Genomic DNA, 206,980 nt, shown 5'->3' with positions numbered 1-206,980 from the left:
CTTACAGATATGTCTGCTAGCAAAGACTAGCCACTTCCCTCAGTCTTTCATAGATTTAACCTCAAGATACAAAAAAGGGGCCACCTTCATTCTCAGAGGGCAGAATTCCAAATTTGAATCAATCTCCAGACCAATGTTTCTCAGCCTGTGGGTCATGACCTCTACATGCATCTCATATCAGATATTTATGTTTACAATTCCTAAGAGCAAATTTACAGTTACAAAGTAGCAACAAAGTAATTGTGATTGAGGGTCAGCACAACATGAGGAACTGTACGGAAGAGTCACAGCATGACGAAGTTTGAGAACCTCCACTTTAGATCAATTTCTTCTGGCCTTGATCAACCAGCACTGGGAACTAGCTGTGTAACTCCAGTAGTTGGTGTTCCCAAGAGGTTACACTCCAGTTTGAGCGTGCCTTAGCTCATCAAAAACTTGCACATGGCCATCTCTTGGGTGGTAGAGGATAGATGGGTTGCCATCTCATGCCATGTACACCTTGGCAACTCATCGAAATGTGAGGGCCAGATCTTTCCCTTCCCTGCCCATGTCTCAGTGCTGAAGGACTTGAACTTGTAGCTTGGTGTCTAGGCACTGGCTTAGGTGCTCCATTTGCTCACCCTTCTCCATGAACAAGAATTGGAGTCTGTAAGCAAAGAAGGCTGTAGGGCCTCCTCAGCTTCTCGCTTGCCTTGCCTCAGCTTCTCGCAAGTGTGGGCACTGAATAGCTGTGCTTCTTTTGGCTAGGCTCCTATCTAACTAGCAGTGGCTTAAGCCACCATACCCCTTCTTTCCATGTCCTGTCCCTTCCCAGAACTTCAGTCTTCTGTATGGTATCCTCTTGTGGATGTGGGAGGTCAGTGACCCGCCACAGACCGTAACTTGGCTGTCTCTCTCAGGCATTTCTCGCCACTTACTGTTACTCTATAGCAATATCCTTGTTGACAGACTCAAAAGTCTCATGGTTCCTACCACTTTGTTCTTGAGCTGATTTCTGTGCAGTCTCTACTTGAGTCCATGAGGCCCTCCCCTGAGGCTACCTTTTTATTCCCTGTCTGACCTGTAAAAGTATCTCCCGATTACACAGTTGTCCCCTAGAGGAGGGTATGCACTCAGCTCTGCAAGCTTCATGCTAAGGTTGTGGCAGGCAGAACACTCTGCACCCTCATCCTTTTGGCAGAAGGGAATTAAGGTTGCTAGTCAGATGAGTTTGAAATACGACCCTGGACTACCTGAGGAGGCACTTCACAAAATCCCTTAACTAGAAAGTGGCACAAGAGTCCGTGTGGAAGAGACTTGGAAGCCACAGACAGCCACCTGGGAAGGAAAAGGCCACAAGCCAAGAACATGGGCAGCCTTTAGAAGTTGTGCAGCGCTTCTGCCGGAGCACCCACAAAGGAACTTCATCTTGTTGACGTTGACCTAGCCTGGAGGGACCAGTGAGTTGTGACCAACAACTGTCAGATGGTTAAAAATCACAAGAAGCCACTGTGCATGGAATTTGTTAGAGTAGCAAGAACCAGGAACTAAGGACATAGCCCCGTTTTTCGTTTGCTAAAATTCTCTTCATATGTCCTTCCTAAGGGGAGTAGATGCCATCCCATGGAGATGGGTTTTCAGAGGCCAGCCTGTGAGTGACATTCAGGGAAACTGCTCCAGTCCACGCTTCTGTCCAAGTCAGCAACAGGATTCTGGCCCTGTGGTGTTGTGTTCCCAATGCCAGGCTAAGCTGAAATGAACAAAGGAGCACTGGGAATTCTCTGGGCCAACATTGGCAGCTGGTGCTGTCCAATATAGGCAGCCTTGAGGTAGATACAGTGTTTTCTGGGTTCTGGTGTTCACAGCAGAAGAGACATTCTTCAGTATCTGGTTTTTTATTTTTGTTTTTCAGACTGGCTCATTTATCCCAGACTAGCCTCAAACATGTAACTGAGGACCTTGAACTCTTGATCCTCCTGTCTACCTCCTTAGTACTGGGATTATAGGTGTACCACCACACTTGGTTTATGTGGGCCCTATGCATGCAAGGCAAGGTTCCCACCGTGAACTGAGCCATGTCCTCAGCCTCATCTGCTATTTTGTTTGGTTGTTTGTTTGGTGTTTTTTTAATGACAATTTTCTTAATTCCTTGGGGTGGTGGGGACTGTTATCAGATTGGCCTCAAATACACGACAGAAACTCTGGTTTTATATGTGTAAGCACACGGGTTTATATAGAAATTATTTTAATTTCTACTTTCTGAGGTTAGTTATGAAGTGTTTCAGAGAAAAGATTAATAAAACCATGCTTAAAGCAGAAATAGTTTTGAGTGTGTGTATTTTGCCCAGGCTAGTTCCAAACAATCCTGCCTTGGCCTCCCAAGTAGCTGGGATTTGAAGTGTGTGCCACCAGGGCACAGCTGAGCCAATGCCTGGATGCATTTTCACAGGTAGTAGGTTCCAGGATGTGAATCAGCAGTTAGTGCTGCTGGCCAAGGACGGTCATAAACTCACTGAGAAACACTGCCATAGTGCCCAGCAGTGTGTGGGTCTGGATGTGCTCTCCAGGAGGAGCCGGAAGTGATTAGCTAGTGGTTGGGAGCACAGCTTGTCTTTCAGGACATTTGCTCAGTTACAGAAGAACACTACAAAGGATCCACAGCCCAGGCTGGCCTCACACTCATGGCATCCTCCACCTCTTCCTCTCTGAAGTGCTGGGATTACAGGTGGAGACCCCATGCCTGACTGGTTACAGGACATTTCTACTGAGACTGCAGGGAGCCCCAAATGTGACCTTTTTTCTGTATTCTAAGTCCAAATGTGCTACTCAGTCAAAAAGGAGTCAACTGGTAGCCTAACATTTATTAGTTCCCCAAGGTGTTTATAGGACACTGTCTCTAAACTGAAGGATTGATACACAATTAGGGGCTGCTCTTCAGTGAGTGGAAAACACCTCTAGAAAAGAAAGCCCCATGTCCTTGGCTGCTCCCCTGCTAATGCCCACAGATCCTGGGGCTGAGAACCTTAAGGCCTCTGGTGTAGTCAGAATTTTCTTTGGGCCACCAGCTCACAAATAATGACATGGAGACTTAGTAATTATGAAGGTTTGGCCTTAGCTTAGATTTTTTTCCCCCCAACTAGGTCTTTTAACTTAAATGAACCCATTTATATTAATCTACGTTTATGCCATGTGGTGTTACCTTTCTCTGTACTGCTCATCCTGCTTCCTCCATGTCTGTCTGGGGACTCCACTTTTTTTTTTTTTTTTCTAGAGTCCTCTCTGTCCCCAGAAGTCCCGCCTAACCTCTCCTGCCTAGCTACTGGCCATTAGGCTCTTTGTTATACAAATCATAGTGATACATCTTTGTTGTAGAATATTAGTTTAAGATGTGTTGGGGTTGGGGATTTAGCTCAGAGGCCCTGGGTTCGGTCCTCAGCTCCGGTAAAAAAACAACAACAAAGAATGGCCCTCATAGCTGGCAGTGGTGGCGTACTCTAATCCCAGCACTTGGGAGGCAGAGGCAGGCATATCTGTGAGTTGGAGGCCAGACTGGTCTACAGAGTGAGAGCCAGGACAGCCAGAGCTGTACAGAGAAACTTTCTAGCCGGGTGGTGATGGCGCATGCCTTTAATCCCAGCATTTGGGAGGCAGAGGCAGGCGGATCTCTGTGAGTTTGAGGCCAGCCTGGTCTACAAAGTGAGTTCCAAGAAAGGCTCAAAGCTACACAAAGAAACCCTGTCTGTCGGGGGGGGGGGGGGGGGGGATGTATTATTCGTTTATACTGTGGGATATTTGTTTAATGATGCAAAGATGTGTTGCATTCTTTATGTTGCATTTGTTTAACTCTGTAAAGCCGTGTTACTTTGCCTTCCTCAAACACCTGATTGTCTACTAAAGCTGAATGGCCAATAGCAAGGCAGGAGAGGGGTAGGCAGAGCTGACAGGCAGAATAAATAGGAGGAGAAATTTAAGCTCAAGAAGAGAGGGAGAAGAGGAGAGGAGGACACCAGGGGCCAGCCACAGAACCAGACACGGAGTGAGAAGGAAAGAAAGATAAATAGAATAAAAAAGGTAAAAATCCCAGAGGCAAAAGGTAGTTAAAGAGAAATAAGTTAATTTTATAAAAACTGGCTAGAAACAAGCCAAACTAAGGCCAGGCATTTATAAGTAAGACTAAGTCTCCATGTATTTCTTTGGGAGCTGGGTGGCAGCTCCCTAAAGAGTAAAAAATGAACTACACATCTTCACATAGTGTACAAATATCCCACAACACTCTTGTGCAAACACACACTAAGACGTTGCTATCTGAAGAACAAGTTTGGATTTTAATGCTCTGTCTGTTCCCCTCTGCTATCAGAACAGTCAGAAGGCAAAAGCTTGCAATCTGTATAAAAGTAAGAGTAACAAAAGCTAAATTCCAGGAGTTAATGGCAGCCAAGCAGGTCTTCCAGGACAGGCACTGGGCCCCCCAGGGCAAGAACTCAGGTCCTGGTTTGCAGAGGGAGCCTCAGGGCCAGCTCTGTCAGGTGACTCATGTCCGGTTGTTTACTTCGCTTCTTGATGTAGTCCAGAGTCTTCACCTAGAACAAAGAACTCCATCTTGGGTTTGGCTCCACGGCTCTGACCTGGGGCTGGAGCCTCTTCTGACTGCCCTAGGTGAGCTGACCCTGCCTAGCTGAAAACAGGGTTTCTGAGGGACAGTGGGAGAAGCAAAATGCTCCTAAAAACAGATTGGGGTGGGGACGTCTAGGGACAGAGCTTACAAGCACAAAGTCCTGGGTTTGCTCCCCAACACCACAGAAACTAGGTAGAGGCAGGGGGACCAGAAGTTAAAGTTTATGAAGAGCCTGGGGGACCTAAAACTTTGTCTCAGAGGCTGTGGCCAGAAGTGGGTGACATTTTCAAGCAAGTGGTTTTTTACTGAGAAGGAGTGACTGGGAATGCTTTCTAGCACTAGGAAGTAGGCCCAAAGAACGTTGGGGTCTGACACCCATCTCGGGTGACAGGGCTGCTGATGCTGTGTCGAGGTGAGTACCACTCTGACTGGCAAGGGCCTTGGTGCTTACCATGGTCCTTGTGTCTGCACAGCCGTGCCTCTGTGCCAGGTGCCACAGGTTGACGGAGAGTTGGTTCAGCTTATTGTTACGAAGGTCCCCATGGGCTAGGATACTATTGAAGAAGGAGAGGCCCAGCAAGCTCTGGCGCTTCAGAGCCTGGAAGAGAGAAGGGAGGATATGACCTTGACCTGGCACATTGGATGAGCTCAGTGTAGACATCCTTGGCAGGGTGGTCATGGGTCCAAATGACAACTTTGCCATGTGCTTGCTGAGCCTACCCTGCACCTGTAAAATAACTGAGATCCACAACACATGGAGTGAATGAGGACAGAGGCACCACAAGCCCTGAGCTCTGCTTTACACCAGGCTGTCACTGTGGTTAGGAGAGACCCAACGGTTACTGGGGTGGGAAGTGAAGCCTAACAGCAGTGGGAAGGCTGTGCTTTGAGCACAAGTCAAGCTGGAAGGCTTCCACATGGCTCTCAGTAGTGGCTCAAGTGCTGCGGAACAATCCTTTTCTACACTATCAATATGTATTACTCTCGTTGGTTAATAAAAAGCTGACAGGCTGGTAGCTGGGCAGGAAGTTAGGTGGGAAAGCCAAACTGAAGATGATGGGAAAAAGGAGGGCAGCGTCGAGAGATGTGCCAGCCAGCCGCCCAGGGAGCAAGACATGATAGAGGACAGGTAAAGCCACAAGCCACACGGCTTAATAAAAATGGATTAATTTAAAAGTAAGAGCTAATTAGTAATAAGCCTGAGCTATCAACTGAGCATTTATAAATAATAAAGGTGATTATAGCCGGCAAGCCTCTATTTTTTTTTTTCTAGACACAGCCTCATATAACCTAGGCTGATCTCAAACTCTTGGTGTAGCAAAGGATGACCTTGAACTGTTGATTTTCCTGCTTTGACCCCTCAAATGCTGGGATCATAGGGGTCCACACCACACTGTTTTATGCTATTCTAGAGATTAAACCCAGGGTCTTGTGCATGCTAGCCTAGCACTCTGACAACTGAGCTATATCTCCAGGCCATTGTTTGAGACAGGGTCTTGATACATAACCAATGACCATACTGTCTTAGCCTCTGAATGCTAGAATGATAGGTGTGTTGTTACTGTGCCCAGGTTTTTTGTTGTTGTTGTTGTCGTTTGTTTGTTTCTAATTGATACATAATATTGGAGGGGGGTTGGAGGGAGGTGGTGGTACGGGACGACAGACGACACGCAAGTTGAAAGCAGACTCCTGGGTACCAGAGGCTGGAGTGAGCTAAAATCTGGGGAAGCACTGTGCAGGCAGAGAACGGCAAAGGCTAGGAACCACAGTTCAGACAGATTTGTTTCCCTTCCACAATGGAGCACTGTGAAACTGTCCTGCGGGGCTCCCGCCCTGCAGTGTTCCTGCCCTGCAGTGCCACCTCCAGAACATGTGGCAGGTGGAGATGGCAGGTACCCACCTCCTCCTTGGCCAGGGTTTTCAGGTGCTCCAGGATCTGAGCCATCACCGCCTCACATAGCTTGCTGTTCTCAGCCAGGAACTTGGAGTCTCCTCCGTACAGGCTGTCATTGGAGTCAACTAGTTAAACAAAGGAGAGCAGCATGTCACATGGGACTGGCAGATGGCAGGAAGGCCTGGCAGGAAGTATGGGAATGGCCAAGGTGACCCACTGGCTTTAGGGTTCACTAAGAAAGCACCTAGCCTGGGACCAAGTCTGGGCCTGAGGCCAGCAGTGTGGAAGTCATTCCCCAACTGGCCACGCCTGGAGGGGACAGCAGTAATAACCACAGTGACTCTCTCCAGCTGCCAGGCATTGTAGCAAGCACTCTGTGCTGTGGAAGGATCCACATAATCAGCACAAGAAAGGTGGCACGTACATCTTCAGTGAGTGGGAAAACAGACTCAGAAATGGGCCTAGCTAGGATGGTAAACCAGGTAGTTGATTCCAAAGCCCAAGTCCTTATCCACTGCACCTAGGTGCCTGCTGTGGGACTCTGAAAACAACTGGCTAACTTTTATAGTTCTGGAAGGTTCTATCTATGCTACCAGGGAAGACAAGTATTCAACAATCTTACCCAGATGTGAACCTTGAGTGCTACAGTAATGACTTATATACCAAAGAGTGCCAATAATGGTATGAATGCTATGGGACCAATCAACCACTTTCTGATTGGACTTAAGGCCTGCTCCGCAAGATGGAACCCATGCCTGCTATCACATTCCACAGTCCATTCCTCCCAAAGCTTCTATGTCTGACAGCATCTCATTCTATAGTTCAAGCTGGCCTAGAAATCACTCTAACCCAGGCTGCCCTCTAACTCATGGCAATCCTCCTGCTTCAGCCTCCCAAGTACTAGGATTACAGGTGTGAGCCACCATGCCCGGCTCTTTAACAAAGCCTCTGCCTGGCCACCTCCTAGGGCATCCACTGCCTGGAGAAAGACTAGTTCAGCCAAGGATGCTTGTGCAAGGCTTCCTCTTCCCTCTCTCCTTCAAAGAGCCTGGCCCCTGCTGGGGAGGGGAGACACCAGGCAGTCTGCTGTGGTCAAGTTTGGGTTCAGGCAATCTGCTTATCCGAGGGCAGCTCTGGGGCTTTGCCCGTGGGCTGACCTCATCCCCAGTGCAGGGGCCTAAACAGTTCAGTTGGTCTGCACTGTGAACATGTGGGCTGTTTGTTTTTGTCTCTGCAGGGCTGGGGGTGGAGCCTAGGCTTCCTGCATGGGAGGTGGGGCTCCAGCACTCACTAAGTGGCACTCCAGTCTCTGTCTGTCTGTCTCTGTCTGTCTGTCTCTGTCTGGAGATGCACATGTGCACATGTGTTTGGAGACCAGTGATCAGTCTTGAGTGTCACTTCTCAGGAGCTGCTCACCTGTTTTTATTTTTATTTATTTACTTACTTATTCATTTATTTATTTATTTTTTAGATAGGATTTCTTAGTGGCCTGGAAATCACTCATGAGTCCATGCTGGCTGGCCAGTAAGCCTCAGCGATCACCTGTCTCTGCATTCCGAGAGGTCCTCTTGAGTGACAATGTTTCACCAACTGAGCCATCTCCCCAGTCCTTCCTCTTTGGTTGGCTAGCATCAGCTTCACAAACAAGGAGCACAGTTTCTGCCTCTCAGAGCTCATTCCTTCCCCCATGCTCACACAGGCTTCTAGTCCCATTTTCTCAACTTCAGATTCTTCCATCCCACTGCCCAACACCGATGTCCTTATGGCCGGGTGCAGTGTCATTAGGCCAAGTGCCTAAGTGACAGGAAGCAGAGACCAATTCCAGGAAAAGGGAAATATGTGGCATCTGATAAGTCAGGTGACCGTGTCCAGCCTTCAGTGGGACACAGAGCAGGAATGTAGTCCTGTTTAAAGGGGATGCTAATAAGCTCCCAGTTTATCTGCTGAGATGTTCTTGTGCTTCCTAGTACCCTTATGGCACCATCTCTAAGGAGCAACTGGGAAGGAGCTCATCTCACCCACAGTTCAGGAGACAATATCCATAAGAAACAGAAGGTCCTCCAATTAGACCCTTTGTACAATACAGAACAAAAGACAAAAGGGTCCACTTACAGGTGAAGGGGTGGGGGTGTGTGGTATGGATGGTCCTATTCTGGGGTATGTCACAATCTCTCAGTGACTGCACAGAAACTGTCCCCAGATGTGGGCTATAGGAAATGGAAGATGTTCAAGAGACACTTTCCAAGACCAAGGAAAACCAGGCATTGGAACTCTTAAGAAATGACCTTTGGTAGATTTCTGTGAGTTCAAGGCCAGCCTTGTCTATCTACATAGTGAGTTCCAGGACATCCAGGGCTACATAGTGAGACTGACTAAAAAGAAAAAGAAGTCCCCTTTGGGAGCTAAGAAGATGGTCATCAGTAAAGTGCTAGTCATTAAAGAATGAAACCCACATTGGATCCACATGTTAAAAATCCAGGTGTGGCTGTATGTGTCCGTACTTAGTACAAGGACAAAAGTGGCAGAGATAGGTGGATTCCCTAGAGTTCACTGGTCAGCCAGCCAAGCCAATCGATGAGCTCCAGGTTCAGTGAAAGACCTGTCTCAAAAAGTAAAGTCTGAGAGTATACTTGACATCAACCTCTGTCCTCCACACACATGTGCATATACCCATATACACATGTGCACACATACACACACACACACACACACACACACACAATGTAACAACAATATACATAGTAGAACCCATCCCTACACACAGCAGGATCATAGAGTTATGTGTAGTTCCTAATTTAGAGTTTCCCAGGAACTAACTTTTAAAATTACATTCCTTTAGTTTATGCATCCACTGCAGTTTGCATTGATTCTGGAGAGTGAGCGAACCTCAGGGATGATTTATGTTCATCTCTGGCTACTACTACAGTATGACAGAGCTTCATATTCTCCCAGCTTTTGATTTAAAAAACTGTCAGAGGTACAGAAGAGTTGAATGAAACACATGATGATGAACACCTGCCTGCTTCTCACACAGACTCAACAGCTGCAAACCCCTGGCCACCATGCACCATGACGGTGGATACCTGCCTGCTTCTCACACAGACTCAACAACCCATAACCCTGGGCCACTGTGTGCATCCTTCACAGGTGCCCTCTCTACACATGAATACTACTCTGTTTTCTCTAAAGTCCTTGAAGCAGGTAAAGACATTAAGAACACAGAAAACAACCCAACCTCCCTGCTCCCCAGCTCCTCTGACCACAGGTAATCTCCAAGCTGACCTCGAACTGCCCATTTAAGGAGACTTTTGGTTAACACTAGCTCAGTGGTGAGTGATGTAGGTCACAGGGGTTGGTCCTGCGGTTTCTTTTTGGTTGTTTTCATTTTTACTTATTATTACTGTGTGGGTACACATGCCACAGCACATATGTGGAGGTCAGAAGACAACCCTCTCCAGTTGCTTCTCTCCTTTATGTGGGTTGGACGGACTGAATTCAGGTTGCTGGACTCATGTGACAAGAACTTTTACCAGCTGAGCCATCTTGCCAGCCCTTCTTTTGTTTTTAAGGTGCTTGTGTATGTGTGAGCCTAGAGGCCAGAGGACAAGCTCAGGTATTGTCCTCCTGAATGTCATCCGTCTCCCTTGAGAGAGGATCTCTCAGTGGCCTGGACAATCTCTCAGAGCTGAACATTTGGGCTGGACAGAGTTGGTGAGAGAGGCCCAGGGATCCTGTTCTTTCTGCCAACCTAGTGCTGGAATTACAAATGTGTAATATACTAGCTTGCCCACATTTTATGTGGATCCTGGAGATGGAACTCAGGTCCTTTACTGCCTGAGCCTTCTTCCAGCCTGGACCTGAGATCTCATGGTGACTTGGGTTGCTGAGTTGCAAAGACAGCAGGTACTCTTATAAGAAACACAATGATTTGATATAGGCACTTGCCATCACCTAATTTTGTAAGACACAAAATTGTGCTGGTGAAGGAATTTCTCCCCTCAGGGTTAGAATAGTTGTTGGTTCAAATACCCAATTAAAGCTCTGGGTTTGTGCTTATTCTCACTCTAATTAGCCCAACAATGGAGCAAAGCGTAGGGGACAGAGAGGGTGGCTGTCATTGTGTAACATGTACACACACATACACAGATGCACCATGTTGTAGAACATGGTCGGTCCTCTGTAGTGCTTTTAATGAGAATGGCCCACATGGGCCCAATATATTTGAATGTTTGGCCCCCTGTTGGTGCAGTCTGTCTGTCTGTCTGTCTGTCTGTCTCTGTCTCTGTCTCTCTCTGTCTGTCTCTCTCTCTCTCTCTCACACACACACACACACACACAATCTGCCATGCTCCCCACCATGATGGTCATGGATTCACCCTCTGAAACTGTAACCAACCCCTCAGTTAAATCCTTCTTTTTATAAGTTGTCTTGGTCATAGTGTCCCTTCACATCACTAGAACAGTAAGACATCCTTTGAGCACAACAGCCACTTTCTTCACCAGATCTGTGGTGCCTCCTTGCAAAAGACCCTCAGGATTGGGCCCATGGACTGTAGATGCTCCATCAGAGAAGGAGGGAGTTGTGAGGACCACTGTATCCTCACTCGAGATTCTAGTTTTATGCAATTCTGCCCTAATTCCCCATGGTTTTGGGACCTCAGGAGGTGAGAGTAAATGGCTAGAGAAAGCTAACTGGAGTGGAACTCCATCTATACAGCTACAGGGAACCACCACTTGAGCTGGCTGAAGACTTTGGTGTGGCTGCTGTGGGTCACCCATGCACTATAAGTAAGCACAGTAAGTCAGAGCTTCCTTAGGGGGAACTTCAGTGGAACCATACTTTGGTTTGTTGTTGGGGCTTATAAGGAGCAGGTAGATGTATACTTCTCCCCAGGGAAATAATTTTTACAACAGCAGCTACTGAATGAGGTCAGCTCTGCACTAGGTTCTAGGCTAGGATCTGAGGACCCAGTGGGGGACAAGGTTAACCTGGTCCATCTACACAGCCAAGCAAATAGGCCATGGCAGTAGTGAGCACTTGCACGGGACAGTGTAAGGTCATGGGATCCTAAATACAGGGTTTGTTGGTTTAAGATGGGTTTTTTCAATGGAGCCCAGGCTGGGCTCCAAACACTTAATGCAACTGAGGATGACCTACTTCCAATCCTCCTGCCTATCTGGGTACAGGTGAGATTATGCAATCAATTTGAGGTTCTGTGGGTTTAATTCAAAAACGTAAAGGAAGAGGGTTGGGAGGGACACGGGGAGGCTGCTGTCAAACCAGTGGCACCAAGAACAGACTGGAGCAGGTGGGAGAACAAGACTGCCTCCTTCCTCCCAGCATGGAACTGTGAGGGCTTGCAGGCTCCTGGAGCTCGGTGAACAGAACTCTACGCCAAGGCCCACCCGACTGGGGTGAGGACAGTCTGTGATGACACTCATCTACTGTGTATTCAACCACTGAGCCAAGGGTGCTTCTGCAACCCCAGCACATGGTCAAAATGACTTCAGGTACTTGTCACACACACAGATGGCTGATGGCCCAGAGCTTGCCTAGCACAAAGAAGGCCCTGGGTTCAATTTGCAGTGCCACAAAAACTGATCCTACAAATCACCAGGCCTCTTCCTGGGGAGTCTAAGTTGGGGGTAAGAAGTGGCTCGGGAATACAGACTCTTGGGCTAAGATGTAGCTCATCTAATAGGGGGCTTGACTAGCATGTGTGAAACCCTGGGTTCAGGCTCCAACACTGCATTAACATGCCTGCAGTCCTAGCACTCCGCTTATAGAGGGGGGACTATCAAGAGTTCAGGGTCAAGGGACACAGAAGGAGCCAGAGCTACAGAGTGAGAACAAAAAGGCTCAAGGTCATGTCCAGCTACAAAGTGAGTTTAAGGGCAGACTACATGAGACCCCGCCTGGCTAGAGATATAGTTCAGTGGGTAAAGTGCTTGCTGCACAAACATGAGAACCGAGTTTGAGCACTGTCTTAGTTAGGGTTGTATTGCTGTGAAGAGACACCATGACCACAGCAACTCTCATAAAGGAAACATTTCACATTTGAGCTGGCTTATAGTTCAGAGGTTAGGTCTCTTATTGTCATGGCAGGAAGCATGGGGCATGCAGGTGGACATTGTGATGGAGAAGGAGCTGATTGTTCTACATCTTGATCTGCAAGCAGTAGGAAGAGACTGAGACATACTAGGCCTACCTTGAGCATCTGAGACCTCAAAGCTTACCCCAACAGACACATTTCTTTCCACAAGGCCACACCCACTCCAACAAGGCCACACCCACTCCAACAAGGCCACACCTCCTAATAGTGTCACTCCCTATGGCCAAGCATTCAAACACAGGAGTCTATTCAAACCACCACATATAACAAGCACCCAGGTAAAACCTGGAAGTGGGAGCATGTGCCTTAACCCCAGCACCATAGGGGTGTGGTGGGCTTACAGAGACTGGCAAATCTTTGGAGCTCATTAGCCAGCCAGATTAGCTAGATTGGTGAGCTCCAGATTCTATGAGAGACCCTGTCTCAAATAAATAAGGTGAAGAATGATGAAGGAAGACACCCAGAGCCAAGCTCGGCCTCCACGTGCACACACACAAATATGTACACACAACCCACGTGCACACAAACACCAAGAAGAGACGGTGAAATGGGGCCATGCTGAGGGCCGCTGGTTGGCATGCTGCTACCTTTGTCTATGTGGTAAAGATAGGTGTCCTGGCTCATGGCCGATAGCAGGTGCAGGACAGAGGTGTAGATTCGGATTTTGTCGTCACTACTGTCCTCCCACGTGTAGTCCTGGATCACATTGAGAAGTTCTCGAACCAGAAACAGGACTCCGTGTTCTGGATGATCCTGGTGGAGAAAAACCATGACAGATAAACCTAGATACAAAGCAGAGCAGTTAGAGCACCCATTAACCCAGTGCTTCCCATAAGTAGCTGTTGAGACTAAGGGCCTGTTGCTTCATGAGGGCAGGGCCACTCAGGAGCTTAGGTAAGCAGCATAGAGATTGTGACAGGACAGCCTCCCTTTTGGGTCCAAAGAACAACTAGCCATCATCACCTGTCAGCTCAATGGCCTGTGTTTCCATGATTACTCCTTTCTTTCCCATGTACAATAGTGGAAGCAAGTTACATTTGTCTAATTACAGAAGACTGTGGGTCCTCAGCAGATGACATCACAGAAGCCACTGCACTGACTTTAAATACAGCCCCACCCCCAAGGATCCGCCCCAACAGCAAGAGTTGATCTGGATTCCTGTGAGAGAAAACCCAACAGACCATTCAAGCTTAGAGGAAAGTGTGTTTCTCAGACACTACACAGACTCTTTCCAAAAAAAGGGTTATAATGCAAAAAAGGAGAGTGGTTTCCATCCCACTCCCAAAGTGGCTCTCCTGCTGACACTGCCCAGAGTCCTTACTTGCAGGAAATAAATGCCCAGCAGGCCCCACCGGCCGTCACACATAATCTCTGCTCACCGGGTCCAGCCACACTGCTCCTACTTATAGGCCAGGCACGGTTTTGGATCTTAGCAGGACACACTTGAGCAGGTTAAGAGAAGAAGGAGCAAAGGAGGATTATTTGCACAGCTGGGGCCTGCAGGAGGCTGTTATTATCCCAGGCTGGAAAAGCAGGTGCAGGTAGGGGCACTGCTGGAACCTGAAGACCTGCAGCTGGAGGCGGCCCACCACAAAATGCAGGCTTGCATGGAGGGACAAGGCCAGTGGCAAAGCATGGCTGGGGATCAACCCTGAGGTGACAGGCACTGAGCATGGGCGTCCTCATCCACTCCAGCCTGCAGGCTGTATCTCCTGTTGGCTGGCTGGGTCAGAAGCCAGAAGAGTCTCCAGAGGTCACTCTCCCTGGCACTGAAAAGTATGCAAAATAACTGGCACCTCACAGCCGAGCAGTAAAGAATTCTCCTTGTACAAGTCCCAATCCAATATCAGTTAAATGGCGGCAGTTTGCCAGTCAACAAGAACATGCTTTTCCAAGACCAGGAAGCCATTCTCCCTTAAAATTACATTTATTTATTATTAATTCATTCATTCATTCTCCTCCCACCCCCCATGTGTGTGTATGTGTGTGTACATGTGTGTGAGTATCAGTATACACTGTCACACACATGCCAGGGCATGTGTGGAGGCCAGAGGCCAGCTTTGGGTAGTTGGTTCTCTCTTACAACCAGGTGGGTACAGGGATCGAACTCTAGTCCTTAGGCTTGGTAGCAGGTGCCATCATGTCCTGAGCCATTTCACTGGCCCAGAAAGCCCTTGTTGTATTTCTTAAGACAGCCCCACTCCATTGCTCAGGCTGGCCTTGATCTTATGATGCTTGCCTCTTAAGTAGATGTGATACAAGCCTGGGCCAGTAGGCCCAGCAGGCCCAGCTTCCTGTCTTTTTTTTCCCCCTGAGCACATCTTGCCATCTGAAAATATCTTATTGCTTCAGAGACTTGCCCAGTGACATATCATGGCCTCCATCTGTCCTGCAAAAGACAGGTACTACATCTACTGCACCTGTGTCTGCCACACACTGTCAGGTCTATTCACTAGCAGACCAGATTCTGATTTTCATTTGTTCAGGTTTTTTTTTTTTTTTTTTTTTTTTTTTTTTGTGTTTTTTTTTTGTGTGTGTGTGTGTACATAGGTGGGTATGCATGTAAGTGGATGCTTGTGAATGTGGTACATGTGCACATGAAAGCTAGATGTTAAAATTTGCTGCCTTCTTTACTCTCTACGTTCTGTTGAGACAGGCTCTTACTGAACCTAGAGCTCACCAACTGGCAAGACTGAGTGGCCAGCAAGCCCAGGGGACCTTCCTATCTCCATTTTTCCAGTACTAGGATCACAAGCCTGCCACCATGCCTGGCTTTTTATGTGGATGCTGGGATCGGGACCTAGGTCCACATGCTTATGTGGCAAGCACTTTCCTCACTGGCCATCTTCCCAGCGCTAGGTATAACTCAGACTGGCTTTAACTCATATCCTCCTGCCTCTGCCTCTTCAGCATTTACCATCACAATTGGCTGAATTCTGTGGATGGTGCCTCCAGGAATGCACAAGTATGAACATGTGCCCTGGCCCTGGATCTGGCAGACTGAGTGGCATATGGTAGACCCCACAGGAAGCCTGTTGAGTGAATCACCTTTGCTGACACTTTCCCTGTGCCAGGCACTGAGGAAGCTACAAAATGGGTCCTGAAAGCAGGAGCAGTGCCTTCAACTCACCAGCACCGGCCCCATCTCACCAATAGGACAGGACACAGGGTGAGTGTCGGCTTCAGCTTATACTTCCAGCACGGGCGACCCAAGAGCAGAGGCCTGGCTATCTGTCTCCTGTTAGCTACCCCCTTTGGACAAACTGGCTATGTCTACGTGCACAGGAGGAGGATGTGCATGGAGTGGCTATTTAGAGCACAGGCACAGGGCTTCAAATTCTGCAGCCAGCAGCGGCTTGATCTATGGTGAAGGTATTTGCAGTGACATTGCCTAGGGGTGAGATTTGGGCAGAGAAGCCTGAGATGTGGACAAGCCATTCATATCTATGGGAACTGTTCCTACTGTATCAGCAAGAAAGAGGATGCATGATGCACAAACATCCCAACAATGTGAGCTGCGCACATCTGACCCACCCAGGCGAGGCTGCCTTTAAGTTGGTCCCAGCTGGCAGCTCACTGCTGTCTTCCTCTGCTTGCAGCTGTTTCTAACTAGGCTATTTTGTTTGGCTACGTGGATACTAAAATACCTTTTTTTTTTTTTTTTTAAATTTAAGAATCTGCCTTGGGAATAGACCACAGTCTGGGTGTTCCAGCAACTTCATTTCAACACTAATGTCCCCACCCTGTGGGAGACCAATAAACACACTTTCAGAGAAGTGGGGCCATAGGCAACAGAATTCGGGGAATGGCTTAGGGTGAGGACTTCTGTGGACTGCTCATAACCAAAGAGGTGATAGATTAGGTCCACGGTGCTGTACAAGAATTCCATGTACTTTCTGTGTGTCAGTTACTACAACATTTTTTTTTAATAAATATTTGAGGATGGTTCAATAGCTGAAGCCAAGCATAGGCAGATTATTTTTCTTTTTGAGACAGTGCCTCATGTATCTCAGTCTGGCCTTGAACTGGCTGTACAGCTAAGGAGGACTCTGGCCTTCTGGTCCTCCTGCCTCTACTTCCCGAGGGCCAGAATTACACCCATTGTATCACTGCATCAGGTTTTCTATGGTACTGGGGATAGACCCCAGAGAGTTGTGCATGCTAACCAAGCAAGCACAGTACCAACAACTGAGCTCATACAATAGTTTCAGTTTGTGTTTAATATTAAACTGCAAATTGTGTGTGTGTGTGTGTGTGTGTGTGTGTGTGGTCTATGTACTCTGTGTGAAAATAAATGTATGCTAATGCATATACGCGTGGAGACCAGCAGTGAGCATCAAGTGTCTTCCTTGGCCATTCTCCACCTTGTTTTTTTTGAAACAAGGTCTTTCACTAAATCTTGAGACCTCACCAATTTGGCCAGACTGGCTGGGCAGTGAGCTTCAGAATCTGCCTATCTCTGCCCTTCAGCCCCCTGCCCCTTTCTGAGACAGGGTTTCATGGTTTTGAATTCACTATAAAGCAGAGGAGGACCTTGAACTCTTGATCCTCCGGCCTCACTTCCCAGATTACAGGCGTGTACCACCTGGTTTTATGCAGCACAGGCAACTGAATCCAGGGCTTCATGCATGCTAAGCAAGCACTCTACAAACGTAAATGAAACCCCAATCCACACACGGATTTTTAATTATTTTTTCTCCTTCCCCCACCACATATCCGTGTGTCTGTACATGTTCCAAGGCATACATGAGGGTGTGCAGGTGTGCACGCCCGTACTTGGGCATGCAGAGGCCAGAGCAGGATGGGTGCCTTTTATATTGTTCTCTGACTTATACTGCCTTAAGATTGGCTCTCTAAAAGTTGCCTGTTTGGGCTCGGCTGGTGGGCCAGAGAACCTGTCTCCACTCCCCAATCTGGGATTATAGGCATACACAGCCATGTCTGCTCTTTTACATGGGTGCTGGGAAATCAAGTTTAGGTCCTCATGCTTGCTAAGCAAGAGCTATTATCCACTGAGCCATCTCCCCCCAGGCTGTGCATTTTTAGGAGAAGAAAAAGGTATTAGGTTGAGATGATATTCCAGTGGGAAGATCCCTGGTATCCTTGGCTAGGTTCCCTCCTAGATGGGGCAACTCAATGCCAATGAGGTAGTTTCTATGAGGGAGCCAGAAGGAAGTGAGTCCTTCCTTTCGCTGATCCAATAAAAGGCCTGACATTGTCCCTCTGAAGTCCCTGCTCTCAGGAATCCCCACTTCATCACACTCCCTGGGAGAAGGAATAGTTGAGAAGTGATTGCTGGACTTCTTGGGGAGGCTGAGCTGGAGGCAGCAGCACATCTCTGAGTCCTGGCAGGGTCACTCACTGACTGATGACCTTTCACCTCTCTGTGTCCACTGTCCACTTTGGTTCAATGTTTTGAGTGCATGTTTATGAACTGTTGGCTGATCCATCAGAAGAGGAGCATATGATCAAATGAACAGTAAGAGCTGGGTACAAAGGAGCCAGATCACCAATGGGCTGGGAGCAGAGCAGGAAGGAAGGGCCCCTGGGGTGGGAAGGAGAGACAGAGGAGAGACAGACTCCTAGCAGATTTGAGGCTGGCAGCACAGGTGCCAGTGTCTCCTCACTTCCCAGGCAGCTTTTGCACAGCCTCATGAGTCCCAGTGGTCTCTTCCAGGCCCTCTGTGTGCACAGCACCCCCATCCTACCTCAGGCCTTCACTCACACTGTGCTCCCCCTGCCATGACACCCTCTCTGCCTCCCTCCTCTCCCTAGCACCAAGTGCTCATTTTCCTTCTAATCTCAGCTGAAACCGTACCTTCTGGGGTGGGGCTTCTCTAATCATCCGGGAACTCATTCTGGCCTTTGCTTTTCAGGTGGAACCTCCCACCATATCCACAAAGCCAACCAGCAGTGACCTGAAATCCTCCTTGGTGACTCCTTTATCCCCACTATGTCTAAAAACCACAAAAAGGCATGAATTTCCAGTGAAGCAAATAAAACACTCCCCAGATCTCCTGGACACCATTTTTTGTAAGGTCAGTGACTCTGTACAGTCCCTATGAAAGCCTGTTTAGGAGTAGAGCTTCTGTTACATGTTGTTTCCACAGTGAAACAAAACTCTAAAACAATAAAAGCCACCCCCCCACCCACACACTCACACAAACCTGTGACATGAAAGGTAACCAATCTGAACAAGGTAAACGAGAGGGGGGTTGTTTTCACGCAAAATCCAAGTATGGTGTCCTAGCTCAGGTGTGACTCATCTGACCACCTCTTGGCCACTGCTACTCAGATGGAACTTCCCTGCTCACCTTAAGAGTCAATCGGTTCAAAAGTCCCTCTTAATCCTCAGAGGCTAGACTCCAGTCATGCCAGAAACCACACAAGTACCTAACCCCAGAGATACTACTTTTCCTTCCACATACACACCCATGAGAAAGTTTAATGTAGACACTGTAATTCCTTTCCTGTTGCTGCCACAGAAACGCCCTGACAAGAGTAACTTCAGGGATAACGGGATTTTTGGCTACAAGTCTAGCACATCACTGTGGGGACGTCAAGGCAGCAGGAACGTGAAGCAGCTGCCAAGAGCAGAGAGCCCAGGCTCTCCACTCTTCCAAGTCCAGGATCTTTTGCTACATATAGAAATGGTGCTGCACAGTGGTTGGATCTTCCCACCTTGACTAAGGTAATTAATCCCCCAAGACATGTCCACAGGCCAATTTGATCTAGACAATCCCTTCTGGATGATTCTAGATTGTGTCAAGTTGACAATTAAATGTAACCTTCACAGTAAGAGACTAACAATGACTCACCATAAGTCGGAATAAATTTAACAGCACACTGTAATAAAAGATAAGATGCTTTTCTTTTCTAATGAAGTTGAGAACTTCTACCTTTTCATAAAAAGGACCCCCTCCAGAGTTTTCTGCTGTGGATAGCGCTCTGTATAAATAAAACACTGATTGGCCAGTAGCCAGGCAGGAAGTATAGGCAGGACAAGCAGAGAAGAGAATTCTGGGAACAGGAAGGCTGAGTCAGGAGTTGCTGCCAGCTGCCGCCACAAGTACATGTAAGATACTGGTAAGCCACAAGCCACGTGGAAGGTATAGATTAATAGAAATGGGTTAATTTAAGATATAAGAACTAGATAACAAGAAGCCTGCCACAGCCATACAGTTTGTAAGCAATAAAAGTCTCTGTGTGTTTACTCAGTTGTGTCTGAGCAGCTGTGGGACTGGCGGGTAAAAGAGATTTGTCCTGACCAAGGGCCAGGCAGGACTGGAGAAAACTCCAGCTACAGTTTCCCTTTGGCAGATCCGAACAGAAGCATCACTTTTCCTGTGCTCTGGGCACTGAGGCAAAAGCAGTACACTCACGGACTGGCAAGCGACCTGAGCCGGATACAGCAGGTAGCACACATGGGGTGGACCCACTGCACAAATGAAGACTCACATCCCAGATGGGGTGATATCTCATCACACTGTGCAAAAGGGCACACAGTTGAAAATGTATGAGTTTCTGGAGCTTTCTATTCAATATGTTTTGACAGAGGTTGGATACTGGCAACTGAAAACAGAACGTGAAATAAGGTACGAGGTGCTTCTGTCCCAATGATGCCATCTCTCCTGAGGAGGGATGAAGAGCTGCTAACCTGATGGCCCTGAGCAAAGAAACCCTATGACAGACTTCATGTGTGAAGGACTCTAGGGGAAACGAATCCAGGTTCAAAATCCAGCTCTGTTACCAACTACCTACACAGCCCCAGACACAGTCTTTTCAGTTCTAGGTGTCTGTAAGTGAAACAGATTCATGGATTCCTACTTGACAGGGTTCAGGGAGGATTCTCAGGGGCTGTATAAGTACTGGTGAAGGGCTTTGGTGTGGCACCCAATAAATGCATGTTCCTGGGGTCAAAATAGCTCAGTATAGGTATGCTATGCAAGCATGAGGTGCTGAGTTACATCACCAACAGCCACTAAAAAGCCAGGGGCAGATAGGTACCCATCTGCCCCCACAGTGCTGGGGAAGAAAGGCAGATTTGGGCTTACTGGTCAACCATTCTATCCTAATTGGTGAGTTTCAGGTTTACTGAGAGACCTTGTCCCAAGAACTGAAGTAGAGAAACAAGGAAGATACTGATGTTGACCTCTGACCTCCAGATGCATGCCCCCACCCTCCAACTGCAGTTTCTCTTCATTTCATGACTATGATTGGATCCCACCAAAGTGCAGTCTTTGATACCAGAAAAAGCATCAAAGTCCTACTCAGAGCAGAAGGTGCTCTCTTGATACCTGTGTGCCAGGCTAGCGTCTGGAATGAGTTTTGAAATGTGTCTACTGATGCCCAGGGGAGCTGGGGAAGATGCACACCCCGTGTGCTTGGGGCGGCTGCTCTCCAACTATAGCTACCTGAACAGGTCATGGAATACCAGCCGGAATGCAGGAGCTGATTCTTCCAGGGGAACCGCAAACCTGTGTTTGCTTTAACAACGGACCAATTTTTCAATGTGGAAAACTCATTCCAAGTGTTGTCCATTGTCTCCTGGGAAGCAAGTGTGACTGCAGGCTGGAGTCCACCCTCTGGTCACCAGCTTGTAACCCCAGGGAAGGAGGCTCTGGTTTACGACATTCTTTCAGAGCTATGAGTTCATTCAACCCACACAGCAGTCCTGCAAGGGAGGCATTTCGATGACAAGTTTGAAAGATGACAGGTGAGACTTGGAGGAATTTAAAAACCATCTCCTAGGCCCCAGAGCTATAAGGTCACGGGGTCAGGACTGAACCCAAGTTTGTGACTCTGAGGAGAAGACTTTTCAGAGAGACTCCAGCCACCTTGAGCACATGGGAAGCCTATGTGCAAGTGGTAAAGCCCTCCAATTCACCACCAAGAGACAAACAACATCTACGGCTTCACTGGGAACTTGGGTTTCTCCTCTGGTCCACTTCCATGACGAATAACCAAGTCACACAGACAGCGTCCAGGCAAGGGACTCCAGGAGCCCCTGCAGCTCTGCCACGTGACCCTCAGCACCAGGCTGCTGCCTACCTCTGAAAGACAACAAAAGCCCCGCCCAGAGCAGGTCTGGGTTGGGCCTCCAGATTCCCCTCTGAGAACTTGGAACCTGAACAGACAGAGGCCACTGCTGAGTAATTTTTTTGTTTTCTCAGCTTGATGGGGATACACAATCCACACAGGGAACAATACACCCATTCAGGACACACAGTTCAGTGACTGTGGCTGTCATCACAATCGACTAAAGAATGTTTCATCACCCCCAAAGAGACCTGGAACCCAACAAGTGCTGAGTCACCTGCAGAGCCCAAACTCGACTTTTCTCCAAGGCTGGTCCTGGGAGCGTCCCTCCTGATCCACTCAGGGTGGGGACCTCCAGAGAGCCAGTTTCAATTGACTGAGAGAGATGCTCCAAGGGTGAACTCCAGGGAAGTCTGTTTAACAAGGTACCCCTGAAGTGCTGTCATCTAAAGGAGGAGTTTGGGGGTATACTGTTTTGATATCTGGCTTGCAGTTTTTGTTTTTGTTTTTCCTGAGGTTCTGAGATAGGGTATGGCCTGACACTCAAAATCTCCCTGCCCAGGCTTCCAAGTGCTGAGAGTACAGGGGAATGCCGCCACACCAGCTGACTGGTCCTATTTTGTGCCTCTTCCCTGCGGCAGCCAGGCAAAGCCTATGGATTCCCGGGGCTGTTATTTGTAAACCAGCAAATAAGATGCCCAAGGCTTCAAGGGAACTTGAGCACACCAATGCAGTTGTGTGGCTACTTTCCCAAAGCTTTGGTCAAAACCTATGCACTCTTTGTGGGGGCGTTACCATGGTGCTTTGTGGGGAAGGGGGAGGTGGTGAGAGAACAAAACAGAACAGAAAAAGAAAGAGCTTTTGAGCTGTAACCACAGAATATTCTATTCTATCCTATTGCCTGCTCATGACTCTTGGCGACAAGCCCCAGCTATTGCCAGGGCCGCTGAGGCTCTCTGCCCCGCAGCTCACAATCAGGTGAGAGGCAAATGTACCAGACACTTGGGAAAACAAAGATGTCATTTTGTTTTCTTCATCTAAACTCATGTCAAGAAGCAGGTGGGCTCCAAGTGAAAGATGGGGGGCGGAGAACCCCAGCTATGGGGAATTCCTACTGCAGGATCTCCCAAAGGGCCCCAGTTCCTTCTACCTAAGAATGACGGCTCATCTATCTCCCAGAGCTACAAGGAGCCCAGTTTCTACGGTTTACTGTTCCAAAGAAACCTGCCACCCAAGAGCCACTATGTGGCTACATTCTGTGCCTTCACTCAATCCTCAAATAACATGGAGCTGGCGCAAAGACCATACTCATTTCATGGATAGGACACACACATAAGTAACTGCTGGACCTGCAGAGCCAGAAGGAGGAAGAGCTGGCTCCTTCCACTCCTGCCATCATGGTCCAAGGCAACGGAGCCCTTGCTCTGGCAGTGCAGAGTACAATGCCCGACCCCACCCCCCAGAGACACAAGCTGAAGCCCCAACCCCAATTAGATGCTGCAATGGTTGCAATGGTTAATTAAGTTTGGTTGTTAACTTGATTTGGACCTTGAATCAGCCAAAAGACACACTTGTTTGGGAATGGAGAGCTGGCTCAGTGGTTAAGAGCACTAGGTGCTCTTTCAGAGGACCCATACGGTGGTCACAACTGTCTACAATTCTAGTTCCAGGGGATCTGATACCTTCTCCTGGCCTCTGTGGGCACCAGGTACACATGTGGTACACAGACACATGCTGGCAAACATTCACATAAATAAAATAAGAATAAAATATTTTTAAAAAGAGATGCCTGGTCTGTAAGGGGATTTCCAGGAAAGATAACAGAGATGTGCCTTCTGCTGTGAGTGCATCAGAACTCGGCTTCCTGAGCCTACCAATGTAGAGAAGAGTAGGCTCTTCGAGGTCTCTAGTGCCAGACTAGGGGGCATCTGAGGAATCCAGCTTTGTGGGCCTAGCAGCTACTAGGTTCTCAGTCTCTTCAGGGCACTCATATGTGCAAGCACATCTAATAAATCCCCTTTGTAGTCCATATCCATTCTTTTGGTCCGGAGAACCCTGCCCAATACACATGGGGCCTGAAAGAAGTAACAATTACCAGAAGATTTACCCAGAAGATCAATAACCCAAAGGGCCAGACAGCAACCCTGGCTCTTACTTTCTGCCATGTGATCATGTCTCACCTCTAGAAGAGGGCTGTCTGAGGGTACAGGACCCTTGGCAGAGCCAAGCTGGCCTCTGACCTCTGACTCTCAGCCTCAGATCCGTGAGAAACACACATTTGCTCCTGAAGCGGCTCAGCTTCAAGCACTCTGTCACAGCAGCCCACACTGACAGTGACAGAGCCAGTCAACAGAGCCTTACACCTTCAGGATACTAAGGCAGGGTGAAAACAGACCCCCGTGGCCCCTGGGCAACATACCGGCACAATCAGTAAAGTAGAGAAGAAATTACAGAGGAACTCCAGGAGGAAAGGCTCCGACGGCCGCAGCTTCCCATCGATGCTTATCATCTTTGGGACTTCTGGAACGAGGCCAATGGCAGCTTTGAAAAAAGCATCAGCTGCAAGAGAAAAGTCAGAGGATGAGCACTGTGAAAAGTTCAAGGCTGGGCTCTTCCTTCGACTGGCCTGGGGTCGGTCTGAGAGAGGCACAGAAGTCAGGCAACCTGGAGGGTTCAGTTTAGCCAGTATGTCCAGCTGACGGTTCTTCAAACCACCATAGATGAGGCACTGCTGTTACTATAGCAACCAGGAAACCCTGTAGCTGACAGCCTTGAAGGACTAAAGGAGAGGGGAGACTTTTATAGACAGTCTAGGAAAGGGCTGCAGGACAACTAAATCAGTGAAGTGCTGATGCACGAGGGCTTGAGTTGGGATGCCCGCACCCACACAAAGGCTGAGTGCTGCAGGGTGTGCCTGTAATCCCTGCACCAGGAAAGCAAACCTAGGAGGATCCCTGGGGCGCCAGCCAATCAAGGAGCTCCAGGTCCACTGAGAGTCCCTGCCTCAAAACGTAAGGTAAAGAGTGGTGAAGCAAGATACTTGACATCAACTTCTGGGCTCCACACACATGCTCCTAAGTAAGTGCATATGCACACACATGTGCACACACCCACACGAACATGTACACAACACACACATACACACACACACATTAGTCACCTGAGCTGGGTAGCCTGGTTTGGATCAATGAATCCTTATGTCTGCAGGTATGGGAGGGTTGTCACCAGGGCCACTTCAAAGATGGGAACTAGGGTGTGAAATGAGGAAGGGTTCATTTTACTCCTGTGTAGGTGGAAGGTTCTAGGGTGGCTGGCAGAGCTTTGGCTCAGAGCCTGGTCTCTTCAGCACACAGAAAACAACCACTGAGCTAGGCACTGTGGCACAAACCTGCAACACTGTGCTCAAGAGGGTGAGGCAGGAGGCCAGGTCCTGTGGCACAAACCTGTCATACTCAAGAGGGTGAGCCAGGACTGTGAGGTTTAGCTAGGACAGCTTGGGCTGCACAGGAATATGGTGCTTAAAAAAAAAAAAAAAAAAGCCAACACACACTGAGTTGTCTGAAGGAATGAATTATGCATGCCTACATACACACATGTACGAGAGTGCATGTATGCACACATGATCATGTGTACACACACATGCAAGCACACAGCGCCCTAGAGACTCCTAACCAAGTAACATTTCCAGATAATTATTTGAATTACTTGAAAAATAGAGATATTTATCTGTAAAACAAAAGGACTTCCAAAGATGGGAGAAAGGGAGGAGGAAAGAGGAGAGAGCCAGAGGACAGGATCCCTGGGGAAGGTGGAGAGGGAACTTCTTTGTAGACCTGCCAAAGTACTGACCATGAGAAAAGGCCTCAAGGCAAAGCACCGGCCTGAGACATAAACCCTTCTACTGCTCAGCAACATCAAATGTGTTCATGGACCAGTTCATTTTCCACCAGAAAATGACTTCCAATGACACGCAAGAATGCTGCAGCAGGGCTCAAAACCCCGGGTTAAAAGCAGCAACCCCAACTGCACGCCTGAGGGGCCAGCTCGCTGGCAGATGTTGGCTCCCTAAGGAACAAAGGCTCATGGTTAACAAGAAAAGCGTGTGCTGGAACTTGAGAGGGCCTGTAACTTATCTTCTTTCTTCAAGGAAACACAACACACCATGGAGGCGCTCACCATGGAGCTTCCTGTGATGTGTGCTGAGCTCTGGAAGCTTCCCTGCCAGGCTGGCTCCCACATCCCCAGCTGTCTGCCTCTCTGCACCCCCTAATCAAAGTTAGTATAACAGCAGCTGCAGCAGCCCAGGGCACTCCAGTGGGTGCTAGGGCCATACTGGGAGGGAAAGGGAGAGCAAGAGCTGATGTCATAAAAGCGGCCAAGGGATCTAGGCGCTAACAAGCACTACTGCACAGGAGCCTGCTCAGTGCTCCGGTCTAGAATGAAGGGAGCAGCCGAGAAAGAGGTAATAAACATGGGAAAGTAAAAAGGAAGGCACTTCTGAATTCATCTCACTTCACCTTCTAGGTCTCTAAAAGGAAACTCTACTCTCCTTCAGAGAAAGGTAGATCTTTTCTTCCATTATGCTAGAGTGGGGTGTATTATTTCTCCCAGCAACCCCATCCTGAGACAGGCAAGGACAGGAGGGAACAGCTTAGCTACCTGGGGCTCCATTTGGTTTGGCCTATGCACAAGCCAGCCCCTCTTCTAATAATGCACCTGGCAGCCGGAGGCCTTTATCTGCATTATCTGCATGTACTATGCACGCGCGTGCACGCGTGCACACACACACACACACACACACACACACACACACACACACCCCTCTGAACAATGTACCCAGCAGCAGCCAGGTGCGGCCTCAAGCCCCCACCTGCATACATATAAACCTTACTCTGACTAATGCAGTTTCTCCCCACTAAAGACTCAGGGAGAGTTGCCCAGTCTCACTCTAGGTGTGTCCAGCTGGGAGTAGGAAGGCTGATCTAGCTTGAACTAGTTTTTTTTTTTTTTAAAGATTTATCTATTTATCTATACAGTGTTCTGCCTGCATGTATGCCTGCATACCAGAAGAGGGCCCCAGATCTCATTACAGATGGTTGTGAGCCACCATGTGGTTGCTGGGAATTGAACTCAGGACCTTTAGGAAGAACAGCCAGTGCTCTTAACCTCTGAGCCATCTCTCCAGCCCTGAACTAGTTTTAAGTACACATGCAACAAGTACTATGTTCTTATAATGCAAACCGTGTCCTCAAAGTCAACTTTCATGGGAAATCCCATTTACCAGCCTATGCCTATGCATAACTGGGCATGCAAAAGATTAAAATCGGGTGCATCGTGGATATGCAGTAGAGAATGGTTATATAACATAATCTGTCAATCAAAACAGAGACCCACCCAAACTATGTTCCTCAGCAACCAAACTCCTCCTTTTAAACCCCCTAAAAAGAGGCAATAAATAATAACTTGGGTCACTTATGTGGCTCCCTGTCAATCTTGACAGTGTATTCCATTCCAATCTGCACTATCATTTTAGATAGTTTTATGCTGCTTTGTGGTCTGCATGCAAAGTTATTCCATCTTTTTTCATTTTTATTAGTGTTTTTGGGACTTTCATACAAAGCATTTTGATTATATTCACCCCCTCCCCAACTTCTCCTGGATCTATCTCCACTCCCTACCCACCCAGCTTTATGTCTTCTTTATTTTTTTAAGCCATCAGGTACAGTTTGGGCTGCCCATATACTCTTGGATATTCAACCTTCATTGGAAGGTGGTCAGCCTGCCAGGGGCCTCACCCTCAGAGAAAACTCTGTCTCCCTTATTTCCTTCTTAAATAATGTGACAAGAATCCAGAAATCCCTGGCTCGGCCCCTGAAGGATCCTGATTTTATTGAACAACACTATGAAGGTGCTTAATATCACCGCAGGGTACATTTAAAATATAAATGTTTGGGCTAGTGAGATGGCTCAGTGTGTAAAAACACTTAGTGTGCAAGTCTGATGTCCTGAGCTCCATTCCTGAAATCCACATAAAGGTAGAAGGAGAGAAAAATTCTCAAGGGTTGTCATCTGACCTCCACAAGTGTACTGTGGCACACACACACACACACACACACACACACACACACACACACTTTAAAAATAAATAAAATAAAATTGGATTTGAGACCTGTTGCACAGGAAGGAATTCATGCCTGGTACTATAATCCTGGCCGAAAGCACAAGGCCATAGGCCTAGGGTAGAATCCGCTATTGTTATTGTTAAATGGTTGTGCTGTCAAATCACCTTCTAAATAGTTACCTTATGCCCTAAGACCTTATTTATCTGGTCAGAGAAGCTTCTTTTTTTGTAGTGGGCAACAGTCAGTGGAGAAATGCAGACATAGCTGGTCAGGGGCTGAGTGCTCTACCTAAATGAGACATCTATATCACCTCCCTCCTCCTCCCCGTCGCCCCAAGGCACAGGGAACATCTTGGAAGAAGTGGCAGAAAGAATGTAAGAGCCAGAGAGTGGGGAAAGGTGCTGTGAGGTGCTGTGTTCTGGTCAGGACACGGCTATCACACTAAAACATCACAGCAGCTGTGTTCCCTGCACAAGACCTGCATGAGACCAGCACAGTCAAGATCCCGGCACAGACGGGCAGAGTCTCCAGGCCTGTGCTTTTACTGAGAGGCTATTGGAAGCTGATAGCTTCTGGGAGAGGTTCGATGTCCCACATCCATGTACATATGGATAGCACCAACCAGACTTGGATTACTAATAAACAAACAAACAAAAGCCTGAGGTTGGGAGGGGGATTGTGGGAGTAGGAGGGAAGTTAGAGGGGAGAAATAGGGACATCGGACATGATTATATTTCACTGTATACATGTATGAAATTATTGAAAATAAACAAAAAGTTAAATATGTACAAAATCTCACATGACTATTTAAAATGAAGTTTTATGTCATATATACTTGGCCATAACAAAAAAGACAAAAGAACCAAAAATATCCCTGACATTACCCCCCTCCCCAACCCCCCAAGCATAGGCAGATGCCTGGACTCCCCCATGTCTGGATATCTCTTTAGAAGTCCACTGTCCCCATGCCTGGTGGCTCTGCTGCCCCAGAAAACTTCCTGAAGATCATACGCAAAGCACTTCGCAGTGGGAACTACATTCTGCTCCAAATGGCTTGGAGAACCATTTCTATTTATGTGTTTGTTACCAGTGGCCCAGAGAATGCACCTATTATTATGTCCCACTAAAGCGGCAGCAGTTTTGTCCCTTGGCTCCTGTCACTCACCCCGCCCAGTTCCTATTCTAACTCAGTTATTTAAGGGTTAGGCACACATGGTTCCAAGGCAAATTCTTACTCCGTTCCCAGAAGGTGCACCCCATCCAGAAAATGTCTCAGAACTCAATTAAAAAAAAAAAGTCCACAAGTGAAAACAGGTTTTCCTCAGTTCAGAGTTTGAACAATCCTGTCAACATCACATCTCCTCTTTAAAAACAGAAGACTGTAACATCTAAAATTTCTAACAGATGAGAGTCTTCATCACGTTCACACAACTGTAACCAAACTCCTAAGCTAAAGCCATCCTCCTGCCTCAGCCTCCAAAGTAGCTGGGAATTTCAGGTATGAGTCGCTGCACCTGGCTAATGCTGATGTCACACAGCACGTACTCTGGGACTAGTAAAAGCCACAGATGAACAAATAAAAGGAGGAATCAGATTTTCATTTATAAAGAATGTTATCCTGGGGCTGGGTGTGGAGTGTTTACCTAGCACTCACCAATCCCCAGCACTGCGTAAACCAGGTGTGGTTGGCACATGCCTGTAATTTCAGCACCCAGGAGGTGGAGACAGGTGATCAGAGGTTCATCTCAGGCTGCATACCAAGCATGAGGCCATTGTGGGACACACAAGATCCCGGGTCCTCCCTACAAACACCACCACCACCACCACCACCACCACCACCACCACCACCACCACCTCCACCACCCCCACGCCGCCAAAAAAGGAGAAAACATAAAAGGCTCATCCCATACCTACCTTGGGGCAGCACATAGATGAATAGAAATTAGTTAATTTAAGTTGTAAGAGCTGGTTGGAGACAAGCCTATGCATTTATAATTAATAATAAGTCTGAATAGTTATTTGGAATAACTGCCAGGCAGCTGCCAGGACACAGAAAAATTCTGCCTATAGTATATAGAAGAAAAGAACCAAGAAAAAAAAAAGTGTGTCCTGTTAATACCAAGGTTTTTTTGTTTGTTTGTGTTTGGTTTTTGTTTTTGTTTTTGTTTTTTTTTGCTTTTGCTTTTGGTTTTTGGTTTTTGGAGACAGGGTTTCTCTGTGTAGCTTTGCGCCTTTCCTGGATCTTGCTCTTTAGACCAGCTGGCCTCAAATTCACAAAGATCCGCCTGCCTCTGCCTCTGCCTCCCGAGTGCTGGGATTAAAGGTGTGCGCCACCACCGCCTGACCAAGTGTTTGGAGGAAGGGAGTGAGGGGATACAGAGAATATTTTTAGAATCTTTTCTTTCTTTTTTGGCAGTACTAGGGATTGAACCTAGAACCTCAGACATGTAAGACTGCTCTTCACTGCATCCTGTTTAGCAGAATCCATGAGTTTCAGCTAGTGAGACCTTGCCTCAAAAAATAAGGTAATGGCTCTTGAGGAACAAAACCTGATATTGAACCTGAGTCCACATGCAGGTATACACACAGGTGCGAGGACACACATTCATGTATGCACACGCACGCACGAACGCATGCGCTCACTGCCCCCACCCCCAGTCTGAAAACTTGATGTGTTGCAACTAAGACATGCAGGTGACTTTGGCAAGGCCACATGGTTCAGAGGTCAGCCGGCCACCGAGGTTTTAGTCCTGTTACTGCCAACCCATGCTTGTGTAACAGAAGCTGTTCTTAAAGCAGTTAAGTTTGAAGACAGAAGGGCCACCATTTCAACAAGGCCAAAAGAGAGCAAGCCTTACAGAAGTACAAATGCCTAGGGACAATTAAGTGGCATATTCATTATGGCTTAATTGTTACCAATGACAGCTTAATATAACCTTGACTTTGCCACTTGGATTCGGCAACATGCCCTTTCCGTTCACGTTGAACATCAATATTTAATGTGAAGTCCACTGGAGACGTATAAATTATCTCCAATTTCATCAGCACCAAAGTTCCTGGTGTCCATCTGCTCTCTTCCTCTCATCTCAGAGTGCCCAGGGCTCTGCATTGAGCCAAGGCTGCCCAGCTCACACATTACCTCCTATTTGTGGGTCAGGATAGTGACTTTCTGTTCTTCTGCAAGGCGCCCAGGAGGCTGTGCATCTGTCCATGAATAGCAAGCCTAGTTTTCCCTAAGCACCGGGGATTCAGTATTCCCTACTCCTTAATTATGATTCATTGTTTTTTACATAAGTTTATGGAGCCACAGCTCATGCATGCAACTCAGCACTTGGGAGATAAGGCAGGAGGAACTGGAGCTCAAGGTCAACGTTGGCTATCGGGCAAGTCTGAGGTCAGCCTAGACTACTTGAGACTGTCTCAAAACAAACAAACAATCAAACCAAACAAACAACAAACAACAACAAAACACACAGAGACCTGGAAGAAACACTCCTTGAGTACAGTGCTTGTCATGCAGCATGAGGACCTGAGTTCATATCCCTGCACCCACGGAAAGCCCAGCATGGGAGCATGTTCCAATGTTAACTGGCAAAAGACCGTGTTTCAAAACAAGAACATCCCTCTATCTCCACAAGTGCACCATGGCATGTAGGCACCTGCACTCACACACAGCTATGTATACTTATACCATATATACACACATACAAAGATCTTTTTCACAAATGTATCAAATGGTCAGTCTACAATAACAGGTCTTTAGCACCATATACATCTGGGATTCAGAAGCAAATTATGTGTTGATAAGAAGGGACTGTCTTTAACAGCTAGGCGCTTTATAGAGTCTCATGTTAGGTGAGGTCATATGACAGGGTGCCACAGGCAAACCATAAGCTTTACTCTCTTCACCTACAAAATGAAAACAAGCAACCCATACATTCAGAACAAAATGACCTGTTTGTTGGGAGTTCCGTGCTCTCCACAGTAAGGCCTCAATGATCTTCTCAACTCCATCTCCTCACCTGTTGGCCTGTCCTTCCTGCTTCCTGGCCCCTAGCCCCTTCCTGTGCCATCACTCCAGTCTCTAGAACGTCCTCAGGTGCATTGTGGGTAACCAGACCCCCCCATCCCCCCCCCCCCCCATCCCCTCACCCCCCCACCCCTCCCACCCCGCTTCCAGGTTCCCAATGCCGTCTGTTTTGTGAAGCTTTTTGGCTCTTTGAAGACAACTCATTCCTTTCTGCTCTAAGAGTCCCCACATGGACATGGTGAAAGCCACTTTTCACACACTGCCTTATGTCCTGACAGCCAACAGACTGGCTCTCCCTCATTAACACAGGGGCTCGCCATGCATTCTTGTTTCTAGGACAATGTTTTGCATATAAAAAATGAGCAAGAAATGCCAGCAGGAGGAAGGAAGCCATGGCTGGAGTTGAGAGACCCACTGGGCCTCCTTCTTGAGGCCCCAGCAGCAGCTGTCACTCACCCCTGGTCACCACTTCCTGAGGCAGAAGGGTCTGTCTGTCTGTTCAGATGTGAACGCGGGCTTCATGCCACTGCTCACCTATGTGTGAGCTGTTCCAGCTATAACAACTGACCAAAGAGGCCTCAAGGTTGGGGGACATAGTCACATCCACCATACTCAGATGATGCTTTGCTCACAGGTCACAACTGTGGCCTTCCATACAGATGCTGAGAGCCTGGTGAGTGACAGGGACCAATTTTCTCCTTCAAAAGCTGCTTCTCACCTTCTAGAGAGGGGAAAGGCAAAAGCCTTCCCACCTACTGCCATGCCCCGCTGCTTCCTCAGCTGCCACCCGCCATGGTGACAGAAGCCACCTGCTCCCAACAGCGGGCCTGGCAGCAGTGCCTGCTCTGTGCTTCCCTGGGCTCCTCACAGTGACCAGCACGGCAGCTCCAACCAATGTGCCCTGAGGTCTAAGCACATGCTAGGACCCACTGCGCTTTCTTTGACTGTAAATATACAGTTAATTCACCCATCAAAGGCTCTGGTGGGTCTGTCTTCCTCACAGATGCCTCTGCTTACTACTTACATCCTCACTGAGACATTTGCATCCTTTTAGCTTCACTGTTTGCTTCTCAATGGAGGCTTATTCTGTACAATGGGCTAGCCTGGAACTAGGATCCTCATACCTCAGCTTCCCACAGGCTGGGGTTATAGGCATGGACTGTTATGCCTGGCACTTCCATCACTACTATTGGGGCTGGGGATATAGTTCAGTTGGTAGAGTGATGGCCAGGCAGACACAAAGTCTGGTGGTCAATCCCTAGTACCCATGAACTGGGTGTGGTGGACTATGCCTATAATCTCATCAGTGAGAAGGCAGGAGAATCAGAAGTTCAAGTTCACTCCCAACTACAAAATGAGTATAAGGCTAGCTGGGGATTCTAGGATCCTGCTCTTAATGAACACATAATTTAAAAAAGAATTTCTGGGTGGTGGTGGCATATATCTTTAATCTCAGCACTGGGGAAGCAGAGGCAGGCGGATCTTTGAATTTGAGGCCAGCCTGGTCTACACAGTAAGTTCCAGGATAGCCAGGGCTACACAGAGAAACGCTGTCTCACCACCCTCCCCCCAAACAAATAAAAAAGAAAGAGAAAATAATCAACTGTTGTTACCATGCAGTTCCCACTCATTTGTGAAGCACCCACAGAACACATGTGCTGTAGACAATACCAGGAGTCCTGATCCACAGCAAACTGACAGTGAGGCCTGTAGGCTTGGTGACCTTGAGGAGGAAGGGGAAAGGGTGGGCAGCAATGGCCTGCTCACCAGTCCATAACAACGATGAGGAAGCAGTGAAGAAAAAGCCAGCATCAAAGGAATGCCTTAAAGACCAAACTCACCTTGCCTCTGTCGGGGGGGTGGGGGGGGGGGGGGTGGATGGGGGCTAAGGAAGGCTTAACAGAGACACAGCATGTAAACTGAGCTCCAGCATAGAAATGTTTTAAAAGTACATTGAAAAAAGTTCAAATTTAAAAGAAGGGAGATATGAGAGGGTAGGGCGGGGGGGGGGGGGGGGGGAGAAAACAGAATAAACTATGTACATGTATGAAATTGTCAAAGAACAAATTTAACTAATAAAATGTAGACGTAGCCATCTTGTTAAATAAGAAACACAGATCCAATTGCAGAGTTAAAAGCCAAGAGGTCAGAGCAATAGCTGAGAGCTGAAGCCTGTATGGGTTCATCAATAAAAGTTTTTGAGGAAAAAAGGAAAAGGCCAGAATTATAAGACCGAGCATGAAATTTCCTCCCTGGAGCAGGCCCCTCGCGTCACCCAGAACAGTCATGCCAGGACTGCACGGTGGGCACATCTTTCTCGGCAATCAGTGCTGCAGCGTTCACAGTCCACGGCTGGGTAGGACCACTGACGTCTTTCCTCCTACAGCAGTCCACACAGAACTCTCTGGCACTATGGAAGCCAGCCAGCCAAGAAGCAGCTTCCAGGTTAGTCTGAAACTGGTTTTTTGTACTCTACCACCAAAGTGTGAGGTATCTTCAGCAATCCTCTTCCCATGAAGTTGGGATGGGCAACCAAGAGCAATGGCAGAGGCTGTGCTATTTTAGAGGCCTTTGGGGCCTTGCTAAACAGTTACTCCATGAGAGGTGTCCTATGCTCTGCACTGTAATGTTCAGGAAATGATACAAATCTGGGGACAGTATTGCCCATCCAGGCAGTGATTTCACTGAAATTCTTTTTCACAAAACCTTAGATTTTGAACTTAGTTTACTAACTAGAGGGTTTCAGTTAGCCCACCCACCATCCTCTCTCTTCCCATTAAATCAAAACCACAGCGCAAGGCTACAGCGAACATAGATTTGCAAGTACCTCTGTAGCAGCCTATACAGTCCAGAGTGCTATTGCTGGGTCACTTGGCAGTTCTAGTTTTAGTTTTGTGAGAACCCTCCAGACTATTTCCCAAGTAGCTGCATTCATTTATACACCCAATAACAGTGCGTAAGTGTTCTTCTGCCACACCCACACTTTTAGCATTTGTGGTTAAAAGCCCATTGGGCAGTCACAGGCCCCACGGTAGAGCCTGTTATTGTTATTTTCCTAACCCATCATGCAGTCAAAATGCCTTATAAATATTCGTGTTTACACCACAGCCCAGGGCTGCTCTCAGTCTTGGTGAGAGAAGCTCCCTTCATGCAGTGAGCAGCAGTCAATGCAGAGACGCCGAACCCGCGAGAGTGCTGAGAATGAGAGGCTGTGTTATCAGCCATAAACAGGACATCCCCATCACTACCTCACTCCCATTGCCACAGCTCCCACTGAGGCTCGGAACACTAATGAAAAGGAGGTGGGAATAATGGAAGACACTGGCCTACCCTCTCCCAGCAGCTACCAGCCAATAGCTCCCCAGCAAGGTGTGGGACTTCACACCTCCTTCTCTATGATGAGTTTTTGTCTGGCTTGGGCACAAGTATGTGTTGTGAATGCTGTCACAAACACTATGAGCACACATGTACAACTTCCCTGTTGTGTCTGGAAAACCATTTCCTTGTGTCATCCATCACCTCTGACTTACACTATTTCTTTCATGCTGCCCTCTGTTCCACAAGGATCCCCAAGCCTTGGGAGGAGGGACTGTAATGCAGTAGGTCAACCACACTCAGGGGATGGCCACAATCCAAGAGTATATTGGCAGCACAAATTGGACTTGATAGGCTTAATAAAACAACAAGAAACAAGAGACATAAAGTTAGCTGGGTGTGATGGGGTGGGTCTGTGGTGGGTGAGGAGTGTGGATCTACTCAAAATACACTGTACTAAATCCTCGAATAATTAATACAAATTCATAAAGAAGGAAAACGTAAGAGGACACTAGGTTTAAAACATGCAAAGTTAAAACACTGTGTTGGGAGGAGCGCTGCAAAGTGCTGTCTCCTGGTCTGACAGGGTGGGTTTCCCAGGCTCCAGTGGGTGTCCCTACACCCATGCACACATGAAATGCTGTCTCCTGGTCTGACAGGGTGGGTTTCCAGGCTCCAGAGGGTGCCCCTACACCCACACACACATGAAATGCTGTCTCCTGGTCTGACAGGGTGGGTTTCCAGGCTCCAGAGGGTGCCCCTACACCCATGCACACATGAAATGCTGTCTCCTGGTCTGACAGGGTGGGTTTCCAGGCTCCAGTGGGTGTCCCCACACCCACACACATGGGCAGCACCAACAGGACTCTGGGCTATCAAAAACAAAGACATGAAATTGGAAGAGGGCCATGTTGTGGGGGCACAGAGAGATTGAAGGGGGAAGAAACAGGGTTGATATGACTATGTTTCACTGTATAGTTGTATGACCTTCTCAGGAATAAAGGAAATTTTAAAAATAGAAATAAAACTAACAAGAACAGCAGAGAGCTCTGAGAGGAAGAGAGACACTGTCATAGGTGACAGTGAACCAGCTCTGCTTGCTCCCCTGGGCCTCGCCTGCCCTCTCATACTGTGCACAGTCTCTGATCCGCAGCCCGACTCAGCCATTTCATCTCGAGACTGGCTTTCCCACAGACTCAAGGTTTGCGTGTGAGAATCTGCGTCAATCTTAAGGCTTGGGTGTGGCGCACGCCTATAATTCCAGCACTTTGGAGACTGAGGCGGAAGGATCAAGAGTTTGGGGCCAGCCAGGGAGGGCTGCATAGCCAAGACTGTTGAGATAGAGAGGGCCTGACACAGAGAAGGAGACGGGCATGGGAGGAGGAAGAGAGAGGAAAGGGAGAAGAGGAGAGAAAGGAGCAGACAGACAGACAGCCAAACCGCTGAAGGACAGTGCTGTCCATGTCACACTGTGCTTGCAGACTCCAACTCCACAGCTACCTGGCGCCAGTGGCCTGGTGCTCTCAGGGCATGACTTCATCTATTCTCAATTGAGATGCAACCCTGCCATCACCTCTGCTTTGTACATGGATAACCTGAAGCACAAAAAGGCCAACTTGTCCAAGGGGCAGATTTCTGTTTCCCTAAGGGGCAGAACCAGGGGCAGACCCACTGTATTCTGGAGACTTGAAAGCCACCATCAACCAAGGCCTCAGCACACGGTACTGGTGGCTGAACCCAGGCGATCAATCTTACTTCTCCAGACCTTTCACTACATCAGGAGGCTGAGTGTTCCTTCCCTCTCCCCTCCCACTGCCCTCCTCATAAAAACACACGTTCTTTTGAGCCACTGACAAACAAGGACAAGAAACTATCTAGAGTAGGCAAAGAAAGGGCAGACAGGCATTTCTGGGCCATCTCCAGGTGGGAAACACTGATGTGCAAGTCTTTAGGGGCTGCTCAGTGCTCCCGGGGTGACAGGCAGGAATATTTGCAGTAAATGTGGCCTTTTCTAGCATCCCGAGCTGGCTTGCAGGGGGTTTAAGACACTAGACTCAGCCCTGGCAGAGGCCAGCCCGAAACTGGAGATGGAATCAAGACAGAATGAAGGTGGGCCCGAGAATGAAGTGGGGGTCGGGGACGCTTTAGAGCCAGCTGAGATGAGAGGATGTTCAGGGAGACAAAAGCAACCAGCTCCCATGAACTTCATATTTAGCTCTCTCCTTCGCAGTAATTGGCTGCATTATTTATTTGGCCAGTAACTGCACTGTGTGGCTTTCAGAAGGACAGTGATGGGCTTTTAAGGTTTAGTGCGATTGCATTTGGACTCCAGCAAAAATCATCAGATGAATTTTTAAACATGCAGCAGACACCACATCGCTGTGCCCAGCAGTTGCTTCAAGTTGGGGCAAAGGCCCGGCAGCCTGGAGTTCCAACACTGTGCTGCTGTTCTCATCCACGCACAGGAACCAGGGCTGAACTTACACTCTCACTTTCCCAACACCCTCTTGATACTTAGGAGGAGCCTCTCAGGTAAACCACACAGACAGAGTGGAGGTGTCAACCCCAATAGCAGGCTATTTGCTATTCCAAGATTAGATTCCACATCCGTGTGTCTGGTGTTCAAACACATGATCAAACAGGAACAATAAAAACAACCCTGAACCCGCTGTGGCGAAGCAGTCCTAACTTCTCAGGCTTCCTAGGCATCCTAGCCCAAGATCTCTGGCTGCCAGACCTGGCCTGAAAAGGACAAACAGACTGGAGAAGGTCAGGACAGAAAATATCTCACTCCTCCATCTGTCTCCATCGGCCTCTGTGTTGCCTGACTCCATGTTTCCTACTAGAGAAGCATTTAAAAATACTCACTAAGCCAGGCAGTGGTGAAATTAATCCCAGCACTTGAGAGGCAGAGGCAGGCAGATCTCTTTGAGTTCAAGGCCAACCTGGTCTACAAAGGGAGTTCCAGGACAGCCAAGACTGTTACAGGGAAACCCTGTCTCAGAAAATTTTAAAAAAGAATAACAATATTCCCTGACTGCTGCTTTTTCCCGTTAAGGCATCTGTCAGGACATGCATGCAGGGATGTGTGTGGTTGAGTCAGACTTCTGAAGTCACAAGGCAGCATCAAGGACAGAGAGACAGGTAGGCTTACCTTGGGAGAGGCACTGGTTGGCCAAGGCAACCTGGCCAGAATGCAGGTAGAGGTTGAGGCGGGTGAAGATCCCCACCAGGGAGGGGATGGTGATGAAGCAGTAGGCAACACAGGCCTAGAGAGAAGGGAGATGCAGAGGGTTGGTCAATAAGCCAAGTTCACCCAGGATGTGTTTCCAAGTGGACAGCGTAACACTTGTTCGCATTGTTCCCCCAACACACACACACACACACACACACACACACACACACACACACACCCCAGCAATCCCAGTTCTGATGAGCTCTGGAAAGCTAGGGAAGGAGAAAGGGACAAAATAGAGAGTTTGAAAACTAACTCTTCATCCCTCAACGCACTTAGGCACAGATAATAACTCTGTGTGGGCAACGGAGAAACTGCTCAGGAATATGGAAGTAATAAGCAGCTAAGCAGGGGAGGCTAAAAAGTCAGATAATGTTTGACACTAAGGACAGAGGCAAGAGGTAACGGGTGTACGCCTGCCTTTCACTATAACCTCTTGGGTGTGGTTTCATTTTAAAAGATGGGGGAGGGGAGCTGGAGAGATGGCTCAGAGGTTAAGAGCACTGGCTGTTCTTGCAGTGGTCCTGAGTTCAATTCCCAGTAACCACGTGGTGGCTCACAACCATCTGTAATGAAATCTGGCATACAGGCAGAACACTGTGTACATAATAAATAAATCTAAAAAAAAAAAAGAAATTCAGCCACTCTCTTTGGGGCTGGAGAGATGGCTCAGAGGTTAAGAGCACCAACTGTTCTTCCAGAGGTCCTGAGTTCAATTCCTAGCAACCACATGGTGGCTCACAACCATCTGTAATGAGATCTGGCACCCTCTCCTGTATACATAATAAATAAATAAATCTTAAAAAAAAAAAAAAAAAAAAAAAAAAGATGGGGCACTGCCGCTCTACTGTGATTTGGGACATCACCCCAAGATGCTGACATTTGGATGTAACTTTGACCAAGAGAAAAACTATACTAAGCCCTCCAGTTATAGGCATGAAGATATTATGTGAAAATGATATTGCTAGAGAAGGATTTTATATTAATATATTAGAGAAAATTCAAGGGATTGCGGCTGGCACACAGAAATACAAATGTCTCTCTCAACTGCCTAAGAACACATGGAGGGTGAACATCCCTTATCTGAGGTGCTTCTGGTTTCAAAGAGTTTTGGATTTTAGAATATTTGTGTATATTATACATAGTGAGGCATCCTGTGGAAGAGACCCCAAGTCAAATCACAGAATTCCATTATGTCCCCTATGTGCTTTATACCCTCAGCTCAGTGGTAACTTCACACAGTATTTCACAAAACACAGTCACAGCACAGAGCTGTCCATTTGTGGCATCATGGCAAGTATCAGATTTTGGAATGTTTTAGATCTGGAGATTGGAGATGTGTGATTTGTACTGAAATTTAGGCTTCTTGGACATTTCTTTTGAAAACAATACAGAAACTGATTAACCCATCGATTCCTAGGGAAAAATAAATCTTGAAAATCAACACTAAGCCACCCTTTTCATGACACACTTAGCATCCCTGGGAACAGTCATTCAGCACAGTGCACACTCAAGAGCCCACTGCACTCAAGTCTGGAGCCCTGATCTGTAGCACACACCCGGACAAACGCCGCTGTCTTTCTGGAGTGGTTCCCTTTCATGACTGCTCTTGTTTCCATTGCCAGCCGGTTCACACTCTAGATTTGGGAAGAAATCAAACAGAAATGGTAATGAATTGACCATGACCCAGAGTGACATCTTCCAGAGGTTAGGATGCGGGCTCCACAAACAACCAAAATGGATCAAGACTAACCAGCTGGCCCCTTACGCTGAAATACTAAGATCAATAGGCAGGTTAGGCTTGAGCAAATATCTCCAAGATAGTAGAACACAGGCACTCACTGTGTCAGTCACAGCTACCAATGAGCATAACAAATGAACATTTGCCTGGTTTAATGAACAGCCAGGGTTTGTTCACCCCATTTCCAGAAGTCTCACATCTAAGCACCAGACCTCAGAAAACTTCCAAACCCAAGAGTAGACTGAGCAATGTAACCGGATAATGCTAACAGCAATGGCAGCAACTACAGCCACGTTATTCAGCTGATACACCAGCCAGCTCATTTGATCCTTACATCCTACGGGTGGGCTCCATGACCAACCCCCATTTTATAAATGAAGTCTCTAGATTTAGATCTTAAAATGATTGGTACAAAATAACATACTAAGGAGGAAACAAGTTCCTACAAAATGTTTTTCTTCTGTAACAGAAGAAACATAAAATTGATTAAAAAGAATAATGGGGGGCTGAAGAGGTGGCTCAGAGGTTAAGAGCACCGACTGCTCTTCCAGAGGTCCTGAGTTCAATTCTCTGCACCCACATGATGTCTTACAACCATCTGTAATGAGATCTGGCACCCTCTTCTGTATACATAATAAATAAATAAGAAACAAATAAATAAATAAAAAATAAAAAGAATAATTGGGAGTTTTGGTTCCCAAACTGGGTGCCATGGCATCATCAGGATGCTACAATCAAGGGCAGATTTTAAGAAATAGCAATTGTTGGACTCTGTGCAAAGTGCTGGTGTGCCATAGCTTGTGACTTCACTGAATTACGTCCTTTATAGCCATACTTTGCATAAGTGGACTTTCGGCAGCCACAGTGATAAAAAATTGGGGGTTGGGGGAGGTTGATGGGGAACAGAAAACAAGGGCAGTGCTAAGTGATCTGAGTCCAGGGCTGGGACTGTGCAGAGCCGACAAGCATGCACACGTTCACCAGAAAGCGATCGCAGTTATGCAAACAGCATACTTTCGTCTGCTTTGCGACCCCGCCACTGTGCTCCACACCCAGTCTGGAACTATGTTATTTAGGAACCGTTTTTAAAAGAACAAAATAAAAATGCTGTTTTTCTTTCCACTTTTATACATTTACATTATTTTACTTTTTCTGATGTTTTTCGAGCTGTTAGCTGCTTAATCATAAGCAGAGCTGTTACTGTATCTTCTGACTCAGGAGTCAGCAAGTCTGCGGAGAGCAGCAAACCACTGGTTAGACAGGGCCTCGGGTCACCTGCCCATCAGTGGAGCCCAGTGCAGACCACTTTACTCTTGTTACTATCGTGCAGAAATGAGAGAAATTTCTGAGAAGGGGGGTGGTTTATTCAAGAAGAAAAGAAATCAATGAGACATAAAAAGAAAGAAGAAATGACTGAGCGTATTCAAAAGCTTAAGCAAAGCTGTGGATCTGATTAGACTCTGAGGAACCATCTCTCCAGCCCATGAGGAGAGGAGCAGGAGAGTGCTTGAAAATTCAGACTGCAAGCTACTTGACGCCAGCACTGGGGGTGGGACTGGGGCTGGAGAGGCAGAAGGATCGGGAGTTCAAAGCCAGCCTCAGCTACATAGTGAATTTGGGGTCAGCCTGGACTGCATAAGACCTAGTCTCAAATAACTAAAAGAACCTTCCCAGATTGAGCCTAGCATGTGGTATATTGACAACCAATCAGCACTCATTGAAGGAACACATGACAAGAATGCTTACGTGGATCAACTGCACAAGAACAGGTTCCAGGTTACAAAACATCGACCTGGACTCAACGTAAAAGCTGAGCTGCTGCTCAAAATCACGGCCGAAGGAGACCTAGAATCGAAGAGAGAGACGCTAAGAGACACAGTGCTGTTATTAGTGGGGGGACAAACTCGTGTGCGTGAATGTGTATGTGCCCACACATTCATGCACACACACACACACACAGACACACAGACACACACACACACTTTCTCCCTGAGCCCAAGTAGAACTGAAAGGTCACTCTGAGAAGCCAGCTCTGTGACCAGAGCAAGAAGTCCAGGGGCACAGAATAGGAGCAGGGCAAAAATAGAATTTTCCAGACTAGCAAGGAAAGGAAACCATGGAATTTTGTTTGTCAGCTGTGGCTTTTTCGCAGAACATAAATTGGGTCCTTGGGAGCCATTTGTCACAAGGGCTTCCCTAATATGGGTCACACCCTACTGTTTCTTGATGGGGACCTGAGCTCAGCAGCTAAAAGGAAGTGTCTCCACCTTAGCCCCTTGCAAGGAGCCTCTTTCCTTGTCTTTATGAAAAGCTGGACAGTAGGAGAGAGTTGGCTGTCCTCAGATCAGTTTGCATAGAGCTCTGCTGTTCCCATAGTAAGTGTAAGGCTCACACCTTACTCCCCGAGACTCGGCGACATTCAGACAAGGGCTGAGAAAGATAAATTGCACCGGGCGGTGGTGGCGCATGCATGTAATCCCAGCACTCGGGAGGCAGAGGCAGGTGGATCTCTGTGAGTTCGAGGCCAGTCTGGTCTACAGAGCTAGTCCCACGACAGGCTCCAAAGCTACAGAAAAACAAACAAAAAAAGATAAATTGCTCCTGGTCAGCATACTGCATTAGCTAAGGGTGAAGGAGAGGCACTTGGTAAATCCCCAGGGCCATTTTCCACCTGGGAACCAAAAGGCTGATGGTGAATGTCCATCAAAAGTGATGGCACCCAGAGAACCAGTAGGCAGCTTTGCTTTTACATTGTTATCGGGAGACCTCGACATTTCTACCTCAGTCAGTTTGGATTCGGATGTTTTATTAAAATAGAGGATCCCAAGCCAGGTGTGTGATGTGCACCTATCGCCCTAGCTACTGAAGCAGGAGGACTGCTTCAGTCCAGAAGTTCAAGGCCAGCCTCACAGTAAGACCTCAGTAACACCCGCAATTAAGGTAAAGATGAACTGGGACACCAAGTGGCAGGATGTTTCCATAAAAGACTAAAGCAGTCCACTTCCTCTGGACTCTTCCCATCAGGAGGTGGGGTCTCTTCACCTCCTCTCCCTCACAGATGACCTGGTGTCTCTCTTTGACCAACAGAACTCAGCAGAATACAGCTGAGGGTCACTGGATATGTAAGGCTTGGCTTTCTCAAGCCTTGAGCTTCCATATTGCACCCTCATGAAGACAGCACCGTGCGGGACATAAAAACTGAGACAACTAGATGGCACAGGTGGACAGGAAGAAGCTACCTGGAAGACAATGGAGGCCACCTAGCCGCAGCCAGGTGAGCTGTCATCCTCTGAGGCCTGGAAGGCCAGCCAACCCGCAGACTACAAAGGAGAAACAAAGCAAGGATGGCCGCTGGGGATGGCAGAGTCATTTCCACAGCAAGATGCCCGTGTTCAGTAACAATGCCATACCACGCTCATGCAAGCTACACTAATGAAACCCAGAGGGTCACAAAACATTGAAATAAAAAACACACAAAGTAAGAGGCAGACTTGTTGGAAAAGGCCCAGAGGGGGGAATGAGAGAGTAAGGGGGTGATAGGAACAAAATACAATGTTTACTTGTATAAAATCATCAAGGAAGAAATTTTAAAAAACCAAAGAGAGCAGCTATTGTATGCCACCACACTTGAGGTTAACTGCCAAGCAGCAGTAAATGAATGGAGCGGACAGGGATGTGCGCCTGGTTGGTGTGACCACCACTGACAATCCACATGACAACTACTTCAGGGCCTTGGCTCTCCATTCTCGGTCTCCATGATTTAGGTCACCGGGAGTCCCTCAGATCTCCCAAGTTGTACGGTTAGAATCACCAGGGAAACAGGCCTCTGGGCATGTTAACTGAGGATGATCTAGATTGGGTAAATTACAATGAAAAGAACCACTCTAAGTGTAGGTGGTACCAGTCCCTGGGCTGTGGTCAGACTACAGCAAAAGGAGAAAACATGCCAAACACACACACAAGTCTCTCTCTCTCTCTCTCTCTCTCTCTCTCTCTCTCTCTCCCCCCTCTACCTGACTGTGGACACAAAGTGACTTGTGTGTGGCCTCCGGTCCCTCCCTTGGTGACATCACTGCCTCCACCTCCACCATGATGGGACTATATCTATATATACTCTCAAACTGTGAGCAGAAACAAACTCCTCCTCACTTAAGTTGCTAGGTTACAGGGTCAGAGGTGAGCCGGTTCAGGACAGAAGGCAAGGGGAAGCTGGTGGGACCAAAGAAAACATGGATGGGAGGTCCTGTGGCAGAGGAGACCCAGAGTCCAGCCACTCCCTAGGAGCGTTCGTCCACATCTTCCCTATCCCACCCCTCCCCTTTAACTTTTCCCACAGTTAGCTTCTCTTGGCTCCCTTTGCCCCCACGGGAGTCTTGGCAAATGTCAGAAATTTCTAATTCTATCTTATCTCAGTAAAAATGAAAAGCTCTGGGGAACACAACATGAGTCACTTTCAGCAGAGGGGATAAACAATGACATCATGTTTCCAAGTGAACTGAAACTTCTTTCCCACAAACTTACCATTTTTATAAATCCATTGATCAGGTGGGCCAGCATCCTCTTCTCGTCCTCAAGAGTGAGAGCGCTGGAATCGATAATGGTGCATAATTAACACGGAGGCAGCAAATGTAGCCGCCCGTGGAGAAGAGCCCCAGAGGCAGGCGGGTTAGAGTGAGGCTACTGTGCATTTTCTAGATGCAGAAGCTCCCAACAGGCTGCCTGTCTATCTTTAGATGGAAGTGTTAACCAAAGGGAACAAAATTCAAATGTATGTCTCTTCTCCCTGAAGATGCCATCCCAAGGCACAGTTATCAACAGCATAAGAGAAGGCAATTAGAAATCAGACAGCAAGCGCTGACGTCCGAGTTCGCACTTCAGAGAAAACCTGGTGTCTCCTTATTTTTAAAATTTTCTACTACACATCAAAGAACTTTCTTCTCTTTCTTCTTTTTTTCCCCCTCAAGACATGGTTTCTCTGTGTAGCCCTGGCTGTCCTGGAATTCACTCTGTAGCCCAGGCTGGCCTCAAACTCAAAGATCCACCTGCTTCTGCCTCCCGAGTACTGGGATTAAAGGTGTGTGCCACCACCCTTTTTATCAAAGAACTTTCTAATGAATACTCACACTTGCTATCAAGCTTCTACCATCGACACCTTGCGATGCCTATTTTATCCCCACCTCCATCCATCAATTACCTTACTTTTGCATGTGTCTGAAACAGATCTCACTTATATTCAGCACAAAATTTAACACAAATATAAATTTCAATTGCTGAGTCTAGTTTGATTATACATACAAATAGTTCCCCAAATTTATTTTTAGAGTTTTCAAACATTTGGGGTTGGCGATTGAGTTCAGTGGTAGAATGATCGTCTAGCATTGTGTAAGGTCCCTGGGTTTAATCTCTAGGAACAAAAATAAATACAATTGAAAGTTTTTGTTTGAGCTAGGCGGTGGTGGTGCATGCCTTTAATCCCAGCACTTGGGAGGCAGAGGCAGGTGGATCTCTGTGAGTTTGAGGCCAGCCTGGTCTACAGAGCGAGATCCAGGACAGGCACCAAAGCTACACAGAGAAACCCAGTCTCGAAAAAGCAAAAAAGAAAGTTTTTGTTTGGCTTGTCATAAGGGAAAATGCATTTTGCAAATATTGCACTGTTCTTTGGTATACAGTGGGCCCTTGGTTCTTTTCAATTTTACTATTTGAGATAGGGCCTCACTATATGGCCCAGGTTGGCCTCCTGCCTTAGCCTGTAGTACTGGAGTAGAGGTGTAGGGCACCGTGCTTGGTGCCCCTCAGTTCTTTGAGACAACGTTTTCCAGCCTCCTTCAAAGCTAGGTGTGACATCGTGAATGAAGTAAAGTGTGACTCTTCCAAGTGTTGTCCCTCAGAGGAAGCTGCATGGGCTAGACTGTGGACATGGCCTGTGTGGACACAGGCCACCTTCCAGTAGGAAGATGAGGGCAGCACGGCTCTGGGATGCCGCCAGAGCAACAACACAGAAGGACCCTGGATCCTTAGGTGATCCAGTACCCAAGAGCTACCATTCCCCACTCAGGTCTCCTGAGCCAAACGCTACCTTGCAAATATAACTATCTGTGTACCTTTATTTCTGTTTTTGCTCAATGTAAGTCTACTGGCCCATTTATTATGAAAATGTATTGTTACTGTTGTCCTTAAGACCCCGCCTGCGGTCTGTCCTTGAACTCGTGACCCTCCTGCCTTAGTCTTCCAAGTGCTGGGATTACTGGTGTGGGTCTCTTCGCCTGGCAAATGTGTAATGATACTGGTAACGCTTGGATTTTTATAACCACTCATGAATTTGAAGGCACAGTTATAGAGATTCTAAAATTAAAGGGAGGAAAAAAGAAGAAATGCATCCTGTGGATGATGAGATTCCAAAGCGACATTATCAATTCTTAAAACACTTCGAGTGAATCAAGCTGCTGTGCAAAAATTCTCGGAGATTAAAATAGCCACAAACAACCTGTAAGATGGAAACAGCCTTTGAGCGAAAGGCTGAGGCTCTCAACATTCTGGGCACTGTAAGAGCCGTGTTTTGTATGTCACATGACAAGGTAAGGGTGAGCTGCACTAAGAGGCTACATTACTGGCTGAGCGAGCTGCCACTGTGCCATCACTGCTCTCAGGAAGCTCTAGGAGACAGGCTTTGAGTTCACTTGCACAAAACCCTTCTGCCCAGCAGAAATCCCTCCATAACAACATCTGCTGTCTCATTTTCCTTTTGAAGGTTAGCCTGTGCTCCTTGCTCTACAAGACTGGAGTGTTGTGTTGCTTTCAATAGGTGTGTGTGTGTGTGTGTGTGTGTGTGTGTGTGTGTGTGTGTGATTATGTGTGTGGAGGGGCGCATACACATGCATGTAGAATCCAGAGATTGATATCATGTGTCTTTGTCAACTGTTTGTCACCTATTTTGAGGCAAGGTCTCACTGAACTTGGAGCTTATCAATTCTGATAGATGGGCTGGCTGGGGGCTCGGCCTGTCTCTGTGTCCCTGCCACTGAGGTTACAGCTGCGCACAGTGGCATCTAGATATTACACGGATTCAAACTCAGGTCCTCTTGTTTGCAAAACAGGCACATTATCAACAGAACCACCTGTGCAGCCTCTTGAGCAAGCATCACTTTCATTTTACTCATTTTTTGGTGTGTGTGTGTGTGTGTGTGTGTGTGTGTGTCCGTATGAGTTCATGTGCATCATGTGCAGAGGTAAGAAGAGGATGTCAGATCCCTGGCAATGGAATTATAGGCAATCGTAAGCTAACATGTGGGTCCTGGGAATCAAATCCAGGTCCTCTGCAAGAGCACTAAGCACTCTTGCTCACTTTGCTCTCTCCAGCCCCAGTTTTCAGGACTCTAGAGCAGATCAAGCTGCCTGCAGCAGCAGCTTATAGATGTCACTCCCTAATGCACCCCAACCACGCTGCATCTTAGCTCAAGGGCATCTTACTTCACAGAGTCGTGCATGGTCTTGCAAATGTGCAAAAGGGCATTCAGGATGACGGGGTCCTTGGTTGGCTCCTGCTGGTACCTAGAAGACATTAAGAGACAATTGTAAAGCCTCTGTCCATGGCCATGAAAGAGTGGGTTCGGTTTTCAACAGCTATATGAGAACCCCAGATGCTCTGTCTGGTACTACGCACAGGCAGCGATCAGTGAGACACACTCTGGTTTCCCTCTCGGCTCCTCTGTGAGTCACAGGAACACTCCTACACACCTGACTGCCCCTGCTTGCAAAATCACCGTAAGCCATCGCCTGGGCCGGGCAAAGGGAAAGTGTCTTTTTCCCACGATGAACACAGGCTCCTGCAGCTGCCCACAACCTGCATGGAAGTTAAGTGCCAAGCAAAACACGACAGGAGCAATGCCCCAAATGAATCTTCACGGGAGGTGGGTGTGTCCTTCTACACATACTAAAGATACAGCAGGAAAGGATTCTTTAATAACTGCATTTCTCATTATTGTGTGACCTTGTGTGGGGTGGGTGCAGGCATGTCACAGTATGTATGTGGAGGTTAGGGTGCAGGCATGTCATGGTATGTATGTAGAGGTTAGGGTGCAGGCATGTCACGGTATGTATGCGGGGGTTAGAGGACAACTCTGGAGTCAGTTACACGGGTTCCAGGGACTGACCTGGGTGGTCAGGCTTGCACAACTAGTGCCTTACCCCATGAGCTAGCTATCTCACTGGCCAGGAATTGATCTTCTAGAAAGATAAGGAGAGAGGCAGCAAGATGGCTCAGTGGGTAGAGGTGCTCACCACGAAGCCTGACAACCACAATATGGAAGGGGAAAACTGACCTGTTCCTCTGACCTCCACACCTGCACTGTGGCATGTGCACACACACTCACGCACATGCACAAACACACACACACGCACACGCACACGCACATGCACACACATGCATGAATACACACACACATAAATGAATGCAATTTAAAAAAAGAGAATGCACAGAATATTCTGGAGTAATATCAAACTCAATTTTCTAAACTCAACCATATTTATGTTCTTAGAATTCAGAGCAATTTTCATTACCCTAAGAGAACCAACGTGAAATCACAGGTAAACCAAACTAGTTACATGTTGTCCATTACATTTAAAATCAGCATGCGACTTTAAAAATGGGTTTTCATCTTTGTCCACAGACTGTCATATCATCTCACCTCCCTCCACCCTTCTGGACCACACACGCCCTCACTTGACTTTCCTTTATCTCACCCACATCACTACCTGAACTTATTGCGTCTTTTCTTTTGGTCTCATCACTTAAGAGGCAGAGGGGTTTGATTCTTGTTTTGGGTTTTTTTTTTTTTAAATAGAATCTGGTTGTGCTGCCCAGGCTGGTTTCAAATTCTAGGCCCTAAGCAATCCTCCTGCCTCAGCCTTCTGAACAGCTGGAACTGCAGTCACATGCCCACATGTGTGTGCATATGTGATAAACGCTCAATGAGTATGCCTAAGGGTAGTTGCATGTGACATTCTCCACTATTTCACAGGCTCTTTGTGTATCTGGTTTGGAAAGAGCATGTTCTATCTTGAACACTTAGTATTTTAGAATAATAATTTTAAAAAAGCTAAATTAAAATTAAAGCGCTGGGAAGATGGCTCAGCAGGTAGGCATGCTTGCTGTGTACGCATGAAGACTGGAGTTCAAATCCCTAGTTCCCATATAAAAAGCTGTGCGCTGCCTGTACATTATTACATGGAACACTGCTAGCAGGCAGTTTAAGAACATGGACTTAAGAAAGTGACAGGAACTATATCAGAAAATGAATCTGAAGTCGTCTGCTGTATACCCAGCACTGAAGACGGCTGGCTGTCTTTGCACCTGTCCCCTCCCAGTCTGTTTTCATTCTGTAAATGCTGCTCCACAAGCAGTCCAGGCATCTCCTTCGTAATGAAGTTGGTGGCACAGTGCTGCAACTGCAGTACTCAAGAAGCAGAGACAGGATGTTACTCCAAGTTCAAGGCTACCCTGGGCTGCACAGCAGGTACCAGGGTAGCCATGGCTATTCAGGGCCCTCACTGATGCAAACAAACCAACACAAATCCTAATGCAGAGAAAGACTCCTTCCAAAGCCATGTTGAAGGCATGAACTGTGGCCAGCATCCTGTCAACATCTGACCGTTTGGTTTGTACCTGATTTTTTTTTTTTTTAACATTTACTTATTTTGGGGGGAGGGTGTGCTGTATGGCATGCACATAGAGCTGGTTCTCTTGTTCCATCATGTGAGTTCTGGGGTCTGAATTCAGGTCATCGGGCTTGGTGCCAAGCACCTTCATGCACTAAGCCAACCTCTCTAGACCTCCTTTGGCTTTCTTAAGCATTAATTACTAACTTTTATCATGATGCCTGCTATTAAAAAAATTATCATGGGGCTGGAAAGATGTCTCAGCAGCTAAGAGCACTTACTTCCACGTTCAATTCCCAGTGCCCAAATGGGGCTCACAACTACCTATAACTCTAGTTCCAGAGGATCTGACACCTTCTTCTGACCCCCATGGGCTCCTGAATATACATGGTACTTATATCTTACACTCAGGCATGCACACACACACACACACACGTATATAAAATAAAATAAAATTTTAAAGATTTATGTTACATATATAAGCATTTTGCCTGCATGCGTGTGTGCACGCCATGTACATGCCTGATACCTATAGAATTCAGAAGAGCATAAGACACCCTCGAACTAGAGTTATGAATGGTTGTGAGCTGTACATGCATGCTGGAAACCAAATCCTGGTCCAATGCTAGAGCACTCTTAACCACCACCCCATATTTTCAGCCCCCAATAAGTAAAAGAAAATTTTTGGCGGGGCAGGAGTTCATTTCAGCTTACGGTTTACATGACAATTTACAGTCTGTCAGGAAGGGAAGCAGGAACTCAAGGCAGGAGCTAGAGCAGAAGCTACTGAGGAAGGCTGCTTACTGCCTTTGCTTGCTCAGTTTGCTTTCTACTTTTCTTAAAAAATTATTTCAAATTATCTACATATATAAATATTCTCTCTCTCCTACACACACACACACACACACACACACACACACACACACACACACACACACACAAACAAGGTCTTGCTAGCCTTGAACTTAGCATCCTCCTGCCTCAGTCTTCTAGCAATGGGATTATTATAGGAATTAGTCATTGTGCCGGCATGGCACCTGCTTTTAATGTGTTTCTCCTTGTGGTATTTAGGGATGAGGTATACACACATCACTAGGCTTCTGAGTGCATCAGCCATCAACACACTTCACAGAGCGCAAGGAACCGCGCGCGTCCTGTACTCACTTGATGAAGGCTTCCATGATGCACTTGCAGACCTCCACCCGCACACTCTCTTTCTGGAACATGTCCAGAAACGGCAGAAACTTTTCCTAAGAATAGAGAAAGCACTTGACACAAATAACTGGAAATAATTCGTGAGTCACTTGGGAGAGGGGGTTCAAATAAGCAGAAGGAATGTTTGGAAGTCCTCTGAAGGACCTGGCTTGGAATTCTCTCTCTCTCTCTCTCTCTCTCTCTCTCTCTCTCTCTCTCTCTCTCTCTCTCTCTCTCTCTCTCTCTCTCTCTCTCAATGATTAGAGACTGAGCACCCTTAATCTAAAATCTGAAATCTAAGACGTTCCCAATACCGTACTTTCCAGTTGAACGTTCTGCTTGTGACTGGTATGTTGTTTGGTTGTGTGGGCACAGAACATGTCAGGCAAGTGCTGTAGCCCTGAGCTGCATCCTCAGTCTCTTGCACAGGTTAAGATGTTATATGAAACTCTGCCTTTGTGTAAAGGTACATATAAAATGAAAGTAAATTTTGTTTAGACTTGGGTCCCAGTTCAAGGAATCTCATTATGTTTGTGTGTGTGTGTGTGTGTGTGTGTGTGTGTGTGTGTGTGTGTGTGTATGTGTGAATAACCCCAAATCCAAGAACAAAATACCACGTCTGAAGCACTTCCTGCCCCAGGCATTTGGACAGGGGTGCTCAAACAGTAGCAGGTGCAGCGCACACCCCTCTGATGAGGAAGCACTTGGACAGAAACAGCATTCTTCACTCAGTTTGCGTGTACTGTGTGTCCAAATGGTGCTTAAGTCATATGGAAAAACTGCTTGTCAAGGGGACAGCACCTCATTGCTTTACAAAAGGAAGTGAGTGTCCTGGCCTGGGTAGCAGGAGACCCTGACAGCAACAGAGGACAAAGGCCTCCAGAGGTCGTTGAGAAACGCTGCTTACCACTGAGAAAAGAACCGAGAAGTCGTGGAAGTGGGCTATGACCTTCTTGATTATTGACTGGAGCTGTGAAACAGAACAAAGAAACGCATCTTGTTTAATAAGACCTGCATGTTCTAAAGAGGCAGCCCTCCTTCGTAACTCCCCACTACAATCACAACAGGGTTAGCCTGGATTGCTCAAGGAAGGAAAAATAGACCAGGCTAGACCCTGCCTCAGTTGGTTGCCCTTCTTACTCTACCTCCTCCTTTAGAGTCCTGGGGACTATGCCCTGGCCTCAGCTTCTTCTGCAGGGCAGTATCCATGAGGATTAAGTAGGACTGCCCATGTGCTCACTAGGAGCCTGGTCTGCAATGCTCTCTACTTATCTTTCAAAATGGAAGGTAGTCCAGGATTGCCTTGAGCACAGTATGTTGCCAAGGGTAACCTGGAGTGTCTAATTCTTTCGCCTCTACCTCCCCAGTGCTGAGAGTACAGATGTGTGCCACTGTGCCTGTTGTATGTGGCACTGGGGAATTGAATCCAGAGCTTTGTACGTGCCAAGCAAGCACTCTACCAACAACTACAACTCTGGATCTCACCTTAGCCTCTGTCACTGGTCTAGGAGACCACAAAAAACCCAGGTTCACAGCCCCACACAGTTATTCAAGCAATCAGTAAAGCATGGAAGCACCCAGAACCAACGTGAGAACAGATGAGTGTCTGGGTGCCAATAAAACTTTATTGACACAACCAGGTGATGGTCTACAAGTGGGTATCGGCCATAGACTGCCACCCCCATTTATAGTCTACCATGGTCCTGCATTTCTTTATTACTTCAGTGAGAGGAAGATGGTGGAGTTTTACCATTGGCAGCAAAGGCCACTGCCCCAAAGATCTTGCCAAGTCTCAGAAATGTCCAGAGCCTCATGTCTACTGCCTTTGCCCTGAGGTATACACAGTCTTGGTCAAAAGGGCTTGGCCTGGGAGAACCAAGGAGATGCTACTTCTAAATAAAAGGTAATTACTGGCCTCTGGGTGCCATCCAGGACACTTGCTGACAAACACCTTGTTTATACTAGAAACTGTTACCATATCATCTCTCAAGTTCTACAAGCACAAAGTAGAAATGTACAAGATTACTTCTTAAGGAAGCATCTGGCCGGGTCAGTTGAGGGAAAGATTAAGAGGGTCTCAAAAGTCAAGAAACAGTGGTAGTAAGCACCTGTAGCCCCAGTTCATCAGGGCACTGGCAGGAAGATAATGAGTTCAAGGCCAGCCCAGGCAAGACATGGGAGACAGCTTTAACAAAACAAAAACTTTATGACAAGCAATAATCTGGGGCATTATAACGTATTAGAATATTCTTGTAACGTGAATCCTAAACAATCTTACAATGAAAAAAAACCAATAAACCCTGGAGCCAGATATTGGAGTAAATGTTGAAAGATCAGAGAGACAAAGTAACAAGCCACTAGATAAACTCACCACTACCAAGTCCTCCGGCCAAATGGAAGGTGAGATCCTATCTCCATGAGTCCTTTGACTGAAAGCCTCTGAGTCCTCAGCTGAAAAGGCCTAGTTCCTGCCTCCTCACGTCTTATAGACCTTTCTCCACCCAGCCATTTCATTTCCTTCCTAGTGCTGGGATTAAAGGTGTGTGTGCTTCCCAAATACTGGTAGCAAAGGCATCAGATCTCAAGTGCTGGGATTAAAGGCGTGTAACTCCCAAGTACTAGGATTAAAGGTATGTGCCACCACTACCTGACTCTGTTTTCTCTCCCGGACTGAATGTAGTCCAGGGTGGCTTTGAACTCACAGAGATCCAGACAGATCTCTGCTTCCTGAGTGCTAGGCTTAAAGGTGTATGCCACTACTGCCTGGCCTCTATGTTTAATCTAGTGGCTGGCTCTGTCCTCTGATCCTCAGGCAAGCTTTATTTGATACATAATACACCACCATATATTCTCATACAAGGCAACTAATCCCTTTGGAACAAAATCATTTTTGCATAGCTACATGTATGTTCTGGGTTTAAAGACAGGGTTTTCCCCCCAGTAACATCTCATTATTACAATGCAAACTGAAAGCACTGTCCAACACCATTTATTCCTCAGAGGATTCCACAAAAGCTAACCCTTTTCTTCCTTTGCTATATTTCCTCACCCAACCACCCATGATAGTGGAATTTATAAACACATTGTGCCTACTTTAAAATTTGTTTTGTAATAACTTCAAATTTACAGAAAAGCTGAAAGTATTACAGTAAGAGCTCCTGCACATTTTTTACCCAAATTCACCAAATTTTAATAATTTGGCCAATGTATCTGCTATGGTTTGAACAGGTTTCTCTCAAGGGTCCATGCATTAAAATCTTGGTTTCCTGAAGGACACAACTGGGCAATGGCAGAATGTTAGAAAGGTGGGGGCCCTGGTGGGAAGCCCTCAGGTTACTGGGGTGTGCCCACATGGGGGGCTGTGGGACGCAACCATTCCTGGTCCCGTCATTGTCCTTGGCGAGGGTGTATTACTAGTATAATTTTTTGGTAAATTGTCACATGCCTTTTGAGCTTGCACAGAAGCCTACCTGAGGGAGTTGACTGGAACTTTCACTCAGGGAACTCCGGCTAGCTGCCTTAAAGGGTCTGATTTCTCCATTGGTCAATTTCTGCAAGATGTTCTGAGCACCCAATACAATGACACTTTACTACCTATTTACCTCCCTCTCGGTATTTATCCTTTTACTTGGCTTAAACTTAACAAGCTCACTCATTCAAAACTGAAATACAGCTATTGGAGACAGTTCTCAAAGTGACCAGCAATGTAATGGACCAGCAGGACCAACTCCTGAGTTCTGTCACCTTCAAAACTGTGAGCCAAACCACACCAAACAGCAACAATAACAAAAACTTCATGAGCTGATTATCTCTGATAGTTTATGGCAGTGATCAATACTAACAGCGCCTGACATGTCTCCATGAAAGACCAACTAAATTCCCTTAAATCACAAGAACACCACCACTCGTGCCTTAATACTGCATTTTGCATTTCCTAAAACAATCTTTCTCACTGGCATCCACTTCGCTGCTATCAAATTTGGCCAGTTTCACTCTAATATGAAAAGATTCTGTCACCCATAGTCCAATCTCATAAGGCCTCACGAGGTCCCTCCTAGTATCATCCTTGTTCCCTTCTGTGTGGATCAAGTCTGGGATCAAACATTGCATCTGTCCTGCTTTTCTTCTTGTGTGTGTGTGTGTGTGTGTGTGTGTGTGTGTGTGTGTGTGTGTGTGTGGTTCTGTGTGGATCAAGTCTGGGATCAAACATTGCATCTGTCCTGCTTTTCTTCTTTGGGCTGTGCGTGTGTGTTCTGTGTATGTGTGTGGTTCTGTGTGGCATATGTGTGTGCATGGTGTCTGCATGCGTAGGTCTGTGTAGAGTACTGTGGTGTGTGTAGGTTTGTGTAGTGCATGCATGTGAAGGTCTATGGAGTGTATGTGATAACTGTGTGTATGTGTAAGTCTGTAGTATACGTGGTATGTGTACAAGGGTTGGTCTGCAGTGTATGTTGTGTGTATGTGTGTAAGTATGAATAGTGTATGTGTAGGTCTGTGTAGTGTATGTACATGGTGTGTATGTGTTATATGTACATGTGTATATGCACAAAGGTCACAGGAACATGCTGGGTGTTTTCCTCTATCATTCTCCACTTTACTCTTTTGAGACAGGGTCTCTCTCTGAACCTGAAGTTAGGCTGCTGGCAAACAAGCTCCAATGACCCCCTTATGCACAACTATGCTTGGCCATTTACATGGGTGCTGGGGATCTGAACTCAGATCATCATTCTTGCAAATCAAGTACCCCAACTTGGGGAGCTACTCCTTAGCTCTCTGCTGTGGGATGTTCTGTATGTTAAATGTTTTGCTCTGATTGGTTAATAAATAAAACACTGATTGGCCAGTGGCCAGGCAGGAAGTATAGGCGGGACAAGGAGAGAGAATTCTGGGAAGTGGAAGGCTTAGTCAGAGAGACACTGCCAGCCGTTGCCATGATAAGCAACATGTGAAGATACAGGTGAACCACAAGCCACGTGGCAAGGTATAGATGAATAGAAATGGGTTAATTTAAGATAGAAGAACTAGATAACAAGAAGCCTGCCATGGCCAATACAGTTTATAAGTAATATAAGCATCTGAATGATTATGTTATAAGTGGGCTGTGGGACTGTGGGGGCTTAGTAGGATTCTGAGAGAAACTCTCCAGCTACAGCTCTCCTCTGGTTTCCTTTGGTGCTCAGACTGGAAGCTGCCCCCCCCCCCCCCAGGAGAGGCTCTTCAAGCTGTCCTCCTTCTTTTTCACATCCCCATCAATGTATGCCATGTCCAGAACTCTAAGATCAATGTTTGATCACTTCCTTACTTTCTGGCACACATTAAAAAAAGTGCTGAGCCACTGAGAGGGTAAAAAAGCCGCCAACCTAACAACCTGAGTCTGATTCCCCAGGACTCAGACAGTAAAAGCAGAGAAACAACTTCCATAACTGTCCTCTGGCCTGCACATGTGCTATGACACACATGTACCCATCCCCATTCTACAGAAGACAAAAGTGAGGCCCAAAGCTAGGACATGGCAGAGCCGAGATTAAACACAGGATTCCTTCACTCAACAGAACAATATCCCCACAGTGGGGAAGCATGCCTCTGTTACCTGGGGGTAGGAGTCCTCAAATGCTCGGTCCGGAGTCATGTGCTTGATAACGTCAGCCAGAACAGTGTTCACTTCTCGTTTCTATATAGGGAACATAAACCAATTCTGTTGTTAGACTGGGATGGCTGGCTTTCTTCCTGGAGGAAGACACTGACTTATCCACAATACAGGGCTGGGCAGACAGTTTAGTGAACACTGGCCCAGCATGTGTGAGGCCCTGGGCTCATCCCAGTACCAAAAACCAAACACACAAGCAAAAAGCTACACACCTTCCAAGAAATAGTTTCAAATATTCTGAAAAAATAAACACAAGGAAAGAAATCATGTCCATATCCTCAGTCTAGTATCACCACACTCAAGATGGCTATGTTACTCTAAGTCAGTACTGAACACTGTTCTAGAAAGATAAAGTCATTTAGGCTACTTTCTGCCTACCTGACCCAGGTTCCTGCCTCAATGCCTGGAAAGCGAGCAGTGAGGCTATGTGGGAAGGGTATAGACTTAACCCTTATAAGCCATTTGCCGTAATTGCTCACATCAGTCATCTATGTACAGCCTAAACACATGTATAGCTAACAAGTGAAGACTAGTTTCACATTCAACCCACAGATAGATGGTATTTGTGGTAGTTTGAATGTAACTGGCCCCCATAAGCTCAGAGGGAATGACACTATTAGGAGGTATGGCTTTGTTGGAGTAGGTATGGCCTTGTTAGAGGAAGTGTGTCACTGTGGAGACAGATTTTGAGGTCTCATATATGCTCAAGCCACACCCAGTGTGTCAGTTCACTTCCTGTTTCCTGTGCAAGATGCAAAACTCTCAATTACCTCTCCAGCACCATGTCTGCCTGCATGCCACCGTGTCTTACCATGATGATGGACTGAGCCTCTGAACTGTAAGCCATCCAATTAAATATTTTCCTTTATAAGAGTTGTCATGGTCATGGTGTCTCTACACAGCAATAGAAACCCTAACTAAGACACTATTTTATGACAGCAAAAATTTTGAGATTTGAATTCAGTGTGCATAAGTACGGTTTATAGGAACCCAGTCATGCTTCCTCATGCACTGTCTGCTATAACACAGCACCATAAACCAGGAAGTTTAAAGATGCCAGAGGTTTCCCACTCATGGCCCTAGAGGCCAGGAAGTCTCAGATCAGGGCACCTGAAGATTCAGTGTCTGGAGAAAGCCTGTTCCTCCTCGCAAGGCCCCCCCATGATGGAAGAGGTTAACAGACTTCTTTGGGATTTTGTTTTAAGGGCACTAATCCCACCCACAAGGGCTCCAGTCTCATGACATGATGCATCTTTCTAAATTACTCTGGCTTCCTTGAGATAGTTTGTCGGTGTGACCCACACTCACAAAGCTCCACTTAACACTGAACTCAGGGAACAGGCTTAAGCTTGTGAATCAAGGAGGCAGGGTGAATACAAACATCCAAACCATAACCCTGCACTAACTTGTAAAAAGCTGGGTGTTCAAGCATGAGGGCCTGAGTTCAGATCCCTAGCACCCAGCTAGCCTGTAACTCCAGGACTGGAGATAGCTGGGAACAGAATGAATGGAGATGGAAGGATTGTTGGCTATCAGCCTACTCAAAGGGCTGAGAGTGGTAAGAGGCTTCTTTCTCTGGCCTCTGAATGTAAACATACACACAAACACAGAGCCCTCCCACACTCCAATTATTATTATTATTATTATTATTATTATTATTATTATTATTATTATTATTAAGATGGCTGGCTGGAGAGGTGGTTCAGCAGTTAAGAGCACTTGCTGCTCTTTAACGAGGACCAGAGTCTTTAGTCCATTACCCACATCAGGTAGCTCACAAAAGCCCTTAACTAAGGCTGAAGGGGCCCAACTCTAATGTCTCTGGTTTTCAAAGGCACATAAAACACATATGCATTCTCCCCACCACCCACCCCAAACACACGAAAAATAAACCTTGGGAAAAAAAAAAAAAAAGAAAACCGAGCCAGGCGGTGGTGGCACACACCTTTAATCCCAGCACTCTGGAGGAAGAGACAGGCGGATCTCTGTGAGTTCAAGGTCAGCCTGGTCTACAGAATGAGATCCAGGACAGGCACCAAAACTATACATAGAAATCCTGTCTTGAAAAACAAAAGAGAGAGAGAGAGAGAAAACCGGCTCTAAATGATGACGGTGATGATGTGGTAACCGGAAAACACGTGGTGTTGACCTCTGACCTCCACATGTGCATACAGAGTCCACACATACTCACATCAAAATGTTTTAAAAATCATGTTTCTAAAACAAGCGTACTCTGGTAAGAAGGTCAAAAGAGCCCACTTCTACCTCATCTAAAGTCCTTATTCTTTGATGAGCCCAATCTTCCCCAATCTGTGGTTCTGTCTGCACCCAGAGAAAGAAATATCTGTATTTGCTTGGGGGTAGGAAGTACATGCAGGCTCTGAATGTTTGAAAACGCTAAACAACAACCATGTTAAATAAAATAGACAAAACACTGCCTACTAGACACTTACGGCAATTTACAAAGCATTTTAGCATCTTAGCTCCCCAGGGGCCACTGTTTAGCTTGTCTGATACGGCATTGCCCTGACTAATGTGCCAGTGTGGGACACACTTGCTCACAACACATGCTAATGGCTCCCATACCTTCACATTTAAGATCTGGGCTTAGTGGCATTTGCCAACAGACTTTGAGATCTGTCTGGACAACACAGTGAGGCCCCATCTCAAGTACCACTGCAACATTCCTAAGTGACCAGCCTCTGTTGCTGTGGTAACCATTAAACCACAAACCCTTAGGAAAACAACCCCACAGTCATACGTACCGTGAAATGCCTGCAGGTGTACTCTACCCATACCTCAGCACAGTTAATGTAGTCCTACAAAGGAAAGGTTAAAATAGCTTTAGAGTGAGCACACCACCACTTAACCTTCACCACAAGTTCACAGACAAATCCTCAAGGGCTCTGACAAGAGAGAAATACTGAACCGCCTGACTTAACTCTTCCGGTTTGAATATGAATGTCCCTCACAGCTCCCACTGCCGGGCCTTCTGGGAGGCTGTGGAATATCTGGGATGGAAGGCAGAGCTTGAGAAGGTGGTCCCTTGAGGGCTGTAGCCCAGCCCCGCCTCCAGCTTGGACTCTGCTTCCAGCATCCACCAAGCTATGACAGGATACAGCATAAGCCCCTGCTGCTCTTCAGCCACCTCACCAACCAGCCCTGACACTATCCTCTCAACCGTGAGCCAAAACAAACCTCCTCTCTCCTGGGTCAGAGTAGCCAAGTGCTTAACTGACACACATTACCATGAAAAGCAAGTTACAAAAGGAAACAAGTAGCCTGCTGCTCACCATAGACTTTGACCCCAGCATCACTCCTTAGGCCAAGATGAAAATCTGCCATGCTTAAGGAGCCCTGGCCATATCTCAGCAGAAAACCCCAGGACAGGGGTCTGACTGAGCATTCAAGGTTTGCTTGTTGCTTTAAAAATAAAGCATCTGATCTACAGAAGGGCTGTAAATCTACCCTATAAAAGCTATGAAAAGTCTTAAAGGGGTCGGGGAGGTGGCTCAGCAGCTAAGAACACCTGCCATCAAGACTTATAACCCATGTAAAAACGCCTGCTGCCTGGGTGCACAGTTTTAATCCCATCACCCAGGATCTCTGTGAGTTCCAGGCCAGCCTGGTCTACACAGAGTACCAGGTTAGCCAGGAATGCAAACAAAAAACAAAGAAGACACAGGAGGAGGAAAGCCCATGGGCAGCTAGCATGGAAATGCTCAGAAACAAGGTGGGAGACAGGACCTGCTCCTGAAGTATCCCTCTGACATGCAAACACATACCAAGGCACAAGTGCATGTATGTGCACACACATTTCTGATGGCCATGGCCATCATCACAAGCACAACAGTAAATGACACTAGCTGGGGGGCTGTCCTGTAAGACTCTTGGCAGCCGTGCTGTTCAACCACTGATCTTCAATCCTTTAGGGACCTGCTAGTGGAGTGCTATTTAGAAATACACACTTGCCGGGTGGTGGCGGCGCACACCTGTAATCCCAGCACTTGGGAGGCAGAGGCAGGTGGATCTCTGAGTTCGAGGCCAGCCTGGTCTACAGAGCTAGTCCAGGACAGGCTCCAAAGCTACAGAGAAACCTTGTCTTGAAAAACAAAACAAAACAAAACAAAACAAAACAAAACACAACTACTCTTGACTGCTGGACTCTAGCCGCTCTTTACACAGCTAGAGACATTTGAAGTTTTAATAGTAGTAACTGTATGTGCTTAGTGCATCCGGGGGCATCAGAAACAAGATATAATTGGGACAGATAAATTAAGAAGCATGTTTAATGTCATTTGTCCCCTCTACAGGTTAACAAATATTAATAAATGACACAAGGAGTTTCTTTTTTTTAAGTTTGATTGGTAGAAATTTTATTTATTCATTATGTTTTGTTGTTGTTATTATTTGGTTTTTGTTTTTGAGACAAGATCTCCCTTATATAGCCCAGGCTGGTCTTAAATGCTTCATCCTCTTGCCTCAGCCTCCTAAGTGCTGCAAATACAGATGTGATTCACCTTACATGGCTAAAGCTCATTTTTTAAAAGCAAAATGTCTGGAGCTGGAGAGTTGGCTCAGCAGTCAAGAACACTTGCTGCTCTTGCAGAGAACCCAGGTTTGGTTCCCAGCACCCATGCGGTGGCTTACAACCACCCATAACTTCAGTTCCAGGGAACCCAATGCCCTCTTCTGGCCTCTACGGTCACTGTGCACAGATGGTACAGACATACATGCAGGCAAAACACCTGTACACATTAAAAAAAACCTTAAGTGTATATTGTATAACTTCTACAAAAATTAGTGGATTTTAGGTCTAAATGGCCACTCACCTGAGGATTCTTCAATTTAGTGATGACTTTCCAAGCTTCATTGAGAATCTGAAGTCGATCATTCTCAGGAGGATCAGCCAAGGCCAAGTTTAGCCCCAATGAATGGAAAAGGAGATGCTAAGAAAGCAGCAAAAAGTTATGTTACTAGGGATTTTAAGTCAAAATATCTTAAAGCTTAAAAAGAGAAAGAAAAGGCTCTAACATGACATCTGTCTCCAGGAAAGTCTTCCTAAGGCTTTTTTCTGAAGTTTTACAGATCTACCCAAACAACTCCAAGAAACTCAAGGAGCTGCCAAAGCATCTCAGGTAGAGATTGCATTTAGCATGGGAGAGCCTGAGCTCAGTTCCCAGTACACACCCAAAGTGGGCTTAGAGTAGTGCTCTAACTCGCATGTTATGTACAGTACTGGAGGATGTTTTCACTAATTGGGGGATGGAGAGAAAGTGTGTGTGTGTGTGTGTGTGTGTGTGTGTGTGTGTGTGTGTGTATACAGGAAAAGGCTAGAGATCAAACGTGAGTGTCATTCCTCAGGAGTTGTCCACCTTGGGTTTTGAGACAAGGTCTCTACTGGGACCTGGGAATCACCTCTTAGATTGACTAGCCAGTGATCCCCAGGGATCTGCCTGTATCCACTTCCCCAGCTCTGAGATCACAAGCACATGCTTTTTATATGAGCATTAAATTCAGGTTCTCATGCTTGTAAAGTACTCTATTGACTGAGCTACCTCCATAGCCCAAAAGCAAATATATTTTAAAGATGTGTGACCACATCTTTTCTAAATTCTCCATGGTGAGTCCATTCATGGGCTCAGCATTCAAGGCCTTATGCTCAACAGTTACATGACATTAATGATCCCAATCTCAGCCATCTTCCATCATGTCCTTTGGAAACAGAGCCTTCCCTGTCTCCTCTAGGCCTCCACTGCCCCCACACCTGACTTAGCCTCCAGAGGAATCAGGTAGACACCGTCCATCTCTTCTCCCAACATACAGTAAGTCGAAAGCCTACCTTGGGGAAGCCAGACTCGTCACTCTCTTTAATCATGCCGATGAAGTCCATAGACCTGGTGGCAATGAACTCGGCCCTGAAAGCTGACATCACGGAGTTCAAGAGCAAAGCACTGAAAGACACAGATGCCAAGTCACTCTAGCTTCCTCGGGATACAAGTCCTTTATTTACTTATCTGTTTATTTACTTTTGTTTGTATATTGAGAGCAAGGCTTTCTACGTAGCCTAGAATAGCATTGAATATACAACCTTCCCATCTCCACTCCTCAATCTGGCATTATGAATAATTGTCACTGTACCTGGCTTGCAAGTCAGATTTAATGCCAGGGTGTATACTGACTACCAAGAAAGATGACTGACAGCTTTTAATGGAAAGGTTAGAAAGGAAAAAACAATCAAAACAACCGATATAGTAAGGGACATTCCCTAGAGGCTGCCACAGGACTCACTGCATATTTTATACTTGACAACGTTTGAATGAACTAGACGGATGGACAGGAAAATCAGCTACAGTCCAACTCACTTAAGTAGGAGTGAGCCTTCACAGGCTGATGCTCTAACAAAACTGAATACTCCATAACAACATGGGTCCTTGTGACAAATATGTTTCTTCTATACAAGGAATTTCTTATGAAGGGACCTTGAATTGTAGGTACTTGAGAAAGAATAAAACCACTCAAGGATGTGTTGTATTCTGCCACCAAGAGAGTAGCAAAGAGAACCTCATAGGCAGGAGGCAGGAAACCAAGTGCATCCTGGCCCTACCTCTTACCACAGCCCCATAAAGAAAGGGCTATTGTTATCACCCCCATTTTGCAGAGGGGGAAGATTGAGGCATAGGGCAGTCAGGTTAGTGGGCCAAGATCACAAAACTAAATTAGGATGGGGCTGAGGTCTGAGACCAGACAATTCCAATGCATTGTTCTGAACCTCCACACAGTCTAACCAGCCCCTTTGCTTGCTCTCACCCATGTTAAGAGTGGAAGCTCAAAAGAATAAACAGAAGCAAGTCATGGCTGAGGAAAGAGCTCGGTTGGTAAAGTGCTTACTGCACAAATATGAGGGCCTAGATTCAAATTCCCAGCACCCACATAGAGATCTGGCTGTGGTGGTGAACACCTGTAACCCCACTGCTGGACAGGCAGAGACAGGAAAGAACCTGGGACTCACTGGCCAGCCAGTCTAACTGGATCAGTGACCTCCAGGTTCATGAGAGGCCCTGCCTCAAAAAATAAAGTGGGGTTCTATAGAGAAAGGCACCCAACACTGCCCTCTGACCTCTGTGCATGAACTCAGGCACACATAAACACAAATAACACACACACAGAAAAAGAGAGAGAGAGAGAGAGAGAGAGAGAGAGAGAGCGAGCGCCACTGACTCCAACTTCAAGCAGGTGCTTATGTGAGTCTTATAAGTACTTACTTGTTGCCTAGTTTCTTACATCTTTCCATCATCTCCGTCAGCAAAGCCTAGGAAGTTTAAGAGGAAAGGCATCAGCTTGGAGGATACAAATCAACATCTCTAAGAGATTTCAAAATGCCATACTCTAAACAGCAGCCAATTTACATAATGCAAATTCTCACCGTCCTCTGTGCTTGTCAAGGATGGGAAGGGTAAGAAAGTAAAACAAGCAGCGGTGGCTCACACCTTTAATCCCAGCACTTGGGAAATGGAGGCAGGTGGATCTCTGTGAGTTCAAAGCCAGCCTGGTCTATAGAGCAAGTTCCAGGACAGCAAGGGCTATACAGAGAAACCTTGTTTCAAAAAAAAAACAAAAACAAAACAAAACAAAAAAAGAGCTTGGGCCAGGCATCAGGCGAGTCCAGCGTCAGGTCCAGGGTCAGGTCCAGTCTCTCCAGGCACCCATGGTGAGAGAGACCTTGGTGAGACCCCGAGTCAGACATGGGTGGCAGCAGCATCCTACCCACAGTGTCTCTACAGAATGATGCAACTCTGGCTCCCAGGCATGAACAAGGAGGGAAAGTCTCTATGACACTCTCACAAAGGGCCTGTGGCTTGCTCAGTAACAGAGTCAAAAAGCAATCAACAAATGCCAGGCCACGGCTCAGTGCCCACTAATCACAGAAGAGCTTGCTCTCATGGACTCACCTCTCCCACCCAGGCGCACTACCATTCTCCCATTTCACAGACAGGAAACCGAGCCATGGCATCACAACAGATTTTAGCCAAGGTCACAAAGGCAGCAGCAACCAGGGTCAGCAATGACCCAATGTGCCAGCACCAAAGATTGCATCCCTTGCCACGTGTCCTTTCCTAAGTTCCAAGCATGCCCTTCCCCCTGAAGGAGACTGGTATACTCCTGGGCACTACAAATGGCTTTGGAGCTATCTTAAGGCAATGGAGTGTCTTCAAAAGAGCTCCTGGGTTTTCTGTTTTGTTTTGAAAAATCAATGCATAAAGTAGCCTTTAGGGCAGTGGTTGGGGAGTGGTTTTGTGTAGTTACAGACAAGGTCAAGGCTGAGACAGAAGGGCTAATGCCAGCGGCCTCGACACTCAGCACTTGACCAGGTGTCCGAATAACTGTCCTCTCCCTCTGCATGCTTTGCCACGGGGCTGGAGGCATGGGAAAGTCAGACCCCTGTACACATGGGACATGGGCTAAGCCAGACATGGCAAGTGCTTGATGCGGAGTGGAAACAGGTTTATGTCTAAATCTGACTCTGAAGCCAAAGTAACTGTCACTGCACTTTTAGATTCTTTTTTTCAGATTCTGGACTCTGTCCCACATCAAACCGGATCCTGTTATATCACGCCTCCCTCCAAAAACAATCAACATGTAAAAACCCTAAGTCCCAGTGAGACAGTATGCAGGGCCTTTGAGGAAGTACTAAGGTTAACTGAGGTGATGATCAGTGTGAGACCACATCCAAAGGGTTGGCATCCTCATAAAGGGAGGTTTGTACATAAAGCAAAGGACACAGGAGGAGGCAGCCATCTGCACATGGAGGAAAGAGGACTCACCGAACAGACCTTGGCCTTCAAGCCTCCAGAACTATGAGACAGTAAAGGTCTGCTGCTCAGGTCTCCAATCTGTGCTCCCTCCCTGGAGGGCCAGGGTTGCCTAACAAATATTCAACCAAAGCCTTGCAGCCTCACTCTGCTTTTCCTTGTGAGTTTAGATTTGGCCATGTGACCCATCTCTAGCTGCTGAGATGGACTGGGAAATCTTCTAAGGGCTTTGAAAAAAAAAAATTAAACTATGATGTAAGGGTTGGAGTGGCTGCAGACACCTCGTTCCTAGCAGGGAGCTGCAGAACAGAAAGATAGATGGAAGTTGACTGGCCCAGACCACCTTGCTGTTGAAGGACATACTGTACTATATTTGTCATCCAAGCTTGTCCACTGTCTGTTCCTGACAGCCAGAAGCATCCCTGCTGCCACTAAGATGTCGTCATGGCTTCCTGACTGATCGAGATACATCGCTATTTGAAAAGTCACTCTTCACAGCTAACACCAAGTGCTATCTGAAAAAGCCAGGAAAGGAAAATTCTGTACAACTGTGATATCCACAGCATGCAAATGCTCATCCAAGACCTCCTAATGGAGCAAGCTTAACACATAGACCAACGTCTGGGGCACAGGGAGAGGAGGGCAGGAAGGTGACAGACAGGTCCCATGCTTTCATACGCACACAAACATACAGACATGCAAGCAAGCATGCACAGGTGCGTGCACATACACAGAAATGTGTTGGCCATTTTTAGGTTTTGGACAGAGTCTTGATGTGTAGACCAGGCTGAGTTGAAACTTGCTATGTAACCCAGTATAGTCTCCAACCCTTAATCTTCCTGATTCCGCCTCTCAAGTGTTGGGCCACCATGCCTGACCCACTTAATGCTTCTAAAAAGATGAACTGAGGAATAATGCCCACCTAAAGAAATCTGTTTTACTTTTGTTAATTTGTTTTCTAATATCATTTTAGGAGACTGGAGAGATGGCTCAGCCAGTGGAGGACCTGCTTCATAGGCATGATAAAGTCCTGAGACTGGATCTTCAAAACCCAAGAAAAAGCCAGGCAGGATGATTTGTACATCAGAATTGGAAGCTGAGGGAATGGAAACAAGAGCCCTGAAGCTCATTGGGTGGCCAGTCCAGCCTAATCAATGAACTTTAGGTTTAGCTAGAGACCCTGTCTCCAACATAAAGATGGAAGGCTGGCAAAATGGTTCATCAAGCAAAGGTTCTTATCACGCTAAGCCTGGAGACCTGGGCTCACTCCCCAGAACAGGTGTAAAGTTGGGAGCAGAGCACCAGCTCCACAAGGCTGTCCTCTGACCTCCACATGTTCACTGAGGCACATGCAACAACCCTCCCCAACCCACACAATAATAAAAAATAAAAAATAATGAATTAAAAAAATAAAGGTGGCTGGGTGTTAGTGGAGCATCCTTTAATCCCAGCACTCGGGAGGCAGAGACAGGCAGATTTCTATGAGTTTGAGGCCAGCCTGGTCTACAGAGACAGGCACCAAAACTACACAGAGAAACTGTCTCAAAAACCAAATAAACAAACAAACAAACAAATAAAAAGGTGGAATATAATTGAGGAAAACATCCAACATCTACCTCTGGCCTGTACTCAAATGTGCATATTATCTACATTAACAAGTATATACACCACACACAGTGCAATACAGAAACAAAACAGACACACAAATGTATCAAAAATGTCTTCAAGGACACATGGGGAGTGTGGTCATACAAAATAAAGGCACATCTGTAAGTGTTCATGGACACTTATACATTATACAAGTTTCTGGTCTTTCACAAGGACAAGAGGACCAACAATTCAAAGCCCACTGAGGTGGTAACAAACTTCTGGCCAGGGTACACCACTGAAGGACTCCCAGCTTGACATGCATGGCGCTCACCCACACCAGAACCTGCAATGCATAAGGTATGCAGTGTGTGTGTCCATCTTCGTTTATACCCTTATGACTATTCTTGCTCCTACATTTCATTATGTATACAACATTTCGTTGTTTTTATAAAAACTATACAAGAAACGGCTAGCCACAGAAGTTCTAAAACTATCAAAATGCATCTAGAAAGGCGTGACTCCTCCCCTTCTAATCATAACTGATAACTTTGGGTGCTGGTCTCTCTAGAACTTCACCTTGGCCCTGTGAGTATCAGTTACTAATATAGGAGCCTGTTTCCTTTTCTTTTTTACAGAAACAGGATAACTACACACTGAACTGCAAATTACCTTGTCTATTCCAGAATCAAGGACAGCCCTCCCTGCTCCCACGGCACACATGAGTCAGCCGCCATCATTTTAATGGCTGAGCAATCACATCACAGGTAGACAGTTTTCAAACTGACCCTAGATGTTAAAACCTTTTTCTTCCATTATTCCTGCTATTTCTCTTCACTGGGATTTTTTTTTTCCTAATAAGCAAATAGAACATAACTGTGTACAGAAGCTTAGATATTAGAAGTTTGTGATGTTAGCCTCATCTTGCACTTTTGTGTCTATAAAGAGGGTGTGTGTGTGGGGGAGTACGTGTGCAGGTCCATGCACATGCTCAGGCTGTCACTTTCTGCTTTATACCTTTCAGACCGGGTCTCTCACTGAACCTGGAGCTCCTCTAGTGAGCAGCAAACCCCAGCCATCCTTTCTCTCTGTACCTCAAACAGCACTAGAGTTACAGGGGAATGTGCAGACGTGCGGCAACTGTTCATATGGCACTAGACATGTGAACTTGACCCTTATGTTTACACAGCAAGTGCTCTCACCTGCCAAGCCATCATTCCAGCTCCGTGTTATTACTATTGATAGTATTGTGAGTGTGCGTGTGGGCACGCACATGCTGCGGGGCCCGTGGGAGGTTGGATTTAAAGATTTGGCTCTCTCCTTTTACTTTTATGTGGGTTCTGGGGGTGGAACTTAGGTCACAGGCTTGTGTGGCAAGTGCCTGACCCAGCCCCCAACCCCTCAGCCCATCTCACCGGTCCTATACTTTCCCATTCAAAACAGGGTCTTGTTATTTAGCCTAGGCTGGCCTCAACCTCAGACTCACTATGTAGCCCTGGCAGGCCTCAAACCTGAGGTGACCCTCCTGCCAAGGACTGGGATTACAGATGCATGTAACCTGCCGGCCCTGTTTTACAATGTTTAAGGAGTAGTTTGCACTGTAGTAAACAGTCCCCATGTCAGTCTATCAGGGTCTTAAGTCCCACCTCAGGTGCAGGGGTTAGCAGGAGACGCCCAGAAGGGACACGCTGAAAGACCAGTCAGCACCACACACCTGGACTATTGTCAACTGTGTGGTATTTAAGGCTTTCTAAACCATGGCTGCCTCAACTGTAAAACCAAGACAGTAAGAGCACCTGGAAGAATTTGGATAATTCAAGCAGATCAGCCCCCACAGAGATGGTGCCGGGTGGCTACGTGACGGCCTCAAAGATTTCACTTGGTCTGGGACTCAGCTCCCCACTCCACAAGGTCACACAGCCTTCCACACACCTCCAGACATGACTGATGGTCTGGGAGGGAAAGGCTTCAAATATTAAACAGTAAAGTGACTCACCTACAGGAAAAGATCACACACACACACACACACACACACACACACAGCAACAGCACCAAGGTAGAACACTGACAGTTTATTGATGATGAGATTTTAGGTGGCTATTTTTCTTTCAACTTCTCTAGGGATGCTGGTGTTTATTGGCACACTTATCTATCCCTCCTCCTGTCTTTGCACAGCTACCAATGGTTCTCCCCTCCTTGACTCAACCTGGCATGCCTCTGCCATCTGCCATTCCTCAGAGTACCATTCTCTTCTGACCATTTTCCTCTCCAAACCCTCCCCCACCCCCAAGGTTCTCTGTTCTCAGGATGGTGGCTTCAGCCGCCCTTGCAGCTGAACCTGGCCTAACCCCGGCCACTCCAGGCCATTCCAGCTGGCCAGATTTTTTCCTCTTCTCCAGTACTGCTGGCCTTCACCATGCATGTAAGCCTACCTATTTGCACAGGTCCCTCCCTGCTGCCCCTTGATCTTCAAGCGAGCTCAGGTTTCCACTTGCTTCCACAGGTCTGCCAGGACCACCCACATCACGGTCCCCAAAGCCACAGCCCTTACAGAAAGGTTCATTAGATCTATTTTGCAGATGCCAAAACTGAGGTATGTGGAAATCAGTAGCCCAAGGCACAAGAGACCTACTGTCTGCCTGCCAGGGGCAGCCCTGAGAAGTGCTTTCCTCTCCTCCTTCACCATCTACAAGCTGCACCGGGCAACTTAGCCACGGACTATGTCACCTACTCCGTGAGAATCACCACTGACGTTGGGGCCAGGCCTCCTCCCCCAATTCCCTCCTTCAAGCAAATAGCAACACATAGTTTCTCAAGGCATTTATTCCCATCACTCATAGCAAGCTGTGTACGATGGCCACTCTTTTCACTCTTATTATTACTATTATTATTATTGAGACAGGATCCTCCTACGTAGCCCAGGCTAGCCTCAAACTTACAATCCTCCTGCCTCACCTCCCAAATGCTGGGATTACAGACCTGCCACTGCACATCTGGCTGTGAAGTTTGGTTACAATTTGCAACTTCAGACATCAAATACTCACAGCCAACATCTCTCCCTTCCCTCGTGCCTGCCTGGCTGTGCATACCAACTGCTGTGGCCAGACTTTACAACATCGCAGTTGGAGGACTGGCTAGGGACACACCGCTCTGTCCCCCCTCCCCCCACTCCAGCTCTTAGCCCCAAACTGTCACATGTCCCTTCAACTCCACTTCCCACACCGACATCATTTCATCTACTATTTGGAGATGATTCACTTTTTTTTTTTTTTTTTTTTTTTGCAACAATACTGCAAGTCCCTCATCTAAGTGCCCAAGAACACAGTTTATCATTATTCAGGTGACCTAATTTCCAGTCACTTCTCCTAGAGCGGTACTCCCCCCAGAAAGTTCTATTCCCAGCCTGACTCCTCTGAGATTCCTGGTGTTTCAAATAAATGCAAGGGCATCTGGGGACACCCACCCTGCATTTTTTCATCTGATTTTGCCTTTCATTAAGATAAGAAAAAAACAGTGTTCTCATTTTCAACACACTGATCCTTCTTGTGGGAGCATTTGAATCATTTGGAGGAAGGCTGAGGGTTTCTATTTCCACAATCAAGTTTGTGGTACATTTTCCCCCAGGAGGGTGCCACATGTGGTTGCTAAAGACCACACAGCGCCCAGCAGCTCTTCAAATTACCTTCCCTTTAGGCTGGTCTGACATGAAATCAGCTTATAAAATGATTAAAACAATTTCCACCTAGAATATAAGGAGTCTGTGCCCCCTCCCCATACTTTAGATTCTGAAAAGTAAACTACACACAGGGCAAAGGGAATTCAGTTAAGATGGTCCCAAAGCTATCCAGATGTGAAGCACGTGCTGCAACACCAGCTCAGGAGACTGAGGTAGGAGTATAATGAGTTCCAGGTTAGCCTAGGCTACAAAGCAAAACCCCACTGAACACAGCACTGTATGTGGGACACCCACTCTGCACAGTAAAAACACCATCCTGGTTTAGTCAATTGTCACAGATAAAAATGTAGTGCTCTCAGTGACTAGGGGTGAGTCAGCAGGCATCCACTGTCCTATGACAGGGGCACAGAGCTGAGGGCAGACCCAATCACCTCAACACCAAAGCCCTTACTCCAACACTAGGCTACTCCACGGCTGACCACCCACACAGCAGTGAGCAGAGCTACAGCTTCTGCTCAGCTATGTACTGTGAACAGCCTTACGCCAGGACAAGAAAGTCACTCATGGGGTCCAATTTTTCAAATGACGCCACAGCCTTCCAGTGAATGCACACACAGGAATTCAACCTGAGCCCTGTTAGCTTCCTCCAATTTTGCACTATTACAACCACGTGAACATACATGTTCATGTTTAGATGCCCGTTGCTTATTTCTCCAGGCAGGATCAACCCACAAGAGCAGTATTGCTCGGTCAGAGGCATGCTCTTTGTGTTGGCTGTGCTGGGAAACAGGCTCATGCCTCTCAACTGTCTGCCCCACACTGCATTTGACAGCAAGCTGCCTTTTCCTCTCGGCCACCAAGAGGCAGGCCAGGAAGGCTTTATCTATCACAGTGATGTTAGCATGCACTGGGGATGGCCAGGAAGAAAAAAAAATCATATTTCTGTTACCAGTTTAATTCCTAGGAGCGTATCACTCAGAAGAGAAGGGGGCAGGGGTGAGGGAAAGGAGAAGGCACTATACAAGCAGTAAGGAAAGGCCCACTTGCCCTTGCATGAAACAGGACAGTGCCACCTGCTACCCAGGCCTCACCCAACTGTGATAAACACAGACCTGGCAGAGGACCATAAATGACAAGGAGAGAAACTTCCCTCGCCCTGGAGGAGGATTTCAAAGGCTTCCCTCCAGCCACCACTCTCCAGCCCTAGGAATGCGGCCTCTCTGAACAGCTCCTCTCCTGCCAGTGTCAGGAAATGACAAGCTAATCAGCACAGAACCCTCCACGGAGCTGAGCTCTCTGCACACGGACATCACTGAAGCCACTAGCAAAGGGCCCTGGGAATATTACAGGACACACAGAGCAGGGGGTCACACCATGCATAAGGGGAGCCTGTCCTGCTCCCCAGGGGTGACCCCCACTGGCCTTACCTCAGGGGCATGGTAGGAGACACACTGGAAGATCCAACCCATGGCGGGCGAGTACAGAGGGAGATAGGACGACAGTTCCACGCCCTGGGCCACCAGCTGGTTCTGGACAGTGTCTCCGTGAATCTACAAGAGACCAAAGGGAATCAGAAAGGTGGAGCGTCCCATCGCACAAACCAGGCTGGCTCGGAAGTGCATGGATAGATGCAGTAGTATACTGAAAAACAAAACCCACAGCAAGTTTCCCATGCCCCCCAGCTGAGCAGTTCTCGAGGAGTAACCCAATGAATTAGCAGATGCCAGGAAGTAAGGCTGGTTGGCTAGAGGCATTTCCTGTTCGTATATGTGTGTTAGCTCTCCCTCGACCCAACACAGGGTACAACCCCCTGCAGACATTCGTGCCAATCAGCACATCTGGCCAGCTGCAAGGATCTTCAGCGTGGCGAACCCACTGGGTCTTGTGAATTGGCTCCCATCCCAGTTAGTTCAATGAGCTGCTGCTGTGGCACTCTCCTACCTGTTTAAATGTAAGCAGGAAGTCAAAGAAGTTCTTATTGAGGCTTTCCTTGAGGTGCGGGGCCACTTCCATCCCCACCTGCAACCAAACAAAGCGAAACCATCTTAACAGCCAAGGGCCAGGTGCAAATAAGATGGGTGCCCTATGTTGCTTGTCTTCTTTCCAACCCAGGGTCTCACTATGCCCTGACTAGCCCTGCACCCAACAATCCTCCTGCCTCAGTCTCTCAAGTGCTGAGGTTACAAATGTGTGCCACATACCTAACTTTAAGTACAAATTTTGAAAACAGAAAACAAAGGAGCTAGGATATAGCTCAGAGATAGAGTGTTTGCCTAACATGTATAGGGCCCTAGTGCTCAATTCCTAGCGTACACACACACACACACACACACACACACACACACACACACACTTAGAGAAACTGCTTATGTTCTTTCCCACTCAATAAATATGTATTAATTTTATAAGAAAAACCACAGAAGCTATTTTTAATGAAAAAAAAAAAAAAAAGACATTTGTGATCATCTTTGAATTCCCTCAGGGCAATGAATGTATTTCTGAAGAAACCACCAGAGAACAAATCAATACAGCACAAAGGAGGCCGTGCTCTCAAGACAGTGAAAACAATATTCTCTTCCAACAGGCAGGATGATCAACACTCACGGGTAGGTCTAGAAGATGAAGCAAGATTGGCCGAGGGGCAAGAGTGGCGCCATGGTGGTTCCATATGCTTAGCATACGCACAAGGCCCTGGGTTCAAGCCCAGCATCCTCCTCAACCCCCCAAGCTTAGGGTGTAAAAGACACTCAGCTTCTACATCATGGCTAACTGCAACGCAGACTCGTTCTTTACCAGGCATTTATCGATAAAGACACACTTTTAAACGTGTCTTACACAATTTTAATACCACAAGCACAGAGCAAACAAATACCACCAGCTGTTGGTGAGATGGTCAGCAGGTAAAGGCACCTGCTGCCAAAACTAACATCCTGAATACAATCCTAGAACCCAAATGGCAGAGAGAAGACTGACTCCATGGCATGCTCCCCCGCCTCACCCCCCACACTAAGTGACTATAATAGTAATTATTTTTTAAAGCCATCACCAGGGCAGGCATGATGGCATACATTTTTAATCCCAGGCCTCAGGAGGCAGGGGCAGGTGGATTTCTATGAGTTCCAGGACAGCCTAGTCTATATGGGGAGATAATGAGTCCTGTCTCAAAAAAAAAAAAGCCATCATTTATTGGCTCCAGAATTCAGTATTTTAAAACAGCCTTTGTTTTAAAGTTTGAAGCAAAGTGCCTAAGGCAGAGAACAGAGTGTTTTTTGAATACAATAGAAAAATTTTAATTTTCTAGCTAAAAATAAAAACAAAAACCTCCCGTATGGGCAATCAGAGGTAAGTGAAGATAGGCTCACACCCAGGAACAAGCATTTGAATACCACACCCTCTACACCAAGCTCCCAGCTCAGCCTCAGTTCCAAAAGGCTGCCCAACCAAAGACAAGACTTCCTACCGGAAGCTGCTGTCTGGCTCCTCCAACAGGGACAGAATTCTCCTAACACCAGGTCAGTGGTGATCAGTAAGGACACTGTTCCAATGGTAGGTATGGACCACCCTTTGGGCAGACCTGGGTGAGACTCACCGGAGGGTTAAATTCCCAGAACAGCAGGAAGACCACAGGGGAATTTGCAAGGACAGCTGCCTCGCTAACAACCAGCTCCACTGGTTCTGAGTCTCCTCTTCCATTAGATGTGAGGGAAGGCTGCCCAGGGGCAGGCTGTGGAGAGCAGCTGCAGGGGCCACAGCTGGAGGAGGGGCTACTCAACCTCCCCCCTGATAAACAATTTCAGGCTCACCCACTCGCTGAGCTGCTGAGCTGCAGGAGCTGCCGCCCCACCCTGGAGTAGCACAGGGGGCTGCTAGCAGCTTTCCACCTGCTGCTCCTTCCCTCTGCTTCTGCATCAGCACACTGGGATGTGAATAGTAGGGATGATCCTTCCTAACCGTATAGTTGGAGCTGAGTTCTGGGAGTGGGCACATGCCCGAGGCCCAATCAGTTAAGCACACTCCATGCCTCAGCCACAGTGGTGGGATGGATTATGGATGGGTGAGTGGCCTAAAATAAGTTGAGTGTCTAGAGAATCAGCTTTGAGACTAGCAGGACTGACTAGGGAAAGAGGCTTTATAAGTCACCTTAAAATAGTTCCTAAAGGTGGTATGTGGGAGCTAGAAGCTGCTGCGGTCTATCATATACAAAGAGCAAACACAGATGTGGTCTATCATATACAAAGAGCAAACACAGAAGGAAGCCAACTTTGGGTGAAGCAAACCCCCAACTTTGAAGACCTAGATCGAGCCAGGCCTGTAGTACTCTACATTTTCAGACTCGGTTTTTATCAGTTATTCTCTCAACACCTGAGAAGACAGCCTCACGGAGGGAAGAATTATCTTCACTCAGTGGCAGGATGCTCATTCCACCGTCACTTGATCCCACGTGTAAGGACAGAATATCATGGTAGTGGGAGTGTGTGGTGGAGGGATCCTCTCACGTCGTGAAAGGCAGGAGAAAGAGGGGTGAGGAAGGGGAGGGACCGGAGCAAGACACAGCTCCCAAATGCACACCCTCAACGACTTACTCCCTCCAAGTCCCACTTTACTTCCACCATCTCCCAGTACCACCACCATATCACACGCCCATCAATGACTAACCCACGGGTCAGGCCACAGCCCTCACAATCTAACTGTCTCTGGAAACACCTTCATAGACACACTCAGATGCATGCTTCACTAATTTCCTAGACATCTCTCATTCCGATCAAGATTAACCACCACCCAAGCCAATAGTCTCAAGTAGGTTTCTGCCACTTTCAACTGAAAACATCCTTACTAATGTGTGCACCACGCCCCAGGATTGAACCCAGGACCTTACACCTGCTAGCATTTCTACCATAGCAACGCTCTTGATTCTTTTTGTCAAAACACTTAATTACTCGGGGGGGGGGGGGCACACGTCTACAGTGCCTGCATTGATAACATGATGTCACCAACACAGTACACTCCCTCAGCCTCTTGGGGTGGGATCTTCCTCTTCTTCAGAATCTCATCCTTATCTCCACACTTTATCTGCAAGGAGCATTACCCTCTCACGGAGGCTGCTTCAGACCTCAGCTTGTAAAGAACATGGGTCTCTCTTTTGGCTTCTCTTTAATCAGTAGAAGCCTCATCCTTAGTGTAATTCTGAGTCTATTTTCTAACAGGGGTCAATCAAGTGAAGAGAACTTGCCATAATTAATAAGGTGAAAGGCAATGGAGTGCAAATATGCAAACAGGGATATCCTTGGCATCTCCTAGAGGATGGGGATGTTTTGCATACAGGAAATGACAATGTTTTGAGCACAGGAAGCCATCATCAAACTCTGATGCGGAATGAGTCAAGCTTCAATAGAGTCAAAAGTTTAGCTCTGATGTTTCTGGGTTTAAAACCCACCTGAAATTTCAAACCCACGCTGTACCTCACCCATTACAGAGGAGCAGGTGTGCTGAATGGCGGCTTTCTCTTCCCTATGAAAGTGTCCTTCATGATGGATGTCTGCCATTGACTCCAAGGAGTGGCAGGTGTTCTGGAGACACTTGGCCACAGAGCCTTCTTCACTTAGGAGACATCAATGGAAGGCCCTGGTTCACCACTCACAAGCACACAGATCCTGCACAAAGCTGTAACTGTGGTTCTGTCCTCCGGGGAGCCTGTGACTTATTAGAACCCCTCCCTATAGGTGCACACGATCATGGGGCAAGTGCAGAAGATCCACTGTCACAGCAGAAGCCCCTGTGGGGCTGAGGAAAACAGCTTCTCGGGTTGAATTCTTCAGAAACCAAAAACTGGAGGAGGTCAAAGCACTGAGCGGCATTACTTCGGAGTGAGGGTAAGAGGGCCCCAATTGTCTCCCAACTACCACAGCAGCCCAACCTGTGTCAGGTCACAGGGACAGTGCTCCCTCCCAGGCCTTCTCCAGCGTACATCAGCCCAACTACTTAACAAGGGGACGTGCACGCGCGCGCACACACACACACACACACACACACACACACACACACAATTCAACACAAGGAAAAGTTGGTCTCAAGTGACTGAAAAGCAGCCTGGAGCCTCCTTCCCAGCTGGAACTGAGAAAATTAATCCAGAAAACCAGTTCACTTGGGTGAAGATGACCTTAAATGCCCCCTAATTAGAACTGTGGTAAGTTGGTCTACTTCAAAATTAACTCTTACAAGCAACCCTGCAGCTCTCCTCTCTGTGAAGACCTGTGCCCTAGAACCAGCAGCTAACAGAGCGAGGGAGGTGGAGGAGGAGCCCGTTGAGGAGGCAGGACGCCATGTCTGCGAGCTCAGCATACCCGACAGAGGTAGGCACGGGCGTACACGGACACCAGCGGGTCCCCAATCCCTCGGATCATGCAGGTCAGTCGGGGCAGGCACTCTGAAATCCCCCTGTGGGAGAGAGGAGGGCAGAGTTACACCCCGGGGGAGGACTTGCTGTTCTTCACTTTCATGATAAAGCTACATGTTCCTAAATTCAGGGGAGAAAAACCCAAGTTGTAAGAATCAAGGTCAAAGTTTCAGTTTCGGAATAACCAGTTTCTCTCTGTGGACCCAACTTACTGACACTTCCCTACACATGTCTGAGGGCAGACTTGTTTTAAATTGACTTATTTGGGTGTGTTTGAGGCTGGCCTCAGACTCTTCTCCTGCCCTGGTGGTAGGATTGCAGGTGTGTGCTACCTACCCAGCCCGACTTTACTAATTTGAAGTTTTATCCCTTACCCAGCTTTCCGTCAACTGCCAGCACCCTGAGCTTTTAGATCAGTGGTTCTCAACCTGTGGGTTGCAACTCCTTTGGAGGTCACATATGAGATACCCTGCATATCAGATAATTACATTATGATTCCTAACAGTAGCAAAATTATAGTTAGGAAGTAGCAACAAAAATAATTTTATGATTGGGGGTTACCACAACATGAACTGTACTACAGGGTCGCAGCATTAGGAAGGTTGAGAACCACTGTTTTATATGGATTATTGTTTGGTCCTGGTTCGGTGTCCCAGTTGAGGAGGCAAAAACAACGATTTCTTCAGCACCGATAAACCATCTCGGTCACCCCAGCTCCAAATTAAACGGTTCTCTGCGGGAGGTCCCTGGCTGCCCTTAGGGCCTGTGGCACAGCTGCCAGGCATGATTCTAAATACCACTGGCTTCCTCAAGCCCTGCAAACGGCTCAGAATGGCATTTGTGAGAAATCTCAGCAGCGTGCTGCCTGGGCCCCAGGAGCAAAGACTCCTGCATTCAAGGTCATCTTTACCATTGTCACCAACAGTGGCAGCCCCCCACATAACGTGGTGCAGGCCAGGTCTGCCTGTGTGCCTCCCAGTGCTATGTGTGTAGCTCGGGGCCCACACACTTTCTCATCAGGTCCATGTTCAGCAAAGGTGACTGAGGCTCAGGGTCTCAATCACTTATGGAGACCCATGGCCAGATCCAAGTGGAACTGACCTCCTGTAGGCTACACACTGCCCCATCCCCACGCTTGACTTTTCCTCTCTGTTCATTATATAGGGATTAAAATGCCATCTCCACTTCATTAAGTTCCCACATGTTAAGTGGGAAAATACACAGGTAATTAGCATCGGTCACACACTAAAAACTCATTGACAAAGCTACTGTTGCACCATTGTTGTGTTTGTGTCTTTGGACAGAAACTCTACATACAGCTCCAGCTGAAGAAGGGTCTTACGTTTTGGAGAGGAATTTGTTACACTTCAGGATGGATGCTTCCACATAACTACAGAAATGTTCCGTTAAGGAAGACATGTTCCAGATGGCCTGTTCCCTGTCAGACAAAGACTATTCCAGAAGGAAAACAAAAACAAAAATTAGCTTGAGGCACCAGGAGGCCATCATGGTCTGTGACAATGGAGAGGACCAGATTGGCAGCTGCCCTGTTCTCTCCAGGGTTCTCAAAGCTCTGCACTTACTTAAGCTCTGGGAAAGGTTGTCTATTGGTTCATGGTTCTATGTCGAAATTTAAAATGAATTTAAAATTAAATTCCCATCAAAACCCTGTGGGGAGCGTGGGCCTGAGATAACTAAGATAAAGTCTCCATGCTTCACCACTGGAGTACTGGTGCAGAAGGGCAGGACCTGGACCCTCGAGATGGCCACCAAGCCCGAGGACCCAAGTTTGGTTTCCAGAACCCTCAGGGTGATTCACAACCACCTGTAGACTCAGCTCCAAGGGATCCAAAGCCTCTGGCCTCCGAGGGTACACAAACACACCAGTCACACAGTTAAAAACAAAATAAATCCTTTTTTTAAAAATGAGACTTCTTAATAGAGTTAACATGGGAATGTTCCTCAAAAGAACAAAAGCCCGATTCATGCATCATATTCAAAGTAACCAATGAGAAAACTATCAGGACCAAGTGGGATTCCAAGCAAGGACCTCTCCAGTGTAGCTACCGACTGTGACAGAACCAGGTGTCACCAGGAACTTCTGGGTAGCCGGTCCTATGGCTGCTGACACCAGCCCCACTCTTCCCACCCGTCATTAAAAAGAAGAAAAGGATACAATCGCGGAATGAGTTCCCGGATGGAAGCAATCTTGAAAAACCAATTCAGGCATGTTTCCTTGGCCGTGTCGCTCACGTTCTCTGGGGAAAAGTGATCTGCAACGCAAGACAATCTGTGTTGGTTTCCCAAATCCTGGGTCTGTTTGTTTGTTTGTTTTGTTTGAGACAGGGTCTCACTGTGTAGGCTGGCTGGCCTGCAACTCAGAAATCTACCTGCCTCCAAGCACTGCGACTAAATGTGGGCCACCACAGCTGGCCTGCTCCTGGGTCTTTATAGCTGCTGCAAGTCCAGGAGCAGAAAATGAGGAGGTTGAGTCCCTCCTCGTCTTCAGTGGAAACAGTGACAGGGATGACACCAGTGTACACACATGCTTAGGAAGAGGCACGCATCGTGCATTGTGTCTGAAACAGCATTTGTTGGCTCATTTATCCACACAGTAGATCCCCATCTACTTCCAGAGGTGGAGGCACCTGGAAGTTCAGTGACTTGCCCAGGACACACAGCAAGCCAACCACAGCATGATCATAAGCTAGCAGCCTGGCTCCTTATTCTTAGCCACCACACATTGATGAACCAGAGGTCCTTGATGTGCAGAGCAGTCACTGTGGCAGCAGTTGAGGAATCATGGATGCATCTAGCACCTGGTCTCAACAGGAAATGTGAACAACGCTTTTACCGTAAACGTTATGAGCCAGACCTGAAGGTAAATCAAGGCCTGAGCCAGAGCCAAGCGGCCAGCTCAATACAGCTCCAACACTCCAGTCTCCTGTGGCCACGCTGCCAGCTTATTCCAGTATCTGTTCTTTTTCTTTTTAATAATACAACTCTGGTTTCCCAGACGCACTGGCCATTCCTGCAGCTAGGTATGATCATGTGACTGAGTTTGGGCCCCAGAATATAAACAAAAGCACAATTTCTGTGAACCATCTAAGAGGAGGGACTCTCCTCCTGTTCTCACCAGCCTGACTGGACGACAAAGTGGGAACCTCCATAGGACACTGCCCTGAGGGGTAGTAAGACGCTGAATCTGGGTCCCTGGCTGCCTGCCAGCCTCCACCGTTCTTGATGGTGTTTCGAACTGTCCAGCTCTGCAGCCAATCCTAATCTTTGTTTTCAATAACACAGATTTACTTCTTAGAGTTCTGAACATGACATACATTTTCATAAGGAGTGGAGGGCACAGACAGGAGGGTCACAAGTTCAAGGCCACACAGCAAGACTCTGACACAAAAAGAAAAAGCTAAAATAGTATAGCTCACACAAAAACACACATAAGCACATATATACACACAGAGACACATACATACAAACATATGCATGTAGAGACATACTACACACAGAAACATATATACACACATACACAAGATACACACAAACATACATATACACACATATATATACAGAAACACACATACATGCATAATACAAATGCACACATATACATATACACAAGATGCACACAAACATACATGTATATCCATGTACACACACATTCAGACACATGTATACACACATACAGAGACACATATACAGAGGAATATATACACACATACATGCATACATACACACATACACACACACATATATATAAATATACACATATACATACATACATATATATATATATATATATATATATATATATACCCATGAGACACATACCTATACACACATATGGAGAGACACACACACATACATATAAATATACACATATACATGAGACACAGATGCATATACACACATATATAGGCATACACATATACACATAAAAACATACATGTACACACATGTGTGCGCACACACACACACAGAGCAATCTCACACAATGACAGACAAGTCAAGAAAGAATTAAGAAATGGACTATGGGGGCTGGAGAGATGGCTCAGAGGTTAAGAGCACTGAATGCTCTTCCAGAGGTCCTGAGTTCAATTCCCAGCAACCACATGGTGGCTCACAACCATCTGTAATGAGATCTGGTGCCCTCTTCTGTATACATAATAAATAAATAAATCTTAAAAAAAAAAAAAAGAAAGAAATGGACTATGTTACACAAGACTTTAACACGGCAGAAAACTAAACAGTACTAAACAACAGATTCCTATACTTCATCTGCTCCCCACCCGGCAACGAACAATGTTTACGGTCCCCAGAGGTGCATGGGGACCTGCCCTCAGGACACTACCCAGTGGTGGGGACAAATAGCAGGAAACAGTAACCAGGTGATGGGAACCTGGGAAGACAGGCCCCCAGGCAGTGGACGGGACAAGGCATGAGGAGGCCGGGGGACTAAAGTGATCATGGGAGACTTCTGCACAGCTGGTGTGTGAGCTCCATCGAGTCACGACGGGAGCTGATGACAGGGGCTGCTGTGCTTAGACAGGAAAGCAGATACAGCAGAGGCCCTGGGACAGACCAGTCAGAGCCCAGGAAGCAAGCCCGGTGGGTGGTGAGGCCGGGCGGGCGGGTAGAGATGCCTCCTCAGAGGATTTCCTAAGTGCAAAGGCGATGCCCTGAAGGCTCTGGGTGGAGAGGCACAGATGACAGACTTCATACAGACTTCACAAGTTCGCACTGGAGCATCGACATGGGGAAGAAATCCAGGATTTGGAAATTAACCCAGAAGAGCCTTCCATGTAACAGAGCAGAGGTGCCACCCCCAACTTCTTTTTTAAGTACTTCATTTTTCAACTCTGAACTTTTGCAGATGTTTTAGGAAAAGGAAAGAGACCAATTACTCTAGCTCTCCTTCACTGGCACATTGACTAAGGCCCCTGCTGAACCTGGTGTGGCCCAAGTCAGCTCTGGGGAGAGTCTGGAGATGGGCTTGCAGAGACGATGAGGCTAGGAGGTCTCCCCCACAGAAGACAACACGACTTAGGCACTCGGAGTGAATGCCTTCGTTACACATATGCTGTTTTTTTAAGGGAGAGGACAGTGAGATGGCTCAGTGGGAAAGGGTGCTTGCTGCCAAGCATAAGGACTCGAGTTCAATCCCTGGGACTCACACTAGAAGGAGAAAATGGCCTCCCAGAGTTGTCCTGTAACCTTCACATGTGCGTGCAGCATGGGACGAGGAGTCAGACAGACTCCTTAGCAGGCAGACAGACAGGGAGAGGGGCCGTGACTAGGTAATAACCATGGCGAACTTCCAAGGTTTCTTCCTCACCCTCTGTCAACAGCCTGAGAACATAAAACAAGGGCCTCGATGGCTCCCTCTCCAGCCAGCAGGACCCCTGATGGCGAACTAGTTCAATAGTTCAGCAGACATGTTTACACAGTTGTACAGCTTCTTCAAACTGACCAGCCCTAAGTTAGTAGAGGAAGACCCTCGAGCACTTTAAAAACCCAGCCCTAAAGGGGAGGCTGGTGAGGCCCACTCTGCTCTGCAGAGGGTCCTTTTCTCTGTGTGCCCGTCACATGTGTGTGTTTCCTCACCCCAAAAGCCTTTCTTCAACTGCTCACTGTCTGCTTCCTTTGTTATGTTCCAGATTTCTCTGCTGCCACCTGCCATACTCAAGATTTTTCCTGTCTTTACTCTTTAACTAGCAGTTAACTCTCTTCCTCCACATAATACATAAGTGTAAAAATAAGTGTAAAAAACTTTTTAAAGAAAGGTGGGGGGGGGGGTTGTACTTCTCTTCATCTGTCCTTTCTTTTTTTCCTTCTCTTTCTTTTCCTTCTCCTCCTCTTCTTTTTTTTTTTTAAATGAAGACAGTCTCACCATGTAGTCCAAGCTAGCCCAGAATCCATGATCCCCCTGAATGCTGAGATTACAGGGTATACAAATATACACCATGCCTGGCTTGGTATATGCTTGGCATAACTCTAGAAGATGCTGGAATTTTCCAGACTCACCTGAGCTAAACCACAGATAGAGCTCCTGAGGGTGAAGAGCTCAAAAATCAGCTCCTCGGCCGAGGGACCTGATCCTGATGGAAAGAATGAGTACAAATGTCGCCAGCTTCCTCTCCTCCAGAGTTCCTCAGGCAGAATCTGTGGCGGAGACTTCAAAGCTTTCTTTCTAATTTCAGTTAAGAGTCGTTCCCCAGGACTCTAACAACTGTGGACAAAGTCTGCCCTCCCGCTTTTCAGGTTCTCACACCCACAGAAAACCATCCGAGTGAAGAGTTTAAGAGAAGGGAAGAAATAACGACCAAAGCAATTGCGAGAAAACAAGTCTGGGCTAGCCTGAGCAACATAGCAAGACCTGCCTCAAAACAAAAACAGAACACACCCTGATCTGTATTGCTCCCCGTTAAGTAAAATGTTCAAGTTAAAATGGCTAACTGATGTACTCGGCTAAACACCCTTTGATGTGGCAGCACTTGGAGAGCTTGGGTAGGGCAGCTGGCAACTTTTCCTTTCTTGCCCCCAACCTGCTGTTTGAGAAAAGGATTACAGTAGATGCAAAGTCAAATGTCCCTGGGGTCAGGCAGGCCACACAGAGACAAGGTCTTGACAAGTTAGCCCAGGCTAACCTATATCCTGTCTCCACCTTGAGTGCTAGGACTACCAGTGCCATCACTGGCCAGACGTCTTCCAAAGTTAAGTGACAGCGTAGGAACCAATAGAAGAAGCAGAAAGGTGTGGAGGCCACACCTGAGGTCCCAGCCAGCACTTGGGAGGCAAAGCAGGAGAATAAGTTCAAGGTCACTCTCCTTAGAGGAATTTAAGGCAAGCCTGGGCTACATGAGGCCCTGTCTCAAAAACAACAACAAAACCAAAAAACACCACCACCAAGCAAGCAAAGCAAGCAGAATTAAATGTATTATTTGTGTGTGCATGCGTGCGTGTGTGTGTGTGTGTGTGTGTGTGTGTGTGTGTGCGCGCGCGCGTGTGTGTGTGTGTGTGTGCGTGCGTGTGCGTGTGCGTGTGCGTGTGTGTGTGTGTGTGTGTGTGTGTGTGTAAGCACACATGCATATGTATCTGAAGGAGGCCAGATGAGGACATCAGCTTCAGATGCCCTGGAACTAGTTACAACTGGTTTGTGAGTCACCCCATGTGGTGCTAGGAAACAGTCTGGGTCCTCTGTACTCGCTCTTGACGGCTGACCCATCTCTAAAAATGCCCCCAGGAAAGGATTTTCAAAAGTTGCTAGTTGGACTGGAGAGATGGCTTGGCTGTTAAGAGCACTTGCCGCTCCTGCAAAGAATCCAAATTGTTTCCCGGCACCCACATGAGGTGGCTCACAACCACCCATGACTCCAGCTCCAGAGGATCTGATGCCCTCTTCAGGTCTTCAAGGGCTTCAGGCACATAAGCAGTGCACAGAAATACATGCAGTTTTTTAAAAAATTCCATTTTGCCAAAGAAAGCACACAAGTTTAATTCTGGCAGTTGGCTGAGGTTTGGTGCTGATGCCCATGAGTCACATATGTCAACATACTCTCAATAAATAAATTTGGATTTCCCAGATCCCTGGCCAACAGAGACAATCTTCCCAGGGGACTGGCCTTGGCACCCCTTTCCAGGGTCCTAAACTTACCCGAAAGGAGCCACTAAAAACTTGGCTACAGTGTGAGGGGTGGGTGGGAGGCATAGGAGCAGCACCAGCCACAGAAATGCCGTGAGAGCCAGAGAAGGTAAAAGAGGTCCGGCTGCCTGCACTGGCGTACTGAGGCCCAGTTATCTGGAGTACTGTCTTAACCCGGGACCAGACTGAAAAGTCACCAGCAGCTTATGTGGCCTTTGTTTGCATTAAGTCTGATAATCCAGTGTCTTCTGTCATTTCTTTCTTTCCTCTTTCTGAGTGCTGACGATGATGTCCTGCACGCGTTAGGTTAGCACTCTACCACTGAGCTATATCCTTAGTCCTTGGGGTCTACAGACAGGATTTTACTATGTAGCCCAAGCTAACTTTGAACCACAATCCTTCTGCCTCAGTCTCCTGAGTGCTGGTACATGCTGAATTCCAGGCACGAACCTCCACACTGGGCTATCTACTATCTCCATTTACAGCCAAAACTCATTCTGTTTGCTAGTCACATCTCAAGTACCAAGAGCAACAAGGGGCTGGTGACCACTGGACCAGACAGTACAGGCACAGCGCCAACTCTGCTGCCATGGGCTTGTCCTTCTGTGATGAGACCAGGTAGCTCCCAAGAGCTCAGTAGACCTAAAGTTGTGTACAGCATGTTTTTTTCTGAGAAATGTTCACATTAAAGAATTTTTAAAAGATGGGTGAATAAATGGACAGGTAGACAGATGGATGGATGCATGAATGGGTGGATGAATGGGTGGGTGGAGGAGGATGGGAAGGGCAGGTAAATGGATGGATGGGGGATGGGTAGGTGGATGGGGATGAACAGAGGACAGGTAGGAGGGTAGACAGATGCTATTTGGATGGATGGACAAAAAAGAGGACCAGGGAGGGAAAAGAGGAGGGTGAGAAAAAGGGAGTGGGGAAGAGAGGAGGAAGGGTACAGGTCAAATCACGGGTTCCTGTCACTACTGCTGTGTCCTGGCCCCCTGACGGGAACCACTGCCAGGAGCAGGGAGAAGGTTGTGGCTCCAACTGGAGAGAATGGACGGGTGTCTCACAGCAAAGCTTGGGAGCTAAAGAGGGAAAGGACAGGAAGCTGCCACTGAAGATGCTGCACCTGAATGCATTGTCGTCATCGTCACTCATGTGACAATACAAGTCCATCATCCACCTGTCCCATTAGAACCTCCTGGGGATTTAAAATTGGTTGGCAGTAAGTTTAATGCCAACATCATTTATGAATAGACTGAGGAGTCGGGGCATCTACTACTATTGATTTATTTGATGTTCTCTCGTGCATACACAGTTTTTATTTAAGTAATTTGCTTCTTGGAAAGAAAGACACATAGGAAACAGGCATGGTACTGAACAGCAGAAGAGAAGCTGGTGTAGATGGTCCGGTTCCACCCATTCCAATTCTGTGCACTCTGATGACTTGCCTGCTTGCAGACCTGGTGATGGCTTTGGACGACTGAGACAATCAGACCTCAAATGCGTTCCTTTCAACACACTAAAATTAAAAACCTTATCCATTTTCAATAAATCCTGACTTGATTAAAACCTTCTAATATGGTTTAGGGCAGATTGGTGCCCAGAACCCAGGAAGCGTACGTAGCATTACCTGGCAAGGCGCTACGGCTGTCCACACACATGGAGTAGATTCGCTCGTAGACCAGCTTTCCTAGGAGAAAAAGACATATGGTATTGACATCACACACCACAGGAGCAAACATTAAATAAATGTTGCTAATTAGGGACAGGAAAATGGAACCTGGCAGCAGGCATTAACTGAGGGAATGCTGCCACCTAGTGGCAAACATTTTTAGCAGCTGTGCTTTGGGACTTTTTGTTTGTTTGTTTTGTTTTTCTGGTGAAAAGAGGAAAAGAACACAGAACTTAGGACCACAGCAGCCCAAGGTGTCCTCATACACTCAACAGAAAGTGCACTACATTGGACTCTAGCTCCAGCCACGCCTAGCTTAGGCATCAGATGCAAATAAGTGGCCTTCGGCCAGAACTCAGTCAATGAGATCAGGGAATGTACAGCTGACCCACACCCTGAGGACCATAAAACTCTGTAGTATTTTTTAACTTAATTACTCTAGGTAAATTCAGTGAATTCGTGTGAAAGACTGGCTTCTTCACCCAAAGCTGTCTGCAAATGTGCCCTTGGCACTACAGCTACCACACTGCAGCTGGAAACAATGAGTGGCTGCACTTCTGAGCAGCCATGCCCTCCTGCTCAGTGCATCAGCCCAGGGCGCATCCAAACCTGAGCTTCTCTGGGGCAGACACTCCCTGTTTTGACTGTGGGTACCTCCAGCACCTGGCCAGTGCATAGTGGTACTCAGGATTTGTTGGGTGGATGGACATTTTAGGTTTTATAGGTCACAAGTTACTGTGTCAACTACTTGACTTTGCCACTGTAGCACACTGGCAGCCAGTCTTCCCTAGCCCGAATTCAAGTCCCCAGCATGGCATAAACTGTGTGCACACACCTGCAGTTTCCACACTTGGGAGGTGGAGGCAGGAAGATCAGAAGTTCAAGGTAATCGGCTACAGAGTGAGTATGAGCCAGCCTGGACTACACGAGAGCCTCTCTTACAGATAAAATGAACAAATAAATAAATACTCTAGTTTTCAAAACTAGGTGACCCCAAAGCTGATACAGACAGCTTTATTTATCCTGTGCATGCTGTTGAGAAAATGTTATTGACATACATGAAATACAAGTCACAGTTCTCCCAAATCACCTCCAGTTTAAATGTATTTCTTTTCTTTCTCAGTGACCTCATTATTCAGGGCAGGGAAGAACAACATACTTTGTCCAGACATGGAAGAAGATGGGAGAGCTGCAGCATCTATCTGGTCAGAGAACATATGACCCAGGGGTGCTGTATAGAGATGACAGTGTCAGGTTGCAGAGGAGGCTACAGCCAGGCTCTGAGGTCCCAACCAGGAGCGTCTCAAAGCAGACTAACTAACTAAATGCCTGAGTGCTGTGGGATGGTCTGTATGTCAAATGGTTGTTTTGATTGGTTAATAAATAAAAACACTGATTGGCCAGTAGCCAGGCAGGAAGTATAGGCAGGACAAGCAGAGAAGAGAATTCTGGGAAGTGGAAGGCTAAGGCAGAGAGACACTGCTAGCTGCCGCCATGACAAGTGAGATGTAAGGTACCGGTAAGCCATGAGCCTCATGGCAACTTATAGACTAATAGAAATGGGTTAATTTAAGATAGAATAAGTAGATAACAAGAAGCCTGCTGCTGTTTGTAAGCAATATAAGTCTCTGTGTGTTTACTTGGTTGGGTCTGAGCAGCTGCGGGTCTGGCAGGTGAGAAAGATTTGTCCTGACTGTGGGCCAAGCAGGACTGGGGAAAACTCTAGATACACCTGAGGACCCTGGGAATGCACAGGCCTGGGCCCAGCTCAGAGCTTCAAGAGACAAAGATTTAGGGAATGTGACTAGAACGTCGACTTTGAACCACATCGCTGGGAACTCCTTATACATGCTCGGGTATGAGAGACACTAACTGAGAGACTTGAAATGGTGACTAATGACCCATGTCCCCTAAACTGGTACTTCTCAGACCCAGCATACAGGCAGAGCACCTGAGGCTCCTGAAAATCCCTATCCAATGTGATGTCTCTCTATCCATCCCCAGAGACTCTCACAGAACTGGTCTGGGTGCAGCTAAACTCTCTGGGAATAACTGTAAGAACCTGGGGACAGCAGTGTACAGCCAAGGTGAGAAGGCCAGCTTGGAACCCCCAACTCCCAATAACCCCCTTCAACACACACACTGCAAGCTCTGGAAGCTTCAGAGAATGGGCTCCAATGCCAGCGTCCCCCAACACTCCCTCCACTCCCACCCTTTGCTTTCATAACACAGGGCCACACTTGTGAAGAGAGAGATAGAGATTCCCTCCCTGACACAGGGATGCCATCAGGTCACACTGGACAGAGGTACTGCTTGTCCCTGCACACACTGAGGAACAATACAAACTCCTTTACTTCCTACACAAAAGCCTGCTACCTCTCTAGAACCAGCCTTCAGAAAAGACAACTGCTTTTTATATTCCAGCCTCACACTGCTGTTCACTACTGCCTTTCTTTGTTCAGGTAGTGGCATTGTTTCCAGAAACAATAATCTTTGCCTGAGTTCATTCTGTATGAATATGCATGTGAGTGTGAGCAATTGAGTGTGTATACATACGTGTGGCCCATGAATGCATTGCCTATCCATGAACAAATATGCAGAGGAGAATTTTTGGGTTCTCCTCTACTACTCTCTGCCTTTAGTCTTTGGAGTCGGGGACTCTCATCAAACCTGAAGCCAGGCCGGAAGCCACCAAGCTCCAGTGATCTTTCTAGCTCTGCCGCCCACAGCAATGGGTTTGCAGGTGCACACACAGATGACCATCTTCAATGTGGATTCTGAGGCTTTGAACTCAGGGCCTCATGCTTACACAAAAACCTCTCCCTCGCTAAGTTGTCTCCCCCTAAGCCTTAGTTCTTTTCCTGACTCACTTTCTGACACCTCAAAGACTCCATGACTGGAAAGCACCGTGGTGACAGTGAACATGTTCTGAGCATGAACTCTCTGCCTGACACTACCCATAATTATTTACCACAGTCCTGCCCATGACTCTTAGGAGAGGAAAAATGCTCCGTGTTCCTTACACACCTGCTCAGGTAGTTCTCTCCAGAAAGTCTGTGAGGGTGTCACCTATGCACCATTTCCCAGGTAGAAAAATTGAATGTCAAACACATGATTCTGAGGAGCAGCAAGCAGCCTGGGAAATGAGCAGCCGACATACATCTGTAGTCTCTACCGAGATGCCAACCAAAGCAGGCCACACTCCTACCCTGGTTGTGCATCTCCAGATGCCTGGGTCGAGAGCCCTGTGGTCCTGCACTGCAAGATGCTCCAACCCTCGGTCGATCATGCTGACAGCCAAGACGCAGGTTTGTTTGAACAGCACATGACAACACCGACCACGGGACTCGGGATTTGTATCCAGGTAAGGCAGGGCTCTACTTTTTCAAAGCTGGAGACTTGTAAGCACCAAACATGACCAGAACCCAGTCCTCTTTCTTTGGGCAGCAGCACCACACGTTTGTGGGTGATCAACCCAGGCTCAGAAGTCAGCCCATCTCATTGTCAGGTATCACGACATGTCCAAGCCAGCCCAGTGAGGCAGAATTCAAAGACCTTTGTTGGGCTGCTTGGAAAAAACAGCCCTTTCCTCACTCAGCAACCACCAGCAGGAAAGCTGACGGACGGACGCACGGAACACTGAGTGAATCTTGAGAATGAGGTCATGCCAGCAGAAGTACCTGTAAACACACAATCTCCACGACACCAAGTCCCGAGGTCCAGCTTCATCTGAAGGCCCCCCGCAACTGCTGATCTTCTGCAGGCTGGAAGGCATGTTGTCACCGGCTTTAGAGAGGACTCAGGTCACTGGTCTTCTGGACAGACTTGCTACTTGACTGAGAACGTTTTCTTACACAGCGGATCTTTAAGGGTTACAGACACGCCCTCTGTGCTAAGCCCGTGGCCCCCCTCTCTGGTAAGACAGTGAATGCCTCCGTCTGACCTCCAGCTCTCAGAAGGAAGCATCTGCGAGTTCCTTCGGGGTGCCTCCACACTGCATGCACAGTCTGGAGCGCTGCTGTCCGGTTCAGGCAAACTGTTCTGGTGCAACTGCCCACTGCTACATACCAGGCCAAGGACCCCTGCACCTTCATATTAGTTTCTTCATCCAGAACTTTCTGCTAAGCTGTAAAAGATCTCTGTCTGCTGCATGAAGTATATGATACAGGACCAACAACCCCAACAATCGATCCAGGAAGACCTCAGAGGCACTGTGACTGCCATCCAGGCGAGACAGAGCTGTGACTGACGACATAGGAGAATGGGCAAGCTGGGAAGAGCTGCGGGGACACGTGATGCAGAAGAACATGTCCAGGTGTCCAGCTGAGGAACATGGCTATATGGCAGTGTCAGCTCCCGAGACAGACACACGTGAGGGCAGGGAGAATGCTGGGAAGAGAGGCTGAGTTCCTGCTATGGTTCAGATCTTCAATGTCTCTCCAAGGCCCATGAGTGGTAGGTGTGGGCTCCAGCAGTGTTCTTAAGAGGAGAGGCCTCTTTAAGAGGTGGAGCCTAGTGGCAAATACTGAAGCCACCTAGAGCATGTGCCCTTAAGGCAGTGTGAGGCTCCAGCCCTCTGCTCCTCTTCTGCTTCCTGTCATACACTCCTGCTGCCTTACCACAGGCCCAAATCAAATGGAAACCCCAGAACTTTGAGCCCAAATAAGCCCTCTTCCTTAGCAACTGATTACCCTCAGCACTTGGCTACAGTAACAGCATCCTGACAAACACACAGTTCCCGTAGGTACAGGTTTCAGGTGCCCTCGAGGTGGCAGTGGAGCTGAGCTTGGCCAGGGCATGTGCTGCTGACCTGTCCATGTCACTCATCACTTTATTGCCCATATGAAGATTAGAAAAGAGAGCATTCTGGGTTTTAGTAAAGGGTGCCCCATGCAATGGGCTAGGAGGAATAACTTCTAACGCACAGCACACAAACGATTTGGCAATTACTAAACATTTCAGCCTGTTAATGCACAGGACTGTGAGTGGTCACAAAAGGAATGATGGATGGCTGAGGCAATGGACATCCATGCCAGTGACCCTGACTGTCACACACTGTGCACCTGGACTGAAATGCCACACTGTGACCTTTAAATACAGATAATTACCATGCGTCGATTAAAATAAAAACATAACCTGCTACTTTGTTAAGATAAAATATATACAATACATATAACCTGCTATTCTATATATAACACCTTTTGGGCTGACTTTGAAAACAGGAGGTAAAAAAAAAAAAATCACAGAGCAGTCCGGTCTCCCTCATGATTACCAGCCTACAGCCACATCAGAACCCAACCTAAGCACCACTCACAGCCACCTCCTGACGAAACAAATCTGTCTCCTAGGCACACGATGGCTACAGTACTTACCGAATGTATCAAGGATGTCGGTGATGAGGACAAACTTGCTTGGGTAGAACCGAATAACACTTGTGTCTGACAGCAGCTTTGAACACTAGAGAGAGAACAGGAGAGGCCATTCACTCCGGTGCGCCTGACTTGGTGGGGAACCTCTAGGTGTAGAAAACTAACGATCTCTATGAAAAGTAAACACACCAATGAGTGCCAAACCCTGTGTCAGCCTCTCCCGGTGGGGAGTTGGGACATCGGCAAGAAAAACCATCATGCTTTTCTTCCTTTATTTATTAGATTTTTATGTATGTGGATGGTTTGCCTGCATGTGTGTACATGCACCATGCATATGCCTGGGTGCTGCCAGAGGTCAGAAGAGGGGTGTCTGATCCCCTGGAACTGGAGTTGTAGATGGTTGTGAACCACCATCTAGATACTAGAAATCAAACCCCAGTGCTCTGGAAGAGCAGCCAGTGCTCTTAAATGCTAAGCCATCTCTCTTAGCCGCATTTGTACTTTTTCTTTGTGTGTTTGTGTGCGGTATGCATGTGTGCATGCAGACATACACCCATGTGTGCATACGGAAGTCTAAGGAAGATGTCAAGTGTCTTTCTCTTTTTTTTAAAGAAAGCATTTTTAAATTATTTATTTATTTATTTATTTACTTACTTACTCACTTATTTATTCATTTATTTATTTATTTATTTATTTATTTATTTGTTGTGCATTGGTGTTTTGCCTGTGTAAGGGTGTCGGTTCCCTGGAACTGGAGTTACAGACAGTTGTAAGCTGCCATGTGGGTGCTGGGAATTGAAGAACAGTCAGTGCTCTTAACCACTAGGCCATCTCTCCAGCCCCCAAGTGTCTTCCTCTATTGCTCTCTACCTTATACCTTTGAGACAGGGTCTCCCACTGAGCCGGAAGCTATTGGTTTCAGCTAGGCTGGCTGGCTTGCTGTCCAGTAATCTCTTAGAATCTGCCTGTCTCTAACCCTCAATGCTAGGGTCACAAGCAAGCCATGCCATGTCCAGCTTTTCTCATGGATGCTGGGGACTCAAGTCCTCTCCTGTGCATGGTAAGTGTTTCAGCCCCAGGAGTCACCTTCCCAGACCTACCACTACACTTTCGACGAAAGGAACCAGAATGATTACAGAGTCTCCTATAGCATGCTCTGGAAAGCTTGGCTCTGAGAGAGCCACAGGTTCAAGACTGAGGAAGACTTTTCTGGAAGAATCCTCCTAATCTGCTGAACCAGGACCAGACTTCATCTCTCCAGCCATGTCCTCTCACATGACCAACCCCTCTACTAACTTTCCAGCCTGGCTTCCTCAGGTTTATGTCACCATGGGAGAGATCCTCACATGGTCTTCTGAAATGGTCTCACAAGCAAGTCCCCATGACTTCTTAAAGTTATGCCAATGATTCATACATACACACACTCCATTTGAACTTATCATAAAGGGATCAAGATGAGCCTGCAGAGTCTGTGTTTCTCTGGAATTGTGACTGTCAGTGCTGGCTGCACCTCACCAGGCACTGTAGAATCCCCATTCTCCTGCAGATCACAGAACCACTGACACTCACGAGACGACTGCAGCCACAGGGCTGAGCTAAGACATCGCTATAGCTAGGAAAAAAAGCCTCTTTCTGCTTATTTTATGTGCGCATCTGTGTGAGTGCATGCCACAAGTGTAAAGGTGCCCACAGAGGCCAGAAGAGGGTGGTAGATCCCCTGGAAGTGAAGATACAGGCAGCTGTGAACTACCTGACACAGGTGCTGGGAACCAAACTCAGGTCCTCTAAAAGAGCAGCCAGTGCTCTTAACCAGTGAGCGATCTCTCCAGCTCCTTTTTAATTTAATTGGGTGAGCGTACACACGCACATGTGTGCAGTTGCCTGTGGAAGCCAGTCAGGACATCAGATCCCCTGGAACTGGCCTTCCTACTTTAAAAAATTAGATGCAATTCCCTGAAGTTGTTACAAATTCAAAGCCAATGTAAGGCACCCGAGCACTTTACTGTGTCTTATCATCCCTCTGGTTGGTCCTCAGATAGAGAAATAGCACTTAAAAATAATGTAGGGCCTGGAGGGATGACAGTGGCAGAGGGCTTGCTGTCCAAGCCTGAGAATCTGAGCACAAATCTCCCAAACCCAGAGAAGACCAGGCATGGTCACCCATGCCCACAGCCCCAGCTTTGTGAAGTGGAGATAAACAGACTCTGCCAGCTCACTGCCAGCCAGAATGCCAAAACTGTGAGCTTTAGATTCAGTGAGAGATCCCTAAAAGTAAATAAACAAATAAGATAGAAGCTAGGAGCGGTGGCATACTTTAATCCCAGCACTGGCAGCGACAGGCGAATCTCTGAATTCGAGGCCAGCCTAGACTACAAATCAAGTTCCAGGACGGCCAGGGCTTGATGAGAAACCTGCCTTGAAAAATAGTAATAGTGAGACAGACAGTGACAGAGGAAGACACCTGCAGTCCTCCTGGGGCTTCTGCATGTGCGTGTCCATGCCTGCACAAATGTTCACACTTACCACATATTCATAAATAGTAAGTAAACTGGACAGTAAAGAAAGGTCCATGAACATGCATTTCTGGTGAGCAGGGCATGCATGTGGTGGTCAGGACATATGCAGCAAGCTGAGGCCCCTGGGTATGTATTTCCACTCTGGCTCCGTCCTCCAGCATCTAAACTGTTAGAGTGGCCAAGTTTCTCCTGTGCATAAAATGCCTAAGCATAAACAATGTGCCTGACCTGTGGCAACCCTCTCCCAGCCCAGATGTTCAAAGGCACGGAGATGTGAGCTGTTAAAGCAAGGATCCTGACACCAGGGTGGCATCTGGACGCATACAGGATTCCAGCTCCTGCTGTCTTTGTGATCCTCACAGACCTTTATGAGTTCCCAACTTAAACAATTGCTTGGGGAGATTTTAGGGCTCAGAGCAGGGGTGGGGGACAACCCCAAACCCAAACACCCCAAAATCCCAGAGACTGTTTGCAGTCCACACTCCATGGTTCCCAGGACTGACATTGCCACTTCTCCATCACTGCCTTGCAGGGGACCTCAGCACAGGCAAGCCAGAGAAGTCTAACAGAAGACTCCCAGTTCAGCTGTGTGCTAACTCCCTCCCAAGCTGGTTTCACGGAACATGTGTTTTAGAAAGGATGACGGGAACCAGATTTTTTTTAAATCCAAAGTTAAAGTGTCATGATAACTTTTTGATGTAAAATTACCTTATAGAACACCATTTTGAAAATATTATGGTTTTAAAGGTCATGGTACCATTTCCTAAGCCCTTTCTGGTAAGACCTGGGTGCTCTAGGAAGGGTGTTAAGAACACGGAATCTCGCCGGGCGGTGGTGGCACACACCTTAATCCCAGCACTCGGGAGGCAGAGCCAGGTGGATCTCTGTGAGTTCAAGGCCAGCCTGGTCTACAGAGTGAGATCCAGGAAAGGCGCAAAGCTACACAGAGAAACCCTGTCTCGAAAAACCAAAAAACAAACAAACAAATAAAAAAACACAACAACAACAAAAGAACATGGAATCTCAAGGGATACCCATAGTCTCATTGGCATGACTGCCTAACCATGAGCTGAACCAGGACATGCTAATGTGGACGGAGAATGCTCAGAAGGCCTCCACCCTACACAAACAAACATAAGCAACCTAAGGAATGTTGAGAGTGGGAGACAGTCTTCCCCAGAGAAGACACAGCAACTGGCTATCCAATGCCAAATAGTCAGCCCTGAAAACACAGACTGAGGAGGCTATATTTAGGAATATATTTGTATTCATATACATATGCATGTAACAACAATTAAAGAAATAAGAAGCCATAAATTTGAAAGGGAGCAAGGAGGGGTATATGAGAAAGTCCAGGGAGAAGAAATGAAAAGGGGAAATGATACAATTAATTTCAAAAAATAAAAGAAAGCTTTGGGCTGTTTTTGTTTTATTTTGTTTCGTTTTGGTTTTTTTGAGACAGGGTTTCTTTGTGCAGCCCTGGCTGTCCTGGAACTCACTCTGTGGACCAGGCTGGTCTCAAACTCAGAGACCCACCTGCCTCTGACTCCAGACTGCTGGGATTAAAGGTGTGCATCGCCACCACTACCTGGCAAGAAATAATTTTTTAAAAACACTGATTCTCCAGGGAGCTGCTAGGAGATGAGCCGGTGAGTAGAATGCTTGGCATGCAAGGATAAGGGCCTGGGTTTGATCCCCAGCACTCCTGTAATAGCCAGGCTGGGTGGCATGCACCAGCAACCCAGCACTGGGTGGGCAGAGCCTACTAGCCAACCTGGAGCCAAATATGAGAGATGAAGAAGGTTCAGGGAGAGACTGTCTCTCAAAATAAGGCGGAAAGCACTGAGGAAGATACCCAACCAACATCAACATCTGGCTTCTGCATGAATACAAACATACCCCCGCACATGTGTATACAACACACATGCACGTACACATACACACACACACACACACACACACACACACACACACACACACACACACACACACACACACACACACACACACACACATGTTCTCCAGCCAACACACTAAAGAAGCAGTACTTCTAACAAGGACCCTGTGAGGCTGTTACACCAAAAGGCATGTCTGCAGCACACTCAGTGACATAAGCACACCTCGTCCACTGAGATGCTAATGAAAGCAGGCTGGGTGCAGCTTGGACATGAGGGTCTCTCTCACACAGCTCCCAGGCTCAGCGTCATCGGCAGCACAGGCCGAGACACACTGCTACTCTAGCTGACTGCTGACATGTTACTGAGACTGAGGTCAAACTCATCAACATTAGTAGAAAACCACTGAAATGAGGGTGGGTATTCTGTTTTATTTTCAATGAAGTACAATACTAGCTGGTTGCTGGGAAGGTGGCTCAGCGGGTAAAGCCTGAGCTCAAATCCCCTAAATCTGAGGGCTCCTACAGCGAGACTGTAGGCAGAGAAGGAATCCCCAGGGCTTGGGCCAGCTAGCCTGGCATACAGAACCCAGGGCAATAAGAGAGCTCGTCAAAAACTAAATGGAAAGTGAGGACTGGCACCCAAGGCTGTCTCTGACCGTCATATATGTGCCAATGCACACACACCAACACTTGCACATGCACAGCAGACAGGGAGTGTGGAAGGCTACGGAGGGACTATGTCTTTAACACTGCTGGTGGGAACGTAACGGGACAGCCATTTTCAAAAGCAGTTTGGTAGTTTCTAAACAATCGAAACAGAAAGCCAACACCCACTTCAGCAGGGCCACTCCCAAGAATCCACCCAGAAGACAAGAACATGACATTACATCCAGATTTGCATGCACCATCCAGAGGTACACAAACTGCAGTGACACAGGCCACGGAATACTATTCGGAGGAACGTGGCATCGACACACACACACACACAACAGATGAACCCACAGGGCACCATCCACCATTCACAGGTACACAAACTGCAGTGACACAGGCCACAGAATACTATTCGGAGGAACGTGGCATCGACACACACACAACACATGAAACAAAAACACTCAGCTGGTGAAAGAAGCCAGATGCAAAAGAGCATGTACAGAGTAAGCCTAGCCTGTGGCATGCCCAGGGGTGGCATGTGTAGTAGAGGCAGAAGACAGGCTGTGGTATTCTGGGAGGACTCTGATAGGGTCTGATTGCAGACAAGTTTGAGGGAGTTAAGGCGGTGAAGATATTCTAAATCTGGCTTGTGTGGGATACTTATACAGCTATAAATGTACTAAAAGTCACTGTATTTCTTCTCTTTGGGGAGATAGGGTCTTGAGATGTAGCCCAGGCTAACTCTGAATTAATAATCCTCCAGACCCAGCCTCCCCAGTGCTGGGATTAGATGTGGGCACCACTATGCCAGGCTCAAAGTCATTGAATTCTAGGCTTAAACATGTAGTAATTATGTGCTAAAAATTACTTTGATGGGGAATTTCAGTCCTGGGACAGAGCCCAGGTTCTCCGTTCTTCAACTAGACAAGTACTCTTAAAAAAAAAAAAGAAAGAAAGAAAGAAAGAAAGACGCCAGCCACAGAGCATACAAGGGGACTTTGCTTCTTCCCCTATACGCCACGTCTTTATTATCCCCTTAGAGCAACCTCCAAAAGCATGCAGAACTATTGCTACTTCTTTCACTGTTGTATTAAAAATAAAGCATGGGAGTTAAATATTAGGGAATAGTGAAACCCGATAGATCCACGAAGTGACAGAGAAACGGTCATCTGACCCCCCACCTTCCCAGATCGAAAAGGCCCAAGCTTCTCTTTAAGTTCCTCCTTATTCCTTCTGTGTCCCTCTATCTTCTCCTGAGTCAGCCAGAAAACTCTATGGTCCACTCCAGCCAGCTGAATGTGGACTCCGCCCTCTGAACCACGGACAGTCTTGGAGCAACAACAAACAAATCTGCAACATACAACCGTAGGATCCAGCAGCCAAGGTTCCTCCCCTGAGCCACTGGCCTCTGCTGGAGTCCAAGTTTCAGGCTGTGGTCACTCTGCGGTGCACACACGTGCAGCTCTCTGAACTTCGATGCCCTCGGTTTGCGGCAGGATGAGAGGCCCTTTCGCCAGGAGTATTTACTTTATAAACATCAGGACATGGGAGAAATAGCCCAGCTTTCCTTGAGTCACGAAACCCCAGGAAAGACCACCCTCCTGCACACAGATTCAACTTCAAACACTTTGAGAGCCCCGTGCACACACCCCTAGTTCTAACCTCTCTCACAAGAGTCGGAGAGAAGAGAAAGTCCCTTTACCCTGATGAGAAGTGGCAGGGATGGCTGGCCCTCTGAATTGAAATGGCTGTTTCAGACATGCTGCTCCAAAAACAGTAACATGGTGCGTGTGAATTCTCTCTTTGACCATGACCTGAGTACTTCTTTCATTTTTCTTAATTTTTGTACATGTATTTATTTATGTTGTGGGTACGGGGCAGGGGGTAGACCACTGTGTGCCATGGTATATATGTAGAAGAGGTCAGACAACTTGCAGGCCTCAGTTCTTTCTTTCCACTGTGGGTTCTGGAGATCCAGCTCAGGTTAATTCCAAGGGCCTCACTGGCTCTACTGTTTTCTTTCTTTCTTTTTTTTTTTTTTTTAATTGAAATCTCTACCACCATCATCATCATGAGACAGGTGTCCTTTAGCAGGCTATGTAGGCAAGGATGACCTTGCTCTTCCCACCTCTACCTCCTAGGTCCTGAGACTGCAGCTACATGCCAACACACCTGGTTTGTGCAGTGCTGGGGATCAAACCCAGGGCTTCCTGCATGCTAGGCAGGCACTCTACTAACTGAGCCACATACCCAGCGCCCAACCAAAGTACTTTTTGCCAAGATAGGAGAATCTTCAGGGCTAAAGAGCAAAATAAAACCTTTTCCTGGGAATGAAGAGATGGCTCTATAGTTAAAAGCACTTGCAGATCTTCCATAGGATCTGAGTTCAGTCCCAGCACCAACAACAGATAGCCAACAACTGCCTGTAACTCCAGCTATGGGGACCTGACTCCCTCTTCTGGCTTCCATGGGAACCTATACACACATGGTATACACTTACAAAGACATATACATATATGCATAAATAAAAATTAAAATAAATCTTTAAAAACAACAACAACTTTTTCCTTACAAGACTGACTCCAAGAGCCAGCAGATGATCAACTAATTCCTGAAGATGATTTGCTGAACACTCTTCTTTTTACAGTATGAATGCATTTTCCTTATATGTCTACATCTTTAAAATGTATGAGAGGGACATTAACCTCAAAGATTCCAAAGGCAACCTGGAAGACAGTTACTCAAACCTTAGTGTGCACAATCACAAATATGACAGTGGTTGCCCAAGGCCTGTGTCCCGCACAGTGCTGGGTGAATCATTAATTCTGTAGTCTAGAGTGACAGAGGTTCCTGGAGTCATGGGATGTACAACCTGCACAGCTGTACATGGTGGCCCCAGGATTTGTCATCTCACAAACAGATTCGTAATCATGGCTTTTCAAAGGACGTCTGTGAACACACAAGAGATGAACCAGGGCGAGACCTTGAGAGAGGGAGGACTCGGAAAATCAAAGGAAGCAGAATTTTACACTGAAATTTTAGAAAAGGAAAAACCACAAACACTCCCATGGCCTGACCTGGATGACAATCTTCAGAGCCTTGACTTTCTGGTCCGAGGCCCAGGCATCCTTCAGGGCCTGGTTGAGCTCCTCTATTCGGTTCACATAATCCTGCTGGGTCAGGTTCAAGAGCTCCTTCTGGGATCCCTGTGGGCAGAAAGCAGAAAGTGAGCACAGGAGGAAAAGGAAAAGCCTTGACTGACCACCACCTCCACACAGAACAGCTGGGTACTGGCTGTGCTTTGCCACTCAGTGTCCAGCATCTGCACCCCCAGCCTGCCACAGATGAAGCCATGATCCTTACCAGCACTGCAGCTGATGGGATACTGGGACTTATATCCTGAGGACCTACTGTGTGCCCAGCTTGGTACTAGAAGCTCTGGCATAAAGATTTTGGCTAGCGAGATGGCTCAGCAGTTAAGAAAACTCACTGATCTTACAGAGAACCTGGGTTCAGTTCCCAGCATCCAAGTGGTGTCACAATCAGTTGTAACTCAGGTCCAGAGGATGCAATGCCCTCTTCTGGCTGCTTCAGGCACCTGGCACGCAAGAGGTGTATACACATACATGCATGCAAACACACCAGGGTATAACATGGGTGCTAGGAATCAAACTCAGGTCCTCATGTTGTACAGCAAGCACTTTACTGAGCCTTCTCCCCAGCTCTGAACTTACCAGATTTTAAGAGTTGGCAAACAAGCCAGTGTTGCAGGACATCTGATCACACTGTGACCCAAGAGATTGCGTTATTTACTGGAAAAAGCTGTTTCTAGTTGTGGTGTGGCTCAGCCCTAACACACACCTTTAATCCAAGAGCTTTCTGCTTGAATATTGTAAAAAGGATTACATAAAGTCAACCATAGGTCAAGAGGCAGAGCAAGAAGCCAATTGACAAGAAGTGAACCCAGGGAAAAAAACAGAGAGCAAGAGGGAGTCAGGAGGGTGGATAGAGAGACACACAGGAAGTAGGAGGGAGGAACTTTTCAGTTTGAGGAGGTTTTTGAGGCAGTGTAGGAGAAAAGAGAGGCTGGGACATCAGCTGAGGAGGGAGGTCAGCTGGGTGCTTTCTCTGCCTCTCTGAGCTAGCAGGTTTTCACTCCCAACATCTGACTCCAGAGTCTTTATTGGTAAAATTGAACAACTGTGACTTTGTTAAAAGCAATAAGCCAGTTTTTCAAAGCATACACAGCAATCATGGGGTCCTGTGGGCCACATCCAACAGGCAGAGGAGTCCTGTATAAGCAATGCTTCAAGGTTGATCTTTGATCCACACAAAGCTGCTCCATTGGAGGTGACTCCACTTGGATGTTACTACTGACAAGGCCCCAGATGACAAAGGGATTGTTCCCACATCACAAAGTGAAAAGAGGCCTCCAGGAGAACCAGCTCACTTCAGGACCCCCTGTGGCTGACCATTATGCCTTACTATCTCTCCCTGAACTAAGTCAGGGTCCCAGGAAGTCTAGAGCAATGAGCTGCCACCCAGCCTGGCATTCTTTGGCAGAAGGCTGTAGATGTGCCCTGTAAGTGGAGTGCTTACCTCCTCAAAGTCATCCAGCTCTTCCAGGCGCGTCCGAACCTTCTCTGACATAGCAGAAGTTGCCGCTCCAGCTCTGCCTGCATGAGAGAGATATTGGTCACACAAGCAGTTTTCTGCTGTGGGATGTCTTTCTGTACACTGTGACTATATGTTGCTCTGATTGGTTGGTAAATAAAGCTGTTTGGCCAATGGAAAGGCAGAATAAGGTTAGGTGTAACATTCGAACTGAAGAAACGGGAGAAGAAAGGAGAGTAAGAGGAGATGCCAGCCTGCTGCCCAAGGAGCAACAAGATGCCAGCAGACCAGTAATGTCACAGCCACGTGGCAAAACATAGATTAATAGAAATGGATTAATTTAAGATAAAAGAGCTAGCTAGCAAGAAGCCTGCAATAGGCCATACAGCTGGCAATTAATATAAGCCTCTGAGTGATTATTTTATAAGCGGCTGTGGGACCTCAGGGTGGAGTGGAACACAGGAAACTCCCAGCTACAGTTTTCTCTTGCACCCACACCCAGCATGAAAGGCATCTTCTCATGTCACCATGAACACTCCAGGAAACAAATTCACCTCAGAACACTGAGATGGTAAAAGAGGCTTCAGCTTCCTCACAGCTTGAGTTCTAGCAGAAGCTTTTCCCACCAGCAGGTGCCTCCAGAAGCAAAGTGGGTAGTCCCAGAAAGGTGAACTCATGTATAGTATTTGTGAATCACACCCACTGTTTGCTTGTTACTAAAGGAACAATGCAAAAACTCTGCCATGCATAACATTACCAAGCCCTTACACTAACGTGACAGCCCACCTCTTCATCTGCCCAGAGGGGGAAAAACATGTCAAAGGTCCCTTCCAAAGCAAACAGGCCTAGCTGTTTTCATCCAGCAGCTGTCAACACCATCCCCTTGCCGTGGAATAATCCTCTTGTATACTAAAGATTTGTCACTCGAATTGGTTTAATAAAATGCTGATTGGCTAGTAGCCAGGCAGGAAGTATAGGTGGGGTGACCAAACTAAAGATGGTGGGAAGGAGAAGGGCGGAGTCAGGAGTCAACAGCCAGACACAGAAGGAGCAGGAGATGAACATGCCATGCTAATAAAGGTACTGCCACATGGCAGAGCATAAATAAGGAATATGGATCAGCTTAAAATGTAAGAGTTAGCTAGTCACAAGCCTGAGCTACCGACCAAGCATTTATAATTCATATTCAGCCTTTGAGTCAATTATTTGGGACTGGGCAGTCAGGACAGAAAACGTTTGATTACAGTCCCCAATACTGGCAGGACCAGTGGATGTAGACAATAGATTGGAAGTCACAGGCCAGACAGAGGACAAGAGTATCTATCCAGACCACTGCTGCTATCCAAGTTCACCAACTTCATCTCCCCATTTTCAAAGGGCTGCCCATGATGGGATTGAGGGTCACGTAACTGACTTGGCCCTTGCTCTTCCTACCAAATGAATACAGGATGAAACTGGAATATCCCCCAAAGGCCCATGTGATGAAGGCTTGGTTGCCAGTTTTCGGTGCCCTGGGAGGTGGTAGAACCAAGCCAGTGTTAGAAGTCAGGCCACTGAAAATGTGCTCTTAAGGGGACCCTGGCCCCTTCCTCTTTCTATTTCCTGCTTCCCATAAGGTGGCCAGGCCCCTTTTGGCACATGTTCCCACTAATCTAGACTCTGCCAGCATAGGCTTAAAGCCACAGGGCCAAGAGCCATGAACTGAAACATCTGAAACTGTGAGCCAAGGAAAACCTTTCCTACTTTTCAGTGATTGTCTGGGATATTTTGTCACAGCAACAGAACACTGGCTCATACACACAGTTACTCAGATTCTCCTCTCAGTCCCTGGTTTCCTAGCTCTGGCTCAGACTGGTAGGGAGTCTATTATCTGCTAACAGCATGGCAAAACTATTTAATTACAAAAACTACACTGTGACCAACATACCCAACAGAATCAACTAGAGGGAGAAATGTTTGACAATTATCCCAGCTCTGGATTATAAAGGGCTTGAGTCCACATATGTGGGAACCATGAGGAAGCAACTCATCTCACAGCAGCAGGGCACAAGGTGGAGTGTGGGGAGCAAGTGTACCCCTATAAGATGAGCATTCATGCATGAGTATGGCCATGTCAAGGACCCCAGTGCCTCAGACCCAAGGAAATGGCAAGGCCTTGCCTGGGTCTGAGTATGGATGCTAACAGTGTGTACAGAGTATACCAACCACAGGGCTCTCCTCCCAGATGACTGTAACCTGAAACTGCTCTGTCTACAGAGATTAGCTAATGGTCTCCACATTCTGTTATATATGGTAAACCTGCCAATCAGAACATTCATCTTACCTTTTTCTGATCCCATAAACAGATTCTGCAGGGACAAAGAACAATAATGAAATTAATGGTTTTTCTCTTTTTTTTTATTATTATTTTCATTTTGTGGTTGGGGATTATGCACGTGTAAATGCTGATGCCAGAGGTGTGGGATCCTCTGGGGCTGAAGTTACAGGATGTTGTGAGCTGCCTGATATACATGCTTGGACTTGAACTCAGGTCTTGTGGAAAAGCAGCAAGTACTCTTAAGTATTTCCCTGTCTCTCTAACCCCAAGGCTGTTTTTAGTCTAAGGCAACAATGCCCTGGTTTGCCCACAGAGCAAATGAACAGTGGAGTGTATATTCAAAAATAGAAGTTGTAGGCTGCTAAAAACTACCTAAAAGTTGAACTTCAACTCATGTGTGAGGTCTCCAAGTGAGCCAACAAAGAGCAAAAATTTTGATATGCTAGCAGCACTGAGTACTAGACCATTTTGGGCATCCTTAAATTGGAGTTTCTCAGATGTCATGCTCCTGCTTCGTGAGTTGTATAGCTCCATTCTGTGGGGTCTAGCCTATGCACTGTGGAGTTTTGCAGTCTCTCTGGCCTCCACCCACAACCTGCCAAACACACACTAGAGTTGTAACAGCCAAAAATAACTTTAGACATTTCCAAATGAAATGACTCCCAGGGGTTAAAAGGACTGATGACTGAGAAAAGCTTCTCTGATTTAACCTATGCATTCAAGAAAATAGGAAAAAAAAAAAAAAAGTTCAATAACCAATCAGTTCTGTCTGTCATTCTGCTCAGCGTGCCCGGTGGAGAGGAAGGAGAGTGAAGTGCTGGGGCAGAACCTCCCCAACAGTCAGATGGCCATGAAGCTACTCTGCCCAGCCAGCCTCCCTTGCAGCTAGATACTATCCAAGGCCACCTCCAAAGCCACAGGAACTAGAGTGTCAAGAGGACTGCCAGCAGGCCTCCAGGAGGGGCTACCTCTTTCTTCTACTTTCCTTCTATCAACTTCCACATGAGGCAACACTAGAAATAGCAGAAGAGACAAAAAGACCTGGAACCTGGCCATTCCAGCCCTGGACTCCCCACCTCTGGACCTGTCCTCAGAATAAGGAGAGATGGAATGTTCTTATTGCTGTCCAAAGAGAGAACCTGGCTTATAAGTACTGAGCCTTGCCTTAACTAATACAGTACTGACTGCCCAGGGTGAGCACTGCTCACCTGAGCAGGTACTCCTGATGGGAGTAACTTGCCTGGGGCAAAGGGAAGGCCTCTACTTCACACTTGCCCCAGACAGAGCCAACTACCTGACCCACTGGCCACTCCAAGAGCAAGCTCCAGGGACCCAGGAGGGAGGTGCACCCTGCCCTCTCTGGGTGCTCTCTTAATTCACCCTCCTGAGGGGCCCACACTGCCAATTCCTCTTCTGAACTAGCTGCACCCTTAACTCTTCACACAACTTTTTTAGAATCCAATTAGCTTCTCTCCCAAACAACACTGACACAGAGGGGGAAACTCCAGGGTCTGGAGCTGGGCCACTACAACTGACATGTAGCTAGGTACTCACGATCGACAGCTTCTCTGTAGTTGTGTACCGGGCAAGGATCTCTCCCCGTTTGTTGGCCCAGGGCTCAAAATCAGGTCCCACGAAGGAGCTGTCATCCCTATCACGTTTCTTTCTGGAGCTGTCCTAAAGAGGGCAAGGAAACCTCTTCAGGATAGAAGTGTTTATTGACACTGTTCATTTTGTTTCTCAGGACTCTGAGCTTGCTAGGCAAGCACTTTACCATCCAGCCCCAGCAAAACTGTTTTCTTTTCTTTTTTGGTGTGTGTGGTGGGGGGAGGGGCTTTTGAGACTGGGTTTCTCTGTGTAGCCCTGGCTATGCTGGAACTCACACTCTAGACCAGGCTGTCTTCGAACTCGGAGATCCACCTGCCTCTGCCTCCCAACTGCTGGGATTAAAGGTGTGTGCCACCACTTGGCCACAAAGTGGTTGGTTGGGGGTGTGTGTGTATACAGGCCAAAATTCAGCCTCAGAAGTCACTCCTCAAGCAATCTTGGAGGCAAGGTCTCTCACTGGCCTAAACTTTACCTAGTGGGCCAAATTAACTAGCCAGGCAAGCCCCAGGGACACATCTCTCCCCTCCCAGCACTGGGATGAGAAGAGTCACCACTCTTAGCAAGTTCTTTACATGAGTTCTTGGGATCAAATTCAGGTCTTCATGCTTGCAAAGCATGGAGGTGAAGATGGGAGCCCTGGGCAATCCAGCAAGGTAGACTAGCCAATCTGTGTGCTCTGGGTTTAAGTGAGAACCTCTTCCTCAACATATAACAAGTAAGGTAGAGAATAATCCAGAAAGACACCTGATGTCAACCTCTGACCTCCAAACACTATCAAGTGTGCGCTTACACACATCCCCCACACACATGCAAATACATATCCAAGGGCATACCACATGCATACACATACAAGATAAATTTTTAAAAATTGAAATACAGAAATAAAAAGCACACAGAGGGGCTGGAGAGATTACTCCGTGGGTAAGAGCACTCACTGTTCTTGCAGAACACTTACATGGCAGCTCCCAACCATCTGTACCTTCAATTCCCTTAGATAATGCCTTCCTCTGACCTCTGCAGGCACACATGCAGTGTGTAAATGCACATACAGGCAAAACAATCTTACACATAAAATAAAATAAATAAATCAAAAAATTTTGTAAAGAATACTGAAAAAAAAAATTCCAACAGTCCAAATAGCAGAAAATTAAAATAACTGTTAATAGTCAATCAGGGAAACAGGTGAGACTTAGCACTGTCGGCAAGAATGCAGGCCAATGAGGCTCTTGAGGGGATGTCTCAGTGGCGGCACTCAGAACAGCACACATCCACTGCCTTCATCCAGTAGGGAGCGCCTCTGCACAGACCCCTGCACACAGGCACCAGGAGGTATATAGTTAAAAGACATGGCGTGCCATCCAAACCAGCAAGCACCCTAAGCGCCATGGGAACCAACAAAGAAATCAGAATATAATGCAGCCATACAAAATAACAAGGCCACAACATGCACAGTTCTCTAAGACATACTGTCAAGTAAAAATAAATAATTTTTAAATGAAGAGGGGCTGGGGATAGTGGAGTGTGGCTCGGCCGGTAGAGAGCTTGTCTAGACTGCACAGAGCCCTGGCTTCAATCTCTAGTACTGATCAAACTGGGAGTGGAGCCAGTAAACCCGGCCCTTTGGAGGCAGACAGGAGGAAGAGACGTTGAAGGTCATTCTCACCCAGGCCAGTGTGCATGACATGAAACACTGTCTTTAAAAAAAAATTAATTTAAGCCAGGCAGTGGTGGCACACGCCTTTAATCCCAGCACTGGGAGGCAGAGGCAGCTGAATCTCTGTGAGTTCGAGGCCAGCCTGGACTACAGAGTGAGTTCCAGGAAAGGCGCAAAGCTACACAGAGAAACCCTGTCTCGAAAAAATAATAATGATTAATTTAATTAATAAGTAAAAATATAGAGACCTCACAGATCTCCCCCAGCCTCTCTCTGTCAACACACTTAATCATCACTTAAACACAAGTATGAGGATATCCTGAACTGTCACAATCAGAATGTCCCAAGGCATTATTCAGGAACCTTCAAAGAACCATCCCTGCAGGTAAGGGCCTGACTAACACCCAGAGGCCTGCCGCTGGCCAGGCGGTCGGACTTACTGTGACTGTTGCTGTGGCTGCAGGGTCTGAGGTGGCTGCAAACATGGACAGGGGGTCGGTGCCATCTAGGACGCTGCTCAGAGGGTCGACCACGGAGCTGGAAGAGGAGGAGGATGTGGATGAAGTGCTTCCTTTCCGGCTCACCTTCTTTGTCTTTGACTCGGTGACCTGTGGAGAAAGTTGTACAGTGGAGGTCCCCTGAAACCTGCACCAGGTGACAGTCAACCAGGTCACTCTGTCTTCCCGTGGAAGCTGGAACGACCAGTCACTGGGGCAGGGGGAATGCTTACATTCTGTGACAAACTGACGTGACACAGAATCTCCCTCAGTGTGGCGGGTCCTCAGGAAGACAAGCCACGCCTAGCAGCTAGGAGCTTCAGGCCTCATTCCCACCCTCCAGGGAGGACAGAGCCAGCAACGGGGTTCAAAATAATCAACTTGACCACTGAGCGTCTCCTCCTACTTTAAAACCCTCACTGAAGGCCCTTCAGGAGTATCTGTGACGATGAACAAGGAATGATAAACAATGGAGGTGGCAGGAGGGTCGGAGGGTCGTGCCTGGGAGGCAGAGAAGCTCTGGGTCATCCCCCACATGTCTCCTTGCACACCCTGCCTCCAGCTGGCCATCAGGTTCTCCATACTGTCCTGACCGGGAGGACTTCCTGAGTTCTGCACACTCCTTCAGCAAATTAATGGAGCCCAAGGAAAGATGGCAGGACCTTTATAGAGGTCAGGGGCGCAGGGCACACCCCGGATTTGGCCCTAGTAATTGACGTGGGATCTGGTGCTAGCTATCTCTGAGTAGGGTTGGACTTGAAGTGCCCCCCCTCCCCCCAAAAGCTAGTGTCTGCTGGAGAATGGCTTGCTGTTATCTGGTATGTGAGATCACAGAAGTGTTGTGCATGGACTGTAAATAGAGAGGAAGACAATGTCTAGGTAGGATCATGAACCATGACATGACTACCACCTAGTGTCCAATATTCCATGACTAAATATTCAGTAAAAATCTCTACACTTGTCTTGGGGTATGGCTCATAGGTAGAGCACCTATAAGGTCCTGGGTTCAAGCCCAGAACCATCAAAAGCCTAAAACTGCATCTGAGCTGACCAGTGTAGACTGTCATTTCCTGAGCTCCAGTGAACAGTTCTTGACTGGGTACTGTGAGTAACACAAGCATTGTATTTATTTTGAGATAGCTTCATAGAGCCAAGATGACCTTGACCTCTCGCTCCTCCTGCTCACCTCCTGAGTGTGAGGATGACAGGTGTGTACCACCAAACCTGGTCCACACGTGACAAAAAACACCTGGGAGGGTGTATGTAGCTTATACAGAAACTTGATATCAGGGCCTCGCAATGGGGAGGGTTTCGGTATCCGTGGGGTACCCGAAGTCAGTCTTTCCAGGACACCAAAGGACAAGGGGCAGCTGCACCTGTTAATAAGAGTACTCACATAACAGAGAAGGACCGGCAGGCCTCTCGCTGGCTTTCATTTTGTTTTAACTCAAGAGTCGAAGACGCTCTTCAAGACAGCTCCAACCCACGACCCCCACACCCCCTGGTGGCCAGAGTGACTCTTTGTTCCAACAGAAAGATCAGGAAGCATCTAAACCGGGAGTCCTGGTCTTTTCCCCACAGCAACTTCAAGGACATGAGAAGATGGGTGTGCCAAGGATGACAGAAGTTAACCTAACGAGGGGTTGATTGGAACCGGCAAAAGCAGTTACCACTAGACCAAGGCACCAGGCCCTCCTGTAGGGAGCCTGCACACAACTCACAGTGATGGGCTTCAGCGGGTGGTAGTCCCCACACTCCAGAGGCACTGTCTCCAGCCTGCTAGACGCCAGCTCCGCCTTGTAGTTCCTGTTCCGGGAGTGCCTGTGAACAGAAACACATTTGGTGAATCAGAAAGATGACACCAGGTGGGTGACTGAGACCTAAAACTGTTATCTGGATCCCATGGACAAGGGAGCATATAATGTTGCTAGTAACAACAATACAAAACACTAAATAAAAACATGAAAATTATTATTTTTTAACTGAGGACCGAACCCAGGGCCTTGCGCTTGCTAGGCAAATGCTCTATCACTGAGCTAAATCCCCAAGCCGAACATTATTTTATTATTTATTTGAGTTCACTGTGTAGCCCAGGCTAGCCTGAAACTCACTAGGCGGTTGAGCATGACCTTGAACTCCTGATCCTATTTCCTCTTAGCAACTTGCTACCTGCTGATGGCAGGCAGCCCTTTGCTATTCTGTCCCACTCACTGTCTGTGTAGCCAGTCCCGTCCTCTCTCTACTGTAGCAACCCCACCGCTGCCACCACTATATGCACTGCCTTACCGTTTCAGCAGTTGCCCAAACTCAGACTTTTTCTCTAACAAGGGTATGTGTACCCCCCATTCATACACTCCTGAAATGGGTTTTCGTGCTTACACAGGCCAATTCTCTCCTCCACTCTCCCTCTTCTGGGGAAAGAGCAATCTCCAAGAGGTCAGGAACTCTTTGACCACCAAGTCCCTAGAAGTCACCCAGCAGGCTTCATGACTTTAGGTCAACTCTTACTCCATGTTCTCAGATCAAAAATAGACTCGGGAGTATTAAATGAGATGCTGTGTGCTGAGCACTCAGCATATCCCTTGAGAAATGGGATCTTCAAAGCAGAAACACACTTCCCATGGGCCTCATCAATTCCCCCGTCCATCCCTAGGAACTACTGTGTGCCTACCATCACCAGGAAAAGGCACACAATTCTCTTTCATTAAGGACCACGAAGTCAGTGGGCAAAAAGGAAAGATGAGTGTGCACTACCACACAGAGAAATGTTTAGTGCCTGCTAGAGTGGGAAGACTGCAAAGACCCTAGACACTACAGAGCCAAGGCCCCCGTCAGTACTTTATAAAGAGAAATGTCAAAGGTAAAACCGTAGTGGGAGAGGTGCATCTTCCTGGAGTCTTTCATTACAAATTCCAGGGGAGGTCACTGAAACCAGATGTTTCTCACTTGCTGGCCCCCATTCTCAAAAGGGCATGTGCAGGGACAGAAGCCCAGGGAGTGATCTAAGAGCTCCACAGCACCCACACTGCTGGGCTGTGTCCTGAAGGGGTCTCTTAAAACTCTGCAAGAGGGAATGAGGACAAGGGTCGGGTGGACATAAAGCCAGGGGGTTGATGTCGATCTGTGTTCAAGGCCTAGGCTGCCGCTTTCTTTCAGGCTCGTAGCTCAAGCACTGTAAGCTACCTGCCATCATCTGACCAGGAAAGCCAGAAAACTAGCCCCTGAGATGCAAAGGTCTCCAATCCTGAACCTCATTACTATCAGCATATCTTGTGGGGGTTCTTTATTGATGCAAATCACCTGCTACCTGAAGATCACCTCACTTCTAAGCACAAAAAGTCCCCGTACACCAGTCACTTCGGCACACGCTATTCCTTCCTGCTTGGTGAGTTCCTATTCATCCTGCAAGACCCAGGTGGAGGCTCTTCTTTGTATCTTCCCAGGCTGCGAGTGGGGCTGACTGACTGCTCCCTCCTTTAGGCTTGTCCAAAGCCTCCTTTGGACACCCCTCTTCTGTGTTCAATTATACTGACCGCTCTGAAGCACGTCCAAGGGTTCTGCACATAGCAGGGTGAATGGCCCCACTTTACAGATGGGAAAATCTACTTTAAGTGAGCTGAGGAGCTCAGGGAACAAACGACTGTGTCTCCTGGAGGCCGACCCGGAGCGGGTTCATCCCCTTCCCCAGAACCCCCAGGACATGCCAACTTCTCCCAGGGAAGCAGAAGCCTTGGACCGAGTAGGCATGAGGCGGAATCGCGGGGAGGAGCAGTGGACTGTCAGCGGCTCTGCTCTTCCGTAGTCCTGACAACCCGGGCTGGGATGGAGATCACGGATTCCAACAGAGATGACTGCCCACCCACGCAGAGACCCCGCCAAGGACGGCCCCTCCCCAGAGCCCACTCGCCGGTTCTTCCTTACCAGGGAAAGACAGCCATCTTCCCAGTCACATGATCGCTTGTCCTCCGGGGCCAGCCCCTTTTCTCATGTCCAGAGAGGCTCGGCCCCGCCCCGGCCGCCATCATTGTGAAGGGCAGTTTCCGCTCTGAAGATCCTGAGTTCCGCCATCCGCCATGATTGTGATGGGCGACTTCCTCCGGGTTCGGTCCTCAGCGTTTACGAGGGGCAATCCCCTCACAAACCCTAGCTAGCTCCGTCATCCCGCTTGATTTGGTGTTCTGTTTTGTTAATAGGGATCCACTTGCTTCTGTCTCCAAAATGCTGGAATTAAAGGCCTGCATCAACTCGCCTGGCTTAAATCACATGTATGGGTGCGTAGATGTGCCACTGTGCACGTCGGAGGTCAGGGTTTAACGGTCAGGTTTTGGTTCTTCCTTCGCTCGAACTCAGGTCATCGGGCCATTAATTACCCTTACCCTCTGAGCCATCCCACCGACCCGCCAGGACCTAAGAGGCACGACTGCTACTGGCTGCTTGGCCCGCCTGCGCCCTCTAGTGAGAAGTAAGTGTGTACACATCCATGCCTGCTGAGGGACAGATCACAAGAAATTCAGAAGCGAATTCATCATTCTTTTCCCACAGCTGACAACATTTGCCCGAATATAAGCAAGAAATGTTGGCCACAGAATTTTGGGGTTCTTGTTTTGTGTTTCCTTTTTTTTTTTAATGGGTGAATTACGATATTGTGATAACACGTAATTGTATTCAAGGCTCTTTGCACACTCTCTTCTTAATAGAAACCTCTGGAGTATCTGTCATTAATCACTTGTTTTTGGAAAACTAGAGTCCAAAACTAGTGAGTACTGGTATTCTCAGCTAACTCCAACTCTAATATGAATGGGTTTTAGACTTGGGAAATTACCAGACAGCCTCTACTCCTCATACCTTCCCGGTTCTACTCCCAACCACATTTCCTGAAGGAAAGAGGCCTGAGCACCATCTTACGAGTTCTGGAAAAGGCAATTGAATATACTTCGCTATGACTGAATTTTGCAGAGTCCCAATTTCTTCCTCTATGAAATTGAGGTACTGTGATGCTAAGGTGAAAGGGAGTTATCATAAAATCCGTCTGGGGTCGGCTCTCAGAAGCCATGGTTAAGGAGGCAGGCAAAGGTCAGCCTTTGTTCTCAGAGCCTTCTCTCTGTAGCACCAGCCACCAACCTGCCCAGAAACTGGAGAATCTGGGCTAGAGGAATGCCTCATCTATTAAGATCTCTTGCAGCTCTGCCAGAGGACCCAGATTTGATTCCCAGCACTTACATGGTGGTTCACACCATCTGTAACTCCAGTCCCAGGAGATCTGATGCCCTCTGCTGGCCTACACAGGTACCAGCTGCAATGTGGTATAGAGACATACACACAGGCAAAACATTCGTACTTATCAAATACATAAATCTAAAAAAATATTTTTTTGAAGAAACTGGAGAATTGAGGGCCATGAAGAAGCGCTGAGTGAAAAAAATCCTTTTGTGTTGTTTAATTCGTTTGTTTGCATTGTTGCTGAAGCCGGTCTCATCCTGCAGCCCTAGCTGAACTTGAATTCAGTGACCCTCTAGGTGCTGGGATTGTTGGCATATGGTGTGTGTGTGTGTGTGTGTGTGTGTGTGTGTGTGTGTGTGTGTGTGTGTTATACGTGTGTACATATGTGCAGGTGCGATGTGGAGGCCAGAGGTCTATATCTGGTGTTTTCCTCTATTGCTCTCCAATTTATGTTTTGAGACAGGGTTTATCTCATTGAATCTGGAGCTGTGTGACTGGTTGGCTGGCCAGCAAGCCCTAGGAATCTGCCTGTCAATCCCCCCGACCCACACCCACACCCACACAGGTGCTAGAGTTGCAGGTGCACAGCCTGTTTCCCCGACTTGTACGTAGGTGCTAGGGAAGTCTTCATGCGTGGGCAGCAAGCACTTTACCTACTTAGATCGCTCCCAGACCCTAATTCTTAATTTATATGTATGGGTGTTTTTCCTGCATGTATGTCCCTGCACATGAACCTGGTGCCTGTGGAGGCCAGAGAGGATATAGGATCCTCTGAGACTGGAGTTGGACAATTATGAGGCCACCAAGTGGGTGGTGGGGACCAAACAGGGTCCTCTAGAAGACTGATGCACTTAACTGTTAAATCATTTCATCTTCACAGTCCTAAGCTTATTTTTAACTGGTATATGACAGGTCTGACAATTCTTACCCTTGTTACGGAATGATCAAAGAAGAGATTGCACTCTCCCAAGGTCTTTGTTTTCCAAGGTTTTGGAACTTGATGTTACGTGGTTTATGTAGTGCTGGGGGTGGAACCCGGGGCTTAGTGCATGCTAGGTATGCTGGCTGGTTTTGTCAACTTGATACAAGCTAGAGTTATCTAAAAGGCAGGAACCTCAATTGAGAAAATGCCTACATAAGATTCAGCTGTAAGGCATTTTCTTAATTAGTGATTGATGAAGAGGACCTAGCTCATTGTGGGTGGTGCCATCCCTGGGCTGGTGGTCCTGGGTTCAATAAGAAAGCAGGCTGGTGGGCCGGGGATGGTGGCGCACACCTTTAATCCCAGCACTCGGGAGGCAGAGGCAGGCAGATTTCTGTGAGTTCGAGGCCAGCCTGGTCTACCAAGTGAGTTCCAGGAAAGGCACAAAGCTACACAGAGAAACCCTGTCTCAAAAAACCAAAAAAAAAAAAAAAAAAGAAAAAGAAAAAGAAAAAGAAGGGAAGGAAGGAAAGAAAGAAAAGAAAGAAAGCAGGCTGAGCAAGCCCAGTAAGCAGCATCCCTCTACATCAGCTCCTGCCTCGAGGTTCCTGCCTTGTTTGAGTTCCTGTCCTGCTGTGGAATGTTCTGTATGCTGAATGTGTTGCTCTGATTGCTTAATAAATGAAACACTGATTGGCCAGTAGCCAGGCAGGATATAGGCAGGACAAGCAGAGAAGAGAATTCTGGGAAATGGAAGGCTGAGGCAGATGCTACCAGATGCCGCTATGAGATGTTAAGTTACCAGTAAGCCACAAGCTACGTGGCAATTTATAAATGGGTTGATTTAAGATGTAAGAACAGTTAGCAAGAAGCCTGCCATGGCCATACAGTTTGTGTGTTTACTTGGTTGGGTCTGAGTGTCTGTGGGACTGGCGGGAGAGATTTGTCCTGACCATGGGCCAGGCAGGAAAACTCTAGCTACACTGTCCTGACTTCCTTGGATGATCAGTGATACTGAAATGTAAGCTGAATAAAGTCTTTCCTCCCCAACTTGCTTTTGGGTCATGGTGTTTCATTGCAGCAATAGAAACCCTGACTAAGACACTGGACAAGCACTCTCCCAAGAGCAGCAGCACTGCTTATTTTTAGAACTGTTGCTTTTCATCAGGGTTGAACATAGACTGCAGGTTGCTTTCAAGTCAGTTACCGCTGATGGAAATAGTCCCGTCATTCTTATAATTTAGTACATTGCAGCATCGATGATTTCCAGTCATTTCCGACACTACTGAGAACATGAAGATAGCATGAGCTGGCATGATCAGAGGTGTGTGAACACTGAACCTTGCAGATGACCAACATCTCAGCGAGAGGTGACACTGGCTGTTGGGGTACCATTAGAGCTCTCTCAGTGAAAGGCAAAGGCATGGCTGTGAGAGGCCATCTAACACTCCCTCTCTCCTGTCTCTCCACTGCTCCTAAGAAGCAGACACTATTCAAACGCAGCAGCAGGACAGGATAGGGTCTGCCTATCATCGGGCCTAAGCTGTAAACGCCATCATCTCAGATGCTGTTTGGCCACATATTCCTCAGTATCTAGTGCCCAAATGTCCCCCTTGGTTAAAAATAAAAAGATCCAATAAGATTTCCTTTAGGATGAAAAGTTTATTTTGCCTTTTACCTAGAAGCAAGACTAGTGAAAAATCAAAGTATAAAAATAAATACAATTTACATTAATAGACATTCCAGTCAATGTAAAATAACAATAAAGATAATGCATATAAATAAAACTTCTTCAAAAGCACAAAACAGTGCCTGGCACTTTTCTGAGAAAAAATTGTGAACATTCAACTGTAAAACACACAAACTTTTACCTTGAAACTAAAGACACACTCCAGTAGATTTCCAAAACAGTTTTCTTTAGCTAACTCACAGTAATCTACACAAATTCAGCTCCTCTTCTTACTGAAGAGCCCACACTGATGCCAGTGAGTGTCCTGAGTGTTGGAATAATGGAGAACATTTGAAAGAGAGTAACTCCGTGTACCTTCCTAAAAGTAAAAAGTTTGTAATGTGGACTTTTTTTTCTTTTTGTTTCTTTCAAGACAGGGTTTTTGTCTGTGTAGCCCTGGCTGTCCAAGAACTCGCTCTATAGACCAGGCTGGCCTCAAACTCAGAGATCCTCCTACCTCTGCCTCCCAAGTGCTGGGATTAAAGGCATGTGCCACCACCACCTGGTAGTAACAAGGACTTTTTTTTTTTGACTGTCTTCTTTTTCTATTCAATAAATGGTAAGTCTCAATAAAGAAAACCAAGTTTATACCCAGAGTGGGTTATTATTTTGTAACTATGGCTGGGTATAAGAGTCAAATCTCAGATGGAAGAAAATCGGAAAAACAATCTTTATCTCAATATTCCTAAAAGGTTAAGAATATATATAGGCTGCATCTTCGAAATACTACTATCTTTAAAATTCAAGTTATAAGGATCAAATATACACAATCCCAATGTTATGTAAGAAGCAAAGAGCCCTTCTTAGAATTATATGAAAAGAAACATTCTCTTTCACAAAATCATATTGTCTTGGTACATTGTTGGTTGATGCATTTAATGAATGTTAGTCATAAAAGCCATAAATCTCAGTGCCTTTATTGCAAGTTTTAAACTAGACAGTATTACTATGCTATCTATCCAGATTTCTTAATAAATAGCCCTTTATTCTCTCCTAAGTAAAGCATGCTGGAAAAAGAAGACTATGAAGAAATAAACTATATAGACAAAATAGAATTAACTGCATGCATTCTGCTGACCCTATTTTCACAGTGCATTCATGAAGATTGTGCTGTCTTTTCTAAACTTGCCACCTTCCAAGAAAGTACTCAGAATCTAGTCTACCTGTACCTAATAGTAACATACATGAAACCTAACATTTCTGTAAAACAACTATTTGTCCACAGGAATGTTCTACCCAAAGCCATGACCCGCCAGCCACTTCTTATTTGGGATTTAGTGTAGCAAGTGTTTCATCCTATGTAGCTATATTACAAATCAAAGAATACGGAATCTTGAGTATTTAAAATTAAAAAAAACCCATATACTTCGGCAATAATTTCCTTTTGAATAGAACAGTATCTAATTTGTTTATCAAATTCAGCAATCAGTATATAGTCATGAATGAAATTTAGGTTTTAGGGATAATTTATAATTGGTGGTATCTTTTTAATACTCTGTAAAAATAAAGTCCAAATTTCTTATGCTCATAAAAAAGGGTGACTATAGACCTCTGGGCACATACTATATGTTTATATATACTGAGCTCAGAGTTGAGGCAATTACTATATGCTAATCATCTTCACCCAAATTAACATTAATAGGAAAATGAGGCAGGAATTCTCTGAACTGACCAGATTATGCATACAAATGCTCAGCCCTTGCTGTCTCTTTGCCTATATAAACAGAGTCCAGGGCTAAGTCAAAAGTCCTAGCCAGGGAATGGAATGTGGGTAACAGCATGCCCTCCTCCCCTGCTTCATCCCAGTGAATGCTGTCTTCTTAAATTGTCGCAACATTTGGCCGCTTTCTTTGGATTTTTCCTGCATATGCTCCTAAAAATAGAGCAAAATTAATATTATTTCTCAAGGTTAGAAATTTTCTATTATATAACTTAGTAAGTTACCAGGCACGGGGTTAGCAATACATGTTGTTAAATGTACTCCTGGGGTAGAAACTGTTACTTTCATTTAAGGACAGCAGAGCACCAGCAGTCAGTGGCCCCAGCTAACACTGGAATGGGAACTGGGAACTCAGCCGAGCTGTCACCTCCCTTCCTGTGCTGTCCCACCAGTTCCTACTCTGCTTCGGTCAGTGGTTTCCAGATCCACTGTACACCTGCTCTCACACCAACACCAGAGAGGAAACAGACTTTAAACAGAGGCTCAGAGACAGAAAGTTAATTTGTAGAAACTAAGTCATTTCAAATGCTGTTCAGAATCCTCAGGAACTTGAAAATTCAACCTCAGCCTAAGAGTATAATATCTAAGATAACAAAAACAAGTGTTTTGAGCTGGGTGTGGTAGCTACAGTCTTTGGCAGATAAGGCTGTGGCAGGAAGATTATAAATTCAAAGCCAACCTGCGCTATATAGTGAGACACTCTCATTAAAAAAAAACAAACAGGAGTTTTCTATAAATTGATTACTAATAAAGGATTTCATGCTCAGTAGACCAAATCAAAGCATTATTTAAAACATAAACCAAAACATTAGAAATCTGCCAGGGTAAAGTAATTCTTTTAAGAGCAATATTCAATCATAATTAGCATTTTAGTCAGTATATCAAATTCTGAATTTATGTAAAATTTACAAAGATGAAATTGAGAATTCTGTACTTTCATTGTCTATACATTCCTATAAATAAAATTTTAGAAAAACAAGGCATTTTACTTGTTTGAAAACATAGAAACTAGACATGTTAATTATATTTATATTACTAACTGCACTGCAATGCAATTAAACTTCAACAGCTATAAAAACTGAGCTTCATCACACATTATTAAGTACAGCAACTGCCTGTTCATCCCTTACAGTGTCGATTGCTCCGTGGAAAGAACACGTTTCCCGTGGTTACAGACTCACAAGTGACTCACAAGTGGAGATGAAATGCATGAGAACAAAACATGGAAAGTGGTCACGTGGCAAACTGGTGCTCGTGGGCAAACCATCACTTACTCTTCAGTGACTTTCCTGAGCATTCCCGCAGTCTGTAACACTACCATGAGAAGGACTGCAAACATCCTAACACTTCCCAGTGTCACAAGCAACAGAGCTGCTGCTTGGGCTGAGTTCTTAGAAAGCCAGCTGACAGAATGCCTCTAAAGCCAGTGGGCTCTCCCACCAGGTGACCTCTAAACAGTGACTGTCACTCAGTGACTTCAAAAGAGGATCCTGTAAAGTAGCCTAGATAGGTGTGACATTACGAACTCTGCCCAGGGCACCATGCACAAGGTCTGCAGTCATCAGGGTTTCCGACAGCTTGTTCCTCCCTCTTGGAATCTACGTCAACTAGAGATACCAGGAGGCCTGGAGTAACAGTAGCAGCATCACTTGGTATAACATTGCTTCCTCTGTCTAACCTGGAGGAAACCACTCACTAATGTAGTTAGTTATAAAGCTTGCCTAATTGTTGTTAGTGAGGAGCTTAGACTGGATTCAAGCTTTCTCCCATTGCTTGGGGGTTAACAGGACTTTCTGTGAGTGTCAGAGAGCAGCGGGGAAAGCGTAGCACTGGAAGGTGTTTTTAATGAGTTGCATAATCCAGTGAGCATAATCAAAATGTCTTAACCAAAACACCAACAATGGGAAAGCATTTGGTAAGAGTTTTGGATTGGCTCAAGACTGAACCTGTCCTTTTTGCCACCACAAACTGAATTTTAGAACAGGTTTTAGTTTCACCCTTGAATAATGCTCACATGATGAGTATAAGGAGATCTGGCTCAGGCTTCTTACAGAGGGAAAGCTTGGGACTCCCCACACACACCTGGCATATTCACTGTGGATTTTGCGATCGTGCGCAGACTCAGAAACCCTGGCTGACACACTGCCATAGGGCTAAACAGACCCACATCAGACATGAGATGATCATTTCTACTCATCTACAGAAAGGTTCTGAGTAAGCCTGGATAATTCTACAAAACTTTCCAAATTAAAAAAGTGTTTTCCACAAAATTAATAGTCATTAAGACAGGCAGCGTAGCTCATAGGATTTCCTGGCTGCCACAGAACACTAAGACAAAGGCCACCCATAGGAATGTCCACGAATATGCCAACATTATGGTGGCAAGGAAGACTGCATCGCATGTCCCACTGTGAAGCCTGAGTCATGGGGCCGAGTGTGCACACCCCTGCTTGAATGGGCTCCGGGAATTCATTGCTACACACCTGACACAGGCGCTCTGTTAGGCACTCTGCTCTGTGAAGGCTTCTGTCTAGTTTGCACAACCCCCTTCACTGATGTCTTAGGGGTTCTAATTGAATATAAAAAGGTTAATGAGTCACATGCATGAAGGTCTGAACTTCAGAGAAAACAAGCACACAGCATCAACCACTCAAAGCATAAGTGAGTTTGAGAAGAACTGAAGGCCCCGCATGCAGCAATCAGACGAGCTGCACTTGGGTTTCTGCAGGAGCCAAGACAACCGCTTCACACCTGCTTGGAGACTCGCCAGCAGGTGAGGCTAAACTTACTTGACGAATAAGCGTATACTAAAACAGATAATGAGTAAAATGGTATGAAATGAGAAGGAAAAGCATGCCAACATCAGATGAAAACTAAGATACGTTATACAGCTACATTATACAGCCGTGCAGCAAGAGGGCGGTCTGCACACAAATCAGATCTCGATGCCACCCACTACAGCACATACAGTAGGAGAGCTGGTACTGAAGAGAACACAGAATTATTTTTCCGTCTCAGAACTGATCTTGGCTTGAGTATTTTCCAATCCCCACATGTGGCATTCTTACCCTTGTCTACTAAGGAGCCTATGAACAGGTGCATTCTGTCCTTGGTTTGGCTGAAGGACTCTGTTGACAAATTAAATGCAAAATTAATTCCAAAAGACAAACTTCATTTTCCCACTTTCTTCCAATGGGGGAAAGGTGACAGTGGTGAGGCTAGAAGCCATCTATGCAGTGTCATGGCCTCTGTGTCACAAGCAGCTAACTGACTAAAGCATGTTAATAAGGGATTTAGATTTTGCTCACTTGGAGGTCAGACCTCAGGTTTTCATCAGGAAAGCAATGTGTAACTCCTGAGCTTTTAGAGAATTTGCTGACATGCCTTACAAAAGGCAAGTCCTCAAACATGAGATGATGCCCATTTCACAAGGGCAATAGGTGTGTGTACTAAGTCAATGTCCTAAAGTTTTTAAACAAGAACCAAAGATTCCTGGTTAGTCTGAAATTTCTTTCAGGAATGGCCTGACCTACAAACAGTGCCAGGAACCTCTGATCAGACCCACATGTGGCTAGGAATAGGACCAGACATGAATATGAGTCTGGCCTCAGCCCTCTAGCTCAGTAGCAGAGTCCTTCTGATATAGAGCAAGGTTTTTTGTTTTGTTTTGTTTTGTTTTTTAAAAAAAAGCAAGCTTTGACTATATAAAATTTTCTTTAAAAAAAGAAAGAAAGCCTCTCACTGAGATGGAATGGTTTTTCTCACCTTGTCTCTGAAGGGTTTTGTTTAAGCAGGAACTTCTTATTTGGCATTCCCATTTCAGCAACTCTAGCACAATATAAAGATAAGGACAATGTATTGGAGAAGGGAGGAGACAGACTTATAAATGACAGATGGGCACTGAGAAGTGAGGGACCTGCTAAAGGCCTGTGCTGAACAGATTAAAAGTTTCTGGGAGCTGGAGAGAAGCTGCTCTTCCAGAAGACCTGGGTTAGGTTCCCAACACCCACATGGCAACTAACAACTGTCTGTAACTTTGGTTCCAGGGGATCCAACGCCCTCTTGTGGCCTCTTCGGACACCAAGAACACATATGGTGCACATACATACATGCTGGCAAAACACTCACACATATAAACAAATTACTTTTAAGTTTTTAATGATAGTTACTGGAATATACTTCCTCTTGAGCTTCTGCCCAGGATACCTTTCGGTTATCAGGGGGAATAAATTTAAATGGTGAAAAAATTAATTATTAAATATAAGGACTAACTGTTGAGATTGTTTGACTGGCTATCAGTCTTACAAGCTGAATATTGATAAGTAACTTATACATTATCAAAAGATAAATCTGCTGTTTACCACTGATTTTAATAAATCTCTGTATCAGCAGGCAGATTTCTGCCCAGCATGGTGGCAGACACCTTTAATCCCAATTTAGGCTACACTGTATGTTTCAGCCCAGCCAAGGCTACATAGTGAGAACCTGTCTTAAAAAAATGAGAGGGAGGGAGCTCAGGAGAGCTGGCTTCACCATTTGCCTGGGGAACAAAGGGTTGGGGGAGATGGAGGATAGGAGGCGTTGGGCCCGCAGAAGCCCAAAATGACCAACTCAGGCACCACCCAGGCCCACATCCAGGACCTTGAGTTGGCCCACCCCAACACCTGCCCTATCTATGACCTGCTGGAGCGTGTGAAGGGGCCAGTCCTGTGGAATAAGCCACAGGATCTCCATGACAGGGGCAATAGCAGAATGTCTGAGAGGAGTCTTGGTGAGGGTCCAGTACTGATGGTGTACCAAAAGCCAGAGACCTTGAACCAGACTGATGACTCACTGCAATGAGCATTTACAAGTAAAGCTGTGTGGACAGAAGGGTACAGTGCATGACACACTGCAGCTCCTAAGGCCACAAAGGAGCAATGCCATAAGGAAGGCAGAACTGGAGACCAGCTGTGACTGGTCTGAGAGAAGGCTGTGATTGACAGGGGAGAAGGTCGTTACCCAGAGGGCTCGGGGAGATATTTTTCCTTTTAATTTTCTTTTTTATCTATATTTTCTTTTGTGGGGAGGTTACAAGGATGGAGGGCAGATATAGAAGGACTGGGAAATGAGTAGGATTAGGGTGCATGATGTGAAATTCCCCAAGAATCAATTAAAAAATTACATTTAAGAAAAAGAGGGGATTTCTATCAGCTAGACTGCAGAGAAGCAAATTGGTATTCCTAATTTAATCTTTTTATTTTATGCATGAGTATTTTGCCTGCACACATGTAACATGTGCATGCAGTACTTGTGGAGACGAGAAGAGGGCATCATATCCTTGGGGAGTGGAGTTTGAGGGTTGGGAGCAACCATGTGGGTGCTGGGAACACAACTCAGAGCAGCCAGGGCTCTTAGTCAGTCACTGAGCCATCGCTCCAGCCCCTGTTTATTTCTTACTGGGACATAAACAGACCAGCTGATAACGAGTTAACTGGTTGATAATAAAATGACAGAAAGAACTTACTTCATGAACTTCTTCCTGTCAAGAGACTTCTGTGTTGCCGCTGAAAGCGCCACCCGTGGACTTTTCAGTTTATCCTTCAAGGACAAAGGAAATGTCAAGTGACTAGTACCAATAGCACTGTCTTAACATTTGAGATGATCCCAAGTCAGGTAATTTTTTTGTTTGTTTGTTTGTTTGTTTAGACAGGGTCTCTTTATGTAGTCCTGGCTGTCCTGAAGCTCACTATGTCAACCAGACTGGCCTCAAACTCAGAGACTCACCTGCCTCTGCTTCCTGAGTGCTGGGATTAAAGGTGTGTGCCACCACAGCCAACCACTTAACTAATGTTTTTAAGTAATCTCATTTTAAACACGTAAAATCACTACTTTTATCTATACTTTTGTGTGCGGTTGCCAGCTAGCACTCTTCTTTTGTTGTTTTGTTTTTGGGGTTGGTTTGTTTTTCCAGACAGGGTTTCTCTTGTATGGTCTGGCTCTCCTGGAACTGGATCTGTACACTAGGCTGGCCTCCAACTTAGCTAGCACTCTTAACATGCCGTGTTTGGAGTTATTTTTCAGAATTCAAAAATGACAAAATCTGTATGCATGTGCTAAGAAAGCTCATCCTGGAGCAGCTGACATCTTCTATGAGCTACCAGAAGGAAACAGTCAAGGTCTGAGGCCTCAAACCCAGTGCCAACACAGTACAGGATTCTCTCCCTGTGTGGTTCCTGTGGTGCTCACTACAGAGCTCGGTGGTATTGGGAAGCCTGGGGACTATCTGGCTTCAGAACTGTCGGGATTGACACAAAGTCTCCATCACCGAGCTCAGAAAAGCCCCTCCATCAGAAAGCTACGTGGCACACATACCATCTGCCGAAGCAGTTTCTCTTTGCGGGCTTCTCGATCATGGCGGAGGATTGACATTCTCTCAGCTGCGTCCATTACGAAGAAGATGTCATGAATACCATACAGGGCAGCTCGCAACTAAGTGTGAAAGAAGAAAACCTTGTCTGCACTTTAAAGATGAGGCTACAGTTTAGTGATACAATGCATACATACCGTGTGCACATCTTACATTTAGAATCAGAGCACACAGGAATTTTCATGGAATCCTATTTTCCCCGTTTAAATGAAGAGAGAAATACATTTCCAACCCCGAGTCTCCAGTTAGGAGCTGACCAGTTTAAATGAAGAGAGAAATACATTTCCAACCCCGAGTCTCCAGTTAGGAGCTGACCAGTTTCCTGGGAACCTTCAGGACAGCAGCATCTACCTGCGCTAACACTCGTTCCTGAAGGGAAGCATCTTGGGCTGAGACAACACCTCTCTTCAGCGGGGCTTCTGACTGGAAGCTTCGCATGAATTCCATGGTGTCCTGAAAGGAAGAGACACCCCTTCAAAAGCAGTTTTCTAGGAAGATGGATGATCGCTGCAGTCCTTTTATTCTTTCTCCATCAAAACATACTAAGAACACAAAACTATGATTGAGGACAGAGCAAGCAGCCCCTACACCCCACCTTGTCTCCCTGCCTCCTGCTGCAGTGGTTTTTGAGTCTTCTCAAAAGCCTCCTCCTGCCCAGAACGCTGAGGACTGCAAAGATGAAACTACACTGTTCAGACAGGCTTCTGCGTCCTCGCCATGAGGGAAGGGCATCTGACTTGGTCAGATGGTTCTGGATTAGCAGTCACTTGAACACCCATCATTAACTTACATGTGGTGTCCGGGGACCTTACCAGCCTATCTGTGAGAGCATATGTTATGGTGAATGCCAGACTTGGAGAACCTAAAAATTCAGATGCTAAGGAGGAGGAAGGCAGTGGCAATGACCTTGACTGTATTGCTGGATTTAGATTTGTAGCTAGTGAGAAATCAGGCCTGAAATGGCCTGTGCTGCTTCAAGACTGCTCAGCAGGCTAGGAATGCTGACACACATCTGTGATCCAACACTTGAGAGGCCGAAGCAGGAGGACTGCCATGAGTTTGAGGCCAGCTTGGGCTGGAATGAGAGCCTGTCTCTAAAAATAAATAAATACTTTGTGGAAGAGAACTAAGGCATCACCCACTCAGGAGTGGAAGATTAAAGTCCTTTTCTAAAACTCCTTCACACCAGCTCATTCTTGAGAGGTGTCAAGTTGTCACCCACAGAAGAAATGATAACCCTCATTCACAAAGGTGACTCAACCACAAGGTATCTGTAGTTTATCACACAAACAAGCTTTCTGTCCCCAGGTTCCCTCTGGGCAGGCCTACCAACTCTGCCTTCACTGTGTGAGTATCCGCGTCTCAGAGGCTGGTGTGGTGAACTGCACAGGACCATAAGAGGTAGAGGAACCGGATGGGAAGGAGACAGGGAAGAGCTAAGAAATGCCTGCTGAGGGCCTAAGGATACCCTCAGTCCTAGAGGTCCCAACACCTCAGGGGGGCTCCCTGCCTCTATTATTCTCCACAGGGTCATGACAGAAGTCTCCTACTAATCCAGGGCATCTCCATGAGCCTCTTAGCAGATGCAGCCACATTCCCCCCTCTGGCACAGTACTCAGACTAACTTTTGCTCTCCTCATCCAGGTTCAGCCTGCCCTGCTGTAGTGGAGGCTTTCATTTCCCACCTTTCAGACAAATTTTTTGTAACAGAACAAGCGAAACTGAGAGAAAGTTCTCCAAGCATTTGAAGTGATTAAAATTGTTTTACCTTTGTACTAGCTTAACACACAAACCTAGGTCTTCTATATTAATATGCTCTTGTTCTTTCTTTTAAAAGGTTTATTTTTATATGCATGAGTGTTTTGTCTTCATGTGCACCACATGTGTGCAGTACTCATGATTCCCCGAAGAGGGCATCAGAACCCCCTGAAAAGGGAGTTACAGGCAGTTTTGAGCAACCATGTTGTGGTTGCTGGGAACTAAACCCCAATCCTCTGGAGGAACAGCAGTGCTCTTAACTGATGAACCATTTCTCCAGGCTCATTAGAAAAAAAAAAAAAAAAAGAAGATGGGGCTGGGCGGTGGTGGTGCACGCCTTTAATCCCAGCACTCGGGAGGCAGAAGTAGGGGGATCTCTGAGTTCAAGGCCAGTCTAGTCTACAAAGTGAGTTCCAGGACAGCCAGGGCTACCATAAAGAAACTCTCTTGAAAGGGGGAAAAAAAAGTGGTTTGAGATGTTTTTGTTTTGTTTTCTAGTTACATTTTTAAAAATGTGTGTATTTTCAAGATGTGTACCCTGTGTGCCACAGTGCACTGGCAGAGGTTAGGAACAACTTGGGAGTTGGCGCTCTCTTTTTCCATGTGGGTCCTGGGGATTGAACTTAGGTTGTCAGTCTTGGTGGTAGTCACTCTGCCCAGAGCCATCCTGATTATATTAACTAGACATACTTTGGGTTTCATTATGACACTTTCATACATTTCTTTCTTTTTTTTTGGTTTTTCGAGACAGGATTTCTCTGTCTTTGCGCCTTTCCTAGAACTAGCTCTGTAGACCAGGCTGGCCTCAAACTCACAGAGATCCGCCTGCCTCTGCCTCCCGAGTGCTGGGATTAAAGACGAGCGCCACCACCGCCCAGCCATCCATTTCTTTGGTCACACCCTTGTCACCCTATGGTGGCTCCTTCCCCTCCCCTAACCCTCTCCTTTTCCTCATTAGCTCTTTTCCTACTATCATGCCTTGGGTTTTTGGTGGCTCAATTTAGGCTGCTGACAAGAGCATGGGCATCTTACCAGTGGCTGCACCAGAAAGACAATGTCTCTCCCTCTCTCATCAACCATTAATTGGACAAATCCTCAAGGAGGGCCCCCCCCCCAATCCCCTCCCATCTTCCTGACAGGGTGTTGGTAGACCTAATCTTATGCACATTTTATGCAAATAATCACAACAGCAAATTCAGGAGTGCAGTAGGGGCTGAGGAAATGGATCAGAGTATACACTCCCTGTACAAGCATATGAACCAGAGTTCAAAGTTCTAGCACCCATGTAAAAAGCCAGGTATGATCATGAGGCCTGCAACTCCAGTGCTAGGGCAGGCAGAGACAGGAGACTGCTCTGTGAGAGTGATGACCATGACACTCCATGTTCTGTGGCCTCTCTCTCTCTCTCTCTCTCTCTCTCTCTCTCTCTCTCACACACACACACACACACACACACACACACACACACACACACACACGTAAATAAATAGCAATGTTGTGCCTGGAAATGAGCATTCCACACAACTCTCTCGAGGGGAGGGCAGTAATCTGGAAAAAACATCTGATTAAATGACGATACTAAAAAGTTTGATCTGAGCTCTGAGCTCAGCAGTTGGAAGACTGAAATGAAGTGAAAACAAGGATTCCAACAATCTTACTTTCACAGTTTGCCGAAGCCGCTTCAGTTTGTCTGTCTGCATAAGCTTACGAGTAAGAAATCCTCTTGCCACAGCAGTTATTTTGTTAAATTTTGCTTGTATTTCTGGACTAAAAACCTAGAAGAAATTAGACACAACGCTTTAAGAATCCTAGCGCCATGTTCAATTATGATTCTTAATCTGTCACCACCAGTTCTACTCTAGACATTTGCTCCTGGAGTTCTGTCTGTACCAAAAGCTAAGCTGCTTAGTGCATGACAAAAAATGATGACCTGATGTTCAGTCTACCTAAAATAACCTAGCTCTTTAAAAAGATCAATTGGTCTGGTAGATGCTTGGCAAGTCAAGTCACCAACCACCAGGCCTGACGACCTACTTCAACTCCCAGGCCCCACACGGTGGACAAGGAAAAGCAACTCCCACAAGTTACCCTCTACCCTCTGTACACACTGTGGCATGCAGGTCACCCTCACTCCAATAAACAAACATGTAAAAACACGGCTAATCAACAGACATAGATCAAGGCTGCCCACCTGAGACCACTTAGCTTGGGCCCTTCCAAAAGGCCTTGTTCCTGAGAGTTTGGTCACACCACTGGCCAGGGATCCCCAGAGGTAGAACGGTGCTTCACTTGCAGAGCCAAAGCTATATTGTAGGGCAGGATTCGTGAAGTCTAGAGAGACATACAGTACAGACGGGTATAGTGATCTATATTGGAAGTCACATCATCAGAATATGCAAAACACTGCAGTATATACTGGGACGCTCCATGAGTAACGGTCAACTCGGAGACGCACCCAAATGCAGATTGAAACTAGCCATGGACACTCAGCTTCTGTGTCAGATGGAGCTTTTCAAGGCAAACAGGATCTCAGGAAAACTGATGCTGTGAAAAGCTCTTACTGCTACTGGGGAATTAGAGGTAATTCCAGATCACTTGGGAGATAATCAACTGTTCTCACTTGAGCATGTCACCTGCCGCATGAACGAGCAGCTAGGCTCAGGGCCCAACTGTCTGCTCGCTTTGTTAGGTAGTCTTCTCCTGGACACCTGCTCTGTGGTCTCAGATCCCATATCATGTCATTTTTCATGGCTACTAAGCAGCTGGCGAACAGGGGTAGTATGGGCGTTAGATTACTAGGAGGAAGGTAAGATTAGAAAAGCTCACTGCACAATAACTTTCAAGTGGAAAACAAGGTTTCAAATCTACCAGAGTTGTCTGGAGTCCGGAGCAAGTCCACTTGGGACAGCATTGTGTCCAGCAGAGCAGAACTGCTTCTTTTTCTCCACTCCAGTTCCAGCGTACTGTGCGAGTCAGAGACATCCGCCGCCTTCGCTCTCAGCATCCTCTCCTGCTCTTCTATTTCCTACAGAGTGACCATGTATCTCTCATAGCACGCTAGATCTTTAATGCCATCTGAAATCATGTCACTGTAGGCTTACCCCGAAAGTATGTGTAATGAAGAATACATTCTTGTTATCTCAAGTTTTCCTCCCTCAAAATTACAACTCGTTCAGCTGATTTCACTTTTCTAAATGTTAGTTTTTTATTTTTAAATTGAATTTAAAATGAGATATGACTACAATAATCACAAAACAAATATTTTTATGATATTGTTCTTGAAAAATGTATATTCAGTATCTATTTTTTAAAAACCTTTAAAAATATTAGGAATTCCAAATTAAGGATTCAATAAGGTAACCTTTCACAAATTACTCAGTTGCTTTTAGGTCCATGAGTAACGGTCAACTCGGGACCTAAATGTTAGAACTCCCATCTGACAACAAAATATTATCCACACATCAAGACCAATGACTACCTTAGAATAAGATATGCAGAACAGCCCAGCGGTGATAGTGTAAGCTTTAATCCCAGCACTCAGGAGACAGACGCAGGCAGACCTCTGTGAGTTTGAGGCCAGCCTGGTCTACAGAGTGAGTTCAGGACAGCCAGGGCTACACAGAGAAACCTTGTCTCGAAACAAACAAACAAACAAACAAAGCTATGCAGAGCAGAGACTGGTCAGTACCCAGACGGCGCTCAGCTACCTCTTGGTGGCTAGCCCGTGCCCACATCTCAGTGCCTCACCCTTTGCAGTCGCTCCTGCTCCCTCTCCTGCTCTGCTATGAGGAGTGACAGCTGCTGGGCATGCTGTTCCTCCAGTCTCTTCCGCATTTCTTCAAAAGCTAACATCTTGCTTTTCAGTATCTCCTGGCCTTCTGAAAAGAAACATGTGCCCTTCAATTGAGAAAACTCACTGAATGTCTAACAGCTCGTACTTTCTGCCATTGGGTATTCCTGGGCCTCGCGAACTATAAAGCAGACATGGTGAGTTCCCCAGTGTGAACCATTCTCACTGACCTCTCCCTGCCTCTCAGGCTACTCAGTAAGAACAGGATTGCACCTCCTCACCTTCCCACTCATTCAACAGATCTCACCGCTGCACCCAAGAGTCTCCAAAGTCTTGGGGGCTGGAGAGATGGCTCAGTGGTTAAGAGCACTGGCTGTTCTTCCAGAGATCCTGAGTTCAATTTCCAGTACCCACATGATGGCTCACAGCCATCTGTAATGAGATCTGATGCCCTCTTCTGGCATGCAGGCATACACACAGCAGAACACTGTATACATAATAATAAAACTCTTTTAAAAAAGGAGTCTCCAAAGTCTGACTAGCTTTAAGATGTGGTTCTCAGTGCTGAAGACAGTAGAGGTTAAGAACACTCACTGCTCTTCCAAAGGACCAAGATTTGGTTCTCAGTACTCACATCAGGTGGCCTACAACCGCCTGTTCCAGGGAATTGGATGTCCTCTAATGCCCTCAGGCACGGACATGATGCACAAAAACCGATCAGATGTGCTCCCCACCCCCACTCAAACAAATAAATTTTAAGAGATATGGTCCTTGCTGGGTGGTGGTGGTGCATACCTTTAATTCTAGCACTCAGGAGGCAGAGGCAGGCAGATTTCTGTGAGTTCAAAGCCAGCCTGGTCTACAAAGCAAGTTCTAGGACAGCAGGGCTACACAGAGAAACTTTGTCTCAAAAAAACCAACCAACCAACCAAACAACAACAACAACAAAATTAAAAAGGTACTATCACCTTGAAAGGCAGCAAACACTTCTGGGTCCTTACCTTTAGGGCTAGTTTCTGGCATCTTATTCTTGTTAATGCAGATGGATCCCTTCGGGTATCTTCTTTCTGGCAGATGTTCTCTCTCCTGCTCAGCTACTCCAGCTGTTATAATGTAAGGACAATTCTCTTTTTGCAAACTATCACTATCTAAATCAAGTCTCCGCTTAACTTTTTCAAGAGTGTTATCCAGAAACTGTTCATTACCACAGGGCACTGGAGATGTGTCCATTTGCTGTCTGGAATTCTGGGTTTGCATAAGTAAGGGAGATGGGTTTCTCACATCGTACGATTTATTCAGTTCCATTTGTAAATTGCAGGAGTTTTTTGCTGACATACTGGCTGACTTGAGTCCACACACATCTTCCACAGTTTGACTTGCTACACACTGCCTGGTGGTGTGAAGTTCATGCAACGTGGGCACAGTCATACAAGTACTATCTGCTTTCTGCACTGCCCCCTCATCAGGTGTGAAGGGACCTTCCATAGCAGCATCCTCAACACTGGCTTTATTGTCTAGTTGATTTCCTAAGGCCTGATATAGCTGACTCGTCTTACCCACAACCGTATCTCTTGTGGTGTCCAATGCCATTTTGCTAGCAGAAACCTTGTTTGAACAAACTCCTGCTAAATCAGCTGGTGACTTTGGCACAATTTCAGATTCATTTGTTGTTTCAGCAGCAGCTGGAGTGACTCTATCCCCTGCCTCTTCTTTCCCCTTTGGGCTCAGCTCACAGGCATTTACTGGGTTATTTATAAGGATTTGACAAGCTGATGAGGGCCTAGAACGCCTTCGATGCATTGTAGGACTCACACTTGGCTCTGGACTAGGTAATTTGGCATACGGACCTGTAAGACTTTTGATAACTTTATTTTCAGTAATTAAGGTGGGAATAACTTTAAAATCCGACTCGGCATCTGGAACAGCAGGAGAGTCAGTTCCTATGGGGAGATCTACTTTGGAAAAGTTACCTAAAACTGACGTGCCCATGTTGCTTGCTTGAGAAGCACCTTGGAGGAGAACGTTTGACTTATTAAGGCTTGGTTTGTCAGGGATGGAGGAGCCACAGTGCCTGCCTGTGGGCATGGGTGGGGCCTTCTCCTTCACACAGTCACTTGCCTTAGCAGCATCATTTTCTTTGTCTGAATGACTTTCACTGACAGTTCTCTTTGTGCTACCTCTCAGACTTCGCCTGGACTGTTCTCTTTCCACATACTCCTTTGACTTCTTCATTAGATTCTGAAGGCTCATTATGTAGGGATCTGGAGTGCCTTCAGGCAAACACGATGGGTCCGGTTCTTCCTTTGCTAAGAGGGGACCATCAGAAACGAGAGTCTCCTGAGAGCTCACTGCAGAGAGCCTTGGAGCAGTTCCATTTTCTACCTGCCCGCTGTCTGGACTCTCACACCGCTTCAGAGAACCAGACCCTTCTGAGTCTCTAGGCAGGCTCATCCCATTAGGGTTATGTTGGTCCTTATTACCCACAGTCCAAAGTCCAGTTATCGTTTCAAGCTTTACCGAAGTACAGTGCTCAGTGGGGCCTGGCAAGCTCTTTGGAACTGTAGGAGCATCCAAGTTTCTGACTTCTGGATTAGAGCAAATGGTTTCTATCGCCCACTGATCGAAATCACTGGCATTCGGTGCTTTTCTAACCTGAAAAGGGACGTTCAAAAATTAGTATTTCTCTATTATAGAAAAAAAAGCCTTTGTTGTAGCTGCTTTGTTTTTAAGAAAGGGTCTCTCTTGTAGACCAGACAAGCCTTGACCTCAGAGATCCTCCTGCCTCTGCCACTCAAGCATTGGGATTAAAGTTGTGCCCTACATTTAAAAAAGAGAAAAATTTGATTTCGTTGTTTTCTAAAATAAAACAGAAAGGGAAGATTTAGAGTTCTGATATTTGAGAACACAATGGATATTTCATGCCTGTCATCTCAGCACTCAAAAGACTGAGACAGGAGGATTGCTTTAAGTTCAAGACCACCCTGGACTACAGAATGAAACTGTCTCAAAAAGACAAAAGAAAAGTAAAATACACTCAATGATCAGTTTCTCTACCCTTAATTACATGGCAAGCAAGCAAACCACTACAAAAGAACTTTTTGTTATCCTAGCCTGTTTATTTAAAGGATGGAAACAAATGATCTCTTCTGAAATGAGTATGTCTGCACACATACACACAATTTATCCACGTTCACTTTAATCTTGGGATAGGAACAACATCTTTAACTTCCTTCTAATTGTGTGTTATTACTACCAGCAACGATTCCTAAGACAAGTTGTCACCTAACAGTAATAATACATGCAATAGGGCTGGAGAGATGGCTCAGTGGCTAAGAGCACTTGACTGCTCTTCCAGAGGTCCTGAGTTCAATTCCCAGCAACCACATGGTAGCTCACAACCATCTGTAATGGAATCAGATTCCTTCTTTTGGTGTATACATAAATCAATCTTAAAAACAAACAAATTATATATGCAATAAATACCAAGTAAGCAAATGTTTTACATAGTTACTTCTCATAAAGCAAAACAAAAAAAGTGTTTATATGCTTATTCAAGAATCTCCTAAAAACTCTCTATAATTGGCTAGAGAGATAGCTCACCAGTTTAGACACCAAGTTCAGCTCCTAGCACCCATAAGGCAGCTATTTGTAACTCTAGTTTCCAGAGATCTAATGCCCTCTTCGGGCTTACATGAGTACCAGATGCACACGTGATGCAAGCAAAATATAAAAATAAGACTTTTAAAAAAAGTTTTAGCCAGATGTAGTGGACATGCCTTTAATCTCAGCACTCATGAGGCAGAGGCTGGTAAGTGAATTTCTATAAATTCAAGGCCAGCCAAGGCTACATAGTAAGACCCTGACTCAAAAACAAAACAAATATTTTAGGATCTTTGGCTCTCTGAGAGCACAGCCCCACCTGTACTTTACAGAGGGTGTTCCTCTCTGTGAGCTTTCTGTATGTACTAGCTGGGAAAAAATGTTTTGATTTAAAAAAAAAGCCCTCCCTATATGAGGCATTTCTGCCATAAATAATAGCTCATCCACGTAGTTTGTTACTGAGAAATTAGAAAATTTCCACTTAGAACTCAGCTTACAAAGCCAACTTTAATTAGATCAGCTAGCGGTAAGTGAAGTCAGCAAGCTGTATGTTTTCAAACAAGTAGGTCAGCAGCTGACACATTAAGATGAAAATCACTGTATACCTCAGAGACCAACCAGAAAAACTAAGTTAGAGCTCACTACATTCTGAATACTGCAAATCTGGAGCAGCTGATTTCCATGGGCTTTTGTTTGTTTTGTTTTGTTTTGCTAGACTATATGGCACTCGAATTTCACCTTATAAGTCCCAAGACACATAACGGTCTCCAGGTACTGTGCAGTAAACAAAACAAGTTGTACCTGGTGATGACCTCAGGACGAAAACAAACCAAAAAGGGTGCATATTCCCAGGATCCCAGACTTAAGCAAAACAGATTCTTCTACCATACGAAACCTTGCAGAGTTCACACCTTTCATGCTCAATAGCTGTTTTTTGTATTCCAGTAAAATGGGCCTTAGGTTAGACAAACTAAATTTTAAAAATTAAATCTATAACTGAATCATAGGTTTCATAGATTGAAGAGGTCCTCCCAATCTATTTGTATTCCATGAAATCCCTGTCTATATAGAAATTCATTACAGCTGATATTGTGTATGCTTTTCTAAACAGAAAGTTCTGGGACTCAAGAGTAATTTCATTAGTATGCTCTGTTAATAGCAATTTGATCCTCTCCATGGACTAGATCCAGAACACTCTGCCATTTTTGTTGTAATAACAGGAAACGGCCAGTAAGTCAATAAACTACTGTACATTAACCAATATAGACAGTAGTTATCATCTGAAAATTAAAATCTATTATCCACACTACATGCGACCGCACAGGGAAACACAGCAGTTAGTGGAAATACCCTAAGGCCCACTACCACGGTCATCCAGCAGGAGTCACAGAAGCAAACCACAAACCCTGAAAACTACAAAGAAACAAAAGTGTTAGGTATGACAGAAATTACTTGTTCCATTTTATTCATTGGTTTTTCTTTTTAGTATGAAGTGACCCAAACCTTAAATAAATTGTTTATGTAAACATGAATTAATTTAGATAAAAATAATTAGAAAAGGTGTAGATATTGTTGTTTGAATGAATTCAGTTTGGATCTGGAGATATATATAGGCCAGCCTATTTGCTTAATCTAGATTGCATTTTTCCATATCGAAGAGCAAAAGTTTCATACGTGTTCACACACACCCCAAATAATTGAAGGCTGTTATTTATTTTAGCAAATAAGAAGGTCCTTTTACTAAATAGTTCAATTAATTCAGGGGTTAACTACAATGGGCAATTCTATCATCTCTGACACTGAAAATTCAATGTTTGTAGTCACAAGACAGACAATAAGCAATTATACCCAGTGTATAGTGCCACTGTCTAAGGACCCTCTCTGATTCAAGTACTGGGCAGCACTAACAAACAAATGGATTCTTTCCAACAAATTATACTCAAACATAACATAACAATAAGGCATACTTAACAATTAGTCAGCTTTTCTGAAAAGCTGTTATCAATGTTTACTTTGTGGCGTCTTCATTTCAATCTAAAAGAGTTTGCTGACGTACCTGGACATTTTCAAGAATCTCCTGGACCCGAGTCAGTAAAGCTTTCTTCCTATTAGCCTGCTTTCTTGTTTGGAAATCAAGTGCTTTCTGCTTTTCCTGTTGAATTGCCTTTCTCTTCTCAGTGGTAAGCTGCAAGACATCATAAACACGCAATTCAATGGTAAAAGTATCAAACTGGCAAGTTTTGAATCAGAAGGGGACCAAAACCTTATACAAATCATCTGACAAGTGTCTGGGTGCGAGGACTTCATGTGAGTGTCCCACAGATGTAACCCACATATTAAGACTCCAGGAGCTCTGTCATGTATGACCAGTGCATATCACTGAATGTAGCTTATTCCCTACTGAAAATCAAGCTCAAAGGAAAAAGACCTTGCTCACTTCTCAGACACTTGAAATGACAAAGTTAGCCCTTGGAGCCGCTGCCGAACTTCTCATCTGAGTTTCTGACTTGGTGTCACTTGGGATTCTCCAGCTTTTCCTTCTTGTCAGTGCACACATGTTACCTCTCCACTTCCTTTGAATGTCCAAAGATTTCATCTTAGATGAGCAGCAGTAGGTAGTAGGTACTGAGTAGTAGGTATGGAGGTATGGATAGTCACTGTATTACTTTCCAACCTTCCTATGTTTACAACTTTTCTTACAGAATGCTAGCAGAAAACATTGATCTTTTAATGCTTATAAAACAAAAATAAATTTATTACTTATTTAATTTTCTGATTTAAAGTATGGCCAGTCAGACGTTGGAAAAAATCCATCAAATTATCTATGATGATAAATTTAACTTTTCTACTATCCTCTTATTCTCTTATTTCCCTTGCCAGAGAAAGAATATACCACCCTTTTTTAAAAATTGCAAATGGTTAACATATACTGAATGCCACGTATGATCCAGGGACTAAGTATTTTACATGTATTCATTTAATTCCCAAAAAGCATTATGAGGTCAGTACTCACCATCTGCATTCCCGTTTAACAGTTAATGAAATGGACCCCAAGCTCTGCCTAGCAGGAGAGTGGCAAAACTGATTTAAAGCCAGGCCAGGTCCCACCCCTCTGGCTGCCTCTGAAAGCATGCTGTCTGCAGCAGCTCAGGACAGCCATCCATGCCTGCACTTCTAGATCTGCCTTATTCACTTCAGTGAGTACATGAATGTATGCAATAGACATGGTTAAACCATTCCTTATTAATGGACATTTAAGTTGGCAATCAATCTTTTGCTACTTTAAATAATCTTGTTATAACTTATACATATTTGTTTGAACACAACTGTAAGTTATTCTTCCTGAATAGAATTGCTGAGTCAAAAATTACAGACACTTAAGTTTTGATAAACACTACCAAACTGCTTGCCAAAAAAATAAACTGACTTTCTTGATAAAATTGCATTAAACATTCATTTTCCCTACAACATAAGAACACACAGTCCTATGGGATCACTGCAAATCCAGTAGGCAAAAAATGCTAACTCGTTTCTATTGTATATCTCTAACTATGAAGAACATTAGGCATCTTGTCAGCTGTTTATAAACCTTCCATTTATTGTTCAATAGTTGTTCACTAGATTTTAAAAGTCATTTTAAAACAAAGAAAGGTGCTGGAGAGATGACTCTGGTTAAGAGCATACTGCTCTTCCAGAGGACCAAAGTTGAGTTCAAAGCACCTATGTTGTCCACCACCCCAGCTCCAGGGGATCCAATGTGCTCTTCTGGCCTCCTCGGACACCTGCATTCCTGTGCAAATATACTTAAGAATGGAAGAAATCTTCAATAATAAATAATTACTAAGCTTACCAGTGGAGAAAGCACAGCCACCCCATGGAAGCGGATGAGTGAGACACTGTCTGCCTGGGCAGGCAGGAAGCTCTCTGTGGACAGTGACGCTTCCTGAACTCGGGCGAGTGCTTTCTCACAGAATTCCTCGTACTCTTCCATCTTCCCACTGTCCCACTAGGAGAAAGGAAATTGCTGTTATTAGCGTGCTGGTAAACACAGCTTACTTATGACCGAGGAGTACTGGAATTTTTAAACACGCCTAAAATTCACAAGAATTTTCTGTTTGTGTATCTTAAGGCTTCATCTTGATGCCATGGACACCAACCGACTCAGGCAGAGGTAGAAAACTGAAAATCTATTGACTCTGGAATTAATTTCATTTTTTAGTTGGAAACCTGAAAGATGACCAAGCAACTTAAAACAATCAGCCCAGTAATTTTACAATTTCTAGAAAACTTTGGGGTTATGAAAATCCCAGGTAACCAGAATGATTAGCCAGCATATGCTTTTTTTTTTTTTAAAGCAAGTGCTAAGTACTTATTGATTGCCAGTTTTGTTTTGTCTTTTTTTTTTTTTTTTTTAAGATTTATTTATTATGTATACAGAAGAGGACACCAGATCTCATTGCAGATGGTTGTGAGCCACCATGTGGTTGCTGGGAATTGAACTCAGGACCTCTAGAAGAGCAGTCAGTGCTCTTAACCTCTGAGCCATCTCTCCAGCCCCTGATTGCCAGTTTTGTATAACATTACGCAGCCCTGGCTCCTGTAAAGCAAGGAAAAATAACAAAAGGAACATTGTCATAATCATAACAAGCTAGGGACCCAGTAAACTGTGGAAAGAGAATGCCCAGTGCAAGAAATGTTACCCTGTTGTTTCCCAGTTTCTATAGCACTTACTCCTTAAATGTTCACTTTAAGGCAAGCAACTATCTAACAGACAAAGACTGAGTAGGGAAATTCAGTTCATGATGTGGGCCATGCAGGCATGAAGTAAGAAGGAACATGGTGCCCTGTGGGACCTCTGAAGACTTAAGTTATAAAATGTATAAATTCACATTAAAGAGTCAGGGAAAACCTGAGTGCAGTTAGGAATGGAGAAAAAGCATTTAAGAGTTCTAATCAGATCGTGAAGAACAAGAGCTGCTGCAACTGTGAGCACAGAACTTGTCTCCATCCTGTTGCTCACAACTGTTCTATTTATGTAAAGTAAGATTAATTTCAAAGAAACATCTGGTTCTCTAGAATGTTGAGACTGTTTTGCATGCTTACATTCACGTTTTTAAAAAGCAGGACGAGAAAGCAACAAAATATCTTCAGGCACAATTGTTTTAACAACTCATATCACAATATCTTAGCCAAAATTTAATTATTTAATCTATAGTAGCTGAGAATAAGAAAAATCCCAATAAATTTATTTCTGCCAAGTTACTTTTTAACTACACAGCCTTTATTTTCACCATTAAAGGAAATACAAACGTGATATAATTTCTGTGCATATGCACAGAAGGTAAGAAACTCAAGTCTGGCAAAGTTAAGGACATAAACTGTCCTCATTGGTTTATTTTTCTTATACTAGCATCATAGAGAGATGGCTCATTATTGCAGAAAGTTATTCACATCCCTTGAGTGGTCCATCCTCCCCTATACATTGCAAAGGTCCAGAAACAGAGTGACTTACAGCATAACAATGAATCAGACATTCTTGGAGCATGACTGGACCTTACCCATCAGTTTCAGTTTAGATGTCCCCTCCTCCAAGAGGCCTTCTCCAATCATCCAATCCTAATTCCCCAGCTTCAGTCATTATCACATTACCCTGTTGTTTCCCAGCTTATGTAGCACTTACCACTATCTGAAATGGTCCCGTTTATTTCCTTGAGTTTTGTGTGTTTTCTTCCACCAAAATGTAAGCTCCATAAGAACCTTCTCGGTCTTGCTCACAATCCCCAGGACATAGAATGGTGTCAGCACACATTAGGCACTTAATACAATTATTGAATAAATAATTAGGGCAAGTAGATCAAACAATAATGTAAAGTAAGACTAGCAGAATGAAGAGATTCTGAAAATGGCAGCTTTGAGAACAACGGTATTCCCAGAGAACTAGGTACCTCTAAATTACAAAAGTAACCATTAAGCCGGGTGGTGGTGGCACATGCCTTTAACCTCAGCACTCGGGAGGCAGAGCTAGGCGGATCTCTGTGAGTTTGAGGCCAGCCTGGTCTACAGAACTTGTTCCAGGACAGACTCCAAAGCTACACAGAGAAACCCTGTCTCAAAAAACCAAAACCAAAAAAAAAAGAGTAGCCATTAAAAAGAGTGAGTCTGGATTCCCTGATTATACAAGAGGGCACTACATTTCTCACACCACAGTTAGCACTTGCAAGCAAGGTTTTATTTTAATGGAGTCTTGATGACAAGGTGATCCCAACCACAAATCTACTGCCCCATACTTTACCATCAGGCATTACTGGTCCAAGGTCCATTTACATTCATACCAGCCTCAGCAGGTCCAGACATGCCTTGTCTACTCCATTTATACCTGAGTAGGGCTGACCTTTGTCCAGTAAGCCTCCTGGCAAACCCTATAGACTCATAGCTCTTATCTGCTCATTCATAACCAGCACTCTGCCAAAAATGTCACTGAAGAGGACCACAAAGGTAACACAGCTTCTGAGCCGGCTGCTTACCACTAAGTTCCCACAAACACATAAGCTTCCAATAGAGTCAATAAAGAGGGAAAGATCTTTTATTTAGGCACATACTAGCTGTACATTTGTGGTAAGCTAACATCATCCCTGTACCCCAGCTTCCTATCTATAAGGTGAGGATCTATCGCAAAGCAAGTGTATAAGTAAGCCTATGAGCTAAAACAGACAGCAATCAGCAGTACAGTATGTAGGACACGTAGAAAGCATTAATACGTGGGGTCTGCTTTCCGGGTGTGGGGGATGGAGTAATAGTGATTTTTAATCGCCTGCGTGTGAACTCCTGGAAAAACGAGGCAATGCTTGGTTCTTGCTAAGATTCAAATGTGACTTGAAAACATGAGAAAGGGGACAAGGGCTTCCTCATCCAAATCCATCTCTAGCTGCCTGTCATGTGCCTGGACTGGGGCGGGGGGGGGGGTGAGAGGGCTGGAATCCGAAGGAGTAGGGTAGGAAGAAGCAAAGGGTGGGGACCACCTAGCAGCAGCATCAGGGGTGCTCAGGAGAACTAGTTTCACTATGCTCGTGCCGACGCCTCAGAGTGGCATAGGTGGAGTAAACAGCGCTCCTAGGACCTTTGGTTGTGATAACAAGCGTTCAGAAATGGCCAGTGCACGCCCTGGGGGACGCCTCCATCTCCTACAGTAAGGGAGAAGCCCGGGGCTCTCCTGCACCAAGCAGAAGCCCCAAGTCCTACGCCTATTCCTCAGCGCAGGATGCTTCACTGGGCGGAGCCCGCGTTCAAGCATCCTCTCGAAGTCCCCCGGTCCTCATCTCCCGACTCCCCATCCTCGGTGCCTGCGTGGGCTCGTGGCCCAGGGAAGCCAAACGCGGACCGGAACGCCCGCCCTCTGCTCCGCGGGACATCACTGCCGCCTGCCAGGGTCTCAGCTCAGCATGGACCCACAGAGACGAAGCCGGTCCTCTCGCACTCACCTAACACCCACCGCCCGGTCAGCTTCCCTGCCCGTGGACCGGCCTCCCTGAAAAGCAAAGGCCTCAGTCGATTCAGGCAGAGCGCATCTGGGTCCGCCGCCTTCTCCTCCTCCTCCTCCCCGCCATATTACGGGTCCCTCAGGCGGCAACGCGGAATCCTGGCAACCGCTGCCGCCGCCACCAGTCCAACTCCACCCCTCAGGGCCGGTACTTCCGGTGGCTGTTTGGCGGGCAGTTGAGCGGTTGGGCCTCCATGGACTACAATCCCCAAGGTGCATTGCGAGTTAGCAACTTCAGGCACAGTCTTTACGGCAAGCGAGATGCACACCGGGAGAAGTAGTCTTCACAGCAAACTAAGGGCTTTGTAAATGACTATAGGAATTCTCCTCAGGACCCAAAGCCCCAGAAGTGTTCCCTGAAGTTGTCGGGTATTTTTTGCTTATCTGTATAGCGATAGCCTCTTCCTGTTTGGTCGATGGAAAATGTACAGCATTCACCAAAATGTTTTCTCTATAAATGAAAAATGTTGCTGAATCCTAGGTGCCAACTCAAAGCCTTAATATATTTGTGCTCATTTACAGATCAGTGGAGGACAGAAATGTCCAGAGGAACAAGCAACCGGTTCAAGTTGGCAGGAAAAGAAGGCCACAAATATTTTTTGCTAGTTCCTATCTAAATAACTTACTACCAGCGGGGGTTTTTGTTTGTTTGTTTGTTTTTAATTTAATGACTGTAACTGGGATTTACCTTCTTCTCAGTACTTACATTTGTGTGTGTGTGTGTGTGTGTGTGTGTGTGTGTGTGTGTGTGTGTGTGTGTATAGAGAGCATTCTAGCTCTAGTCTCAATGAAAGACCCTACCTCTAAACTCACGTGGAAATTGAGAAAGATACCAGATGTTCACCTCTCATCTCCTTATATATGTGTACACATGCTTACATTCATGCCAAGAAAGAAAGAAAAAAAAAATGAAAAGCAGGACAAGTAAGAACTGGAGGCAGAGGAACAGTGGCAATGATAGAGGACTAGAGGGAATGTCTGTCCCAATGTCACAGAAATAAACATGAGACGCAGAGAGAATGGCTCTCCGGCAAAAGCTTTGAGTAAATGCAGCTCCTCTAGAAGAAGGGATGGTGTGATGGAAGGGACGTGAGGGGCATGCCGACAGAGACTAGAGGGCCCCATAGCAGAGAATGATCCCAGGAATGTAGTCCAAGGTCCAGTAATGTTCCATTAATCTTGAGGACAATGAATTTTTTAAGCACAGACCTGGAACTCCCATGATCCTCTTGTTCCTCCTCCCATGGGCTGCGGTTTTGGGCATAAGCTGCCATTCCGAACTAGGGATGAAATCTCTTTGAAAGAAATCTCTTCCTCCTGCCTTAAGAAGTTTTTCTTGTATAAATATAGGTCAGGCCTGGGAGATTAAAAATGGGCTTGACTGCCAGAATCCATTTTAAAAAGCTGGGCTTCAGTGCTGAAGAGGCGGAGACAGGTGAATATCTGGGTCTCAATGGCCAGCCAGTCTAGTGAGACTCTATTGCCAAGAAAAGGTGGGTGGTGCCTGAGGACCAACACCCAATGCTGTCTGTCCTGTGACCTATACACACACACACACACACACACACACACACAGAGAGAGAGAGAGACAGAGACAGAGACAGAGACAGAGACACAGAGAGACAGACAGACAGAATTAAAATATGAATGAATCATCTTTGGAGATTTTGGAGATTTCTTTTTGGTTTCTTTGTTTGTTTGTTTTTCAAGACAGGGTTTCTCTGTGTAGCCCTGGCTGTCCTGGAATTCGATCTGTAGACCAGGCTAGCCTTGAACTCACGGAGATCTATCTGCCTCTGCCTGCTGAATGCTGGGATTAAAGGCATGCACCACCACAATCCACCTAATCTTTGGAGGTCTCAATGGGTATCCTGAACCTGTTTTGTTCCTGCAATAAGGGTAAATGACAAAGACAGATGTATCTCTACTCATAGTCAAAAAGGGAGGGAAAAGACGTATTTTTACTTTTACAACATAGGAATTAAGGGCTTGAGAATCTACCCATTTCTTGTTCCCTCATGTAGAGAATTCCTAGGAAGACACTATCTGTTTAAGCTGATTGACTAATATGGAGAATGACAGTTTCTTGTTGCAGAATATTTGTTTACTCGCTGTCCTGGAACTCACTTTGTGGACCAGACTGATCTCAAACTCATAGAGATCCGCCTGCCTCTGCCTCGAGTGCTGTAATTAAAATGTGCTGCTCCCTGAAGAGCTATTCCTTGCCCACTTCTGTGTCAGACCTAACATCCTGATAAACAGATTGAAAAACAAGTAAACAAACACCTTTAGAATATATTAACAAAATCCCATCTAAGAGTGCTTAACAGATAACATTTGAGGCCTACAGACAAGAATCCTCTGCCTGCTCTAACTGACTGTTAATGTTTCCACCTGAAGTATTTTCAAATGCCTTTGTTTATTTGTTTGTCCGTTTGAAAAGGGTCTCACTGTGTAGTCCTGCTTGGCTATGAACAAGAAATAAGTTTGCCTCTGTTGCATTTTAAGGCTTGTGCTACCATGCCCTGCACAAAAATGCCTTGATTTATAATTTTCTTTGTTCTGTTACTATAAAAATTTGCAAGACTTAGTGGAACATATCTTTAACCTGTAGGTAGAGGCAGGCAGATCTCTATGAGTTTGAAACCAGCCTGGTTTACATAAAAAGTTCCAGGCCAGCTGGGTGGTGGTGACACACGCCTTTAATCCCAGCACTTGGGAGGCAGAGGAAGGTGGATCTCTGTGAGTTCCAGGCCAGCCTGATCTACAGAGCGAGTTCCAGGACAGGCTCCAAAGCTACACAGAGAAACCCTGTCTGGAAAAACAAAACAAAACAGAAGTTCCAGGCCAGCCAAGGTTCATAGTGTGACCCTGTCTCAAAAACAAAACAAAAAAACATGAAATTGCTTCTGCATTGCAACATTGTGTTTGAGGAGACCTAAATACACATTCCTGGTCTGTGATCACTCAGATCTGGCTCCCTAAAGAGGTCAGAGCTGTGTTTTTGGCTGTTTGTTTGTTTGTTTTGTACCACCGTTGCAAGTGACTGAAGTGGCTTGTATAGACATTACTCCTTTATTCCTCCTCAGTTTCTTCATCATTGACATAGGAGATGATCCAAATTCCTTCCACATTTATAGTCTGGCTGTGCCTGGAAAGCCTTCCAAAGTCAACAGAAGTCAGTCTTCTGATATGATGCCTATCTCAAGGAAGGCCACTATAAGAATAAGGTGTGTCTCTAGTGCTTGCCAGCACAAGCCTTGCCTGGGACATAGCCAAGTGTCAGGTGTCAGCTGCGAACAGCAGTGGGGCATGGAGTACGGGCCAGACACAGTGCCATGCTGCTGCTTGACTTTCTAGAGACCTCCCCTCAGGTGAAGATGGGGTGCTTGGCTTCACCACAGGAAAGAATTTTAGGATGAGCCAATATGAAACAGAGTTAGGGTTTGTTAGGAAGAGTTTACTGTGTCTTCTTAGCAGTAGCAACTTAGGGTGGCTCTGGGGGTACCCTGGGAAGAACCACAATCCATAAGATAAAACCATAGGTTGTAAAGGTTGCATAAGGAGGTTAACGCTCAGTAAATTGCAGGTTTGCAGCTGGAAAAGGAGAAAGGACATATATTATGAAACCTTAAGCAAGATTTGTTGCTATTTGAGCGTTCTGCCTTGAAGCATCACTATATAAAAAGAACGTGGCCTGTATGTGCTGGAATTCTTGATTCTCAAGAGACTTTAACCACATTTCCCATAAGGCTTTTCCCTTCCTGTTTCCCCTTAATTTTCCTTGTCTTTTTTTTTTTTTTTTTTTTTTTTTTTTTTTTTTTATCATACTCTCTAATACTTCCCCCGGGGAAGGTAATCCCACTAAGAGCGCACACACACCTTGTGTGTCCTAGTGGAACAGTCCTTGAAGGAATGAGGATATTCCAAAGAGACACTTGTGAGTCTCCTTTCTTGATATTGTTTAGGGGCATGGACCCCAGGAAATTGGAATCTCCCCAGGAGTCTCATTTTGAGGGAAGGAAAAGGCTTAGAGCCTGTATCAGCCTGAAGGAGGAACTTGTTCACACAGTTCTGTCAGACGACCTTTCGGGACAGACTGGAACTAAATGGGTCCATGGTGGGCGGGACTTCTTATCTATCTAGGCACACCTCTTGCCCTCTATTTAAACTTAAACCTCATGTCAGAGCCCTGAAGATGGACTTGGGAGTTAGTGTGTGTCACTACACTAGACCTCTTCCCAATGTGACCACTTTTCTGCTTTTCCCTATTTTATTGGTTGACTGAGCCTCGCTGTTTACAGATGCCAGGGCCAGGACTCTGACGCAGAACTCCAGAAACAATAACGCCTAAGCCAGGGTTTAGTTGGCACATCTGCATAAACATGTTAAGCGTCCTTTCCTTCCAAGTCACCCAGCCTTCAATTTTCTCGAGGTCAGATACAAGGTCTCTAAGGAACCTTGGCAGTCTCTCCCTCCTACTGAGTCTAAAGGCCAGGGCTGAAGTCCTGACCTCGCCTCCTGTAACCCTAAGCTGCCTTGGAACCCCGGCCCGGAGCCTGGGCCTGCCCCTGTTGTCATGACAGCGGTTCCGCCCCTAACGCTGGACTCTGATTGGCTGGCGGGGCGGGCTCTTTCTCGAGATGGGTCCGCTGCCGCCATTGTGCATCGCTGCTCCCAGCGGAGGGTTCCGGCTGTGGCCAGTACCTCGGCGTCTCCGCGTCGCCCGGCAGGTCCGGGGCTCCGGTCCGTGCCGGTGCAGGCGCCGGCATGTGGCTGTGGGAGGACCAGGGCGGCCTCCTGGGCCCCTTCTCCTTTGTGCTGGTGCTGCTGCTGGTGGTGACACGCAGCCCCTTCAACGCCTGCGTACTCACCGGCAGCCTCTACGTCCTGCTGCGGCTCTTCAGCTTCGAGCCGGTGCCGTCCCGCCGGGTCCTGCAGGTGCTCAAGCCCCGTGACCGCGTGTCCGCCATCGCCCACCGCGGCGGCAGCCACGACGCGCCCGAGAACACGCTGGCGGCCATCCGGCAGGTGAGCCCCGCACGCCTTGGGCCTGCTTCGCCGCTGGCCCCCCTCTCCTCCGCAGCCCGGCCCCGCATCCCTCCCCACTTCTGCTATTTCTAGAATTCCGCAAGTACTTGTAGACTTGGTTTGTGCTGGGGTGACGGTCTCGAACCAGGCCAAGCTCCTTTGGCAGGGCTTTCGTCGGAGTTGAGAGAGATAATAGGATACTTTTAAAGGGTGAAATGCAACTATGTAGCAGAAGTAAAAGGAGTGGTCGGATTTGCGGTAGAGTAGTCTTCTATGGAGTAGACATGAGTGAACTGGAACTAGAATTACAAGAAACTTTGGGGTTTGGCTGATGTCGGAGTAGTAAGGTACCACAATAGATTTGTGTGTGGTCCTGGCTTCGCGGAGCAGGACAAAACCCAATGTGCGGATAACAAAGACCTGAACCATAAACCAGGTCAAATAAGTTCTTGCCAGTAAATGAGATTAAATGTTTTTTTCTTTTTCGAGACAGGGTTTCTTTTTGTAGCCCTGGCTGTCCTGGAACTCACTCCATAGACCAGGCTGACCTTGAACTAAGATACACCTGCCTGTGACTCTTGAGTGCTGGGATTACTACCTGGTGAGGAGAGATTAGTCCAAATTGCTCTTATCGCAGGGTGTATTTTTTTTCCCCTCCACATTACTTGGATACTGTCCTTATCTCTCCAAACACACTTTCATGGTCAACACTAACAGCCAGCCTCCTGATCAATATTTGTCTCCCTTTTCCGAAAGGCACCCTGGAGAATTTTGATAACCCTCTGTCCTTGTAAGTCTTCTGTTTTGGTATTAATGACAGCTTGCATGGTAAGAGCATTCAGTGACTTGTGTGCTCCTGTGTACTACAGTCAGCATTCTTACATGTTGGCTTTGCAGATCAAACAATAGCCGTGAAATAAAGTGTGGAGTAATGGCACAGCCTAACTACTTATGTAGTAGTTTACTTTAGGCATAAGAACTCTTGAGAGCTGACTTGGGTGTTGGAGGACATTCCTAGACTATATGCAAATACTACAGCTTTTTGTTTGTTTTGTTTTGTTTTGTTTTGTTTTTTCGAGACAGGGTTTCTCTGTGTAGCTTTGCGCCTTTCCTGGAACTAGCTTTTGTAGACCAGGCTGACTTTGAACTCACAGAGATCCGCCTGCCTTTGCCTCCCGAGTGCTGGGATTAAAGGCGTGCGCCACCACACCCTACCTTTTAGACAGCTGTACATCTATCTGGTCTTCTCATTTCTTCAAGATATAGACTATGGGGGAAAACTGACTCCAACACACACAGCTCCTTCTACAATAGAAGTTCTCAATCTTCCTAATTCTGCGACCCTTTAACATAGCTCTTCATGTAGTGGTGACCCCCAACCATAAAATTATTTTCATTGCTACTTAATAACTGTAATTTTGTTACTGTTATGAGTTGTAATGTAAATTTCTGTGTTTACTGATGGTCTTAGGAGACCCCTGTGAAAGGATCATTTGACCTCCCAAAGGGTCATGACCTAGAGGTTGAGAACCACTGTTCCAGAATAAAGCCTTCTCCCAATGGGAAGACTTGATGCTATGACCTACATTAAAATGTTTTCCAGGATGTTTGAATGCAAGTTCTCTATTTACTTTGTCCAGTTTCCATAACTTGTTCATAATCCAGTGGTATCTACTGAGTACGTGGAGCACCCTGGCCTCCGCCCTAACCTCACTTTCCCTGTTTGTAAAATGAAAAGAATAATGGTATCTATAAAATAGGTGATGGGGTTCTGGGTTAATGTACACAAAGCCTAGTGAAATCCCATGTGTGAGCTCTTTCCTGGGGGTCTAAGGACAGCTTGATGCCATTCAGAATGCCATCCCAGAATAAAGATGAGGAAACTAAATCTGAGGAAGAGACAGTGAGTGGACAGACAGCCTTTGAGTTGGTGAAGGGCACATGCATGTCCGTTGTTGGGAGAAGAGGAAAACGTGATGGCCATTGGTTCCATTCCTGCTCACCTGCATGTAAATTGCCTTAAAGAATACTCAAAGTTCACTGAGCACAGAAAGTGTTCCTAAGCATTTCTTGACAGTGTGATTTGGCCAAGAGTATGTTTGCCTGAATCAGTCATATTAAATGAATGAGGAAGCATATATGTGAGATGTAAATACAGTGTTCATCCTGTTGTGTCCAAGGAAGCAGAGCAAAATTCCTTGTGCGAGGAGCATGTCTTACATACAATTACAGTGACTCTTACATTGTTATCATATGGTTTCCTGGGCTGAAGAGGAAAAGAAATGTGGCAGTTCAGTTTGCAGGAAGAGCAGGTCATTTGGACCATCTTTAGCTGCCAGGCACAGACTGCAGAGGACAAGGCTATGACCTCTCTTGACTTGAATTTCCAGCTGGGTGGTGGTGCATGCCTTTAATCCCAGCAGAGGCAGGCAGATCTCTGAGTTTGAGGCCAGCCTGGTCTACAGAGCTAGTTTAAGAATAGCCAGGGCTACACAGAGAAACCCTGTCTCAAAAAACCAAGAGAGAGAGACAGAGAGACAGAGAGACAGAGACAGAGACAGAGAGAATATGAATTTCCATCAGATTTGGATTTTGGATTGTGTTCCATTCTTCGCCTTGCCCATTTGCACCTCATAATTTGTATTCTTGACATTCTACTGGGTACAGAGATGCTCTGACCGATGGAGTCTCTGGCAGGTAATAATGATAGTTACATGAAGAAAACTAGCTAAATGTGAAATGAATGGATTAAAAAAACAGTTGGCAGCCTGGCGGTGGTGATCCATGCCTTTGATCCCAGCACTCGGGAGGCAAAGGCAGGCGGATCACTGTGAGTTCGAGGCCAGCCTGGTCTACAGAGCAAGTTCCAGGACAGCAAGAGCTACATAGAGAAAAAACAACCCCCCCCCAAAAAAAAATCCCACAAAAACAGGGGCCAGGGAGGAGGCTCAGCAATGAAGAGATTATACTGCTCTTGCAGAGGACTACTAGAACTGTAGCTCCAGATGATCCACCATCACCTCTGGCTTCCACAGACACCTGCCCAGACATGTGAATACCCCCCAAAACACATATACATATAATTAAAATAATTTTAAAATATTAAAAAAAACAGATACACTATTAAAAATGGTGGCAAAGAAATAAATTATGTTCACAGTCCACTCAGTACTGGAGGATGGCTTTAAAAATAAAAATTATAGATGGGTGTGGTGGCACAGGTCTTTATCCCAGTGCTCAGGAGGCAGAGACAGGCAGACCTCTGTGAGTTTGAAGCCAGTTTTGTTTTATATATATAGCAAGTTCCAACCCTGTCAGGGCTACATAGAGAGACCCTGGCTTGGGAGAAATTGCATCCTTCCTTCTCTTAAAACCACTGCTTGCAATTAGATAAAATCTAAGTTCCCTTGCTCCCTCCTGCCTTCCAGTCTGTCGCTTTGCATTCTATGTTTTGTAGTGCCAGGGCTGGAACCCAAATCCTCAAGCAAGCTAAGCAAAGCACTCTACCACTGACCTGCACTCCCAGCCCCTAACTTTTTCTCTCTTCCCATCTCAGGAGCTCCCGCTCTCTCTGTTCCAATCACCCAGTGTTTGTTTAGGATGCTTTTGGCTTCATGTACTTGAATATCTAGCTTCAAAGCACAGTCAGAGGACTAACTGTCTTACCTAACAAGTGGGAGTGGGAGGAAGATTGGCCACCAGCAGGCTAACATAGCTATTTGTGGATGTTCATGGATTACTTAGGTTCTGTTGCTCAGTCTGCTTGCCACTCTGGCCTCTCACTGTGTACCTGCCAGCTTGCAATGTGCTTGGCAGGTGGTCAGTGCAGCTGGGGCATCGCATTCCTGTGTGCCCCCATTATGTATGTATATACTACACACACACACACACACACACACACACACACACACCCCAGCAGCACATATTGTGAGCCAAGTGGGTTTGGGCAGCAGTAAGCATTTTCAGCTGCCTCAGTGGCTCCTTCCTACCTGAGGTCTTTGCAGTTTGTCTGCTGTTTCTCTTGCCTGAAAGAGTGCTCTAGATCTTCCTGTGAATTAGAGGCAAGGATTCAACTTCAGAGTACTGGGAAAGCAAGTTGAATGTGATCATCTGCTCTCAGAAACTCTTAATTGTTTTCTGAACAACCTTTTTAGGGTTTGTGAGTTTGATTTTATTTTGGAGTGGTTTTTTTGTTTGTTTGTTTGTTTGTTTTTTGTTTTTAATAAACTGCTCAAAAGACAATAGGTAGGTGTAGTGGTGACATCTGTAATCACAGTCGTCAGGAGCCTGAGGCAGCAGGAGGATTGTGAGTTCAAGACCATCCCAAACTACATAGTGAGCCCCTGCCTCTACAAACCAAGGGCTGAATGAATAAGCCAGTGATGGCGTGTGTGTAAGATGTGGGACTGGATCTCCAGCACGGAGAGAGGTAATCCTAGTGAAGAAAAGTACAATTAAATGTCTAGTGTAGCATCAAGAAATAAGGATATTGTTTGTATTATAGTGGAAGAAATGTGTGATGTACACTGAATTGTGATTTTATGTTATAAAACGTAAGACCTGTTGATTTATGGACATTTCAATTTTTAATTTAGGCGGGTTGTAACCTTTCATATTGTAAAGTTTTGTCACCAGTATAGATGGAAGCTTTTCTTAGAATGACTCACTGAGCGTATCTTTCTTGTTGTAATAGCTTGTGGGGAATGCCACCTCTGAGCTGGGTGCCAGGATCATTACAGGCATTATTTCCACATCCTCACAACCCAGTGGAGCATTATGGAAATGCCATCTTAATGAAGAAGCTGAGCCTAGCTAGATGGTAACTCAACCTAGATGACACAGCCAGAGATGGAATTGAAGGGATTTCATGGTCACATGAGTGAAACTAAAAGAATATGTAGATTTCTAACTATAGTATCAGGGTAGAAAAATATTGAAATGAAGTAGAAACCCCCCCCCCCCTTAAATTTGTCTGGTAAATCTGACTCATTACCTTTGACATGCATGCTTAAGGGACAGAGTACGTACATGGTGAATATGTGGAGTGCTTAACTGCATTAGCACAGTATTGCATGCCCTTCATGGGTACTTCACTGTATGCTGAGCACATAAACCCTGTAAGGGAACAACAGGGAGTGTCACTCATGCCAACCTTGAGGTGGCTAGTCCTTCTGCAATAGAGCCCTTAATAGTAAAGTCACAAGGTTCAGAGTGCAGCCGCTGCTACATCCCAACCTGTGTACTGCTGAGCAAAGATCTGAATCCTTACAATTTTATTTATTTATGTTATGTATTTTTTAAAGGTTTGAGGACTCTGTTCTGCCAGGAAAGGGCATCAGATACCATTATAGATGGTTGTGAGCCACCATGTGGTTCCTGGGAATTGAACTCAGGACCTCTGAAAGAGCAGCCAGAGCTCTTAACCACTGAGCCACCTCTCCAGCCTGAATTTCTGAATCTGTCTCAATTTCATCTGAAAGATGGGGCTGTTACTAGCACTTGCTTACTGGTGTTTGTTGTAAGAATCAGATGAGTTGATACATTTAAACACAGTAATTCCTGGAAACTAGAAAAGGCTAATAACTATTATGACTTTATCATCTGTTTTATCATTTCCCTTGTTATAGCTGTTAAGGCTTTTTACTAAATACTGTGTGTGTTTGCAGAGAACCAAAATGAAAAACTATAATCATAACGAGCATTTCCTATGTTCATTGTGATGAGGAAGCCAAGGAGGCACACATCAGTGTGTTGCTAAGTTAGTGATTAGATTTTATTATTTATTTGCTTGCATGATAAACAGAGGACTCTACCACTGAGCTGCAGTGGGTGCCTAAATTCTTTTTGCATAACTTCGAATACATTTTATTAACCTTATCAGCTTCTTGGCCCACAACCAGTGCTACAGACATGATCAAACAGTTGTCCCCTAGTCTTGGTGTTTCTCAGAGAGGATGAGGTTAACCCAACACAATCCTGATTCGTCTTGTTTATACCAGAGTTGTGAAATAGCTGAGTAAGGAGAAGCACAGGGCAGTGACCAGCTTTTCCATCTAACAGAGTAGACATACTGTAGAGTCTGTGTAAATGTTCAAAGCCACCATGGCCCAGAAAAGGCTTGGGGTCAGAAGTCTCCTCGTTCTGTTGCTATGACAGTGGGAAGAGTGAGAGCTAGATCTTTTTTTTTTTTTTTTTAACATTTATTTATGTATTATGAATACAGTATTCTGCCCGCATATGTCTCAGCAGGCCAGAAGAGGGTGCTAGATCTCATTATAGATGGTTGTGAACCACCATGTGGTTGCTGGGAATTGAACTCAAGACCTCTGGAAGAGCAGTCAGTGCTCTTAACCACTGAGCCATCTCTCCAGCCCGAGCTAGATATTTTTAAGGACTTGACAAGTGTGAGAGTTGAGACATTGTCATCCATGAGAAACAAGTTCATCTGGGGGCTGCCTGGAAGAGGAAAGGGACAGAAATCCATAAGGGTGGCTGTCCACTTCACCAACCATGTTGCTTTCCTTTCGTGTTTAGATATCAAGTGATATCTGTAGGTGTTGACATTAATATTGTGGATGTTTTTGTTAAGGCAGCTAAGAATGGAGCAGCAGGTGTGGAGCTGGACATCGAGTTTACTTCTGACGGAGTTCCTGTCTTGATGCACGATAACACAGTAGATAGGACAACAGACGGGTCTGGCCGACTATGTGATCTGACATTTGAACAAATTAGGAAACTTAACCCTGCAGCAAATCACAGACTCAGGTGAGTCACTGATGTCATTCACACGGGTCCTTCAAGCTGTCACAGTGGTCACAGGTAGACACTGGCACCTTCTAAGTATGTCTGTTCTAAGAAAGGTTTTTCATTTGAACTTAATAGGTTTCCCAAGTAGTGAGCACACATCAGCAACAACAGAGATACTGTGTGTACATTTAACCCATTCCTACTCTGTTATTGATATTCAAGTTATTGATATTCCTTCCAGCACCAAGACGTTGGCTTTGGCTGACTTTAATTTCTTTTAGGTCTGAGTCATCTTACAGAGGATCAGACCTTCATCACTGGGCCAGAAGATCAATATTCAAGGAGTATCAGCCTCTGGCCCGGGAACTAGCATTACATTAAAAACCACAAGCACATGTTTTTATTGTCACGATGAAGACGGGAGCTGGAGAGATGGCTCAGAAATTAAAAGCAATGACTGTCCTTCCAGAGAACCCAAGTTTGAGTCCCACCACCTACATGGCAGCTCACAATTGTCTGTAACTCCAGTTCTAGTGGACTTGACACTCTTTTCTAACGTCTATGGGCACCAGGCATGCATTTGATACTGAGACATACATGCAGGCAAAGCGCCCATACACGTAAAATAATAATGTATGTCTGTGCACCATGTGTGTACAGTGCTTAAGGAGTCTAGAGGAGGCAGTAGATCCTCTAGAACTGGAGTTACAGACAGTTGTGACTTTCATGGGATTGTGGGATCAAGGAATCAAGCCCTGATACTTTGGAAGAGCAGTAAGTGCTCTTAACCACTGAGCCGTCTCTCTAGCCCCACATAACTACTCTTGATTTCATAATTACAATGAATAGCCTTCCCAGTGATCAATTCCAAATGAAGTACTTGGCTTAATTTAGAACCATGGTTCAGGAAAAACAGGTGTTTTAACTCTAACTAGTTAGATGTAGTGGTGCAGTAGCCTGTGCTTGTAATCCCACTGCTTGGCAAGAGGATCAGAAGTTCCAGCTAGCCTGGGCTATACAGTGTGACTGTGTCTCAGCAAAACAAAATAAGAGGGGAGGGTGTCAAGAGAACAGCAAGCTTAGGGCTCACTCTCTCACTCCGCGGAGTGGACATCAGCCCAAGTGGCTGATGGAATTGCCTGTAACATGTAAACTATCCATGCACTTTTTCAAGCCAATCTGATAGTAATAGGTTGGAATGGGCACAAATTAAACTGTGCGGAGTGAAACTTCATTACGAGAGGAAGCTGATCTGTTGTGTATCAGGTACTTAAGCTTCCTTTTCTTTAGCAGAATATATGTTCTTTTAGACCAGTGGTTCTCAAGCTTCCTAATGCTGGGACCCTTTAATACAGTTCCTCATGTTGTGACCCCCAACCATAAAATTGTTTTCCTTGCTGCTTTATAACTGTAATTTTGTGTGAATATCTGTGTTTTTAGATGGTCTTATGAGGCCCCTGTGAAAGAGTCATTTGCCGCCCCCCCCAAAGGGTCACAACCCACAGATTGAGAACCACTGTTTTAGACAAACAGCTACATAGCAGTACAGCTGATAGACTCATTTGCTAGGATTGTTTTCCCTACATAAGGAAGAATTAACTTAAAATCAAGTCCCTGAGTTCTCCAAAGGTGGGTGTAGTCTACCCTTTGATGAGCAGGTTACTAATATTGTCGGAGCCTGCCGACAGTCAGCTGGGTAGCCGGGTGGAGGCGTGCGTATTGAAGAGACAGTGAAGAAGACAGAGAAGAGTCGAGAGGTCTGCCGGTCAATGCCGGACAGCCCCGAGATTATTTCACAGCCAGCTTATATACAGTCTTGAAGGACAGAGGTAGAACAATGTACAGCACAGACATTCAACCTCTGTCTATCCTGCCTTGTGTCAAGGAGCAGGCAGTTTCATTTTCTATCTCAATGTACCTCTGGAAGGCATCAGCAGCCTGCATCTAGCTAGCTAGAGTGTTCCTTTTTGTGGGCTAGTCAGGACTTTCTCACAACCCTTCAAAGAGACTGCGGCTGATCAGGACTTTCTCACAGCCTTGGAGCAAACAAGCCTGAACTCTGTTGACTCAGAACAGACTTCAGATTCAAACTGGGAAACTGAGTCAGTTGTGGGCTCCCACATAATACGTTACCAATTCTGTGGAAATGCTGTCATTTACATGGGTTTTGCTGTTGCTATTGCTCTTTGGTTCAGGCACCCGTAGTAAATTTTCTGGCTGTGGTGTGGTTGAAGAAGGGGAAAGCACTCTTGGCTTTTGGTTGGGAGACATTTGTAAAGTGTCCATTCCAATAAACCTCGCTCTTTTTCTGTCCTGTGTGCTGTGAGCCATTCCTTTATCCTCTCTTGCAGAAATGAGTTCCCTAATGAAAAGATCCCTACCCTGAAGGAAGCCGTGACAGAGTGCCTCAGCCACAACCTCACAATCTTCTTTGATGTCAAAGGCCATGCAGATATGGTACAGTTTACTCCATGGACTTTGCTTTTTTAAAAAGATGTCTTATGGAAGGCTTATTATTTTCAAAACTAACCATATATTTTCTTATTTATTCTTTTTCCTTATTTTTATGTTATGCTGTATTTACTTAATGGAAATATAAAATGAAGTTTATGTCTTTTAAGTTTTGAAAATGTTTTCATTTTATGGAGCCCTTTAGCAACTCCTGCAAGTCTTCAGCCAGCACAGAGTGGCAGGGTCAGGTTTTACAGAACACGTTTCCAAAAGATGTGATGTAATCGGTAAAGAGGCACTTCTGCAGCAGACCACTCACTGCACAAAAAGGAGCTAGGAGGTGCACGCAGGCCGGTTCTTCACATCTGCCTCACAGGCTCAGGGGACTGGATGGGGACCTGCACTGCATTCAGAAGGAACTGCTGTGCTCAGAGCTTCTGGCAGTTCACAGGACAGACGTGTCCCTCTGTGTAACCCACTGGTAACCACAGTTTGGATGGCACTTGTCTAATAACCAGCTTCTCCAGAACAAATACTTGTCCTTCATTTGGACAATGTGAGTATTTATCCTTAGTCATGGTTGTTAGTGCTCATCACTGGAGAATTCTTACCAATCCCAGGAAATAATTTAAACCAAGTATTAGAACCAGAAGTGTGAGCATAAGTGTGCACTGGAATTGTACTACAGTAAACTCTCATTTTTAAGGGAAGAGGAGAATGTTTGTGACTAATTTTTATTCCAGTAAACTGATGGTTATAAGTATATAAGTACTTAGGTTTTCCTGCCAGCTAGAATCCCCCTGAAGTACCTGTTCGACTTGAATAGGTCAGACCAGGATTTTACAGGCCACGGCAAGGGATGAATACTGAAGATGCCTAACATGGGGGTCAAGTGAATTTCCAAATATTTATTTATATATTTCATGTCCAGGATTGAACCCAGGGCCTCATGCATGCTCAACATGTGCCTACCACCCAGCTGTGCCCACAACCACAAAACACATCTTTTTAATAAGCACCCCAGGCTTGGTTGCTGATGTTGTCCATGTTTGGGAGCCCTGATGGGTCCATTTCACCCCAAGTGCTGTCCTTCCTGTCTGGTTTTGTTTTGTTTTAATAGGGGAAGGGGGGAAGGAGTAAGAAGAAACTGTTCAAGAACCTTTAGCCCCTGTTTCCAGATGGGTGCTTATCGTATTCAGCCAAGGCTGGGTAGAACACAGCGACCCCATTGACCAAGATGGCAGTACAGGGCCAGGTGTTGGCAGAAGCCTGAGTTGTAGAGCCCTGAAGCCAAGAGTGCGGCTTCAGAGTCTCTCAGACCTTGACAGACTCTGTACGTGCTACAGGGTAAGCTTGACGTGCTCCACCTCCCTTGTGGATAAAATGGGAATGATGAAACTACCATGTAGGGTGGTGAGAATTTAAGTTCTTAGCCAGCTCATTAGTGAAGAGGAGGCAGAACACATGTAACTTCTGTGTTCCCCTCTACTTTGGGGGAATATGTCATGTCCCAGAATCAGCAGTGTTCAACAGTGATGATGCCTGTGGTGTCTGGTGACTCTTCCTGTGTTAGCCGCTACTGACATTCATTCAGAAGGTTAGAGATGTCAATTTGGAGATTGTTGCCTCTCATCTATTAGCTGGGCTGCTAGAGAAAGAGACTTGTGTTCCATTTGGGTACAGTTGAGACACTTCCAGCTCTTTCCCATCCCCCTCACCTCACTGCTTCCCCTGTGTTCTCCATGATGAGTGGTAGGTCCTTCCAGTGGTCTGTCTGTCCTGAGCAAATCACCCTTTGGAGTGAGTCCCCAGCTGGGAGCCTCAGGCTTCTTCTGGGTGAGGTAGATTGTGGGTCTTAAGGAACTCTTCCTAATGGCTAACCAGGGACTGAGGAAGGATGTTTGCTTCGAGCCTTCTCTGGCCTATAGCCAGTCATTGCTGCCCCAAAGTGTGGTTCCTGGTGAGCCTCTCAATGTGGTGGTAATACAGCAGTGCCTGGCTGCTTCCGTCTGCTGCTGCCAGTTTAAAATGGCCCTCAGTGTCAGGGGAGGCAGCCACTGCATCCCTTATGCAGTACTAGCATGCTTCTGATTTAACTGCATTTGCTCTTAACATGTAACAGCTACCTGCTGGTCCAATGGTATTTTGATAGATTTTAACACATGAATTTCTGTTCTACAGGCTTCTGCTGCTCTCAAGAATATATACATGGAATTTCCACAGCTGTACAATAACAGCATGGTCTGCTCATTCTTGCCAGAAGTCATCTACAAGGTAAGTTAGGCTTTTCTTTGTATGTCACATTGGGTTAGTTGCTGGAGGGAATAGCAGTGGGCTCTGTTAGCATAAGATTGATGCCTGTCACACTGAACTGAATGCAGCCACAGTCAAGAGGCTTTTTCTTTATGAGCAGTGGAAGCCTCTCAGGGTGCTCACTTGCTGCTCCTTAACATGCACAGCCACTCTGCGAAGCATCTTCTCTTAGCCAAGCACTTTATAGGATCATTCGTGTTGCCTTGGTAAACATTGTCAGAACAGAATACAATTCCACAGCCCTACTTCCCAAAAAAGTAACAGTAAAACATGCCTTAAAACCACCTCCTGTCACTGTGGTGGGAAACACTTGTAATCCCAACACTTAGAAGAACGAGGCAGGAAGATTTGAGTTTGAGGTCTGTCTGGGCTGTATAATGAAACCCTGTCTTAAACAACAACAACAAAACCCCTCTTACGTAGTGTTTCAGATGCACATAAAAATGGTTAATATATGAATCCCTTTTAGTCATTGATAGATAATTACATGTCCACATGGTTGGGCTTGCCCGGAGGACCGCCCTAACTATTTCCAGTTCAGAATAGCCATCTCCGGGTCAGACGTCTCGCGGGACCAGGACTCTGTGGCTTTACGTGGTTGCGTAAAGCGTGCGCGCAGCCATGTAATCTACGCGCATGCGTGGAGTACCCACAGGAGTTCCTGTACGCATGCGCGGCCCAACCTTTAAAAAGCCGGTGCCATCTTGCATGAGTCTCTGTCTGTCTCTCCCCTCACGTGTGTTTCACGCAGGCCTGTCACCTCTATCCTCTTTAATAAAACTCTTCTGTGGTCTTGTCGTGTTTGGGACGTGTTCCTAGAGCCGCTTAAATACTAACAGTCATGACCTTGTTGTTTCTTCTCTGCCCCATTGACCTTCCCTAATAAGCTCTTGCTTATCATCAAAGATTAGATAAATAGAAATTTTCATATCTCAAGAGTTCCATGAATGCTTTTAACTTTTTTTTCAAATAAGAATTGGTTATTTATATTTTAAAAAATTGTTCATTTGCGTTAATACCCAAATTAAGTATCCCTTCCCCAGTCATGTGTTCATTGGAGAAACCAGATGAATGTATCTGAATGTGCATGTGTGTGCATGTGAGTGTGTGTGTGTGTGTTTGTGTGTGTTGCTAGGGCCTCATGCTTTGCCACTGAGCTGTGTCCCTAGTCCTGATATCTTGTATAATATTAGAGGGACCAGCCTCAATATTATACATCCCAGGAGCTCAGGAGAGAGAACTACTAACGGCAAGGACTATTTTCGGGAAATAGAATCTCAGCACACCAAGTTCCATAGTCCACTTGCTTTAATTCCTCTGGCATAACATCCTATATACAAAGCTTCAGTTCTGTTCTTGTGCCTAGCTCCTTTCTTGCCTGATTTCTCTCTATATTTATCTATTGCTCCCTCTAAGTTCTATCTTAATTCTCTCATCTTAATTCTGCCTCACCTAGGGCCTTTTTATCCTGTTCTTACCCAGCTAGTACTTCCCCATCTGGCTCTTCCTCATCTTCCATCTCATTCCTCTAGTACTCTCTTCTAGTCCTTCAATCTAGTTCTTCCCCATCTCGTTTAGTTCTTCCCAAGTTTTTACCCATCTAGTTCTTCCATTCTCTTTTCTCTTTTCTCTTCTCTGTCCTGTGCCCTGGAAGTCTCGGTATATAAAAGAGGGTCTGAGCTAAAATGTATAAAGGTATTACTTAATGTCCACCTGTCCTAGGTGGTGTCCCCTTGTGGAATTTACCTTAAGTCAGGAGACTTGTATGTGGGCTGCCATCACTGTTAGTCCTTGAAAGTTGGGCACCCACCTGGGCAGTATTTCCTTGTGGAATTTATGTTAAGTCAGGAGTCTTGCACATGGGCTGCTATTGTTAGTCCTCGGAAGTTGGACACCCACCTGGGTGGTGCTTCCTGTAGTCCTTGAAAGTGGCTAAGGGAGAGATCTGATTCCAGAGAAAGCCTTTCCTGAGGCTGTTCTCCAAATTCCTGGAATGTGTATGTCCAGTCCACACTGTTAGCCCTTCTAGGGGAAAAGTCAATTGGGAAAACTATGAAGGCACACATGATTTTCATAACAGAATACAGCTGATATATAACAAGCCAAGTAACACCAAAAATTCCTTGGGATTTGGCTTCCTCTGGAAGAATTCCCTGATCCCTTTGACTTTGCCATAACCAACTGAGTTCTTATGACATATTCCTGCGGCCCGCAGCACTGATATTATTTATGCTGTTGTGTTTATCCGTGTCTGGATTTGGTGATTGTACACTCATGGGATTTTACAGACTCTCCCCCACTTTGCTTCCTGTAAACTGGTAAAGTAAGGTAAGAACTCATGTGGTTAGGATTGATTGTTCTCAGCAAGGTCATGTCCTAGTGGGAGGTGTATGCCCATCAGGAGGCACACTTCCTCTCTTGGGCCATTGTAGCTTTGTCATGGATTCCTGGTGTACAGTGGCCAGGTCTGTCAGTTTACTAGGAAGTTATGAAATGTTAATATTCTATTCAGAATCTAGAATTCATCTACAAATGAGACTCCTCCTGATCTATCATTTAGTTCCCCTATAGACAGGGTAATTACTTAATCTCTCTCTTTATTTAGTAGTTTACAAAATGATGAGTTCTCTGGCATCCTTCCAGCATGGTCAATAGAGTATACACTGAAAATGTTTGCAGTGGGACAGTGCCTGCCAGTACAGACCTTCACAGGGGCGGTCCTGGGGCTTACAGACACATGGAGTCAGGCTTCCCAGGCTTACTTGAGCACAGAGGCCTTTAGAGTGTGTGATGCTCTCCCATGGAGCTGAGAGCACAGCCTGCGGTCCCTCCTCCCAGGCTGCTCCACTCCTGCTCTGCCCTCCTCCAGTCTCCTCACAGCCCTCTTTCCCTCCCTTCCCCTCCCCACAGCTCTTCAGTCTTACCATGAACAGAGTTGAAATTAACCAGCCTATCTTGAAATGATTGTGCCTCCATCTTCATTGAGTTCTGAATTAAAATTGCTATTCAGTTAATTCGACTGGAAGTTTATCTTCGTGGCATTATTAAAACGTGACCCTGAAAGTTAGGCATGGTGGTGCACATCTGTAACCCCAACAATTGGGAGCCTGGGACAGGAGGATTGGTTTGATTGGCCAGCCAGAGCTACAGAAGACCCTGTCTCCAAAAACCCAGACAAACAAACAAATAAAACTTGACCCTGTGGTTGACATTTTCTCTCTCACTGCTCTGTGTGTCTTGACTGAACTTGGGGCCTCACGTGTGCTCCTACTCTGCTGCTGGGCTCCCTCCCCAGCCCAGTTCTCTCCCTTGGAGAGGAGTGCAGTTCCTGTAGGGCTGTGAGAAAGGTCCTCAATTGTACTGCGCATCAAATATCTACATCTGTTGTGTGTTTTCTCAAAGCGGTTGTGAGAGCTGACATACTTCGTAGCCATGGGAGTAGGCACCATGGCCTTCTCATCAAATGAATATTCGGTAAACTATTCTAAAATATTGAAAACTGTAGACTTAAGACATGATCATTTTATTTCCCAAAATTCCTTTTCAGATGAGAAAAGTGGATCAAAAAGTAATAACAGCCCTAACTCACAGGCCCTGGAGCCTGAGCCATACTGGAGACGGGAAGCCTCGCTACACCGTCTTTTGGAAACAGTCCATGTTTGTGGTGTTGGACATCTTGCTTGACTGGAGCATGCACAATGTCTTGTGGTACCTCTGTGGAATCTCAGCCTTCCTCATGCAGAAGGATTTTGTCTCCCCGTAAGTTGGAAGTTGTTTGTCTCTTGGTCTCACATGTCCTGAGTGCTCTTTCTGGGAAGGAGGGTTAAAGATGTGCAGGCTGGTAGGTCAGAGTGGTGCCAGCCTCTGGGAGAGTATGGGAGGAGTCACAAGAGGCTCATCAGGTAGTCTCCATCATACAGGTTCCAGTTGTGTATGTTTGTGTGTGGGTGTGAAGCTCACTGATAGAGCTGGTCCAGCTAGCCAGCTTTTCCTCAGGATTGTCTCCACCTCCTGAACGCTGCTGTGTCTCCCGGCTTTTGCGTGGGTGCTGGGACCCAACTGTGCTCCTCATGCTTGCATGACAAGCACTTCTTTTTATTAGTTGAAGATACTAAATGACAATTTCCTACAGTGCATTAATTGTGTAATATATCCTGTAAGTCTTGCTGTGTCTGTGGACATGTGTGGCAGAGCTGACACATCGCTCGCCTCATCGACTACCCTCTTGGTTTCGTGTTGGTGGTCTTGCACAGCAGGCACGACAGTGAGCCGTCTCCCCAGTGCAGTTTTCAAAGAAAACAGTGGAAGTGGTGGTGAGAGTGGAATTGCATGGCTAATGATTGGCCCTTTGAAACTGAGCAGGGGCAGGGCAGAGCTGCAGCAGAAACCTCCTGTGGCCTCAGCCTTAAGCTCCCGTCCTCCCTCAGCTCATCTCCTGTAGACTCTCCTTTAACTGCTGCCGTCTCTGAGCCCTTCCTTTGGCAGTTTTCCAGCTGTAGATCCACAGTGTAATTCCATATGACTTGAGCTTGCTCATGCGTTCAATGCAGCAGCCGTTTGGTTACTGCCAATAGTGCTGCCGGGTGTCCCATGAGGAAGCTGAGGCTGCAGCGAAGAACGGAAGTCAGGCTCCTTGCCTGGAAAGCATGTTAGTGTCCAGTAGGAGGTTAATGGCCGATAGCACAGGGGTGCCAATTCAGGGTTCAGTCCAGTAAATAGAAAACCACAGCTGTGGGCTGGGCAGATGGCTCGGTGGGTGTAAAGTGCTTCCTGTACAAGCACTGGGACCTGACTTCAGATCCATAGCACCCTGCTGCTAGTGCTGCAGCATGTACCTGTAACCCCAGTGCTCAGGGCCGAGACCAACAGATTCTGGGGCCCACTCTAGCTGGAGCTTCGGGCTGCAGGTTCATTGAGAGACCCTGTCTCGATAAGATGGAGTGCAGAAGTGAAAGACAGCAGACATCAGCAGCTCCTCAGCCAGCAGTGCATAGACATTGTCCTCTGACCTCGTCTGGACACGGAGAGGATCCCAGAGAAGGAAGAGTGGGATGGTAATTGTTACTCTGGTGACACAGGCCTGGAACCCCAGCAACTCTGGAGGCTAAAGCAGGAGGATTGCAAGTTCAAGGCCAGCCTGAGCTACAGGGAGAGCTTATTTGAAAGCAAAAGAGGGCTGGTGATAACAGTTGAGTGGTGAATGCCTCCCACATGCCCAAGGCTTGCTCAGGTTTGAACTCTGGCTTCTCCATCAGCCACTTGGTAGAGGAAGTCCAGCCCTGTTGCTATCAGGGAGGGCCAGTAGTGTGGGACCATGTGAGGAAGTGGGCGTGGTGGAGGGTGAGAGGCTCACACTTGTGTCCCCTTCACCTGACTTCACCAAAGCTGCCTTACTTGGCATCTTCATTGAGGATGTTGTCCTAGCTGCACACCAGGGTAGCTCATTTCTCTTGAGAAATAACCGGTTCTGGAGTGTTGACTCTGGGCCTTTTGTCTGTCCCGGAGGTCCCTGACTCATCTTGGACCTGTGAGTGTGAGAAAATGGGATTGTTCTAAGCTTGCTGTTTGAAGGTGTGTGTTGGGTTTGTATCACAGCAACTGCCTTTCATTGCAACCTTTGCCATGACCTGGGGTGGGGACACAGGAGAAGGTCAGTGCACTTTCAGAGTTCTACAGCTGTTCACCAAGATACAGGGCAGGGCACCAGGAGGAACTAAGTTCTACCTGTGAATTGAAAGGAAGAAAGGGAGCAGGGAAGAGCTTAGGGTGCTGCTTCTCACCCTGAGTACAGAGTGGAGGAGGAAGAACTCAAATGTGATGTGGAGGAGCTTGTTCTCAAGGAAGTCAGGTTTCAGCAATACAGAAAGAAACAGCAGTGTGGTGTAAGAATAAACAGACAGGCCAGGTCCAGTGGCAAGGACATTGGTGACTGAGAAATGTTTAAAGCTGGGATGGTGTAAAGGAGTCACACAGAATGCTGGCTTCCCTCACTCTCCCCACTGTATTAGGAGCACAGGGCACACTGGGTTCCCAGCATTCCATTGACTGTATTAGGAGCACAGGGCATGCCTATTTCCCAGCCTTCTGCAGTAGGAGGCCACCAGGAGGCTCTCTGGGAACTGTTGATACTCACTCACATGCTCAATTCCAGGGACAGCTGCTCATTCTAATTCAATCCATATTTCTCTTTTATCCAGGGACTATTTGAAGAAGTGGTCAGCTAAAGGAATCCAAGTTGTTAGTTGGACCGTCAACACCTTTGATGAAAAGAATTACTATGAGTCCCATCTTGGGTCCAGCTACATCACTGACAGCATGCTAGAAGACTGTGCACCTCACTTCTAGACTCCTGGGAGGAAACACTATTGCAGAACTGCCTGGAGGCCTCTTGCAGAGACATCAGAACATTCTGTTAGCACAAGCCCTGGGATCCTGTGGCTCACACTAGCAATAGTTGTATTTTTACCCCAACAAGCTGAAACCAGGTGTGGCCACCATGCTCCAGGGAAGGCTCAACACTGTGCCCTTAAAAATCTGGATCTGCAAAAAGGCAGGGTGGCCCTGCCCCAACCCCGCTTAGGGTACAGAGCCATGAGGATGAGCAGAGTGGGTCCTGCAGTTAGGACACAGGCATCAGTGCATGGGGCTTGCATGATCACTCCGAGTTGACATTTTAAATCTTGCCATACTTCAGTAATGCACTTATTTCCAATATTTGTCGTCAGCTCTGTTAACGGCGACCTCTAGGTGTCAAACTTGTGACCATACTAATAAAATCATTGAAAGGTGAGCAGAGGGCAAACTGTGTACCAAGCCTTTGGTCCCAAAGTGTTGTGTGTGGGGAGGCTGCTCTGCAAGCTGGAGGCCTCTCCTGCTTTAGTCACAATGCAGAGGAAGCCTTGAGCACCCTGAGGAATTATTGGTGGCATCGTAGCATAAACACTTCTCACCACCAGGGGGCAGAGCGGCCACATGCTTGGGATCTCAAGCACACACTGGTTCTTAATCAAATGGAACTGGAAGGTACTTCTGAGGATCTGGGGCTGCTCTTCATTTCTCAACTGAGGAAGCACAGACCAGTGGGCAGGGAGTGTAGCCTCAAAACAGTCAGAGGAGGCTACGCTCTCAGGCCCATCTCCAGGGAATTACTGTTCCTTTTTTGCTCTAGGCTAGGAACTAAATGAAGCATTTATATGCACAGTCATCTGCAACCCTCCAAAAAAGCTTATGGATGTGTTAGCATCATCTTTATTGATGAGGAAGTAGAGACATCACAGAGTTAATTACATACCTGAGTCCATAATACAGTCGACAGCCAGCATCCAATTCCAGGTGATCTGGACCTCACCATCCCCAGATGAACAAATGGCTTTTATTGTGAACTTAGTATTTGGTTTTTTTAATTTTTTAATTTTTTTACTTTTTTATTAATTGTGTGTGTGAGAGACAACACATGCCATCATTGCTGGCACGGAAGTTGGAAAATGACCTGCAGAAGTGTGTCCGTTCCCTATATGGTTCCCTGGGATTGAACTCAGAACACTGAGCTTGGGTGCAAGCACTTTTACTGCTGGGCCCTCTCACCAGTTCTTAAGTAGCTTTTTGGGGGTTTTGTGATGCTAGAAATGGACCCCGGCTTTAGACATGTTAAGCAGGCCTTCTGTCAGAGTTATACAACTAGAAATGGACCCCGGCTTTAGACATGTTAAGCAGGCCTTCTGTCAGAGTTACACAACTAGAAATGGACCCCGGCTTTAGACATGTTAAGCAGGCCTTCTGTCAGAGTTACACAACTAGAAATGGACCCCGGCTTTAGACATGTTAAGCAGGCCTTCTGTCAGAGTTACACAACTAGAAATGGACCCCGGCTTTAGACATGTTAAGCAGGCCTTCTGTCAGAGTTACACAACTAGAAATGGACCCCGGCTTTAGACATGTTAAGCAGGCCTTCTGTCAGAGTTACACAACTAGAAATGGACCCCGGCTTTAGACATGTTAAGCAGGCCTTCTGTCAGAGTTACACAACTAGTCCTCTTTTCAAAACACTGTAATTAAGCCAGCTGTGGTGGTGCACACCTGTAATCCCAGCAGTCCAGAGGCAGAAGCACGCAGATCTCTGAGTTCAGGCCAGTCTGGTCTACAGAGTGAGTTCCAGGACAGCCTGGGCTATACAGAGAAATACCCATCTAAACAAAATCAAAAAATTTAAATACATGTATTGTGCGTGTGAGTGGAGATCAGAAGCCAGCTTGCCAGAGCCCTCTCCTTACATCATGTGGATCCCAGAGATTGAATTCAAGTTATCAGGCTTGGTAAGCACCTCTGTCTGCTAGGCTCTTAACTGGCCCTCCACCCTCTTTAAGACAGAGTCTCACTAAGTTATTCAGGGTGTCCAAACCTCTCAGGTTCCCAAGTAGTTGAGATTACAGGTCAGCACCAGCAGACCTGACTGTAAGTGGCAAAATGAAGTTAATTTTCTTACCTGCTAGAGAGCAGACCAAATCTTCATGCATCCTTGGCAAGTGCTCCACCACTGGCCCTCACCCCTAGTCCTTGGGTTTTTGAGACAGACTCTTGCTTGATAGCTCTGGCTGGTCTTGAACTACAGACCCTTCTACCTTAGCCTTCCTGGGTACTGGGGTTATAGGCATGTGTTGTCACACCTGGTTCTTTACAAATGTTGGCTGAAAGTATCTCAGGTCTCATTATCATAAGAACCTGCACTTAGTACCAAAACCTGCCATGCTTCCTTGTCACCTAGCTGTGTGGACTGGTGGCATTTTAAAATTCCCTGACTGGCTGCTGTAGACCAGCAAGACAGAAGGACTGGAGGGACACCATGACTAGGTTGTAGGTCTGTGACAAAAGCCACAGATGAGGCTGAAAGGGAAGGTTGGGAGGAGGAGGCTAGCGGGGGCAGATGGGTCAGCTTTTAGGCTGGCTGTGATGGTGTACATCTGTAATCCCAGTACTTGGGGGGCAGAGGCAGGAGGATCTCCATTTGGAATACAGCCTGGCTACATAGACTCCAATAGTTTTAGTTTCTATTTTAGCTTTTGTTGCATTGAACCCAGAGGCTCACACTAAGCGTATACTCCACACTGAGCTCTAACCACAATGCCAAGGAAGTTCTCTAGAAAAATTTAACATTTGTTAAATATCTAAGCATGTTACTATGACCAAGTGGTAGGAGGGAAGAGAAATAACCCCAGAAAACACATCTGAGGCCTGATTGAGCCTTGGTCCCTTGAGAATGGCTGCCTGGCATGTGACAGAGCAGGGTGGCCCTTGAAAGAGCTGCAGTCCTGTGGAGAGACTTGAAAGTCTCCTGATTTCCCTCCCAAGTCCATTTTGCCCTTGACTCAGCCAAGTAGGATTTAAGACTTCACTCAGGTCCTTTGCTAATGGGGCCTGGGCTTGAGTGAATCCTAAGGAAGTGTACATACTGTGAGGCGCTTCCTTGGGAGGCTTAGTCTGGCCTTAACTTAGAATCTGGATCTGAGGAAACCAGGTCTGAGTTCTGGTCAGACTCTTCCTGACAGTATGCCCTTGGCAGGTTAACCTCGAAGTAGAGTATTTGTACCACGAAGAAGGTGGTTAGGGTTAAGTGACAGCGTGCGTGTGTTTCTGAACCTGATTGCTTGTCTGCTGCCAGGCACATGTGAGATATTTCCTTTGTGCCCTTCATGACAAAGCCCGTGAAGTGGGCACCAAGCTAAATCACAGTAAAAGAAACCAAACTGTGGGGCAGAGAAAGCAATGTGCCAAGGAGAGCGGGGACGAGTGAAGACTCTGACCAAAGACAGCAGAGGTGAGTGAGCATCAAATAAGACACTTCCACCATTCCCAGCATCTTATGGTATCAGCTATTCACCACTGCACTTGAAGGGATGAATTATGGGAATATATCCAAGTGGGAACTTCCTTTAGGAAATGGGACATACTCCTAGGAAGGAAACATAAATTTAGGGTTATAGATAAACAGTTTATGATTCATCAGCTTCAAAGAGCCATCCAGTTGTAATGGATGATGCAGTGTGCTTTAAAGCCCATACAGATTAAACTCATCTACCCCTTCATGCATTCCCCAGGATGCTGGAGACGATAATGAATGGACTAGAGGGAATCTACAATCTATAAAACCTCCCTGCCTTAGCTCAGGCACACAACTTCGCTGGCCTCGATTGCTAAAAGCAGTGAACCCACCCAGGAGTTTCTTTGCCCTCAATATACCTGTTATATTTTGACAATTCAGCGTGATCTGGCTTACTGCATCATTGGAGAAACTTATTATCATGCAGCAGAAAGCTTATTACTGTCAAGATGCATCATTGTCATATAGTGATCATCCACTCCCCACCTTTGTGTGTTTGTTTTGAGACAGAGAATCTCACTGAACCCAAATCTCATGGGTCCAGTGAGCTTCAGGGATCTGTTATTTCTAGCCCAGGCTAGTATTTTAGAAGTGTACCACCATGCCTGGCTTTCTGTATGGACTCTGGGGACCCCAATTGCTCCTACTGTTTAGGGAACAAGCTCATTTCTGGCTGAGGCATCTTCCCAGCCTCATAAGAGCTTTTGATTTAAGCTAGTCTAGTGTCCTTTCAGTGAAGAAATTCCTTTCAAAAATATACCAGATTCTCTAGTATATTGTTTTCAAATTTCCCAGCTTCTTGGGTATATAGTCTGATTATAAGAAGGGTATCTATATAAACCAAAGAACATCTTTATTGGTTGCAGTTGCTCTGATGATCTAATTCCAAACCATTTACATCCTGATTTAGCTTATTTTCTATCTTCTCTCATGAGAGACTCACAACTATAGCACAATACTTGTGTAAGAGTTGAGTCCAGTTCCTTGGGAACCCACAGGCCAACCTGGCCAGGGAAGCAGGTAAGCTAACTGCAGATCTTCACATCTGCCTCCTCCCCTCCAAATCCAATCCCCGAGTCTTATTCCTTCTTGTGGCCTCTCCTCACTCTCTGCTCCATTCCAGAGGACTAAGCAGATCCTGGTGGAACTCTCTTGCTTTCATCCTCCTGTGGACCCCTTTAGCCCTCACCCCCAGACCATTCCCATCCCTAATGTTAGTTCCCAATACATAGGAAACACATTTTAACCCAGGACCTTCAGTAGCCACATCTAGCAGGATCCCAAAAGAATTTCATATCAGGCAACACACAGCCACCACACCCTCCTAAGAACCAAAGTGGGCAACAGAAACCAAGGAACAAAACCACCCACCCAACAAAGACAAAACCAGATATCAGCACCTCGAATTACAACCATCCCTGTGTTCTGAACAAAGATGCTGCAGAATGTGATAAGCTTTAGCAAAAGCAGCAGGGTGGATCAGCTTCTAGTGGACTAAACTCTGGACTGCTTTGCAGAAGCCTCTTTATTGTTACACAAAAGGCACTTTTAGCAAGTCAATCTCCAAATACCAAAAACCTCTGTTATGATCTAGGAGTTGTCTGAAGGAACTATTATCTAAGCAAATCTCAGCTATAAGAGACTTCCTGGTTGCCAGGTATGTCTCTCCAAGTTATGCAAAGGTTCTGGGAATCCTTCAGGAAAAGCAACTCCATAAACCTCAGATAATAGTCACTGACTATTTACAAAAGGTTATGTCAAAGTCTAGCTGCCATCATGCTGGATACAATGGCTCTGTTGAATCTCTCACTACTCATCCCAAACCCAGATGCCTAGATGCCAGCAACAAACCACAATCAGTAACCGCCTGGACAGCATGTCTCTCCTATAGCCCAGCAACCCTGCTACAGTAGCCCTGAGAAATGCAGCCTAGCTGAAGCACAAGACAAGGACCTATGATGATAGAGTCCTTAAAGAGAAATGAATAAATCCCCTAAATAAAGCTATGAAAAACACAGTGGAAAGAAATGAATAAAACAGTTCAAGATCTGAAATAGAGTGGAAAGAGAATCAAAAAAGAAACTTAAACTAAGGGAGATCTGGAAATGAACCACTTAGGAACTCAAACAGGAACCTCAGAGGCAAGCGTCACCAACAAAATACAAGAGACAGAAGAGAGAATCTCAGTGAAGACACAATGGAAGAAATGGATACCTCAGTCACAGAAAATGTTAAATCTAAACAAACAAACAAACAAACAAATAAATCCTGGCACAAAACATCCAGGAAATTTGGGACACTATGAAAATCTAAGACAAAATATAAGAATAATAAGAATAGAGGAAGAAGAAAAAGAAACCCAGGTCAAAGGCACAGAAAATATTTTCAACAAGATCAGAGAAGAAATTTTCTCTAACCTAAAGGAGATGCCTATTAAGGTACAAGAAACATACAGAACACCAAACAGACTGGACCAGAAAAGAAATTCTCCTCAGCACATAATAATCAAAATACTAAATGTACATAACAAAGAAAGAATATTAAAAGATGTGAGAGAAAAAGACCAAATAACATATTAAATGTAGACCTATTAGAATAACAGCTGACTTCTCAATGGCGGCAGTTCTAAGAGGCAAATTCATACTATTAAGTGCCTACATAAAAAAAAAAACAGCTGGGGATTTAGCTCAGTGGTAGAGTGCTTGCCTAGCAAGCGCAAGACCCTGGGTTCAATCCTCAGCTCCACAAAAAAAAAAAAAAAAAAGACTGGGCAGAGTTGGTGTACATCTTTAATCTTAGCACTCATTGGACACCACTTATTAAGATCAATCCATGTGAGTCTATTTAATGGGTAATGGGGATTTATTAAGATACAAATTGTAACATGAATCTTAAAGGTTCTTATTAATAAAATCAAAGGCCAGTTATTGGGGTGAATGCTGGAAGATCAGAGAAGCAGAACAAGCCACAGCTATCTCACCTTGCTAGTTCCTCAGGTGATCCTGTTTCCTCAGGCTGGAAGCTTCTGAGTCCTCATCCCAATGGCTCTCAGCTGAACTGTGCTGCTCCAAAACCTAAATGCTTATCCAGCCAAAATGCTTAACCAAATGCTTAACTAACTACATGCTTTACTCACTTAGTTCCTGGTCCTCATGCCTTATATACCTTTCTCTTTCTGCCCCCACTCCCTGGGATTATAGGTTGGGTTTCTGGGATTAAAGGCGTGGGTCACCATGCTTAGCTGTTTCTAAAGTGGCCTTGAACTCAGAGATCCGGCTAGCTCTGCCTCCCAAGTGCTGGGATTAAAGGTGTGCACCACCACTGCCCAACTTCTGTTATGTCTTACTCTTCCCATTTTCTAGCCACCATTTTTGGCTTTGTTCTAGTGGCTGTCTGTTCTTTGACCCCAGATATGTTTATTTTGGGGAACACAATACCCACCACAACAAACTGAGGAAATACACTCACAAATACAGAACAGAGTAGACAGCGGAAGTAGTCCTCTGATCTGACCAGGAGCGAAATCACCTTGCAGGCAGAAGCAGGTGAAAGGTCACATGGCAGTCTTCTGGGCCTGATCGGCCAGGTGCATTCATGTGGGTGCTAGGAATTGAACCCGGGTCTTCTGGAACATCAGTCAGTCCTCTTAACTGCTGAAACCATCTCTCTCCTCTGGTAGGACGCAGAGGCAAGTAGATCTCGGCGTTCAAGGCCAGCCTGGTCTACAGAACAAGATCTGGGACAGCCAGAACTACACAGAGAAACCCTGTCTCAAAAACCAACCAAACAAACAAACCAAAACCCCCCCAAACTAGATCTCATACTAGTAACTGTTGGGTCCTGGAATTGTGCAAATAATGGGAAGCAGACCACTGAAGTCTATTAACCAGAAGCAACTTTATTCAAAAACACTTCAGTGGGGAAAACCCTCTAACTAGTTAGGGCTGCACAATTAGCCCCGAGGAAGGGCTACAAGCTCCTTTTTATAGCCAAAGGTTATAGTCAGGGCAGAGCGTACACATCAGGATTTAGAGCATCTTGGCATCTCAGAGTTTAGGGACTTGAGCTAGCACTCTCAGGGGGCCTCTGAGATCACAAGGGGGTCCAGGATTTACGACTTCTGATTACACATAGTCTGGGGTTGTTTAAATCGCCTTTCCCTTTCCTGGGAGAATGCAGGGTAAAGGGTCAAAGCAGCTATCAGTCCTAATACACTCAGAAATATGCATAAAAGCTATAAGTGTACATTTTTTTCATATTCCTAGGCTCTTCAGTAACTTAATATCACACCTGAAAGCTCTAGAACAAAAAGAAGAAATGGAGTAGATGGCAAGAAATAATCAAACTCAGGACTGAAATCAATAAAATAGAGGCAAATAAACATACAAAGAATCAATGAAACAAAGAGTTCATTCATTGAGGAAAATCAATAAGATTTACAAACTCTTACCCAAATTAACTAAAAGGTGGAGATAGTGTCTTAGGGTTTCTATTGCTGTGAAGAGACACCATGACCACGGCAACTTTTATCCAGGAGAACATTTAATAGGGGCTGTCTTATGGTTTCAGAGGTTTAGTCCATTATGGTGGTAGGACATGGTGGTGTGCAGGCAGACATGGTGCTGCACAGGTAGCTGAGAATTCTACATCATGATCAATATGCAACAGAGGGGAAAATTGTACTCGGCGTGGCTTGAGCATATATGAGACCTCAAAACCCACCCCCACAGTGACTCACTTCCTCCACCAAGGCCCACACCTATTTAAACAAGGCCATGCTATGTATTGTGCTACTCCCTATAGGCCAAGCATTCAAACATGTGAGTGTATGGGAGCTATACCTATTTAAACCACCACAGATAGAGTATCCAAGTTAACAAAACTGAGGATGGGGCTGGAGAGATGGCTCAGAGGTTAAGAGCACTGACTGCTCTTCCAGGAGTCCTGAGTTCAATTCCCAGTACCCACATGGTGGCTCACAACCATCTGTAATGAGATCTGGCGCCCTCTTCTGTATACATAATAAATAAATCAATCTTTAAAAAAAATTGAGGATGAAAATAAGGACATAATAACCAACAGTGAGGAAATCCAGAGATTCATAAGGATATACCTAAAATTCTATACTCCAAATCCCCACCCATAGCTGCCCCTGTTGCCAGGCAGTAGAGAAGACTCCTGCGGGCAGGCTCCCCCACCAAAACCTCCCATTGGACCCTGCAACCTACAAGACCCACACCATACCCCAAACCCACCCATCCCCTTGCACCCTCAGTGGCTTCCTGAGACACAGAATCTGCCAGCTCTGATTGAACCAAAGTGGCTTCCTGAGACACAGACTCTGCCAGCTCTGATTGGACCAACAGTGGCTTCCTGAGACACAGAATCTGCCAGCTCCAATTAGACCAAGAGCTACTGTTGGACCCAGAGTGGCCCCCTAAGACACACATCCAGAAAAAAATGGCCCAAGAAAAAATAAATTGGCCTATTGGTATATCACATTTCCAACAGGCTAAAATTTCATAAACTTTCCCAAATGTTTGATTCTGCTGTTCTCTGTAGACATATAAATCAAATGGTCTTTTTATGGTTCCAGTTCAACTAAAAATTAAAGCTGGCTTTGAAATTGGAGCATGGCTCTCTCCTTCTCTAAACCCAAGCATGCTTGTTAAAGAAAAAGCCAAAATCTCAGTCTTATGCCAGAAAAACCACCTGATATGGGACAGAAAATAAAACAAAACAAAGCAAAACAAAATTAAGGCACTATTCTATTGTCACTAATTTCATAATCCTTTAGTTTTATTTTGACTCTTTAAAACTTTCCTTTTTTTTAACCTTTTTAGAGCTTTATTGAGAGAGAGAGGGAGAGAGAGAGAGAGAGAAAGAGAGAGAGAGAGGGAAAGAGAGACCGCGAGGAGGGGAGAGAGCAGAAAGAGAAAAGAAAACCTGGCTTAAGATATAAATATTATCTCAAAATTTATAAGACTAATATATAAATATATATTTAAACTTTCTGTGGTAATATTAGTGATTATATAGAGTACTAATTCTAGAAAGATGCTTCATCTAGCTTCTTGTGCATGATTTTGGGCTTGAGTCTCTATCAGGTAACTGGGAATTAAGTTTTTGTACTCTGGATGTACTTAACAAATTGTGGTCCTTTAACCTCTCCAAGATCTGCTACATATGACGTTAAATTTTGTTTTTCTGCAGTGAACCATGACCATTTCCAACAGTGACCTTTGAAGTCTCTGAAAGGAGAATGGGGCCCCACAACAACGATTCTACCTGGATGTGGTAATACCACTAAGCTGACAAACATCACCCAAAGATCAGCTTTGGACTACAAACTGCTCAGGACAATTTCAAGATGGCTAGCTCAGATGGTCCAGCCTCATGCACTACACTAACCAGGACTTCAGACAAGCCCTACACTTTCCCATTACACAGAGACTGGGAACAAATGATACAGCTAACTCTCCCAGAACTTGCCTATTATTTCAATTTTCTCAGGGTCCCCTAGAGATGCTGTTGCCTCCCACCCCAGACAGCAGGAAGCAATCTAAAGAAGATGATGTCTACATTCTCAAGAGGAGAGGTGGGCAGTTTTTGGTCATTCAATGGGTTATGGACATTTGTCATCGTTTAGGGGGGTTGGTTACAAATTGTTATTGGTCATGGTCAGGAAAAAGCTGAACATAGGTGATTAGATTTAGGGATCTTATTCTGAACAGCAAAAAGGGGGATATAGAAATGATAGGATAAAAGGGTAAGTTATTGGATCTACTTTTAAATAAAAAAAGCAACTATTGGTCTTAAATATTTTACATTGGTATGGATTTTTAAATATTAATATGAATTTGAAGTTATTTTTGTTATACTGTATATATGTTTCTTCTTTTGTTTTAGATATTTTTTATATATTGATACAAATTTAAGGTTGTTTTTATTAGAACATACTGCACATACATTTAAATTCTTGTTTAAGATATTGTACCCATGCAACTCATTTAACAATGTAATGTAAATTTATAGTCCTTGAAAGTTATTACAAACTAGGATCATAAAGAAATGCAGATTAGTAGTTAGTCACCTATCACAATCAAACTTGTAATCAGGTTAGGCATGTTTTCAATGTCAAATAGAGATATATTTTGGATAGACAGGTGGTCTTCAAACACTTCAGAGATCTATAGAACATGGCATTTAAGATGTTTTAATAATATAAGGCTTTTTTATGACAATGAGACATGTCTTCTCTTGGCAGCACCAATCTACTAAAAAGATGATGATGGACATCAAAGAAACTCCATATGGAGTTTGCTTTCTTTGTGGCAAAAGTTAGACACTGGGCAAGAAAATGCCCTTGCCTCAGCTGATGACAGTGTGCTGTCCAGGTTGGACAAGCAGGATACAAAAGAAAGTGACTGCTGAACTTTGCCAAAACAAGGTGGAACAGTCTTTCAAAAATTCCTGCTTCATAGAAAAGTCTGTCAGATGTTCTAGGCATACAGGCCAAAGATGGATGTCCCAACGTTGCAGAGGAATCTTGGGTGACTGTCCAGGCTGCTAGCTGTTTTGTCATTTCTTAGTTTTGGAAGTTGTTTGCTTTGCACTTCCTATTTACTCAGGTAATATTATATTCTTCTCAGGTCTCTGATGAAGTTGAAAACTAGATAGTTATAGTTTTCCCTGTTACCAAATTCAGAAAAACTTACAAAAGAGGTGCAAAGCATTTAAGGTTGAAAGACATAAAAAGCTAGCTTTGGTTGGTAATACAATTTAGGATAAAAAGTGAACTATGTACAACACTTTGGACTCACCAAGATAGGATAGATAATAGAGTATTTTCTCTGAATTTGACAAATGCAAATGGAATAGATGTTAATACAATTCTTACCTGTATATATTTGTATATAGTTATTGAATATAGTTTTACTATGTTAGAGTTAAAACCTTTCTTTTTTATTTAGATAAAAAGGGGGAAATGTGTGATATTTTGATTGCATTCTGACAATAAAGTTTGTTTTGAATCAGAGAGCGGAGCTAGCCACTAGCTGACCAAAATTAACCATGGAGGTTTTGGAGGACTGAGGAAGTAGTAAGGCGGGACTTAGAAAGGATCTCTGGCTTTTTGGAGGGAGGAACGGAAGAGGTAGGAGGTCACTGGTGGCCTCTCTGCAGCTTCTCTGATCTTTCAGGTTCTTACCCTGATAGCTGACTTCTGATCTTTTATTGATAAAGATTAATTAGATAAACTATTCAGAACTGTTATATTACTAGGCTTTGTGTAAGTTGTACAGTCTTAACTTTGAACTTGTTGGTAGTGCAAAGCATGAGTTGAGACCACAGACAGATTGGGGAGAAAAAAAATTGCATGTTTTAAACTATCAGCATGTGGTTGTGAGTACAGAGTTTTCTTTTCAGGTATTGACTATAACCTTGTTGAGGTTTGTATTCCTCTTGCTGTTAGATAAAAGGATGCTGCAAAAAAGAAAAAGAAAAAACCCTTTAACTGAGAAAAGGAAAACAAAATACCAATTACCAGCATTCACTCAAAGACATTTGTTGGAAAGGTTGAAATGCTTTGAGTAGCATTTAATTTATCTTTTTTTTTTTTTTTTTTTTTGGTTTTTCAAGACATGTTTTCTCTGTATAGCTTTGGAGCCTGTCCTGGAACTCACTCTGTAGCCCAGGCTGGTCTCGAACTCACAGAGATCCACCTGGCTCTGCCTCCCAAGTGCTGGGATTAAAGGTGTGTGCCACCCGGCATTTTTATCTTAAAGATATCAACTACTGACTTCTTGATGTAGGGCTGTTATTTTAAACCAAAGTAAACCATAAAAATATCTTTAGGAAGCAAAACGTGAAACTCAGTGGAAAAACCAGACAACTGATTTTTATTAAAAGGCAATGCTGTGTATTAACTACAATTATTGCCCTTAAATTTGAAGCTACAGAGAACAATCCAGTGTTACTTGGCATTTTTCCCACTGTTGTCCCTTCAGGATTACAACATTATTTTTGTTGAAAATTACCAGAGTACAAAACTAATGAACTAGATTAGAAAGAAATTAACATCTGATAAATCATAAATTCCTACACTGAGTGCAGTATACCTCCCTGCTCAGGACTCTCTGAATTTGTGTGGATGTGTCCCTATGTGTGTGTCTCCACAGAACCATGGACACATCTTCTTTATACACCTACCATGGTCTTGCCATTCTTCTGTAGCCCAGTCTGGCTTCCAAGTCATTGTGGACCAGCTGCTTCATCTTCCGGAATGGTGGGATTACAGCCATAAACCATCATGCCTGGCTTTGTCTTGTCATGGTTGGTGTCTTATTTCCCCATCTCCCTCACCAGAAATAAACTTAGAACTTAGCCTTTTTTGGCAGGAAGCCCACCCCTACCCCAGCTTGATACCATTTCCATCAGCCCATTCAAGAATAGATTATTATACTCCTTGCTCAGCACTTTCTAACAGCTCACATGCCCCTCCCTCCTCTCCTGAGAGTGTTACTAGGAGTCCTCTCTGTTTCATATCCCAGCACTTGAAACATTTCACAGGACTGGGGATGTAAGCCCAGTTGGTAGAGTGCTTGCCCAGCATGCAGGCAAATCTGGGTTCAACCCCAGCAATGTATAACCTGGCATGGGGGTGCATACCTGTAATCCCAGTACTCAAAGGATGGAGCAGAAGATTCAGAAGTTCAAAAGCATTCTCAGCTATATAATAAGTTCACGGCCAGCCTGAGACATGTGAGACCTTGTCTCCAATCAATCTATAAATAAACTGAACAACACTAAGTAGCCCATAGTATAGACAGTAAAGACTGGCTGTGCCATGAGAGAGTGGGGAAATCTGCCTCTGAACACACACTTCCTCTCCGTCAAGTTCTCCTCTGTGCAAGTCTCTGAAATCTGGTCTGATGATTGTTTCATTTGGTTCTTCAAGAAGGGCCAGGACTTGTGATAATTTGAGATTGTACCAAAGGAACAATGCGCTCCGGACAAAGGCCATCAGGCTGGGATACAGGCTCTCCACCCTGGGTGAGCCTCCCTACCCCCAGCTCCAGCACAGTGCTTGTTAGCCACCATCTCTGCCACACTTCCAGAGAAGCCAGGAGTCAGGGTCTTCTGACTCTGAAATCTAATCTTCCTTCTACAGCTCTCAGATGAGAAGTTGTGAAGCATATCATTGTCTCGTTTGAGTCCCAGACAAGCCAGACACAGTGGATTCTGTTACCATTCTCTCTATAAGGCAAGGGACTGGAAGAGGCCGAGGGATGGCAAAGAACTTGCTAAGATCACTGACTGACAAGTGACAAACAGGACCCCAGAAATCAAGACCTCCAACTCCAAATAATGTTTTCTTTCTTTCTTTCTTTCTTTCTTTCTTTCTTTCTTTCTTTCTTTCTTTCTTCCTTCCTTCCTTCCTTCCTTCCTTCCTTCCTTCCTTCCTTCCTTTCTTTCTTTCTAACCACATCCCAGGAATGCTGGTTGAAAGTGAGTCGAATGAGGGAGATGGATTCCCAGAACCCACATAAAAGCTGGGTGGGTGTGGTGGCCTGCTAGCAATCCCAGATGGGAAATCCCCAGGGCAAGCTGGCTAGGTAGACAAGCCAAGGGGGTGAGCTCCAGATCCGGGGAGGGACCCTGACCCAATATATAAGGTGGAAAGGGATGTCAACTTCCCGTCTCTACTTGAAAGCACACACATGTGTGCATGTAACCCCACTCACACTTGCGCCCATTCACATGTGAACATGCATAAGCACTCACATGACACACACATATGCAAAAAAAGAACATAAATAAGAGTATTAAATACATGAAGAAAATAAGAGCTAGCCGAAGAGATGGCAGAGATATGGAGGTCAGTTATATGTGTACAATTTGTTCATGCAGAAATGTTTTGGAAACTTAATACATATTAATGGGTGGTAGTACATACAGGCCCCCAGACCTTCTGTTACTGTGCGCTGTGTCATTGGCTTCATGGTGAAGCTTATGTGCTGGAGCAAACTGGGTGTGCCTCCCAGTTCAGTCACTTAGGCTGTGCCTGACCCTGGCAAGTGGCACACCTCCTGGACTTCAGAACCCTCTTCTGTAAAGTGGAGACAATTCCAGCTTCATAAAGCCAGTGAGCTGGTCAAATGACCATATCTAAAGTGCTTCAATCAGAGACAGCACAGTAATCAAAGTGCTGGCAGTTATTCCTGTACCACTGACTGTGGCAATATCCTGATATGTTAACAGAAAATCCAAGGCCCTGACCATGTTCAACCAGCTTAACACCAGGAAAGGTGTCTGAGACACCTTTTGACATCTCAGCATGCCCAAGACTGGAGATGTGGCTCAGTTGGTACAGTGCATGCCAGGTGTGCAGGAAGCCCTGGGTTCAACCCCAGCAATGCATAAACCAGGCATGGTGGTATATACCTGCAACTCTAGCACTCAGGAGGGGGAGTAGGAAGCTTTGCTAAAATTGGAGAAGACATGGGGGACATAACTGCCCAGACAAAGGGCAGGAGATAACGAGAGAATAGATCAATGCCTGATCTCCCCTTAGCTGGTGAGAAGGGCAAGGGGGATTTGTCAGAACTGCAAGGATAAATACAAAGAGCTCTAAATAGCTCTTCAAATAGTGCTAAAGGGCTACTAGACAGCTCAATGGTCATAGACTTGCCCAGCACTCATGAGGCTCTGGACCCCATTCCTCAACACTGCAAATAAACTAAAAAGATGTTCAACCTCCTTCACCATCAGGGAAGAACAAACTAAAATTGTCTTGCGATTCTGTTTCACCCATTGGCGTAGCTATCACCAAGAAAACAAATGGCAAGTATTGACAAGGAGGTAGGGTGTGGGTAGCCAATGCTGTCCTCGGTTCTGTCCCTAACTAGCCATGAGGCTGCAGGCAAATCAAAACCAGTGTGAGTTCCCATCACATGCCAAGTGGCAGTCACACAATTTGCCTCCCCTACATTGTGCCACAGAGATAATACAATAAAGTTCAAATGAGCTGTGGAATGTTCCCCCCAAAACAGTGAAGAATCATACTACTTAAGAAGGGAACAAATGAGGGAGGGGGAGCGGAAGGGCTCTAACAGATGGCTCAGAATGTGGGCCTCAGACATGAAGCCCTGTGCAAGCTCCAGGTCCCCACCCCCAATCCATGACACCCAGAACACCGGGTAACCAAAGGTAAAAGGCATGGGACGCTGTTATAGGACACAGGAATAAAGCCTTTCTATTGTACACAGGTGAAATCGTGAGCAGAACAAGGGAACTTGGGCACCCTGTCCCCATCTCTGTCTCACTTAAATGTCATGCAGAAGCTCCAGCTATGGGAATTCAGGGAGATGTTAGTGCCCCCTGCCACCACACTAATGAGTTTAATTCTTTCCACGTGTCTTCGAGTCAAAGATTATAAAGACATGGGCAAGTTGTAGACTAATTTAGCTTCTTTATTATTTATTTATTCATTCATTCATTCACTCGTTCATTCATTTATTCATTCATTCATTTATTTATTTACTATTATTTATTTATTTATTTATTATTTTTCAAGACAGGGTTTCTCTGTGTAGTTTTGGTGCCTGTCCTGGATCTCACTCTGTAGACCAGGCTGGCCTCGATCTCACAGAGATCCTCCTAGCTCTGCCTTCCAAGTGCTGGGATTAAAGGTGTGTGCCACCACCACCCAGCTAGCTTCTCGTTTTATAGCTGAACTTTACCATAAATCATTGCCTCCTAAGATATGAAGTGGGCGTGTGCTGCACCCACTAAGGGGTGAGACCATGCAGAGATTCAAAAGAAGCTGTTTCTAGTCTTAAGCCACGGTTCTCCAGCCTTTGGGTGACTGTTGGAAAGTGTAATGATTTGGGTAGGTGTCTCCCCACTCCAAACACACCTTTCAAGGCCTAGTCCTCAGTCATGCACTGTTGGGAAGTGGTGGTCCTTCAGGAACAGGCCTAGTGCAGCCCCCAGATTTAAGGACAGTTACATGCCTTCTGAAACATTTGGTAGATTTACAAAAACTTCACACTCATGTACATACTCATCTCATGTGCACAGGCAGATTCTATGTGTCACCCCTAATTTCTGGTTTGGCTTGCAAGACTCCAATGGCTGTATTGTGTTGGCTTTGTGTGGTGATATTGTGTCCCCCAACATATTGTGCACCATAATAAATTTATCTGGGGTCAGAGAACAGAACAGCCACTAGATAGACATAGAAGCCAGGCATGGTGGCACACATCTTTAACTTGAGGACTTTAGATCTCATATCTTGCTTGGAAAAGACACATGCCTTTAATCCCAGGAAATGATGGCAGGAAACAGAAAGGTATATAAGGCGTGAGAACCAGGAACTAGAGGCTTTTTAGGCTTTTTAAGATTTTAGGCTTTTAGCAGCAGCTCAGCTGAGACCATTTGGATGAGACTCAGAGGCTTCCAGTTTGAAGAAACAAGGTCAGCTGAGAAGTTGGCAAGGTGAGGTTGGATGTGACTTGTTCTGTTTCTCTGATCTTTCAGAATTTACCTGGCTCCTGGGTTTATTTTTATTAATAAGACGATTTTAAATTCATGCTACAGCTATGCTGAAACAGAATGCCTGACAGAAGCACTTTAGGGAATTATCTATTTTGGTAGGATGGCTTTGGTAAGACACTGCAGTTTGTTGTTTGTGGTAGCGGGAGGGTGTGGCAAATGTTCACATCATGGCTGACCAAGAAGAAGAGTAAAGCAGGAAGTAGGGGCCAGGAATATCCTTGAAAGGCCGGTCTGCCTCTAATAGCCTGCTTTCTCCATCAAGGGTCTACTTCCTGAAAGTCCCACAGCCTCCCCAAATAGTGTCACCAGCCAGGGGACAAAACACAAGCCTGCAGAGGACACTTCAGATTCAAACCACGACAATGACCATGCATAGGGACAGAGTCTCAGTCTTTTCTTCCACCTCCCCTATTTCTGGTCCAACCCCAAGACTCTCATACTCAGTAAAGACATGACACTCAGCCACAAGACCTTTCATTACATTTCAGCTTTGGATGACATGGGGCTGTTTCCAGTTCAAAGCCAGAGCAAATGAAAGTCACACCATTCAGAGGTTTTTGCATCCCCGACTGAGGATCACATTTTTATTCATTGTGGACCACTTTTCTTAGCACCAGTTTCTAAACCATTGCCAGGTCTGGGAAGAGAGATTCTTAAAGGCCCCATCATGCAGACATATATTTTAAAATTAAAGATAAAAATGCAACATTTCCAGGTTCCCTCTTCCCAGCTGTTTGTGGGATAATTGCAATATTTTAACAGTTTTAATTGGAAAATTCCAAGTACTTTGTTTTGGAAAAAATCAGCAATCTGGGTTGGAAGAGAAGTAAAGTATGCCCTCTTTCACAGAGCCATTTGCATGGTGGGTGAGATTCCTCTTGCCTCCGGCTGGGATTCCACCCCTGGGAAGCTCCCGAGGCCCATTTGTCATGGAGGCTGTCTCATTTATTTTTATCTTCTTTCCCCCTTTTGACCAGCATCAGCGGCCACAGCACTCAGCAGTCATCAGACTTCTGGATTCTCGTCTTGCACTGATCGTCTCAACCGCAGATCTGGTTTTGACACAGGAAAAAGAAGTTAACACAGACCCACACAGTCCCATCTCCTCAAGGGGAAGATCAATGTGGCCAGAAAGAGCCCAGTACTTCTCAAGCCTTTCTTCCTGCCTCCTTTTTCAGTTTCTAGACTCTCCCCTTGACCTCCCATTATTGGCCTGTTGTCAGTAAATTCTAAAAAAACAAAACAAAACAACAACAACAAAACAACAACAACAAAAAAAACAAGTGCAGGATTGGAGTGGTGGCTCAGTGGTCAGAGTGCTTGTTATGGAATCCCAGAACCCATGTACCAAGCCAGGCATCCCACACATGCCTGTAAACCCTGATAGAATGGGACAGAGGCAGGAAGATCACTGAAGTTTACTGGCTTCCAGACTAGCCAAGAAGATGCTAGATCCAGGTTCAGGGAGAGTGATGGAGGATACTCAGCGCCCTCTTCTGGCCTCCTTGTACACACACAAGCATGCACACACAAAAACATCAAATAACTAGCCTAAAGAAGTGAGTAGGCTTCTTTGTTCCCTCCCCAGCACCCATTCTTCTCCTGGCTTCAGCCCCTGACCTGGGAGGCAGAACTGCCTGCTCTCAGTTCCTGGGATCTGTACGGTTATACCATAGGTAGCGTAGCTGAAGCACATGGTTTGTTTATGGCCACAGGCACTGTCGTATTTTCATAGTCACAGAAATGGGTTTGCAAGGAACACATCAGACTGAATGAAGTTGATGTCAAAATTCTAGATTCCCTAACTCTTTCTCACTGGATTGAACCTGAAAAGATGTGAGGTGTTGGCGATGCTGTTTGGCCATCATTACAAGGTGGCTGTTTGTGTAAAGAGCTAACATGTGACCTGAACAGACAGAAACCAGGTTCTAGTGACATTGTGAGCTTCTGCAGTAGAGCAGACCAAAAGCAACTTCATCTGAGGTCAGGCTTGCAGCTGAAGAGCAACTGAACACCCTCCACCTTGGGCTACGTCACTGCATGTCTCTGTCTCTGGTAGTTCTGGTACGCACCAGGAGCAGCATTGAATTCCTCCAAATGCAAAGGGCTTTGTTGCTGAAAATGAAGAAAACACACAGCTGTGTCACTGGAGAGAGGGATGCAAACACTGGGTGTGTTGCACAGTTGGTACAATCTGTGAGCCCACCACTATTTCAAAATGAAGTGGTAATGGTTGAGACCAAGAGTCAGCCACAGAAATATCCAGCATGTCTAGCTTTTTAGCAACAGATATGGCATTCATTCCATGGATATTTACTGAGCATTTATGACATGCCAGGTAATATGTTAGTGCCTGGGGTGACAGAGGTACCTGGCTTCTGGGGATTTGAGAGGGACACCAACAGCATTACTTTACGCAGATAGTAAATTATGTTGTCAATGTTCTGAGTTAAGGAGAGTTTACCTTTTACTGGCATGTTTCAGGAGACCAATGGAAATTGGCAGAAAAAAAAATCTTTTTTTATGAGCTTCATAAAAGAATATCTATTAACAACATGTTATGAGGGCAGATGTACATGTCCTTGGAGCAGAACTACATAAAATACTTATAATAAATAGGACTAGAGGTGTTCAGAAGTAGACCACTTGCCTGGCATGCACAAGGCTCTGGTTTCCATCCACAGCACCACAAAATAACAACTATTAATATATTGACAACTGATTACAGTTTTTAATACAATGTTTCATTCAATACCAACTGTAGTATTTAAAAAGCTCTAAAACTCAAATGTCCAGACATATCCAGAAAGAAACCATGTTCAGGATACAGTGTTCAGTAAGAAGAAAGCTATGATTTTATTTGGATATCAGGCTGTGGTTATAAAATTATAAAAGCCCTACTTTCATAATCCATTCATCAAAGTCTGGGAAGATGCAGGTGTGACTGCTGATGTCTTAGGGAAAGATCTGGAAAAATAGTGTTACCTATTCACTTGTGTATTACTGGGTGATTTAAAACAAGTGTGAACTCCATGAGGGCAGAGCGTTCTTTAAGTTCATAGCGATGCAACATCTGGACCACAGCCAGGCATGCAGGTGTTAAGTGAACAATGATTTTTTTCTTTTAATTAAAAGCACAATAATGCGTAGGACAGAAAAGTGAAGGATCATAGTCAGGAGGAGTTAAGTACACCTGTAATCCCAGAACTCAAGAGGCTAGAACAGGAACTAGCCTGGGCTATACAGCAAGACCCTGTTGCACAGAAACAAATAACAAACAACCCTAGAAAGTGTCTGCTTTCCAATACACTTGTACAAGAATGTGAGAGTGTCTTCAATGGTCCCAAGGTAGCTGTGGCCTCACCTCCACCTCTCTCCTTTCCAGGATAAGTGCATTGGGGTTGGCTCTCTTCTCCATATCCTGTAGCTTGGTCAACTTTTCTATCAGGAACATCTTATCTTTGCCCTCCTGCCAAGAAGGAAAAATAAAAGTAAAGCATGAAAGATGCATGCTGGTGCAGGGTGCAGAAGGCATGCATAAAAAGGAGAGTCCCACAAGTCCAAAGGAGATGTCTGCTATATTTTCTTCTGATGAAAGAGAAGAAACATTTCAGAGCAAAGACAATGAGCCCCAGAATTCTCCTGCATTGCCATAGGTTCCTCTAAGTGACCCCCACATGCCCAGTAGGCTAGAGCAGTGTCTTTGCTAGCTTGATGATAAATGCAACTTCCCTGCCACTGTCTGAAGGCTTAGAACTCAGACCTTCAGAAGCCCTTCCTGCAAGCTCCCTGTCCCAGCCCTTATTCTATGAACTAGTATTGCCTGGGTCTTCCCAGTCCTCCTACTGAGATGCCAAAGCTTAGAGCTCCACTCCTAAGGACATCAACAGTGATCAGCCATCAGAGTTATATGCGGGTAGGTGAGATGGCTCAGCAGGTCAAAGTGTTTGCTACAAAAGCTGGAAGACCTGAGTTCCATTCTTGGAACCCATGGCAGGAGGAGAGAATTGAGTCCTGCAAGTTGTCCTCTAATGTCCTACACATGACAAGGGACACACACGCACACACACACACACACACACACACACACACACACACACACACAATTTAATAATAATAATTAATAAAATTAAAAATGTTCAAGGTTGTCTGTGTTGGCTGAGATCAACAGTTCAAAGGAAAACAGAGGGAATATTCCTTCTCCCAGGAGGCTGGATCACTTCCTCATGAACCCTACAGCAGGAAGGTGTGAACTACTCTACCTGTGTGGGGAGCCAGGTGAGCATCACTGTCTCCTCTATATAGGTACTCTCACCCCAGCGTCACACAGGCACAGTCATCTCGGTTTCACATGGTCACCACAACTTCACACAGGCATAGTTGTCCCATGTTGTCCCATGTTAAGGCCTGTTTCTCCTTAAACTGTGAACCCCTGATTTTTTTTTTTTTTTTTAGTTTACTGACTTTATTGGTTCAACAATGAATGGTGGCAAAGAGAAACATTAGCTGTCACTTCCAGGGCATCATCCACAGACTCGAAAAACCATCCTTCGAAAGCGAGCCCCTGACTTTAACATGCTGCTTGTAATAATTACCCCAACCACTACCACTGTGTCCCTACTGTTCACACTAATATTTCTGTGGCCTCTGCTTCAGGTTCACCCTCTACTTCCCTCATTGCTTCTACATTCACCAAATGGACAAGAAGGAAGGGCTGCGCCCAGGAATGGTACTCTCTCAGGTGGTCATGGAACTGGCAGGACTGTGGTCTAACCAGCAGAAGTGGGCTTCCGGGGGTGGGCCTTGGAGGTGGTACCTGCTTCTCGTTCTAGCCCGACTTCTCTGCCCCCTGATCTGCCAACGTGTGACCGGTCTCTGCCTCATGCACCTGCCAATGAACTCTACCCTGCCTTCCTTCCTGCGGCGGACTGACAGGTGAGCCAAAATAAAGACTTCCCGCATTCGGTCGCTTCCTTCAAGCATTGAGTCACAGTGATGGGAGAGGTAGTTAACTTGTAAGCCTCAAGCATTTAAGATAGTGCAAAGGCTGGCAGGGATGAGAGGAGAGTATGTAAATGTCCATGGTGGCTGAAGTGACGTCTGTCAGTGAAGTGTTCACAAGTGGGTTTGATGTCTAGAACCTACATAAAAAGACATGCCGGGTTGGGGATTTAGCTCAGTGGTAGAGTGCTTGCAAAAGCCCTGGGTTTGGTCCTCAGCTCAAAAAAAAAAAAAAAAAAAAAAGACATGCCTGGTGGCACGTGCTCATAATTCCAGTGGGGAGGAAATGAAGGCAGGCAGGGCTCTGGGGCTCATGGGCCAGCCTGCCAGACCTTCTTGGCAAGTTCCAGGCCAACGAGAGACCTTGTTGTGTCTTTTTAAAAATACAGGCAGAGTCTGGAGAATGACACCCAGGATTGTCCTCTGGCCTTCAACACAGATGTGCATACACTTACATGTGTATCTGCACACACATGTTGGGTGATGGGGACTGGGAATTCATTGTACTATTTGTTCTCTCTATTTTGGAGTATGTTTGGAAATTTTTATTAAACTCTGGTGAGAGGAGTGGGGACAGGGGTGATTACAGGGGAGGGCACAGGAGAGCCTTACATTAATGATCTGTTCATGGAGCAGCCGGATCATGATCTTCCTCCCCTCTGTGATCTGCCAGTAGAGATAGGTGATGATCCTGAAGGAGAAGAAAATGGCAGACAGGTATCTTGACAGTGCTTTTTAAGATTTCATTTATTTATTACATATACAGTGTTCTGCCTGCATGTGTCCTTGCAGACCAGAAGAGGGCACCAGATCTCATTACAGGTGGTTGTGAGCCACCATGTGGTTGCTGGGAATCGAACTCAGGACCTCTGGAAGAGCAGTCAGTGCTCTTAACCACTGAGCCATCATCTCTCCAGCCCTTGACAGTGCTTTGAGCTCCATGTTCAGTAAGGTACAGAGGGACTGAAATATTTGCTGGCAAATGGGTTTTGACCCAAGTGTGTCCCTGAAAAGTCAAAACAGGGTAGCAGGCCAAGTGCCCTAGAGCAGTGGTTCTCAACCTGTAGGTCATGACCCCCCCCTTCACAGGGGTCAACTAAAAATCATTGGAAAACATAGACATTTACATTATGATTCATAACAGTAGCAAAATTACAGTTATGAAGCAGCAATGAAAATAATTTTATGGTTGGGGGGGTCACAACATGAGGAACTGTATTAAAAAGTCCTGTCATTAGGAAGGTTGAAAACTGCTGTCTTAGAACAGGATTTTCTCAACCTGGCTGCACATGGAGTCACCTGGGAGGTAGAAATAAGCCCCATATCATGGCTGGTCCTTAGTTCAAGCAAGCACACATTCTCTGGGCAAGGGCCAGGCATCCACATTTTAAACACACAGTTTGAATATGTAGCAAGATTCTGTGATTTGCACAAGTGCTGTTCAAACTTGGAGTGATGTACATTTCTTGAATTTTTTTTTTTCAAATACCTGGTCAGGTTTAGTAGAACTTGAGAGTCTGCATTGTGTGTGTGTTTGTGTGTGGGCACATGTGCGTGTCAATGTGCATGCATGCATGGAAGCTGGAGTTGAAAGTCTAGCATCCTGCTGTATTAATCCATCTCATTTTGTTTTTCAGACTCTTCATTGAACTGGTTACTCATCAGCTGGTAGGCTGGCTGGCCACTGAGCTCCAGGGATCCACCTGTCTCTGCCCCACCTAATGTTGAGGTTACAGATGTGCCCTGCCATATCCAGCTTCTGAACTGGGCTTTGCAGGACCCTGCCCCTAACTTGTGAGGTTGATGCCATCCAGATCCAGGATCAGAACTGACTGAAAGTGTAGGTTACCAACTAGGTGCCAGTGGTGTTGATGGATTGCTTAGTTTAAGGGAAACTTCCCTTTCACACACATATTTGGAAGTACAAGCGGAGACAGCAGCAGAGCCAGTGAACGAGAAGCCTGACAGAGACCAGCTTACCATTCTAAAGTGCTGATAACAGCTGCTGCTGGGAAGTGGGGACAGGAACATCACGGAGAGCCAGGAGACCTGGCTTCTAGCCTCTTCCTCCACTATCAGACTGTGCAGCCTAGAAGCTGTTTTGGAACTGTCCTGTCTCTGACTTGTCCTTTCGTCTACAAAGCACAGACATTGTTCTGTATGCCATGGCCAATAGTCTGAGTGTCTCCCGACAAGGAGCAGCCCTGTCTAATGCCCTGGGGGCTAAACTGTGAAACATAGCACTCTACATTGACCATCCAATTCTTCCATGCAGGAAAACGAACCCAGTGATGATGAATCTTCATAAGAAGTCAGAAATGGATATTTTTAAAAATTAAAATGCAATACTATAAAATGTCAATGATGCCTGGGCCAGTTTTATACTTTGCAGTCTCAAAAGGAATTTTTCTAAGAATTCTCACTCTTTAAAAAATTATTTTAATATATTTTATTTTAGTATTCTCCTTATTTTATTTTAATATATACTATTAATGTTTTAATATTCTTATTTTATTTTAATATTCTTGTTTCCTTATTTCCCCAGTACTGAAGATTAAACTCAGGGCTGTACATAAGCTAGGCTAGTACTCTACCACTGAGCTATAGCCCTAGCAAAAAGGAAGAAAATAAGTATACTTTCTTTATAGAGCATTCAAAAAAAAAAAAAAAAAGCTTAGATACAAGAACATTAAACAATATTTTACAGAAAACTCTCTCTTTACGTGTGGAGTCGAGAGCATCCTGTACTCACTGCTCTGCACTCCTTTGTTTCCCAAATGAATGTCCCTGGGACAGTCTCTCGTCACTTTAAGGGTCCCCAGGAACTCTTAGCTTCTCCTCCCTTTGTTTCTCAGGGAAGCCCACTTACAGCACAATGAGGGTGAGGATGAAGAAGAAGTGCACACTTCCAATGAGGTTCTGGTAGATCCAGACCACCCACAGGTAGCCAGACCTTCTGCTCAGGGTGTCGATCCAGCTGTAGATGGACTGAATAAAGGAAGGCAGACCTCGGAAGGGTCCACAGTCAGCTGAAGGTTTCAACCTGAAAGCAAGAAACAGGAAGCCATCTGCTGCCTGAGACTCAGATGTAGCCTTTCCAGAATCAAGGGATCCCTTCTGGACTCAGGCTCCAGACACAGAGAATCTTGCCTGCTCTTCCCATACTCTGCTTCCAAGGGAAGAGCTCTCACCCAGTCTTGTCTGGTGTCACCTGCAGTCTGAGGACCAGCTCTTAGATTGCTATCACCTGCCACAGTGGCCAATCCAGAATCTGGGCAACAATCTAGCAGTATCTTAGGAGCAATCAGAAAGTCTTTCTTGAGAATGTGACTTAAGACACACCAAGTTGGAGGCCTGTTAGCTGTGGAAGCCAGGTGTGACATTGTGAGCATGTGCTGTCAGCTATTACAAATGAGGAGACACTGGAAGATTAGGGAGAGAGAGGGTGGAGATAAAGATGGCAAAAGAGATTGGGGCAGGGGAAACAGCTCAGAGGTCCGAACACTCCCTGCTCTTGTAAGAGGAACCGGGTTCAGTTCCCAGCACCCACACAGGGGCTCACAACCATCTAAATGTTCTCTTCTGTTCTCTGCAGGTAGCAGGCAAACACATGATGTCCACACATACATGAAAGGAAGCTCATACACATAAACCGTGAGCCATGGAATGCTGGGTTGAATGTGGGCCTGAGAAAGGAAAGGGGTAAGGGACCAGCAGCAGCCAGGGGTGACTGGGATGCTCAGGCCCAGAACTGACCTTGGAGCTGAGACTCAAAGGGAATGGGGAGACCCCTTCACAGAGAGGAGCCTGACCACGTAGAAAGAGACCTGCTGGAGCCTAGACATGGAAGAATAGTTTCAGGCTGCAGAGAGGTAGAGCCAAAGGAGGAAGAGCCAGGCCAGACGAGGACTCTGGCTCACTTCAGTCAAGTTTCCTCTCAGTGTAGAAGAAGCGGCCTCTGCCAGTCTGAGAAGCTTAAACACTTGGCAGAAATTAGGAAATGGCTCCCAACTATGGTGTAGGATGTATAGAATAAATCCAGGGCAGGATTCATCCCTTCTCTGGGTCCTTGCATTTGTTGGCTACCCTAGGAACATGGGCTGAGCGCTGTATTAAGCACAGTTTTTATTCTGATGTTTGCCATCTGAGAGTCTTGTAGACTCTGGGAAGACTTCCTTTCCCAGGACTAGCCTAGGAAGCATGACTTCACATGCCGGCAAACACCTGACAGGAAGCCTGCAGCACAGGCATCTCTTTTAACAGGCTCTCACAGTTGGAACATAGTCCCAGGCCCCAGTTACCCCAAGGTCATGGTCTCAATGACCTATAACAGCCCCCAGGACTGTAGAATCTTCTGAAAAGACTCAGAGAGTGGCCAGCCCTAGCTCGGTTGCCCTGCCCCATCTGTTCCTTACCCTGGAAACTGCAATAAAGGATTTTGTCCCTCACTCCCCCTTCTTCCTGACAACCTCTACATTTTCCTCATGTGGCCCCGCATGGCACAGGGAGCCTTCCTTTCTTGGGAACTGTGAGTAACAAACTATGATTTCAATGGCAACTGTCTCCATATCTGGAAAATAAAATCTACATTTAAAAACAGACATCTATCCACCCCACCACTAAAACCTCAGCCAAAGCCACTGTCCCTACCTCCAGATGGTGATGGCCAGGGTGCACAACACGCCTGTGAAGGATGGGAAGAAGAGCAAGAAGATGAAGAATGTTATCATCTGGGAGGCCCGCCAGGCCTTGCTTGGAGGTTGGAAGTTCATCATCAGGCTGATCTGAGGAGAGATGGAACCTTTCTACCTGTGCCCAAGGAGCAGCCCTCAGGACCCACCAAGGGCCTACTCTCCAGCCACTGACTTACAGCTTCCTTACCCTCCCCGAAACCCGTTCCCAGCTTGGATCCCCACCAGGGCATAAGTTAACAAAGGAAAGCAATTGGTTGCAACTTGGGTCCAACTCACATTTTTGACATAGAACATGATGAAGAGAGTGATCATTTGGATAAAAGGCAGCAGAGGGCAGAAGAAAATTCCAAGCCTGTGAGGAAAACAGGAGTGTCAGAGACCAGGGGGGGGGGGGGGGGACAAGGCATACAGGGGGAGAGGTGAGGGAGAGAATTATACACACACACACACACACACACACACACACACACACATTCACACACACATACACACACACACACACACACACACACACACCACAGTACCTCAAAAACATGACTGGATTTAGAGGTAGAGTTCTTAAAACGGTAATTAAGTTAGAATGGGGTAGGCTCACAGTCACTACGTTAGGCTCTAGTTCAGTGTGAGCAATGTCCTTAAAAGAAATGAGGAGGACACAAACAGAAGGAAAACTGTGTGAAGACACAGGGAAGACAAGGCCAGCTGTAAACCAGGAAGAGAAGCCCGGGTCAGACCCTGACCTTGTGGGCTTTGGAAGGAACCAGCTTGTCAACGCTGTGACGGTGGTACTTCATGATAGTAAAGCGTGCCTTTAAATGTGTAGTGTCATCTCGTGCAGAGGGGGGTTTCTTGACCTCAGACCAGACAAGTCCCACCATAGCTGCTTCCTCCCCAGATCTGGGAAGACTTTGCAAAGAGAGAGAGAAAACACTCCTTATGCTGCCACAGAGCCACTAAACCATCAGAGCCCCTAATCTAGCATGCCCCAAATATGAGGCACACATAGCTCCCATCCTTCCCATGGTACTTGAGGAGGCCTGCAGGGATGAGACAATAAAGCACACTAAGTTACAGGTAAGAAAAGTCTCACTTTCCAACTCTCTTACAGTATTCCTGAGGAAGCTTGGGGCCAGGGTGGCTTTAATGCCCTGCCAACCCCCACACTCTAATTTTTTTTTATCTGTGCATGTATAGTGTATGAGTGTGCAATGAATGCACACATGTGTGTGCAGAGTCAAAGAAGGACTTTGGGTGCCCTGCTCTTTCTCCTCACCTTACTCTTTTGAGTTGGGGGGTGTATCTCTCACCAAACATGGGGCTAGACTGGTGGCCAGCAATATCCCTAGTAATCCTCCTGTCTCTTCCAAACATAGCACTGGGGTTACAGGGACACATGTGGCCACAGTGGTGTGGGCCCCCTCCTCCCCCATGGTCCACTGGCCACTGGGCCACGGGGACTAAGGAGGGGGCAGAAGCAGCAAGCAGGTTCTCGTCCAGCCTGTGAGAATGGTGGAGATAGCCCTCCAGGAAATAACTTCGGTGAATCAGCTCGACTTTATTCCAGAGTACAGGGAATATATAGGATTGGGGATGGTAGCTAAGGAGCCACCTAATTTGCATTAAACAGCATGCTCCTATCATAAAGTTCCTAGTACAAGTCTTACTTATCATCCTTGGAAGCACAGTCCTATTGTAATGTTCCTAGCACGATGTCTAATTACCATATGGGCAGCAGGGGAAAGCCTCTGCAGGGAACTGCATCCAGGGTCACACTAGAGAGAAGTCAGGCATCGGGACCTAGAGACAGTCTCCAAATAAGGTCAGGTAGAGAACAGGGTGCCTTCCACTGGGGGATAGGGGTAGTCACCCATGTTGCCAAGCTCGGAGAGAGCTGCCCCAGGTCATGGTAGACAACCTCCAACCAACAGGGCCTGCCGGCACAGTGGCTTTTATGTGGGTGCTGAGATCTGAACTCAGGTCCTCATGCTTGCACAGCAAAAGCATTCTTACCCACTGAACCCCACCCCTGCTTCAAGGAGAAGGCTTTAAACTGACAGTTTCAGAAGATGGGAACATATAGACAAAGGATTGCCTGGGACAGGATTGCTTCAATTTTTCCAATAACTTATGACTTATATCAGTGGGCACTGGTTTTCTACTTAGGATAGTAAAGTAAAGATGCTTTTAAAATATATTTGAGTAATTTCCTGACTTGTGTGGGTATTCTAAATGTAGCACGTATCTGAAGATTCAAAGCTAACACCAAGGGGGCGCTTTCAAGGAAAGGGAAATGGAAAGCAGTGATATAAGGGGGAAGGGAACTAATGGAACAAGTAAGGTTAAATGTGGTGAGTGAGAGGTGGGAGGACAGGGTAGAGGAAGGAGTAAAGAGAGTAAGAATCAATATAAAGACTTTCTGAAGGGGCTGGAGAGATGGCTCAGAGGTTAAGAGCACCGACTGCTCTTTCAGAGGTCCTGAGTTCAATTCCCAGCAACCACATGGTGGCTCACAACCATCTGTAATGAGATCTGGTGCCCTCTTCTGGCCTGCAGTCATACATGATGTATACATAATAAACAAATAAATCTTTAAAAAAAAAAAAAGACTTTCTGAAAAAGTCATATGAAAGCCCACTACGGCAGAAGCTATATGCATACACATTATACAAGGAGTTGAAAGGGAGTCAATTGCCTCTACTAGACACCATAAGATAACAAATAAAAAGCCTAGTGCCAGGAAAGGGTTACTTCTGTGGGAGTTTTTGACCAGGGAGGTCCTATGGGACCCCCAACATTAAAGGCTATTGTCATTGCTCTTGGTTACATCCCAGGGCTTGATGATAAGGTCCTACTGCTGAAGATGTCATAGAACATGGAGAAACCAAGCTGCTGCTCATCTGGAAGCTTTGTCCTTACTAGGTAGCTTTCATAGAGCTAGAAAGTACTATGTACACTACTGAAGAAAAATAATCACCAATCTCACCGAAGTGTGGACCCTGGAAGCTACAACAATGACTGGCCTGTCAAGATATACGCATTGGTGCCATAATGGCATGAGTGTTATAGGTGTAACCAACCATTTACTGCTTAAATTTAAGGCCTGCCTATGAGATGAAACCCATCCCTGGCTAAGAACCTTTGACTAGACAGGACACATAGGTCCTACTAGTACTACTCTGCTAAAATGGGCATAATATTAAGCTAAATCCTAATGACACCCATAATCTATGCATCTCTCAAACGTCAGCAGGGCAGCTTCTTTTTGCAGTTGATGGAGATTAACAGAGACCCACAATTGGTCAGGATGCAGCGAAGACTACAGAGTGCTTAACCCTCAATGGGATATCTGTATCACTCCCCTTCCTGCTAAGGCTCAGGGATCCTGGTGTTAAAGGGGTAGAAAGACTGTAAGAGCCAGGAGCAGTGGATGACTAAGAAATAGTTGTTTTGGGACACACTAGTTGTTCCAGCACGCACAAGACCTGTACAAGCTCAAGCCAGACAAAACCCCAGCATGAAGAGGGGAGGTGGGCACAATGTCCCACTCCTAGCTGGGGAGCCAATGGGAATTGACAGCTGCCAGGAGATGGAGAGTCAACTTTCTTTAAGGATGTGGTCCCTGGGAGATCTAACATACTCCTGTGGTTGGCCATGCACACAAGTATATATAGGTGGCCCTAATAGGACTTGATTTTTTTTTTTTCTTAGACAAAATAAGGACACAAAGTTTGGTAGGTATGGAATAGGGGTTGTATCTGAAAGGAGATGGGGGAAGAAGGTGAATATTATCAAAATACAATGTATGAAATTCTCAAAGAATTAATACAAATACTTTATGTATTTGAATAAAAAGAAGCAAAACATTTCAAGGAAAAGTAAGTAGATAATGGTTTAGATAATATATAGGTGTGTTAACAGGCTGGTAAGTGTGCAGTGCTGTGCATAGGCTGAGGTTTGGGAAGCACATTTTCCTTACCTTGGCCACCCTCCCCCCACAGCACACATGCCTTTTTGGGTATTACATTGTTTTCTTTAAAAAAAACCCCTCATCATCAAAGACAATTTTCACAGTTGGAGATACAGCTTAGAAGTAGAGCCTTTGCCTAGCAAGCACAGGGTCCTGGGTTTGATCTCAATACTGGAAGAAAAAAATGGGGGTGGGATGAGGAGGATATCCTAAAATCTAGAAAGCCTATCTGTAATTTGTATAGAAAAGAAAAAGATACCATGTTTTCAACTGTGCTTATCAATAGTCAGCTCAAAAGCTCTGAGTCCAGGCATGGTGACACATACCTTTAATCCCAGCACTCGGGAGGCCGAGGCAGGTAGATCTCTGTGAGTTTGAGGACAACCTGATCACATAGTCAGTTCCAGACCGGTCAGGGCTACAAAGTAAGACATTATCTCAAAAAATAAAATAAGCAAATAAATCGGAATGACCAGTGTATGTGTGTGCGTGCACGTATGCACATACATGCACCCATGCACATATGGCCATATGCTCAAGCTTGTGTGTTTGTGCATTTGTTGGAGATACAGGTGTGTGTAGACACAGGGCACATATGTGGAGGTCAGAGAACAACTTCAGGCATTGTCCTCAGACATCTACCTTTTGTTTAAGGCAAGATCTCTTACCTGGCTATTTTTTTAAAAAATATTTATTTATCTTTTATTATTTATGCAATGTTCTGCCTGCATATGTCCCTGCAGGCCAGAAGAGGGCACCAGATCTCATTACAAGTGTTTGTGAGCCACCATGTGGTTGCTGGGAATTGAACACAGGACCTCTGGAAGAGCAGTGGGTGCTCTTAACTACTGAGCCATCTCTCCAGCCCACCTGGCAATTTTTTTTTTTTAATACATCGTTCCTTGCTTGCCACTTACATTTCCTTTTGGAATGTCTTCAAATAGTAGGAGAGCCCAGGCCTACAATTTGAAAGCTGAGCCAAAGTAAACACTCCTGAAATGGCTCTATATTATTTTTACCTAGATTGGGTAAAGTACTACCATTATTATTTTTCAGTAGAGATTTTTGTCTGTTTTTGTTTTGTTTTAAACATCTCTTATTCCAGGAATGGATAGGTGTGAGCTCTAGCAGAACAGGCTGCTCCCCCACCTCTCCCTCTTCTTCTGACAGCACAGGCTGGCAACTCACATGAACTTAGGTTCTTCTCTTTGAGTTCTTTTTTTTTTTTTAAGATTTATTTATTTATTATGTATACAGAAGAGGGTGCCAGATCTCTTTACAGATGGTTGTGAGCCACCATGTGGGTGTTGGGATTTGAACTCAGGATCTCTGGAAGAACAGCCAGTGCTCTTTCTTTCCTTATCTTACATTTTGCTTCACCCACTTCAGGAAATTCTTTCTGCTTTCAGAGTGCTTAATATATTCAACACACACATTAATTCCCTTGTCAAGAACCCTGCCCTGGCTTTTTTGACAACAATGCCAACTTCACACTGGGCAACTTCAAGGTGCTCCTGGTTTTGCCATGGTAACATTTGTGGGGTGCTCTCTTTTGAGGAGCCTTAATTGTCAACTTGACACAACCTGGAGTCATCTGAGAGGAGCCTTAATTAAAGAACTGTCGGCGATCAGTTTGGCCTGTGAGGGACTGTCTTGATTGGTAACTGATGCAGGAGGGTCCAGCCCATTATAAGCAGTACCATCCCTAGGTGGGCAGTCCTGCGCTGTATAAGAAAGCTAGCTATTATAATCCTTTACAACAATCTATAAACATTTGTTCTTATACCCATTAATAAGTGTAGTCTTCTCCCTTCATCCAGTAAACTTCTCTTTGCAACAGATGGAGACCACTACAGAAAACCACAATCAATCAGAATGCAGAGCGGTGGAGCCCAGTCCCAGTGGATGTGTCTACAAAACACTCCCACACCTAAGGCTCAGGGTATGTCGCAGAAGAGGGGGCAGAAAGATTGTAACAGCCAGAGGATCAGGGGATTTGCTGTGATATCATGTCTCCTCATAATATCAGAAGCTACACTGTAAAGTCTCACCAACATGAAGCACTGAAATGTGAGCTGAACAAAGCTGACACCAATGGACTACCAAACTGGATAGAGAGACGCCCAGCAGGCCTCAAGCCTACACAAAGAACTATTTATAGTTGGTCTGTCTCAGTTGTTTACACTGAGGAAATGTAGGAGGAGGAGAGGTGGCCTTCCCGGAGGAAGAGCACACCAATTGGTTGTCCAGTGCCAAAGGGTCAGCCCCGAAAACATACACACAGGTAGTACATATATGTGTGCATGCAATAACTATTGGTGAAAAAAGAGGCTATGAATTTGAAGGAGAGCAGGAACAGCATGTGGGAGGGTCTGCAGGGAGGAAAGGGAAGAAGAAAATGTAATTAAAGTATAATCGCAAAAACAAAATAATAATAAAAAGGAAAGCTAGCTATGCATCCGCCAGTGGGCAAGGCAGGGCCAAAAGCATTCTTGCAACATTTCTACCTCCAGGTTTCTTCCCTCAGTGATGGACTATAACCTGGAAGTGTAAGACAAAATCCCTAACCCTAACCCTAACCCTAACCCTAACCCTAACCCTAACCCTAACCCATACATGCGGTCAGAAGAATAATCCATGTTTCCTAAGAGCCCTAGAGAGTGTGTATTGGGTGCCTCTCAACTCTCTTTTTATTTGTCATTTAGGCAAATTACCACAAGATGGCAGCTCCGTCCCAGAGGAAGAATTAGGGCTACCCCAAGTGTGGGTTTTTGGTCTTGTTTCTGTCCTTTGTTTTGTTTTGTTTTCTGTTGTTGTTGGTTTTTTTTCCCCTCCCAAGACAGGGTCTTACTATGTAGTCCCAGCTGTCCTGGAACTCACTCTGTAGACCAGGCTGGCCTTGAACTCACAGAGATCCGCCTGCTTCCGCAGTTGGGATTAAAGGCATGTGCCAGCTAGTCCCCTTGTTTTTAAATCACAAAATAATTTAAGAGTGCTCACAAATGCTGTGACCTGGCCACTCTGTTTGTGGGTAGATAGCCGAACAACTAAAAGCAGAATCTCCCAGAGGTGTCTGCACACCCGTGTTCACAGTGATTGAGATGATGGAAGCCACCAGAATGTTCAGACAAATGAGTGGATAAACAAAGTGTGGTCCGACACACACAATGAGGTGTTGAATGTGCTTAAAAAGGAAACGCTACAAATAAGGGAAATAAACCAGGCACAAAAAGACACACATTGCCACCCTTTGGCTGTATCTAGGGTAGTCAGAGCATAGAACTAGAAAGGAGAATGGTGGTTGCCAAGGGCTGGGGAGAGTGGGGAGTCGGGAGTGGTTTACTGAACGTAATGTTTCAATTTCACAAAGGAAAAGTTCAGGTGGGGGTTACACAGCCACACGATGGTTCTTGTTATGTATTTCTGTTGTTTGAGACAAGGTCTCGTTGTTCAGCCCAGGCTAGCCTTGAACTTGTAACCTTCCTGACTCAGTCTCAGCGCTGGGACTGCAGGCATGCAACACAACGCCCAACTTTGTTGGGCATTATCTGGTGCATGCATGTGCACATGTGTGAGGAGGCCAGAGTGCAATTTCAGGTGTTTCCTTCCTTTGCTCTCCATCTTATTTTTTATGGCAGGGTCTCTCACTGACCTGGGGCTGGGTTATTTGACTTGACTGGCTGACTAGCAATCCCCAGGGCTCGATCCTCCTTTCTCCACCTCTCCAGGGTTGGGGTTACAGACACACACCACCTCACTCGGCTTTTATATTGGTATTGGGGATCAACCTCAGGTCTTCATGCTTGTGAGGCGACTGCACTCTACTGACTGGGCCATCTCCCCAGCCCAGTTATGCACTGTTAATGAACACTCCTAAGAGCGCTCATAGAGAAACAGCTGTTGGACCCCCGCTGACAAAGTGGGTCTGAGCCAGACTCTCAGTGAGCAGACACATCATTTTCCTTTAATCTTCCAAATCTCCCACAGCAACTATTATCTCAACCCTTTACCCTCCCTGAAGGTCCCTGGTTGTTGAAATAATGGAAATGGATAACCTTGGAAGCCAGCCTGTGGCCTGGCATTGCAGACACATCATCACCTAAATACCAAAGCAAAGTCCTCCCTTGCTGGAAAATCTGTTCAAAGACAGAGTTACCTGCCGACAGCCAGGCCACCTGGAGCAATTTTAACGAGATAAAATAATGAGATACTTGTCAGTTGCCTGGCCTGCTGGTGTTTGAAAAGCCCTGTTCATTTGAAAAGCCCTGTTCGTCTACTGTCAAATTTCATCCTCAATGTGATTTGAAAGCAGCTACTATTTATGTGTAAGTTCCAGGAAACTGAGTGGGGGACCTCAGTGAGTGGCAGGGCTAGTCCCAGGTTTATCCAACTCCTAATGCATTGCTTTATAATTAGCAGTTTTCCAACAGATAGAACTTGGGCCCATGATATGACACACAAAACTCTGGCATTGACTCCATCACATAAAAATAAGTAAGAAAAGACTCATGGGCTGGTCTAAGGTTTCTAAGTGAGCCTGTATGAAAGGCTGGATCCAGGAGTTGGGTAGGGTATCTCAGTGGTGAAACACTTGGCTATCATGCATGAGAACCTAGGCTTGTTCCCCAGTACTACCTCAGAAATAAAGCAAAATGAAATGACATGATACAATTACCTGGCCATCCTGGCTATTCTGAAAAACAAGAGTGGGATGGGGGAGAACAAAGAGAGAGAGACAGGCACACAGAGGGGGGGATTATACATGATCTCCTGTGTTTTAAGTATTGGTGATTGGACTGGGCATGGTGATGCATGCCTAATCTCAGCACTTGGGAGGCAGAGGCAGGTGGATCTCTCTGAGTTCTAGGTCAGTCTAGTCTACAGAGTGAGTTCTAGGTCAGTCAGGGCTACACAGAGCTACCATGCTCTAAGCTGTCTCAAACAAAGAAACAGACAAAAAAATATATAGGCTGGAAAAATGGCTCAGTGGTTAAGAATAATGACTGCTCTTTCAGAGGTCCCAGGTTCAATTCCCAGCACCTACATGACTGCTGATAACCATCTGTAACTCCAGTTCCAGGGCATCTGATGCCCTCTTCTGCCCTCTGCAGGCAATGCACACACATGATGCACAGACATACATGCAGGAAAAACACCCTTACATATAAAATAAAATAAAAGTGGGGTTGGGGATTTAGCTCAGTGGTAGAGCGCTTGCCTAGCAAGCGCAAGGCCCTGGGTTCGGTCCTCAGCTCCAATAAATAAATAAATAAATAAATAAATAAATAAGTAAATAAATAAATAAAATAAAGTGTTGGCGATTATACTACTCATTTGGAATACTATGACAAAACACCTTTAGCTCATTAACTTGGAAGAACTTGGAGGCAGAACAAGATAGGTTTGTTGCTCATAATTTAAGAGGCCCAAAGTCCAAGACTGAGCAGCTGACAGATTCAGTGTCTGGTGAAGCTCACTTCCTGGCTCAAGGACAGACCTTCTCACTAACCTCACATGGTAGAAGGGTCCAGAAGCCTCTCTTGGCCCCCTTTTATAAGGGGACTAATCCCATTAATGGTGTCTCCACTTTAAGACCAAATCTTCCCCAAATACTATCACATTGGTGATTCTGTTTCAATGTATAAATTGCATGGGGCTGGGGTCACAGCTTAATGGGTAAAGTGCCTGTCTGGTAAGTAAATGAGGACCTGTGTTCCATCATTAATGCCCACATTTAAAAAGCCAAGCATGGTGGCATGTGCTATGATGCTAGACCTGGTAGGCAGATTCAAGGACTCTCAGGGGCTCTCAGGGGCTCTCAGGCCTGCTCAGCCCACTAGGTGAGTTCCAGTGGGAGACCCTCCCTTTAAAAAAAGTTAAAGAATGAACAGTTTCTGAGACACAATAAAATTGTTCTTTGGCCTCCACATGCACACACACACATATGCATCTACAAACAATGAACAAGCTCACACATGTATGTGCAAACACACACAGAGAAAGCACTTTAGGTAGAGCAAACATTCAGCACTGCTGGAGGTAACCTGGAGTTGTAGAAAAAGCACCGTAGTGGGGGGTGGAAGGAAGGGATAGGGCTATAACAGGGGTGGTAAACAAACCAGGCCTGTGGCTGCCTATGGTCTGTGGGTCTCCAGGTGGCTACCTTGCCCTAGGCTGACTCTTATCTGACATCTTCAAGGTCTCCTGAAAGCAAAGAATATTCTAGAACACATGATAAATCCCCAGCTTTCAGACTAGCTGTGCTTGCCATCACCCATGCAGATTTTTTGTTTTGTTTTTTTGAAACAGGGTTTCTGTGTAGCTCTGGCTGTCCTGGAACTTGCTCTGTAGACCAGACTGGCTTCAAACTCATATAGATCCACCTGCCTCTGCCTCCCGAGGGCAGGGATTAAAGGTATGCGCCACCATGCCCAGCCACCTACTCAGATTTTTAAACAACAGATCAGGGACCTATAACCCAAACTCCCAAGTCCACTCCAAGGTGGGAAATGACAGGGGCAGTCCGCCACACTGCAAAACTTACCAGGTCAGAGTTTGTGCATAGATCAGTTCTAGAACATTCCTGGCAATGTCAAACTCCTGTAAGCTGAGACTTGTGATGAATTTCATCCCAATGAACCTGTGAAAACATACTACATTTAGTACTCAAACGACACCTCAGAGCACCCCAGCGACCAGTACAAACAGCAGCAGAGAACCTCAATAGTTAAGAATGAAGCTGCAGGTCCCAGAGCAGTTTCTCCAGTAGTGGTGGGAACTGGAGAGATGTGGGATTATGGCAAAGCGGTCAAGTAGGGAGCTATTATGATGATTGTAAACAATTCTAGAGGATGTTGGCTGTCCTCATTTAAATCAGCCAGCCTACTTTCTGGTTCATCCCATTCTTTATTACATTTTTTTTTTCCCCATGAAGCAAATAAGCCAAGTGTCTCCCAACCCAAATGCATTTTTTAAAACTATTTTTGGTGCTGAGGATGGAACCCAGGGCCTTGTATATGTTAAGTATGCCCTCTACCACTGAGCCAATCAAGCCACACACATGGTTACTGCCCAGAGCCAGTGATAGTCCCTGTTCCCTAAGGAAGAAAACAAGCTCTCTATATACTTTGGGGAGACTTTATTTCTCTTTCTTGTTCTCTTAAATATTACTTTTGTTAATTCTTTGAATATCACACAATGCATTTTGATCATATCCACCCTTCCTCCCCCCACATCCACCCTCTCCACCATCACCTCCCTACCTACCCAACTTGGAACTCTTCTCTCTTGCCATCAAGTCCAGTTTGTGTTGCCCAACTGCTCTTGGGAACACACCTGCCCTGGCGTGTGGTTGACCGACCAGGGCTTACATCATTCTTTAATGACATTTTCTTTTCTCTTTTCTTACTATTACTGTTTTGATTCTTTGTTGATGTGTCTGGTGTGTGTCTGTGTGTGTCTGCACATTCATGTGTGTGCACACATGGCACAGTGTGCATATGGAAATCATAGGGCCATCTTGGTGTTAGTTCCCCTACCTTGTTTGAAACAGGGTCTTTTGGTGAGTTAGTTTTGGGGGCTTCTCCTGTCTCCCATTAGGAGCACTGAGATGATAGATGTACTACCACAACTGGCTTTATGTAGGTTCCGGGAATTCGAACTGAGGCCCCATGCTTGTATGATAAAACCTTCACTCACTGAGCCATCTCCTCAGCCAGATTTCTTTATACAGGGAAGTTTCCATCTCCCCTCAAATTTCTGTTAATAAAAATGCTTCTCCAGCCGAGTGGTTGTGGTGCATTCCTTTAATCCCAGCACTTGGGAGGCAGAGGCAGGCGGACCTTTGTGAGTTCGAGGCCAGCCTGGTCTACAGAGCGAGATCTAGGAAAGGAGCAAAGCTACACAGCTACACAGAGAAACCCTGTCTCGAAAAACCAAAAACATCGTCTGCAAGGATCCCTCTAACCTGAAACAAGGATCCATGGACTCTGTGCAGCAAAACCATTTGACTGCACTTTTCAGAGATTATAGAGTATGGTACAATATGCACACATGTGGTAATGTGTATGTAGAGAAATCGGGGGAGAGGGAGGGTCAAGCTGGGTGTGGTGGTACACACCTACAATTTCAGCACTTGGAGGCTGAGGCAGGAGGTTTGCTAGGAGTCTAAGGCTGGCCTGTGCTATGTAGCAAGTCTCTTCCTCAAAAGGAACAAACAACAACAACAACAACAACCCCACAAATATGGAGGTATATATTATATATAAACTATCTATAGTAGATAAGAATTTTAGTATGGGCTGGAGATATGGCTCAGCTGTTAAGAGCACTAGATGATACTGCAGAAGACCCAAGTTCAGTTCCCAGGACCCTCACTGAGTGTCTTACAACTGCCTGTTAACTCCAGTTCCAGAGGATTTGACATCCTCTTTGGGTGGCTGAATGTACATGTGCACTCACACATATATACATGCCAATAAACAAATAAATAAAAAATCTTGAAAAATAATACACATGTGGTGGGAGACTCAGCTCAGTGGTGCAGTGATTGCCCAGCATGTCTGAGCCCCCAGGTTCCATTCCCATGTCACAGACAAGAGAGAATGAGAGAAAGGGAGAGACAGATTCCAAGTGGCTCAGTTTCTGTTTTAGTTCTGGAATTTTTGTCCAAATAGAAAGGTTGGGTAGAGTCAACCTAAACCCTGTGAGCTGTCAGGTTAAGGTGGAATGTAGTTAAACTAGAAGAGAACACCCTGCAGGACAATGGGCGGATTAGACACACACAGCAGGAACCCACACTTTCTGCTCAGCCAGGAATCAGTCTCTGGTTACAGAGCCACTCACAATTGACTGTTTACCTCCTCAGAAACTCCCCCAGTAAGGAATCGGCCAATGAGAACACGAAGTCCATGAGAAGGAGCCGGTAGATGTCCTGGCCAATGAGCGTCTCCCAGCACTGGAAGACAGACATGAGTCAGGGTCAGGCAGGGCTGGTGGCCATGCTCATCTCATGTGGGCACAGTTCGATCATATCCTGTATATCCAGAAAAGCAGACTTAATCTGTAAAAACAACCATTGTGTGTGTGGTGTGTATGTGTGTGCTTGTGTGTGTGTGTGTGTGTGTGTGTGTGTGTGTGTGTGTGGTGTGTGAGCATGTGTGTGTGTGTGTATGTGTGGTGTGTGAGCATGTGTGTGTGTTTGTGTGCATGTGTGTGTGTGGTGTATGTGCATGTGCGCGTGTGTGTTTGTATGCATGTGTGTGCTCATGGGTGTGTGTGTGTATGAGTGTGTGTGTGTGGTGTGTATGTGTGTGCTCGTGTGTGTGTGTGTGTGTGTGTGTGTGTGTGTGTATGTGTGTGTGGTGTGTGTACATGTGCATGCATGCATGCATGCATATGCGTGTGTGTGTGTGTGTGTGTGTGTGTGTGTGTTTGTGTGTGTGCATACTCTCTTTCTGCACTTCTCTTTCTACCCCATAAGGCTCACAGCTCACACGTACAAAAATCTCCCATCTCATCACCTCTACTTCTAAGACACTTCACCTCTGCCCTGTCCCTTCTAGACCCCATCTCTCCACCAGGACTAAGCATTTTCCTCAGGAGACTAAGAAGCATGAAGGACTAACAAGGTTCCTCCTCTGTCTATTTATTGACTTCTACATTGTATAAATATATGGAACTTACAAGTAATAAAAATATTATTTTAAAAAGTGACTCGAGGTTTTCACAAGTTGGTGTAAGCTGGTGGACAGCGACCCCCACAGGAAGTCAGAGCCATGACAGGACTCATGGGTGGATAGATGAGTAGATTAATGAGTACAAGAATGGATAGATAGATGGTGGATGCAGGGAGAAATAGGGGTAGATGGATGGGTGAATGGGAAGATGGGTGGATAAATGGATGGGTGGGAAAGTGACTGGGCAAATGGATACATGGAAAGACACATGGATAGGTGGATAAGTGGATGGGTAAATAGGTGGATGAATATTAGGTGGATAGATGAGAGTTGAATAAGTGGATGGATAGATTAAAAGACTGGATGGATGGATACATAAATACATGAATAGATGGACAGAAGAATAAATGGGTAGCTATAACATTATATGTTCTCTAATATCCTTACTTAGAAAGCTGGTTTTGGGCAAGGCGGTGGTGGTGCATGCCTTTAATCCTAGCACTCGGGAGGCAGAACCAGGTGGATCTCTGTGAGTTCAAAGCTAGCCTGGTCTACAGAGCGAGATCCAGGACAGGCACCAAAACTACACAGAGAAGAGAAACCCTGTCTCACCACCACCCCCAAAAAAAAACCCAAAAAAGAAAGATGGTTTTGAACATCTTTGATGATTAGGATTTGGTGAAGATACTGTGTTAAGACAAATAATTTGACTCCAGACTTAGCAATGTTATTTTGGCCAGTATGGTGCCTCAGAGACCAGTGTGTCCTAGCATGGAAGTGGAGTTAAAGAAATAAGGGATCTCTTACACTGTCACTGGACAAAAGTGAAGAAAGTGTGTGATATGGAGGTTTTTTTTGTCAGGGGGAAGCTCGTGGTAGAAGCAGAGGAATTCCAAGGAGAGGGCCTTGGAACCAATGAAGTTATCTTTATTTTGAGGCCTTATGGGGCACCACTGTCAGAGTGCAAGGACCAGAAACCCATGCTCTGAGACAAGAGAAGGTGAAAAGCCATGGTGAGTGTGGGCGAGCCGGGGACAGTTAAGGTTAGAATGTGGGTGATACCCAGATGAGCTACATGTCTGGGGATCAGCAGAGTCCATGGTGTCTGGGGTAGGACAAAACAGAACATCAAAGTTCAAGAAGGATCTGTGCTCAACCTCAGGCTATTTGAACAGATTAGCCTCAGAAATGCTGTCTATTGTATGCCCACCATAGGCTGGTCACAGTACTCACACTACCCAATACTGAATAGTGCCCATCTTACAGATACAAAGACTGAGGCTAAAGAGAGTGAGTGATTTTGATTGGCATTTCAGCTTCTCCATGAAGCTCTCCTGCTTTAAGCTGCTTCCCAGACCAGCGTCTTTCCTTGCCTCTTTCCAAAAGGAAGTATGATGGCTGCCAGGAAACTAAAGGCCAAGAAAGAACCTCAAGGCAGAACAACACATAAATCTCACCTCTTCACCAGACAGGGCCACGATGTTGAGCCAATAGTAACAAAGAATTCCAACGATGGAGATCTTCAGAAGGATGTTTCTAAATAACAGAAGGGGAAATGGCTCTGGTCACGCTCATTGGCAGACTCCTGTGCTGTTGGTCAGTGTTCTGATTTCTGCCTTCCTTCTGAGCCTGGATATGCCCATAAGATGAGTTCTAGCAGGTGAACTATGAGCAGATATGCCTCGTGTCCATTCTAGCCTTGAGCACTGCTTGTCACTCTAAGACCCTCCAGAACCCACTGCCCTTCTTTGCAAGGGCAGTCAGCACTGTCTGAGATGTTCATTGATGCCTCACCCTGGTGACTAGCATGCACACAACCTTCTCTCCAGTCTACAATGTATGTGTAACACTAGCAAGAAGTAAACCTTTGTGTCTCATGCCACTGAGACTTGGGGAAACTGTTGCTGCAGCAAAAACTTAATCCATTCTGACTTAATACACTCTCTTCTGTTGACCCTGCAAATGAACCAGTTTCTCTCCCATTAAAGCCCACTAGAGTAATAAGAAATGTGCTTAATATTTATTTATTGAATGCCCACCAAGATGCTGTACTGAGTCCCTAGCCAAGTCATCTCAACACGTATAACTCTACCACAGGTGGTATGTTACACTCATCTTTCCCAAACTTCAAGTGTGACAGCAATCCCTAATATTTACCTCTCTGTGCATAGCTAATGCATTAGTTAATTTTCCCATTGCTGTGACTGAATACCTGGTAAGAAGTGAGTTAAAGAGGCTTTTGTTTGTTTTGTTGGCTCACAGTTTGAGGATAAAGCCTATCCTGTAAGGGCAGACATGGCAATAGGAACATGAGCAGCTGGTCACATTTCATACACAGGAAACAAACAGAGATGGACCCGGTGCTCAGCTTTTTTTTTTTTTTTTTTCTTTTCGTTCAGCCTGGATCCTGGCCCACAGGACCTGGTGCTGTCCACAGCTAGAGTGGGTCTTCCCACTTCAACTAACCCAATCTAGAAACTCCCAGACATGCCTGGAGATTTGATTAGAGATCCTATCAAGTTGACAATCGATATCAGCCATCACACCTAAGAAAGTGGACCCCTGGCCCAGTGGGTGGATTGGGAGGAATAATGAGGCATGAGAATCATCTATGGTTAGAATTTTTCATAGCATAAATTGAAAATAATCGACTCACTGATTTATTGATCCATTCACTCACTAATTATTATTGAGTATCTTGAATGTCCCAGGTACTGTGAGCAAGAAAACAATTTCCCCTTACGTGTGTGTGTGTGTGTGTGTGTGTGTGTGTGTGTGTGTGTGTATCAACATGCACTGCTGCTGGGGGAGATAATAAATAAAATGCTAAGGAGAGGAAGGAAATTATAATGTAGGGAATAAGAGTGTGAGGGAAGGCACTGAGAAAGGACAACACTTAAGAGAAGCTGAAATGAAGTCAGGAGCCAAGCCCCAGGGCCACATGTAGGGTGAGACTTTCAGACAAAGAGAGCAGCCAGAGCAGAGGCAGGTATGGAATAAGACATGACTGAGAACACTTGGGAGGCCAGTGAAGGGGCATCATGAGGAGAAACACAGAACATGAGGCTGGCACATGGACCTTGGGTCAGATTCCCGAGGCCACAGAGAGGAGGGACTCTGGAGGTGATCTGTGAGGACACTATGAATTGTGCAGATCCATGGTCAGAGCCAGGAGTCAGCCAGAGAATCAGCCAGGAAGAGGCTGCAAGGACAGAAACTGGGTAGCTTTGGTTTTTGTGTATCAAACTTTGGCTGCATCTCTTGTACATAGGAATGGGCATCACCAAGGGGTGCCAATTTTGAGCCAAGGAGTCATCAAGAACATCCTCCCTTCTATTTTGGTGGATGAATTAAAAACATATGCCTTCTCCTCCCACATGAGGCAGTGGGTACCAGGCCTCCTTAGTCAGGAACTCTTGCATAGTACTTGCCCATCTATGCAGTGATACTTGAGAATTAGGTTGATCCTCAGGCCAGCAGCCACTG

At 45.8% G+C, this 206,980-nt stretch overlaps 4 protein-coding genes and 1 pseudogene across 8 annotated transcripts in view; 1 reads left to right on the top strand and 4 right to left on the bottom strand.

Moving 5' to 3' along the window:
- Nucleotides 1–4,281: 4,281 nt before the first annotated feature.
- Vps35l (VPS35 endosomal protein sorting factor like) lies at nt 4,282–111,927 on the bottom strand. The gene is made up of 31 exons (XM_036195458.1): nt 111,416–111,927; nt 109,216–109,315; nt 107,438–107,605; nt 105,290–105,412; nt 103,742–103,766; nt 101,404–101,480; nt 99,882–100,010; nt 91,744–91,828; nt 86,330–86,389; nt 79,225–79,321; nt 78,391–78,438; nt 76,996–77,089; nt 72,596–72,673; nt 72,082–72,204; nt 63,844–63,890; nt 62,421–62,532; nt 61,411–61,527; nt 59,344–59,397; nt 56,522–56,602; nt 51,839–51,901; nt 50,902–50,987; nt 47,551–47,631; nt 44,605–44,668; nt 41,830–41,928; nt 39,902–39,979; nt 38,262–38,376; nt 24,060–24,199; nt 13,189–13,354; nt 6,495–6,613; nt 5,046–5,192; nt 4,282–4,559 (listed from the first exon to the last, which is right to left on the bottom strand). Exons 1-31 carry the CDS (start codon nt 111,517–111,519, stop codon nt 4,461–4,463), a joined length of 2,979 nt encoding a protein of 992 aa, XP_036051351.1. The 5' UTR covers nt 111,520–111,927; the 3' UTR covers nt 4,282–4,460.
- LOC118576929 lies at nt 14,417–14,522 on the bottom strand (annotated as a pseudogene).
- A 3,971-nt stretch (nt 111,928–115,898) lies between the features above and the next one.
- Ccp110 (centriolar coiled-coil protein 110) lies at nt 115,899–140,320 on the bottom strand. Of its 4 annotated transcripts, XM_036190365.1 has the most exons (16): nt 140,121–140,320; nt 138,323–138,457; nt 136,493–136,648; nt 134,699–134,827; nt 130,044–131,694; nt 129,000–129,130; nt 128,121–128,277; nt 127,444–127,583; nt 126,911–127,027; nt 123,846–123,947; nt 123,440–123,556; nt 122,592–122,665; nt 120,851–120,913; nt 120,154–120,213; nt 119,569–119,654; nt 115,899–117,238 (listed from the first exon to the last, which is right to left on the bottom strand). In XM_036190365.1, the coding sequence occupies exons 3-16, from the start codon at nt 136,631–136,633 to the stop codon at nt 117,186–117,188; spliced, it is 3,021 nt and encodes a 1,006-aa protein (XP_036046258.1). In that variant the 5' UTR covers nt 136,634–136,648; nt 138,323–138,457; nt 140,121–140,320; the 3' UTR covers nt 115,899–117,185. The 4 variants fall into 4 exon arrangements, with proteins under 4 accessions (XP_036046258.1, XP_036046282.1, XP_036046272.1 ...); XM_036190389.1 differs by lacking the exon at nt 119,569–119,654; XM_036190379.1 differs by lacking the exon at nt 138,323–138,457.
- A 4,498-nt stretch (nt 140,321–144,818) lies between these two features.
- Gde1 (glycerophosphodiester phosphodiesterase 1) lies at nt 144,819–163,523 on the top strand. Of its 2 annotated transcripts, none has more exons than XM_036176917.1 (6): nt 144,819–145,210; nt 151,800–151,975; nt 154,309–154,414; nt 156,590–156,682; nt 160,269–160,480; nt 162,919–163,523. In XM_036176917.1, exons 1-6 carry the CDS (start codon nt 144,950–144,952, stop codon nt 163,064–163,066), a joined length of 996 nt encoding a protein of 331 aa, XP_036032810.1. In that variant the 5' UTR covers nt 144,819–144,949; the 3' UTR covers nt 163,067–163,523. The 2 variants fall into 2 exon arrangements, with proteins under 2 accessions (XP_036032810.1, XP_036032811.1); XM_036176918.1 differs by having other exon boundaries at nt 145,153–145,210; nt 151,804–151,975.
- A 17,195-nt stretch (nt 163,524–180,718) lies between these two features.
- Tmc5 (transmembrane channel like 5) overlaps nt 180,719–206,980 on the bottom strand; it is a 60,427-nt gene continuing 34,165 nt past the window's right edge. The window contains exons 11-20 of the mRNA XM_036200373.1: nt 204,952–205,030; nt 202,676–202,773; nt 200,362–200,457; nt 190,127–190,202; nt 189,807–189,940; nt 188,026–188,199; nt 185,769–185,847; nt 183,520–183,624; nt 182,228–182,270; nt 180,719–181,207 (exon numbers count right to left, since the gene is read on the bottom strand). Of these exons, the coding sequence (XP_036056266.1) occupies nt 181,161–181,207; nt 182,228–182,270; nt 183,520–183,624; nt 185,769–185,847; nt 188,026–188,199; nt 189,807–189,940; nt 190,127–190,202; nt 200,362–200,457; nt 202,676–202,773; nt 204,952–205,030 (931 nt within the window). The 3' untranslated portion in view covers nt 180,719–181,160. The remainder of the gene's footprint in view (nt 181,208–182,227; nt 182,271–183,519; nt 183,625–185,768; nt 185,848–188,025; nt 188,200–189,806; nt 189,941–190,126; nt 190,203–200,361; nt 200,458–202,675; nt 202,774–204,951; nt 205,031–206,980) is intronic.

The sequence above is a fragment of the Onychomys torridus genome, chromosome 1 (assembly GCF_903995425.1).
Source record: "Onychomys torridus chromosome 1, mOncTor1.1, whole genome shotgun sequence".
NCBI classification, from domain to species: Eukaryota; Metazoa; Chordata; class Mammalia; order Rodentia; family Cricetidae; genus Onychomys; species Onychomys torridus.
Note: the sequence above shows the minus strand (reverse complement) of the source record. Positions and strands in the feature narration are given on the sequence as shown.

Excerpts from the sequence above, each read along its gene's own strand:
- Ccp110 (XM_036190365.1), bottom strand. The coding sequence starts at position 136,633 with ATGGAAGAGTACGAGGAATTCTGTGAGAAAGCACTCGCCCGAGTTCAG. Across the intron at positions 134,828-136,492 it reads TGGCTGTGCTTTCTCCACTG|CTTACCACTGAGAAGAGAAA; the intron begins GTAAGCTTAGTA and ends GATGTCTTGCAG. Across the intron at positions 131,695-134,698 it reads AGATTCTTGAAAATGTCCAG|GTTAGAAAAGCACCGAATGC; the intron begins GTACGTCAGCAA and ends GTCCCTTTTCAG.
- Gde1 (XM_036176917.1), top strand. The coding sequence starts at position 144,950 with ATGTGGCTGTGGGAGGACCAGGGCGGCCTCCTGGGCCCCTTCTCCTTT. Across the intron at positions 156,683-160,268 it reads TGCCAGAAGTCATCTACAAG|ATGAGAAAAGTGGATCAAAA; the intron begins GTAAGTTAGGCT and ends ATTCCTTTTCAG. Across the intron at positions 160,481-162,918 it reads CAGAAGGATTTTGTCTCCCC|GGACTATTTGAAGAAGTGGT; the intron begins GTAAGTTGGAAG and ends TCTTTTATCCAG.
- Vps35l (XM_036195458.1), bottom strand. The coding sequence starts at position 111,519 with ATGATGGCGGCCGGGGCGGGGCCGAGCCTCTCTGGACATGAGAAAAGG. Across the intron at positions 72,205-72,595 it reads TCCTGCTTACATTTAAACAG|ATTCACGGAGACACTGTCCA; the intron begins GTAGGAGAGTGC and ends GGTCTCTTGTAG. Across the intron at positions 6,614-13,188 it reads TCTTTACCACATAGACAAAG|TTGACTCCAATGACAGCCTG; the intron begins GTAGCAGCATGC and ends TTGTTTAACTAG.